At 40.8% G+C, this 243,793-nt stretch overlaps 3 protein-coding genes and 1 long non-coding RNA gene across 6 annotated transcripts; 2 read left to right on the top strand and 2 right to left on the bottom strand.

The window, feature by feature from the left end:
* Window positions 1-1,117: 1,117 nt before the first annotated feature.
* APBA1 (amyloid beta precursor protein binding family A member 1) lies at window positions 1,118-149,725 on the bottom strand. Its single transcript, XM_043547160.1, has 16 exons — window positions 149,654-149,725; window positions 146,788-146,934; window positions 139,338-139,847; window positions 89,779-89,867; window positions 52,838-54,045; window positions 35,576-35,677; window positions 31,050-31,089; window positions 28,855-29,000; window positions 19,048-19,080; window positions 17,882-17,968; window positions 17,206-17,391; window positions 13,244-13,423; window positions 11,046-11,258; window positions 6,003-6,122; window positions 5,148-5,288; window positions 1,118-4,709 (listed from the first exon to the last, which is right to left on the bottom strand). The coding sequence occupies exons 5-16, from the start codon at window positions 53,990-53,992 to the stop codon at window positions 4,638-4,640; spliced, it is 2,475 nt and encodes an 824-aa protein (XP_043403095.1). The 5' UTR covers window positions 53,993-54,045; window positions 89,779-89,867; window positions 139,338-139,847; window positions 146,788-146,934; window positions 149,654-149,725; the 3' UTR covers window positions 1,118-4,637.
* LOC122465916 lies at window positions 94,813-95,278 on the top strand. Its single transcript, XR_006291059.1, has 2 exons — window positions 94,813-94,862; window positions 95,135-95,278. It is a non-coding gene; the product is annotated as an uncharacterized LOC122465916 (long non-coding RNA).
* Window positions 149,726-169,057: 19,332 nt separating the features above from the next.
* Window positions 169,058-225,599, bottom strand: PTAR1 (protein prenyltransferase alpha subunit repeat containing 1). Of its 2 annotated transcripts, none has more exons than XM_037901851.2 (7): window positions 225,468-225,599; window positions 219,274-219,443; window positions 205,420-205,486; window positions 198,848-198,952; window positions 195,286-195,499; window positions 181,830-182,146; window positions 169,058-179,418 (listed from the first exon to the last, which is right to left on the bottom strand). In XM_037901851.2, the coding sequence occupies exons 1-7, from the start codon at window positions 225,551-225,553 to the stop codon at window positions 179,073-179,075; spliced, it is 1,305 nt and encodes a 434-aa protein (XP_037757779.1). In that variant the 5' UTR covers window positions 225,554-225,599; the 3' UTR covers window positions 169,058-179,072. The 2 variants fall into 2 exon arrangements, with proteins under 2 accessions (XP_037757779.1, XP_027683661.1); XM_027827860.3 differs by lacking the exon at window positions 225,468-225,599 and adding an exon at window positions 224,914-225,081.
* LOC102945800 lies at window positions 225,587-240,157 on the top strand. 2 transcript variants are annotated; one of them, XM_037901850.2, is made up of 13 exons: window positions 225,587-225,702; window positions 227,356-227,432; window positions 228,842-229,074; window positions 229,183-229,311; window positions 230,935-231,021; window positions 231,442-231,733; window positions 232,896-233,178; window positions 233,337-233,573; window positions 235,985-236,061; window positions 236,773-236,877; window positions 236,972-237,183; window positions 237,535-237,699; window positions 238,618-240,157. In XM_037901850.2, exons 3-13 carry the CDS (start codon window positions 228,848-228,850, stop codon window positions 238,739-238,741), a joined length of 1,938 nt encoding a protein of 645 aa, XP_037757778.1. In that variant the 5' UTR covers window positions 225,587-225,702; window positions 227,356-227,432; window positions 228,842-228,847; the 3' UTR covers window positions 238,742-240,157. The 2 variants fall into 2 exon arrangements, with proteins under 2 accessions (XP_037757778.1, XP_027683746.1); XM_027827945.3 differs by lacking the exon at window positions 225,587-225,702 and adding an exon at window positions 225,841-225,978.
* Window positions 240,158-243,793: the final 3,636 nt, after the last annotated feature.

The following is a 243,793-nucleotide window of genomic DNA, read 5'->3' as shown; positions in this document are numbered from 1 at the left end:
ACTTAAAAGGAAATGTTCCTTCGCTTCCAGTACCAAATATGTATAGTCACAAACCAAAAAAATCTTTATTATGATGGATTTAAGTTTGTAAATATCAATGTTTTTAAAAAAGGGATTCATGCATCTGATGAAGTGAGCTGTAGCTCACGAAAGCTTATGCTCAAATAAATTTGTTAGTCTCTAAGGTGCCACAAGTACTCCTTTTCTTTTTGCGGATACAGACTAACATGGCTGCTACTCTGAAACCTGTCATTAGAAAGTTGTAATTTGACTAAATATAGCCTGGAAGTATGCCATGTCCTAGCTCTGCTCTTTTGTCACACCCATCCTCCTCTTACTGGTGGGAGATTACTCTTGCTCCAATTATCACACAAAAGAAAAGTAAATGTTCCCCCCTTGCATATGTGAACTAAAATACTACTGGTTTTTGTTATACGATATAACCAGCAGGCTCCCTTCCGTCCTATATCAGGTACAGTGGTATCTCAGGCTCATCTAGATTGTTGCAAGGTATTGGAATGTCTGTCACCTGTGTTGGATGTACATAGTAAAAACTGACTGCTAGCTTGGGTGAGGCCTCTGGCCACAGCAGAGAAGGTGAATAAGATAAAGAGTGGGATCTCCAGTCCACAGAGTAGTGGACGGGGGAAGAAATCTTCTGTGGCCCATATGAGGAGGGTAACGTGAGGTGTTGTGGCCTATATCCAATACAGGTAAAGGCAAGGTTAGACTTTCACATTAACATTAGTGAATCAATGTCTGAAGTTGCAAAGTCAATTTTTCTTCTACAGTCTCTCTGGTGTATAATACTTCTGCAGATTCAAGTTCTCATTAGAATTTGTTACACACAAAAAGTTCTTTAAAGACTTAGGGCTTGTCTACATTTAAAATGCTACAGCGGCACAGATGTGCCACTGTAGCTCTTCAGTGTAGACACTACCTGTGCTGACTGGATTCTCCTGTCATCAGCATGGGTAATCCACCTTCCATCGAACTAGTGTTGTCTACACAGGGATTTAGGTCACCTTAACTACACTGCTCAGGGGTGGGGATCAAGCACGCCCCCCAAAAATATTCATTCAATATTGGTGATCACATCAGCAAACTCTCAGACCTGCCCAATTTGTTTTTGTTTTTTATTGTTGCAAATCTTACCGACATTAGCGCTCCATTAAATAAAGGAATGTAGCACAGTAAATACATCACAACAAAACAGCTGGCTAAAAAAAAAAAAAATCAATCAAACCACTGGAGCTGCGTTACAGACAGAGGGTCAGAGACCTGTGACAAAAAAAGTCAGAGGAATTACATTCAATAGATGTGCAGTATCAACATTCCAGGCTCACATATATTTATATATATATTTATATTTATATATAGAGATCAAGTTTAGTGTTTACAAAGAACAATATTGTTACAAATACAATACTATACTTTTCCCAACGCTTTACAATAATTTCTATTCACCCTCTTTACAGAACAATAGTAAAACTTCATATTCTAAGTACTGTGCTAAATATATACAAGAAATCTCACCCACACCGCCATCTTCATAAACAGATTTAATTTAGAAAATTAAAAAAAAATCTGCATTCAAGAAATACAAACCAAGCCTTAAATTATAAACAGATTCAAACGAGTAAGTGTGAAACCTACCAATAAAAAAATAAAAGGACATTTCATCCTTAATGTAAACACTGAAAAGTTAGTAATATTGTACTAAACAGTGAAGGGACAGCTTTGCAGGACCTTCATGGAAGAGAAGGAATGTAAAATGGTGGGTTATTCCTTTCAACCCATGGACAGTTTCACTCATCTAAAATACTAACATAAACAGCTGGTCTAACATCTTTTAAACATCAATGGAAAAAACAACAGACTACAGAGGTGTCAACTCTCCCTTTTGAGTTCACTGTATTTCTGAAACACGCTTTCCCTTTCCACACTAAGCTCGTGGGACTGTTTACATTAGGAGCACATACTCTGTCTGTCTGTCCCTGTTCAGAAATCACAATGCATCTGTTGTAATAGAACAATTCACATTCTCAGTGAGGCCCCAATCCGGCACTCACACGTGCAGTCCCAATGAAGTCAATGGGTCACTCAGGTGCCTAAAGTTAAGCACACATGCGTTTTCAGGATAGGGCCCTTAGTTTCTAAGGATCTGTCACTGTTACAGCCCTATAGTCATTTGCATACTGAGGGCTTGGTCCATCTTCCGCTGAAGTCGATGGAAAGATTCCTCAATGGGAGTTGACTAGAGCCACAAAAGCAGAAAATTAATATGCGAGTTAAAGCTGGGAACCAGCAGTATGGTAAGTATGTCTGCAAGAGTAGCTTTCCACACAGGTAATTTATGGAAAGGCTGCACTGTATATAATCTTCTAAATGAGACGTGGTATATATCATATTTACATATATTACTATACATATGGGAAGTTATGAAAAAAAATTGTTCCTATGACCTTTATAAACCAGATGCCTGACAATAAAAACTCTACTCACAGTAATTCACAATCTATTTGCATCTGTCTGATGGCAGAGTAAATACTAATCTGGATTAACACCACCATGCCCTTGTAAAGTTTGTTATTCCACAGATTGGGATTTGATTACCTAACAACAAGAACTGCTGTACGTCAAATAATTGTACAGTACTCATATTCATTTACTACAACAGCTTACTCACCATTCCACTATCTCCCTCAAATAGTTCCAGTATTTGCTGCCAGTTGAAATAAAAAGTTTAGCTTCTTTCTCTCCACTCAGTCCATTGTTTTTGAAGGGAAAATTGGGCCCCTGATCACAGATGGAACTAAGTGATCAGACAAAGGCAGAGTTTTCACAGCTCACTTATTAACGGAAATGCACACACATGTATATCTAATCTATGAAATCTCTGGAGACAATTCCAAACGTGGTCTCCAGTCTGCAACCACAGTGCTTATATTGCACAGTCCATCCCTCATTAAATGAGAGACTGATGTTAATGGCCATCACCCCCCCCCCCCCCCGCTCTCCCCCCCCCACCCCCCAAAAGAATGAGATTTTTGTTTTGTCCTGCTCCAGTATTTTCATCACATTAAATCTTTGTGTCGTAATAAGATGCAGCAAAAGCTGCTACTTTTGATAAATTTAAAGGCATCCGACTGGTCTAAATTCACAGTTATATATGAGTTTAAATGTGAGTACACAGGACTAATGGAACACAACTACTGTACATGAATAGAGAGGTCTCTCCTTCTGGAGAGAGGAGAGTCACTACTACTATTACTATCTTCTTCCCCTCCTCCCCCGCTCCACTCTCCAAAATTTATAGACACGCAAATCCTTGATATCATGCACCCCACCACAACGTTTCTGAACCCTCTTCTTCATTGTATAAGTACATAAAAACCCTTTAATGTCCTACAAATGGAGAACCATCGATTAACTTTTATATATATACACTTTACAAATAAATTAATTTCTCCTCACTCCCATCCGACCTCCCCCACTGTTATCCAGATCATGAGCAAAAGAAAAAAAAAGTAATTAAAAGTAAACAGTCTTTGGACCAAAGATATGTTAATACTGGCTCAGAGTAATAAAACTACTTACAACTGTATGTAGACCTATTTTTGTTCAAATTTCATAAATATCAAGCACATAGTTTTAAATATATATATATATACACACACACCCACCCACCCCACACTCACCAATGAGAAATTGTGTATTTAAGAGTTTTAAAAATTTAGATTTTCAGGAAAAGCCCCCAAAATATAATTCCTGCTGTATATTTACAGGCCACTTAACATTCTCCTACCTCTGAGTAGGGAGAGGGATATAAAAGATATCCTACATCTAAAAATGAAGAAAGATTTTTTGGGTGGGGAAAAAAAGACTCTCATACCTGGGAGACCAAATGGTGAAAGTACCTCCTCTAGTATGCGCTAGTGAGGACAATGACACACTTACGCATTTCAGCAACATACAAACCACCTTTGAGGTTACATGATCCTGAAGAATAAACATTAAAGACAATTAAAAGGTGTGCACTTGAATTATGAGTTTTACCAGAACATCACTTACTCATTAACTCATTCTTCGTAGGCTTTTAACATCTCCTTTAGGGCAAAACTATCCCCTTGGTTCTCTGCTCTCCCTGTGTATGTTGAACTGTTTCTTGGTAATGTTACGCTCAGTGCGCACAGAGAGAACAGTATAATGGAGTCAAAAATCTTCTATGTGGAGTCCAAGAGGAAAACTTTACCCTGTGGTTTGATCTGTTTGTAAAGCAAGCTTTCTAATTTAGCAATACTTAATGTATTTGTGTTGTCGAGTTATGGCCATAGAAATACGACTGATGACGGAGCTTGAAGAAGTGCAATCAGTCCTTTGTTAAACTAGCTGTGAATAACTAATTTTTCTATTCTGTGAGGAATTACATAAAGCTTAACTTGTAAAAAGATGCAACAAAAAAAGTCTAATGGAAATTTTTTTCCCTGTACACAGCAAAATGTTGGAGAGAGAGAGAGAAGAGAGAGAGAGAGAGAGAGAGATGTCTCTGCAGACACAAAAATGCAGTACTAGAAACACAACCACTGACGAGGAGAAACATCCTCCATGCATGTTGTGAAGGTGAGGTATCGGCCTTAGATGTAAACTGGCTGCTCCTGAGCAGTCAACAATCTGTACATGGCCGCTGGCATGGTCTTCATATGAATCTGGGTGGAAACAAAACAAATCAGTCAATGCTCCTCATACACATGATGCAACGCTTTGGAAATAAAAGGGTTTGTGTGCTTTCATGCTTAGAGGGTATGTATGTGTAAGGGAGAAAGTGGCCCAAGACGAGGAGAAGGAAGTAGCTGCAGTGACATAGTACAGGGGAAAGATGTAACCAGTGAGTTTTCATGCCTCTGCTAAGGTTTATTGCAGCGCAATGCTGAGAGGTGTTGAGTTCTTGCAAACCTTGCTTAGGTTAACAGAAACTGTGGGCACTCAGCACCTCTCACGCAGGCTTTCTATTAAAAACTATGAAATCACTTTAACAATAAAGCCTGGTTTATCCTTTTCTCATTTCCAGTATTTATATTTGGACGGTGGTAGGCAGCGAGAGGCAATGGTGCTGAAATGTGTAATATCATCCATCCAGCTCCTACCTCACCAACAGCATTTGAGAGAATGTGAACGATCTTTTCATGGGGTGTTGCTACAACGCTCTGTCCATTGATTTCAATGATCCGATGGCCCACTCGTACTCCTCCTCGCTCTGCTATACCTCCTCTCATAAGGCTACAGATCTTGAAAGGAAGGGAGAAAGTTATCAATGCTAAGAATGTTAAATTGTAAAACAACAGAGGTTTGTTCACAAATGACAAACTCAACATTTAAATAAACCAGTCTCCAAAGTGTAAAAGAGTTCTTTTTTAAAATACAGTGAAACACAAATCAGGGTAAAATGGACTAGAGTAACTGTTACAAAGTCAGTACTCGGCTTATAAAACATAATGAACACCACCTCCTCTAGGTGCATAAAAAACAAACAAAATAATTTGGCCATTGAAAATTACTAGTATTAACCCTTTGGACACTGGCATTTTGAAAATTTAGGAGATTGCATAGGTCCATAGTCTCTAAAGGATTTAGAATATATGCCTTTGACTTTCTCTGATTCTAAAGAAGACTCTTTCTTATAAGACCTTTAATGGCTCAGTTAGATATAAGACTAATGTAGCCTGTGAACAACTTGCCCCTTTTGGTTCTTTAGCTTAAAATATCTCTCCTATTCCTACGGTTGACTTTATACTCTAATATGACAAAGTATCTTTTCCTGCTTTTGACTTGGAAAGGAGGATCAGCCATAGGGGAGGTAATAAATTTTCTGATAAGTCAATTTTTATGTCTTACAGTCAGAATGTGTGCATAGCCGTTGATGAGCCGACAGGTTTGCAAAAAAATTTCACAGCTATAAAAAGCATCACAGTAGAAACCCAAGGATTGTGAAAGCTACTTACGATCCCATTCTGTACACTGAAACCCAGCTGATATCGGAGGTCAGGTCTTCTGATCAAGACAGTAGTTACTGGAGGACATCTCACTATATTCAGTTTAATCCGGGCCTGGTTTTTCAAACCCTTTAAAAAAACATATATACACAATGACAACTATGGGTGCAGGTGGGCTGAGACAGCTGAAAACTGGCACTGAAATAAAACAATAGTTTGAATGCTAACTTGGAAATAATACTGAACAAGCAGTTTGCTATGTATTCATCATTACAAAGTAGGATTCCTAATAAGTACCAGATACAAGCAATATGACAACCTGTTAACTGAATGATGCAATGTCAACCTCTAGTTGTCAACATTTTGACGTGGTCATTTTAAACTGCCAAGAAATTAGATTCCTGTGGGCAATTTCTTTATTTTGGAACACAGAACGTTGTTCTACAGAAAGCTGGGGGGGGGGGGGGGGGGAGGCGAAGAAGTAGGTCTGTGCAATTAAGCTGAAAACTGTCACATATTTTGTTGTAAAAATAAAGTCTTAAATATGCACTTAAAATGGCTGCAAACAGGTACCTTTCCTGGATATGCACATTCAATTCTGTAATGCAAAAGGCAGAACTTACTTAAGTCCTGCCCACTGAATGCTTGTATAAGCAACGCTCAGAGACTCCCTATCACATTCAACCTGTAATCTTGGTTAACCACAACAAAGCACTATCAAAACAGAAGATGACTGCATATGTCTGACCCTTACATGGTTTGAAGTTCTCACCACTCTTTCCTATAGACCAACCCACCTAATCTTCTCGGTCTTTCTCCCAGAGTTAAAGTATCTTTTTTTTCCTGTAAAGTGTCCAGAACGGAACATACATTTCTCTACACTAGAATACTGTGTAAACGTCCAGGCAACACACAGACAACCTCCAACAATCACAATTCCCCCCCCAAAAAGAAAAGCTGTGTTAATGCCTGAGAAACCTGTGGCTACTTTTAACATTCCAGTATCTGTCTGATTTACTCAAAGAGTAAAATCCTGGTCCCATTAAAGTCAATGGAAACTTTGCAATTGAATTCAATGGGACTAGGGTGTTACTCATAGTCTGAAAAGATTTCCTGATCTGTACAGGGAGTTATTCTAAAGTTCCCAAGCTTTCAAATGTTTTTTTCTTGCTGATTTTGTAGGACCTCTCTCTACAAGACCCAGTACTTCTGTGTCTGTGCCATTCTGCTGGGGCAAATAGCTTTGGAACAACCCCAGAGTGCATGGCAGTCCATTACCAAGCAAGTAGAGAAGCCAAAAATGAGGAGGAAATCTGCATTCACCTATCTGTAGGGGGAAAAGGTTGAAGTGGCGTGGAATAGCAAGGGAAGGGAGGGAGGACAAATCTGAACTGAATCAACCAGCTTCCCTTCAGCAACCAGGTTAGTTTGGAAGTCAGTCCATGCCTTTGTTCTAATAGAGAAGATGCCCGAAGCCAACCTGCTAAGTCTAAGACGTTTTTGTTAATTGATCCTTATTGATCTACAGACATAACCCACTGTTCTTTTTAAGGGGAAGTAACCAAAGTATCCCTGTTGGGCTAATTGTGTTCATACTTACTGTTTCTACTAGTATGCAGATGCAATCAAGTGCAATTTAAAACGGCATCTTAAACTTCTCTCTCCTTTAATGGAGGAAAGAAACTGGCTATATTAAATTTGATTCTAAGTAAGGAAGGGGGTGCTTACTTGGGAGCTTATGTTAAGTACAGATCCATTCAACCCTCTCACCCATCGCCCCAAGAGGGTCTATTTGCCTGACAACTATGTCTAACTGCCTATTTATATTTATGGCAGTTGTATGCACCCACTCAGGGGTGGGAGGACAAACCGTGAGGAAAGAGTGCCAAAGCATTTCATTTCTTTGGTCTCTGCATAGCACTGCACTCAGCATGGCTTGTTAATCAAGGCAACACAGGCTGGCTATAAAGTGAGCACGCTGCTTTGGGAACCAAAGCAAATGAGATTATGAAGTGAGAAGAGGCAGTTCCACAGCCAGCTGGCTCTGAGCAAAACACAAGGCCCACTGTATTTTTTGCTCTACTTCATTCCATTTACTTCCATGTATTTTATTTACTGTCTGCGATGCATACACTAATCACAATCAGTGATCATCGATATACCGTAGGGCAATCAGCCTTTATGGACTACATACACAGAAACAAGCAAATAGTAAGTATCCAGTTTGCATTCATTTGTGGCAAGTATGTCTGTTTGCAACTCCAAGTGTGCACTGCACATGTATTTTTGCATGCTCCTTTTTAAAAGAAAGAAACACGGGCTCCTAGTGAGCAATTTCTAAATTTTACAGAAATAATGCAACCCTTAAACATAGTCAGTTCATAATATTTTATATGTTGGGAATCCATGCCAATAGGAATAGAAAAAGTGCTATACTAGATTAGTCCAGGGGTCCATGCACACCAAGATGCTTGAGAAAAAGGTGAAAGCAACATAAGACATGGAATAGCCATTCCAAACAGGAAGTTTCTTCCTAATCCCGTCAGTTAGCACTTAGTTTATGGTTGATTAGTATGAAGGTTTGGATCCTCATTTAAAAAAAAAAAATCCTCTATAATTGTGAGTATTCTCATAAACATCCAATTGTTTGTACAGTAGCCTGGTTCATAGCATGCTAAGGAATTTTTGCAATGGTAAGATCTTTGCACATTCTCTGAATATCTATTTTGGCCGATAACATACATACTGCTGGCCATTAATCTTGTCCTTCCAAGGAGAAGATGACCCATACGTTTGCAATGGTTTAGAGCAATCTAGCTGGATCTGTTCATACATTAGTTCTGAATCACATGCAATATCTATAATATACATTTTTTTTGCATGTGATTCAGAACTGATGTATGAACAGCTCCAGATAAGTTTGCTGAAAAGAACTGCAATCTATGGGTCATCGTCTCATTGGAAGGACAAGTTTAATGGCCAGCAGTCCCCATGACAACAGCCAAACGTGGCAACAAAAACGGGACCGAAGCATGTGTGTCAGAATGAGATCTCCATAGCAACGAGATAGTGGCGGTGCTCTTGTTGGAGAAGCAAGCAGGGAGATTCTCAAGACACCATCGCAGCCGTCCATTTGGAAGGACTCTGGAAGAGGAGGAGTGCGCTGCAGCAGACATTCTATATACCAGGCCTGCAAATAATTACACTTTTGGAAATAACTGGTGTGGGATGGGGAACAAGCAGAACAAAAGTGAGAACAGTAAGAGGTCTGGTAACAAAATAGCTGGTTCAGGTTGGTGTAATTGGAATTCCTTAACAATTGCACCTCTCTATGCCAGCTACAGACCCTTGCCCTCGAGGTAGGAATTTAGCCCCAGGAAACACAAGGCTATTTTTGCTGTCACCCCCTTTCCTTTTAGGTGGGAGGAGACTTAGTTTTCAGCTGTGATCTCCTTAGTTGCCTCAACATCAGCAGAGGCTAAATCAAGCCCTGGCTTCCATCTTGGTGAGATCCTCCTAATTTTGGGCTTCCAGGGGGAAGGATGCAGCCAGTTTCTGTTGCTCCAATCTTCCTCTATCTGCAGGTTAGATCTTCAATCTGAAAGCGTCATGAATATGCCAGCATAATCCTGGGCTGAATTTGTCCTAATCATTAAGAAACAGTCTGAGCTTGGAATATGTAATTACATTTAAAGAGGGCCTGGGTAAAGGGAATAAAGCAGCTATAACATCAAGTTTCTAGGTATCCAAGGTAAAAAGCAACAGAAAATTGATTTATTAGACATACGTTTTTTTAAGGAAACCAGGCTGCTTTTACCACGGTTGACTGTATTGCACTCAGACAAGGAGTAATGGTCAGAACACATTAAATGTTCACGTGCTAGGCTGAGTATTTTCAGATACACATATTTTAAATCTTTGTAGCAATTTTTTAGTTCAAGTGCTAAGAAACCAACCACAGCCTACACACAATTTGGAAGGGGCACATAGACATTTATTTTGTGAACTACTAGACAAAATAATTTTATTTCAAAACAATCTAAAGAAAATCTCCTGGCAAGAACTCAGCAAAAAGGAGTATAAAAATCCAACTTTACTCTGCATTTTGCTGGGTTGTTTTACGAAGAATTTATAGATGTCAGATGTATCATTTCAGTATGTGACCTACAAACCATGTGGTGCAGCAAGTTATAGGGTAGCTATTTGTTTCAATTTAGTTGTGCCTATGACATTCTCAATGGATGCAGCATTTTCTTTCCATGAAACAGAAATGATTAAATACCCGTTCTCTTATAAATTGCAGCTACTCCAGAAGTTCTTCTTTTCCACTTGACATGCCTGCTTTTTGCAGTCACATACTCATGTAAATTAGAGGAAACTTGTCCCAATTAAATGTCCCATAGCGTTACTAGGTTGAAATAAAAATGTACACTTCAAAATATTCACAAGTTAACACCATAATCATGTAGAAGACAAACATGTTTTATAGTTTAAAAATATAAATTATCCAATTACTTCATTTGTTTTATCAGTCTTAGCACTCTGGGTCAAATTCCAAGATCCTTTTCTTCAGTCCTTACTGAAGCTAGGCTCCAGTTGACTTCAATGGAAGTTTTGCTCAAGACTGAGATATGGCTTCAAGCTCTGGCCCTTTTTCTCTGAATAGTTTTGCACTTTGTGAATGATGAAACACAAAGTAAGGCCAGGGTGGCAACGATGGTCTTGTGGTTAAGGCCCAGGACTGTGGGGAAGCCAAGCTTCTATTCTCAGCTCACCATAGACATCTTGTGTGAACTTACGCAAGTCAAAGCTCTGCATTTTCATTTCACCCTCTGTAAAATGGGGATGATATTAATATTTCCCATCTCACAGGGGCCTACAAGGCTTTATTAATTAGACTTTGCAAAGTGCTTTGAGATCATTGGATACAAATTGCTATACAAATGCAAATTATGAGTGTTTTTAGAGAACGTCTTTAATATACATCTTTATTGTCTTCTACTATTCCCATACAGTTTTTAAATGTGTAACATTTAAGAACATTCCCTGTACCTTTATAATACTCTGGCATGTTGAGAGTGGTAAGCCAACTAAGCTGGTACCATTAATTGACATGATCTGATCCCCTATGTTCAGCTTTCCCGACTTCTCTGCTGGTCCTCCATGCATCATGTTGGCTATAATAACTGTGGGCAAGATGGATCCCCAGCCAGATTCCACAATCACAACACCTAGAATTTCTCCCTTTTGCTTTTCAATGTAAACCTGAATTAGGAGATAGAAATATCGTTTCAAACTGATATTATTCTCAGCTACAGAATACAGCCCGTGTGGACACATACATAAATATCAGGGGTGGGCAAACTACAGCCCAGGGGCCGCATCCGGCCCTTCAGACATTGTAATCCAGCCCTTGAGCTCCCATCAGGGAGAGGGGCTTGTCCCACTCCAGCTAGGGAACAGGGTCGGGGGCTTGCCCCGCTCTGCGTGTGCCATGGCTCCACGCGGCTCCCGGAAGCAGCAGCATGTCCCTCCTCTGGCTCCTATGCGTAGGAGCAGCCAGGGGGCTCCGCACACTGCCCCCACCCCAAGCACTGCCCCCACAGCTCCCTTTGGCAGGGAACTACGGCCAATGGGAGTTGCAGGGGCGGTACCTATGGACAGGGCAGTGCGCAGAGCCGCCTGGCTGCGCCTCCACATAGAAGCCAGAGTGGGAACATGCTGCTGCTTCCGGGACCTGTTTGAGATAAGTGCCACCCGGAGCCTGCAACCCGACCCCCTCCCACACTCCAACCCTGTGCCCCAGCCTTGATCTCCCTCCTGCCCTCTGAACCCTTCGGTCCCAGCCCGGAACACCCTCATGCACCCCCAATCCCTCATCTCCAGCCCCATCCCAGAGCCCGCACCCCCAGCCAGAACCCTCTGCCCCCCCCCCCCCACACACCCCAACCCTCTGCCCCGCCCAGAGCCCCCTCCCACATCCTGAACTCCTCATTTCTGGTTCCACCCCAGAGCCCGCACCTCCAGCCAGAGCCCTCATCCCCCTTCCGTACCCCAACCCCCAATTTTGTGAGCATTCATGGCCCACCATACAATTTCCATACCCAGATGTGGCCCTCGGGTCAAAAAGTTGGCCTACCCCTGATACGCATAGACACCAATACAGAAACACACACAACCTCTCTGTCTCTTTCTCACTCCAAGGCAAAAACAATGAAACAGATGTGTTAACAAATTTCTAATTTATTTCTAGCATGAAATAAGTCAACATATTAATGATCAGCTAGTGACTCACCCCTCCATCAGAACCTGCAGTGACTCAACCCTCTGGCATGCTGCAGCAGCCTATTCCCCGCCAGGGCCCAGATCAGATAGCCCCAAGGCACAGGTATTTCAGCTTCACAGCAAGTTAGTCAAGCCTGCCCTTGATCCTATCCTGTGCTGGTTCCTGCCCCCTGCTTTGTCCGTGTCCTGTCCTGAGGCTGCTCCAGCTCGCTCCTGACTCTGCTCTAGCCCTGCCCCCGACTCCTGACCCCCAGGTCCCTGGACTGACTCCACCCAGCTTCCATCTTTGGCCTGCTTCCTGACTCTGAGTACGATCCTGATTTGGCTTGTCTATGGACTCTGACCCATGGACTGTCTTCAGTTTCAGTGCTGTCCTCAGCTCTTTCCCGACCCTACGACCAGCTTCGACCACCACTCCAGCCACCAGGTCTGACCACGTAGACCCGAGGGCCTCACAGGAGGTGGTGGTAATGGGGTGGTGCAGGCAGGACTACAACAGTAAGAATGTGCTGGAGACTGGATTACATACCCTATACACTGCAATGGTGCACTGGTTCATCTTTATTAATAAAACAAGCAAAAAAATACACTGCTTTAAAACAAACCTGGAGACAAATGTGTTCACCAACCCTAATGTCTCCATAAAAGGTATGTTATTTGTTAAATCAATAGCTTGTTTTAAGTTCCTTTTACTGATGTGCAGTGTCCCACGTATTTGAAAATTGTTTGGTAAAACAGCACTGAACAGATGGCAAATCACTGTAACACTGATGAACTGACGGGTTCCCTGTTCACTCTTCAAACAGAATTGCCACTGAGTGTCTTACCGGGGAGAAGAGTGCTCTAGGCTGACCTGAAGAAAGTCATTTATGGGAAACGCTAATGGCTTTCTAATTGCTCCCAGTATTAGCTTGCATTTGGACAGACCAGCCTAATGCTACTATAATCAGAAGACTGGTACATACGTCTTTGCAGTTTTCAGACTTGGAAAAGTGAATGAGGTCATCATTGTACATGTCTTGGGTGTTGAGCAGGTCACTGTACTCCTTCTGGCTCAGGTCTTCTGGATTTATTCCATTTGCCCTCAGGAATTCCTGGTAGGCCACACTAAATGCTTGACCTATGGATTGTGCAATCAGCTGTGCCTGCAGCAGTTCCCCCCAAAAAGGAAAGGAAAAACATCAAATACATAGCATTGCTGATGGTCTTGTTCGCTGACGCTTGAAGTTATGATCATGCTGTAAATAGTTCCCCCATATTAATAAGCCACTTCAATCAATTCCAGTTTTTTTTCCTTTAATATCATTTATAACACTAAAGACCAGGTTCCAACTTGTCCTGTATTAGTTTATTGTGATTTCTGTGTGAATAAAAAGAACCTCTATCCCAAGCTCTAGGCACTGGACAAAAATTACACACACACACAAAAGCAACAACAAAAAATCCCCAACAATCTTATCCTCGACTGATACGATTATTTAACTCAGCAAAGCAAGCTGTTACAACTGAAAAGGAAGAGTAGTGGGCCTTCCTTTCACTGATGAGAACTGCTGAAGTAAACACAAAGAAATCCTTCCTTCATTGTTTGACAATTAGGCTGGAGAACAAGAACACTATATTACATTAGCTGTCTTGGATGCCTATTGGGTAACACAGGTAATAACCGGGCTCTCTGCCCTTTAGCCACAAGCAGTATCATCATTCTCTTACAAGCCAGCATTACATGAACACACCTATAGGAAAAATATGACTCTTCAAAAGAAAAAAAGAGGAACAAATATTCTTTTAAGTCACCCTGCTTATATTTATATCTGCTACCTATTGTCCATCTGATAAAGACTGACTATGTTACACTACTCTCAAACCGGTGCAGATCTCATTGATGACAACAGATGATGACTGGCACTTAAGAGGATGTGGTCACAATTACACACGCGTGCGCACGCACACACACACATATGTTGGGCCACATTTTCATAAGAGTTCAACTCTCATTTAAGCACCAAAATAAATGGATAGATTTTGGGCACTGAGCTCTTTTGAAAATCTGGCCCCAACTGTAGATGCTGAGTAGTTAGGAATCTAACACTGAGATCTTTTGAAAATTTGTTCCATTATCAATAGTTTAGTCTCCATTGCTTAAAATATCTTATTAGAAACTCAAAAATAAACTCTTTCCCTATCGATTGTCCTTTTCCATTTAAGTATTTAATTCCCCATCTTCCTGTGTTTAATGGAGCTGAAATTAAAACACCACTTTAATTGTTTGGGCACAGAGTTCGTAGACCATAGTACTATAATTTGGAAGAAATTATGTTAGTTAATTGCTCCTGCAGAAGCAGCAGAAAGAGGCACATAGTTTCTTGTGATTATTGCTTGAACATGTCAGTCTCTCTAGGATTTGCACATTATATTCCTCAACAGATTAGGGCAATTTAAAGCAGGGACAAGTTTTGGCCAGCATCCCAGTGTTTGATGATGTAATGATTGCCAGTTAGCTGTTGGGTAGAGTAAGATCATTCTAAAACTAAACACTTATGGAGCTACCTAACTGTCCTTCCGGAGAAGAGAAAATGAGATTATAATACACACAAACAGACACAAGATTAAGATAATATACCCTGTGGAGCGTCAGGGCTCTTTACTTCTAATAGATAAAGTTACGATTTTTTGCTAGCTCTGTATTTTTTCCAATTTATTTTGAATTCTTAATCAGAACTTTTGCAGAATGGTTGAAATAATGTCATGTAACCCAAAACCGTTGATCATGTCTCCTCAAATGTCTCAAAATACTGTCAGACCACCTGACTGACTTCTGATATGTTTTTCATCTCCTGACATTTAGGACTTTCCAAGCCAACATTTACTCATGGGGGGATGATCATGATCTGCATAAATGTGACCTAATTAAACCTCATTAGGTGACACTTGTGACTTCAGAAGGGGAGTGCCCCATTCTGATTTGCCAACAAACTCCTAAAAAGTAGCTCTAAGGGGTAGCAGCCAGCCGGGTCATCACCACCTTCATAAGCTGAAGGAAAAGAAAAATTGCTTCTGTCCTCTTGCCATGTGATGCCACCATGCCTGATAAAGAGACCTATGCTTCCTCTGCCCTCAGTTGGTCAATGCGGGTTACAAGTCTAGAAATGCTCAACATCTATGTTTTTGACATCTATAAGCAAGCAGCCTATAACCAGCCAGCAAGTCCAATTGACAACCAGATGAGCCGAGAAAGCCACTGACTGAACTTTTTTCAACCATATACCAGTTTCCTGGAGTTGAAGGAAATCACAAGAGCCACAACAGCCATCCTGTATAAGTATCACCTTTGTTTGTTTTCTTTTTCCAATTTTCATTAGTAGAGGAATGCCTCTACCTCAGCATTCTTGCACTTGTCTTTCTTTTTAACTCTAGCAGGTGACTGGTAGCAGGTCTGTGCATGTGGACAGAACCCACAGAATTTATCTGAGAGTGGTGCCTATGGAATAGTTTCTCAAAGACCTAAAAACAGACCTTGGTTTAAATAACTTCACTGTCTAAAAGATCTCACACACATACATTTTATGGGTTGGGAGGTGTGTTATTTTCACCTAAATGTAACCAGCTGTGTTATTCTGAATTGTTTTGGAAAGTCTCCTATAAACCTATGTTCAGGGGGCAGGGAAAATAAATAGATCATCACCTAACCACTCATCATTTGGGCAGGCTACGTTAACTAGCAGAAGAGCTGTAGTCTAAACATTAATTTCAATGTAGGAGTGATCTGACCCTCCCTGTAGCAGTCATCTGACTGAAATAAGTTTATCAGTTACCACTGAAATTGAAAATACCTTATTATTCTGCAGGCTGACAGCTAAACAAGATATGCTGACTTCCTATATTCTTAGATGAAGTTCACAAAATCGTTATCTTATTCAGTATTAACGTGATAACAAGATTAATTTATTATTTGATATTAATAAATTTTATTTTAAATTTGATTTGCCCATGTGTTTAATTTTATTTTACATTTTTTCTTTAGTTATTTAGCTTAGTTAAAAAAAATGACATAAAATTGGAGAATTGTGTGGACTGATGTATCTTCCCCAGCTGTTAGGGCCTAGAACAGTGAGGACGCAATGGTAGATAACAGAGACAACTTAGTATGCCACCTAGTGGTGGACCACAGAACCTGCCTTCTACAGTCCTCACAGTGTCATGAACCAAGTTTAATTGGCTAACTTAAAATGGGTTTACAGATGCTTTGCATCTTTCAAAGCAGCGTAAAGCACAATGTTGACTCTGGTCCTGAATCTACAAATTCAACTGAGATTTTCAAAAATTGAAGAAGTATGGACAAGGTATATACCCTGCCACGACAGGTGTCTGCTTGGAGATATCTACATGCAGGCCACTTCAGAAGTATACATATATTACATCACTGACTGGGTTTCCTAAAATGCTTTCAGCGTATCCCTTCCAACTGCAGCATCCTCAAGGACAAGAAAGACCTAGCTGCATAATCCTTATGACATGCATTTATGATCCTAGCAGCAATGTTCATGGGTACAAGTCCCCCTGGAAACAAGTTACTGTGACGGATGCTGACTCTCAGGGGCAGATCCTCAGCTGGTGAAACTAGCTGTGACAGCAGCCAATATTTGAGGCTCTGCCCCTCAATGTCTGTTAAAGGTATTACATTAAGAACAAAACTAAAACACATAAAATGAAAATCTGTGTTTCTAAATGCAGTTTCTTATTTAATAATGACAACCAACCAAAAAGGACCCAATATGCAAAAGGCAGAAAAGTTCTTCTTTTTAGACGAATTCTTTTTATGTAACTAAAAATCAAACAGGACCATCAACCACAGACTTCAATCCTATCCTGACAAATGGGTATCATATTCTCAAGCATAACAAAGTAATGAAATAAAACAGCTCCTTACATCCTCAGATTCAAAGACATGGCAAATCATTTTGTATTGCCTCTTCCCATCCTGAGAGGGGTGAGATGCCTCCACATTGTCCTGGGAATTAGATCGAGGCATTCGCCGCCGAGCCATCAGCACAACGATATTTCCTATATCAGCAATGTAGGAAATGGTCCTCAGAGGATGATCCATCATGGTTTCCTGAGGAAGAGAAATCCTGAGATCAGTGCTCGCTTTGAGCAAATGCTTAGCATGGTTTTGGCATCATGTAAATAGTTACTAACAATGTAAGAACAACTGGCAGTAAATATACAAACACAGGCTAACTTTATGTATTCTGTATGAAAAGATGTGAAAGAAAAGGGAACCAGCAATGTCAGTTCCACCAAATTAACTGAAATTCCCATTATATTTATTGGGTAAAAGAACTCCAAATACAAAGACCCAGATCAGAGGGTTTGAACATGCACTACACAGAGGATTAAGGACTTGGAATTAGCTACCTCAGCCAAACTCTCTAAGCATTATAGTGAAAAATATCTGAGAGACACTGAGAACAGACATATTAATGGCACTAGACTATCTGAAATGCTGTACTGTGATACCTTTCAATAACAGTTCAATAGAGAGTGAACCACTACTACAATATTGACAAGGTCCAACCCTGACAAGGGCACATCTTTGCCTATACCTGTGTGTCTGCATTCAACACTTTTATTCTCTGCGTAGAGATAAAGAGGTCCACCTCAGTCATGGGCTGAGATTCACCTTCTGGGGCCTGCAAATAAAATGGATTAGAGTCAGCAAATGCATCAGAGAACAGCCTTAATAATGATGTTAGATCACAAACAGGGGCGCATCAAGACACAGTCACCAGAACAGCAATGCAAAACAGAGTATTAAATTGCAGAAGCTAAAGATAAACACAAAGATATGGAAACTATATATAGGGATGAAAGTGTGTTAGATTCAGTATTATTTATAAAACTGTTAATTCCATTCAAACTCCCTACCCTCTTTCTGATCAAATGAAGTTATAACCCACTGCAGCATGAACTGTATAATCATTCCATGGAAATCAAAATGATTTTCATTTTAACATGAATGCCACATTAAAAAAGGCTTTTTGCATGAGCAATGTACAGGACTAAGGGCAATTCTTGCCTGCAGGATTTCTACAGGATTCTAATTATTACAGTGACTGCTCAGGCTAGTGAGAAAAAATGTACACATCAGATGCAGATTAAGCAATTATAATGCAGTTCTGGTAAGAGGGTCTTTACGGTCAGACAACAGAATATTAAAGCACTAACCCACTCCAGAAGATGTACATTTGTAAACATATAGAGCAAATGCTTGCACTTTAAAATGCATCAGATTTGTTCCACGACACCTAAGAACTCCATGAACAAAATTGACTCATATTTTAGTAATCTCAGTATATAAAGTGAGTGTACATATGTAAACTTTTTTTTTTTTTGCATCCAGCAATTTGACACATCTGTAAGTTAACCAAAAATAGTGTTTAATATGCCATTTTATAGAATTAAAACCTTTACCATGTCATTCCTGTTTATTTGGTAGGTATTTCTGGGTTCGGTCTGTTTACATTTGATAAATCCAATATTTACCCTCGTTCTAACATGAAATGGCTAATGATAAGCAACAAAAAATGGCCAACCAGGCAACTGATCTTAGGGAAATGTCAACTTGTGTGGTGACTCTGAAATAAACCTGAACAAAAACTTGCTGGATGCAGAAAATAAAAACACAAAATCAAAAGTAAGAAAGGCAAAAAATAGAATAAAAATAAAAATAAACAGGCATAACATCAAGCTGATGGAGGTTGTACTGCACCTTCTTCCTGCTTTTGGCTAATTTCTGGGCCATCTGCTTAGCATGGAATAAACAGAGATAGGAGAATGGTTAGAGAAGAATTTGCAGAGACTCAAGTCAAGCAGGGATCTACACACTAATGTCCAGGATTTGTCTAGTAACTGGTCTAGGTTAGTCTCTGCTTGGATTTCTCTCTTTCGTTCTGGTTAAAAAAAGAGTTTCATGTTTAACACAATAGGTTTTAAAAAGTAAACCTGCACCAGAAAAGAGAGAGAAAGAATACGGATTAGTTTTATTTAATTTTAAAAAAAAGACAGCTAAGTTTAAAAACATAGGGCAAGATTCTGCTCTCATTTACATTCGTACAAATCACTCGTCGCTCTTTTCAAATCATTGGAGTTACACAAGTGCAGAACTGGTGTAAGTGAGAGAAGAATCAGAGCCTTAATATTCAAACTCTCTCAGATCTTAAGGTCTTAGATTCAGGTTACTTAACAATTTTGCATGTACGCACAGACTTATAAAGGGAAAAAATGTCAAAAATGTTAAATGATCCTAAAAAAACCAAAATGACAAAAACATTTAATTAAACAACCCATCTGCCCCAATGCATACACACCCATGTGCTTACTAAGATTAGACTCAGGCATTTGGGGACCACAATTCCCCATGCCAATTGCACAAGGACATTTTCCATGCCTCTCGCATATACCCAAACATCTTCCCTGGGTAGGGGTGCGTACTCTCCAGATGATCCACCTGTAAATGGGCTGCTGTCGTGGAGCTTTTTACTGTATTACTATGTAAGTGTTCAATATCAAAAGAGATTCTATCGGCTACCAATGAGAGACAGCGATAATCATAATTCTTGTCACTCCATTATCAAGCGCTTATAAATCTTCTGCAAATAACTCCAGATGTAGTTTTAAAAAAAAAAATCCACAGACTCTGGTGACTTATCTTGTGGACTTGCTTACTGGACAAGTATGATACTCACCTTGCTGGTAGACTTCCATTTTAGTTCCAGTAGTAACATGTAATTAACTTAATGTGTGTGCTGTGTGGTCTATTATGCCAGGCTTTATCTATAAATACATTACTAATAGCTATTAGGCCCACAGAACAGGAACCTGGAATCACAGATGCACTGAACATTTGTCACCGGTGCTCACACATTAACTCTGCAGGTTGTGCTTTAAACCAATCTGAAAGTAGCAGCTGATACTGAAATGTTGCTCTTTAGTTACAAACAAAATCAAACGTTTCAGCATCACTTGCAGTAACCCTTTACCGATTATAAAACATATTCAAGTCTGGTAAATGTAAACTACTGCTAGTGGCAATGTGAACAGGATCATGCTGAAATCTTTACACTAAAGTACTGTCACTGGCGTTCAGAGAAAATAAAACTACTCTGAAATAGTAACGGCTGCATAAATAAAAAAAACCTTAAAATAATGCCTCAAGTTGGCATACTTTTCTAACTGTGTTCAAAAACATAGCTTCTCTGCAGTCAAAATTTTTCAATACTGCAGGGCCCTAGGTCTCACAAAAGGAGTATGCCTGTCACAAAGGTAAATGAAAAAAAAAACTGCTTGAGTCAGAACTAGGTAATGCAGATATGGTACGTGAAAGGTGAGCCAAAGAACCTCTTCTGCAGTTTGTGATTCTGTTCTTGACTTAATGGGAGCAGCATCAGGACCGCTGTCTTATTTGACCTTCTTGGAATACTATTTTCAAACATTTAACAAAACCCTAATGTAATGGCTTAGAATACACATTCATGTTTAAGAAATGATTAACACTCCAGAGAAGGTGAACATGAAAGGGGCTGGAATCTGTAGCTGTTAAATAAAGGGAAAAAGTCCATGAAAACGTAACACCAATATGCCTTTTATGCAAGAAACAGTATCAGACAAGCTCAGTCATACTATACAAATAATTCTAGCTACATTAGTCAAGCGGTTCTTTTCACACCATTATGAGTAAAATATAAGACAACCTTAGTTTAAACTTAATATTCTTTAGTAAATACACTGAAGACAGACAAGTCCTAAGTATTTCATTTGATTGAGATGTATTTGGTCTATCTATGATTTGTTTACAATTTAAAAAAAAATTCATTACCATTATTTTTTAAAAGAAAGACATTTTGCTGCTATATTGACTACCAATATCTGTACACATTTTAATAAACACTGTATCTATTGCAGATTGTTAATTATTTGTGCCAGAGACTGCATCTTCTTATGTCTTGTAAGCACACTGATGGCACTTAAATAATAATAATGGGTAGGCTCTTAAACAATCCTCAGATATGGATTGTGTCAATGCCTTTCAGTAATGGGGTCAACTGGTATTCAAAAAAGTGCAGGCCTCCTACACAGATCAAATCTGCTGGTGAAATCTAAATTAATCACTGTTTTTTCTCCAGGCTGTGAGATTCATCCTCTTATGCCAGATGTTAACAACAATTAAAATCTGCTTAGGTTGGGAGGATGGCTAGCTCCGGAGATTAGTAGAGACTAACAGAGCCTTTCAACTCTTAGGTCGCACAGTCAGTTCTATCTCATTCTGGTAATGAATGAAAGTCTTGGTTAACAAAGGCCAAATCCTGAATACACCACCTGCTGTAGTTTTAGTTCTGTGAATAGCTCTCATTGACTACTAGTAAGGTTTTACATAACTGGACCTTTAGATTCAGAGGTCAACAAAATTATTACTTGATGGTCTCACCCAGTTCAGTGGACAGCTGTCTGCATCACAAAAACCACCATCTTGCTGAAACTACCTTTGTGGCAGTCTCAGCAAAGAATTAATAATAATTCTTAGCATTTATATAATGCATCTTAGTCTCAAAGTGATGTGCAAACTAATGAACAGAGTGAAATTCATCCTTGTGCAGAGGGCCCACACAAGGTCTGGTTTAAGAGTAGCAGCCGTGTTAGTCTGTATCCACAAAAAAAAAAAACCCAGGAGGACTTGTGGCACCTTAGAGACTAACGAATTTATTAGAGCATAAACTTTCGTGGACTACAGCCCACTTCATCGGATGCATTGAATGGAACATATAGTAAGGATATATATATATATATATATATATACACACACACACACACACACACACACAGAGAAGGTGGAATTTGCCATACAAACTGTAAGAGGCTAATTAATTAAGATGAGCTATTATTAGCAGGAAAAGAAAAACCACTTTTGTAGTGATAATCAAGATGGCTCATTTAGACAGTTGACAAGAAGGTGTGAGGATACTTAACGTGTGGAAATAGATTCAATATGTGTAATGACCCAGCCACTCCCAGTCTCTATTCAGACCCAAGTTAATGGTATCTAGTTTGCATATTAATTCAGGCTCAGCAGTTTCTCGTTGGAGTCTGTTTCTGAAGCTTTTCTGTTGCAGAATTGCCATCCTTAAGTCTTTTACTGAGTGGCCAGAGAGGTTGAAGTGTTCTCCTACCAGATTTTGAATGTTATGATTCCTGATGTCAGATTTTTGTCCATTTATTTTTTTACAAAGGTCTGGGTATCACTTAAGTTCCATCCAAGCTCTATTTTGAGGGCTTAAGTTGTGCATAGGCCTGGTACATGAAGATGAATTTTCCCTACAGGGACTGAACTGACCTATCATTACTAGAAGTGGTTCTCCCAGGTCAGGATAACAAGGGGAGGTCTTCACTGTACCAGCTCACATTCCATCTACTTACTCAAGCATCTATGCTGTGCTCACCACTTGTATCAGAGCCCCTCATGTTGCCTTTGTACTATGAATAAATAGACTTTGTTCTCCAGAGTTGTCTCCCCATTACCTTTCATTAATACTAAATATACTTTTAAAATAATTTTTGTTCTAAAAATCTCCCCTAGTCAACCAGATGTTCAAATGGATGACGTCAGTGTAATTCCTGTTCTTTATATCTAGACAGAGGTTTTCTGTATTATTAAAGATACTCTATGAATCCATATTTCATTCTGTGTAATCATAAGATGATGGACCATTGCTTGACAAGAGTAAATGGAAAAGTGCCTTTAAGTGTAAAATAGGAACAACCTCACCAGGTCACCAATGTTAAGATGAATATCTTTAAAGCAATGCAATGGTATAACCTGACTGAACTTAGCAGGGAAAAAGCCTGGGGGGAAATTATTTCTGTATATAACAAGAAAGGTACATGAGCAAAGCAGAAGTGTGTCTGAGATCTGCAAAATCTATCTAAGGACAAGCTGAGAAAATGTGTGGTCAAAAGCCATCTCTCTCTACTACAGGAAAACTTTATCAATGGTCATTAAACAAAAAAGAACATTTTCAGACCTGGGATCCTGAACCAAGGCACTGACTTCAATGGGAGCTCCATGAGCTCAGCACCTTTGAAAAATTAGGCCGTTTATTTATGTTCCTAGCTTCAGGCACTTGAGTTTTTAAAAAAATAGCCTATCAATTCACAGTTTTTGTTACACTTTTTAACAGGAAAAGACATCAGGAGATTCTGGATGTAGGTTAACTACAGGATGTTCAAAATGCATTTGCCTTTCTACTTTAATCAAATCTTTAAAAAGCTGTTTTGTCTGTCTGGTATCGGTGTGTGCACATAACACTTTACTGCACTAAACCTTATTCATGGTGCATTATGTCAGTGCCATAAAAGGAACGAGGAGCAGGACACACACTAACAATAGTTTCTAAATGACGCTTCAAAATTTTGGGCCAAATCCTTCCATGACCACAAAAGAAATGGGCAGCAGAGATTCAGGTGGGTCATCTGTCACAGAGAATCTACAAACGAGACAGGATTTCATGGCAAGAGCCAGGGAAGATAAAATATTTCTAAGGAATCTCAGACCCTCAGACTTAGGGCTTTATATAGATTAACATCACCACTTTAAATTTCACCTAGAAATAAAAAGGGAGCCAGAGTAGCCATATGGGCGCTGGTGTAATATGTTCCCTGCAGGTCAGTCCTCTGTACAAGTAGCCAAAAGTTTCTGGAATTCACTTCAAAGCTTGTCAAAGTTCCCATGGTCCCATGTTAAAGTCTTAAGTGAGTCTTAAATGGAATGAGAGCCTTTATGTGGGCCTCTACACTGGAGCAAATGTCACCAAAGTGAGTAACTGTGTGCCTATTTACTTGTTGGCATACAAATACCGGGCCTGGTGTTCACCATGGGCAAGCCAAATAGGTACCTCAGTACCAAGTGGGTTGTATCGGGTATTGGGCAGAATTTAGCCATAGTTAATATTGTATTTTAATTATGAATAAGAACACCAGGAAACAAATATATCTACAGAACTATTTATTTAAAAATGACAACCACTAATAAATGTAATATTTTTACATTTCATAAATTAGCTATAATACAGAACTTAAGAACTAGGGAATAAAAAAACATCCTGTGGAGAAGGAACTATGTTAACTTTGAAACTGTACAATGAGATGCTGGTATAGAATAAGTAATGTTAAGCATGGGACAAAGGCCAAAAATAAGATAAGCCACTGGCTGAACAGAGACACATAGGCATGAACTCCTGAACAGAAGCTCCATCCAGACTTCTTGTTTGGAACTCTGGAGGGTTTTGAATTTGAAGGGTGGCCGTCTGGCTCCTGGGAAAAGGGGAGCAGGATCAGAGAGGAGACTGGGGAGCTAGATTGTGGATTTTGAAGAGATATGCAAGGTCCTCAAAATACAGTTAAGAAAAGCAGCCAAGATTGTCCAGTATTTGCGGGCAAGTGTCCTGAGAGGAAGGTTAGAGGAGAAAAAGGACCATACCAGCAACCCAGACACATCACTGTTGAACAAGGAGTGTCACTTCCATTCACAAATTGCAGTAAAAATATAATGTTTCCCAGGGTGGGAAGGAATAAGAATGATGCTCTGAATGAAAGTTTCTGCAATGACAAAGTATTCTGAAAAATCAGATCCTAAGGCATCTTAAATTGGACATCCACAATTAGTGAATACTTATGACCTTAATTACTCTGTGCTTCACGTCCCCATCTGTAAAATGGGAATAATACCTCCCCTTCATCTCGCAGAGGTGTTTTGAATTAAATAATGTTTGTGAAGCACTAAGATACTGTATGGATCAGTGCCATGGAAAAATCTATGAGGAAATTAATTCTGTCTTCAGAGAAAGATTTGAACAGTATACAGTAAATAAGGCCTAGGGCCATATACTGAACAACAAGGAAAAAACAAAATATTGAATAGCTGCTCATTAAGTGCATACCATTCAAACTGAGCACTGGATGAGGCAGGGGTCCTGTGGAAAAAGTAATATGTGATCATATAAATAAAGACTGAATCATAATGCATACACGAAAGGGTGGCAAATAAAGGTTGCACAGATAATCTTATTTCTGGCAATTCCTAACTTTTGAGTGCTTACTTTTGCAACCTTAATAATGTTCTTTTAACATAGTTTGTGTGTGTAATGTCCTAGGTTTATAAAAAAGCAAAACTGAAAAGAAAAAAAAAAAAGAGAGGGAAATTCCATCATGCAAGATTGAACCTTTTGATCCACCACACAGACCTCTGCCACTTTTGCACATGGAGTAACAGATAACAGCAGCAATTTGTCATCCTATATGTAGACTAGTGCTAGAGGGGGATTACAGACACACTTTTTCAGCGGGTTTCACAGAGATTTGCTCACAGCAGAGGAACAGCAAGACTCAGGAAACGACAGTTATCTTTTTCTCATAACTGGTGTTCTTCGAGATGTGTTGCTCATATCCATTCCATTCTAGGTGTGTAAGCTTGCCACATGCACCGGTGCCAGAAGTTTTCCCCTCAGTGGTATCTATAGCGGACTGGCTCTGGCGCCCTCTGAAGTGGCATGCATATGCCACAGTATAAGGGGCACTGCTGCCTCCCCCCCACCCTCAGGTTCTTCTTGCTGGGAACTCCGACAGTGGGGAAGGAGGGCGGGTTATGGAATGGACATGAGCAACACATCTCAAAGAACACCAGTTATGAGAAAAAGATAACTGTCTTTTCTTCTTTGAGTGCTTGCTCACGTCCATTCCATTCTAGGGGACTCCCAATCAGTACCACCAGAGGTGGGTAGGAGTTCACAGACATGTAGACTGCAACACAGCCCTGCTGAACCCAGCATCGTCTCTAGCCTACTGGGTGATGGCATAATGAATGGTAAACATGTGCACTGAAGACCACGTTGCTGCCCTGCAGATGTCCTGGATAGAGACATGGGCTAGGAAGGCTGCCGAGGATGCTTGCGCTCTGGTAGAGCGGGCTTTCACAATCGACAGCGGTTGGGCCTGAGCCAGCTCATAGCAGGTACATATGCAAGAGGTGATCCAGTTTAAGATCCTCTGAGAGGATACAGGAAGGCCTTTCATTCTTTCCACTACTGCTACGAAGAGCTGAGTCGATCTGTGGAAAGGTTTGGTGTGCTCCAGTTAGAAAGCCAGCACACGTCGAACATCCAACGCAGGTAGCCGCCTCTCCTGGCAAGAGACTGCGGATTAAGACAGAACACTGGGAGGATATCGTCCTGGTTGATGTGGAAGGAGGACATCACCTTGGGCAGAAAGACTGGATAGGGCCACAGTTGAACCTTGTTTTTGTAAAAACAGTATATGGTGACTCCAATGTGAGGGCCCATAGTTTGGAGACCTTCGCCGAGGTAATGACCACCAGAAAAGCCACCTTCCACAGAGAGGGACCATGAGGCCAAAGGTTCAAAGGGGTGAGCCTTGAGAGGACCAGGTTACAATCCCATTGGGCAACCAGGTCTCTGTTCGGCGGGAAGAGCCTTTCCAGGCCCTTCAGGAACCTGACCATCATGTCATGTGAAAACACCGACCGACCTTGAACATGTCGGTGGAATGCTGCCATGTGAAGCTTGATGGAGGAGAAAGTGAGGCTCTGATTCTTCAACTGGAGCAGGTAATCCAGGATGGATTGGAGAGATGACTAGTTTGGACAGATACCCCACTCCACCGCCCAACAGGAGAACCACTTCCATTTAACCTGGTATGTCGCTCTAGTTGAGGGCTTCCTACTTTCCAAGAGAATCTGCGGCACCTGACTGGAGCAGGCTTGCTTCTCTGGGTTAGCCATGCAGCAGCCAAGCCATGAGGTGAAGCAGGGTGAGGTTTGGGTGCAGGAGCCAACTGTTGTCCTGAGACAGGGGATCCAGGTATTTGGGCAGTAGCCCCGGGGTGGCTATGGCTAGGTCCATAAGCATCCCATGCCAGTGTTGGCGAGGCCACGCCAGGGCCACCACGATGACACGAGCCTTGTCCCTCTTGATCTTTTGACAGGACTTGGCTGATAAGAAGGATTGGTGGAAAAGCATACCGCAGATCCCCTGCCCATGCCAGGCTTGGGCATGCTCCATTGCTCAGTGGAGTCTCATCAACAATAGGAACTGTGAGAAGGTGAAGCATGCTCAATTAGGACAAAATCTTCTGAAATTGTAGCTGTTAAAATCAAAGCCTCTACTGAGCATGTGTGAACTGTGATTTTTCAAAGGCTTATAACTTGGCCCTATTTGGGAGGACTTTCATAGAGATGGCAAAAGGCTCATACTGAACAGAAAGGCCACTGTTCTGCCAAATTTCAAGTCCCTAATCTAAAGCGTGAGCAGGGACACTAGAGCTTCTCAAAGAGAAGTCACCAGAATTTTTTAACATGACCACAACAACATATTTTTCCCTAGCTTCATTCTCAGAAATGATCAAAACAGTTTTGGCTGAAGTTTTCCAGAAAAAAATTCAGCTTGAGGCAGAATTTCAGCCCAAGTGAGTAAATCTTGGCAAAATTAGAAGCAACTAAAAACAGAGTCTTATTGTGGGAAGTGTTGGGCAACCTTAATGACAAGTGGCACTACCAGCCCCATTTACAATGTTATCAAACACAGCCTGTATTGGGTGTTCATTATTTTGGATACCAGCGACCTGTGAACGTTTTGATACTGAACTGATGAAAATATATTTTCTGATCAGATATTTGGTAACTGAATTATTGTAATTATTGTAATGAAATACCATTATGCAGCAGTGGAAAAAGTCTCTCTCAAAACTACAGCATCCCTTTAGAAAAGTATTTAAGAAACAAAGCACGGCACAATACACATACACACCCACACACGTGAGACTTAAGATCATACCCAGTGCTGACAATGCAGACTAGTACTAGAAGGGTCCTGCACTTTCAGAACTACCTTCCTTAGAATGAGACAATCAACTGTCCATCTCAGGTGGCCAAGTGGAAATTAAAGAATTTATGGCATCTTCAGTTTCAAATTAGAGAATAAGCCTGGTGACCTGGCCAATATTTATTCTTTCACCATAGGTTCTGAAAGTCCAAGGTTTAATGTCCGAGGTTGCATGAACTATTTCTTACAGCATTCTGGCTGCTGTGATTGCCTACATGTGAAGTGGTCTGAAAACGGGTGTGACTGTTAAAGTAGCATAACTTTCACCAAATGCCAAATTAGAGCATGGGCAAAAGAAGCATACACAGTATAAAATTTCCAGCTAAACCTATTTTCTCACATCTTACATCTACGATATAACTTACACCACCATTTAGATCACCATAAGCTTTGATGACTAGACTATGAAAGGCGTATTGAACCAAATTATCCAGTGAATCCTCCTTCCCACTCAAGTCCCAAGACCAGACTAAACAGATCAGATGAATCTCTTTCAGAAGAAAGGATAAACTGGCACCTAACCTTTGAAACAATATGTAACAATAAGGGAGGAATACCTGGGTAAGCATGCAACACCTGTATCTGCAGTTTGAAAACACCAAATCACATGAACAGCAAGATACATTCCTCACCTTGATTCTGCTAACAGCTTCCTGAGCCTGCATCATTCGCACATTCTTGGAGGGAGTTTTGTCAGAAAGGAGTTGAGTGGAGCCAAGGTAATTGGCAGCAAAAATAATTCCATCAATTAAGTCTTCAGGATCACAGGGTCCAGGAACTATAACACAGAAAACCAATTGCTGAGCAAAATTATGTTTCACCATGGAGAGAAATAGCACTTGCACTACTTAGCCTGCATCTGATGGCTATAAATGCTGCTCTGAGCGACTTAGAGGTAGCGTGATGGCAGGACAACCAACACGTTCAATCAAGGCAAACAAAAACACTGAGCAAAGTACTTTCAACATCTCTACAGTAGAAATCACAATTGCTCATCCAACCTGCCTCCCACAATAGTTTGCTCCATGAGACAAGGTTAACTAGAGCAAAATAAACAATGTATTTTCATTCCTACAAAAAATACAAAGCGTTTTCATTTCTCTCTCTCTCTCTCTACATCCAACATCCTTATGTTTTTGACTAAGATAATCATATCTTATCATATCTTTAGCTAGAGTCTAAAATAAAAAGAACAATAGGAACATAAACTCAGTATCAACCAACAGCATCTCTATTATTCAAGCACGGACCATAATTGGAATGATGAGCAGTGGAATCTCCTCAGAGCATTTTATAGGTATGATTTTTTCCCCCCAGAGTGGAGTTAAAATCGGTCACATCACATTGAAAAGTATATAGTTTTATGCCAGACCTACTCACAAAAGCCATACGGGGGGATTGATCTCTTCAGGAGGGATAATTTTGATTTAGATAAAGAAACTCTCCGTGCTTTAGGCTCTGAATCTAGATGTGCCAAGTCAGGGATTTATGCTTGGGCTAATATATACTATTGACTTGGTCCTGCAAGTTGCCATGAAACCTCAACTCCCATTGGTGTCAGTGCAAGCTTATGATGCTGATCAGGAGGCACTCAGTCCCTTGCAGGACGAGTCCCTATAATATCTACATGATCTACGGTTTTTCAGACTGATCACTTTAAAATTGAAGCAATATTCTCCCCTTGGACATTTCATCTACTAGGAAGTGGATTTTTCTCTTTAATCTCTTTGATCTCGAAGGTAGCTTCATGTAACACACTGCTTATCGGTATGCAAGAAAGAAAAATCTGGTTTCAAATTTAATTAAAATATACATAGCATTTACTTTTGCGAGAATTCATTTTTGTATAATTATCAACATTTTATTGTCATAAAATTTAAAGTAGTGACATTTTATTTTTCTTATGAATATGAAAAAACCCACTCTGAGGACTTACAGTATCTACCTCAAAGACTGAATCAGCTTTCTGAAATTCTGTAAAATGTATTTCTATAGTACAGCCTTCCAAATACAACATATTGGAAAACAATCCAAGGAATCCCAAGACAGAAATCTGAGGTTGGCTTCAACTCTCATCTTTATATAAATCAAAAGGCCAACTGCAAGAGTTTTAAGGACAAAGTAGCAAAATTAACTTAGAATTTCCCTGCTTGTTCCATGCTATCATTACCTTTATATTATTTATGTTTAATGGCATGCAGCTGAATATTTATGTGTACACACAGAACATACAAGTATGAATGTGCTTATGTTAATTCTAGTGATGGGTGAACCTCTTATATATAATTTTAAAAAAATTATTTATCTACTGGGACAGGTACAACATGGGCAATGGACATTCCCCACCACCACCACTGCCAATAAAGCTCAACCCTGGAGAGACCATTGATGTTTTTACTTTATTTTAAAGCCAAAAGGGACCATTATGATCATCTAGTCTGACCTCCATCCTTCGTCATCAGAGGGTAGTTCAGCCTCCATGCACATCCAGTGTGTTGTGAATTCCAAGAAAGGTGCTATGGATTACTGAAAATTCCAGTGGTGCCTTATGTGATGTTGTCACCCATCCCTTAGGAACTGGGCTGGGACCACTAATGAAACATTACAAAATAAAAGATAATTACGCTTTTCTAACTTCCAAAAAAATAGTTCTGGGGTTTGGTTCAAGTTCTGGATTGGTTCATATTTGATCTAAACAAGTTCACCCAGCCCTAGTTAACATTTACCTTCACAGCCCATAGACTTCTTGCATTTTTACTTGTACAAAAGAATTCTATTATAATATGGACAGCGTTACACATTCAAAATTATATTTTTCACTGCTTACCTTCAACATAGGTTGGGAATGAAGCCAAACTTTTTCTGGACTGTAATTAAGACAAACAGGATTTCAAACAGCACAAAGCATGCTCAAATATGCATTAAAAATCGTTCCATGCAAAAACAACAAAAACCAATAAAACCCCAAAACATAGTGACAGTTAATTAGCAAAGGACAACTGACAGCTTATTAGGAAAAATTTTAAATATCAGCATTTATTAAGGAGTTATTACCCTGAAGTGTAGTCTATATCATTATCATTTTCATATATTAAGCAGTTCTACCCAGAGTCTGGTACTCGACAGCACATTTCTGAGTGCCAAGAGGTGCTCTGATCTATATACGAACAACAGGAATAGTGCCTAATAAATCACCTTTTTAAGTACTTGGAATTCCAAATTAAAAATAATAATCTGGGAATATTTAAAAGGACTTGCAATATTATCAAAAAGAACAGGAGTACTTGTGGCACCTTAGAGGCTAACAAATTTATTAGAGCATAAGCTTTCGTGAGCTACAGCTCACTTCATTGGATGCACAGAATGGAACATATATATATATATATATATATACATACATACATACACACACACACACACACACAGATAAGTTGGAAGTTACCATACAAACTGTGAGAGGCTAATTAGTTAAGATGAGCTATTATCAGCAGGAGGAAAAAAAACATTTTTGTAGTGAAAATCAAGATGGCCCATTTAGACAGCTGACAAGAAGATGTGAGGATACTTAGCTTAAGGAAATAGATTCAATATGTGTAATGACCCAGCCACTCCCAGTCTCTATTCAAACCCAAGTTAATGGTATCTAGTTTGCATATTAATTCAACCTCAGCAGTTTCTTGTTGGAGTCTGGTTTTGAAGCTTTTCTGTTGCAAAATTGCCACCCTTACATCTTCTACTGAGTGGCCACAGAGGTTGTAGTGTTCTCCTACCAGTTTTTGAATGTTATGATTCCTGATGTCAGATTTGTGTCCATTTATTCTTTTGCATAGAGATTGTCCGGTTTGGCCAATGTACATGGCAGAGGGGCATTTCGATTTATAACTTCTAGAAAAAAGCCGAATGAAAGGCTTTATACACCTACCAGCTCTAACTGCAGTAATACTCATCATTTAGTTACACTTAGAAATAAGCCTAGCTGAGGATATTTGTTAAAGGCAATTTCTATGTCAGAAGTAGGTAGGGTATATAGTGCACTGCAACATGTGCTGCTATTACATATAAAGAAAAGGAGGACTTGTGGCACCTTAGAGACTAACAAATTTATCTGAGCATAAGCTTTCGTGGGCTACAGCTACAGCTATTACCAGCAGGAGAGCTGGTTCCCCCCTTCCCCCTCCCCCGCTGGTAATAGCTCACCTTAGGTGATCACTCTCGTTACAGTGTGTATGGTAACCCCCATTGTTTCATGTTCTCTGTGTATATAAATCTCCCCACTGTATTTTCCACTGAATGCATCCGATGAAGCGAGCAGTAGCTCACGAAAGCTTATGCTCAAATAAATTTGTTAGTCTCTAAGGTGCCACAAGTACTCCTTTTCTTTTTGCGAATACCGATTAACACGGCTGTTACTCTGAAACCTGCTATTACATATGTTTGTGACAAGAATTCTAGAGAAACCAAGGATTACAAGATGTTGATATGCCTAACCCTAATTCCACAATGAAGTAGATCAGCATTCACTCCACTGATTTCTCAATATAATTATACCAGTGGAAAATCAGTGAGAGCTCAGGATCAAGCCCAATATCTCATATGAGGTGCAAGTACTTTTGAATGTTCACTTACAGTACATAGGAAATTTATTATCCCTTTTTATGCTGAGCAATTTACTCGGTATTATATGTATATAAAAATGTAAACCAAGCTCTCAGTCAGGCAATTGCACCTAAGTGGCAAGAAGGTGGACTAAATGACCCAGTAAATCTTTTCCATTTCTTACTACATAGATTCTCTGAGTAGTAGTATTTTACAATTTATTACACTGGGCTTGTTATAAAAACAGCTGTTGTGGCAGAAAAAAGGTTAATCAGGGCATGATATAAGGATATCAGGGCAACACTGAAATACTTGCTTTCTTCCTCTGAGAGAGGAAGAAACAGAGGCCAGAGAGAGGGAGAAACAGAGCCAACAGAGGACAAAGTTGTCACTGAATAATGGCCTCCTGCTGCTAAACACATTTAAGGAAAATTAAGTGTTGGGAAACATTTATTGTCAAAGCAGGAGAGGCTGCCCTGAGATCATCCTGTCTATTACAATGACTATTTTTTATTAAACCCATGATAGATGTTGATTTTGATAATTTTATCTGATTGCTGTCAGTGCAGTACACAACAGCTTGACTGGCTGCATTCTGACAGGTACAGAGACAGACCGATTGTATGGTTCAGAAAACAACAAGCTTATCCATGCAAGTGCAGTTTTAAAGTATACATTTTTCTAATTAACAGACTCAAGGGCTCGACTGACTGTCTGAAGTTTTATTTAGTTAGTTTTAACTTTAATCAATTCATGTTGGTAAGCCATCGGGGAATCCGATTGCCCCGCAGAGTTTCCTTGTGGGATAAAGTTGAGTAAACAAACATCAAATTAAATGTCTAACACATTTATTAACTGCAACAACGTTAAAATTAAAAAATAAAATAAAAAAATCTTTAATTCTAGTAGTTTTATTTGGAAATCTTTTGGTACTAGAAATAACAGGCGGCATCACCTGATGTCACTTCAACACAGAAATATGTATCTTTAAATCCTGGTGTAGAAAATATAATTTCATAAAAGAACTAGGTAATGTTTGTTGGATTAATCTTTTTGTCTGTTCAACAAAACATTAGATTTCTTTAAAATTAAGGTTTTGTTCAGACATACAACTATTTCCCATAAGCAAAGAGGTTTACTCTTACTATTGCTATTTGTAAGGGATGTACAGAAGAATGCAACGCTGATTTAAAAAAAAAAAAAACCCTAAGAAATTACTTCTGCAACATATCCTACTATAAAAACTGGTTTATTACCCTGATACTGTATACAATCCAATGCTCAAGACTAAAATGGGTAGCATTTTATTTCACTAACACCTGGACTATGACTAATGATGGCTAATAACTGTTAGTAGTCAAAAATGGATTATCTGACATTACTAAATCTGTACTTTAATGAAAGCCAAAGACTATAATGAGCAAAGAGTATCACAGATCAAAGCACAAAACTAACACTCTCAAAGACTTTGGTATAGCTTTAAACCTTCTGAAAGCCATCACCTCCCAAAATGTAAATAAAGATTTAAAAAATATAATTCATAAATCATAGGCCTATCCTTTTTCTTTGTCAAATTTGAAACAAAGAAAAGATGGATATGACTATTATTACTTGGAATTTCAATTCTCAGCCAGTTTCTATATCTGTAGAAAACTGACCAGTGCATAGACACTACAATACAAATTGATAGTTAGATGGTACCTGCTTTCTACAATTGAAGTTTTTCTTTGTTTGCACTGTATTTATTAAAGTTAGAAATTAAAAAACAAAGATAACTGCAATTCTTCTGTTCGTATAGTTCCCCAGGCACAATATGCAAAGACTAAATACACATGATAAATTTTCCACATTCTCAGTTGTCCCATTGGACTATTCACTGTTTGTAAAGTTAACCATGTACAGGTTAGTCTTCGCATGATAGAGGCACTTTTGAGGGTCCAATGTCAGGAACTCCTGGATTCTATTCCCAGTCCTGCCACTGAATCACTGCCTGCACTTGGGCAAATCACTTCACACTTCAGCGATTCTACTTCCCTGCTGATGAAACAGGGAGCAACACTAATAGGAACAGTGCTGTATTAATATTTATTTATTTTGGCAGGCCTATCATCCTGACTAAGACCATGCCTACATTATATGCTTATAGAGGCACCGATGTACCAGTTCAGCTGTAAGATCATTCGTGTAGCGGCGATATGCCGACAGGAGAGCTCTCCTGTCAACATAACAAAACCAGTTCAACAAGCAGCATTAGCTATGTCGGCGGGAGAGTGTCTCCCTTTGACATAGTGCTGTGCACATGAGCGCTTATGCCAGCAAAATTTATGTCGCTCAGGGGGTGTGTCTTTTTCACACCCCATGAGCGACAAAAGTTCTGCTGACATAAGCGCTAGTGTAGACATGGCGTAAGAAATGTAACCTCCTTTGTAGCAGGACACTCTGTAAAGAGAGGGAAAAGAAAATATTGCCTCCTCTTGCCCCAGTACAGAGGGGACATTGGCTGCTCTTAAATAAATCAACTCTCCAAAGCCTGTTACACAAACATCACTGCAGAAAAGAAAAGAAAAAAAAAGCCATCAGAAACAGCGGTGTTAAATTAGGGTTTCAATCAGAGACACATAACATGAGGGAGAACAAAACAATAACTTATGCCAGTTTTGTTTTTTTCATATACAAGGAGAGGGAAGAAGAAGAAGATAAAAAGACATGAGCAGTGAGTGGAACAGGACTGTGTCTCTTAAAAAGACCGCACTCTACCTCTTTATTAGTGGACGGTTCTGCTGTACCACAGACATCTTGGTGATGTTGCCTACTTGACGATTCAGCACCACGGGGTGAAGAGGAATCAGGAGATGGAGACTAGATATGGTAAGAAAAGAGAATTAAATAAAAAAACTGAGTGACCATTGTAGAAATCTCACTCTGTTTTATTTGGAAGCGGGAATAAGGGATTAAAGATGAAAAACATAACAGCAGCCAAACACTGTTTACATTGTTACAGCCTCTGTTTCGTATGGTAATGAACATGCAGAACTCTCAGTATGCCACTGTTTTTTACCTCAATAGTTATATGTTTATGGGGAAAATTAAATATTTTATTTGTCCATAAACTACAAAAATTGAAAATTGAACTAAAATTAAATCCAGGGTAAATAACATTCACCAAAAAAGCATGACATGAAAACATAATTTTGGAAGCTGAAGGAGAAGGGAAATTATGATGTTTAGCATGAATGTTTGTGACTTGCATTTGATTTTTCTTGTCAGCCATTCAATTAAGTTGCAATTACAGCATATCTCCCCACATAAGTAGTGTATGCAAACAAATTATCCAATTCGCTTATTGAAGGCTGCAAACAATTCAGCCTAATATTTTGAAAAGAAAAAAAAAAAACAAGAAAAAAATGCATGAAGTCAAGATGGAAATTGTTACGAGAGAGGAGTGAAGAAACCCTGAGGGCCTGATCAGAAAGTGGGGGTGCAACTTTAGTAAGATTATTCATCTTGAACTTATAAGTAGCAAATTTAAAGAGTCAGATACTGAGTCCTAATCTGCTCCTTTAAGAAGCAGGTGTATGTACAATTGCTCAGGAGCGATTTGCCAGAAGGGTTGGCCTCAACTGAACAGAAGCAGGCTTCCATGGTTGCTACTAACCATTTTTCAATTGCCTTAAGAAACTAAATAAAATAATAATAAATAATAATAGGGCTGTCAATTAATCACAGTTCTCATGCAATTAACTAAAAAAAATTCATCACGATTAAAAAAATTCATCGTGATTAATCGCAGTTTTAATCACCTTGTTAAACAATAGAATACCAATTGAAATTTATTAACTACTTTTGGATGTTTTTCTACATTTTTAAATATATTGATTTAAATTACAACACAGAATACAAGTGTATAGTGCTCACTTTATATGATTTTTATTACAAATATTTGCACTGTAAAAATGATAAACAAAAGAAATAGTATTTTTCAATTCCCCTAATACAAGTACTGTAGTGCAATCTCTTTATCGTGAAAGTGCAACTTACAAATGTAGATATTTTTTGTTACATAACTGAACTCAAAAACAAAACAATGTAAAACTTTAGAGCCTAAAAATCCACTCAGTCCTACTTCTTATTCAGCCAATTGCTAAGACAAACAAGTTTATTTATATTTATGGGATATAATGCTGCAGGCTTCTTATTTCCAATGTCACCTGAAATTGAGAACAGGCATTCGCATGGCACTTTTGTAGCCGGCATTGAAAGGTATTTATGTGTCAGATATGCTAAACATTCGTATGTCCCTTCATGCTTTAGCTACCATTCCAGAGGATATGCTTCCATGCTGATGATGCTCATTAAAAATATAATGCATTACTTAAATTTTGACTGAACTCCTTGGGGGTGAACAGTATATCTCCTGCTCTGTTTTATCCGCATTCTGCCATGTATTTCATATTATAGCAATCTCGGATGATGACCCAGCACATGTTCATTTTAAGAACGCTTGCACTGCAGATCTGACAAAACGCAAAGAAGATACCAATGTGAGATTTCTAAAGATAGCTCCAGCACTCAACCCAAGGTTTAAGAATCTGAAGTGCCTTCCATAATCTGAGAGGGACAAGGTGTGGCGCATGCTTTCAGAACTCTTAAAAGAGAAACACTCAGATGTGGAAACTACAGAACCCGAACTATCAAAAAAGAAAATCAACCTTCTGATGGTGGCATCTGACTCAGATGATGAAAGCGAATGTGCATCGGTACGCACTGCTTTGGATCATTATTGAGCAGAACCCACCACCAGCATGGACGCATGTCCTCTGGAATGGTGGTTGAAGATGGTTGAAGACATAAATCTTTTGCGAATCTGGCACGTAAATATCTTGCAACACTAGCTACACCAGTGCCATGCGAACATCTGTTCTCACTTTCGGTGACATTGTAAACAAGAAGAGGGCAGCATTATCTCCTGAAAATGTAAACAAACTAGTTTGTCTGGGTGACTTGCTGAACAAGAAGTAGGACTGAGTGGATAGTAGGCTCTAAAAGTTTTCAGGGTGAATAAAAAAATCAATGATTTAAAAAAAAATTTTTTTTTTTTAATTTAAATCTGATTTTTTTTGATAAAATGCTTTTTGAGGAAAAAAACCTATCTAAAGATAAAGATACATTATAGCTCAAAGATATCTCATCATGGAATAGGGATTATAAATTCTAATCTATAGTGTGAGACAATATATTCATGTAACGTTTAAGAAAAGTTTTGTAAATGAGTTCCAATAGTTCATGGATTACGGACTCAATCTTATGGGGTTCCAGGGGCTTCTGTATAGATTATTTAGGTTAATCTTTCTATCTACCCAATGGGACTCAGTGCTCAGTCTGGAAGATACCATCAGAGATTCTTAGTTTTGCAGTTCTCAAACAGTGGATTTGTGTCTCCAGAGATAACATGCTTGTTAACAGCAAAAATGTTTTTAAATAAATAATATATAGAGGTGAGAAATAACAGACCTCAACCCTATTGTCTCTTTGCAAATTAGTGTACACACAGTCAATTCCTTACCTGTCTCTAAAGGTGCAAAGTTTCAAAAAGTTCAACGAACAGAAGATTGATGGGGACGGAATAGATCTGGACAAGGAGAAGAAGTCTGGAGATAAATGTGAGAAGGGAGGGACAGGCAGTAGAAACAAAAGTGAAACTGTTTGAGCAGCATATTCCAGAAGTCTTGAGGTCTTTCTGAGTGTAGCCTTCATTGATTTGAGATCTACCATACCATTCTCTCACTAAAAGGGAAAACCTATAATGGCAGCGGACTGTAAAAGAGACCCAGTTTGGGAATAAGAACCATTCAAGAAATGTATGTTTTTGCTGATGATGTTTTAAAGAAAGTCAAACCAGTGAACTGGTGGAAGTCACGTAAGCACTTGGATTCAGAGGCTGCTGAAGTGATAATCTCACTTTTAACAGCAGTAGCTTCTTCTGTTGGTGTAGAAAGAATATTTTCTTCCTTTGGACGAATTCATTCCAAATTGAGAAATCGTTTGAGTCCTGAAAAAGCAGGAAAGCTGGTTTTTCTTTTCCAGATTATTAACAAACAAGAAAATGAAGGTGAAGACAACTGAGTTAGCTGCAGAAGCCAATATTTTAAGTTTCTCATGTTGACCTGGCTGACATAGTCGATTTAATTTTTTTTTAAATATTTCATTTAACTATTTTAGTTAAAACAATTTTAACAAAAACCAACCTGATTTTAAAAAACCTGAATGTTTAACTAAATTCAAAAATTCATATGCTTGTTTTGTTATGTTTGCTGTTGAAGAAAAAAAATCCAGAATACATAATGTTGTTGTTTCAGTTAAATAAAACAATTTAAATGTCTGCCTGGTGATGTTTTCCTCCTAATACAGCAAGGTAAGAAAATCCTCCAAATATTAATGATTAACCTGTTGAATTGGAGATATTGGGAGGTGAACTGACTTCATAAATATCTGCTTCTATTACCTTTGGTAAATGAAATAACCAAACAATCATTCATTTTCTGATATAGCTGTAAAATTAATCTGAAAAGTTTTCAAAATAAATCACTTAAAAATGTATAATGTGTACCTTCTAAAAATGAAACCTACATCTATCTCTGAGTTGTGAAGAATATGTATTAAGGTTAAAACAACTAACAAGAATGCACTTTTATGTAGAAATCCACGATTAAATTGAGTCTTCCTGACTAGTGATTTAAATCAATTTGATTTAAATCAAATCCACCCTTAAAGTTTTACATTGTTTTATTTTTAATGCAGTTTTTTTTGTACATAATTCTACATTTGTAAATTCAACTTTCATGATAGAGATTGCACTACAGTATTTGTATAAGGTGAATTGAAAAATACTATTTCTTTTGTTTTTTTATAGCACACACATTTGTAATAAAAAATAAATATAAAGTGAACACTGTCCACTTTGTATTCTGTGTTGTAATTGAAATTAATATATTTGAAAATGTAGAAAAATCCCCAAATATTTAAATAAACGGTATTCTATTATTGTTTAATCACAATTAATCACGATTAATTTTAATTGCTTGACAGCCATAACAAATAAATAATAACAACAATACTGTCATTTATTTATTATTTTTATTGTAGTAGCACTTTGGAGCCCCAGCCACAGACCAGGACCACATAGTGCTAGGCGCTGTACAAACACCGGAAGAAAGAGGCCCTGTCCCAAATGTTACCTCCGTATTTGTAGTATTGTCTAGATCACAAGTTTTCTAATTTTCTTTTCTTTTCACATTGTGGATCCATCCTTAATGGAGAAACGGTCTCATGGACCACCTTCCCTCCCAATCATTAATCATGGGGACTTCTTCTTGCTCTCAGTTATGGTCATGTAACCGGCATATGCCAGCCACCAACAGCAACTGCTTACATGGGAAAGTAATATTAGGTAACCAGTTGTTGTATTTTAACTCTTTTCAATGTGATGCTGGTGAAGAGAATAGCAAAGAGAACCAACATGATGTGATCAACCATCTCTGTGGACCATGGTTTGGGAACCATTATCCTACCTAAAAGGGAGTAACAGGGAGCACTGCTAATACTGAAGAAGCCATATCTAGTTCTCTAAGGCAAAACTGGAAAGGATTTTAGGACAACTACTATACTGGAAATACAAAGGGTGGAATCAATGGGGTTGATTAAAATGGAATTGTATAAGTTGTAAGTGAGCACAGAATTTGACCCATAGAGCCCTAATTTCAAAAGCACCTTTAGATGTACTTACAAAATAAGTTTTCACAGGTACAATAGCGTGGCTATATAGGTAAGATTCTCCTCACACAGTTATGCAAGTCGGGTTCTGAGCAAACATTGGAATCTTACACAGTCCCCTCTAAAACACAGACACACACACACACACACACACACACACACACACATATATATATATTTGGGTCCTTACATAACTTTATCAGCCCATTCAAGTTTGCCACCTTGAGCAGGCAACACCAGATATTTAACACATTTGATCACTAGTTTCCTAACTTTTAAAAACAAAACAAAACAAAACAAAACAAAACAGACCTTCCCCACTGCTTGCTTCTTCTTTGGGCCAACCAATGTCTTTACACTGTGACAGGGCTAGGCTCTGTTTAGGGGCAGCCATATCTCTAACCAACCTGGCTCTTTTCACTGGAATCCTCATTTCGGAGACACTGTCGGACTCTGCAGAGGAACTTGAATGGATTCCCTCTGCCTCCAAATGAGATGAAACTTGGTTTCCAGAACTATGTTATGAAAAGGGAGTTCTTACACAAGCAGTAGGTTCTTACAACATTTCTTGTTTTCATATTAGCCTTAAGGACAACTCAAAGGCACACATGCAGATCCTGGGCTACAAGGTCTAACCTCTTATCTCTCTCTCTCTCACACACACACACTCCTAATAACATTAGTACAAGTCATACACACACCCAGTAAGGAGGACAGAATTAGAGGTCCTACCAAATATTGTGGTATAAAAAATAAGCTTCTGCTATTTTCCCCTCACAGGTGAGCAATAAAGCACCAGAAACCACTAACTAAAAACACCCCTTTGTTAAGATCTTCACTAGGTAGGGACAGGATGGTATTTACCAGGTATTTACCAAAGGCAGTATTTACCAGGCAGTATTCTATGATTTTTTCACCATTCCGTGAAAATCTAGTTAGTCCCAGTTTAAAGGCATTTTCTATTTTAAGAACTGTTTCATTAATGCATACCGCATTACACTTAGTTTTAGTTACATATTCAAATTGTAGTTACATAAGGCAATAGATTCATAGATTTTATTTGAACAACCCTAAATTGAAGTAAAACTGCAGTGGGTGTAATACTTATATATGTAATTATAATACTGAACACTGGAATGTTTGTGTAAATTTTGGTTGGATATTTTCTCATAGAACCTACAAGTCAGGATTAATTTCAATTTTTAATATTATACAAACAAAAGTCAAACATCTGATTGTATGAAAATGACAATAATTCGTTGTTGTAGACTTGAAGCATTAAACAATCAGAAGCAGGCAGAGTTGCAGACAATTAGTCCAGGTCCATTTGCCTATGCAGCATTCTACAACAGAAAACCAACTTAGATGTAGCGGATAGACCAAGCGTGTTCCTCAGTTCTGAATGGATATAACCAAAGTTTGAAAAGATTCATTCTATGCTAACTTGCTGGACATGGATGCAATTAATTTCCCCAGTTTTCTGGTTTTAACTAGGTTTAAGCCGGTATTTACCAGCGCCCTGTGCTAAATTAGTTTGTCCCAGGAAACTGCCAACCCTGCTGCTAGGTAAGCCAGAAGTCCTTGACTTCACATCCACTAAATCTTGCTCCAGAAAGTTGACTGTACAGTAGAAACTTTTATTATGAGTAAAAGTATGGACTAGGAAGCGGGAGACAGGTAAAGAGTCTTTCTAAAAATGGATACCAAGAGCGGTGGAAGATACTTGAGCCTTCAGGCTGAAGTATTCTCGGCTCTGCAGCTCTGCTACCATGGTTTGAGGGGGGAAAATCTTCCCCTACCCAAGAAAGCTCCTCAGCGTTCAGACAAGTTACATGGGGAGAGAGTTACATAGATAGGTAAGAGTCGTACACTAAGTCAGGAAATGCAAAAGTTACAGTTCCACTAGTTAACTCAGCTGTGTTGTTTTTCCATTCCTGTTTTTCTAACTAAACTTTACTGTTTCTGTTTTTATTTGTGTTAAAACATAACCGGTGTGCAATGCTGCCAAGCTAACAATGGTGCTAGTGGTAGTTTTGTGTGAGCAAATAATGTAGGATTGAGTCTTAAAACAAAAAAAACAAACAAAACAAAGACACTTAGAGCAGATTAAGCATTGAATGTTGTCCCCAAAATAGTTCTTTAAAATGCTGTCAAGGCAGGCTCAATTAGAAATAAATAAATAAGCCTAGTTGTTAGTGTATCATCCACATGTAGGAGTTCCGACATTTTAAAATTTTTTGCTTTGTTGCTCCAGTAGTTATCAGCATTACAAATCCGTGTGGGTGAACGCATACTAAACTACGCACATCTAAAAAGTATTGGAATTATTCATCTATTAAAGACCATATAAATGCCTTCTATTTGGAATGTTTGCATTCTTACTGTAAGATTTTTTCTATGATGATGACTGCAGTCTGACTGAAAACACTAAAGAAATTTATTAAAAGAGCAGACTGCATGCAATATACAGCTTGCTATACTGTATGCAACGTTAGGTACCCCCAAACAGCGCCTGTATAGAGGTGAAGGGAAGTTCAGTCTAGGAGAGACTCATACATATTTGGCTTATTTAGCATCACAAAGCAAAAGGTACAATGCGCATTACGGTGTGCAACTTACAATATATAGGTAGCTCACATGCTAGGACAAAAAAAAGAGATTCAATAAGAAATAGCAGGAAGGGGCAGTTTGCTCAGCTTCTTCCAAGTGATATCTTTTATAACATATGATTTAAAAAGAATGTGTGGTAGCACTGTTCTTATAATCTTGAAACTAGTTAAGAAGCCTGAACCAAACTCTGGCAAGACAAACTATACACGTGTCCACTGATCTATTGTACCAACGTTAATGTTCATTAGAATTGTGAATGGCTGTATAAAAGGGAGTAACATGAAAAAAAGGGAGCAGCATCCCCACTTCTCTTCCTTCCTTTTCCACCTACCTGTCTTTTCCGATATTCAGCCTGGTACATCCAGAAATTCTCCATTAAGTTTTTGGTGTTGTCCAGGTGTAACTAAAGCATCCTCCACTTAAAACCTGAGAATAAGCTAGTGCTTCACTGTTATTTTGTGCTTGGGTTTAATAATGAAACTGGTAATAGGAGATGCGACAGCATTGCATTGTGTCACACCTATCCAGCTTAACCTGCTATGTAACTGAATATCCTGTGAAGACCTACATCAGGAATACTGGAGCTTCTTTTGTCACAGCGAACTGTTCTTGTTTTAGAAAAGTGGTGTTGTTTACCCATTCTTAGCAGCAGTATACCTAGAGATTTCATAAACAGCTTATTAGCACTGTCACACACAGGTTTGGGGGGGATGGAGAATCCACAAATATTTGATCAAAGCAAAATTCAGTAGTGCCATTTGAATCAAGGGTCAACTTTTCTATGTCTAAGTCTCCAAGGGGGTTAGATGAAACCTGCTAGGTCTCAGCTTGCATTTTCTTTGCACTTATATTTTTTGGAGTGGGCCTTCGACTCTCTAAAAAAAACCTCACTCACTTCTGCCATATTGCCTATGGGCAGTAAATTAATAATTTCTCTCTCTCTCCCCAACACCCTGAACAGAACCCTAAAGATATGTACCTGCCTCGTAAGAGTAACCATATGATCTTATTATTGGAACCCTGGCTCTTCCTCAACTTCTCCCTCATCTATCTGTTACAATGTACGGAAATTAGATTGGAAGAGCTTTGGGGCAGAAACTTTTCCTCTTATTTGTTCTGTAAAGCACCTAGGACAGTTGAGTGTTATACAAAAAATAAATAGGGTACCAATAGCAACGTTAACTCAGTTTTGTTGTGCATCCTGTAACATTTTACAGAATATATTTAATGTCAAATCACAGGGTGCTGTCATAACTTAAATAAGAATAATGTTGATTTTACAGTGAGAAAAGTATAGTTTTTCACTTCTCTTCTCACTAATGTAAAACAGCTGAAGAGCTTTTGCTTGAACTTTCCCAAAACAAGAAGAATCCCTTTTGGGCAGACAGTAATCATGAAAATTTCAGCCCAAAATGTGAACACTTTGGAAAGTTACAAGTATGTGGAATATGGGGATTATTATGGAAACTGGTAGTCAGCGACATCAGACACTACAACAGCTCCCCTTCTTCCCCCAGTACAGGCAGAACAGTTCAGTCTAATACTCTGATCTGGCAAATGTGAGTCTCTTTACTGAGACTGCCAACAAAGGGTCAGTTAATCTCCACTGTGATTTGTGTCCTGCCCATTAAAAACTACATTAAAACCATTCATTTCACACAGACCAGGATACAGGTGTTAGATGGTGAAAACTTCTGGACTGGACTGGATTGGAGATTGAAACCTATCGGTGAAAAGTTCCTTATTCCATAACTCATCCTCAGTATGCATTTTAGATGGTTTTGTTTTACTACGTTAAGGTAATGATATTGTTAAAAGGCAGCTAAGACAACAACACTAACAAACATGTACACATGTATTAAGATGTATACTTTAATTATATGTTTTAGAGTTTCTCCAGGAAATAATTTATCCTCCAATAAATCCGACCCAAGATATTACAAGAAAGGTCCCTTGTCTCCAGCTCCAAGTTTATATCTCTTCAGAAATTTTCAGAGATAATTACACACACTTGGCAGGTACTGACTGTTTACATTCATTAAATCCTCAAACCACGTTAATACATTATTACTGAATTTTAAACAGTCATACATCAGGAAATGCAAAGTTTGGGCCTATTCAGCAATGGTAGCTCTGGCTCCTTGTGGAGAAGTACTCTTGTATTACAATGCATGTTGTAGATTTTTATACCCACATATATATTGTTTTTGGGGCAGGCAACATGTACCTGTGTATACTGTGTACATTTATAGTATTGCAGTTTAAATATCAGTAACGATAATAAAATAGTACAGTATGTACAATATGGCTCAGTTATGGCAGGTATAGGAATCAGCATTCTGTGTTTCCTGACTTTGGTCCTTTTGAATTTTTATTCATACTTTTGCCTTAAGAGTATTTTGTATTTAACTTTCTTGTTCTAAAAACAATAATAGAAAAGGAAAGAAAAAAAGGCATCTGTGCCTGTATCTGAATATTCAGATAATGCTTGCATTTTCAAAGACATGCACTGCTGGATGCACTCTCAATGGCTCCTCCCGCATGTGCTAAGGAGCAGGCACATAGGCTTAGACATTAAAATAAAGATATAGGGCAAACCAAATTTTCAGAAATCTGTCCTTGCTGAAAACTGCCTATAACAACCTACCAAATACGTGCAACTGGCCTGCACAGAACACTCCTAAAACTAGTTGTGCAAACACATTTTCAGGTATAATTTTGACCTGAATTCTGAAAGTTTGCCCCAGTAAGTTTGGTGGGAATAATCACAATGAAATAAATGCAGCTGTACCTGTTGCTGCAGATGCTCCCTATGCAGAACTTCCTCCACTGACTTCAAAAGGACAGGGGTGGATTATCCAATGGGCCCAGGGGCCCTGGCCAATTGGGGGCTCTGGAAAAATGGGCATTGCAGCAGAAATCCACTGTGGGGTGGCGGAAGGCTGGAGTCTTGGTAGAAGCTTCAGGGCGGGCAGGGGAAGCCCCAGTGTCCTGACCCCAGTACTCAGCAGAAGCCCCAGCACCCGGACCCCCCCGCAGCAGTCTTGGGACTGGATGAGATCTCACTCCCTGCTATGGCCTCAGGGCTGGAGGAGCTCTCACTCCCTGCTGCAGCCCCAGGGTCATGGCAGGGGGATAGAACGTCTCCAGTCTTGGGGTCCCAGTGGGGGCGGGGGAGAAACATGGGCTAAACGGGGGCAAGGCCAAGGGGGAAGGGGCAGAATGGGGTGGGACAGTAGGTGGAAGGGGTGGGGCGGGGCTACAATTCTGTCACCAGCTCCTCCCTCCTCCCACTTGCTCTGTCCCAGGGTCCCAGGAGCCCTTAATCCACCTCTGAAAAGGAGTTCTTGTGCAGAGTACAACACCACCACTGCATGCACAGGTTCCACTCGTTCAAATCTGAAGGGTTTTCTTTGCAAGCACAAAGGCTAGAAACGTCCCTTTAAAAATTAAACCTCAGATTCTACAGAATCCATGTTTGTTCAGCAAACCAATGAATACATTAAGAGGGTCAGATCTAGCCAGCGGACTGGGTGCTTCACACCAAAAGCTGGCATTGCAGAATTCCTGGAAACTGGCTCAGTTCTGGCTATTTATCTCTCTCATTATGTGAGATTTTCCTCCACTCTTAATGTCTGTAACCTGAGTTTAACTTGTCTTTGAATCTCAACGGCCGCACATCATGTGTCAATCTGAAGCAATAACTTCAGTTCTTCTCCATGTCTTCGGGAGACTTTCTTCATAACGGTAAGCATCACAGGCAGTGCTCTGGTTTACAATGAAGAAAAATCACTCCCAGTTGCCTTTATCTTTCCAGAAATTATTTAAAAACTGAATAAACACACAAAAATGATTCACAGGCTTCTGAATCAAATATTCACCATAATTTAACTATCCTGAGCCGTTTTAGGGAGTGTGTGTGTCTTCCAACACTATAATTGATAAACATCTCCCTTCTCCTACATGGTTGATGAATCAGCATAAAGCCTTCTGCCCTTGCAATTAAAATGTTCATGGTTACTGGGCCTGCTGTATAATTTTAAGACTTCATAATATCTAGAGGCCACCCACTGAAGACTTGACTTCTCAAATCAGTTCCAAAAAGCAGCTTTAAAGCCTTTGCTTAGAAAAGAAAGCACTAACAATAGCACATGAATATAGTCAGTCACTTTTCCTTCTTTCTTTCAAAGTTCAGCCAGTACCTGAAACCTGCTTAAATTATTTAAAACAGACTTCTCTATTTCCTCATTAATAATAGAATACTCCTGCTGTGGAAAACCTGAAACATGTTTTCATCTCTGCGAAGCTGCTCCAGTGTTGGCGTTACCAGAACTAACAAAAACCAGTGACACAGAAATTTAAGGTTTAAACAAAACGTCTATGACCCAGAACCAGAAAGACATGAAACACTGCAGCTCAGCTCCCCTGTATGTGAAAGGCTGGTCTTCAAAGGCTGGACTGGTTTTGTGAAGCAGAATCTATCCATCTGTGTAATTTACCATTATAACAAAACCAATATTCTTTTCAGAGTAGTCCTCACTGTCTGAACATGGCATACAAAGGAAAAAGTCTCATGAATGCAGACTTTGGACACCAGTGATGGAGATGTCTGAGAAACTGAAGATTTGGAATCACAACAGCCAAAAATGCTTCACTGTCAACAATACTTGAGTTACTGGTCTACGATACACTATGGATGTGTGACTGAGTTGGAAGAGAGCAATCCCCTCTTCCTAGAGCTGAACATGAGGGCCTCAGTCAGACACTAATCATCGTTTCTTACCTCCAGTGACAAGAGGCAGAGAGGGCAGCATGCTCCTCTTCTCTGGCCAAGAGGAGACAGAGGTGCTCTTCTGGAAGGAAACAACCTGCCAACCTGTATGTGTCAGAGTGACAGATTTGTCCTCTGGCCTTCTGCAGCAGGATCCAGTAAACTCACTCCCCTCCAACTGAGGATCCTGTTACTACTTTGGATTTTAAGATGTGGTATGGGGTCTTCCACACAAATTACACACCGGAGTGTTCTGCTGAATTTTAAAATCCCTCGTATGCAAGATCACAGCCTACTACTCTTCAAATGGTCCACATTTGCCCTCCGATATCCATGCACTGAGGGGACCCTCGAGACACAGTTGTCCCCCATCATTGTGCAGAGGAGCAGGGTCAGTTGTCTCTGTGACACCTCCCTTACCATAGCCAGATAGGGGAGTCCCTGACAGCTTGGCTCCATCGGAGACACACTGCCAGGGAACTTTGGGATAGAATGGGTCTGTAGGGGTCCACAGCAGCACACAGGCCTCTGCACAGATGGCCCTGGCATCCTACCAATCTACATGCATCTCTGGGGATCTACAAGGACTGTGGCAGTACCCATCGCTCACTCTCACCCCTCTGATATATACATGATAGTGTCTTCATGAGGGAATGCATGTGGAGATTTTCTCCTTTAGAGTCCCCTGCCCCGGGTTTTACTGCAGAAGGGGATGATCTGCACCTACGAGACGAGGCATTCTGAGCAAGAAACCTAACTCTGCTGCTCCATGGTTTTCTCCATGAAGTGTCTCAGTTACTTGGTGTCACAGCTGCAGTGACTGTGCAGGTTCAAGAAGAAAAAAAAAAGGGGGGTTAAACAGGAGGCACCTATAGAGCTCTGTCTAGCAATCACATATGGCTGTACTTTCTAAAGAAAATTTAAGGATTTCTGCTAATAGAAGCGAGAAAGATACTGAAATTGCCAAACACGCAAGCACTGATACCAGGGAAATCCTACTGCATGTCTTTTGAGGTCCAAAGACAAAGGTGTGTGAAAAGCCAAAAGATGTGCTGTTCTAACTACCTGACTTGCACCTGAAAATCCAAGTCTTGGGGCTGCACCAGACATTGGACATCCAGAAGTGCAGATCGATTCGCGTGCACGTGCATGTGTGAAAATTTAGCTCGTTGTACTTAAATTTAATGGAGCCAAATTCTGGGCCCACTTGTTGCGGAAGCACACTGCAGTTAATGGGATTGCACAGGGCGTGTATCAGCACACAGTTTGGTTCACTCCTTCTTAAGTGGAAATGTGGGTATTTTATTCATTTTTTTATTCACTGCTTATAGGTATAAATGTTAAGTTTGAAACAAAAAAATCTTTTCCCTCCTCTCTACATCACATGAGCATAACAGCTAGTTATTGTAGAGTTGCTCATAAGAGCTGGACTGCTGGCATTTTTATTCTGTTTTTCATATATAACATTAAGCATTTGTTTTGGGAAAAATACATATGAATGAATGGAACTTGCTACCAGATTTAACCCTGAGTATCCTGAAAACAAGCACACATATCCATAATTGGCCTTCCTTCCTCTATCCCTTTATTAGCTGCTTATCCTTTCCATTACTTCATATAGTCTCCATCCCTCTTCCCAACTGCTGGCTAGTTCCCCACTCTAAGCACCCCAATGTGAGCCAGCATCTTATCTCTGCTGCTGAACCCTTCTACTTTATCCCCTACAAAGCATCCAATCTTAACACTATCATCCAAATGCTCAGCACTACAGGGTGACATTTACTTTCCCTTGCCACTAAAAAAAAAAAAAAAGCAAAACCTGCTATATTTAATACGGTCACCTGCAGATCATTCTGCTGTCTCCATGGCTTTATCACCTCTCAGAGAACTGCTTGCTAAGTGACACAAGTCTATTACTCTAATCCTAAGGTTTGGTCACTATTTGGTTAACAGTACAAAAGGATTGCAAACATTTTACAAGAAAGTAATTTTGGAAATGAAAGCTGATTTCTACAGGAGCTGTGAGGGAAAACAGATCATTTGTAGGACACACGTGAAAAGAATGTAATATAATAAGGGCCTGATTTGCTGGAGTGCTGACCATGGTCAGAGTTCTAAGATTTTCAGTACTTCTGAAAATCAGTCTAAGTAAAATAAAACCTCCATTAATCAAATCCCCTCTTAGTTGAAAACCACAGTTACAGATGAAATTGAGTTACATTTTTGAAATGCATCAGTTATATTGAAAAACCCCTAATTTTTCCAAAATCTTGTTTGTCTAGAAAAAAAATTCTATGGTCTGATAAACAGGGTTCTACAGTATTTTTATTATAAGAATTGATCCACTTAGTGAAGGCAATACCATTTTGTTCAGCAAGCTGCTAAGCAGTTCAATCCACCCTCTGTTAAAGAAGATGGATTTACTCAGACTTCTGTGTGTGCCAAGTGATACCTGAGTGAAGCATCACAAACATTGCAAGTAGCAGCAACTATTGTTACTGAAAACAAAATCCAACCCCCATTCTCATCTCTTCAAGTGGGACGTACATCTTTCAGTTTGCCACAGATCTTCTACATTGCTAGTTTGAGTCACTCTTTCTGCTTCTCAGAATTTAGGCTGCCTGAAAGCCTATCAACATCTAGTTGTCATATGAGCTTCGGCTACTATCAGCATCATTTATTATTTGTATTACAGCAGCACCAAAAGACACCAATGAGGAACAGGGCCCCATTGTGCTAGGTGCTGTACAAACACAAAGCAAAAGATGGCCCCTACCCCAAAAAGCTCAGTTTAACGTACTGTAATATCAGTTGCAAATAAGGACATAGAGAAACACCTGCTTTCATCACTATACAAGCGCACCACATTAGGATCCACAAGTGCAACATACATGGTCCAGTTCTGCAAAGTGCTGAGGATCCTCATGAGAAAAGCAGTCAAATGGAGCATAGCAAGCTCAGCACCTATTACGAAGAACCCAGCCCCTTTCAGGATCCCTTCAACCTAATGTGCTTGAGGCCATCATCCGTATTTTAGGATAGTGAACCTGAAGCCATTAGGAAAACAAGGAGTATTTTGTGTGACTGCTGTCATGGCAGAAAGAGAACACAAAGAATCTATTGCTCAAAAGCTGTAATGAGATGATGCATGGACTAATGTGGCATATATTTAGATGATGAGAGAAAAATAATCATGATTTTTTTGATGATTTAAAAACTCACATCATAAAAAATAAACTAGTGTTTTACAACACATGCCAGAATGAGTCACCTTAGCTCTTATGTATCTGGATATCACAATTCTAGTGTCATATGCCGATTGATGGACAATGACACACTCTATCAAGTATTACAGGCTTGATTTTAGATGTGCTGAACAGCCACAGCTCCCAATGCCCTGTTCCTTTTAAGAAAGAGATACACAGATATAACTTTAAGAGTTTCCATGACTGTATGTGGAATCCATACATATAAAGCTAGAAAACACTTGTAAGACCAGGATGTTAAAATGGAATTATATTTATTTTAGGCAGTAGTTGCCAAATCCTGCTTCTACCTTTCCTTAAGCAATTAGTCCCACTGCAGGCAATGAGACCGCAAGCAGGAATAAGATTACCAGTATCTGACTCTATACTGGGATAATATAAATTAATTATTGCAATTAATCTTCTTTGTTACGTTGGCATTACGTGATGTGACATGATCCAGCTCGCAATTCACTTACAAGTTAAAAGTTTCCGGATTTCTGACGGTCTTCCAAGAAGGAACAACAACATGAAGGCTACTTATCTTGGCCAGATCACATCCATTTTTCATATTCCAAACTCCATGCTGATATTACAGCAAGGCTGAGGTGTTCAGGGTTTAACGGATGGAAGCATGTAAGGCCATTAATATTTAATTTTTATTTAAACTGGAAGCTAGAAGATTAAACTATACATGGTTTTACCACCAAAAGCAGCAGACACCAAGAAAGGATTCCATAGGAATTAAAGAGAATTGACACACACACAGTTTTAGGCCACATTCATCCCTGGGATAAAACTTGGCTGACATTAACTGTATTACTTCAGGGATGACTTTAGCCTACTGATTTTATCTACTGGCCCCCTCCATTTCAGGCATACATTTTAATAAGATTAAAAGTTGCTTCCAAAACTATTAAAATAAGAGGAAAATACAGAGAAGCCATAAATTTAACACGGACAACTAACTGTACATGGCAACGAGTATAAGCTGAGCAGTTCTGGGCTGATTCTGATGCAAGTTGGGTATGTTGTCTAAAGATAAAGTAGTTCAAACCCTGTAATAGACTGTACACTTTAAGAAATAACCTTTAACATATAGTTCAAACATGAGGGTGATTCGATTTTACAATTAAACTAACAGTGTTGTAAATTTGCACTTTCTTGTAGTTGGCAAGCCCATAACTGATGGGAGCCTGCAGAACCTGATAGCCCGAGATAAACTGAATGGTTGCCATTCTAACCAATCAGTTAGTCAACGAATGTTGGAAAAATGTAATATCACTTGTTTCTGCAAGAGAGCAATCAAACCTTTTGTGGCAAATTCATCTCTGGTGTAACTCTACTGATGTCTGTGGCGTTTCACGAAGGATTAACATGGCCCATCGATAAGACATAGGTCCACTACTTATGCATCCTTTAAAATACAGAATTAAAATAGGTAAAGCTTTAAATACTTAACAGGAACAGAATGAGCCATACAAGCATAGTGTACCTTACCGTGTGTGAGAGAGTGCATGTGTGCGTGCGTGTACACAAGAGAGAGAGAGACAGACATATGTATGTTATGTATTCCTCATTCCTTCACTTGTAGCAAGTAAGCTAATAGCTTCATATACTTACATCTCCATCTAGTGGCCTCTGATCATCACAATCCCTGGTTGGGCTGATGTCCTGTCTCATCACCCAGATGGGTTCTTTTGGTTCATCTGGGGTGTAAGGAGAACGAATGGTCCTTGTCTTCACTTCCTCAATAGCCTCTTTAATATCTTTAATAGCCAGAGATATCGCATCCCTTTTTTCCTTGCTGTATCTCTGCACTGACTCTCCTGAGTTGACTGTGGGCTTGGAGCCAGCTGGGAGCTGACCATTGCTCTCGAGAGTCCCACTACCGGGAGTATGGGCACATTCCAAGTTCTGTTCTGCTTCTGGCATATCTTCAGCGGCCTTGTCCAGGCTCTGAGAACTCATGCTCTGTTTGACCTCAGCCACAATTTGATCAATATCTTCCTCTTGTTCATAACTATCCATCCTTGGATAGGGAGCAAATTCCGCCTCCTTCTCAGGGCTGTCAGACTCTCCATCGGACCGTTCATCGTAGTGGTGAAGGCGGGCACCCAGAGCTTCCTTGCGATAGTTGTCAGCTTCCTCCCTCTCCTGCTCATAGAGCCGTAGACCCTCCCTGACATCCAGGTCAGGTGTATCTCCTATCTCCTCATACACGTGCTCCTGCAGTCCATAGTCAGCGTAGGGCTCAGCGTACTGTTCGTCCTCCCCTCGGTGGAAGAGCCCGTGAGTGTAGACATACCCCGAGTAGGCAGCATTCATGGCTTCCTCGTGTTCAATGGAGTGAAAGTGTAAGTGGTTAGGTAGAGTTCGGGTCTGAAGGGCCTCAGCATGCTCTGCCTCGGCATTTTCTGTGTACTCTTCAGATTCAGGTCTATACTGCACTGCATAGGCGCTCTCATCCTCATTTTCCTGAACTCTATCTGTGTCATAGCCATCCTCTGCTGTGGCTATGACATCCCCTTCAGCAGTATCAGTGTGATTGTGGAAGCCACTCTCAGTACTGGCTGACCGAGCCAGCATCCCCTCCTCCTCCTGCCCAGACTGTCCTTCTTGGCTGCCATTGGCATGTCTCGGGTAATAAGCAGCATACTGCTGCTGCTCCTCCTCCACCTCAGAGTGCTCCAGGTCAGCCTCCACTGACTCGTTCACCTCTCCGTTCGCTGGCTCGTCATTCACCTTCCCCTCAGGTGGTCCCTCCAAATGGTTCATGGCCAGGTCTGGAATGTAGGCCACTTATTCTATTGACATTTTGTCTACCGAGGCTGGAAAGAAAGAAGAAAAGAGAGTTGATTATACAGTACCACGGTGATTACAAAGTCATGTGATTTGATATATAATGTTGTGGCAACAAAAGGCATCTCTTCTTCTCCAGCAGACACATACACGGCCTTCTTGGTTCCAGAGTCAGTGGATGGTAATGCAGACGGTCTACACCAGCATCATACACCTGAACTGTGGTTCATGACCCCAGGGGAACTGTAGAATTTACATTTTTATAGATGTATTCTATGGGAAAGAATTTCATCTCAGATACACCACTGTAAAATTTATTAATTCTAGTTATTGCAATGTAATTACATTGGTGCAAGTCTGCAGTATCTGAAACCAAAATCTGACCCTTCAAATGCAAAAATGGGAAGTTTTCTGTTTTTATTACATATAGCACCGAAGCACAGCTCTATCTTCTGTGTTCTGTTAGACGAACAAATTCTATCGTTGTTCAAAGAGTGAGAGCATGCGCTCACAGCGTACGTAGCACACTGGCAGTCAGCATGTTTGCCAGCTCTCCCAATGTTTTGTCTCAATTTTATGTGGGTTTTTTAGGGATTTTTTTAAGACTGCGCTTGATCTGCTGCTGTCCTGTAGCTTTCTTGTCAACTTTTGCTCATATTCCATATGGCTGCCATCTCCCACTGCTTTCAACAGGAGAGAAACAAGGCTGTCTTCAGTGAAGATTGCTGGCCCCTGTTCTCAATACATGGTGTGAGTGACAGCGAGGGGACAGGGAAGTACTGTAAGCGTGTAGGATGTGGTGATCTGGACAGTGATGGGATAGCAGGAAGGTTAGGGCAATGTGAAAGGCAGAAGAGAAAGAGAGATGAACAGGGAAATGTGGGGAGGAGAAGGACAGTGAGAACAGCAAGAAGGCAGAGGAACATGAGGAGGCACAGAGGGAGGAAGTCTAACAAGAAACAAAATATTATGGGGAGCAAAGACAGAAAATATGAGGGGGCAGAAGTATGAAAAGAAAGGGAGGAAAAATGTGAGGGACATTTGAATCTGAGGGGCAGATGGATGAAAGAGGAGACTGAAGTAGAATGTGTACAAGGGAAGAGGGCAGGAGGGTGAGAGAGAGCATCAGGGGACAGAGAAGCATGAGAATGATAGGGGAAGAGGATGAGGAGAAAAAGAATGACCATTCCTCCAACTCAGAGTTTAGAAAAGTTGCTTGTGATGGTGAGAGCCAAGGCTCAGCAGCCTTGAGGGTCACTTTCGGTTCATGTCTTATGTTCCTAAAAGCTCATGCTCCAGAGCTTCAGCCAACCGCCTGCAGGGGTCAAGAATAGATTTCCGCCCTCCCGCACCCTCAGTGTATTCTGGGGTTTTTTTGGTCACCTTCCTCTGAAGCATCCAAGATGGCCTTGGCTGGAGATGGGACATTGGATGGGGTGGGCCAGTGTTCTGAGGTGGGACCAAGCATTCTCTCTCTCAGGTGCTGGCTGGCTGGTTCTTGTTCACATGCTCATGGTCTAACCGATCATCATATGTGAGGTTGGGAAGCAATTTTCCCCAGGTCTGATTGACAGTGACCTTGGGTTTGGATTTTTGTGTGTGCCTTTTTCTGCAGCATGGTATGTGGGTCACTTGCCGATGTTAATCTAACTTAATTAATTCCTTCTCATTACAGGGGCCTTAGGCACTGGTGCACCTCAGTCCCTCCTATTCTCTCCCTATGGTACAGAACAGTGTTGTCTCCTGTAGGCTGTAATACTTGGTCTAATTTTGGTTATTGGGTTTAGTGTACAGGTGTTTGGTGGTGGTGGCCTGTGATATACAGGAGATCTGATCTGGAGGTCCCTTCTGGCCTTAAACTCTATGACACTATGAGAGGGGTAAGTGGGGTCCCTGTCCTGGTTAGGAGTTAAGGAGCTTAAAACTCAGAAGGCAGACCAAAAGACAAAGCAATATTTTTCAGTATGATTCATGATCTTTAAGCATTTTGTAACTGGCAATATTTCACCAGATGCTGGCCCCTGCCGCGACCAGTCTGGCAGCATAAGCCAGCTTTGTGGCTCGTTTAGTTAGCTCTCAAGGATTCATGGCCCTATGCCAGCCCATCCACCATTTCTCTGGCCTGGTGGCATTTTGGGCAGCTCTTGTGGCCACAGGGGAAACTGGAACAGTTAACTTGTGCTAGCGTATAAAAGAGCCCCCAAACCAGTCCCAGAAATGGAAAGGCATAAAGGGAGCATATCACCTTTGACCACCATTCTCTCTCCCTTGGGTGCTGTACCAAGCAGAGCCCAGTGAGTCAAACCAAATGGGGACTGTGGCAATGTAAACAACACAAGGATTCTGCTACACTGCAGTATTCTAGTCTCAGTGTATTTTCTAAAATAAGGAGTGGTCTTAATTAAATCTATAACCATGACACTTGCCATATGAAGCCATACATCACATTTTCATTTCATGGATTATTTTTGTGCCAAACACACACAATCACATAATTACTACAGAGGCCCACAAATAAATAATAAATAACTATTCAGAGCCCAGAAAAGGGGAGGGGGAGGGGATGAGAGGAAGATGCTCACAAGAATGCAGCCTAAGGGGGAAAGATGCCCATTAGCCAGAACATTTGTAATTTGAAGGTACTATAAATGTGTGTCAGATATCAATAAAAATATTTTACACACATATAATGTAGAATTTGTGCCAAATGTACTGAAGCCGGTGCATGTGTCTCAAAGTGGGAACCTAAAAGATAAGGCACCCAAAAAATTAGCCATTTGAAAAAGAATCTTGGCCCTGATCTTCGGACAGACTTTCTACCACCAGAGTTTATGCCAGTGTAAGGCCTGAGCGAATCTAGCATGTTGTCTTCAGCCTCCAATGTGTGTTGCTTCTACTTTAAAGAATAAGTTTAATGTTAAATTATAATATAATTGCAAACTAATTGTTAAATAGCAATTTGTAAAGAAATCACGTGAAACGTGGTTGAGCAGGTGAAGATACCACATACAAAAATAACACCATTTCGTCCAAAAGGATTTTAAACACAGCAGAAAAAGAAAAATACACCACGCAAGACACTTTTTCATTAGAAATATTAGAAAATGCAGGAGTGTTAGTCAAAAGTATGTGAACAAGAATCCTCCAGTGGCAAAGGAATGTATTTTCCATGTATGATTTCTATGAATCTAGGACAGAAAAATCTGTAAAACACAGAGAATTAGATCCACATTAGTCAAGGAAACGTGAAATTGATAATGGACATCTTTCCGTCTTAACCATGGATACAAAATAACTCTAATGAAACTGCTTCACGCTTTTGAAAATATCACCTGAAGTTTTAACCTAACTCTGCTCTTTTTGAGTCAATGGAACAACTGTCACTTATTTCAATGGGAACAGAGGAAGGCCAACACTAAGTGGTTTTGAAAACACCCCCTTAATATGTAGATTTCAAAGTGCTTTAACAAATGTGAGTATGTCATACAGAAAAAGTTAGTGAATTAGGACCCTTTTTTCATCTACTCCTGTTTCAAGTGGAGTAGATCAAAGCTCACTAGGAAACTTTTAGTGTGCAACAGAAGGATCCAGATGGACAGTTAGTGCATGGCAGACTAACGCAAGGTAGACTTACTCCCAGTTTGCTGCATGCTGTTTGTCTACACAGGCCCTCAGACAATATCTAATAACTGACTTCCATTTTAAATGCACACAGTCCAAATCAATTTCAATATTCTGGGGTACACTAGACAGAATCACTGACAGTTGCACCTATAAGAAACAGCAATTATTTAAAAAATACAAAATATCACTTGAAATGTTGTTATAGGCCATTCTGAGGCCTCAAAATTTTGCTTTTGTGAAATGGAGATTTCTGAAGTGAAGCTTGTGAAACTGTGTTTTGATATAAAAATCGATCTTCAGAATAAAATTTCATATGTTGAAATTTTGAAAGCTTTCATTTCACGCAAACATATGACTGTTTTTGACTGAAAGTGAATTTTCACTCAAAAACGGTCCCATTTTCACTGAAAAACTCACGGCATTTATTGATTTTGTTTGCTTTGCAAAATTATCTCAGTTTTCCCCAAGTAAAAAGAAATATGGAAACCACAAACGTAAAGCTTTTTAAAATTTAATCGTGAATATTTCACAGGGTCTTACTGACAAAAACAGCAGCTTGGGAGTAACATTTTCAAAAATAAGTAAGTTACTTCGGAGCTCAAGCCCCACTGGCTTTCGGTGCGACTTAGACTTCTAAGTCACTTAGGCCCTTTTGAAAATGTTACCCTAGGTCCTTAGCTCAGAACTTAATTCAAGCCAACACAGAAAGTCACTTTTGGTGGCTAGAGGGCACAGTGAATAATCAGATTTCTGGTGCCAGCAACAAGTTTCTCCCCATGCTGATACAAGCCGTTCTGATTGTTCTCATCAGGTTCCCACAAGAAAAAAACTTCACCTCCAAACACCCACTTTAAGTGAAATGCCACAGTTTTACAGGACAGGAGAGAAGAGAAGCAACAGAGGTCCCACGGCCCTGGAAATAAAGACATGTTATACTCCTGAAAAATGCAACAGTCTCACATTAATTACCCAGAGGAGCAGCTGTGCTCTAATAATCAGGCGCATATGGGAAAGTGCTTCCTAAGCACTCCTAGCTCTGCACTCAAACCCTGATGGATGGATTTGTCTCCGTAACAGAGAAATCAGAGTTTGACTGCTGGTGCAACTGGTTTCTCACTGAAGGTTAAGCTATGTTCTCAACTGTAAAACGAAAAAATTAACGAATAAATCTCTACACATTTTTAAAGCATTTGGATGTTTCAAAGAGAGATTGTGATAAAACTCCAGTTTAGCGCTCTGCTATTTTATATAAAAGAATTAAAAAAAAAAAAAAAAAAAACAACAGCATTGATACACTCAAAACTAAAGGGTGTGCTGTCATCTCAATTCAAGGTAACGTCAATCAACATGCTAATGACAGCAACAAATGCACCGAGGAAAGAACAGAACCCCAAATGGCCACGTAAAAATATTTCAATGCCTGCATTTTTAATCCTTTCTTCCATCACACACACAAACAAGTGGCATAGAAGCATTTTGCTCTATAGTAAACATGGCTTTCCTTCACTTCAGGATTACTTTCATGAGAGCTCTCAGTTTGATATTTAAAACAGCCCTTTTTCGCTCGTTTGAAGCTACACTGAATCTGCCCATACATCCTCCCTCTCATGAGGATAGTTATTGATTAAATGGAATCAAGAATTTATACACCCGCTCCCATGTGCTCCCCCCACTGTGAATGATGAAAAACTACCTGGGTTCAGTGCATTGAGGTTTTGCATATTAATAAGCTTGTTTCCATCACAGATATTCACATGCTTGTATTATTAAATGTTTTCATTTGTAGCACAGAAAACGTAATCGTTCAATGGACCTATTTCTCAATGTGTCTCACAGGAGAAGTGGTTTAGTGCACTAGCCTGGCTGAGTTTGCAGGTAAATAGGACTTTGGTATTTCTAAGATTAGCTCCTTTTAGTGCATATTTATCCAGAACCACAAATCACGCTATCCCAGGAAGGACCCTGGACTGGAAGAGCACGGATGTTAGAACTCAGGAGCAAGGTAAATTCGCCCAGATGCCCAGGGAATTTTGCAAAGCAGCTGCCTGCTTTCTGCTAGGCTCCAGCAGTATCATCAGTCCTTCACTTTCATAAGCAACAAAATTCATCATCTTCCACAAAAGACAGATATTTTGAAAAAAGGATCAGTTTCTTTAACAAGACAGTTTTACATTGTATTATGCCCTTTAGTGCAATGGAAGTTTTACTTATATAATTTGCTTAAAAAAAACAACCAAAAAAAACCTGTTTATTTTTTAACCAGGAATGTAGCTATTTAAAAGTATGTCAGTGTGTTTCATCACCTCTGGAGAACACAAAATATTTCTTTAACAGGCCTATTCCTTCAATGAATTTTTTTCGACTTTCCTTTCCTTTTTCAAAAGGGGGTTCACTTGTATTTATCACCAAAATGAAGGTAATTCACTGGCTGAGAATTTTATAGTATCTGCAATGACTCCTTTGATGGAATTCTAATGAGTTTTTCCTCTACTGTTGGGTAACCTCTCTCTCATCTCAAATGACTACCTATTTGGGAAACCTGATTGCTTTCTCCTTCTGTGTGACAGGTCAATAAGACGATAAAAGGGATCACTTCCCAAAGATACCTGAAATAAGCCTGCGGAAATTTGACCCCATTCACCATGTGTCAAAAACATAGCAACCTAGAAATGCATCCACCATAATAATTATTCCATTTTAAAAACTTAGTCTGAGAACATTGAGGCTGCACAGTTATGCACCTAAAGGTCAGAAAATGATAAAGTAAAGTAAAGGTTGCACATGCAAAATTTAAGTGGCTGTGCACATAAAGTTTTCCACAAGAGCTGGGGAGCGCCTGGAACTTGTTAAATCCAGAACTTATATTTCTCTACATTGTGGAAAACCTAAGGCAGGGCAAAAAGTTTTCTGTGCTAACCAGTCTTCTGCCTCAATGGCTCCCACCCAAATCCCTTAGCTTCCCTCAGTTCCTGGGGTTCAATCTCCTCTTTTCTGTTTTTTTCCCATCAGCTTCTCTTCTGGATCGGAGTAGAAGAAGAGCTTAAACCATTCCCTCCCCACTGATGAGTAGGAAAACTTTATTGGGTCACTATCATCAATTGCTGCAGAATGTAAGTTTCAATTGGAAAAATAAAAAAAAAGTTTCTGTGGACTCTGACACAATGACAAATAAATGGGGAACAGGAAAAGGAGAAACAGGTGCAGGAAAGGAGGAAACACACACTGAAAACAAGGCAGGTAGAGATGTACCAAGATCAGTTATAGGAAAAAGAAAAGAATTAAAAATGGAGTGGAGAAAGAAAGGGAAGAAAAGGTGAAAAAAAAGGAAAAGAGATGTCGTAAGTTAGATTTTAAATATGTATTAAAGAGAAGGTTAATTGACTGTTATAATTAAATGCACTAACACAAAAGTAATACAGAACTGGTTTATGCCTTAAAAATTGCAGAGGGCTTGCTGGCACATGTACATTTAACCATGACTATCAGGTTTAGACCATAGGCTAGTAGGTAAATTATTCAAGTCCTGTGCAGGAACCCTCTTTTCCAAAGGTTGAAACAGTGAAATCCTGGCCCTTTTAAAGTTTTGCCACTGACATCAATAGGGTCAGGATTTCACACAGAGGCTAAGTGACTCCTTGACTCAGATCATACGCACCACAGACTTCCTTAGCTGTGAACTTTACAAGCATAGGAAGACCCCACTCAAAATGTACTATGCACACATTGAGAGTGGTTTTCACTAGTCATAACTGAAATCAAAACCAGTTTTCATCAGAGCACTTAAAGGTGGTACTTCTCAGTGAATGCGGTTTTCCTGCCAAATTTCAGTTTTTATCCTCAGTGATTTGGGGCTGCAAAGCTCTTGATAAGATGGAAAAAGTGCATTTTCTTATACACTCAGCTCACTCAAAAACAGGTGACCCATTTTTTCTCAGAACTTTCTGAGAAGAGTCATCTTTGGGCAAGCACTGAAAATGTCATTAAGTTATAATGAAAAGAGGCAGGAACCAATTACGCAACCTTAACTACAGAGGTTATTCCCACTATTATCTGTGTATGCATGCATGCGTGTGTATAAAATATGTACTTGCTGTCAATGTTATTCCTTCATGAATCCTAAAACAAATAAAAAACCACCTCTAATTTTTTTTAAAACAGAGAGCACTTTAAATGCACATTACCCTGTGCATTAATTTTCCTGACACATTTACCAATTATAAGACAGCTCTGCCCTCCTCCTACTAGACTCTGCAGTCATAATGTTAATCCTGACTGACCTCAGTCATTGCACACTTTCCATGGAAACCGAAGGGTGTTCCAACACCTAGTGAGAGTGGTATAATGGTCCTTATCTGAGACAGCATTACTGCCAAAATCGGACTCTGATGACTAGTACATGATCAGTGTTTTGGCAAAGCTCTCATTAACTTCAATGGGACCATGTTTTCACTTCATGCCTTAACTTCACAGGGAGGCAGGGACACACACACGCCTCTGAATACACAAAAAGGAGACAGAATTTGGCAGTGGAATATTCAAAAGATATATGGACGAATGATCCTTCAAATAGCAAGCTATTTGAATGAATCCATACAGGCCTAAATTGGTACATGCAAGAGAGAAAAGCATAGCAAAACCTGGCCGTTCCCACAGGAAGGTAAGCTGGTATCTGGGCCTAGTTAATGATTGGTATTTTCCACATAGATAATATGGTATACACTGTATTCATAGCTACTGAGATCAATATGCAATAACAAGAAAGTGAATTGTACCGGCTGCACTGAATTGGGAGTGAATTGAACTATTTGTAACATACATGTAAACGTTTCAAAACACAAACTGCACTTAAAATTCCATTTCCCCACTCATTCTAAGTCTATTTTGACTGTAACCAGGGTATAAAATTCCATGGTGGGAAAGGTTACTTCCAGTGATAAGATTTAGCAGCAGAGTCCCTAGAGAACGTGTCACATGCTAACCCTTAATTAAAGGGAATTTAAATTGAATTCCAGGCTTCAAATTTAAAAATGACTGCTTAGACCTACTCCTAAAGTCTTGTTTTGTTTGTTATAATGCTCGTTCAAATGAAAACAGCATGAGTCACCCATCCCTGCTCTGTAGTGCAGAATTGTCAGGATTACATCTGCGGTGGATAATGCAGTTCCTGGGTTTCATCATGTTTGTACCAACTAGCATTTTTCACAATCGGTTTAAGTTTTACACATTTGCTGGTACTTCAGTCTGCATGCTGATCTGTTTGACAATCCAGACTCGCCCTTGTTGTTACAGTTCAAACGTATGCTCATAAATGCATCTACTGCATCTGATAATCTGCTTAAATTATTTAGAGAAAGTTTAGAAAATACTGGTTTGTTTGAGCAATTTCTCTGTACCTTTGTAAAGTGCAAGCAAAACACCATGAGGTAGAAAGGGAAGATATATTAAAATCACAGCCATTTTCAAATGTAACAGCTTATTAGAAAGATAGACTCTTCAATGCCTACACAGTTCAACCCTAGCCCCTTTTAATATGAATTTAGAGCAAGTGAAAGGAACCAGATTGGCAACGCCGACTTCACAAGGCAGTATATCAACTTTTAGACATTTAATCATTTTGCAAACCTGCTGTAAGCCTGTGATCAAAAAGAGGCAGCTAAATAAAATGTCCAAAACAGCTGATGCTGGTACAAGTTTGCCAGATCTGAGTAGCTGATTAAACTGTATGCTATGCCAGTGCTTTTTCAGCAGTAAGGTTGCTAGTGAGAGTCAACATCAGAGACAGAAGCTACATTTTCTATTTTTGCTGTTCTTTTTTTCTCCTTTTTTGTGTGTGTCTGTCTTATTTTGTCTTTTTAGGAAACGGGACTGGACTTCAATGACAGCTCCAGAACATCTCAAATTACTGTCAATTTGGGGGGGGGAGGGAAATAAGTTGTTACCAACTTCAGTACCATCTAAGACATTGTCAAAGAAGGGATTTTTTTCCTTCTAAAATCTCTCCTGCTAAATGGAAAAGGAACAAGGGATGTTGTTAAAATGAAAGCCTTAATCTGAGCAATAACTATGTTAATGTTATAAAGAAAATAGTATAAAGTTGAATACAATTGGGGTGATCAGTAATAGTTGTGTTCTGTACTTTAAAACAGAGGAAATAAAGGACAATAAGAGGGGAGTGAGGGGATTTCAAGGTTGGAGGAGACTGGAGAAAATAGAAAGGAGAAGGGGAAGAGCCTTTAAGAGTTTTCTGTAAACGCTCTCCTCCCCCTAACTCAAATGATCAGATGGCAATCCATCCCTAACAGAGAGCCTCAAGGTCCCATTTGTGGAGAATATACCTTGTTTGGACTGCAAGAGAAGCAGTCCAAGTGCTTATGGGGAGCGTACAGGGGTTTGGGGTTCAGCAGAGCACAGTCCTTTGGGGATTGTTTTACATATTATGCTGGTAGTTCATTTGTGGATTTAGAGTAAGGGTAATGCAGAAGAGAGGAAGGAAATTTGGAGGCAAAGGAAGATTAATACAAAAATTACATATGAAAGTTTACAAACAGAAACCAAGCCATATTTTGGTTCACCTTAAACGAGAAAAAGAGAGTGGTCATAATATTTGCTAAACATGTACCTTTTGACAATAAACATAAATTTAAGGCTAAGGAGAGACAATTTGTATTACTGAAGGGCACAATTGCTGAGTTATTAACAACAGTTGGCTCAGTGCATGCTCCCAACCAAACATAAAACACTTTTTGAAGGACTTCTTTACAGCACTGCAACGCTTTGGGAAAGGGAAAATTATACTTAGAGGAGACCAGTTGCATACCAACTCCTTACTGGGACAGATAAAAAAAGACATGGGAGATAGGGAAGCAGGTGCAGCATTGACTTCTCTGTGCCAACAATTCAACCTCTCAGATTGAAGGAGAGAACTACACCCTGAGGAAAGAGATCACATATTTTATTCACACCCTCATCAGTTATATACTAGAATAGATTTAAAGCTGATCTCTAAATCCTTAATGAAGCAGACAGGATCTGCAGAAATTGGCACTATTACAATGTCAGATCACGCACCAGTGGAAGTAATATTCGATAGCTGGGTTGGGTCCCAAAGATTACTTTACTGGAAAATGAAAACATGGTTTCTAACCTTCCGTAACTGTTGTTCTTTGAGATGTGTTGCTCATGTCCATTCCATATTAGGTGTGTATGCTCACCGAAAGTTTTTGCCTCGGTACTATCTGTAGAGGACTGGTTCTGGCACCCTCTGGAGTGGCACACCACCCTCCACCCAGTTCCTTCTTGCCAGAACTCCGACAGAGAGGAAGGAGGGCTGGTCATGAAATGGACCTGAGCAACAATCTCAAAGAACAACAGTTACGGAAGATAAGTAACCATTTTTCTTCTTCGAGTGCTTGCTCATGTCCATTCTATGTTAGGTGACTCCCAAGCTGTATCTCCGGAGGCAGGTAAGAGTTCATGGATGTGTTGATTACAACACAGCTCTGCCAAAGCCAGCATCATCCCTGGCCTGATCAGTGATGGCGCAGTGGATCATGAAGGTGTGCACCGACAACCACATTGCAGCCCTGCAGATATCCTAGATAGGGACTTATGCCAGGAAGGCTGCTGACGACGCCTGAGCTCTAGTTGAATGGGCCGTCACTACTGGTTGAGGTACAACCTGCGCCAACTGGTAGCAAGTACAGATGCTGGTAGTAATCCAAGATGAAAGCATCTGAGACCCTGTCTGACATCCAAGGTGTGCAAACTTCTCTCCTCGTTGGACGCATGAGGCTTTGGGCAGAACACCAGAAAGAAAATGTCCTTGTTAACATGGAAAGGCAACACCACCTTTGGCAGGAAGACAGGGTGGAGACACAACTGAACCTTGTCCTTGTAGAACACCGTGTACGGGGGCGCCGACGTGAGGACTTTAATCTCAAAGACTCGCCTTGCTGAAATGATAGATCAGAAAAGCAACCTTCCACAACAGATGTGAAAGAGAACAGGAGGCCAGAGGCTCAAAGGGAGGGCCAGTGAGCCTAGAGAGGACTAGGTTAAGGTCCCATTGGGGCACCAGATCCCAGATCGGTGGGAGAAAGCCTTTCAAGGCCCTTAAGAAACCTGATAGTCATTTCATGTGCGATTACCGATCTGCCCTGGACGCGGGGATGAAAGGCAGAGATGGCTGCCAGGTGCACCTTGATCGAGGAGAAGACTAGGTCCTGACGTTTCAAGTGAAGCAGGCAGTCCAGAATAGACTGCAGAGAAGACTGAGATGGGGAGATCCTCCACTCCAAAGCCCAGCAGGAGAAGCGCTTCCACTTTGCCAGGTAAGTCACTCTAGTGGAGGGTTTTCTACTCTCCAACAGAATGCGCTGAACTTGACCAGAGCAGGCCTGCTAGTCTGGGTTCAGCCATGCAGCATCCACGCTGTGAGGTGGAGAGAGGTGAGGTTCCCGTGATCAAGAGAGAGTAGATCTGAGCATCTGGGAGGTATCTGCGGGGGTGCTGCTGCCAACTCCATGAGCATGCTGAATCAATGCTGGCAAGACCATGCTGGGGCAATCATGACGACATTGGCTTTGTCCCTTTTGATTTTTAGGAGGGTCGGCAGGAAGGTATATATCAGGTCGCCTGCCCAAGACCAGAGAAAAGCATCGGAGAGCGATCCGCTGTCAAGCCTTTGGAGGGAGCAGAACCAGTGGCACTTCTTGTTCCGTCTGGTGGCAAAGAGGTCAACTTGGGGCATTCCCCACCTCTGGAAGATCATTCTGGGGACCTCTAAGTGGAGGGACCACTTGTGGGGAGAACAGAATGACCTGCTGAGGCGATCCGCCAGCGTGTTTCGGACACCAGGGAGATGTAGAGCCTCGATATGTATGGCGTGCAGGATACAGAATTCCCACAGCCGGAGGGCTTCCAGACAGAGGGCTGAGGACCATGTTCCTCCTTTCCTGTTGACATAGACTATAGAAGCCATATTGTGTGTCCCACCTGATGGGATAGTTGCAGGAGGAACACTTCGCAAGCCAAATGGATGACCCTGAGCTCCCTTACATTGATATGCGGCAGGGTGGATTTCATTTAAATCAAATTGATTTAAATCACTAGTCAGGAAGACTCAATTTAATCGCGGATTTCTACATAAAAGTGCATTCTTGTTGATTGTTATAACCTTAATACATATTCTTCACAACTCAGAGATAGATGTATGTTTCATTTTTAGAAGGTACACACTATACATTTTTAAACAGTGATTTGTTTTGAAAACTTTTCAGATTTGTTTTACAGCTATATCAGAAAATGAATGTTTGGTTATTTCATTTACCAAAGGTAATTGAAGCAGATATTTATTAAATCAGTTCACCTCCCAATATCTCCAGTTCAACAGGTTAATCATTCATATTTGGAGGATTCTCTTGCCATGCTGTATTAGGAAGAGAACATCATCAAACAGACATTTAAATTGGTTTTATTTAACTAAAACAACAACATTATGTATTCTGGATTTTTTTCTTCAACAGGAAACATATAATATTTTAACAAAACAAGCTTATGAATTTCTGAATTTAGTTAAATATACAAGTTTTTTAAAATCAAGTTTGTTTTTGCTAAAATTGTTTTAACTAAAATAGTTAAATGAAATTTAAAAACAAAAAACAAAACAAAAAAATTAAATCGACTATGTCAGCCAGGTCAACACAAGAAACTTAAAATATTGGCTTCTGCAACTAACGCCGTCGTCTTCACCTTCATTTTCCTGTTTGTCAATAATCTGGAAAAGAAAAAACCAGCTTTCCTGCTTTTTCAAGTCCCAAACGATTTCTCAATTTGGAATGAATTAGACCAAAGGAAGAAAATATTCTTTCTACACCAACAGAAGAAGCTACTGCTGTTAAAAGTGAGATTATCACTTCAACAGTCTCTGAATCCAAGTGCTTAAGTGACTTCCACCAGTTCACTGGTGTGACTTTCTTTAAAACATCATCAGCAAACATTTCTTGAATGGTTCACTTTTAGCTCTGAACTTTATTATAGTTGGCAATATGGAGGAATGATTGCTGGATGTCCATGTCATAGCCAACTCCTCTTCGTCAGCAATTAAGGTTTGACCCTGGTACCGAGTATTGAGAATATTTGCAAGAAAATGAGCTGGAGATAGTGCCTGTCCCATTTGTTTTCTTAATGCTTGTAATTTAACTCTGTCATTGCATATTTCTCTTTTTAAGATCTCACTCAGTTCCTTCCAAATTTCAACAGCATCAGCAATAAAACCGCTATTTCCCTGCATTTTGTTCAAGGCTACAGAAATAGGCTTCAGGGTACTCAGCATATGTTCAGCATTTCTCTTAAGCCCAATGTTGAGAACTCTGGCTGTGACAGAGCCATCTATTTTTTCATGATTTTGTTAACAAACTGTCATCAGATTGGGCCAGTTCTTGATACAATGCTCAAAACAGTCCACTACTAAGTTCCATCGCATGTCTTGTGGGAGAATTAGCTTGGTTCCTCCCACTTTTTTCAGAGCAGCGGCTGCAAAGTGGTTGCTATGGATGTATTTTGCAATTTCAACAACATTAGCCTTTATTTCTGGAACACTGAAGTTTTTGGCTAGGAGGTGCATCAAATGAGCACTGCGACCGTATGTTGTTAGCTTGGGACTCTCTTCTAAATAATTTCTTCTCATCTTGGATACATTTGGAGCATTGTCTGTGACCAAGCTGCGTACTAGACATTTGAATTTTTTTTCACAGTTCGCTATAGCTTTTACTGCTACTTCTTGGAACTGTTCTGCTCTGTGTGCATTTCCTGATGTATCAGTTTTTCTGTAAGGAAGACATTCCCTTCTTCTGTTGTCACACAAGCACATACAACAGGATCATTGTGGACATTGCTCCACCCATCAAGACTCAGGTTAACAATTTCACCCTTTAGACCTTTTGCACACTGCTCAATTTCTCTTTCATACACTTTATCCAGCAATTTGCCTGCAGCATCTGCTTTGTTGGGTGGACTGTATCCTGGTCTTAATGACTGACCCATGTAAATGAAGTGTGGGTTCTCAATCATACGGGAAAAGAGAGTTTGTGGCATTAACAAACCAGTCAGTTTTTCGTCAGTTTTTCTTATCACAAACTTATCTATGGTTGTTTCTGGATGATGGAGAGTTTTTTTTTTCTTTTTGCTACAGGTGATAGATATACTGTGGTTATGTGAGATACATGATGTGACTGAAACATGATCCTTGACAGATAACTCTGAAACTATAGAAATTGATGGCGATCTTGAAGGTAGATAAATCTTCAGAATCCTGTATGTTGAGGATGGATTCTCCTAAACAAAATAAGTCAATGCAGTTATTTAATTATTACCATACTGCTCATTTAGTATTACTCATTGCATTTGCTGACACTCAGCAGTACTTAGAGGTGAAATTGTAAAAGGAAGATCTACCTATTTCAGCTACTTATTTTTTATCAGAACTGCATCTAAAATGATAGTACCATAGAGTAACAACTATATATTTTGCTCAAACATGAGAATTCATGAATAGCCCAGAAGAAAGACAGGCAGGCCTTAAGAAAGAAGTATGAAATAAAAAAAGTTTACCAACCTGAAGATCCTGCATGTTCAGACATGTTTCTTTCATTATCTTCAACGCAACTTCATCCTGAGAAGGAACACAGAGCTTGGCAGATTGGCAATGGTATACCTAGAGCTCTGGGATCCCAAAGATCGGTGCCATGAGTCTGGTGATCTGCTTCTCAGCACCAGGTGACCGGTCTCGAGGTCCCGGGGATCGGCATCCTGGTCCCGGTGGACTTCGTTATCCTGAAGAGTGATGCTCCCACTCCGGCGACTGGTGCAATGATTCCAGAGACTGGCGGTATGCTACGGCTCTGCGCTGACCATGGGAAGAGCGATGCCACACCTCGGGGGACTGGTGCCAAGAGTCTGGTGAAAGGTGCCAGGAACTCAGATCAGTATGGGCAGATCGGAAGTGCATCCCCAGGGATCGCTGCTTCGACATCAACCCCAGTGCATGAACCCCACTGCCGGCTTCCCTCTAGAGACGACTATGTCTTGATGGGGTGTCAGTGGCACTGGCAAAAACATGATGTCTTTTGCAGTCTGGAAGGCCTCCGGCATGGATGGCACCTCCAGGTGCCAGGGACCTTTGCCACTACCCGAAGTGGTTGGTGGGTCCCAACGAGGGCTGGATAACTTAGCCAGCAATGGAGGTGCCTGGTTGGGCTCCGGAGATGTACTGTCTTGCACAGGCCTATGCTGCTCTCCAGACGGGGGATGCCCTCTCCCGGTGTACTTCCTTTGCTTTTTAGCAGGTACAGGGGACTGGGATCAGCTTCGGGAGGCCGGTGCCAGAAGTGCATTTCGAACCATTGCCACTGTGCTCAGAGCAGAGTCCCATCTCGGCGGCTCGGAGACTAGTGCGAGGGCCAAGGAGAACTCTTGGTCTTATAACCAGCTCCTTTTTAGTTCTTGGCTTCAAGCTCTTGCAGATGTGACACTTATTGCTAATGTGGGTTTCCCCCAGACACTTCAACCAACTTTGATGAACGACAGGAAGAACTACTGGGTAGGAGCACTTGCCGAAGCAAGAAGATGGTCCCACACCGTCACTGGCGGTAAGAAGGAACTGAAGGGGGAAAGGGGGTCGCCCCTTATACCAGCGCATATGCGCACCACTCCAGAGGGTGCCAGAGCTGGTCCCCTACAGATACCACTGAGGGAAAAACTTCCAGCACTGGTGCACGTGGTGAACACACACACCTAACATGGAATGGACATGAACAAGCACTCGTAGAACCACCGCTTCCTTCTCCAAGACAAAGACCAGGTGGGTTGCAGCAGTTAAGAAAGCATTGTTCAATACTTACAGTTCAATGATACAGACAAACTTCTCTAGAAGGCAGGGAAAGCAGTATTTGTGGGTAAGCTGATGAGCAGAGCCTTTCAATTGAAAAAAGAAAGCTCAAGAATAAATAGAACTAGAACAGGAGATAATACAGGTTCAGAAAAAATATGGACAATTAACTAATATTAGAGAGGAAGTTGAACATGTTGATAACAAACGCCACCGAAAAAGCCCTTACAGGTAACAAAGCAGAAGTTTTAGGAAAAAGGAACTGAAAGTGATAGGCTATTAGTTTGAAAGCTTAAAGAGATTCAAGAGCTATGTACTATTCCACCAATTAAAAATAATCAGCAAAAGATACATGCCCTAATGAAGTATGTGCTACTTTTGCTACTTATTACAAAAATCTCTCTCTACCTCAGATTCTGCAAGCTCTGAAGTTATTCAAAAATATGTGGAAGGAGCAGACTGGCCAAAGATAAGCAAAACTGATAAAGAAACTTTAGATAAAGAAATAACAGAAGAAGAAATCCTAAAGGCAATAGGAGGTATGAAAAATGGTAAAACTCTAGCATCCGATGGCTTTTCAACTGAATTTTACAAGCTATTTAAGGAGCTATTTAACTGAGTCCCTTGAGAGGTTCCATCAACGCTATCTAGTAGGGGAGGAACTTCCATAACCTATGAAAGAAGCTACTACTATTGTTCCCCCCTAAAGATGGAAAAAACCTTACATTATGCAGTTCCTACAGGCCCATATCTGTGTTGACAGTATTTTAGCAAAAACACTAGCTAGCCGATTACAGTCTACGCTCTCAGCTTATATAAATTCAGATCAAACCGGATTAATTAAGGATAGACAAATGTCAGACAATATTTGGAGAGTAATTGGAATCATTCAGATAAAAAAAAAAGCTCAATTTCTCTTGTTATCAATAGGCGCAGAGAAAACCTTTGATAGAATAGAGCATAGCTTTCAGTTTCTAGTCCTGTCCCATATGGACTTTGGCCCCCTGTTCCTTAAATGGATAACCGTGCTTCACACCAGCCCAAAAGCAGCTGTACAAATTAGTGGGGTTAAATCTCCCCTTTCTGAATTACGCAGGCTGGGATGTCCATTGTCTCCTTTACTTTTTGCACTAGTCATGGAGCCTTTTGCATAGAGGAAGAATGGATTCATCAAAAGAATAAAACTTTCAGGAACACATCAGAAAATAGCATTATATGCAGATGACATACTATTATTTTCATCTAAATCAGATATTTCCCTAAAATTAATTTGTAAAGAAATCCAAGACTTTGGGAAAGCATCTGGATTTGCACTAAATTATGCCAAATGTGAAATGCTAGCTTTGCCAGACTCTGAAAAGTCACTCCTCCAGAAAACACCTGGATACAAATGAGTGACAAATTCCATAAAGATACCTGGGAATTCAAATCTCAAACGGCCTAGAAGAGTTCTATGATTTAAGTGTCAAATCACTAATTCAGCAAATGAAAAAAAGATGTGGCGTGCTAGGGAAGGTAAGCAATATTTGGTTGGGAAGAATAGCCACAGTCAAAACAAATATTCTTGCCAATCATGTCTTTCTTGTTTCAAAATCTTTGTGTGATTATCCCAGATAAAATCCTGGACATGTTGTTAGAAATTATAACGAATAAACAAAGACCAAGAGAGTGAGAGCAGATACTTTGTACAGATCCATTAAACAGCATCGACTACCTGTTCAAAATATTCTATGGTAATATCAAGCCAGCCAGCTCAAAGCAGTAGTGGATATAACCCAACCAAACACTGGGTCTTTATTGAACAAGAAAATTGCCACAGTGTAAACACTGCTAGACGACCATGGACGATTTAAAAAAAAAAAAAAAATCACGCCCTCCAGAAATATACGCACATCCTTTAGCAAAGACTACTCTATGCATTTGGGATAGAACTAGAGATACGGTCAGTTCTTTTCCCTCACCAACAATACCCATTGCAAATAATCCAGATCTTAACCCAAATCACAAACCAGAGAGCTTCAAAGATTGGGAGAGCTATGGAATACATATGGTTGGTCAGCTATTCAGTAAAGAAGCTTTTCTGGAGATCAAAACTAACTTTAACTGGCCCACTCTCTCTTAATACCAGTACTTTCAAGTCAGACACTATGTTTCTCAACTTTCTAGCAAACTTGCTTTACACAGCAAGCTAACCTTAACAGAAGCAATGGCATCTGGCCAATTAGAAAACAAAACAATTATAATGAATTTACATCAATCTTTGCAGATAGCTTTCCTAACAAAACAGCGTCCAAAATAGCGGGAAAGCGGTGGATGTGATATATCTTGACTTTAGCAAAGCTTTAGATACGGTCTCCCACAGTATTCTTGCCAGCAAGTTAAAAAAGTATGGATTGGATGAATGGACTATAAGGTTGATAGAAAGCGGGCTAGATTGTCGGGCTCAACGGGTAGTGAACAATGCTTTGATGTCCAGGGCTCAACGGGTTGTGAACAATGACACTCGATCAAGCGGAGTGTCCCAGGGGTCGGTCCTGTGGCCAGTTTTGTTCAACATCTTTATCAATGAGCTGGATGATGGGATTAATTGCACCCTCAGCAAGTTCGCAGATGACACTAAACTGGGGGGAGAGGTAGATAAGCTGGAGGGTAGGGATAGGGTCCAGAGTGATCTAGACAAATTGGAGGATTGGGCCAAAAGAAATCTGATGAGGTTCAACAAGGACAAGTGCAGAGTCTTGCACTTAGGAAGGAAGAATCCCATGCACCGCTACAGACTGGGGACCGACTGGTTAAGCAGCAGTTCTGCAGAAAAGGACCTGGGATTACAGTGGACAAGAAGCTGGATATGAGTCAGCAGTGTGCCCTTGCTGCCAAGAAGGCCAACGGCATATTGGGCTGCATTAGTAGCAGCACGGCCAACAGATCGAGGGAAGTGATTATTCCCCTCTATTCGGCACTGGTGAGGCCACACCTGGAGTACTGCGTCCAGTTTTGGTCCCCCCACTACAGAAGGGATATGGACAAATTGGAGAGAGTCCAACGGAGGGCAACGAAAATTATTAGGGGGCTGGGGCACATGATTTATGAGGAGAGGCTGAGGGAACTGGGGTTATTTAGTCTGCAGAAGAGAAGAATTAGGGGGGATTTGATAGCAGCCTTCAGCTACCTGAAGCAGGGTTCCAAAGAGGATGGAGCTAGGCTGTTCTCAGTGGTGGCAGATGACAGAACAAGAAGAAATGGTCTCAAGTTGCAGTGGGGGAAGTCTAGGTTGGATATTAGGAAACACAGTTTCACTAGGAGGGTGGTGAAGCACTGGAACTGGTTACCTAGGGAGGTGGTGGAATCTCCATCCTTAGAGGTTTTTAAGGCCCGGCTTGACAAAGCATTGGCTGGGATGATTTAGTTGGTGTTGGTCCTGCTTTGAACAGGGGGTTAGACTAGATGACCTGAGGTCTCTTCCAACCCTAATAGTCTTTGATTCTATGATATATGACACGCCGGGAAAAGGACGTGGATAAACAAATTACCCCAGTGAAATGGGGTTTGATCTGGAAAAAAAAGAGGATCAGACAACCTCACAATAAAAGAAAATTTCTTTAACACACTGTTTCAATAGTACCTCACATCAGTCAGGGTAAATGTCGGAGAATTTGTGTTGAAAGAGAAGATTTTATGCATACATGGCGGACGTGTCCAGTCATTAGAGAGTACTAAGATGCAATCCATAACGAAATATCACAAACTGTTGGATATTTATTATCAAATGATTCTTTTGTAATCCTCCTGGGGCTTCCTAGTAGAAATGGTTACAGGAAAGGAAGAATTAATCTCTCATCTGCTAGCAGCTGCTCAATTATTGGTAACCTGTCATTGGAAAAATGCAGACTTTTTAAATGGTGACCACTGTATGCAAAGGATAGTGCCTCCATATATTAATAATAATGAAATACAACCACCACATACATTCATATTGGTTAAAATTGTAATTCCTTCACCCCCATGCCTCTCCACATAGATAATATGCTGGAGAACACTGAGCTCTAAGCTATTCTAAAAGAAACTCTCCACTTTCATTTAGGTGACATTAATGGTGGTGAAAGGTGTTTGAGTGAAAGCCCTGGACAGCGAAGTCCTATTTCTACAGGAAAAGTGCAGGCCACAGCTATGTAGTTTTCTTCATGCTGACCCAAACGTGTACATCAACCGTGATCTGGAGTGATAATAAGAACTGTCTCCTATCTCCAGTCTAAGTCTCTGATTTTTCTTCCAAATCTACCCATAAGACTTCGGTTAGCATCAAAAGTGGAGGCAGACTTATTTGGTCATCTGTCCACTTGGACAGAGACTCTGCCAACTGCATCCATGTCTACCATTGAACAGTCATCATCAAGCAATGATTTTTGGTCACAACTGAACTGGACTACAATTCATCTAGTGACGAATCTATGAGAAACTCTATGTTCTATTATCAAACCCCTGAGCCACTCAGTTCTCCCAATTCTGTACCTTTAACAAATTACACGGAGAAGGGAAACCCTAAATCAGTAAATAGCGTTAGGGAAAAAATACACACACACACACACACACACTCTTTCCACAAAAACTGTCTCATTTTTTGACCAGTTCTATTTGCCAACAGCCAGAGGGAAAGTATGTCTCCCAGGAGTACTCTCTCAGCAAGGGAAATAAAACAATCCTTCAAGCTGAAAAGTAACATCTGAATAGACAACTTGGGTAAAGCACTATAAAAAAGGAATTTCTCCATAAACAACACAGGCCAGCTGGTTTCTTTAAAAACACCTTCCTCCACTGGTGACTAACCAAGTGCATGAGGCACCAGAACACAGTTAGTTTTAAGGACATTCTCTCAAAAACATGCAAACCTTGACAAAATCCACACCACAATCTGTACTAGATACAGAATGTGATAATCTGGTGTCATAAGTGACAAAGACAGATAGCCTTTTGGATGCTGCTAAGACCAAGTCCATAAGCAAAGAAAGCTCTGCCAAAATATGTAAGAAAGAACTTCAGCAGCTGAGTAGTAGAGTGGAAAATTACAATATTAGACTGATCAGAGTCCCTGGGTTGAATGGAATAAGTGGCTCAATGCCATTCTTTGAAAGCTGAGTACCTTACATTTTGCAATTGGGTACAGAGTAGACAATCAAATATACCTACATGTGAATGAGGGAGAGCAAACATGCAATGCAGGGTTAAAAGAACCTTAAGGAGGAGTTCAGGAATTCATTTTTATTTTGTCAGAGACAAAATTTGTGACAATGAAATAATTTTAGCAGTTGTTAGGCAAGTGATACCTTCTGTACAAAATGCGACTGAGTCTTAGCTTTCCCAAAACTTAAATTCAGGAACACAGGCAAAAAGGAGTGAAACTGACCCTGTTAGGAAAGCCTTAGAAGACAGGAACATTGAAACACCAATACATTTCCTTGATATACTCTGGGTCAGACATTCTGTAAAAGAACACCTCTTTTAGGATATTGGTTGAGCATGCGAACTTCATACTAAGTTTAATAAGAGGGCATATCACAAGGATTCAGACGATTATAAAGGCAATTAAGATCTGATTCTCCTCTCACACCAGTTTAACACTGATTTAATGCCACTAATTAGAGTGGAGTTATTCTTGAATTATTCTGATGAAGCCAATTAAGAAAAGACAAATATAGAACTTCTTTATCTTTTGTGTTTTAGTAAATAGTTAAAATGTCCTATTGCCCGGAAATTCTAATACTCAGATCTACAGAAAAAGACTTTACAACACAATATAACCTTCATCTATGTACTGATACGTATGTGACTGCACTTATCCAAGCCATAAAACAAGCCCAAACTCTTAAAGACACTCAACATAAAGAATATTAAAAAAAACAAAATAAAGCCCATTTCAAGGACTTGCTTAAAGCCCAGAAAAACAAGCACCACAAAATAAAAGTCCAGCCACTCTTATTTTAATTATGTTTACACTTAAGCACATACTCATAAACACTGTTTTTGCTAATGACTCTTTCTAGAAAGGCCTCAAAGGGCTATGTATGTAGGAGTGTGGAAAATAAAATTATAAGGGAAAGAAACTGATTAGGGACAAACAAATCAGTTCCTTCCCTTTCTCCCTCACCCTTCAAACAACAAAAGTAACATTTCCTTGTTGTCACAGTTAGAGCTCCTTTTCAAGGATCTGACATATGCTTGGATTTATGTTGCCGAGACCCAGGTTTTAACACTATACGATTTCTCTCTCACTTCAGTGCCAATAAGACTCAAAGGTCTGAGCGTGTCTCATCCACTGAAACAACATAGGCAAATGAGAGCATTTATGTTTAGATATTTTTAACCCTTAAAGAGAAAAGATTAGAACTCTGAACTGGAGCCCCAGTCTCTTTATGTAGCTCAATATGTTCATGAACAAAATCTCTCCATTAAAAGCCCAACTAACAACAAAATTAGATTTATAAAAATCGTGTTTTAATAACTACTTTACAGTAGCTTCAAACTCCAAGCTTTCTAGAATTCAGCATTGTTGGGAAGATCTGATTCTGCCTACATAAACTCTCACTCTTAGTGCCCGCCCCCCCGGAAGGAACAAAGAATGGGGAACAAAACACTATATGCAAAAAAGGGGGAAGGGAGAAGATCAGACTAAAAGGAAGTTACAACTTCTAGCTCCTCTTTATAGTCTCCCCCGCTACTCTTATTGCTGTATTTTATAGTCGAATTTTAGCTGTTATTTCTTTATTTCAGATACACCAATCCAGGTCTAAGGGGATCTGCAGATCAATCTTCTATAACCTCTTCCATCTCAAGGACAAGCTGCTGACTCAGTCTGCATTAGAAACCCCAGATGTGCTGACTGGTTCATGTGACTAACCAAACACTTAAAATGGACCTGATCTCCCCTACTAAACGACAGTTGCACCCCATTCTCAGCTTTGGGGAAAACACACCCACTATAAGCCATGTACAATCTTCCCAAAATGCCATATGAAGTGGTCAGGAAAGAAATTAGCAGCTGAATACGCACTTCATCCATTTCTGCCACAATCTGGCAGCGTAGCTGTCATTTGCAGCGTCAGACGCGATGCACCAGTCACCAGTGCACCTAGGATTTTCAACTGCAGGTCAGCAGCGGCAATCATGTTTCACCTTCATGTACCACATTTTTGCTTGACCCAGGCACCAAACAATAGGATTTTCCCTCAGTGGTTTACTAACAATTAATTTCAGCATCCTGAGTGTAATTCCACAGGTGAAAGGCACATAAACAGGTTCATTTTCAGAACTGATTAGGAGAGGAGACAGAGTTCTTCAAACAAGGACGGAAGTCAATAGATGGGCACATCATCTTTCTCTCGCAATAAGGAGGATCTTGATCCAGATCTCTTTTTCAATACAAAAACCAGTCGATTTTCTGTTGGTGGAATTTGTTGCTCAGACACAGCTAAACACCAAATCTGTTCTCTCTCTGTAATTAAAACCTTAATGAAGACTGGCATTTTCCACATTTGCAGCTTATAACAGAACCGAACGGTATTACTGAACGTGCTGTGCACAGTCAGGGCACCAGATTCATCACATAGATACCACAGTTTCTTCAAAAGCAGATAGATCAGAGGGAGGGGCTGACAGGTTAATTTGCTCGCGCCCCCCTGGCCCCGCCCCAACTCCATCCCTTCCACGCCCTCATTCCAACCCCTTCGCCAAAGTCCCCACCCCAGCTCCGCCCCCTCCCTGCCCCATTGGACCTCTTCCCCAAATCCCCACCCTGGTCCCACCTCCTCCCCTGAGCCCGCCTTCCCCCTCTTCCCCCTCCCTCCCAGCCACGCGAAACAGCTGTTTCACAGCGCAAGCACTGGGAGCTAGGGGGAAAAAGTGGGCACTCCCTCGAATGATCAACATTCACTCTCTTTCTTGAATGATCAACTCCTCTTTGGGGAAAAATAATAATGGCAAAATCCTGGACGTTTTTAAATATTTAAAAATTCCTCCCAGACAGCGATTTAAGAACCAAAAAGCCAGACATGTCCGGGAAAATACAGACGTATGGTAACCCTAATGTTAGAGAAGCCTCTGGCTGCTCTAACTTGTGCTAGGAGCCAATCGAACCCCAGAATCAGATGACAGAAATTCACCTATTCCCCACCTCCCACATATCATCTGAGGATCTTGTCCAGCGTGTCAGGATTTCACTGGATGTGCACATACATACATAGAAGTATCACGAAATTTTAGCTTAAGCAAATAGGAGATTGTTGAATATGATTAGACTTGGAAGAATTTGATTTTTAGTTGGTCAATGTTGGTAAATGGGCACACACAAACTGATGAAAAATATTTCCATTGATGATAAAAGAAATTCACAGATAGGCATAGTAAGAAAAATGCTGCTTGAGATCTTATTAGAATTTGATTTAAGGATATTTTCTTTGTATAATTTGACATGTGATGCTGACAATTTGTGTTTTAATGGTTATAAAGCTTTCACTTTTTGAATCTCAATGTCTATTGTCATTAAATAATTATTGCCTGCCATTTTCAGCCTCACAGCGGGAGCCTGAGTCAGTTGACCAAGGCTCTGAGACTCGTTGCTGCAGGGTTTGTTTGTTTTTTATCCTGAGACAAAAAAGGTTTATAAGGTCATCTCCCTGAAAATGCAGGATTCTTTCCTGCAAGACATGTTCCTAGGTTTTATCCAGGCTAGTTTTAATAATTTTGCACAACTCTGAAAATGTAGATTTCAACTTTTTAAAAGTTTAAGAACAAACAATATTATCCATCAAAATTATTTAAAAAAAACAAAACTATGAAATAATAGTCTGCCAAACCTAAATATGATCAAGGTACACACAGAAGGAGCTACCGCTCCAAATTATGAAATTCTGAAAGAAACATAGGCGTGGCAGTGGACAGAAAATTAGACACAAATTTGCAGAAGTAATATTTTCCCTTCTCTCTATGTCACAATCTTTAATTTCTGTTAGCAGGACAATGTGCATTATAAAAACACCTTTATAACAATTTTTAATTTTTACTAAACCTTGAGGTGGATAGTTACAAGGCAAAATATATTTCAAGTGTGAACTTAAATGTTGAATAATATAACCTTGAAATGCTTTACTATTTAACATTAATACCTACATATTTAAATAATTTAAAGAAGATAATTGTTTACCTTTTTCCTGCTTTTTTGGTTGCAGAAAGGTTCAGAATCAACAGCTACTTTCACAGATCCTCAGCAATTATTAATGAGTAGGGCCCTATGAAAAACATGTCACAGACCGTGAAATCTGGTCTTTTGTGTGCTTTTACCCAATACTACAGGGGTTTCACGGGGGAGATCAGCATTTCTCAAATTGGGAGTCCTGACCCAAAAGGGAGTTACAGAGGGGTCAGTTGTAAGGGGAGGGGTTCAATGGTTATTTTGGGGGGGGGTTGCAGTATTGCCACCCTTACTTCTGTGCTGCCTTCAGAGCTGGGTGGCCGGAGAGCGGTAGCTGCTGGCCAAGGGCCCAGCTCTGCAGGCAGCAGCACAGAAGTAAAAGTGGCAACACCATACCATGCCATCCTTACTTCTGCACTGCTGCTTGCGGCGGCTCTGCCTGAAGGCAGCGCTGTCCCCAGCAGCAGCACAGAAGTAAGGGTAGCTGTACCACAACGATATCCCCCCAACAATAACCTTGCGACCCACAACTCCTTTTAGGATCAGGACCCCTATAATTACAACACCATGAGATTTCAGATTTAAATAGCTGAAATCATGAAATTTATTATTTTAAAAATCCTACGACCGTGAAATTGACCAAAATGGACCATGAATTTGGTGGGCCCTATTAATAAGCAAACATTTTAAAAGAAACCCATGACCCTTTTTTTCCCTCCAGGAACTGAAAATCTTAATTACTTTGCTTTATTATGTTTCATAAAGAGAAAAAGAAGAAGCCTCTTAACAAGGTTCCATTGAGTCTGGATGAAACGGATATTATGGAACTAGAGAATGGTAAATTTAAGCCATTTCACTTCTCTTTTTGTTCTTTTTCCAAGAAAGGATCGTCCTTTCTACCATGCCTCCTTTCTTTCAGTCTCTAAGCTTAAACACTGTTGAAACTTTAAATTTGTATCCTCTAGTGGCATTTAAACTCACATGAAAAGCTATGCCTGGCCTCTTCTCTGTATTATATGCAAATCTACCATTCACCCTCTCTTTTAAACATTTAACCTTTGTCCAAGTGTGACTTTATAAAAATTCTTTCATGTGATTCCACCTCTCAGTCTTCTTCCAGTGTATTAAAGCACCTACTCTTTTATTTTTAAGGCAAATTAATGGGGATGTGATGTATGCCCTATGGAAAACTGCTCTTCAATTTATACAGGGATACCATTAAGAGGTTTCTACAGAAATTAAATAGGTTTCTATAGAAGCTGCTCCAAAAAGCTATGAATGCAGTAAGGAATTATGTATATTCTATGGCTCTTTAACCAACCTGGAGAATTGACTAGAGATTATATCCCTGCTCTCGAATACTATGGTTTGGTTTAAAATTTCTGTAGAAAGGTTACCATTCCTTATTAAATTCTGCAAGTCTTTTCTGTAAGTGTCACGCTTATGAGCGTAAAAGGGCAACTGTTAGAACTAAACAGTGAGCTAAATTTTCGAAGGGCAACCAGGACACAATTTGTACACGTACAAGAGTTGCTTGTGCAATTTTTGAGCTCAAAATAAAACAAACAGAGTTTATATTTTGAAAATGTAGCCCAATGTGGCCGGCAGATGTTTGAGAGACTTCCCCACTACCCTACACTGCTCTGTTAATGCACAACAGTCATGACCTGGGAACACTCCTGCTATTTCAGCCACATACACTAAGCAGAGACTTTTCGATTTTGATAATTTATGAGCAATCCAGCAGTATGGAAAAGCTAGGTTTACAAGGAAGATTGGATAATGTGCACCCAATATTAGCAACTGACTATTTCCTTCTGCAGTCCAGAACCAATGAAAGAGGATGTCCATAATTGACATTTACAGAAATAAGATAGGAAGAAAAAAATAAATAATATTTGAGGCAGACATGTTTTTGTGTCTGTTGAAATTGTTAATTGAATCCTTCCAACTCCAATTATATTTCTTTCATTGCCTTCAGTATTTTCCAACCAGAAGCCTGCAATATTCCATTAACCACATTCAAAAGGGGCCACAGCATTAACAGGTTCTTTTTATTAGAACTGTGCCAGCATAATACTTTATTTATGGTTGAGAAGGCACTTTCATTATTTACTTTATGAACAAAATTACCTTTCGAGCTGAAAGCTCTTATTAACTGAAAGGTAAGCTTTAGTGTGCATGTATGCACACAGAGATTTTAAGGCCAGAAGGGACCATTACAGTCATCTAGTCTGACCTTCCACATAATACACGACAAAGAATTTTACCCAATAATTCCTGCATTGAGCCCATGTTGAACGAGAGCATATTTTTTAGAAAAAAATCCAGCTTTGAGTGCAAGACTCCACATGATAGAGAATTTATCACACCCCTGGGTCAGATATGGACAAATTACCTTCACTGTTGAAAACAGCCTCACCCAAAAAGTTCTTGAGCTCAATGGGCGTTGGATCCGGCCCACAGTTAGGCTTCTGCTGAGAAAGCTGAACGTGGGAAACCTAAGTGCTTCTCAGTCTTTAGGAAAATTTTAAGACACATTTGTGTGTTTAGAATATTCAAAACCAGCTTCCTTTTTAGAAGGCGTAAATTGTTTGGCTTTGGTACTGAATACTGCTGCAGACCTTTCTACAGGACTAGGCATGCAGAAGTTTGAAGAATCAGGCCCCTAGTTCTCCATGGTAATAATTGCCTTTGAACTATTGGAGGAAATGTTTTAGAAATAACTGTGTGTTAGAAAATTCTTTCACAGTACATGCATATGACCCTACATTGTTTGTAATTTGCTCTTTTTAAAGGGTCTGATCCTTAAAACTTTTAGCAGCAAGCATGGACTGTAAGTCCTTCAAGACAGGTATTGTCTCTTTGTGGAGTGTTTGTAGAGCCCCTGACACAAAGAATCCGTGGCCTAGAACTAGGCTACGGCAAAACAAATAATAAACACACCACCACCATCACCACAACACAGTGCTTCCTCACAATGGGACAATTAATGGACAGTAAGCACTACACTCACAGGCAGGGATTTCCCTACACCCCTCCTGAATTTCCCCAATACCCCCCCCAGTGGTCAACCATTACGTGCAGTTGCCAATTTAGTCATTGGTTGGAAATTTGAATTGAAATTGAAACATTAAAATGCTTAATAAATTAATAAAACATTTAATAGCATATGCAGTATATGATAAAATACTTGTACCTGAGAAAACATAATGGGTTTGAAAAGTATGAACAAAGTCTAGTTTCCTCATAAAGCTGTTGTTTATGACAATGTCGGCACATTTGTTTTGGCTATATTGGCCAACCTAATAATTTCAAATTATGATTTGTAAGCAAGGCCTGAGTGAGCTCTCCCTTGACAGCTAGTGATGAGCCAGGGGGCGGATGGAAAGGCTTCAGGACCAGACTGTATTTACATGAACACACCTACTCTACCTAGGTATCCAGCGGACAGAACTGTGTTGGCCAAGTGTTGGGTTACAAATCACTTTAGTATTGAATATGGGGGTCATGAAATGTTATCTTTCTTGCATGAGTAAAGGGCAGCAGAACTGTGCTTAGCCTGCTGGAATGAGGAGGTCTCCCCCAGTGGTTAATTTGTGCTAGGGATTGCCAGGGCTGAGCCCCAGCACCTCTAGGCTTGGCAGTTCATAGCCCTGGAGCCTCTGGGCTTCCCACATCAGTTATGCAAGTAACAGACTTGCTTGAGCCCTGGCATCTCTTTCACTACAAATTATGCACTGGTCACCCTCAACTGAACTGCACTCCCTAAGCAGGAGGTTCAGATGCCAGATCCTAGTGGAGAAAGAGAGAGAGGTGTTTTGCTTGGTGGTGTGAGCTCTGCCTAAGAGGCACAGGCACTATTTGACCTGCCACTCTCCCCTGTTAAAAGATAGAGCTGATAGGCTCCATAGAGAGTCTTTTAGTTTAAGTGACCACTGGAACTGAAATCACTGATCATCTGGTCTAAGTGCTTAGACCTACTGCGGGACAATTTTTCTGTGGAAGAGACAGCCCAGCCTGCACTAGCAGTGAGGGACCCCCACTGAGAGCTGAAATCACTGAAAGCTCAGTGGAACTTCGAGAGACCGACTCGTAGAGGTCACCGTGGCAAATGGCTGCAGAAGGTGACATTGTGGGGCCACTGGGGATGGAGCAGTGGAGTGAACGGTGGCACAATGAACAACAACAGCCAGAGCGAATGGCCAGAGCAAGCGGCGGGGGTGCTGGAAGAACGAGCAAGGTGCCTTCTCCTCCCCAGCACTCAGGGTGGGAGGTGAACTCATGTGAAAGCTGTGGCATTGCACTCCATATGCCTTATGAAAATATGCTTATGAATGTGAATATGATGTAACTGGAATATGCTTTATGCAAAAAATCTCTTATAAGGTATCATTACAAAGCTTATACTCTACTGAGTGTGTTTGCATATATTATTTCTATGTCTGGAGTCAGGAGAATAAGATATAAACTTGTATTACTGATGTAAACATATTCAGTGGAAGCCATTAAGGGTGCTTCAGAATCAATGAACTGTAAAGGGCTCTATTTACTTGCAAACCTTCCTGTGTACATGTAGGCCAGGGTCTCAAAGGACATGTGCTGCAGAGGTAACCTGCTGAGCTGTTTTTGGTTAAAGTCTGCAGCTTTGCAAGCATGGTCCAGACCCTGAGTTGGTGTTGCAGCAGGCTAGCGTGTCTGGCTCAACAAGGCAGGGTTCTGGAGTCCCAAGCTGGCAGGGAAAATGGGCTCAGCAGTAATTTCAGCACATCAGGTGACAGTCCCAAGGCAGTCTCTGTGACCGAACTGGTCACAAAAGCATCTCTGTACTCTGGGTCTCCACTGACTGAGGACAACAACTATGAGTGGGGTGCAGTGGAGGGAGAAGAGAATAACAGATTAAAGGAATATTTGTTTGTTGGACTATATTCTGACTTCACTCCAGAATGCTAGATTTGTGACTGAGAAACATATATAAATATATGTTTCCTAATAGACCAACATTTTAAAAATGCATTATTTGCCAAGGTCGTTATCTCACATCATCGCTATCTCGAGAGGTCGTTAATTTGGGGAGTTTCTGTACTAAACTTTATTATAATTTAATTTTTACATAAGAACCACCAATGGTCCATCTACCACAGTATCCCGTCTTCTGACAGTGGCCAATGCCAGGTGCTTCAGAGGGAACAAGCAATCATCGAGTGATCCATACTTTGTCATCCACTCCCAGCTCCTAGTGAACAGAGGCTACGGACACTCAGAGCATAGTGTTGCATCCCTGCTCATCTTGGCTAATAGCCAGTGATGGACCAAACCTCCATGAACTTATCTAGTTCTTTTTTTAACCCTGCTATAATTTTGGCCTTCACAACATCCCTGGCAAAAAGTTCCACGGCTTGACTATGTGTTATGCGAAGAAATACTTCCTTTCGTTTTAAACCTGCTGCCTATTAATTTAATTGGGTGACCCCTAGTTCTTGTGTTAAGTGAAGGGGTAAATAAAATTTCCTTATTCACTTTCTCCACACCAGTCAAGATTTTATAGGCCTCTATCATATCCTCTCCAAGTCATCTCTTTTCCAAGCTGAAAAGTCCCACTCTTTTTAATCTCTCCACTTGTACTCCACTATGTTCCATATCCCTAATCATATGTGTTGCCCTTCTCTGTACCTTTTCCAATTTCAATATATATTTTTTTGAGATGGGGTGACCAGAACTGCATGCAGTATTCAAGATGTGGGCATATCATGGATTTATATAGTAAATGTGGAGGAGCTTGGTTTGCCAAACTGATCAGCCAAGCCAATACTGACAACCTACATGAAAAGACTGCAAGACACCATGCCTCTGGACTGCATCGACATAAAGAAAACCTTATAAACCAGTCACTGTCAAAGCCAATTTTAGAAGTACTTAATGAGGCTGTGAAGAATGCTAGAGAGACAACACAGTTTATGTGAACCAACATGGCTGTTGCATCATACCTTCTATTTAAGCAAGAGATACCACACACTGCAAACTGTAGGCCAATATTAAGTGCATTCTCACTTGTTAATCCTGAAGTTGGACACTGGTTCTGAACAAGACTGGCAAATGCTCATTATCTTTCTGCAAAAAAATCAGCTGACTGGCTAGAAGCATGTGGTTCAACAGTGAAAGACTCAGTAGTTGAAAAAGTTAAGAACTGCATTCAAAAAATGTGAATACCTGGCTAAATAGGCATCAGATATTAAGTCATTGCTTACGTTATCTTGTAGGCTAGTAGACGCATTCTAGATGTTCAGGTTATAGATGACACACCAGCTGCATCTGTGACATCTTGGAAGAGCTAAATAAACTGAACCCCAAACAGATGGCTGCTTGTGCATTTGATGGAGCTGCAAACTTCTCTCAGAGAAGAGTATAACTCTAATCTCTTCTATACACACTGCAGAGGCCATCTACTCCAACTAGCACTAATATGAGCTGCAGAATCTTCAAAAGACATTAAAAAGCCATAAATGTAATGGCTGTTATACTCTTTTTTTTCAGAAAGAGTCCAAAAGGACTGAATGTCTTGGAAAAAAATAGAAGATATTTTTAGTTCAAATTAATCCAACCTGGGAAAACCTGCTGGCTTTTCTCATGAGCGATCCTTGGCTGTTGTCTTAAAATTACTGCAACCATCATTACTGGCTTTGGAAAGTATCTACGGAGATAGGCCAGCTCTAACTAGTGCAGCTGGCAGACTACTTTTGCTACTGAGTTCAGAGAAGACTATTGCCATTCCCTCTCTTGTAAGTCTACTGTTGAAACCACTTGGGTCATTAAACAATGCCATCCAGGAATCTGCTACAACAGTAGTAGATCTTTGTCCAGCAACAGAAGCTACTCTTGGATCAATCAATCAGAGAGATATCCATTGAAAACATACTGGAAGAAGCAAAGACTTCACTATAGAAGTTGACTAATAAAGGTATTTATACTGAATCCTTAAGTGAAGAGGACAAGAAAGTGTTAAGCCAGCTGAAAAAGTACACTGACTTGATTCTTACAAAAATACAACAGAGATTTCTGGCTTCTACTCAACCTCTACGTAGCTTTTACAGATACCTGTCTTATAAAACACCTACAGTTGAGAGGAGTGAGGTAATACCAGCAATGAGGCTGCTATGTGATCAGGACAGAACAGAGAATTATGAACCCAGAGTGGAATATCACATGACAAACGTACGAAGATTTAACTTCAACTTCTTCTTCTTCATCACCACTAGTGGCTCGACCCAATCTTTGTGCTGTTTCCTGGGATGAAAGAAGTAGGAATTCATCTCTTGCCACTCCCAGTCACAACAGCTACAGTTGAGCATTCTTTTTCCTTATTGAATAGAATTTTGAGGTCTGAACGAAGTCGCCTTCTGCCTGATTGGGAGCATATCATGAAGGACTGGAAGTAACGGACACACAAGAAGCCACCAAATATGAATGCACTGCATTCAAGAAGTTCAATAACAGAGTTGTTCAAAATTACAACAAGAAAACAAGAAGGATGTAGATGAAGTGCTTCACAGTAGGCTTGAGTAGCCAACTTTAATTTCTGTGAGGATTTTAAAACACGAGTTATATATTTAATAAAATGGTCGTGAAACATTTTTCAGTTTTTACTATGATGCCATACACCCTACCTTTGCCTGCATGGTCTCAACCCTCGTCGGCCCTCACCCCCATCTGTGTATACTCGAATACTCCCCCCCAATTTCATTTCTTGGGGAAAACACTACAAGAAAGTGTTCTTAGGAGTAGGAGATTGAACGTAGATTGTCCTTTTTCATTTGTCAAACACTGCCAATTCTGCATTTGCAAAGGGGCTAAAACTGAAATAGATCTGTTTTTTTCTTTCCCTTGTTTGCACACAAGTATCCAGCACATGTTAAAAATGTTAAAAATACCCGCACAGCTCTATAGATGCAATTTGTTAGTTAACTGGCACTCGCTCTGCTGGCTGCTCTATGTAGTAGACCACAACACACTGTAAGCTTTCCCTATATAGATAATGGCTGTATTTTAAATTCTTCATTGACAGAAGAAGGGGGTTCTTTTTAAAATAGATGTTTACAGTGCAGAAGCACTGGAAAGACAAATTAAATACATCTGGCCCGAAGCTATCTAAGAGTCTCCCTTTAATTTCAGTAACAAGTTGGATTCTCAAACTATTTTTCCTTTATTCCTTTCTGATGTTTCCTCCTTATTTACCATGACAACACCTGAACAGCAAAACCAATGTCAGTATTTTCACACTTAAGAAGCACAACAGTGCTGCTCAGTCTATACCTTTCCTTTCTAGGCACTCCATGCACATGACATTGGGTCTTTAGCCTGTACTGACCCTGGGGCCTGCAAAACAGCCTGCTTTTACTTTTCAAAGAACATTACAGGAAATAGATGACCAATACTGAAATGTGGGTATTATGAACATCACAGTAACTCATCAACCTTTAGGTATGCAATGTGCAGATGTTATGCTGCCTCTTAAGCAATGTAAATAGCTACAGCAATTCATCATGCCAGGATCCCACAGGCTCCACTGATTCCTTATTTGTTGCAGGATACAATGCAAGGTTCTGGTTGTCAGAGCTGACACTAGGCATGAGCAGAATAAGCAATTGCTTAGGGCCCCCTATTAATATGTTTTGGAGGGAATATTCCTGTGTAGGGCCCCCAGTGGGCTAGCACCGGGAGTGCTGGTTGTAATCTCTAAAAGCCTTTTTGGGCCATGACAGGGCCATTTTAAAAATGCCTCTCCATCCCTCTAAGATAGTTGTGATCAACAGGAATGCTAACACTGACAGTCCAGTCTTAAGCTCTTGTGAGCAAGGGGAAGAGCATCCTTGAACTTGAATTCCTTACTGGGAAAACCAAATTAAACCTGATTGATTTCACAGCACTGTGGAAAACCCATCACTTCCAAAAAACCTCTGGCCAATAATGAACATGGAAGAACTAATTAAAATCATAACTAACACCCACAAAACACAACACGAGTACTTGCAGCTGAACCTAGGAATTGGTGAAGACTACTAAGCTGCATTGCAGTCAAATCTAATATTTTAGTCATTGATTTTTACATTTGGCAACTGGACAGGATGACTAATCAGGAGCATTCTCAGAGATGCCTAAAATAGACAGATATGCCACGCCACCAGGATACCATGAGGTTCAGTCACCAACTGCTAGTGAACACACTCATGACACATTCTACTCCCACTGAAATCAACATAAAAACTGCCGACGTCAGTGGAAGCAACATCCTGCCCACAATTCACAATCTCTCTCAACTCTTACAGAACCCCAGCTTTTAACTAGCTTAGATAATAATGCAAGCACTTCAAATATATTTACTAATTAATTCATACTTGCATCCTCCAACGATATAGGTTATCCTCATTTTACAGATGGGGAAAAAGGAGGTACAAAGAGGCACCAAATGATTTGCTCAGTGCCATATGGTGGGAACCAGTGGCACAGCTGGTATACAACTAGGGAGTTCCTGACTCGGCCCAATCCTGCCATCGGTGCACTTCATCACATTGAAGTAAAAGAAGAGAACAATCATTAACTCTTACAATCCCATCAGAACAATATTGCATGCATTAAGGCATTATTTTTTTCACCCAAATTCTATACAGAATCTTTTCTTTGACTTATGTTTTTAATTCTTTAAATCCTTAGTCAGGATTACTGATGTAGTTTTGGGAAAGCAAGGAGGGGAAATTTCCTTACAGATATACAGTAGCCTACTTCTTGTCTCATAAAATCCCAGACAACAAAGATGTGAAGGAAATTAATTGAGAAGTCTTCCCTCGGTAATCACAGAGGAGGGGCAGGATGTTCATTCCCTGCTAAGGAAAACTCAACCTCCTACTTCTCCACAGTTTTCAGATCTTGAGGCAGAAAGAAAAAAAATTGGAAGAAATTCCCATCACTCCAATTATGTCATTTTCTTTCCTTTTCATGGTACCAAATGCCAGAGGATAGAAAGAGAAGGGCAGGCATTTGAAGAAATGCACCAATATCCAACATAGTCATGCTCACCTTTGAACTAACTGCATAAGCTTCTTCCGGCACTTCAGACCCACACACAGCATTCGGTGGGGAGAAAGGCTCTTGTCACTTCTGCAGCACTGTGCCAAAATCAAATTATTTCCATTATGTCATCATCAGACAAAACTATTTCATTCGTGAAACTTCAGCTCTTTCTTTAAGTATTTTTCCTTTTATTCATCTATCAGTATTTTCTGTCTTTTCTCTTTGTTACTAAGGCAACAGCTGCATGAAAACAGAATCTGTGTGTTGTAAAAATTCACAACTCAATAATCTACGTGGGATGTCACAAAGAGGCTGTATATTCAGATGTAGATCATACAGGAGCAGATGAGTGCTTAAAGCAAAAATCTCTCAATATTGTCTCAAGCAACTTTATGAAAAATGTGCATACTGTATCAAAAATATCGAAGAATATAGGCAGAAATGAATGGTCTCTAAGTCACATAGGCCAAATTCATGGGTCAGTAAAGCACAAAATTTCCTAGAATACATCAGCAGGGGCTTAAACACAGGACCAGTTACTTTATAGCACTGTGTGATTTTGGGGGGGAGGGTAGGGGCAGGGCACTCTATGTGGGACTTTGAATCATTATTTACCAACTAGTGCAAACATCTTCCTTAAGCGAAGTAAAAACTCAGTTGTTGCCAGCCAGGGTTATAATATTGTTTGACCAGCCAGGATGAACAAGACCAGTGTTCTTGTCTTAAGGGCCAAATCCTGAAGTTCTTTATTAGTTTTTACTTAGCCTCTGACCTTGAGTAGGGACTGAGTAAAAAGTGAGCAGGATCTCAGAATTTGGACCCTATCTGGGATTAAGCATTTTTGAAAAGCTCTCATAACATTGTATGACTCCATGCACACTAGCTGTTCAAATTGTGTGATAAAGTGTATGGCAATGTATGTGATAAGCATGACAGCTAAACATACCTGAAAGCCCAATGTAGACAGGACCTTAAAACTTATTAAGGATGGAACATGAAGAGGACAGCAAAACTCTGATGCACTGCTTTAAATTCAATTTAGTGGAAACTGCGGATGGTTCCCTGTCTTGGTTATTCCCAAACAGGCAGAAGTAAAGACCGCTGCAACTACTGGTGGTTCTCAGGCTGATGAATAACAATCAATGTGAAGAAAGAAAATCTCTAGATAATCAATTTATTTCTGGTGAAGCTGTGTTTCCTGAATGGTAATTCCAATAATCAAAGGAGAAGATACTCCATGTCAATCTAAAACCATTTATTTGATCTTTAAAAATTGTTATTTTCCTTTGTTGAGAACTTTTATTTATACGGACACATTGCATGCTACCTCATACCAGGTTTCAACACAGACTGTCAACATGATGGCTGAATCCATGGTAACTATGAACACAAAACCATGTTCCAACCAGGACCATATTTGAAAATGGCTTCAAACACAGTTCAAAGCCTCAGTGTGAATCTGGGCAACAAGTCTAAGCTAATTTAGAGGCAAACAAAAAATCCATTGTTGGATATAAAGTGGTTAGTGTAATACCACAATAAAATACAAACACATCATCTGCTCTTGGCAGATGTTGGGAAGACACTAATCAATCCATATGACATTAGAAATCTATTTTAAGGAATGAAATGAGAGAAGAGTCCCAACAGCACAACCTGTCTTTATAGATCAGAAAGAGAGTGTGCAGACCAACCTGAGGGCCAGATCTTACCATCCCACAGACCAGCCATCTCAAGAGAGATACAGATCTCAAAATTTTCCTGTAAATGCTCTCATTATGGGGGAGGAATTTTGGAGGGTGAAGAAATAGCATGGGGTGGAGATGCCAAATTCAAGAGATCCCTAGAATCCACAGGAAAAGGAACTATATATTGCCCTGCTCTTCTGATCTCTTGGCTATTCCTGGAAAGGCCTTGCCACACTTATGCCTTCATGGAGTAGAAAGTTCCCAGCAAGAGTTAATGCTGCTCACAGCCCCAGCTGTATGAAGTTATTGCGGAAGTGGCAGGTTTGAAACCATTTTCCCCACTGTTCCTTCCAGGGCTTTTCCATCCTGTGTCAGTCTTCTTTGCTCCCTTGTACGTCTCACATCAGAGAGGAGGATATGGCACCAGGTTTTTGCAGTTTCTCTTGCATACTGCCAGAGTAGACAAAGGAGGTGTAGTGATTATTAAACCAAGACTGTCTGGAAGCATGCAGCAATACTTTGCATCAGAGGTATCATCTGAGGTGCAAAGTCATAGAGGAGAAGGCAAATTAGCACACAGACTGAGAATTCTCTCCAGAGAAAAGAGTGTAAAGGTACATGAAAATACTACAGGCTTGAAAGAGGTTACATACAGGAACTTGCACAGATCAGTATAGGGATCACAGTTTTTTATCAAGTATATGGGAGGCACAGCAGAACAAGCAAAAGAAACATTGCAGAAAGAAGGATATGTGAATAGCCGGGTTAACAAATTAAATACAACTTTAATGCAGATAAAACATAGGATAAACTCAGGAGCAAAAACCAAAAGGAGGGCATCTGCATTGCATGAAAAGTTGCTACTATGGATTTGAGTCATTATAGAAATCCCTTTGTTTCATGAATATACAGCTGTGAGGAGGCAGGCTTACAGGACACAGAGCTGCTTCTTTGTTCTAGAATATTTAACTCTTTGTTGTTTGGGAATCAGACTTCAGGGAAAAGTTATTGGCACATAGCAGGAGGAATGTCAGGCCCACAATGCAGGTAATGAAATATGGTGAGAAGCTAAAAGCCTTATTTACAATATTTCATAAATAAGACGTTTGTAAAACTGACAGTGACAGAAGAAGCAAGGAGGAGGGTCTGGCATTGTGTATAAACACATTTTGTAAAGAGAGGTTCATACAGAAAGCTATGCAAAGTAAGATATTATGGTTTACAGTAAACAAAAACAGCCAACCTATAATCTCTATTCAAGATATACCAATGCAGACAAAATCACCTATCAAGATCAAAATCAAAAAAAAAAAAAATCCACATTTACTGCACATGCTCAAACCAAAGAAAATATGAAAGTGGAAAAAAGAATTAGTTCAGACCCCAAAATAAACTGTAACATTTAAATGAACACAAAAGACAACTAACATCAAAAAGGCTCAGAGCACTGAAGATCTGATGGTGTCTTTGGCTCTAAGCCATCACCAGCATGCTTTAATCCCTACTTCATAAAATCCATATACAACAGAACCTCAGAGCTATGAACCCCTTGGGAATACAGGTTGCTCATAACTCTGAAATGTTCGTAACTCTACACAAAACATTATTATTGTTCTTTCAAAAGTTTACAACTGAACATTGACTTAATACAGCTTTGAAATTTTACTATGCAGAAAAAAAATGCTGCTTTTAGCCATCTTAATTTAAATGAAACAAGCACAGAAAGTTTCCTTACCTTGTCAAATCTTTTTTTTTTTTTTGTAGTTTACGTTTAACACAATACTGTACTTGTATTGGCTTTTTTATTTTATTTATTTGTGTATTTTTGTCTCTGCTGCTCCCTGATTGCATATTTCCAATTCCAAATGAGGTGTTGTTGACTGGTCAGTTTGTAACTCTGGTGTTCATAACTCTGAGGTTCTACTGTAGGTCCTACAGGGGCAAATTTCCTCAATGACATTCTATATCATCACATCCCAGTTTTCCACATCTCAGGCTGGTTCTTGAATTTTAGCAAATTCAGATGTAGCTTCACTGAACAAAGGAAGACTGGTGGTTTAAAATCCTTCCCTTCCTTCAACCCTATAATTTCTTAATATTACCATCCCAAATACAATTAAACCCTTTGCTGTTTGTTCTGCTGAGATGGACCCATACTCATTTAAAATTAAAAACATTGATTTCCCTTTTCTTGCCAGTCAGTGATACTCCTGACTTTTGGCCAGGTATAAGTGGTGTAAATTTCGCATTTAATGGGCAGGATTTTTTGTGTGTGTCAGATTTTAGGGGCAGTAAATGAAGAAGCTACAGCAACAGCTTACACAGAAAAATATGTAAGTCTTTCATACATTTTTTGTTGTCTCTAATGCAACACAGCAACCGGGGACAGCCAACCTCCTGTGAGCAGCCTACTCCCTGCAGACCAGGGTGGATAAAAATCAATGATTTAAAAAAAAAAAAAAAAATCTAAAAAAAAAAAATCTGATTTTTTTTTATAAAATGCTTTTTGAGGAAAAAACCTATCTAAAGATAGTTTTAATTAAGATACATTATAGCTCAAAAAGAGATCTCATTATGGAATACGGATTATAAATTCTAATTTTATAGTATGAGACAATATAGCCATGTAATATTTAAGAAACACTTTGTAAATGAGTTCCAACAGTTCATGGATTAGGGACCCAATTTTATGGGGTTCCAGGGGCTTCTGTATAGATTATTTAGGTTAATCTTTCTATCTACGCAATGGGACTCAGTGCTCAGTCTGGAAGATACCATCAGAGATGCTTAGTTTTGCAGTTCTCAAACAGCAGATTTGGGTCTCCAGAGAGAACATGTTTGTTAACAGCAAAAATGTTTTTAAATAAATAAATAAATGTATAAAGGTGAGAAATAACAGACCTCAACCTTATTGTCCCTCTGCAAATTACTGTACACAGAGTCAATCCCTTACCTCTCTCTAAAAGTGGAAAGTTTCAAAGAGTTCAATAAATAGAAGATTGTTGGGGGCAGAACAGATCCGGGCAAGAAGAAGTCTGGAGATAAATGGGTGAAGGGAGGGACAGGCAGTAGAAACAAAAGTGAAAAACTGTTTGAGCAGCATAAGTCTTGAGGTCTTTCTGAGTGTAGCCTTCATTGATTTGAGATCTACCATACCATTCTCTCACTAAAAGGGAAAACCTGTAATGGCAGCAGGCCCTAAAAGAGACCCAGTTTGGGAATATTTTAATGAAGTTCCTCTACCTGCGGGTAAAACAGGCATGCGTGCAAAATGCAAACAATGCAACAAAGAAATGCAAGGCCTGGTTGCCCGAATGAAACATCATGAGAAATGTTTCTTCTCAGGAGGAAGCTGCGTTGAAGATAATGAAAGGAACATGTCTGAACATGCAGGATCTTCAGGTTGGTAAACTATTTTATTTCATACTTCTTTCTTAAGGACTGCCTGTCTTTCTTCTGGGCTATTCATGAATTCTCATGTTTGAGCAAAATATATAGTTGTTACTATCATTTTAGATGCAGTTGTGATAAAAAATAAATAGATGAAATAGGCAGATCTTCCTTTTACAATTTCACCTCTAAGTACTGCTGAGTGTCAGCAAATGCAATGAGTAATACTAAATGAGCAGTATGGTAATAATAATTAAATAACTGCATTGACTTATTTTGTTTAGGAGAATCCATCCTCAACATACAGGATTCTGAAGATTATCCACCTTGAAGATCACCATCAATTTCTATAGTTTCAGAGTTATCTGCCAAGGATCATGTTTCAGTCACACCATGTATCTCACATAACCACAGTATATCACCTGTAGCAAAAAGAAAAAAAACCCTCCATCATCCAGAAACAACCATAGATAAGTTTGTGATAAGAAAAACTGACGAAAAACTGACTGGTTTGTTAATGCCACAAACTCTCTTTTCCGTATGATTGAGAACCCACACTTCATTTACATGGGTCAGTCATTAAGACCAGGATACAGTCCACCCAACAGAACAGATATTGCAGACAAATTGCTGGATTAAGTGTATGAAAGAAAAATTGAGCAGTGTGCAAAAGGTCTAGAGGGTGAAATTGTTAACCTGAGTCTTGATGGGTGGAGCAATGTCCACAATGATCCTGTTGTATGTGCTTGTGTGACAACAGAAGAAGGGAATGTCTTCCTTACAGAAAAACTGATACATCAGGAAATGCACACAGAGCAGAACAGTTCCAAGAAGTAGCAGTAAAAGCTATAGCAAACTGTGAAAAAAAATTCAAATGTCTAATATGCAGCTTGGTCACAGACAATGCTCCAAATGTATCCAAGATGAGAAGAAATTATTTAGAAGAGAGTCCCAAGCTAACAACATACGGTTGCAGTGCTCATTTGATGCACCTCCTAGCCAAAAACTTCAGTGTTCCAGAAATAAAGGCTAATGTTGTTGAAATTGCAAAATATGTCTGTAACAACCACTTTGCAGCAGCTGCTCTGAAAAAAGTGGGAGGAACCAAGCTAACTCTCCCACAAGACATGCGATGGAACTCAGTAGTGGACTGTTTTGAGCATTGTATCAAGAACTGGCCTAATCTGATGAAATGTATAGTGTGTACCTTCTAAAAATAAAACCTACACCTATTTCTGAGTTGTGAAGAATATATATTAAGGTTATAACAGCCAACAAGAATGCACTTTTATGTAGAAATCCATGATTAAATCGAGTCTTCCTGCCTAGTGATTTAAATCAATTTGATTTAAATCAAATTCACCCTGATTAGAATGTAGAATTGTTGTTAGAGCCAAATTTGACCTAGCTACTTTACCATGTCTCTTTAATAAAACTTAACCATCCAATCTTTTGCTAGATAAATCTTGCCTTTTATTTAAGTGATAAAACCTGATAAGAATAATACAATTTCTGTCAATTACTAAGCAGCTTATATACCAGAGTCCAGTCCAGTTTATGTAATAAGACCAATATTTTTGTGAATTAGTTGTTACATTATCAGTCACTAAGCCAGTCAGAAAGCTACTTTTCATTAACGCTACAGTGAACAGCTGTCACTCTGCTGCACCAGAAACCCTGTTAAAGCTTCATATAAACATGAGCCATCTGATGCACTGAAATAAAATCACTAATAAAATCTTGAAAAATAGACAATGCCCACACTGAAAATTAACACCTCAGCTTCTTGTGCATTTTCAAACAGCTTACACCTTGGTCTCATTGTTAAATGAAGGCCATTATTCTGGGGCAATTTTATATTTCAGTGACATCATTGCTAGAGTCCTGCGCAGATAAAAAATTTGCAGTCCACAAAAGTGGTCTGTGGATCTCCACATCCACAGATGCAGACATTTGCGGGTATAAAGCAAATATGCACAGATTTGCAGGGCTCTAATTATTGCTTCAGTAAGGTGCAGCTGCCAAAACGTAAGTTCTGAGACACCTTATTCAGAATTATACCCTTACAACAGTTGTGGCCCATGTACGATTTCATCAATGAGCTCTGCGTGGAGGATCCCTGCACTAGTGCAGAGCCCCACTAACTTCAGTGGGGTTCCATGTGGGCACAGCAGCCTGTCAGGGCAGAGCTCATTGCAGGACCAGGGCTCAGGTCTCCACAGCATAAGTTTGCAGAGGAATGAAGAAACTCAAGCCAGTGTCCAGTAAATCTGAAGAGCATCGATTGAAATTCAATTATCTTTGTGTTATCGGTCACAACATGGGATAGGTAACATTTTCAGAAGCACCTAAGTCATCTAGGACCTTAAAGCTATGTCTACACTGCAATAGGGGGACTACGGAGGTGTGAATTGCAGGGTGCACCAAAGTGCTGCACTGTAACTGCTCCATGTGTACACGACTGGCCTGCACTACAACACAGAAGAGTTACGGCGCAGCACTTTGATGCGCAATGCAATTCACACTCCCTTAGTCCATACTGTGGGGCCATGAGGACAAGCCCTAAGCCCTACTTTCAAAGGCAATAAGCAGATATAGAATTACTTGGCTACTGGGACTGCTGCAAGTATTAATTAGGGAATTTTGGAATCAACTTTGAAGACGAAACACAAAATTTGTATAAGGTATTCTTAATGACGTAGTATTTTCCCCATGAAATATGACTGGGGAAGAGGAAGGGAAGCAGTTAATCTGAAACAAAACCAATATAACCAGAAGGAAGAGTCACACCATTATTTCCTAAGACTATTTCATTTTTGTAGCAGGGACAAAGTGACTTAAAAGAAGACAGTCTGCTTGAATTTTCAGTTTCGGAATAACAAGATGCCATCTCCCTAACACCAATCCTCTTCTGAAGGCAGTCAGGAATTTGTTGGAAATTTATTCTTGGCATATAAGAAAAGCTTGACTACAATAACAGCAATAATTAAACACCATTCAAGCACCTTAATTATGTGTGATGTAAATTTTTTCACTGCTAGTTAGACACATCATGGTTGATGGAGACACTTTGATGTCTATATATAGTCCATGAATTTAACTATGAAACATTCTGTCAAATTCTGTGTCTTTTGTTGTTTTGGCGGGTTTCTTTATTTTTGTTTTAAAAAAACATGGACATCTACTTGAAATCTTGTATGTTTATAAAGTCATGAGAGATGTCAAATGGAAAACAATAATCAGGAGAAAGTTATATGTTGTGATGCAGAGCTGAACACCTCCTAAGTGTCATTATTTTTGAGACCTTGGAGCAAGTTGTAGTGGTATCACTGTTCCTTCTTTAAAAACAACGAGGAGTTCTTGTGGCACCTTAAAGACTAACAAATTTATTTGGGCATAAGCTTTCGCGGGCTATAACCCACTTCATCAGATGCATGGAGTGGAACACACAGTAAGCAGGTATAAATATACAGCACATTAAAAGATGGGAGTTGCCTTACCAAGTGGTGGGTCAGTGCTAACGAGGCCAATTCAATTAGGGTGGATGTGGCCCATTCCCAACAGTTGACAAGAAGGGGTGAATATCAACAGAGGGAAAATTACTTTTTGCAGTGATCCAGCCACTCCCAGTTTTTATTCAGGCATAATTTGATGGTTTCAAGTTTGCAAATTAATTCCAGTTTTGCAGTTTCTCATTGAAGTCTGTTGCTGAAGCTTTTTGGTGAAGAATGGCGACTTTTAAGTCTGTTATTTAATATCCAGGGAGACTGAAGTGCTCCCCTACTGGTTTTTGAATGTTACAATTCTTGATGTCTGATTTGTGTTCATTTATTCTTTTGCATAGAGACTGTCCAATTTGGCCAATGTACATGGCAGAGGGGCATTGCTGGCACATGATGGCATATCTCACATTGGTAGATGTGCAGGTGTCGTTTATGTGGCCACACTCATTGGGTAAACAACAAGGCTTCTATGTTCATAGGGCTCCTGGCTATTTCACTGGACCAAATGCAACCCTGATGTAACTCCACAGAAAGGAAAATACAGCAAGTCTCAGGATGGGCACGTTGGTATAAACGCAATTTTTTATATATTATGGGAAAGATTTTCAAAGGTTGAAAGGGCAATTAGGCATTTAATTCCCACTGAAAGCCAATGGGAACTGGGCATCTAAATCATATTTATGCCTTTGAAAATTTACTCCATATTAGGTCCAAATTTTTGGTTTGGCAAGTGTCCTACCCATATCACTTGACATTACCAACACCCTCTTAGAATGGCTGAACCAGGCATCTCTTAGGCTCCAATAATGCACTGAGATCCCTCACTGGCAGTCCCCACAACTTATTCAAAGCCCTACTAAATTTCATGCCAGCTCTGTCTGAGCGGAGAAACCTGTTTGTACAGAACTCATTGCAGGATCAGGGCATCTGAGTTCCATTAAAAATATCAGTTGTTAGATAAAATGTAGGTGGGACTTTGCCAGTAAACTATCTATAAATTGTATTATTTTTGGAAGCTAAGAGAAGCGATCACTTCTTTTATATAAACAAACAGATTTTGCTTGTGAAATGTTACTGATATGAAAATATTTTTATTCTTGGATTAAAAGATTTAAACAGTGTTTTTAGTTGGGAGGGAAAAAAAGCACCATTCAATTTCACTGTACTAAAAATAATTAAGATGAATCTCATTCTCAAAAAATATACTACACAGAACCAATGTACCCTATGCTGACATCTCGAGTAAGGGATCAGGGTTTCTTTTTAATAAACACTATAGTTTTAGTGCAGTGGTCCCCAAACTGTGGGGCATGCCCCTTAGGGGTGTGGAGGAACGTTCGGGCGGGTGTGGTGGGACCTGGGCCAGCCCCCACCGGGGTGGGGAGGAAGCACCACCCAGCCCTGCTCTGCCCCCAGCTCTGCCCCCTGACCACAGCTCCTGGGGGGAGGAAGGGTAGACAAATTCCATTATGGGTAAGGGGGGTGGGTGTGTGTGTGTGACATAAAATGTTTGGGGACTACTGTTTTAGTGGCTAGTACTTCTGAATCTCCAGTGAATACAAGATATTTCCATAAAAAATAGCAATAGAAGGCTGCTCTGTTCTGAAGGCATACAGGCCAACATAGGGCCTGACCCAAAACCCATTAAGACACTGACTTTTGCCCTGCAGCTACTAGGCATTGAAAAACTCCCAGCATGTGGAGTAGCCAAAGGTTTGGGTCCCAAATGTGATGCTATGCAAGGTGACTTGATGTTTTAAAATGTTTTAAATGCCACACACTACGCATTTTTTCCTTTAGAAAATTACTTTGGAAAATGCTAACACAATCCAGACGAGACTCCTTTTTATTAAATTGGTGTCAATAACGGTGATCTATTAAGACTAACAGTCTATTTAATTTGAATAGGGTAACAAACAAGGAGAAAAGATGATGAGATTGAGATTCCAGTCATAGGATTTGCTTTAAACATCTTGAATAGGGGAAAAATAGTTTTCAAGACATGGGACTTCCCAACCCGAAAAATCTCACTAACATTTTAGTTGCCAAGCACCAGAGGCCCATTTTACAACTTGAAGGTTATCAGTCCCAGTGTCACCTACTTTAAGAAAAATCTAATTTTTTAATCCTTTTCTTTGGATCCTGAAAAATCTATCACTCTCTTTCCAAATAAGGTCTACAGATAAAAATCTATTTCCCAGATACTTGACATAATCCCAGGACACTGGGTTTCTGCATAGCTGCATATGTCTGCCCCCATTCTTTGTCAACAGGCAAAGTAGAAACTTGTACTAAATTTCTCTCTCTGACGTTATATTTCCTACCGTGCAAAGTGATTAATACCAGGTGTAGGTACCCGCTGAAGGTAATGTGACAACTCAAGGAGCAAGCCAATAGTCAAAGCCAATAGCCAAAGAAGTAATTTGCCTGGTAAGTCTAACATCAAATTAGTTGAAACAATAGTAAAGAATAAAATTGTCAGACACAGAGAAGAACATACCTCGTTGTGCAAAAGTCAGCATGGTTTCTGTAAAGGGAGATCATGTCTTACTAATCTATTAGAGTTCTTTGTGGGGGGTCAACAAACATGGAGACAAGGGGGATCTACTGGATGTAGTGTACTTCGATTTCCAGAAAGCCTTTGACAAGGTCGCTCACCAAAGGCTCTTACGTAAATTAAGTTGTCATGGGATAAGAGGGAAGATCCTTTTATGGATTCAGAACTGGTTAAATAACAGGGAACAAAGGGTAGGAATAAATACTAAATTTTCAGAATGGAGAGGGGTAACCAGTGGTGTTCCCCAAGGCTCAGTCCTACGATCAATCCTATTCAACTTATTCATAAATGATCTGGAGAAAGGTGAGGTGGAAAAGTTTGCAGATGATACTAAACTGCTCAGGATAGTTAAGACCAAAGCAGACGGTGAAGAACTTCAAAAAGATCTCACAAAACTAAGTGACTGGGCAACAAAATGGCAAATGAAATTTAATGTGGATAAATGTAAAGTATTGCACATTGGAAAAAATAACCCCAACTATACATACAATATGACAGGGGCTAATTTAGCTACAACTAATCAGGAGAAAGATCTTGGAGTTATCGTGGATAGTTCTCTGAAGACATCCACACAGTGTGCAGCGGCAGTCAAAAATGCAAACGGGATGTTAGGAATCATTAAAAAAGGGATAGAGAATAAGACGGAGAATATCTTATTGCCCTTATATAAATCCATGGTAAGCCCACGTCTTGAATACTGCGTACAGATGTGATCCTCTCATCTCAAAAAAGATATACTGGCATTAGAAAAGGTTCAGAAAAGGGCAACCAAAATGATTAGGGGTTTGGAATGGGTCCCATATGAGGAGAGATTAAAAAGGCTAGGACTTTTCAGCTTGGAAAAGAGGAGACTAAGGGGGGATATGATAGAGGTATATAAAATCATGAGTGGTATGGAGAAAGTGAATAAGGAAAAGTTATTTACTTGTTCCCACAATATAAGAACTAGGGACCACCAAATGAAATTAATGGGTAGCAAGTTTAAAACAAAAAAAAGGAAGCTCTTCTTCACTCAGCGCATAGTCAACCTGTGGAACTCCTTGCCTGAGGAGGCTGTGAAGGCTAGGACTATAACAGGGTTTAAAAGAGAACTGGATAAATTCATGGAGGTTAAGTCCATTAATGGCTATTAGCCAGGATGGGTAAGGAATGGTGTCCTTAGCCTCTGTTTGTCAGAGGGTGGAGATGGATGGCAGGAGAGAGATCACTTAATCATTACCTGTTAGGTTCACTCCCTCTGGGGCACCTGGCATTGGCCACCAATGGTAGACAGGATACTGGACTGGATGGATTTAGGTTAGATATTAGGAAAAAACTTTCTAATTATAACGATAGTTAAGTATTGGGAAAAGTTTCCAAGGGAGGTTGTGGAACTGCTGTCATTGGAGGTTTTTAAGAACAGACTGGAAAAACATCTGTCAGGGAGGGTCTAAGTTAACTTGGTTCTGCCTCAGTGCAGGAGGCAGGACTAGATGACCTCTCCAGCCCTACAATTTTTAGGATTCTATGATTCTACTGATGTTGAATTTCCAATGGTCATTCACTTTATCTGCATAACTGTGTGTTAGGCTTCTATTCTTTGTGAAAACTGAAAGTATCTTATTTGAAACACTTCCATAATTTTAACTCCATGATCCTCCTGTAAGTTAAAACAACCCTGACACCCAGTTGGAGGCAAGATTTCTCAATACCCAACTTGGGAAACACTGAAGTTCAGCATCTAGAATTGCTGAGAGATACTAAGCATATTGGTTATGAATTAACTCAAAGACAGTCCAACACTACAGAGATGGGCTCAGTTTAAGAACCTGAGTAGAATAGAGCATGTAATTTGTGTCTGAAAACCAGCGCTCAAAACAACGCAATTCACTCTCACTTTCTGCACGCACAATTTCCATTTGGGTTCTCTCACTGAAGCTATTATGAAACAGCTAAATGAAATGAATTTTTTTTTAAACTTCTATTTGTGACGTGAATTGAAATATACTGTGATTCTTTACTACTCAGGGATCTGACAGTATTTTGCACTGAACCCAACCTTTTGTAAAATTCTTCATTTCCTCTGTGAATCACCCTGGACATTTTCTGTAATACAAAATCATCAAGGAGCAGAAGGTGAGCGCAGAACAGAGCTTTGCAGCGGCACCTGAGTCAGTGAGTGACAGTGAAAACAGCCTGCAAAGGTTTTTATTTTAAGGCTACATTTTGGGGTTTTGACATTTTAATTTGTAGGAATCTATGCTTTAGTCTTAAACTAAATCACACAACCTGAAGGATTCACAAACTGTGAAAAAAGCCAAAATCACAACCCACTGACAGGTTTCAGAGTAACAGCCGTGTTAGTCTGTATTTCCAAAAAGAAAAGGAGTACCTGTGGCACCTTAGAGACTAACCGATTTATTTGAGCCTAAGCTTTCATGAGCTACAGCTCACTTCATTGGATGAAGTGAGCTGTAGCTCATGAAAGCTTAGGCTCAAATAAATCGGTTAGTCTGTAAGGTGCCACAGGCACTCCTTTTCTTTTTGCAAACCCACTGACAGCAAGCCTGTCCTCTCCCAATCATGCGCCATGTTTCACACCTACACACCAGACTACTTACTTAATAGCCATATTGTATCTGTGTCAGGTGAAAACACTATGTGGAGAAGTGAAACTGACTTAGGCTCCCGCAGGGAAGCTCACATAGTTTCATAATGTCCTGGAATTTCATATTTAGATGAAAAACGTATGAAGTCGCATCTCCCTAGAGCCTAGGAATATGAGGACGTTTGTATGTGTTATGTTTTCTAGCCAATATAAAAGATGCCTAGCATTCATGAATTAGGCTACAGATAGCAGTCATTTGTACTGTGTATTAGGGTCTAAAATTTACCTATGGAGGGCTTAAAATTTCCACTATTAATCATAACAGACTTTTTTCCAGGATCCTCAAGTACTTTTGACATGTATGCATGTGTCCTAACTTGCATCTTGGGTATTTCTAAGGCACTTAACATAGTATCTGGGGGCTTGTACATACGTTTAAGTCGCTCAGCAGTGTAAATAAGCCACCCCCGTGAGTGTTGCAAGTTACACCACGCTAAGCGCCAGTATGGACAGCGCTATGTCAGCAGGAGAGCTTCTCCTGCCAACATACCTACCACCTCTTGCATAGGTGGTTTTACTATGCCAGCAGGAGAGCTCTCTCCCATTGGCATAGAGCATCTTCACCAGACATGCTGCAGCCACGCCGCACTATGCTTCTAGTGTAGACTAGCCCTAAGTTCTCTGTTGCAGATCAGCAGGAGACAGGCACAAGTCTTGGGCAGAGGAAGCTGCTATTCTCTCAAATCCCGATGTTATTTCAGTCTTTTGTGCTAGGCATGTGCAAACAGGGTGACCAGATGTCCCAATTTTATAGGGACAGGCCCGAAATTTGGGGCTTTGTCTGATATAGACACTTATTACCCCCCACCCCTTGTCCCAATTTTTCACACTTGCTGTCTGGTCACCCTATGTGCAGATCACATACCCCAATCAAGTCCATATGGAGGAAAAAACATCGATCAGGAAGACAAAGCGACCAAGAGTTATGCAGTTAGTGATAAATAAGATAGCAACATAGATAGCAGTCCTGTGAACATGCTGTAAAATATTTTGGATTATTATTCATACATTTTAACAAATGGGCTGAATTCAACCTTGCTGTAACTTCACTCAAGTCAATGGAGTTACAACAGGGATTAATTTAATCCAGTGACTATAAACATATGACTCGATAAATCCATAATTAGGTTTGCAATACTGATTATGTGGCCGTTGTTACTCTAAGGGTAAAATATGTTTCTGTTTGGTATGTTTTGTAGTATTCTTTCCTCAAATGTATTGCTCAACTATAAATCAACTATGTAGATCACATACTAAATTGTTCTTGGGAATCCCCTGGAAATCTAGTGGAGAATGTAAAGTAACTCCTGTAAGAAAGTATTACCATTCATTTAAATCTGAATAAACCGTGATCTGAGGTCAGCAAGATTTCTAGAGACAGCTTTGGGCATAAAATGTCCTGACTCACAGTGTGCAATTTGGAGGCAATAATGAGACTGAAAATTAGTTTCCTAACTGGGTCCTAGGTCTCTTGAGTTCCTACAGCGTTTCTCAAACACAGCCTCTCCTAGATTTAGCACCTTCTGCTCTTTTTACCTTGCAGAGCATTCCCACCACACTTCATTCTAGGGACAGTCAACTCCCTTCCCTAATGGAGTTCACCCAAACTTCTCACTAGGCATAAGCACTGAAGAAGAAATTTAAAACAGAATAAAAACTGGTCAACTTTTTTCAGCCAAAAAAATAAAAAACCAGGTAAAGAAGCAGAAACAGTGGTTGCTACAATACCCAGGACAAACATACTTACCTATCTTCTATTACACAAGCAGTGAAAAGTCTAGAAGTGTAAATAAACTAATCAATCTTTAAAATAAATCCAACCCTCAACCAGAAGGAGAATGATAGAATTAATTTTGGACACTAATTATCCTTGAAAGATCACAGAAGAAGAATAAAAATGAATAAAGTTATATTAGCAAAGCTTTCACACTATTTTAAAAAAAAAAAAAACACGCTCTTGAATTACATGATCTCTTCACCTTTATCCTGTGTTTCAAAGTCAACCCTTCAATTCACCATCAACATTATCTTAAACTAGTTAACATCTCTCTAGCTTTATAACAACAACCTTTAAAAACATTAAGTCCTATCAATATAGGGCATAAGTAATTTCACACAAATTAGATTTGGCCAAATTTGAGAAATCCTATCCTTTAAAACCTCACAAATGCAAATATTTTTGTTTATTATCATAAAGAGAGGATTTGTTACTTTAGTACATAGGAACATTGTTAGGGGGCTTATTCCTTCACCCACTTACTTCCCTGGTCCTTCTCGCATGAACAGAGCAACAATACCCGAAGTCCAAAGGTGCAAACAATTTGATGTTTATTGGGGTGAACTTCAAGCAAGCATGATTCTAGTTTCCTTCTTTAGTGTCCCCCTTCCCAGCTCTGACACCACAGAGCCTTACACCTGTGTCCCTGTTCCCATTCCTGCCCTTAGCCAAACATGATTCCAATTTCCTTACCCCTATTCCCTGTTCCCATTTCCCCCACACCCACTCACTTCCTGATTGACTGCAGACTATATAGTAAAACTTGAGTTCTGCTCACTATACCTTAACCAATCATTTTCCTGAAATTTAACTAACCAATCCTAACATATTGTAACATGATTATGTAACCAATTATATCCCACCACCTTAATTAGTTTACACCCAGCAAAATTAATTATACAGCAGACAGGAACAATCACAGAACCAGACAGAGATTATACAGACAAACAATAGCAAAGTGGGAACTATAATGACAAAACAATACAGAAGTGAGGATTTCACATCCCAGTATTGATAAGTGAGTTCTTGCCAGACAGGATGCTATCAAACTAAGTTTCCTTTTACATTTTCTAGGCACTTCCCTTTCTCTGGAGGTGATAGGCATTATCAGCACAGGATTCACAAAAAGAAAAGGAGTACTTGTGGCACCTTAGAGACTAACCAATTTATTTGAGCATGAGCTTTCGTGAGCTACAGCTCACTCACGAAAGCTCATGCTCAAATAAATTGGTTAGTCTCTAAGGTGCCACAAGTATTCCTTTTCTTTTTGCGAATACAGACTAACACGGCTGTTACTCTGAAACAGGACAGGATTGTATTCCTAACTGCCCAATAGCACCTTCTTTCAATGTGACCAGTTTGGAATGTGAGGCTGTGACCGGTTGCTTCCCAGCTTATGGCTGCCTCTGCTGCTTAGCCAGAGGCCTTAGCCTAAGACCAAGGCCTGAGCCTGTCACAGTGAGAGAAGGCCTTTACACCGGCAGACAGTGATTTTGATTCTTTCTTTTATACCCCTAACTAGCCAAGTGATAAGAATACACCTAAATTCTTAAGAGTACAGGCCTTTACAGACAGGCCTGAATATCTATATCCTAACAAAAATTATACAGAAAACAAACACTAATTTATAACTGCTAGCAATACCATCATTAAGCAACCATCCATCAGGACTTATCTGTCAAGGTGAGGCAAAAACATGCATCTTGCATGTGTGTTCTGGTGGTTAATTCAGACTCTGACAGATTATCTGAGGGAGCATGTTACACAGGTGGGGATCCTCCACTAAGTATACCATGGGTGAAATCCTGGCCTCATTCAAGTAAGAGGCAAGACTCCCATTAACATCAGTGAGGCCCGGATTTCATTCCTTGGCTCTAGCTCTCAAGAACGGACCCCTAGGAATGGTCACCAAATATAGATTTGTTGATCATAGTTTACAGAGAGTTGTCTCTCTACAGTAACCAGGTCCCAGACCACACAGGTCTATACATTTGACAAAAAACAACCTGAACTACACCTGGAAGTAGATGGGAAGATAGTGCAGTGCACGGAACACACGTGTAACATGTTGATACCAACCTGCTCAATCGGTGAGATGTTACTTGTGAGCTACTTGTGTAGCAACCTTGTGTGCTAGCTGAAACTTCAGAGCAGTTTAAAGGTATCCCCAAGATTAATGAATTAACATAGTCCAACATGAAGGTCATAAAGTTGTGGATGATTGCAGTAAGGAATGCTTTAGCAAAGGAAAGCCTCAACCTCTTTGTTAAGTACGGATGAAAACAAAATCTAAATAGAGCATATCAAAACATTTCAGATTTTCAAATTTAATGAAAGACACTTTTTTAAACAACATTTTCTTGAAAAATTCTTTTTTGACCAGCTCTAGGTACAAGCCACTGCTGCTGCCTAGTACTCCAACAACAGCTGCAAGTCCAAAAGCCGCCTGAGAATGCAAATTTATTTGATAAGGGGTGGCACATCAATACTATCAATGCTTTCTTCTCCCTGCCAAAGTTGTTCTCATCGGTTCATTTGCTGCCTGGATGGTTGAAAAAGGAGACAGAGCTGAGCAATATCAGCAAGCTAATGGTGAAGTAGCCCCTAAACGCATCATAATCCTCACTGTACAGGAGGGATGTGGGACTGAAAACTTAATCAAGAGTAACCCTCAGGATGAATGAGCAGTACCCAACACCACCTTTCCAGAAAAGACGACGCCAATCCACCCTTTCCAAATCCGAACAGGGAATTCAGCAAGACCCCTTGGTAAATGGTATTAAAGGCTTCCCATATCATGCTGATAGGCCCAATACAATCATCATATTCCTCTAAGCTTTGACTGCTGCCAGAAGATCAATTGTATTAATGTAGTCTCCATATCGTACTATGCCTCAAACAAGACTAATAGGGGTCTAGGAATGGTACCTGACAAATGACAAGTGGTAACTGACAAGGTCTTTAACAACAAATGAGGGTTTATTGAGATGACCTATTCACCACTTGGGTAAGAACAATGGGACACAGCAGCCATTTTGAATAAAGAGGGTGGTAAAGAAGGGCGGAAACCTACAGGTAAACCCAAGTCTTTCTGAGATCACAAGCAGTTTCTTCGTTCTAGATTCATGATGATGTTGCAAAAGTTGGCAAGTTATAGTGTGGATTCACCAAGCTGCTCACCATAGACTTCAGAATGCCTACCCCATTTCGTTGACTGCTGCAATAGAATTAATACTGAATAATTAAGGATTTGTAATCACAATTGCTCATTAACCACTTTTATGAGAACAAGGGCCTGCTCCTGCTCACATATAAGTCAAGGGAAAAATTCCTATTGACTTAACTGGGTACAGGGGATCTTGCCCAATATGTGTGAGCTAGCAGATAGCAATACTGCTTGCAGTGGTAATGCTGTCCTATCCTTTTTATCCTGAGGATACACTACAGTCTATAAATGCAAAAACAAAAACAAATCACACCTCTTAAAGAACATTAAGGATGTGATGCAAACCAAACTCATGAAAAAACAAAAATTAAGTCTTAAACTCTGCCCTTAATCTGCCCTGTTGTAACTAGATATCACAGCACTTGGTATAGATCAGACACTGAACTGAAAATTCTGCACTGCCTGTGCAAAACAGGTCAAGACAAAGATGGCACAGAAAGCTAAAAGATCAAAGTTTCCAGTATAAGTTTCCAGTATAAATATATTTCTATGTTTAAATTACTTCCTCCAAGAAAAATCTTAGGACAGAATTATGGTAAATTTCACTTTAGAGTTTACATATAACAGAACAGAGAGGCCAGGCGCAGGGAGCAGGAAATGCTGTCATGTATTGTATGAAAGGGGCATTCATGCTGAAATAATATTCACTAGTCTGTTATTCTAGGGTGAAAACAATGTTGGCAATAAGATGAATATTGTGAATAAACTGATGTACAGTATTTACTGGACTACCAACCTTGATAGTGAGTTCTGGACTGCCTACTCCATAAAGTAAATAAAATGCAATATAAGCTTATGAGGGGAAGGGGGAAAGACACATGAAGAGCAAAGATGGAACATGAAGAAGCCCAATCATAGCTGCTCTGGAATGAAACTTGCAGAGACGTCCCTCTTGCCCAGAGTGGTACCCAGGTGGAAATGTAGAAGATAAGGGTAAGGTTTATGGAGCTGGATGATGGATACCATGCATCCCATCTGGCACTGTGGCCAGCCCAGCAATTCCCTTCAACTCCATCCAGTCTCCCTCAACATGAACACCACATGTGCAGAAAAGGCTCTGCTAGGTTCTGTGGAGGGAGAGTGCCATGAAGGTAGCAGAGCCTCCCTTAGACACAGAAGAGGAAAGATTTGCCTGTGAAGAACTCCTCTGCACAAGGATCAGGTGAGAACAATCTGACCCGGCAGCAGATAGCCCAGTGATTTACCAAGTTCCATCATCGGGCTTGGTGTGGTACAACCTGAGGAAGACACAGTCACTGCCAAAGAAGCTCACAATGTAAGTGCCAAAGTCAGTAAAGCTGGCACACACTGTGGTGCAGGTCAGAAAGGTACAGTAGCACAATCTCCATTATGCTGAGATGATTGCTGGAGACTGATGCAGCTCAGCAAGCCAGTGGCACAAGCCATGAAGGGGGCACAGTCAGAGACTGTACAGACTTAGGAATTTCACTGGGTCATTCACAGTGAGTGATGGGAGCAGACAAAGTGCTCTCCCTCCAGTGGGAGTCAGAGGAGAGGGCAGTGATGGCTCACATCCTTGGAGTAAAGGTGCAATTAACCACGCTCTGAGCCAGATCTTCTGAATCTGAATTCCATCTTAAAGATTTTGATCATTTCTGAATCTGGCCTGGTATAATATTAAAGGGGAGTTATCGAAAATCTGCTGCTTTATACTCCTGCATGCTCATTTTCTGCATGACTGTTTCATTAGAGAAATACAAGAAAAACAAAAAGGGGTTGGATACTTGAAGTCAATGGAGCTCATCCAATTTTAAACCAATGTAACCGAGATCAGAATTTCACCCATTGCTTTGACACAGCTATGATGGATCTGGGACAGCGGAGGATAAACAATATGGGTGCTGAGAGCAGAGGCACCTCAGTCAACTATACAGCACGTTAGGTTATTTGCACACCTTAACCTTACTGATTAAAAGGTTAATTAAAGAGATTTTGTAAAAATGCCAAGCTTGCACTGTTTAAGATGTCTCATCGTTTGCAGAATGCAGCATACATCTTACTTTAGAAGCCATTTCTTTCATAAACTACTTCACGGTGTGGCTTTAAATTGAGGATGGCCTCTACTACAGTTCATTATTTCCCAGCTGAAGCTTATAGAGGAACAGCAATGGTACCAAACAAGGGCAAACTGTGTTAAAAACTGTCGGCTAAATGTGGGGCAATTTCATGAAAGCAAGTTTCTAAATAAATAAATGCAATATGGATAGACTTAAAAAGGGACAATTAGTTGATAGCAATTCCTTCCCCATTGACTTGTCATGGCCACCAGTCAGAGTACAAGGTGGGCCAAGGAACAGGACTAAAGATGCACTCCCTGTAATAAACATACAGAATTTGGCTATCTGACAGCCTTATACAATTGCAGGTTTTTACAGTGTTATATTTTACTGGGTAATGTCGTGTCCGGGAAAGATATAGGGTACATTTTCAGAGACACCTCTACTTGCCCTCCACGTGTGCATTCAAATTTGAACACAGAGTTTGGGAGACTGGTGACTGAAAATTTACCCTGCACTATAAGGAAATGGAAGTTACACTAGTCCAAGTTTTAGGGCTTGCCAAATTAAATCCCAAACCTATACCAAAAAAGTGCTGCTAGTTCAAGCAACCAGCAACAACTGTAAAGGTCCAGGTGGGGAGGGATAGCTCAGTGGTTTGAGTATTGGCCTGCTAAACCCAGGGTTGTGAGTTCAATTCTTGAGGGGGCCATTTAGGGATCTGGGGCAAAAACTGGGGATTGGTCCTGCTTTGAGCAGGGGGTTGAACTAGATGACCTCCTGCGGTCCCTTCCAACCCTGATATTCTATGATTCTATGATCAGCAGGGCTAGAAACAAATCCTGAAAAAGAGAGAAAAAGGTGGGTCTTCTAGTTTTATAACTGTATATAACATTTGCTGCCAGTCATGAAGATCTTAGCTTACAACCTGCTAATTTAAAAATTTTTGATCTGGGTGGATTGATTTAAATCAAGGCAATTTAAATCATGATTTAAATGACCAAGTGGAAAGCCTCCATATAAAACACTGATTTTAATAAATTTTTCCATTTATACTTCAAAGTACATTCTATATAGTATAGTATAACTATTAAAACATGTTGATTTACAACTAAATAGAGCCTTTATACTAGATTTGGTTCATCTTTTTGCTACGTATGAGGGTACACTATAACTACATACATTTATTTAAGCAATTATATAGCTTAATATTTTCAGATTCTTATTAATTGTACATTTTAGTATGTTAGAAAATGGTGAATTATATACTGCTAATTTACTAAATAATTAACTTTTATTCATGATCTGTTTCAAGCTGCATTAGGGTGGTAACTGGAATTTAATTAAATACACAAAACAGCATATAAAATTTATTTTTATTAAACAAAACAATCTTAAATGTTTTGGATACATAAAAAACTATTCTCACCAAAACATGTTCCACATTTACAACTACATGACAAGTTTAGGCCTTAACATATTTTGTACTGAATTCAGATTTCATTTTAAACTGATTTATTTTTAAAAAGAAAAATGTGTAATTTAAATAACAATCAAAAACACTGCATTTTTAATTTTTTTTAAATCATCAATTTTTATCCACCCTGATTTTGATTAAATTCTTGTCTCTATCTCCCATTTCCATCATGATTTTAGCAACCAATGTAACCAACTACTAGAGTTAGAAACTAATGTGTTAGTTTAGGCCACTGAAAGGCCAACAATCCAGCAATTCACATTCAGGAGATGTTACATAACTTCACTGGGTCCGATGCAAAGAAAATGCCGAACTTGAAGAAAAAAAATGAAGCCCAATATTTTTTCAATATAAAACTTTAACGGGCTCAAATTTTAAATGTAATGTGAGTGTAACAGTTACACTTCTACCTTAGCTCTTGACCCCAGTTAAACAGTCTCATGCTGTATCTGAGATTATAAGCAGTTCCATTTCCACATTTGAGAGCTGTTACACACACATACAATGAGATTATGGGGAGCAAATATCACAGTACATAAAAGTAAGAGATGAAAAAGTTACCCAGTCCATTCCTCTGCCAAATGTACAATTATCCCCCTACAATATGTTTTATAGGACTTAATTCTGTCTAGTTAAATGTGCCAAATGACCATGCTTCCAGAACTTCATTATGTCACAGTCTAACAGATCTCACTTATAAGAACTGCACACTAATACCACTGCCCCTGCCCAACAGACAGCATTTTCTCTTTCGTAATTACATCCACTTTCTCCTAGGCACCTCTATGCAGGACAAATGTAGCCACTCTAAATAGGAAAAAAGAAAAGGAGTACTTGTGGCACCTTAGAGACTAACCAATTTATTTGAGCATAAGCTTTCGTGAGCTACAGCTCACTTCATCGGATGCATTCAGTGGAAAATACAGTGCGGAGATTTATATACACAGAGAACATGAAACAATGGGTGTTACCATACACACTGTAACGAGAGTGATCAGGTAAGGTGAGCTATTACCAGCAGGAGAGCGGGGAGGGGGGACCTTTTGTAGTGATAATCAAGGTGGGCCATTTGCAGCAGTTGACAAGAATGTCTGAGGAACAGTGGGGGTGGGGAATAAACATGGGGAAATAGTTTTACTTTGTGTAATGACCCATCCACTCCCAGTCTCTATTCAAGCCTAAGTTAATTGTACCCAGTTTGCAAATTAATTCCAATTCAGCAGTCTCTTGTTGAAATCTGTTTTTGAAGTTTTTTTGTTGAAGTATTGCCACTTTCAGGTCTGTAATCAAGTGACCAAAGAGACTGAAGTGTTCTCCAACTGGTTTTTGAATGTTATAATTCTTGACATCTGATTTGTGTCCATTTATCCTTTTACATAGAGACTGTCCAGTTTGACCAATGTACATGGCAGAGGGGCACTGCTGGCACATGATGGCATATATCACATTGGTAGATGTGCAGGTGAACGAGCCTCTGATAGTGTGGCTGATGTGATTAGGCCGTATGATGATGTCCCCTGAATAGATATAGTGGACACAGTTGGCAACGGGCTTTGTTGCAAGGATAGGTTCCTGGGTTAGTGGTTCTGTTGTGTGGTGTGTGGTTGCTGGTGAGTATTTGCTTCAGGTTGGGGGGCTGTCTGTAAGCAAGGACTGGCCTGTCTCCCAAGATCTGTGAGAGTAATGGGTCGTCCTTCAGGATAGGTTGTAGATCCTTGATGATAGGTTGGAGAGGTTTTAGTTGGGGCCTGAAGGTGATGGCTAGTGGCGTTCTGTTATTTTCTTTGTTGGGCCTGCAGTTGTCACAGAGTCCCTGGGCGATGCTCTGGAACTGCTCCCTACGAAGCCAGTCAGGACTCTGGGGAAGTCTCCTTTCTGTGAGCAGACTGTCTTCAGGACACACAGCTCACACAACTTCCACCTTCCTGGGACTGACCTCGGAGCATTCAGCATCCTCTGCCCCTCCATGCACTTCCCACAGCAAGTCCGCCCAGGCGGGGTCCTGGGGAAGCCAGAGGGTCCTGCACCCCAACTTCGCAGTCAGACGTGTCTCTCAACCAGCCAGTAAAACAGAAGGTTTATTAGACAACAGAAACATGGTCTAAACCAGAGCTTGTAGGTGCAGAGAACAGGACCCCTCAGCTGGGTCAATTTTGGGGGGCAGTGAGCCAGACAACCCCGTCTGCACTTCACTCCTCGTCCCCAGCCAGCCCCAAACTGACCCCCCTCTCCAGCCCCTCCTCCTCTGGGCTTTGTCCCTTTCCCGGGCCAGGAGGTCACCGGATTCCTTTGTTCTCCAACCCTTTAGCTCTCACCTTGCAGGGGGGAAGGGCCAGGCCATCAGTTGCCAGGAAACAGGGTGTCGGCCATTCTCTGTGTCCAGACCCCTGCACATACCTGCCCTTTAGGGCTCTGCAACGATCATACACCCTTATCCCACCACCTAGATACTTAAGAACTGCGTAGGGGAAACTGAGGCACCCCCACAATATTCAGAGGAAACACTATGAACAGTCCCGCTTCATCACATCTCTCCCCCCTTCGAGACTGAACTGAGCGAGGTCACTTTAGCCAGTGACCTGGGGAAGTTCGACCCCACCAACGTTTTCATGGATGCCCCAGCATCTCTCCCATTCTTTAGCATCGGCTTGCATCAGCCCCGCACCCAGCCCTGTGTCTGAGGTGTCGGTGAACACTATAAAGGCCTTGACAAAGTTGGGGTTTACCAGATTTACCGGGCCCTGGATTAGACCCTCCTTCAATGCACAGAGAGCCCTCTGGCACTGCTCGGTCCAGACCAGCTCGTCTGGCTTCCCCTTCTTACATAGCTCAGTGATGGGGGCAGCTAGGGAGCTCAAGTGGGGTACAAACCTCCAGTAGTACCCAGCCATCCCAATAAAGGCCTTGACCTATTTCTTGGTCTGGGGAACAGGCCACTCTCTGATTATCTCCATCTTACACTTTTCAGCTTTTACCATCAGTCCTGCCTCCTAGAGGCAGCCCAGCACCCTCTTCACCTGGGATACGTACTGTTCACTTACAGAACTAGCATGGAGACATTCCTTTCTCAATAACCTTGTCTCCCCAACAAGCTGGCCAAACACAGCCACTTGGTTATAGGACTGTTTAACTTTCTTAACAGCTTTCACTCCATCCAAGACCTTCTCAAAGCTATCCACACTGGATCTTTCAACAGGAAAGTCAGTGGCTTCATTCACAACCGAAAATTTCTGGCTATTAGGAACTGAAACTTTCTTGATTAAATCACTTTCACACCCTTCAGTTGCAGTAAACTGCTTGCAAAGACTACCATGAGGATTTCTTTCCCTAGGGGCTTTTCTGTGCAACAATTCACCCTTCACAAAAATTCTGCCCTTGCCCTCTCTCCTAGGGCTTGCTCTAGAGGAACACTTTACTGAGCAACAACAGACTCTTTCTGGGTCTCACTTACATCCAGAATTACCTCTGGCTCATCAGGCAGAATCCTACACAATCCCCTTTCAGGCAAACTTACAGACTTCCTAGATATAAGGTTAGAAGCATTCTCCTTCCCTCTGCCACACACAAGTCAGGAATCTTTTCCCTCTTGCTACAGGTTTCCACAGCCTCAGTAGGTAACACAATCAAATCACCTTTATGCTCTCCTTGTGCCCTGGCTAAGATCTCACCCTGATTAGACAGAGTTGCTACAGCCTTTCCCAACAACACACTAGCAACAGGCAAAATACAAGCACCAGAATTGTCTGGGCTCTGGGATTTTGCACAGACACTAACTGGATGCGACCTAGTTACAGGGCCATTCTCCCTAGCAGACACAAACTTAGGACCATTCCCTTCCTGGGCTTTAGTTGAATCCAGAACCAACTCTGAGACAACTGCACTACCCTCAACCATCACAGGCTGAAAGGCCCCTTCTGTCTGCTCCACAGACAAAGAGCCGGACACACTTTCTCCTTTACCAGACACACAGCTTGGGATCTCATTCCCCTTGTCCCAGCACACAGGGCTGTTCACAGACAACTGCTTGGAGATCAGGGTAGCTCCCTCCATAGGCAAGTCAATACCCCTGACAGACACAGGCACATACTGGAGGAATAGTTTACTGGGCTCTCTAGGAACCATCTTCCCAGAGAGAAGAGCTGTGCAAACAAGGCAAGTCTTGCACTGTGCTCTGAACATTCAAGCTCAGCTGATATCATGGCACTGGGAGGTCTACAGCCAAAGACACCCTCCTTAGAATGCTTTGTCACTTGCCCTTGAAAGTTTCACCCCCAGATAACTGCCTTTTTAGGATATTTCCTTGTAAAACTCCTGGTATCTAGAATGTCACAGAAGAATGCATTCTGGGATCTCTTCAGCCAAAGAGAAAGTGTCAATGAATTTCACAGGAAAGGATTTTTTTTTTTTTTTTTTTTAAAAAAGATCAATTAAAAGCTTATTTCTGTGCTGAATGCTTTCCCACCCTACATACACAAGAGCTGGTTGAGTGAGAATATTCAGCACATAAATCTGGGTTTAGCACAATTTTCATGTTAGCTTTATAGTTAACCTTTAACCAGGGGAAAAAAAACCACGTTCCTTCAATCTTTAATAATTAAAAATAGCCTCGTGGAATTCTGCCAGACTCTCCCAAACTCTCACCATTGGAGGAGAACAAATGCGAGAAGTTCTTTGTGCTTTGATGCACATGTGTTTTTTAAAATATAAAGGTATTTAAATATACCTTCTCAAAGCAGCAACAGTATACTATGTACCTTCTCAACTAGCATAACAGTATAATGAACACCCAAACCGAGAATATTATAAGGTTGGATTTTTATCTCCAAGTTCTGGCAGCACATACAAAGCTTCTTTCTCATGATGCCTAGGGTTAGCATAAAACAGTTTTCTTGCTGTATGGCTGGGCACAATATATGGCTATAGATCTAAACAGGCTATGGTACGTTCTCTACATTACATAAATGAAGGTGGCAGGTGGGAAAACCCTATATATTTTAGGCACTTCAGAGGCTTTACAAAGATGTTAAAAGATAAGCAAATAAAATAAAATAAAAAAACTTAGATAAGTTAGATTTAAATCAAGTGTCTGCAAATCTTAAGTAGGAATGGCTAAATCCAAATTATAATGCTTTTCCCCACCTAAGTCCTTATAGATATGATCCAGCTCTAAGTCATATTTTCTACATCCTCCAGAAGATGGTTTGACCTTTGCAGACTGTAATATTAAGCGAGAACAACTTTTAATTGTTTCTAATGGAAATGTTTCAATGTGTTGTTTTTAACATTTATGGCCATCTTCCAAGATGGCCACTGTTTTCTCTGTTTTCTCATATATAACCTAGTCTCACTCTTGTCAAAAATCAACAGAAAAACTCCACTGACTTCAATGAGAGCAGGATAAGAGCCTAACTATACCACACACACTTACAGACATAACAGTAAATGAGAGAGAAAGACCAGTAATAGGGTCATTTTCTCATCTTTGAAAAAGAAAAGAGACAGTTTATAAACAATCCTACTTATGCAGCATATATTTCTCTTCCCTCATTATTTATTACTAAAGGCATTGGTACTAATTTGCATATTTGCTTCTTAGTTCATCTCTTCCCGCATCTTATACCTCTGCACCTGCGGTCAGAATCCTCTATTTTTGACCCTACAATCCAGAACAAATTGTGATGCCAGAGCTATGGATCATTTTCTGTTCCCAGTTACATTACTGTAAATCCACCGTGCAGGTCCATTGAATCATTTTGGATTTAAACTGAGAGCAGAATATGGTCCTATGGCTTCAAGTAGAAATGAACTAAGAAACAGATTCTGTTTAAAACCAATGTACTTAAGTAATGAACTACAGGAAAAGAGAAGCCTAGAAAGTGACATAGTGGAATTGTTTCCAAGTAGACTACTGTTTCTAAATAGAATATTTTTCAGAGAGATCTTCAATGTCAGTGAAATTTCAATTTAATGCACAAATAAGGTATCTGATAAGCACAGAACAAAGAACATGTATTAAATACTATGGGATATATTATTCTAATGGCTTTGATTGTCAATTGACATAGCTGCAATGAATTCAACATAGCTTTCAGTCACTGACATAATTTCAGGCTGGGGTGCAGGCTCCGGGGTGAGGCTGGGGATGAGGGGTTTGGGGTGCAGGAGGGTGCTCCAGGCTGGGACAGAGGCGTTTGGAGGGCGGGAGGGTGGCTCAGGAGTGTAGGCTCCAGGCAGCGCTTACCTCAAGAGGCTCCTGGAAGTGCAGCACGTCCCCCCTCTCTGGCTCCTACACGGAGGTGCAGCCAGGCAGCTCTGCTGCGCTCTGCCCTGTCCACAGGCGCCGCCCCTACAGCTCCCACTGGCCATGGTTCCCAGCATGCGGAGCAGAGCCCCCTGGCTGCCCCATGTGTAGGAACAGGAGAGGGGACATGTCGCTGTTTCTGGGAGCTGCGCAGGGTGGCCCCTGACCCTGCTCCCCAGTTGAAGCACCGGAGCGGGGCAAGCCCCAGACTCCACTCCCAAGCTGGAGCTCAAGGGCGGGATTAAAATGGCTGGCGAGCCGGATGCGGCCCACAGGCCATAGTCTGGCAACAATGCATTAGTGCAGGGGTGGGCAAAGTTTATAAACTTGGGGTCATCAGGAAAGAAATGTTACTTAGGGCAGAGTTAGCTAAATTTAGAACAAACAACACAGATAATGCCCTTCACTTTCACTAATTTCCACCTCAATGCTTCTGGATGTCATTGCTTAAAAGCATAGTCTCCGCTGCTATTCAGAACCCTCTATGATGTTGTGCACTGCTGGTCTGTTCATTACTCTGAAAATACTAATGCACTGAACTCTGTGGGGCATTTCTACCAGAGCTTCTAAAGTAAGCAATTAGTGAAAATGTACACAGAAAATACATAATAATTACAATCCAAAAAAAACTAAATGTTTACATGTGGGACATTACCTTTAATTTCAATTATTTTAAAGCAAAATCAACTAACTGTTTTCCCTAGATGTTAAATCACAATGCATCTTCAACTCATTGCTTATGGGTTTTGATGCACAAAGAGAAAAATTAGCCAGAGATTCCTTGAAAATTATTTTCATTACCTACATCCAAGGGCTATGTAGTATTCTCACGGTGATACTACATCCTCAGACTTTCCGCTTGTAATTTTGAATAGGGATGTAAATAGTGTTTTTAAAAAGTAACCGTTTAAACTATTAAAATTGTTAACAGTTAAACGTTTAACCAATACAAGTTCACAACACAGGCACAGGAACTACGGGTGCAGGGGGTGCTGCAGCACCCGCACATTTTATGTGGGGCTCCGCTGCCGGCCCGGCACCTGGAATCCCAGCTGGAAGTAGGGCGGTCTTCACAGTAGTCGTAGTAGCCTCAGCCCCCTTACCGTTTACTGAATACATTACCAGTAAGACTGATGCTTATCGGTTAACCAGTTAACATTTCACATCCCTAATTTTGAATACACTGAACCTCATTTTTAGACTAACAGACACCATGAATCTGAAATTTAATAAGTTCTAACAAGTGAGTTTCAAATACTGTACCTGGCTGAGTACTCATGCCAATTTTTGTGGCTTTACAGTCATTTTCCTGTTTTTAAATATGTTTTTCTCTCCACTGTTACTGTGTAAAAGACCCACACAAACAGGTAAAACTGACTATATACAAAGTGCTGTCAAATGCACTAAATAAAACTGAAAAAAAGACCCATGCATATCTTTGAATGATATTAATCTTGGTTGTTATGAACAAACAAAATCAATCATGCATTTTCAGACAGACAGGGTTTTGGAGTTGATAATGTACCCAGTGGTGTTTTTCAATCACAAAATACTCATAGAAAAAAATGGCTAATCCTACAGTGCATGATACATGAAGGGTTAATATGCATAACCCCTTTAAGATTTCCAGAAGTTGTATACTGAACAAAACTGTAGGCCACACCTTGATTTTCCAGACTTAACTTCCTCAATTATGGACCACAATCTAAGGAAGATATGGCATGTGTGAAATATGATTGAAAGACTTAATATTGTCAATAAATAAAAATATCATATGAAACAAGTTACCGCATTCTCAGTGAACAGACTCCCACATCACAAAAACCACCACCACAACAGGTGGCAAACTTGCTGGCAATCTCAGTGGAGGGGCCCAGGACAGCGTGGGCCAGGGAGACTGAACTATCCTCTCCAACCTAGACGTGATCCCTCCAACGCTACCAATAATGTGGAAAAATTTACCCTACTACTTCTGTCTCCAGTTATTTGGTTTGGCAACCTAAATAATTTCCTACAATGTTTTAAAAGGCAAAAGTGGAGATTTTAAACAACTATTCCTGTGTTATTTGCATACTCCAGATTAATTCTGCTTTGTTCTGAAGTATGCAACGTTTCACTCTCTGTTGCCTTGGAACATGCAACACCCTCTTCGGTGCATAAGAAGCAAAAACCTTATCAGAATTTTTGTTAGATTACTACATGCTTGAAGAAGAGGTAAGAAAAATCAAGTTGCTCCATTTTTTAAAATGTTTATGGAATTAGCCAATGTAGTAAAATGCTCTAGAACAGTGGTTCTCAAAGCCGGTCCGCTGCTTGTTCAGAGAAAGCCCCTGACGGGCCGGAACAGTTTGTTTACCTGCCGCATCCACAGGTTCGGCCGATCGCGGCTTCCACTGGCCGCGGTTCGCTGCTCCAGGCCAATGGGGGCTGAGGGAACGGCGACCAGCACGTCCCTTAGCCCGCGCCACTTACTGCAGCCCCCATTGGCCTGGAGCAGCAAACTGCGGCCAGTGGGAGCCGCGATTGGCCAAACCTGCAGACGTGGCAGGTAAACAAACCGGTCCGGCCCACCAGGGGCTTTCCCTGAACAAGCGGCGGACTGCCTTTGAGAACCACTGCTCTAGAACTATTTCCTAATTTTTTACTAGACCTGGTGCCAAGCCAGCAGCTTAGGTGTAGTTCATTACTTTACCACGCAATAGACTTGAGCTTGATGCTTACTAACTGTCTTTTAAGCCTGGACTAATAGGGCTGCAATTGCTCCAAAGGTAACGTACTCTGCTCCAGGAGCTTAGATACTATGGTGATAGGTAGCTACAAAACAACCAAAATAGACAGATGGCTGTGGGAAACTGCCACAAGTCACTCAGCGGAGAATCAATCAAGATGATTAGCAAGAGGCAGTGATAGACTCCAAAGAAATCTCCATAAGGCTTGGTTACCTAGAAGGCTTGGTTGCCAGAATACCAGAGTTTAAAGGGGTGGGAATAAGAGGAGGTGAGGTGCAGCAGGAAGTGGCAAGGGAGAAACTCAGGGCTCCAACAGAATGACTAAGAACTGTCCGCAGGGATGTGAAAAGACAATTTGAGTTACCTCTCAACACGATGAAATTATTAGAACTACTCAATGTATTAAAAAATTAATGCACAAAACACAAAGACAACAGTGACAAACTGAACATATTTAGTAAAATGTACTGTCCCCACCACCTGGAGAATGCCCATAGGATCAGAGAGGCTAGGGCCAGCAAAGCTCTCAGCTCATCTAATCTGACCCCTTGAGCCCTACAAATCATTTCCCAACATAAACCCTAGTACTGTTTCACCTAATCTAGTTTCATTATAACAATTTCTCCAAGTGTCTAGTATGATACTCTCCCCATTTTCAGCTTTAGGCCATCATTCCTTGTCTTACCACATTCAGAAAACGTGACTAATCCCCTTCCACCCTGGATATTATTTCCTTGAAGGCATTTGTACAGTATTATCATGTCTCCCTTTAATCTCCTTTCATCCAGTCTATGTAAATTAAGCTCTCTTAGTTATTCATTGTATGTCCTCTCCTTATCATTTAAATTGCCTTTCTATACATTCTAAATTTTCCCATACTTAAAAAAAATGGGGAGGGGGAGGAGACAAGAGGTGCACACAGGACTACATATATGAGGCCAACAGGTGTTTATAAAAATGTTAGCGACACACACACACACCCCCCGAAGAATGCCACTGATTTTTTTACATCATCATTGCATTGCAAGATCCAAAATCCCCAATTAGATATCTTTCTGACCTATCTGTACTATTGCACTCTCCCTTAGACAGAATGGAAAGTCCTAGTATTTTAAATAAAATGTAGTAAAGTTTTAAAATATATACATAAATCAAGACAACAACAAAAATAAAACAAATCACATCTGCACTTGGATTCTAGAAGCAAGCAACCAACATTGTTTCAAGAGCAACACTAAAATGGAAGATAATTTACGAGATAACAAAAGGCACGTAATTCATGGAAAAACCCAACAATTGCAACTCCGTATTGATATCTGGTGACAAAGGTCTTATAAAAAACACAGTGAAATCATCCCTGATTACAGACAGCAGAGATGGAAAAGACCTATTAGGTCATTCAGTTGAACACTATTCTTTATAGTATTTTCTCCAGTGGTCTGTACAGTCTAGTATTAAATTCTCTAGCAAATGTTGCTTCAACCAATTCCCTAGGGAGATTATATCACAGTCTAATACATCTCAGTCAGGATGCTTCTTCCCCACCCAAATATTTTTTCTTTTCTGAATTTCATCCCACCATTCCTAATTATTTCTCCCCTACACATGTCCACAGTTAAGTCTTCCAATCCTTTTAGCAGTAGACTGGGACTTGGGGGGAAAGGGGATGTGTCTAATCAGCCTAAACCAGGAGTTCTCAAACTGGGGGTCATGATCCCTCAGGAGGTCATGAGATTATTACGTGGGGGTCACAAGCTGTCAGCCTCCACCCCAAACTCCACTTCGCCTCCAGCATTTATAATAGTGTTAAATATTTTAAAAGTCGCACTCAGAGGCTTGCTGTGTGAAAGGGGTCACCAATACGAAAGTTTGAGAACCACTGGCCTAAACATTCATTCTTCTCATACATGATTTAAAACCACCCTATCCTCTAAACAGACTTTAGAAGAATATTCCCAGACAAAAAAAATGTTATAAAGATACAAACCAAAGATTATGGATACAAAAGAATACATCCCTTTTAAAAAATTAAGTATTAATAGAATGTTAAAGTTTAATGCAAGACAATTAGAAAGTTTGTCGTTAAAGTTCCAACACCAATTTTAGCTCAGCCCCCTCTACCCTTGGCCACCTTTCATCTACAAGCCAAACACGCTCAACAGTCGATATGTAAAAAGCCCCTAAATTTACCATAAGTCTGATCTATTGCATATCTGAATTAAAAGAGTTGAACAAAACTGCTTCTTTGTTGATGTTCTAACCTAACACCACCTTTCCAGGGGCAGGAGGAGCTCCAGCATTACTGGAAGAGCAGTAAGGCCTCATGAGCTAGGTATCTTGTTTATGTAGGGGTTTTGGGAGAAAGTGGAGCTCAACCTGTCTGGAAACATGGGAACTAACCCATTCTGTAAGGGTCAAGAGGACAGAGTTGTGGTTTCCAGCCCATACTGGGAGCATGCACAGTGCAGTGTTTTATTTTTCTCAGCATTTATGCAACACTTACTGCTAAAGTATCACTTTACAAAGATTTAACATAAGCAAAGTAAAAGTCCTTCACATGGTCTGATTTGCTGCTTCTTTGCCCAGAGACACTTAGAGGGCTATTCCCCCCTCCTCCATGCCCTCTCTCTTCCACCTTTCTTTCCAGTTGTTTACACTGATTATTTTGGGAGCACTAAGCTTAACCAGCAAGTTTTACAATATGCAAAGGCAAGACTCTCTTTGGCCAAACTACTGTCCAACAGGATGGGGCTCAGCATGACAGTCTCTCAGCAGAACTGGAGGAAGGTCCGGCATCTGGGATGTAAACAATCAGTGAATGGCAGTTCATCTGCCAGTATATATGGTCTAAATCATGACAGTCGGAGTCTTTGGATTGAAATGGAAAGGTAGATAGAGAGAACAGGTGGAAACATGTCAAATGCCTACAGGCAGATTGTTGCCAGGGATCTAGGAGGTGATTGATATTAGAATCCTAATTACTAATGTTCTGACTTTCCAATATTCAGTTTCTGTTTTAAGCTATATCATTTCGCGACATTATTTTTTGTGAATTTCACTTACGTAAGTAGGAATAATATTCCAAATTCTGCTCATGACCACTATTATTCTCTTCTAAAACAGTACAGAATATCCAAGAGGAAAAAGGAGGTTTAGTAGACATTGATACATCACCAGAATACTGGTAGCAATCAATAAAATCGTGCCCACTGCAGTACCAAGCACATACACAACCACAGTAATAACAATGAAGGAACTTCCTTCATTTACCTAATAGTGCAACATGCCACATAGTTAGCATGATTAGACGACAACATTAGAAATGACGTTTATGTTTGTCACAATGGGATTCTCTTTTTCTACAAAGTCACTGAAAAAACGTCCTAACACAGAAAAAGTTCACACCATCTGATTCATCCAACACTCAAATGTGTACACGTGCTGTCCAGCTGGATATATTCCTCATTATTCCAAGGAACAGACTCTCTTTTATTTTGGATAGCAAAGCTTTACAGAGTGACAACCGCACACTGCCAACTCTTTGGCATGAAAAGGGACAAAAACATTCATTTAGACACATTAAGCCAGTGGCTCCCAAATTGTAGCCCATGAAGCAGGGCTTTTGTCACCATGGTGAAGTGTCTGCCAGTCTTTAAGCACTAATGCTTCTGTTCGCTGTAACCCAGTCCAGGACTCTTATAGGATTTCCAGGAATTTTTTTTAAACCAATTAAATGTAAAAAACAAAACAAATACAAGCAATCACCTCCACACACTTCTCTGAGATCTCTACAGCTTCTTGTGTCTTCCTTTGCCTAACTATTTCTCACATCCCCACTTCCTAACAAACACACTCCACAGGGAAAGTTTCCTACTTAAAAGTGGACATTTCAGGTCATATAGACAAACTAGGAAGAAGTTCAAGAGGCTGGAATGAGGGTAAATGAGGAGAAAGAAACATCCTCTCCATGATAAAAAAAGGAAAAAGGAAAAAACAATGATAACGCTTTGCAATCTGGGGGTAAAATTCTGGCCCCATTGAAGTCAATGGCCTAAACTCCAATTCTGAGGCTCTCAATACATTATGCAAGCATTTAAGCCTCCGAGAACCCTGCAAAGTAGGTAAGCAGTACCCCCATTTTACAGATGAGGAAAATAAGGCACAGAGAACTTAGCTGAGTTGCTTAGGTCCCAAAAGACATCTGTGCAAAGCCAGGAACAGAACCCCGATGTCCTACCTACCACTCTGGTGATTTAGTCACTACTCCATCCTTACCCTACCAGCAACTTTTTCACACTTTGTTTTGTTCCTGCTCTAATTCATATATAAACTCTAGCCCTAGCACTATACACTACAAATTAATTTTAAGTACTGTTTCTAACTTTCCTGGCTCCATTTAATTCTCTAATTTATCTATCTCCTCTTATATCTGCTGTCCTAATATCTCTGGAGTACCTGCAATGATGTTATGGTTCCAAATATAAGAAATGTAGAATAAAATGTGAATCTGTACTGCCTTTCTATCCCTAGTAGGTCACGGGCATTCTGCACATTTAAATGTTGTGATCATGTACAGCAATGGCTAGAAGGACCATTTGAAACATTTCTAACCTATTTCTGAGAAGCAAACTTGACAGCCAGTCCAAAGGAGAATACCGTGAGGAATGAAAAGTCAGATTTTTCATGCCATATCACTGGGTAAGGAGGAATAAAACTAGAGAAATAGAAGCTATGAGTAACAGATTTGTAGCTCTACTTTTGTTTTCTAAATAAAAGCTAAAAATTAGGGGACCAAGACTTCAGACCTTACCAAGCCTTTAAGAAGGGCCCTGAGGAGAGTGAAATTCAGAGGGAGGCTTGAAATCACTGCTGGTGGATTCATGAAAACTTTAATCCACCAGAGGGAGGACAAGTTGGAAGGAGGTCAGTAAAAGCTGAGGATCATGCTGTCCCACGGCTACACTAGCAGCTGTGAGGCATCTCTCTGTCATAATAGGGAAGATTCCTTTGTGGACCGTTTTAGTGAATGGCAAGTTTACTGAGGCTGTGCACCAAGATGAGGATATAGCCCTAACAAATATCTGGTATATAATGTCTATTTATTACATTATAGCGCTGTGGCTTACAAGCAGAGATAAAATTATGTCAGGCAGAACCTGAAAAAAAAAAAATCAGCTTATCAATGGCAAGCAGGAACTTTCCCTTCCAGGCATCTGAGTGTGGGAGGAGGGGGAAGAAGAGGAGACATTATTAATTATTATTATTATCTTAATCTTGCAAATATGAACCAATTCAGTGCTGTTTTCCTGAGTTTGCAAACAGAACCCTTAACTACTTCTACAGCTGCACCTATTTTCTCCAGCAGCAGCAGTTTGAAATTGGCAAGTTTCTGGTCAGTTCCACTCCAGCTATTCAAAACAGAGTGGGCACTAGTGAAACAGGTAAGAATCACATGAATTCACTTCCCTGTTGTTTGGTACAGATATCAGCATCAGCAAGAACAGGCACTGGAACTATCAATCTAGAGGAGAACCCAAAACACCAGAGGCTTCAGAAAGGTCAGAGTTCCATGTTCCTCCCATTATCTGTCTCTTACCACAACACAGATCCTATTTAGCAGACAGAGGAAATAGGAAGAGCTCAAATTTATCTGACACCTGCTAGCCAGGGGTTATCATGAAAGGGGGAGATCTTCATTAGAAAACAATCCAGAACGCTGCAACGGAGACTGGGTTTCAGCTTGGTGTGTTGCCCCTGCATCTCACGGATAGCCCATCCACTTTATTTGTATACCAGACTAACTAGGGGCTTACTCCTTGGCAAATCAGGGTGTGGGAGAGCTTTTTGCATTCTGATGTTATACCTGCTCAAGATGGTCACAGATTCCATTAATTTCATTTTTAAGAAGTTGTAGCCATGATGTTTGGGATTTTCCCCAGGAGACTCAGTGGGTGAATTCGACGGCAAACAGTTGTAAAGTTCAAGCCTAGGATGTATACTCCATGGGGCAGGGACCGTGTCTTCCCGCATGCTCCAGCACTGGCAATGTGTCTGGCGCTGTATGATAAACAGACTTGGCAGATTTGATTTTTTTTATATTTGACAGATTGATAAAAATGCTTAAGAATAAACTATTACATTTTCACAATTGCAGGAAATTACACGGGGTCAAACAATTATTTAATGACAGCAGATATTGAGATTTAAAAAGTTAAATCATTATAACCATTAAGGAAGAAATTGTCATGTCAAAATATACAAAGTAAATAACGTTACATCTAACTCGTAAGTTCTCAGACAGCATTTTTCTTACTTTTACTACTTGTACTTTTCTATTATCATGGATTAAAAATAAATAAATAAATCGAATCCTTCCAAGCCTAATGATAAATAGCAGCAAGTGTGGGAGGTAGTAGTTTACCAGAACACCACTATGGCAACCAAAAGGAACAGATGGAGGGGGTTGATTACACAAGGGGACATGACGTTTCTCCTAGCCCCATTTCCACGTAATTTTTATATTTTAACTTGGAGAGCAGGGTTGGATTAATAGAGGCAGGTCCCAGAGTGGCAATACCTATGCTCAAAACTAAGCACGGTTATCAGAGCACAGACACTCTTCTGGTTATTTGTACTAAAAATTGGGGGAAAGGTTTCAATGTCTGAAAGATAATGACCTTTGACCTAATATTTAAAATTACTGCATTGCCAAAACACTTGGTCTTTTTACCGGGATGAACACAGAAATTTTGTATAATGGGACTTAGACAAAATAAGGTTTAATTTTCAATAGCCTACTCCTTTTTTCAGTCTCACTCTTTTCTTTCCTTCAGTAAATACCCTGAACACAAATGATCTTCAATAGCACTGACCAAGTGAGGGACCCACATCAGTGTTTTATTCCATCTGAATGTAAACATTCTAGTTGCAATGCTATCGGTAAGTACTGCAGAAACACATACAAAGCCTTGAAAGGTCACTGATGTTTTACCCATTAGTAAAGTCAAATTCTCTGGGTTCTACCTGCTTACTTTCTTGAAAAGAAAGTAAATAAAGAGATACACCACAAAAAATATGTTTTTTTGATAGGATTCCCCTCCACAGAATCTGCAAAATACTGTAGCTGGACTGATAAACCCCGAAGCCTAATTTTCTTCCCACCAAACTACATTGGTGCTTTGCCTCTTCTTCACTTGGTGACACTAATGGAAAGCCCCTGGGAAACCAACATAACTAATGGCAGGTTTCAGAGTAGCAGCCGTGTTAGTCTGTATTCGCAAAAAGAAAAAGAGTACATGTGGCACCTTAGAGACTAACAAATTTATTTGAGCATAAGCTTTCATGAGCTACAGCTCACTTCATCAGATGCAGTCAGTGGAAAAGGTATTATGCTCAAATAAATTTGTTAGTCTCTAAGGTGCCACAAGTACTCCTTTTCTTTTTGCAGCATAACTAAGTTGCTAATGCAATTGTCTAGAGAAGTCTCTTCTTTGTACTATTTATCTTTTCTCCATAAGCAGTATATTCCCTCTTTCCATAAACTCAGTAAAATTCACTTGTTTCTTTCACGCTGTTCAAACTAAGGGTAAATGACTTTACAGCAAGTCACTTAAATTGTAATATTTTTGTACTGATGTACTAAGGGGATGCGAATTTAGCATTACTACTTTAGGTAAACTAGGCAACATTTGTACCCCAGATATTTGAATGCTACTGGGAACCACAAGCATGGGAAATTTTAAAAAAGTCTCTTGTCTGATGGGTGCCTAGGGGCACCTCTTCTGACCTGGTTGTATCTACAGTCTTCTGAATTTTCCAATGGCTTCCAAACAGGAAATGGACAATTTTCTCTGTTCAAGGGAATGATGGAGCATGTAAAGTATTCAATTCACTAGTTTATAGTGTAAAGATTTACACAACTCACTGAGAAAACCACTTTGGTCCTGGAGATTTGCCATCTGGAAGGTTTCTTATAGCATTTTAAATTTCATCTGTTGATATCTCTACTTCAAACTGTACTTTTGTCCTTCTATAGTCAGCAAGATTTTTAAGTTATCCTAAGAACTGTGTATTTGTGTTACAGTAGGAATTCATCTGTATATAATACAACTTTAAAAAATGCATTTGACACACATAACGATATCCTGGACAAACCTTATTGAGTGAAGTATTTTAGGAGCTCATTGTACAAAAATACCAATGTTTTTGAGGGATTGTATGTATTTCCATGGAGGAGTGGGACCACAGCCCTCCAGGAACTAAGAACAGCGAGGGGTGATTAGGCCCATTCACTCAAGTTGTTACACCTCCGGAGAGCTACCGCCACTTCCAGCAAGACTTCCATATACTGTTTTAAACCAAATTCACTAAGGAACAGACAAAGAATGGATTTTTGGTTAAACAGCCTGAGTTAAAACTGACTCAGGGCCTTCCTTCTGATCCAGCAAAAAGACAAAACCTCTGGGGGAAAAGGGGGCCCCAATTCTTAGGGAGGAGTTGGAAGTTTTTGGCCCATTGAGGCTTCATAGGACTTGCATGCTGGTTCCGAGCTGAAGCGGTGATGAACTTGTGATCACAGAATAAAATCCTTTGTGTGGTTTGAAGGACTAATCACCAACCAGAACTCCTACTGGAGTTTGGGTGATCTCTGGTAAGCTTATTAACATGGACGTAGGCTCTTTTATTGTTTTAATAAGTTTTCCTCTGTAATGCTTTCACCTTAAGAATAAATGTGTTTGCTTAGAAAGAGTTGTGTGGTGACTTACCGCTGGCACTGTCTTTTGAGGGGAGAAGCAAAAAGGCCAGTTTAGGACAGTCTGTCTTTTGCCGGGGAATAACACAGTAAAAGCAGGGAATTGTTCAGTCTGGAAATACCCCAGGCAGAAGGTAGAGAGACGTGTGTCTCCACCCAAAAGAGGTGACAGCTGAAGAGCCTGGAGCCTAGGCTGGGTGTCCTTGCTGGAATATAGAGGGTGAATACAGATGCAGTTGTCCTGAGTTGTGAAAGCATCTATTGTAGCTTTTTTTTAAAGTCAGTTCTTATCTTATATTCCTTTACTACTACAAATACAATGGCCAGGACATTTTTTTCCCCTCCAAAAAAATTTAAAAAAAAAACCTGGGGTGTATGACAGCAGATTGTTCCCTAAAGGCAATAATGTTGTCATTATGCAACTGAATTTCTTCAGTTTGAGCTTTATTTTATTGGGAAGTACCACTGATCATTTTTTTGCTGCAGAGATTTCAATTTCCTTTTGAAAGATGCCTGCTCTGCTAGAAGGGCTATTTCGGATAGTTTTCATTCCTCTAATGCACACTTTCTACTACAACTGCGTGGCAACTTCCCCACTGTCACTTAATTCAAAATATTGCTTAATATTATCCAAAATGTGTGGATACTTTATCTAATTTGGGCTTTAACACAGCACTAAAATCTCCTTTAAGACAGAATTCATTGTGTATTAGATAAGATTTATTAGTGAATAAATCTGACAGAAAATCAAGATATGCAGGAAGGGCATAGAGATAATGTCCCTTCTCACCTACAATGAGGTAACCATTCCAATGAGAACGAGTTGGTGAAGGGAAGTAGCCATAATAATACATCAGGTGGCATAGTATGCAGCAAATACATGTCCCAGTCCCACTCAGTCTTTAGGAGGAAATGTAAAGATAAGAATTTCTTAGATTCCCATCCCACAGTTAAACTGCTGAGTAACCGGTATTTTGCCACCTGAATGATTAAATGAAAAAAAGTCTAAATTTAATGTTTTTCACACATTAAAACTGTATACACTACCCTGCTGAGGGTAAAGTAAGAAGACTGCTTATTATAAGGTCATGGTTAAGGACAGAACAGGAGTCCAGGCATTAAAACTATAATTGAACCAACATTATTAAATATACAGTAATACTCTCTTAGTAGTTCCCAGCCGATTGTCAATAATAAAATGAAGCAAGCTAAAAGACAGCTCTCTTCCTCTCTTCTTTTCCCATATTCTTAGTATATTTCTTGGAAAGGAAGTTTTTCAAGACCTATGAAATGTGCTCACTTTGTTTAACATTAAATAAAATTAACCATGAAAAAAAAATCTGAATTATGTCACTGGAACCTTTTAAAGGTTAGGCATTATCAGCAAGGCAAGCCATGTCCTTGAGTGAGAGCAGAAATCTGAGTTTAGCCCTACTTAGCAGTTTTAGTCAGGTAGAAAGATCAATAGTAGGGAACATCAGGACCATAATGAAAGTACAGGATATTAAAAATGTTCACTGAGTTCTATCTACGTGAAAAGGATATAAGTGGTATTTTGTATAGATCACCTTATTCAGTACATAGGCTATATGGACAGCGTAGGCTCCTCTCAGGTCAGGACCATAAAAAGTTAGGTACTCATACAAATATTACCAGAGAAGTTCCCTATTAATTAAAATGTAATCACTGAAGCTAAGCATATACCATATAACTAATAAGAAGGATTAACTGCTTAAATCCTTCATTTAACAAATAGCATTGTAATTTTAATTTCATACCAGCATTAATTTAATACAAGAAGTTGCCCAAAGACTTTTTTTAACTGAATTTTTCTGCTCTTAAGTTCTTGCAAAATTCAAAACTTCTTCAGGGTTTTTAAACATGAAAGTTGATGTTTCTTTGAATCATCATGAGGGTTACTGAGACTAAGGTAATAAATCTAATACCCCGAGTACCTTTTTCTGTGTTCTGAATGAAGTCATCCCATTAGTTTAAGAAGGGATTTGCCAGAAGCTGGGATTTGGCAACAAGGGATGGATCACTTGATGATTACCTGTTCTGTTCATTCCCTCTGAAGCACCTGGCATTGGCACTGTCAGAAGACAGGATACTGGGCTAGATGGACCTTTGGTCTGACCCAGTATGGCTGTTCTTATGTGATAAAAATCCTGGGGAAATGTTAGCTTTTTCCTTTTGAGTAAGTAAGCTTTTTGTTTCTTTCCCCCTGGCAGTCTGTAAAATAGATGGCTTAACTTTAAAGTTTTGTAGGCTGATAATTATAGGTCAGAGGTGAGGGCCACCTCTCACAGCCACATTTAGCACTTTCTGGGCTATATTTTTAAAGCTTTTACTTGTTGTTTTGGAATCCATTCAGAAAAAGCAGATCACTGGTTTGGGGTTTTCCGTTCCTTCAATGAGGCTCAGAAGTCCTGTATACTGAGGGCTTGGCTACACTTGTGAGTTACAGAGTAATAAAGGAGCCCCAGGCGCACTAGCTCTCTACCCGTCCACACTGGCAAGGCACATAGAGCGCTCTGACTCCATGGCTACAGTGCTGCTGGTATTCCACCTCGGTGAGTGGAATAACATTTGCTGCGCCCCCACTGGAGCGCCGCGGCATCAGTGTGAACGAGGTGTTGCATTAGTGCGCTCCGATCAGCCTCCAGAAACGTCCCATAACCCCTTAAGTCAAGTGGCCACTCTTCTCATTGTTTTGAACTCGCTGTAGGAATGTAGATATGCCGTTTGAAAGCTCCATTTCTGACAACTGGCTGCTTATCTGCCCCGAGACAAAGCAACCATTAGTGTGGAATGCTGTGTGTGAGAGAGGGGGGCGTGGGGGGGGAGGTGGGGTCTGCTGCTGTCTGAACTTACAAGACAGCATGCTGAATGCTCTCAGCCCCCCAAAAACCCACTCTCTCTCCCCCCACATACACACAACACACTCCCTGTCACACTCCACCCCACCCACCCCCCATTTGACAACCACGTTGCAGTCACTTGCATGCTAGGATAGCTGCCCATAATGCACTGCTCCCAATGCTGCTGCAAGTGCCGCAAATGTGGCCACGGCAGTGCGCTTGAAACTGTCAGTGTGGACAGACTGCAGCGCTTTCCCTACTGCGCTCTACGAAGGCTGGTTTAACTCAAAGCGCTCTACATCTGCAAGTGTAGCCATGCCCTGAGCATGTCTTCTATTTTCATTATATTCACCTTTATCTTCAAAGGGTTTATCCAGACTAGGATAAAAGGTGCATTTTAAAAATGTATTAGCAAAAAAGTGTTAACAGCCTAGTGTAGACAGTGTGAGTTGTGTTTCCTCCTGCTAGGGCTCACCTTGACCAGATAACACATGTTAAAATAAAACTTGGCTTTCCTACCCTAGGGTTTTAAAACGTGTTAAAAATGTAAAATGCTCCTTTTATTCATATCTACACAAAAGCTAAGTAGTTGAATTTGGGTTTTCCATGTATTGTAGGCAGGCATCTATTGTTTTTTGAGCTCTTTTATATATTGCTGTTAATTGATTTTAAAATCCTTCTGTTATTCCAGTTAGTTGGTCTAAGGAGGACTGATTATTATTCATATAGCTGTTGCACCTCAGGTCCTATCTGAGATCAGGGCCACTTTGCATCAGGCATTATACAAACACACAGTATGAAAGAGTACCTGCCCCCAACAACCTTACAAATGAAACAGCAGACCTGGTTTAAAAAAAAAAAAAAAGTATATTTCATCAAAATAAATTGAAAAAACATTTTTTTTTTTGTTCATTCTAAAATTTCAGTGATATTTTTCTTCCTTTTCTCTTTTTTGACTAGCTGTACCTATGAGCAAACATTCCTAACAGGTAAACAAGGAACCAAGGACAACATGGGGAGGGTCAGGGACATGACAGCTACCTACAAGTACTTGAAAGCAGGGTTGGTGTATAGAGTTCCTGGCTATGGAGCTAATGTGATTATATCCTAGTAATGTCATCACATCAGCCTGGAGCCCATGAAGAGCAGACTGCCCTAAAGCAGGACACATCTATTGCAGGACCAGGAGATATCCAGATGGGGCAGCCCTTCCCACAGCAGCTCTGCTCACCTTAGAGAGATGGGGGTGGCTCTGGCTCTTCAGACAGCAGTGGGTGCAAGGCTAACCACCATCACTAATCTTCCGGTGGCTCAACCTTCAGGTAGCCACTACTATTTGGGCAGAGTAATGATGTGAAAGTAGGAGAAGGATCACTTAGGACTCCAAGACTGGATCTGATTCACAGTCCATCTGTTGCACTATCCTGTCTCTGACACTGCCTAGCAGCCAATGATTCAGCTGAAGGTGCAAGAAATCCCATTAGGCAGATGTGAAATAATGTGCTCCCCACCTGAAAACTCTTCCTAAACCAGTCTTTAAGCATTAAGGATTAAGCTCTGAAGCAGGAGATTTAGTATCTCTGCCAAAATGTATGTAACCACTAGCTCTGGATACTCTTGTCATCCATATTGATGTTCAATCCTCTTTTTGAATCCTTCTAAGTTTTGCATCTCAATGACGTCCTGCAACGAGTGCAACAGTTCAAATATGCATTGTGGGTAAAATTATTTCTTTTTATCAGTTATAAATTTACCACCTTTTAATCTCACTGAATGTCTCCATGTGCTTTTGTTATGAGACAGAAAGAACATTCTATCATTTATTTTATATATTTTTATCTTGTCCCTTCTGATCAGTTTCCTTTCTGAATTAAGTTAGATCTGTTGGAAGAGTTAGCCACAGTCAAACAGAAGTGGGGAAAGCCCTTTGACTCAAGACATTCAAAACCAGACTAGATAAAGCACTGGAAAATGTACTGTAGGGAACAATCTTATATTGGTAGCAAGATACACTATGTGATCTACAATGTCTTTTTCCATCCCTCATTTCTATGACTCTATAATGATATTTGTCCTTGTTTCAACTTCAGTAAAATATAGGAAGGTTGTTTTAGAATTAGGAGAAATGCCATCACCATCATGCAAGTCTCCATATGAATTACTCATGGAAAATGCAAAAGGAAAATCCTTAATTTCCATTTTAGAAGCAGCACACAAGGACACTTCCCCAGGCCCTTCCAGTAAAAATAACAAACATGCAGCCTTGTATGAGCATAATTTCTCACAGTGAAAATAGACAAATACTGTTACACTGCTCTTAGCTGCTGGTTCATCAAATCGATCAATACTATGAAGCAAGATTAATCAATCTTTTGTTTTTGAACACTCCTAACCCCAATACCATCTGCATCACACACAATCTATTTTATTCCACTTTGGAAGTGAATGAACAGACAGTAGCCTACAAACCTCATATTAATTAAAAGACTGGCAACTTTTGTACAATAAAACCACTACCACAAAAATATGCTCCTATAACATTAACAGTCTAACTTAAATCCAAAGTAGCTAGGAGTCAGAGTTAAATCTCTCTTAACTAACTACCATAATACTGACCCTACATACTTCAGTACATAGGATATATATGATCATCCATTGTTTGGATACACATAGTAGGGCCTGGTTCCCATCTCACTTACTCTTGATTTACTCTGGGTTAACTCTATTAAAATCAATGGAGTTAGTCCACTATAAAATATGCATAAGAGAAGGAGAATCTGACCTGCGATACCTGGGTGTAAAGATGTGAGTTGAAAGCTTCAGATTTCATTTTGATTTTCCTTGGTTTTGTCATTTTGAAGACACACTATGAACTTGAAATCTATAATCATTTTAAAAAATTCAGAATTAGTTTCAGGTTCTAAACCTGTCCTCAAACTTACACAGTACCACAGTGAACTTAGTAGGGTGCACTGCCTCCTGCTAACTTTTGTAGTTTTACAATCATAGTTTCCTGATTATATCTGTCCTGTTGCTGTGTTAAAGACCCACTCAGACACAAGGGAAAACTAAAACAGTGAAACTGAGTTTACATAAAACGCTGTCAAATACACAAAAAAGATGAGAAATAGTTTTCTCCTCTCATCCCTTTCAGTTCTAGTACTATTAGGTATTACTTTTAACAACAATAGGTAAAAAATTTTCGAACAGAAGTGTAATTTTTCAAGCTGACCAAAAACTTTTTCAAGTTTGTTGTGGGTTTTATGGTAAATATTATTTTATGCTACAGACATGTATTAGAGCCGACATCAGAAAAATCAAAAGTCTACTCCTTTTCCCATTGAAGTCAAAGAGCCCTGAATTAACTAACACCACATAGAGCTAAATCAGACTCTGGGTTTCTCATAGTTTTCAATCAGGTCCCCACATATTTTAGCCAAGGAGACCAAGGAATAAACAAACATTCTCTTGCTGAGAGTGTTATGGAATCTTTAATATCCACATAGAGCACACAAGACCACCATTTTTAAGGTTTCATCCTAAAGATGCATTCACTGTGAACTACATGTAATTCAATTTATCTATCTCAGAAGAATGAAGCACTGAACTGAACACGCCGGTCTTTTTCACCTTTGGTTCCAGGGATTCTAGCAATTTCAAACACAACCTGACCACATTACACCATTGCATCAAGTGTCATAGAACATAATGGCTCCTTCAGAGCTATTAATCTATAGCGAAAATACATCCTGAGACCATTTTAAAAACAAATACATTAAACAGATCTCCCCCACATCCTCCTGAAACATGAATTACAAAACCCATTATAGCTAGATATCTGGGGGGGAAGTCACTAAGTACAGAATACAGTGGAATTGGTTTTAAGTTAAGTAATTATGAAACAGAAAGAAGGAAGCCTAAAAAAGGATTTCTGCTTCTCCTTCTCCTCCCCTCTCAAAACAGCTCTCATTCCTAGCTAACCAGCACCTTGCAATAAAATCTACTTCTCCCGGCATTCTTTCACTGTATAACCAAAGCGTCAATTTATGGATATTTCTTCTTTAACAGCCTTCTAAAAGGCTGGCCTTTGCATCTGCTAGAAAATGGAATAATAGTCAGAATGGCATTACTTCTATTTTAAGCGAAGACAGCACATTATTGCAAAATAAATGTACTGCTGCAAGCTACAATCAAAAAAAAGGGACAATAACTCAGGCCAGTGAATTACAGGATTTACCACTAGCCTTGCCTACCCATTACTTACCAAATCAATTCAGACTCACAGCTTCCTTACTTCATGCTTTTTTTTCCAGTAAACACAATGCTGCTCTTCTTTCTTTCAACCAAGTTCTCAGTATACTTTATACTTGCTAATTAGAAATGAATTTTAAAAACTCAAAATGAATGAAAAATGCTTTATTTATTGCATTTGTATGATTTCCCATATTCCTTCATTTCAGTTACTAGAAATGTAACTTCTCAGCATACATACACATACACACACACTAGTTGGTTGGTAAACAATGCTTTAAAAAAAATAGACAGGTTGCTCTTAAGTGGCAAAGAAGAGCTTCAGAAAGGGGAAAAATAATGACTATTTTTTAGATTATAGTTTTAGACAATAATTCCACAGAACTAGCATAAGAACACAGACCCAACATTTAAAAGATGGCATCTATATAAAATGTATCCCTAAATCTTTGATAATTACACAAAGTGACATTTGAAACAAATTCCAAATCAGAATAAAAGAAGCGTAGAAGAGGAAAAATAAAAGTTATGCTATGGATTGACTGGGCAGAGAAAGCCTGATCTGAAGCACTGGAAATTAATGAAATACAAAATGATAATAAGCAGATTTCTGACACCCAGAGTTTCTAAACTGACTGTCAGATTTAAGTGAAAAGTACAAATGACCCTCACTTTTGGATATCTATAAAAAGATTTACCCTTTATTTCTCAAACACTGATGATGACAATCTGTTGTGTATTTGTTTCTGGAGGTACGACAGCCACAGGCTGCAAAGATAGGGGGACACAGTTCAGATTTTGACAGCAATGCAGTGGAATTTAAAGTATTGTGACTGGAATATTTTCAAAAGCATGTTAATTGAGACTGTATGAAACATGTTAACAAAGAGGTATTAAAATACTTATAGTAGTATGTGTTCTCATCACCTGGTATAAAGTAATGTGCAACGAGGGTAGAATTTAATGACATGTCTCATTTGTCCCACACCCCCTTGTTAGCTCATCCTTAATATATGCAGAGCCAGGCAAACATCAATGCCTTCAGTCCATTTTCTGCACCATTGCTTTAGTTCATGGGCCGTTATGACAATCTTAAAGATCTGTAGTTCACGTTATAGCAAGCTGAAATCCCCCATTCTAATAAAACCACAAGAAGTAGAAAGGCAGGTCATTTTTCTGGAAGCTCAGGCCTAAGTCCCCAGTATCCTACCCAAATGCAGATTTCCACATGACGACACCAAAACAAGCCTCAGTGAACTGCTACTGGCAAAACCAAGCTTCCCAGAAAGAAGGTGAAAGATACAGATATAGATCTGCGATGACTGAGAGTGTGATTTAACCAAGCCACAGCCTGACTGCACCAGGATCTATGAAGATACTGCTTAGGACAAGAACAGATCAAGAGGGTTCTGCTCCCTAAAAGTGGTATTCAACAATACCAGTTTGTCATCCCCATCCCATTTCGGACACAGAAAGCTAGAGAGGCATATGTCAGACCCTGGGATGCACCAGGGATGGTCTCAATCTCCTATTCCTGGAAACTCCTTACAAAGCAGGAGCAGTGAGGAGGAGACCAGCAGCACCTTCTGCAGGAGGAGATGTCATCTTCACCCACTGTTCTGCCAGGACCATGTGCTGCCCGTTCAGTTGCTACCGGCTCCTCTGCCCCCGCCCCCATCTTTTCCCACACTCTCAATCAAAGGAAAGTAATCTAGTAGCTCCAGTAACAACACACACCAACATAAAAGGGTTCATAGAGCAATACATTCCCCTCACACACACAAAAAAACCCACTTATAATTATTACTGTTATTGACACTGTTTGCAGCAAGACCTGGCCCCCAGGGCATTAATATATCTGTGTAGCTTTCATTGCAGTTTAGGGAGACATGCAAACCTCACTTGCTCTCTCTGACACTTTCTCTCTCTCACACACACACACACACTCCTAAAACCTGCTGTCTCCCCTCCCCCCACCCCACTCCCCCTGGTGCATGGTGCAGACAGCAAGTGCCTGCCACACCACTTGTGCATTTCTGATGCTGGCGGCTGCCACCACCTCATTTTTTCAGTCGCAGCATCCTCAGCTGCCAGCAGATCCCGGGGGGAGGGGAAGAATCATGCCATAGCCCCCTGTCTATCTCACCCAGGTTAGCTCACATCCCCTGCTCCCCACACACACGCTGAGCCCTGTGCAGCCCGCCAGGCCCTCCTGCAGCCAGGCTTCTAAGCGAGCCCTCATCCGCAGGCGGCCTCAGCACCTGCCCTCAGCACCAAATGCAAATTCCTTTGGGGCCAGCCGGATTTCTGCCCCTTCCTTTATTTCCCCTCACTTCAGCCCAGCCCCAGCATCCCCCTCCCACCGCTGGCTGGGAGCAGCCCCTTTACCTTGGCTGGAGTCTGCGCAGGCCCCTTCAGCAGGCAGCGCGGTGCAGCGGAGCCCGGGGAGCCGGGCGGGGAGCCGGGCAGGCAGCCGGGGGACGAGCGTTCACTTCAGCGGCTCCTACCTCCAGCTCCACCATCTTCCTCCTCCTCGCTCCTCCTGCCGCTGCTCCCTCCAGCTCTGCAGGCACCGGCACGCAGCGCCGGGGCCAGCCCCATCCTGCTGCTGCTCCGCCCCTGCCCCGCCTCCCCCCGGCGTGATGACTGCCCGGCGGACAGGCGGAGGCTCGGGCTCGCCCAGCCAGACAGGGAGCGGGAGGGAGGCAGGCTGGGGTGCGAGCGGCTACTCCTCCGTCAGCGGCAGATGCGCGGGAGCAGTCCCTCCTGCATCAGCGGCAGGGGTGGGCATGCAGCTGCTTGCACCTCGAGAGGAGAAGCAGTAGCTGCATCCGTGTTGCAACCAGGCCCCTTCTCTCATCCACAGCACAAGCATGCACCAGCCCCTCTCAACAGGAGCTGCCGATGGAGATAGGAGTAAGATAGGCAGCGAGCCACGCTCATATCAACAGCAACCCCCTACACCAAATTTCCACCTCTTCCCCACCAAAACCCTCTCCACAATAACCCAGGTTGCGTTACAGACTAATGTCAATTGAATGGGGGAAATTTACAACTATGGGGCGGATTTGCTTCAAATTTTTTTTCCAAAACTCCATCAATAATTACGCAACTAGATTTGAGCCTACACTTGCTTGAGTTTGGTGCACAAATCAAGTAAATGTGTCTTCAATTACTTGTAAGAAGCGCCACTAGTTATTTGCATTCACATGTACCAATTTGCACGTATGCTCACATTTAATTGTGTTTATAAATGTGGCCTGATATTGTGGAAGTGGTGGGAAGAGTGGTATATGCGCATTCATTTTTTCATGTCCAGGTAGGTCTCTGAGACTTTCATTATAAAAAGAAGTCTTCCGTTTTTTAAAGGAGGGAGATTTTTAAAGATGCTTGAAACATAGTACAAAATAATAATAATAAATAATTCCCCATCTGCCACATAAGCTATGATAATTAAGTTGTGTTTGTAAAGTGCTTTGAGATACTTGGAAGAAAAGTAAATTAACTACTCAGTACCTATCTAGGAATATAATAGTTTACTGTGCTAATGTTAATTCAGAATTTAATCATCGGCAGGAATAGAACTTCATTTATCCTGCTCCGACGCATCGACCATTAATGGAGACTCTCTGTTAATTGGTAGTATTGCAATGCCTATGACACACAGTTGAGCCATTCTGATTCCATCCAGTAAATGGCCATTATACCTGTCCACCCTAGTCTGTTCACTACAGTATCCTACAAATGTAAAGTGTATAGTAAAATGTGCATAGTGCAAATGTGTATGTTGTACAGTAAGGCAAAAAGTCCAATTTTGCAGAGAACACTTCTAAAACCTCCTGAATACAGTGCTGTGGTGCTTTCTGGTTAGACTATCGCTGTCCCAGCTTTTCTCCCGTTCTGCTATAGAGAGCCCTTTTTCTTCCATTTCATTTTTCACTCTTGCTTGCTGTCTTTACTCATCGACTTAATGTGCCTGTTCTTTCTTTCTCTTCCTCCCTCCTGCAGACGTCTACCAGCTCTATGTACTCATAGAGAGAGAAAGAATAACTCCTTATGGCACTGGGGCACAGGTTGGAGCAGAAGAAAGATATGCCATTTGGTGGTATACTTCATCGTCTTCTGCTCTTACAACCTAACACTATTCAGCAGTGGCAGGGTGTGCACGTAAGACCCCAAAGCTTAAACTGTTATATCAAATAAAACCATTCAATTCTCACAAAAAAACAAACAAAATGTATTCTTAGATCCCAGCATGAAAAGCAGCATTTCAGTGTTGACTGAATAGCAACCAAAAAAAAAAAAAAGACTCCATATTCTAAATGCCTCCCTCTCCTCTCACAATTAGGACATGAATGGGCCTGTAAGGCTCAGGTTTTCTGTGAGACTGAGGAGATGCTGGTACACTCACTTGACAGTACTAGCACTGCAGTAAACTGCACTGGCATTGTGCTGTAGGCCCCTAGGTATGACCAAGGCAAGGAGAAAGTAGTGGTAGTGGCAACCAAGTTAGTACTGTACCTACCCAGTTCAAGCCATGCAGCTGTACAGCAGAACCGGAGACAGCATTGCAGATTTGCTTGTGTAGCCAGAATGCCACTGCTGCTATTGTTACTCCACCTCTCTCCCTTGTTTGGTGCACAGGAGAGACATGGGGTGTCAAATAGTACTTCCCATTCTACTACATGAAATTAAACTAAATATTGGACTTTAAACTATCATGATGAGCACTAACAGTAGAAATCTGCAATGGATTCTCACCCCACATCAGCAGTATTGAGGTTGGGGTGGTATTAATTATTATTATTATTTCCATAACAATTGTACCTAGAGAATCAGAAGTATGGGGCCTATTGTGCTAGGTGCTATACACACATAATAAAAAGACAGTTGACACCCCAAAGAGTTTACCAACTATGCAAGAGATTGAGTCTATACAAAATCTATGTAGTTCCTGCAGAATTGTGTTTGTTTTCTATTCTAGTTGGCCCTATTCTTAGATTTTAATACCAGCTATCACTGGCAGACATATGGAGAAAAATGTTAATATTTTCAGCTGAGAAATAATATGCTTTAAATAAGCAGATTTTTTCCTGCATTACTAATATCAACTTCTTATTTCACATTTAATAATCTTTTATATCTCCAATTTGATTGTCACTGTTTATGCCCTTTACTTACTTTTTGAATTTCTCTCAATTAGGACAGTGAAAATCCATTAAGTCAGCTACAATTTTGTTTATAGTCAGTTTCATTTTAGTTTAAGGTGCTCAGGTTCTTCATGCAGCAATGTTTGGGTTTTGTTTACTTATGTAAAAATATTTCCACTAGGGTTTTTTTAAATGTAAAAGCATTTTTTAAGTTTTATAGAGCCTTGCTTCTACAAAATTTAATTTTCTGGACAAATGTAAATTGATATTGTCCCTTTAAACTGAACAGAATGGTATGTAAAAATTGTAAATATAACCAAAGCCAATAGAAATCTGCAAACTTTGCAGAACATTAGATTAACACCTTTGAGCACTCCCACTTCCTAATTTGTTTTACAGGGAAGTTGGTGAGAAATGCAAATAAAGACACTTGACAAATCTGAAATATTCAGACACTCCTGATCTGTAAATAATGCTAAGCTACTGTGCCCTTCATTTAAACACTTGTATGTTATTTTACTGGTTAAAGCTGCAGCCCTATGCACTTCAATTTAAAAACTGTGTGTACATTGTACGGTCAGTTAACGTTAAGACTCAGATCCCCAGCTATGGCCTAGGTATGCACTGCTCAGCAGAGGCAAAGGAGCCTTTGCATTCCACAAATCCTAGGCCAGCTGTGTACCAAACTGGTCATTTGATGTCACTGTCAGCAGCCTGAAGCGATTGTATATTATGCTGGCTGCTAGTGGCCCCAAGGAACCAGTATGGCAGTTAGGAATTGTCAAGGTGTAAGGAAGCCTGGCCACATCTCTTTTCCCCAGCCATGCCTAATACTAATCCTCTGGTGGCACAGAGCAAACATAACAGCTCCCGGAGCACCCCCATGCCTGCCACAGGGAAGGAGTGCGGTAGAAAAGCTGCTACCACTGCCCTACTAGAGGATCCCTTTAAATTGTGGTGATCCTTTAGGAGCCTGTTATGCCAGCCCATGTTGCATAATTGCATTGCAATGGCTGGGACTGAGGAAAAAAGTAAATTGAAAGCGTTTCTTTTCTCTTTGCGGAAAAATTTATACCCTGTAAAATGTGTTAATTGGATTCAATCTGGCTATGTTCCACATCTGCTAATACACCCATTAACCTAGATAAAACCTTAGAAATGGCAGTTCAGGCATTTTTTGCTGCTTAAATCCACTGAGCTGGCAAATAGGCAACCTGTAGGTAGTTTGGGGGGATTGAAAGTTACACTGCTATTTTTGGGCTTGGACCAATCAACAAACAAACAAAGAGTGGCAAGCCCCGATAGACTGAGGGGACCAGGGTAGGCCAGACACAGTTTTAAGGTCAGATAAGCTCAAGGGACAGAAATGAATGCTTTCTACAATCTGAATGATATGGAATTCCAGCTTTCAAATGTCATAAAGTATTAATCTCCAACTCAAGTGGTCTGTGAAATGCCTGCTGCTAGAATTGTGTAGGAAAGACTGTTGCAAAAGTGCTTAGTGGCATACTAGTAAAAATGCTCTCAGAACTAGAAACATTTTCCAAGCTCTGCTATTGGACCAATGAGCTGAGAGCCGTTTTATTAATGAGCCCTCCAGGCCTCAAACCAAAACTACACCTAACTGTTTTAGCGTTGTGTTTCAGCCTTTGGCTGCTGCTCAGAAGTAGGGCTGTCAATTAATCTCAGTTAACTCAAAAAAATTAATTACGATAAAAAAATAAATATCAATTAATTGCCCTGTTAAACAATAGAATTTCAATCCAATTGAAATTTATTAAATATTTTTGGATTTTTTCCTACATTTTCAAATATATCGATTTCAATTACAACACAGAAAACAAAGTGTACAGTGCTCACTTTATATTATTTTTATTACAAATATTTGCACTGTAAAAATGATAAACAAAAGAAATAGTATTTTTCAATTCCCCTAATACAAGTACTGTAGTGCAATCTCTTTATCGTGAAAGTGCAACTTACAAATGTAGATATTTTTTGTTACATAACTGAACTCAAAAACAAAACAATGTAAAACTTTAGAGCCTAAAAATCCACTCAGTCCTACTTCTTATTCAGCCAATTGCTAAGACAAACAAGTTTATTTATATTTATGGGATATAATGCTGCAGGCTTCTTATTTCCAATGTCACCTGAAAATGAGAACAGGCATTCGCATGGCACTGTTGTAGCTGGCGTTGCAAGATATTTACGTGCCAGACTAAAGATTCATATGCCTCTTCATGCTTTGGCCATTGTTCCAGAGGACATGCCTCCATGCTGGTGATGCTCATTAAAAAAAATAATGCATTAATTAAATTTGTGACTGAACTCCTGGGGGGAGAATTGTAGGTCTCTTGCTGTTTTACCTGCACTCGGCCATAGATTTCATGTTATAGCAGTCTTGGATGATGACCCAGCACATGTTGTTCATTTTAAGAACACTTTCACTGTAAATCTGACAAACGCAAAGAAGATACCAATGTGAAATTTCTAAAAATAGCTACAGCACTCGACCCAAGATTTAAGAAGTTGAATTGCCTTCCAAAATCTGAGAGGGACAAGGTTTGGCATATGCTTTCAAAAGTCTTAAAAGAGAAACACTGATGCAGAAACTACAGAACCCAAACCACCATAAAAGAAAATCAACCTTCTGCTGATGACATCTGACTCAGATGAAGAAAATGAACATGCGTTGATCCGCACTGCTTTAGATTGTTATCGAGCAAAACCTGTCATCAGCATGGACACATCCTCTGGAATGGTGGTTGAAGCATGAAGGGACATATGAATCTTTAGCCCATCTAGCATGTAAATATCTTGCAACACTGGCTACAACAGTCCAGTGCAAACACCTGTTCTCACTTTCAGGTGATATTGTAAACAAGAAGCAGGCATTATCTTTTGCAAATATAAACAATCTTGTTTGTCTGAGCGATTGACTGAACAAGAAGTAGGACTGATTGGACTTGTAGGCTCTAAAGTTTTACATTGTTTTATTTTTGAATGCAGGGTTTTTTTGTACATAATTCTACATTTGTAAGTTCAACTTTTATGATAAAGAGATTGCACTACAGTACTTGTATTAGGTGAATTGAAAAAAAACTTTCTTTTGTTTTTTACAGAGCAAATATTTGTAATAAAAAATATAAAGTGAGCACTGTACACTTTGTATTCTGTGTTGTAATAATTATATTTGAAAAATGTAGAAACATCCAAAAATATTTAAATAAATGGTATTCTATCATTGTTTAACGGCACGATTAATCCTACGATTACTTTTTTAAAATTGCGCAAATACTTTTTTTAATTGCTTGACAGCCCTAATCAGAAGGTTCTTGAGTTCTGACAGAATTCTGCTCAATAACGTCATTTCCAGTATTAGGGATGTGTTAGGACATCGTGCCAGATGTATCCAGACACGCTGGAGAAGTATAGAAGATGGATGTATCGCGTATGGTATTTAGCATTGAATTGGTGTTGTCAGTTAAGTTGGCATTAGAAGACCACAAAAGATTTGAATTTATTTTTTATTTTTGACAGACTTCTTCCCTGTCCCTCTTCTTGACCTCTCCTGCCATCACCCTCAGAAGGTCCCATGTTAGGATGACCCTTCCTTCTTCAATCAAGCAGCCTGAACCCAAATCCATTTCAAGCCTGTTAGTGTTGCTTCTTGCATTGGCCAGAGAGCAACACAAAATGCTCTTTTTCCCAAGGAGTTGAATGTGCTGCCCCTGCAGGACTTCCACAAAACCCCAATTCTGATCCCAAGTCACCAAGCAGATCCCCAGATCTTGGCTTCCACCAGGCAGGATTCCATTAAAAAGAATGGGAAAGCTCACATCTGTCTTATTGTTGTTGTTGCAGTCTGTCTGCCCAAAGCCTGCACAAGCCAGTATGTCCATTTACAGTGTTAGCAACTTGAAGGGGAAGAACTTTCCTAATTTTCCTTTGAAGCATTCATGGTGCCTGGAGGGCTAGAAATATTTTCTTTTAAATACATTTTTATTTTGAACAACGTTAGCATAATCCATAGCAATATTGACATATTTTGGCAATGAAGAAGCACTCTGGAGTGTATTAAATGAAAATTGCAGCATAATATAACATAAAATACATCCTAATCACTACATCTAATTACAAAGAAGAGTAAATCACTAAAAATAGTAAATGTCTTAAGTATAATAAAAGAATGAATAATCAGATAGGAATCTGCCACCTTCACAATTTCATGACGTATTTTAGGACTCGGGTAATTCAGCTTTGAATTTCAATGCATGGCAAAGAAGGCAGCTTTCAAAGTTGTAGTGAGGTATATTAAAGGGACACAGTCATCTTAAAATTCACACCTAATCTAGTATGCATTTGGCAACCCTTTGTGTATATATGGGTTCATTTTTTTTCTCTTAAATAGTGAATATGTCTCTTTCCCCAGTTGTTTGTGTCTTTCACACAGCAACAGGGGATAGAAAACCATTTGTAAAAAATAAAATTTAATTGTAAAACCACAAAAATTGGGAGCAGGGAAATCAATGGCAGGAGCAGTAATTTAAAAAAAAAAATTCTGCTACATGACTATATTTCAAATTGACAGTTTTCCTTTAAATGGAATTGCTGAATTAACCAAAGTATTGTCTACGTTTGTTTCTAAAACAAACAAACAAAAACAAAAAAACAATAGCGCTTACCTTATATAAGCATCCCTTGTATCGTGCTTCAAATTCCCTCCTGAATTCCCAAAGACCTCATAAATTCCCAAAGACCTCTAGCTGCGGTAGAGGCAACAAGAGTTATTTCTCCTCGATGATAACACCCAGAAGGACTGTTCTGGTATTCTGAACAAAGCAGTAAGCCCAAAATATCTCCTTTCAGGATCACATTCAAGTACTTATCCCTTTGTTAAATTTGCCACCTACACTATTTTGTAAATAACATTAGCTAGATCCAGACCATTTTGGCGGCTTTTATTGGGAGCAGTGTTGTCTGAACAGGAGGGTGAACTTACTGGGCTAAATTAATTCAGAGATGGTGCCTAAGATGAGAATGTCCTCTTATGCTTACTATGCCCTGCTTAAACTTACTGACACCTGCTCTAGGACCACATACAGTTGTCTAAGTTAGTGTAACTTACATACCAAGGAGCTAGAAGGAAAGGTAAAATGGGGTAAGTTAAAGTTGGGTGGGTGGTACTTTAACTTACCTTTTCTTCTAACTTCTCAGTGTTTAAGTTACTCTGACAGATCCCCTTACACATGGAAAGAGTGATTGTAAGTAGATCTAACATCAAGGGGTCTAAGTGACTGTGAGTGGGTTTAAACTCCACCTCTGTATCTGGTTGGCTGCCTTCATTGTTGGAGTTTTACTAGGGAGTGCTATAGGCTATGACCTGCAAAATGCCTTGCCCCTGATGACTGCAAGCCTCTCTGTAGGAAAGCAAAATGTCGGCCCCCTTCTGACAAGCAATCATTAGGTCCTTGTTGTTTGACAATAAATGACCTAACCAATTACTACTTCTCCTTGAAACTTTTCTTTCAGCATAATGTCAATGTTTGGTGGTTGGAAGACAAACAGTTTAATTTGAATTTCTCTGATTTCCTAGTTTGCCAGTAGTCTGGTTTTAGGTCTTGGGATGGCATGGAAATTGCACTAACTTCTGTTGTAATAATTGGGCCTACAGATTTACTCTAATTGTGAGCTCAACTGTAAAAAGTATGTGAAAGTTCATAAGATGTTCATAACATAAGGCATGAAAGGGTGACAGAACAACTGAATTAGTCCAAACAAAAAGACCTGCTGATACAACTCAATGACTGCGTGAAGAACATGCTTGGTAAACAAGAAAGGTGTGGACCCACAATTGGTGTTTCGGAAACTAGGCCTAATTGGAAGACAAAATAATAAGAGAATGGGCTATTCGACACATCACTCCCTTTTGGGATCCTTAAAAAAGAGAGTTTGGGGGAAAAATTGACCACTGGAGTGAGCGTCACCATCAGAAAAAGAAGCTACATTTTCTGTCTTTGCAGTTCTTTTCTCTCCCCCTTTTGTGTGTGTTGTCTTATTTTGTCTTCTTAGGAAATGGGAGTGGACTTTAACAAAACAGTCCAGCCCATCTCAACTAACTTCTCTTTCTCCCCCTCCCCACCCCCAAAAGGACATTTACTACCATTTTTAATACCATCTAAAAGACTGTCAAACTTGGGGGGTGGGGACCTTCTAAAAATTCTCTCCAGCTAAAGGGAAAGGGAGTAAGGTATATTATTAAATGGAAACCTTACTTTACACTTCAGTGCTTTAACCATTTTTTTCGTTCTTTCCTGTTTCTCTCATAACTAGTGTGACAAAGTTCCTCCTCTGCCTTGGTGGGTTCTGCGCTTTCTGGCAAATTTCCTCGCCTCAGAGGTTCATGGCAGTCCTCAGTTTGGCTCCTTTTGTTAATGGCACAAATCTGCCGTTCACTCAGCTAACCTCATCACTGGCCAGCATGGGGAAATGGAGGAGCACAATCCCCGCAGTCTCTGCTGGCCCACCAAATCAGTCGGGGGACAGGCCAGAGACCTTCCCCTCTGGTGGGATCCACAGTCCAGGTCAACTCCTCATATCAAATAGGGAGTTAGGGGGAATGGAGGGGAACCTGGGCCCACGCTCTACTCCGGGTTCCAGCCCAGATTGCATCTGGGCTGGATTGCATCAGTCTACAGTATCTCCTGTAACAGCTGCATGCAGCTACAATTCCCTGGGCTAATTCCCCATGGCCTCCTCTCAACACCTTCTTTATCCTCACCACAGGACCTTCTTCCTGATGTCTGATAACGCTTGTACTTCTCAGTCCTCCAGCAGTACGCCTTCTCACTCTCAGCATCTTGCACGCCTATTGCTCCCAGCTCCTCGAACACATCTCACTAACTGAAGTGAGGTCCTTTTTAAAACCAGGTCTCCTGATTAGCCTTCCTGTCCTAATTGAGTCTAGTAGCTTCTTAATTGGCTTCAGGTGTCCTAATTATCCTGCCTTAATTGGTTCCAGCAACTTCCTGATTGTTCTGGAACAATCCATTATCTTAATCAGTGAAAAGGGACCTGCTTAGTCTGGGGCTAATATATCTACCTTCTATCACTCTCCTGTAGCCACCTGGCCTGACCCTGTCACAACAGATAAAAGGATTTTCAATGGTGTTTGCCAGGGTAGTAACAAGTTGAAGTCTCTGTATACCAAACCCTGAACCTTGTTTCAGAGTAGCAGCCCTGTTAGTCTGTATCCGTTAGTCTGTACTGTGCCACAAGTACTCCTTTTCTTTTTGTGAACCTTGTTTAACACTGTTAAATGTTGGACAGTGACTGGTTTATATTAACACTGTTAACTTCCTGGGCCCATGTATTCCATCTAAATTAAATACAACACTTCCTTGGTGGTAGATCTCCCCACCATCACGCCAAGGTCAGGTGTCCAGGCTCATTTTATTAGCTCTATCAGAGGCTGTTTCACTGTTGATTGTGAGGTGTTGCTGCTGACTTGCCTCTGACATCTGCATGGCTGATGGGGTAATTCTCCAATACCTTGGTTTCTTTCTTTCTGAGAGTTGTCAGTGGATAGAGCCGGGCCATGACCCATCTCTCCCCAAGGACCCTCTCGGGTGGGGATCCTGTAGCCTCCAAGTCTACAAGGCCTGCTATACAGGGGAGAGTACAGAGAAGGAAGCAAAGAAGTGACAGTTTGAACCAAGCTGCCTCCAAGAAAACAGCCAGGCAACTGAAGCAGACTGCAAATCCTAAAATTGATAGACCCAATTGGAAGTGAGGGCTTAGGACATGCCCTGGCTGAGAACAAACTAAGGATGACCAGTCAGGAGAAGCAGAGACCCCTTGAAAGACCACACCAGGAGATGATGACAGACCCATTCTGTATAGATCTCTTTTTAATTTGTGGGTGCACAGAACATCTCTATATGTAAGTTGATACATAGACACACACACACACATACTGTTTTTAAAAAATTCTCAACAAAACAACTACATTTTCCTCTCTCTAAGCAGTTAAATAAGACAACAGGGACAGACATGTTTACAGATATTTAAAAGATTTATTAGTGTGCTGCAGGCAATATAGACAAGAAAAACAAGGTATGAGCAAAACAGTTGTTTTCTTTTTAAAAAATGTTGAGGATAATCAAGGGCCATAACCTGCTGTTAAATGTTTGTTGTATGTACAGCACAAGATTTTAGCTAGAGGTACATGTTGGTATTTGTGGTAGCTTCTGTGATGTGTTATTATAAGGGTGCTGGGATGTGGGCCTATAGGAATAATATTGAAGTATGTATAAGGGGGGCGGGGGGAAGATGAGGAAAAATATTTTGATTTTCCATATATAGGTTTTCATGAAAATAAAAAGTGTCCTTCAGGCCTATATTGAAAGCATCTGAGTACCCATGGATTATACTCTGCACACATATTTAATGCGAAGTAGTGAAATGCCACTGACTGAATAAGCACGGAATATTTGACATTAACTGTTCTAATATATAACTAATGCCATGAAAAGGCTAATTGAAAAATAATGTCATAAATCATTTGACACTTTAACCTTTAAGTGTTAGAGACTTTCTTCAGCCAAGGCTGTCATGCAAATAAAAATGTGCAAAGATTCATCTTGTGGGCAGCATTAAATAAAAGCAACTTGCATTAGGTGCATATTTTTGCAGTTAAATGCCATTGACCGAATGTCTATGCGTCTATAAGCAACAAATAGTTTCACTCAAATAAAACAGTAAACCTAGATACTATAGTTCACATACACTAGGTCACAAAAATGTAGTGTGAGCAGCTGCTGCAAGGAATTTAGCATACTAGTTAACCTAATAATTGGGGGAAGATTATGTCAACTGTTCAGCCTGTTGCCAATTCAGCAACCACCTCTCATTTACATCTCTGAAAATGGCCATTGACAGAATTAAATCTTTGGTCTTCGATACATTTACATCTTTTTACATCTTTATATATATTACATTAAGACTACCCAGTCAAGCACCCAGACGTTAGGAAATGCCAGAATTAAAGTCACCAGTGCAACCTTTATTCAGCCTCCTTGTGCATACACATTTATGAGACAGTCTTTAGTTACATGCTCACAGGACCCCATAACATTTAATTTAGTAATATATTTTATTTTGATGTATTTAACTTTCATAAAATTTACAAAAAGGATACGGAGTCATATTTTTTTCCAATAAGCAACATGGGCCAGAAATATTTAGAATCTGGATGGATATCAGCCAGTCCCCTTAGGAGCTCCCCCTCAACTAACCTTTGGTTCTCACATGAGAATAAAAAAAGAAAAATACTGACAAACTACTTACTCAGTTAGCACAAACCACCCTGTGCACTCAATGAGGCGGGGCCCTGTGGAAAAACTAGTATGGGATCAAGCAATTAAAGATTATATCAATTGCATATGCACAAGAGGGGTAGATGGAAATTAAGGTAGCACACACAACCTTAATTCTGGCATTTCTCAATTTGAGTGCTTGGCTTTGCAACCTTAAATAGCTTTTTGGAAGTTTACACACACTTGGATTCATACATATGTGTATATCATATACATACACATGGTCCGGATCTCAGAGCTATGGATGAAAAGCACTAGAAGTGCTAAATATTATTAAAAACCACATATAGTAGATCTTTGCTATTCACACTTAACTAACCCATAAACTATAATTCATTCACACTAACCCAGCAATCTTGACCTATAAAGCTGCAAAGATTCAATAGTACTGTAGAGTGCTATAGGTTTCTTTACCATGACTTCATTACTTTTATAAAGTATTATATAGCGCATCTATTTGTATACTAGAAAATATCACAGTTTAAATTACAATTTAAGATACCATGATAAAAAATGGTAATGTGTTTTTTCACTCACTAATTCACAAAATTCAGTGAATCACACTGGTTTCAGTCAGTGAGTTAGCGAGGCTCTGCTATAACTTCCTACAAATCACTCTCAGTTTTGCTAGGTGGTATTTTTCTCAGTGAATATGTGCTGAACTGCATTAAAGGCCTGATCCATCTCCTATTATAGTAAATGGAAAGATTGCCTCCAAATTCAGTGAGAGTTGGCTCAAATCCTGAATGTCTTTCATGTAAGTTGACTTGTAGGATTGTAAGGTAACCACAAAATTCTAATGTTTCTCTCTTTCTTTGAAGCCAGCATAATTTGTTCTGTGCCTCAGTGATCCAGCAAAAACAAAATAATAATATTGTTCAATATGGTTTTTTACATAATGGGAAACACACACTGTTAATTCCTCCTACTGCAACTATTTTGCAATTAGCTTTTGGTAAAAGCAGTGGGGTCTGATAACTCTTTGTGGGTTTTTTAGTGCCAAGTGATAGTACTGAACACAAAGAAAGATTCTCAAAAAAGCCCAGCTCCTATTTAGGAACCTCACTGAAGTGGCTAGATTTTCAGAAGTACTGGGCATCCAGCAGCTTGCAGTGTTCTCCAAGGGACACGAGTCTGGTGACCTGGGCTTGAGCTACATCCACACTGCAAAATATCTGGGTTTGGCTCCACATCACATGGGACTTGGATTTGGACCAATGCCCCTGGCTGGGAAAATGGGCCTGGGGGCTTTCTGGGCTGAGTCAGACAGATTTGTATGTGGACAGTAGGAAGGCTGGGAATTCCACTGAGCATGACAATCTGTTGAGCAATGATGGTGCAAATTTTGGTCAAAAACCAAAACCTTTCAGCCTAAATTCACAAGATGTGGAAAAAAATCATAGTTCAAGAGATGATGCATGTCCAGCCAAAGGTGTAAGCTGTAATAAGTGCACAAAATATGGAGATTCTGAAGCTAAGTAATCAGGGAATTTAATATTATAAACAATCAAGAGCCACTGTTTCTGGGATCTATCACATGTGATGACACAGATCCTTCCTGGAGAGTGAAACTGAATATTCAGGAAAGACGACTGACTTTAAAATTGATTCAGGAGCAGATGTCACAGTCATCTCAGAAGGAACTTACAATAACCTTCACTCCCTCCCACAGCTGAAGTTACCTGAATGGCTGTGACTAGCCCTGGAAGTACTCTGAAATGCGTCGGCCAGTTCACCACAGAAACAACGTATAAAGACAAAATCTATGCATTCAGAGAGTATGTGATCAAAGGCTTGCAGACCAACAACCTTCTGAGTTGTAGTGGATGGACCTGGTGAGAAGGGTGGAAGAATTAAATGGAATATTTGGTGATATTGAACTTTAGAAAGGAGACAATGCTGAATCATATAGTGTACATACACCTTGCGGGATTCCCATCCTGTTATTTCATAAAGTGGAAACTGAGTTAAAGAGCGTGAAGCAGATTGGCATAATCAAGAAAATCTCTGAGCCAACAGCAAGGTGTGCCCAAATGGTACGAGTTGTAAACAAAAACGGAAAAATGCAAATCTGTGTGGATATTAAGAGGTAATGAAGTGGTTGTGAGAGAAAAATATATCCTCCCAACACTGGATGACTTCCTCCCCAAAGTGAAAAAGGAGCTATGTTATTCTCCAAGCTGGATGCCTCAAGCAAATTCTGGCAAATTCCTTTAATCAAAGAAAGTGCTAAACTGACTACATGATCACACCCTTTAGGAGATATTGCTTTTGAAGAATACCTTTTGGGATTACCAGTGTATCTGAAATTTTTCAAAGAAAGATGGCAGAACTGTTAACGAACTGTGACAAAGTTCCTGCTCTACTTTGGTGGGTCTTGCACTTATTGGTGGATTTGCTCGCCTTGGAGCTTCACGGTAGCCCTCAACTTGGCCATTTTTCTGAACCCACAGTCCAGATCGACTCCTCCTGTGTCTGACCAGGAGTTGGGAGGATTTGGGGGGAACCCGGGCCCGCCCTCTACTCTGGGTTCCAGCCCAGGGCTCTGTGGAATGCAGCTGTCTAGAGTGCCTCCTGGAACAGCTGTGCGACAGCTACAACTCCCTGGGCTACTTCCCCATGGCCTCCTCCCAACACCTTCTTTATCCTCACCATAGGACCTTTCTCCTGGTGTCTGATAATGCTTGTACACATCAGTCCTCCAACAGTCCGCGTTCTCGCTCTCAGCTCCTAGTGCCTCTTGCTCCCAGCTCCTCACACGCACACCACAAACTGAAGTGAGCTCCTTTTTAAAACCCAGGTGCCCTGATTAGCCTGCCTTAATTGATTCTAGCAGCTTCTTGATTGGCTTCAGGTGTTCTAATCAGCCTGTCTTAATTGTCTCCAGAAGGTTCCTGATTGTTCTGGAACCTTCCCTGTTACCTTATCCAGGGAAAAGGGACCTACTTAGCCTGGGGCTAATATATCTGCCTTCTATTACTCTCCTGTAGCCATCTAGCCCGACCCTGTCACAAAACACCAATGGAGCTGTAGTTTTCACACACAATATTTTGATACATGGGTCTTTGATGTACGAGCACAAAAAAACAAAAACAAAAAACCACCTCAATGAAGCCTTAAGCCTAATCAGTAAGTCAGGACTGAAGCTAAACAAGAAAAAGTGCATTTTCTGCTTAACAAATTGAGTTTTTGAGACACACAAAGATGGAATCAGTCCTAGCCTTGAGAAAGTAAAATGAGAAAGTAAAATTTGAGAATTGAATGTACGAACTAATGTACCAGAACTGAGATGCATGCTGGAGATGGTAAATTATCTTGGTCACTAGCTATAAGACCTTTCCACAGTGACAAAATCACTGATTGAACAATTCAAAACTAATAGATCATGACTATGGGGGCCAAATTAAGAAATTCCCTTCAAAAAGGTAAAAGAAATAGTCTCAGCAGCTCCAGTTCTCAAGTACTGTGATATGAACAAACCCACAATGATCAGTACGGATGAAAGCAATTATGTCCTAGGTCATGTATTGTTGCAACAACATGGCTCTGAGTGGAAGCCAGTTGCATTTTGCTCTCGCACATTCACAGAAGCAGAAAAATAATATGCACTGATTGAAAAGTTATGGGCATGTGAGAACTTTTCAGATATCAGTGAAAACAAAACCAGTCCACACAGATAAGACCATAAATAGCTTATAACCCTCATCAGTGGAAAAAACCTGGATCAAGCACCCCTGAGGTGCCAATGTCTCTTGATTAAGTTAATGTGATTAAACCCAATTGCTAAATATATTCCTGGGAAAAATCTGGTAGTAGCAGACACTCTGGCATGGAGACCAGCATTGCACCCAGCTACCGGTGAGCTCAAAGATGATGTAAAAGTGTATGTGGATGCATACAGACCAGTATCAGAAAAGAAACTACACCTGCTACAAAAACTACACCTGCTACACCTGTTACTGTTAATCACACCTTCTTGTCAACTGTTGGAAATGGGCCATCCTGATTATCACTACAAAAGTTTTTTTTTTTCTCCTGCTGATAATAGCTCACCTTAACTGATCACTCTCATTATAGTGGGTATGGCAACACCCATTTTTTCATGGTGTATGTGTGTGTATCTATCTATATCTCCTCCTACTGTAATTTCCACTGCATGCATCCAATGAAGTGGGTTTTAGCCCATGAAAGCTTATGCTCAAATAAATTTGTTGATCTCTAAGGTGCCACAAGTACTCCTCGTTCTTTTTACCGTCATGACTGACACTCCCTCCATCTCCCTATGAGAATGGAGTTACTTCATCCTAATCATGAGAAATGTCCTGATCAGGCCAGGCCAGAGTGAGGATGCCAGATGACATCACCACATCCACCAGCTCCAGCTAAATCCCAAACACCATTTGGGATGCGAGTCTCTCTCTCACTCACTCACTCACACACACACACCCACCCACCCCACATTCTTTTCCTTCCTCACCTTACTCCTTCTTATCCTATGCCTCTTCTTTTGCCCTCTGTATAATAAGAGACTGGCTTAGATGGCCAGACTTTATATTTTTCAAAATTGCTGTGAGTCTGTAAGCCAGAAAGAGGCAGCTAAAAGCAATGTCCTAAACAGCCCAAGGCTGGTATGAATTTGCCAGGTCTTGGAGTGGCTGATAAGACCCTCTAGTTTTCCAGCAGTGAGGTTTCAAGTGTGTCAATAGCAGAGGCAGAAACTATATTTTTTATCTTTGCTGTTCTTTTCTTTCCCTCTTGTGTGTATTGTCTTGTTTTGCCTGCTAGGAAATGGGAGCAGCCTTTAACACCAATAAATCCAGCCAGTGATGAGCTGGAGCCGGTTCACACGAACCGGTTGTTAAATTTTGAAGCCGGTTTAGAACCGGTTGTTAAAGAGGTGGGCAAAATCCAGATGTGGCCCACGGGACCATCCTGTCTGGCCCACCTGAGCTGTCGGCTGGGGAGGCTCCCCTGAGAATCCGGTTTTTAATTTTTACTCACCCGGTGGTGTTCCGGGTCTTTGGCGGCACTTCCGCGGCGGGTCCTTCAGTGCCGCCGAAGACCCTGAGCGAGTGAGAGAAGTGCCGCCGAAGACCCAGAGCGACTGAAGGAACCAGTTCTTCAGCTTTTGGCAGCTCATCACTGGCTCCAGCCCCTCTTAACTACTTTCTTCTCTTTTCCCCACCAGGATGGTATTGAAGGTTGTAATTACTATGTAAGAGCCTGCCAGCCAAAGAGGCTCTTCCTTCTAAAGAATCCCTCCAGCTCAAGGAGAAGGGAATGAGGATATTGTTAAAATGAAGGTCTTACTTAATGCTTTACATTTCAAATGCTTTAACTATTTTTCCTTCTTTTCTGTATCTTTAATAAAAGATTAAAAAAGGTTTTTAATGGTGTTTGTGCCATGGAACTAAGCAGGCTGAGGTGTCTGTGTACCAAACCCTGAACCTTGTTGAATATTGGACAGCTCCAGGCTCATTAACACCGTTGGGCCCCTTTATTCCATCTAAATACAAATAAGTCTCCAGCCTGAGGTCCACTGCCACCTTTAACTCCTACTCCAGCCCCACACCCTGAGTTCCCTCCACACTATCGTGTTTTGCAGACTGAACAATTCAGGGGTTGGCTGACCCATGTCACGGGCGATAAACAATAGTACATGGAATGGTCAGATATACTCTCTGCGTTCCTTCACTCCAGTCTAATCATGGCCCACACATGCAAAACACACTAGAGTCTGATTATTGTGTTGTATGTTTGGGTGGCTGCCTTCCTGGTTTTTACATTGTCATTTCGTATTTAAATATGTTTAAAATGAAGTGCTGAATTTACACACAAGGCTTTATTAGCAAGTTTTGTTATACGTAATAAAATGAAATTTCATCACAATAAACCATAAACTGTGGATTGAAGTACCTGGCCAGTTTTTATAAAGTGCATTAAAAAAATCTCCATACATTTCAGCATAGTCCAATACACTGTGGATACAAACACAGTAAAAATGTTCACAAAATTCAGAATATATAGTACAAATTCTTTTTAAAATGTCTGCAGAGCTTCCCTGTTCCCAGAAACTTCACACTTACAACTACCATTTCATTCCCCCTCATGCATGGGACTATACAAACCCCATTATGAGGCTACACAAAGCTCTCCTGATTTCTGTTGCAAGTGTGGATCCAGCCCCAGTAATGACAGATACATTTTCTGGTTGTATGTACTGGTTCAGCAATTCAGCAGTGTCTAGAGTCCACTCCTGGCAAAAAGGTTCTCCTTTGTCCTTGCAGAAACTGTGGCTTGCTGTGTTCTGCACAATAATATGGTTGGCATTGACAACACATGCATCCAAATGGCTCAGAAAGCCGTGCTAAAGGGATGTCAAGTTGCCAAATGCACAGTCCATCACCCTCTTACAGCTGAATGTGTAACTGACCCTTCTTTTGGCAGGCCCTCTGAAATTAGGGTATGGTTTCATAAACCATGGCAAAAAGAGGAACGTGGGTCCCTAGAACAACAATGGGGACAGTGACTCCATTTGTAACAATGTAATTCAGTGGAAATAATGTCCCAGTCTCCAGAAAACTCTGGCATCATGCAGTTTTCTAGTGCATCCCACCTTAATGTCCACCTCTGTGGTTGACTGGGGCCTGTGTGACAATGGAGTAGTACCCTTTGCAGTTTATGTACTCATATGCTCCTTGCAACATTAAGCACGAGTCCCATCAGTAGCCTCAGTGTAGTTTGGAAACCCCATTCTCTCAAAGCAGCAATTAAATCAGGAACATTTGTAAAGCCCTTTGGATAAACTACAGTCCTGATCATCTCAGAAACCTCTGCCACAAGAACCCTCACAGTTGGCTTGCCAACTCCAAACTGGTTAACTATGCACCTGGAGCAGTATGGGATGGCCAGCATCCAGAAAGGTATAGCAACCCACTTCTGGACTGCCCTTGTCTCCCACATGTGTGTATCCTTGCACTGGAGTGTTGGGACAAGCTGATCACAAACCTCCAGGAAGGTCAGCTTCTTCAAGCAAAAGTTCTGGAGCCACTGCTGGTCATCGTAAGTCCATATGATGACTTGATCCCACCAGTCTGTTTGTGGCCCTGCAACAGCACCATCAGTCTACATATGGAGAATGAGCAGTTAGGGCAATAGGCATGAGTAGCATCAGCTGGGTTTCAGCTGGCATGTCCCTATCACCCTCAAGTGGTGCCTTCAGTAGGTCAAATATCACTGCCAAAATGTCCACCAGCATCTCATAAGTGCTCTGACTGATTCCAAAAATAGGAGTGAAAGTGTGAGCTGGGGAAGTTCTTCCACCAGGTTTGGATTCATGTTGATAACTCTGGCTGCTGGTAATGTGTGAACCCAAGAATGGCTTGGCTGCATGTGGTGGCGGGCTCAGACCACTAAAATCCTGCAGGATGGACAAATTCTCCTACACTCCACGATGAACCAAGCCCTGGAGTGGCTACAGCTAGGAGCCCTGGTAGTATGTTGGGATATGCCCCTAGCAGCAGGTCTGACTCGACTCGGCACAGTGCAGTATTGCATCAGCATGGTTGTGAGGACAGGGTGAGGCCTGGATTTTCAGTGCAGTGTGAACACTCAAGGGCAGACTTGGAAACACCAAGTCTGCAGGTATGGGTGCCATAGATCTGGGTTTACTAGGCAGTGTAGACATAGCCAGATTCTTGTGTTTATCTACAGATCAAGTACAGACTGGGCAGTGACAATGCAGTCCTTCCCACACTCCTCTAACAATTTGTTTTTTCTACCAGTAGGCAATTTGCTTGTTCTGTTTGTAAGAAAGACCTCATATTCTAGGCAACACATTAGACCTAAGTTACCGGATTGATCCATGATGCATAATGTGGGGAGAACCTGAGTTCTGTGTCTCCAAGACCTGTCTCTAGCCCTTCCCAATGTATTGGCACTCTAAGCCCAGGAAAGCTTGAAACCCAGGAGAATGCTACTACTGTGCATCTTAGTGGGTGTGCAGTGGGAAGTGTGTGGCTGGTCAACAGACCTTCTGCCACTGTAGGACATGGCACATTCCTACACGGTGCTGGAGGCTACATCTACACTATGAGCTAGGGGTGCGATTCCTCTGCTCACGTACACAGTCATGCTAGCTCAGTGAGAGCTATTGTCAGTATAAATAGCAACGTAGCCATGGCAGCGCGGATAGTGGCAGTGGAGGCATGGCTGAGCTGTGCCGAGTACAAACCTGCCTGAGGTCATAACCAGGAGTCAAACCAAGCAGAGGAACAGGGCTGGAGCAGGGCAGTAACAAGACTGGAAACAAGGCAGGCCCAGGAACAATCGCAGCTGTGAATGTAAGCATTGAGCAGCCACTAGCCAAGTAGTACTGCTGGGTTTAAGATGAGTCCTGGCAATGCTGCTCAGCCAATCAGGCCCATTAGGGGCTTCAGCTGTGGTTAGCTAGCTGATCCCAGGGCTAGCTGTAGGGCTCATTCCTGACAGATGGTGCAGGAGTGAGGCCCCCCCCCCCCCCCCCCCATGTCCACCGGTGTGCTGCCCTTCTGGAAATTGTATAAACTAAAGTTTTAAAAAGGTGTTTAGCATAGAAAAAAATACAAGTAGTTTTCATTGTTATTTAGTTTGATATTAATTTCACATTATTTCACACTGCCGCCACACTTATTTTCAGCGTGCTAGAGATTTGTGAGCTGAAAATGCTCAGCTGCATTTTGGAAGCTGGAGAGAGGAAAAAACGATTACTTACCTCTCGTAACTGTTGTTCTTCGAGATGTGTTGCCCATGTCTGTTCTTCGAGATGTGTTGCCCATGTCCGTTCCAATAGGTATGTGCACACGCTGCGTGCACGATCGGTGGAAAGCTTTTATCTTAGCAGTACCTGTCGGGTCGGCTGTTGAGACCCCTGGAGTGGCGCCTTCATAGCGGTGTATATATGACCCTGCCGACCTGCCACCTGCTCAGTTCCTTCTTGCTGGAATACTCTGACAGTGGGGAGGCAGACAGGATTTGGAATGGACATGAGCAACACATCTCAAAGAGCAACAGTTATGAGAGGTAAGTAACCATTTTTTCTTCTTCGACTGATTGCTCACGTGCATTCCAATAGGTGACTTCCAAGCAGTTGCCCAGGGGGAGAGGTCAGAGTTCACCTGATGGCTGAATGTAGGACTGCCCTACCGAAGGCAGCATCATCCCTCACCTGCTGGGTAATGGCGTAGTGTGAAGTGAAGGTGTGGACGGAAGACCACATTGCGGCCTTGCAGTTATCCTGGATAGGGACCTGCGCCAGGAATGCCGTGGACGCTGCCTGCACTCTGGTAGAGTGTACCGTAATGGAGGGGCTGGAACTTTAGCCATGTCATAGCAAGTCCTGATACAGGATGTGTTCCATGACAAAATGTGCTGTGATGAGATCGGAAGCCCCCTCATTCTTTCTGCGATGGCAATAAAGAGCTGTGGTGATTTACGAAACGGCTTAGTGCATTCAATGTAAAATGCCAAGGCACATCTAACGTCCAGGGAATGGAACATGCGCTCCCTGTTAGTGGCATAGGGTTTAGGAAAGAACACAGGTAAAAATATATCTTGGTTCACATGAAACTGGGATACAACCTTAGGAAGAAACGCAGGGTGAGGGCGTAGCTGTAGAATACCGTATAAGGAGGTTCGGAGGTCAGTGCTCTGAGCTCGGAGCCCTTCTAGCGGAGGTTATAGCCACCAGAAAGGCCACCTTCCAGGAGAGGTAGGACAGAGGACTCAAAAGGGGGCTCCATGAGAGAGGACAGGACTAGGTTGAGGTCCCACTGGGGAACGGGCTGACGTATAGGGGGATAAAGTCTGTCCAAGCCCTTAAGAAACCTGCCTACCATAGGGTTACCAAACACTGACCCACCCGCCATTCCCGGGTGAAAGGCCAAAATGGTGGCGAGGTGTACCCTCAGGGATATCATCCCTAACCATTGATGCTTGAGATATAACAGATAGTACAAAATAAGGGGAATTGGGGCTGATTGTGGCTCAACTCCTCTTTGTCGAGACCAAATGGAGAAACGCTTCCACTTAGCCAGGTAAGTGGCTCAAGTGGAGGGTTTCCTACTTCCTAACAGGACCTCCCTCACTGAGTCTGAGCACTGCAGCTCAAGAGGGCTCAGCCATGCAGCGTCCATGCCATAAGGTGGAGGGACTCCAGGTTGGGGTGTTGCAGATGGCCGTAGTCCTGTATGATTAGGGTCAGACAGACAGGGAGTGCTACTGGTCTGACCACTGAAATGTTCAATAGCATGGTGAACCAGTGCTGGTGAGGCCACGCCGGCGCTATGAGGATCAAAGAAGCCCTGTCCTGATGAGTCTTGAGGAGCACCCTGTGTATGAGGGGGAATGGCGGGAATGCGTATAGCAGGTGACCTGTCCATGACAGATGAAAGGCGTCCGGGCTGTGGTTCAGGAAGGAGCAAAACCTCTGGCCCTTCCTGTTGTCCCATGTCACGAACCGGTCCATGTGGGGAGAGCCCCACCTCTGGAAAATCGAGCGAGTGATATCCGGTCTGAGGGACCATTTTTGACAGTGGAACGAGCGACCGAGTCGATAGGCTAGCTCGTTTTGCACCCCCGGAAGGTGCAACGCCCGTAGGTGTATAGAGTGGGCGATGCAGAAGTCCCACAGTACGAGGGCTTCCTGACATATGGGAGAAGAGCGAGCACCACCCTGGTTTGTTTATATAGAACATCGCTGCAGTATTGTCTGTAAGCACTGATATGCACGTGCCCTGGAGGTGGGTCTGGAACGCTTGGGATGCTTGGCAAACCACCCTCAGCTGCCCTACGTTGATGTGCAGCGATAGCTCTGTATGGGACCAGAGGCCCTGGGTTCTGATGTTGCCCAGATGTGCTCCCCAACCGAGCTCCGAGGTGTCCGAGACCAGGGAGAGTGTAGGCTGGGGTTTGGCAAAGGGTACTCCCACACACACCAGCTGTGGTTGTAGGCACCAGTGGAGAGAGTTGAGAACTCGAGGCAGGAGGGTCACTACTGAGTCCAGTGGGTCCCTGTCCTGTCTGTGCACTTGTGCTAACCATGCCTGGAGGGGTCAAAGGTGCAGCCTGGCATGCTGTACTACGTATGTACAGGCTGCCATGTGGCCCAATAGTCTCATGCAATTTCTGGCCATAGTTGTGGGAAAGCGGTGCAGGGTCTTGATAATGTCTGTGAGTGCTTCGAAGTGCAGTTCTGGAAGAAACGCCCTCATCTGTGTGGAGTCCAAGAGAGCTCCTATGAACTCTATTCTTTGCGTGGGAGTCAGTGTGGACTTGGGCTCGTTCAACGTAAGTCCCAGCCTGCGAAACATCGCCCTGGTCAGGGACACGTGATCTGCCACCCATTTCTGGGAATCTGTCTTGATGAGCCAGTTGTCCAGATACGGGAATACCTGCACCTGGCGCTTGCGGAGGAAGGCCGCCACAACCGCCATACACTTGGTGAACACTCCGGGGGTCGTTGAGAGGCCAAAAGGGAGCACCCTGAACTGATAGTGCTGACCACTGGCTACGAATCTGAGGAAGCGCCTGTGGGCTGGGATAATGGAAATACGCATCCTTCAAGTCGAGGGCCGCGTACCTGGATCCAGGGAGGGAATGATGGCAGCCAGAAAGATCATGCAAAACTTCACCTTCTTTATGAATGTGTTGAGGTCTCGTAGGTCCAGGATAGGCTGAAGCCCGCCCTTGGCCTTGGGGAAAAGGAAATAGTGGGAGTAGAACCCTTTGCCCCTGAATTCCTGAGAAACCTCCTCTATTGCCCCTAGAGCTAGGAGCAACTGCACCTCCTGCAAAAGGAGCGGCTCGTGAGAGGGGTCCCTGAAGAGGGATGGGGAAGGGAGGGGGGAGGGAAGGATATCCCGCCCCTACTGTGCTGAGGACCCAGCGGTCTGACATGATCAGAGACCAAGCATGGTAGAAGCGGGAGAGTCAGTTCACAAAGGGGGCGGGGGAAGGATCCAAGATGGCCACTGGTACATTGTCCTCGGGCGCATCTTCAAAAGTGTGGCTTTGGTTGAACCCTGGCTTTGGCCCGAGGAGAACTCCGGAGGGCGCCTCCTATTATTCCTGCCCTTTCTCCTTGGTGGATCTCGTCTAAGGGGCCCCGGGTAGAAACGGGACGGGGACTGAGGCCTAAAGGGCTTTCTCTGAGGCGCTGGGGTGTGTAGCCCCAGAGACTTCAGAGTTGCCTGCGAGTCCTTCAGGCTATGCAGGTGCGTGTCCGTATTTTGGGCAAACGGGCCCTCACTGTCAAAGGGGAGGTTCTGTATTGTGTTTTGGACCTCAGGTGAAATCCCCGAAACCTGAAGCCACGCACTGTGCCTCATAGCGATGGCGGTGGCCATGGTTCTAGCCGCAGAGTCTGCCGCGTCCAGGACTGCCTGGAGGGCAGTTCTAGAGACTACTCTACCCTTGTCAAGGAGCGTGGCAAACTCTTTGCGAGAGTCGACCACGATTAACTCCTGGAACTTAGCCAACAAGCTCCAAGAATTAAAAGCGTAGCGACTCAGCACTGCCTGCTGGTTCGCTACTCGAAGCTGGAGCCCCCCAGTCGAATAAACTTTACAGCCGAAGAGATCCAGCTTCTTGGGGTCCCGTGACTTAGGAGTGGGTCCTGGCTGTCCCCGGCGCTCTTTGTGGTTTGCTGCATCAACCACCAGAGGCCCCGGCTGGGGGTGGGTAAAAAGGTGCTCATAGCCCTTCTGTGACACAAAATAGCATCTCTCGACCCCTTTAGCGGTATAGAGCCCGGGGTTTGCCAGAGCACCCTAGTGTTGTTCTGAATTATCCTTAGGAGGAGCAGGGCCACTCTAGAAGGACCTTCGGGAGTGAGGATGTCCACCATCGGATCCAAGTCCTCCATAACCTCCTCTGCCTGGAGGTTAAGATTTACGGCCACCCTCCTAAGCAGGTCCTGGTGGGTCTTGGTGTCCATTGGTAGTAGGGTGGTGGAGGTGCCTGCCACCACCTCCTCCAGCAAAGAGGAGGAAGAGGCTCCTGGGACAGGGTCTTCCTGCCCTTCCAGTTCTCTGGAGGTTGGGTCGGGTACCTCGGAACTCCCTGCAACCAGAGATGGCTCCAGTGTCACCGACATTGCTGCAGAAGGGGCTGCGCTTGCCTGTGGTTGCTCAGCAGCCCTGTCCCGTATGAGGTCCTCAGGGGACCTAGGGGTGTAGCATGCCAGTGACATCGCTGATGGTGGGGCACAGGGTGCCGATGCTACCGATACTGGCCTGGATCCCTGACCCTGAGCTTGGTGGTAGGCCTAAGGGGTCCAGAAGGGCCATTGGACTGGGCCCTGCCACTGGGGTGGCCAGGTGATGGCCGGTGCCGGTTGCTTCGCTGGCCTACGGTGCCAGGAGCGGTGGTGGCTATGCCAGAAGACAAAAGACCCGGCCTCTGACTGTGATGAGTACTCTGTACCTGACCGCGGGGCGCGGAGCCAGACGGTGCCGGGGAGCGGTATCGCGGGGACTGCAATCGGCGCCGCACCATCGTGGGGTTCCCACGATGATGAATTAACGGTTGTGCTGCCGCCATCGGTGCCGCAATGGATGTTGGAGCCGCCTGCGGTGTCAGGCTCGACGCCACAGTCAGTGCCGTCACCGGTCCCATGGCAGTGCCTGCGTTTGCGAAGCCGGTCCCTGCTGTGGTGTTCTCTGTTCCTATTACCATTCCTAAGGGAAGGGCCGGGGGGGCATGTGCAGAATTCAGGTTGCACAGCTGAATATTGGGTAAAGTAGCACTTTAAGTTTGTATTTCCTGTATTTCACAAGGTGGTGTCTCTTTCACTGATGCAAATACATTCTCTCCCTCAGGAAGGGGTTGTTTAAGATTTGAGAGAAAATAACTGAAGGCAATCTGCTTTCCCTGCCATCTGTGAAGCCAACTGAGAAAGACGCAAGACCTGCACAAGACAGAAAAGGAAATATTCTGTTTGGTTTGCTCTCCCTTCCCTTTTAGCCCACAGGAAATTACTCACCTCTGCCACCCACCTGCCTCCTTCAGATTTCTCAGCTGGAGCGACACTGCAGTTTCAGTGGCAAGGGAGTGCCACTACAGATGGGGGAGTTTGGAAAGCATATTTTAATTTCTGTATTCATTCAGGTCAAGCACTACTAAGCTGACTAGGCCGTGTTTATGGTGATTGCAGGAACTGAGCTGGAACCAAGAAATCTGTTCCTCTTGAAGTCTTTTGAAAGCTGTCGGATTTTCAGTCACACTGAACGAGGGCTGAGGCTTTACAGAATAAGATATTGTGGGATTCTATAAGCCTTCCCCACTTCTGGGTAACATTTTCTTTCTTGGAAACAGCCAACTTGTTTCACCACAAACAAAAAGTTTTTTGGGAAAAAAGTTCACCTGTGGGTGAACATTTTCCACAAAGCGATCACTTTATATCTGACCTATCAGTCCTCATCCTCAAGGGAAATCTGCCTGGGAGCTTAAATTCATAACTTTGCTGGACACTAAAAATCATGGTCTTAATAAAGGCACTGGATTTGTGGCTTATTACAACACTGTTACCCACTAACTCTCCTTCTTTTCCCCCTATGGCCACCCTGACTAGTCCCTTAGAATCTGTGCTAACTATTTATGCTAAACTATCGGTTAGACCTTGCATTTAGCTGAGACACACCCCGTACCTTTCCCAGACCTGAGGAAGAGCAGTGTGTAGCTCAAAAGCCTGTCTGTCTCACCAACAGAAGTTGGTCCAGTAAAAGATATTACTTTGTCTGTCTGGGGGGAAAAAAAGTCATGTTGCATTGTTTTAAATGAAACAGCAACCCAACTGCTTCGGAAGGGGTAGGCAGGTAGGTGCAACCACTCCACAACTTGTAAAATAAGAGCTAGTTCGTCACCAGTTTATCCCTAAAACAAAGGATCTGTGGGGTCTATTCATTTTTTTATTTTTTTTTAAGTCAGTGATAAGCATTGTTGGCCAAGCCCCTCGCCCTCCTCTCCCCAGCGCACCCTCTTTCAGATGATCTTCATAACAACTGAAGAGCCAGAGTTTTCTCTATAGTCTGCTCCCAGAACTGTGGGCTTGTCTATGCCTAGTCTGCAAACAAAAAAGCACCACTTTAACTGAAGGTGTGATTTTAAATCACTACAATTTAATGTTTGGGGACTTGTTAGTTTAAACCAGGTTTAAACTGAGATTTAGTTTGCTCCTGTAATTTATAAACCAGATTTAAATTAATAGAAAAGGGTCTATAAGGTTTTAAACCTGGTTTAACTTAAAACTAGGATGACAACTGGGTTTCTGCAAGCCCTACATTGGGGAAGTTTGAACCAATGTAACTCCAGGTACATCCACACAGCAGTTGGGGGTGGGAATGACAGCTCATGTAGATATACCATGTTACCTGTAATCTAGGTAAAAATAGCACTCAGGACACTGTGGCAAGTGCTCCAGCACAGGCTGTGCAAGCACACCTGAGCCCTCTGGCTACAGCTAGCTTGTGCAGCCTGCGCTGAAGCAGGTTGTGAGGGTGGTTTAGATGGGCTTGTCGACCAAAACAAAAGACTCTCATAACTCATTTCACACAGGACAAAACAGCTTTCTGCTGCGGATTACTTTTGATCACGGGTAACCTGCACTGGCTTTGAACTAGAGACCGAAAGCTGGAGGATCTACAATCCCTCAAATCATCCAGATTTGCTTTTTTCTGCTTTTTGCATGTTTTACTGCTATAGATTATTACATACACAAACGAAGGAATATGGGTTTGGCCTGGTACCATCGTGGTATGGACTTACATCAATACAGTCCAAGGGAACAGCCCTCAAACTGTTGGTCTTAGAACAGGAATAGTTTTGGATTTTCAGATGCACTTCTAATTAAATTGAAAATAAAAAGCCCTCTGCTGATAAAGTCAATTACAATCAAATTTGAAAATGCTAAAGTTTGGTGGGTGAACAGAGTTTAACCTTTAATGTTTGTTGGCAAGGAAAATGGCCTGGCAGGAACTTAGACACCATAAACAGGACCCCATTTTTCTACGTGCTTATTAGCTATACCGAGGTAGCAATGAAGGTGTCATCACGTTTATTAGCACCAGTCAATGAGGGGAGAGTGAATGAACAGAGCAATCACAAAGCATGGATGTGGGATGTAACCAACAGCCACATCCATTGCATTTAAATCCAATTTATTTGCATTTGTCTATTACTTTTTGATAGTAACATGGTATGTATTTGACAGTCTTAATACCAAACAAAGGATGATTATTCAAGGGATTGGTACTGGAGGAGAGAAGCATCAGTATTTGAGAATTACTGGCCTCAGGTTATGTGAATTGTAATTTTCTAATTCAAAATGTGATCGCTTATCTTTATGAAAAATCTGTTATATATGTTGTTATACTGGGATTGCCTAATAAAAATCATAGCTTAAAAGAAAAAAGTCCAGGAGATTGTCCAACAAAGTATCCTGCTAATATTAATAGCACATAGGAATTGTGGTAACGTCAGTATAATTGTTACCATACTGGAATGAAAGTATCATTTAAACAGCAATTGAACTGCCCTGATTTGCCAAGGCCTGGAAACTATACTATTGCATCTTTAAATCTAATCTATGAATGGCAATTTAACATAAAGGACAGTATACTTGTGACCCATTTGGGAGACAAAAGACATTTTTTTTAAAATCCAAAATTATAATTAAAATTTGATGAGCATTGTAAACATATACCTATAAAAACAGATTTAAGTGATCCAAGTTTTAATCCATGTGTATTTCTAGAATTACTATGTTAAAAGAGTGATATGCATACCTGAAAATATTTTCATGAAATTCAGATAGTGGGGTCATCTGAAGCCTATTTATCATGTATTTTCATCAAGTTTATGCAGCAGAATGTGTTACAGAAAAAGACAATCAAATGGGATCAGGGTACCATTCTTTTATATTATTCCCTATCTTTAATCTGAGTGAGGCAAAGCACATTCTTAAAAAGAATTAACTGGTTTCATGTTTTGGATCTGGGAACTGATTTGCATTAGATTATAAGCAAATAGAGTTATGGACCCAGTGCTAATTCTTTTGAATGTGGCATAATCTAGCATAGTTGACAGTTTAGATTTAAGAAAGGCCAAAGGCTTCAATAGGAGGCATGTTGCAGATCAAGAAAGAAACACTAGCAGGTCAGAAAGAGGGTATGCGAACAGGTGCTTGTTTTAATTATATACAGTTTCATATATGGCAACTAAAAATACTAACTTGAAAGTAAACAACTAAAGTCTCTTTGTTCTTCACCAATCTGTCAGATATTTGGACATGAGGATAGTTTATAGGCTATGTCTGGGCTGGATATGTAACACTGCATTTGAAAATTGCTTGTGTGTAAACAGACTATTTATATAAACTAAACAAGTCTGTTTGACACCATTTACAGATATATGGCAAAATATGGTTCCTACATCACAGAATTTACAGTCTCAATCTAGATTACTACTGAATAGGGAAGACTGTTTATCTCTGAACACAATGAATTTGGACTGCAGTGTGAAATATGTAGTCAAACAACACAGATTTTTAAGAGATGAAAAGTTTATTTAAAAACCCGCCAACATTTAGCAAAAAACAATTTTACACTATTTTCAATTTTCTACAGAAATACAATAATTTATAGCTGCGCTTAGTATATTCTCTCGCTAGTACATATAAAAACAAGTCTACAGATAAATACGTGGAAAATTCATTCTGCCAGCCACTGCCACTAAAATTGTACCTGTAATTTTGGAAGACATCTGCATAGGATGGGTTAGAATTCCATGGGTGGTATTTAATATATTTTTGTACTACTGGGATAATGTTTAAAAAAAATAATATATAATTAGCATGCAATACAAAATAACTGAGAAAAAACAAGATATAATTTAATGTTCAGAACTGGAAAACAATGTTAGGATACTGTCTTATGTTTCTAACCAGACATCATTTTACATGGTGTAGAATTTCAACTTCTCTTCACAACAAAGCTCAATGTATAAGGGATCTGAACTTATAAGGAATTAAAATTTATACCCAATGGGATCCTCTTACATGCAGAACACATGAAGAAAGTGTGTTGGGGCTAACCACAGTGGAAGAAATTATCCATTACTAGATTCTTACAGTATGATTCAAGTTCTCAAATAAACTTGAAGTAGCTACATTTAAAAAAGAAAATCACCACTGTTACCTAATTGAGTGATTATGAGATGACAAGTACGAAGACATCTGTGCAGTTTATTATTGCACCATAAAATTAAATATTTACTGTGCACTTTAAGAACAGTAAAACTAAAGCCAATCAACATTTGCTAAAATCCCCAGCAGCCAAGATAAAATCAAAGGTATCTAATGCCCAGGACCTTCTATACATCCAACTTCCCACAGCATGCATTTAACATTGAACTCGGATGTCAAGTTTTATGCAGTCCATCAATAATACTGTCTTAAAACTAGGTTTAAGACTCGTACTGCATCTTACTCTAAGATTCACACACATGCATATACCACATTTCAGTTTCTTAACACTGATGTCCACAGTGAACTCTACCATATGTCTAGCAGCAGAATGTGACATCAGAGTATCCCTAAAGAAGAAGTTTGGCAAGATGTCAGATACAACTAGCAACTACTGTCCTAAAGATACTTATTACTGTTTTTAGCTCAGATTTTAAAATTACTCCTCTTTCCCTCTCGGCAATCCCAGGGCAATTGTCAAAAACCCTTTCTCTGCTATTAAAAACTAACAAAATTTAGTTGCTTCTACAGCTGTTGTATACGGGAAGCTTCCAGTACCCCAATCCCTCTCCAGTTGTCTTTTAAGAACAATAAGAACTAGCAACCTTAATTTTTTTCCTTAAGGATGATACAAACTGATAAATACCACACCAGGAACAATACTGTTTTCCATGAGAGCCTGGTTTACGATCATGCATAAAACAATTCACTTAAGACAGCTGAGACATTTATAATGCATAACATTAAACATTTTACTGTCACTATCAGATAATGGTTTATCATCTTTTAGCTCCAGTATGGGCCCAACCCTGCATCATTAAAGTCAATGGGAGTTTTGCCATTGGCTTTAAACAGGTACAGGAACAGGCCCTATCTGCAGTAGCAGATTAAGGGCCTGATCCTGCCATCCGTATTCACATGAGTGAAGTTTTGCAGGATCAGGCCTAATATAGCTTTTATCCAGTTATTACGAACCCTTAAAAAGGCCTCAAGTTTAATAATGAACCCAAAAGTTACGTGTACCAACACTGCACTTACACATTTACAATTTCTTTCAGATCCTCCCAGTCTCCCTTTTCAGCAGCCAAGGGTGGGAAGTCTCCAAAAAGATTTTCAGAAGGTGCTCAACATTTTCGTAAAACCAGGCCCTTTTAAAGGAAATTCTCAAGCTCAGTACCTAAAAACGGAGGCATCCAAAATCATCGGCACTTTTGAAAATCTTGTCCAATGTGTTTTTTTTTTTTTAAAAGCACCCATTAGAAAATAGCAAAAACTAAGAAGTACAGCACCCAAAGAAACTGTTTCATGGATGTATTCAATCACTCACAGTAACTACTTAGTTGCCTTTCCTCCACAAGAGGAAGCAGAGTGGATTATGCAAGAGATCTTGAAGCACCTCATTCACAACATGCCTCTCTTGGAATGCTCTCCAGGCGTGCTCTTTGGGATTCCAGGTCAATAGATGGGGGAGGCTTGCCAAAAGTCCACCAGATTCACCCATCCAAACCTCAGAGCCCAGTCTGCAGTAATTTATGCTCTTTGCCCCCACTTTCACAGTTTGGAACAGTCTCCCAGGGCATCCAAGGTTGGCAGTGCCCTTGGAAACAGCTCCTGTAGAAGCTGTGCTGTTCAGGAACTTGTGGAAGGGAGATGGGTTGGACAGCGGTGGCAAAAGAAGGGATCTCTGAGAATGCCCTTCACCTTCAGCAATCCCTGAAGTTGGCAGAGATCTTGGAAGACTTACCGGCATGGTGGAACCCCCAGTTTCTTCTACAGGGCAGCAAACAGCCCCTATGGAAGAACTGCCATTCACAAAGCCTCAAGTACCTTATCCAAGAATAACCCAAATGTAGGAGAGTTGGGCCCTTCATTACAAGAAGGGATTTATGCTGGGCACAACAGTCTTCTCTTCCTACTTATTGTAGTGCACATATCATGGATTATTTATTCACAACTGGCTTCTTACTTCTGACTGTGTTCAAGGAATCTCTCTCTTTACTGATCTACATCTCTTATTCTCTTAAAGGAATTTATCTTGTAATAAAAAGGTAAGCGCTGGAGGAAAAATTACTTCTTTACATTTATTATTCTGTGGAACACTAACAATTTATGTGCATTGTTTTATTCCCACCATCATACTATTTAAACTGTTTTGTCACCATGTATTCCTAGTGCCATCAACCTTATTTTTAATCTAATTTATCTGCACCAAACAATCAATGTGCAGAGTATTTAAGACAATGATAGCTGTATATCCAACAAATATGAAAGTTTCTGATAAAATGCAACCTTTTGGCTAAAAGTTGCTTACATAAAAGAACAGTATTTTTTCTAATGATATGACAGGAAAAAAAATTCACTTTTATGGCTATATCTCTCTCCTAATTAGGTTAAAATTTTGTGAGATCAAAGTGATCGCTTTGCTTTATAAAATTATACAGCAGTTCACACGGGTACTACAATACTGATCTACATATCTGCAGTACCACGGATCCCATTGCTACCTAAAACCACTCTCTCATTTTTCTACATTCCCAAGCACACTGTTACAAAATGGGAACACTGCATTAAATGCAGCCACTTCACAAAGTAAAAACCTGGACAAATGGGAATGGTCGCAGTACGTATTTTTTGCCTTGTAAGAAACACTTTTTCTTCTGACATTTTATGTCACTTATGACACTTGCAATACTAGACATGAGAATCTATACTATATATTTATCTATTCATAGTGCGTCTGTATAGGAAACCAATCCATAGTATCTAGGCACTAACATTCACATCTCATGTGAACTGTTAACAGTCTTCCAAGAAAACCTACCTTGCCTCACCTTAATCCTATTCCATTCAGAAAATTCAATGTGCACAACATACAGATATGTTAGTGTTTGTTTTTTTTAAACCATCTATTTACTAGGATTATGAGCAGGTTCCATACAGTACAGATAAAAATGCTTGAACAAACAGTTTTCTGTAAAGAGTTCTGCTCTTTAGTCAAGCTGTAAGGTACATAAACATACAATGTCTAACTGATAAATAAAAATCTTTTGCCTCACAAAACAGGTTTGATTCTAGTGTTCAGAGTCAAAGCAGAGTTTAGAAAAGTCAAAATATATATGTCAACAGATACAAAATAGACACATTTACCCTGGTTTTCTAAAGCCTGGCCCTGTGAGGTGCTGAGTGCCTTCAACTCCCATTCACATTAATGGGACATGAGTGCACTTGGGAGCTACACAAGAGGTACCCAGCAACTTTCAGGATCAGGCCCCTAGTTTCCTGATAAATCACTACAGCAAGTTAAGATACAGAGTAAAGTTTGCGTACATAAAGTGAATATTGGGGGCAAAGGTGAAAGGCAGGCCTAAAGCAGGTACCTAGCTACAGTTTTAGCTAGTGACTATATACAATACTATTCTAGACTAAAAATGTTAAGAGCTAGTTCTACGTTTATCACTTATGCTTTTTATTAACCATTGACTATAAACTGTCAAAATGTGCCCTAATTCACAAAAATAATCTATGCCCTGAGAAATAACGTTACACACTAAGTAAAAGCCAAAAGGAAGTATCAGGTTTATAATCACTGACCGTAGTAACATTTTGAAAGCATAAACTGACTACAAAGAATTTTCTTGGAAGCACTAGTTTCTTCCATTTGACTGCAATACAGTGCTCTGTCAGAGGAAATAGTTGATGAGAGTCTATGCAAATTATATAGTTTTCCAACTTTCAAAACTATTTGAGTTATTCTATTTTCTCTAGATTTGTTTAGTTAAAAAAACAAACAACCAAAACCCCCCCCCCCAAAACTCTTAAGGGAAACTAAATGTCCTAACAGATAAAGCTTTTGCTTTTCACCTCTGAAATGAGCATCTGGGTTTAGCCTGAGCTTGTGAATGAGCCTGATGAACACCACTTAAGGGCACTATCAGAGCATTTTGGGAGGTAGTCAAAATCATCCTTATGTTAAATGAGGCCACCTCCCCATAGCTTCCTTACATTCTTTGTTAGTTGGGGGAAAAGGGACAAGCAGTTCAGAATGAACCATTCTCTGAGCACAATGGGAAAGAGAAGGAAAACCACTGTAGAGAATACAATGGCCTTGTTTTGTTACTAAACTGCATTTTAAGAGCATTTGAAAATGATGGGGGTTTTCTTCTGATAAGACTAAGTTGTAAGGAAAGAACCTCAAATAAAGGGGAAAACAGCAAACATGCTAGTCACATCTGCCTTTCACTCCATTGATCTCAAGGTCTCTGTAGAAGAGGGGTTCTAAAACTGGGGGTCGTGACCCCACAGGGGGTTACAAAGTGGTTACATGGGGATCCTGAGCTGTCAGCTCCATGAGGCTGAGAATCCTGAGCCTTCAATAAATTAAATTACCCCCCACCCCCGTTCTTAATTTATAAGGGGGGGGTCACACCCCGAGGCTTGCTGTGTAAAAAGGGTCACCGATACAAAAAGTTTGAAAACCGCTGCTGTAGAAGATGTGAGTCTGACAGTTTATTTTTTAAATTATAGTATAAAGGACCAAAGAGCTCAGGATCACTTCTGTAATGTGGAAGCAGCACTACAGGCTTATAAGGGAAAAAAAGGCCTTGTCCAGAAGTTTGATCATGAAATCCCTGCAGCCCAAATGTTAAATTATCCGACAATTGCTGTATTTTGTTCATTTTTAAAATACACATTCGTAAGAGATTTGATTGCTGGATTTGACTGTCTAGACAAGGCCCCTTCAAGACCCTTTGATTCTGGTTGTCAAGATTATACAGTACTGTTTAAAGATTCATTAAATGACTTACTTTAAGGTAAAGAGTGAAAAAGTACTCCTATGCATAAATTTCTAACACAAGACACTGAAATGCTTTAGCTAGTTTCAGTTGAAAAAACAGAATCCAAACTTTCTTACTGTTAATTCTTCACTATGCTCTTTTATTTTATAAACCAGTGCTATATAAGGTAGCTATACAACTAGTCATAAATTACTCATTGGACTGAAAATTCAATTGTCCCCTATTAAAACAATGAAAATATTTCTAAGACTATAAGCATTCAGCCAAGCACTGTAGTCATCCATCACTACAGTCATCAGTATGTTTTGCCCTACTGATTACACCAGAAAAAACAATTGCTGATGCAATACTGGGTAATGCACATTACAGCAGAGAACACTACACATCATTTAAAAATGTGATTGTTCATTTTGACTTGATTGAAAATACAATTAACCACTTTTAGAGTTCCAAATGACATTCATTTCTCAAAGCCTTCAATTCATCTTCAGTGCAAAGATGTTGCTATAAGACTGAGTCAGTGCACGAAAAAGATTTGTACCAATGTAAATGCCATACAATACAATAAAGGACAGAATTAACAGTTACTGAAACTTAAAAAGGACACTGACAGTTTACTGCTGGATAAAGCCAGATTTATATCTGTATTACTCATTCTTATGATTCTTTTAAAGGGTAAGTGTTTGGTGCTGCATGGCTGCAGTCAGGTGTTTCACCAAGCAAAACCCTCATTAAATTATTGAGTTAGAATGTTCTGACCTATGACACAGTAAATGCCGAATACAGTGTTACTTAATACTGAAGAGCTGTGCTCAGTAACTTTTATGTATGTTAATTACCAATGGCCTAAAGTCTAATAATTTTTACTGCTATTTATTGTATTCCTCCTTCCCCCAATTAGGACTTTAAAGAAACCAGTCAAATTAAATTAAGTGGTCACGTTTGTGAAAGTTCATGGTTACAAGACATCACAAAATTCTAAATTTGAAAATATACTCCCAAGGAATTACTTTATCCACTTCAGATAAAAGGCTAAGGGGCACTGACATCTTAAACAAATATTTTTAAGGTGAATATATTTCCTTTTTCTATGTTTCTACCACCACCCTAGGTTTTCAAGATGAAAAGAAGTTTTAAAAATGTATTTTCTTTTCACTGTGATACTGTTGGTTTAGTTTTTAGATTTCTCTAAACTTGGAAAAAATGCAACTCATTGAAGTCAATTTCACTTTTGCCTATAGTTTCCCCACCCCACCAACCCAATGTTGGGTCCTCAATACTGCAAGGTTTGTGTAATGCAAACCTGCAGGAAATGGTTATTTTGTTTACTAATGTAACTGTTTTCTTTGGAATTTTAAAGCAATCATGGAAATATTTTCATCAGACTTACACTTTCTGAAAAAAAGTTAAAAAAAAAAAAATCTACAATTTCAGTTGACAGTATCCCTTTAAAACTTTAAAAAAAACCCACAACAAAAAAACAACAACACTTTACTCCAAGACCTATTGGAGCACCTTTAAGGTATGAAAATGCATATAGTTCTATAAGGACCAAATTCTGTCTTCATACACATATGCATAATTCCCAGTGACACCAAAAAGGAGTTGCACACAAGTATCAAAGGACAGAGTTTGACCTTAAGCGTTTATGATGATGGAAGGGCTGTCAAATTCAAGATCAGAATATTTCCACTATATAGCTCTAGGGAGCTAACTGAGACTTCAGTCCAACATAAATTTATAATGGATTTCAACTTATGTTCTATCACCCACCCTTGATAGTCTCTCCCCCGCCCCCTCAAATCTTACACTATGGTACAAGCAGAAGACTGCATTCTCCCCGTAAGATAATAAATTTCTACTTCACAAGGCACAAATTCTCCTTACTTTTCACCCTCCTCCAATACCTTTCTATTAAACAGGTAATCTGTGAAAAGATAAAACTGAAAGAGACAAAATTAAGGACTTTAAATGTAATTTTAGGATTGACAATATAATCTGTAATAAACTACAGTGGTAGGCAGTGTCACACTTTCTGGGAACCCAGCAGTCACCAAGTGTCTCTATGAACTTACTGTAGCCACAGAGTAGCTATGAACAGAAGCTCCAAGTCATAGGAGGCAGCAATCTCTGCAGAGTTAAAAATACAGGAGGAGTTTAAATTTAGAGACCTTGTTTAAACAATGCTTGCTGTTTCCTGAATGACCCTATTGGTTGACCTTTTCTCAGAAGATCATTAAATTCAATCACATCGCTAAAGCCAAACATACCATACAAGGGGTCTATTTCCCCTTTGACATGCAAGAGTAACTCCAACAATGGGAGCCTCAAAAGGGATGTGGGACCACAGGAATCCTGTATATTCCCAGTGCTTTTCTACTGCTCATAGTATTCTTTGAGCAGCAAGAGCAGCAGCATGTTGGGGAAGCACTTGATGCAAGGCAAGACAAACAAACACAGGGATTGTGGCAAAGGATCTCTCCTGAAGCTCTGGATCCTCTTAACTAGTCTGCTCTGTTTGAAACAGGGGTAAAAAGTTGCCTTAGTGCAAAGGTTCACTTTATACTGGCATATGCTTCTACGCGAGGGCTTTGCACTGGCAAGATTACACTGATGTAGCTACACTGGTACAGAAGTCCCTCATGTAGAGTAAAGTTCTGAGAAAATGCCAGTACAAGTATTTATACATACCTGCATTGGTAGCCAAAAGGAAAGTCAGGATCAAAACTACCCTGAAACTGTTTAAATTGTCCTTCCAGCACACATACACTTGAGGGGTTGAATGGGAAAAGGTCCTCTGACAGAAAAGAAAAATGAAATTGATGCCCTGCTTCGTGGGAGGAAGCAATGCACAAGCATGGAGGGGAAGAGACCCTGCATATTTTAAACAGCACTAAAACTGTCAGCATAACTCCTTTTTATCCCATCATCTAAGATACTCATATGTTCTTAGTTTTTCTATAGCTTTTTAAAGTGTGATTTAGTGGGCTTTGTGGGACTCTGTAGTGTACATAATACATTCAGAAATTTAAATAGTGTTTCTAACTCTGGCTTATTGAGGTAAAAAATAAAAAGTATGACATAAGTGAAAGAACTTTGCTAATAAATCCTGCACACTTAGCTTTAACCATACTTCTTCACTGTGTGTGAGAAACATGGTTCATTTTCCTGTCTCCACCAGTGAGTATCTGATTTGACAAGGTCAATTTAGTAGGCTTTGATATCAACCATGTACAATAGAGGTGTGAGGCAAATAAAAGACCACAGACAATAGCAAAAAGCACAATTCCAGTACTGTAGTAATATTCGCCCTTACAAATAATGAAAAGGGGAACTGAAGGCAGAAACACTGCAGCCTGATCTTTGACAGATAGACAGCAATTCAGAAGTAATAATTCTTATTGAAAAACCTGACTCCACCGGCTTTGGTTAAGAGTCATTACCAGCATTCACTGTGGTAGAGAAGAATAATTTGGAAGGTGGTTCATGTTACAATGAAAAATCCACCTATTTGTTTTCCAGACATTCCATTTGGATCAAAATTTTAAACTTTAAAAAACAAAAGCCCCATTGTTCATAGTTAGGGCCCTAACAAATTCATGGTTCATTTTGGTCACTTTCAGTCATAGGATTTTAAAAATCATAAATTTTCATGACTTCAACTGTTTAAATCTGAAATTTCACGGGGTGTTGTAATTGTAGGGGTCTGACCCAAAAAGGAGTTGCAGGGAGGGGACCGCAAAGTTATTCTAGGTGGGTCTGCAGTACTGCTACCCTTCTGCGCTGCTGCTGGCAGCGGTGCTGCCTTCAGAGCTGAGCAGCTGGAGCGCGGTGGCTGCTGACTAGGAGCCCAGCTCCGAAGGCAGCAGTGCAGAAGAAAGGATGGCATGGTATGGTATTGCCACCCTTCTGCACTGCTGTTGGCAGGCTGCTGCCTTCAGAGCTGGGCGCCTGGCCAAGACCCACCACTCTCCAGCCGCCCAGCTCTGAAGGCAGCACAGAAGTAAGGGTGGCAATACCGTGATCATCCTAAAATAACCTTGGGACTCCCCTGCAACTCCCTTTTGAGTCAGGACCCCTGATTTGAGAAACGCTGGTGTCCCCCGTGAAATCTGTATAGTATAGGGTAAAAGCACACAAGAGACCAGATTTCATGGCGTGTGACGCATTTTTCATGGGCGTGAATTTGGTAGGACCCTATTCGTAGTCCATGTTAAAATAAAAAAAAAGTTTAAGTACGACAATGGTATGATATGAAGTTGCCACAAGTAAAAATATAAATTGTTAATTTTTTAAAAAAGGATTAAAGAAAAAAAGCAAACTACATTTGTTTAATAAAAAGCTATGCCAGATTTTTTTTAATAAATAAAATGAAATATTACTTTGTATATGAATTTTAGCACTGACCACAAAGAAAGGTGAGAAGCACATGGGTAGCCAACACTTGCAACCATGACATGCACGTGTTTGATAAGAGAATATTGCACTAAAAGAGGAACCCTGAAGGTTGTAAACTTCCTTCATGGACCTAGAAAAGTAACTAGCCATTTCCTGTATGCAGTAGCAAACCTGGCCTGCTCTACATCTCTGCAAGTTGCTAAAATGTTATCAATGAACCTGTATTCCATTTCCAAGCCAAGAGAGTCCTGTATAGGGGCACGCTTCAGGCGTTTGATTTCTTGAGTATAGCCTTGTTTGCTTGAATCATTTAAACCATCAACATCCATGGCATGAGTCACATGACTGACTGCTGTACTGGGGTGTGAATTATTCAAAGTTCCATCACTGCTGTCCACAGATGTCAACCGTACATTTGGAAGAGGAATTTTGTTGTTTAAATGGTGCTGAAGATAGAACACATGCCGTCTTCAAAGGAAGATCAGGGGAGGGAAAAAAAAAAAAAGTTACACACTAAAAAAATAAAATAAAATCAAGCTGCTGCCACAACTAAAGATATTAAAGTAATTGAAATTACATTTCAATGTGCCCTCTGAACAAACCCCACCCCAAAAATCAGCTTATTTTGCAAAGGTGGGAAAAAAGGGATGACTTCCTGCTAGGCAATGGAATATGAAGCCTTTCACTTCTCTATGATTGATCTAAATAGTAACCAAAAATTATTACCGTTCAACAGCTGGTACTTGACATACCTCTCAGCTGAGTGGGTAGCTTCACGTCACTTCCTTGTGATGCAAACATCAGAGCACTACAACCACCATCACAATTGACATTTTGAGCAACAAGCTCAGCAGACTTCAAGCACTGAGAATTCAGACTGAGTTCCTTAAGTCCAGGTGGAAATACATGCTTCCTTTCATTGCCCATGCAGTGTTCTGTTGCTGCCCATGTTGTACCCGTCCCCAAGTTAAAACAGAAGACTGCTGTCTCCAGGAGACTTCTGTCAATCTAGTATCTTCACTAGCATCGCTTACCAAGCCCCACAGCAGGTGTGCACTTGTAACCAATTAATCAGTGCATGTGTTCCACTTTGTGCCAGATCCACAGAGGACATGGGTCTCTTACAACTTTCAGCTAGAGATCCCGATTCTTCAGCTCAAGCAATAAAAAGTCATGCTTTCAGGTCAGAGGTTCCCAGCTCAAAACGCTAATGTCAGGATGGAGGTTGTCACAAACATAAGCAGGGATTTCTTTCGGAGAAATGTCTACACATACACAGTAACTTTTTTCAACAATTTTCCATATTTTCGTGCAATATGAATGTGATCTCTTCCATTAAATTGATGGAGGAAACTAAATATTTAGGTTTTTTTAAAAACAACGATTTTAGTGTTCATGACAGGTGCCAGATCAGTAGCTGCAGTGCAAGCTACCCTAATTGTCCTACCAATTGCCTCAACAGTGTCTTGTTTCATTTTGTGACTACTGAGTTTTTAAAGTGAGCAGTGCACTACTGATAAGGGGGGGAGGAGGGGACGCCAAAAAATAAATCAGTCAACAACAATTTTTGCTAAACTTTTGAAGCTTTCAGAAAGGTTTTGGTTCTCCTGGGTTTCAAAATAGCAATATTTGAAAAGTGAAAAATTGGTCTATTACCACATTTGTCTGCATTTTCAAAAAATAAGATTTTCTAAAATAAAATACTTTAAAGTCCAGCTCTTCAATTTGGAAAAATCCCACTATGACTATGCTGACCTGTCAGCAATAGGTGAAAAGAAAAAAAAAAAACCAAAACCCAAAATGAAAGATTTCTTGAAATTTTCTATTCATCCAAGTCAAAACTGTCACAAAAATTTCCATTAAAAAATGCATACACTTAGTTAAAAAAAAAAAATTCATACCAGCTGTATTCACTTAGTGTTGGAGCAACCTGAATGTTGACAGTGTGAAATCCTGGCCCAACGGAGGTCAATGGAAAAATTCTCATGGATTTCAGTGGGGCCAGGATTTCACCCAATGTTTATGGGAACTGACATGTCACTAAATGTCAGGAAAACCATAAAGTGCTGTAATTTGGATTTCTTGAGTAGGTGAAAGCGTTCAAATAAGTTTTTGCTACTTTTTGCTCCTACCAGCCAGCACATTTAAGAAAGAGAGTGAACTGAATTCCACTCCCTCTTTTGTATCATCGAGAGAATGGTTTACTACATTCTAATTACAGTGCCAATCAGTTACATCTGTACTAACACACTGAAGGCAATGGAGTTGCACAACTGTTACCAAAAGGCAGAATATAGTGATGCTGTGTAAGATGACCCCTTTTGGATATTCAGATCCCAGATTTAGTTTGCAGGGTTGTAAGTTTAAATAAAGACTTTTTCTAACCTAAAACATTTGATATAAATAATGGAAAGCAAACATGGAATGCTAAGATACCACTTTTACAGTCCCAGATCAGAGTAGAACCAAACTTGAACTTAAGAACGAAGAAAAGGGGCAATTATTCAACTAAAGTTAGTTTTCAGAGCCAACTTACTCAGTGTGCCTTTGACTACACTGTTTTTTTATCTAGCCACACACATTTGGAGACTCTGCAGTTAATTCATCTTTTGTCCTTTAAATGTAAGGAGTGAGGAAATGCTGTCCTATGGAAGGATGTGTATAACTTATTTCAACAAGATACTGAAGTCCAGTCAAGTTTTCTATTTAATAGCTCTGATGGGTGTGGAAATCAAAAATCAAAGGCTTAGCATAGGGCAGGAAACTAGTCTTTACTAACCAAGATGTGTCTTTAATCAGAATTACAATTTGCCCTTTGACTTCCGTTTCAAAGCAATAAAATCATTCCAAGGGATGTTTTATCTGATAAGCCCTCTTACCTGTAACACCACAGCGTTTCATGCCCAGGGAAGGTATCAATAAGATCAGTGCAGAGCTCCAGCTCTTCCTCTAGAAGATGGGGGAGATCTACTCTCAGTTCTTCTGTACAGACAGCTTCAGACGCTTCATTTTTTTCATCCTTTGGAAGACTGGGGGTTGGCTCATTTACCAGCTGATTCTGCACCAGTATAGAATTGTCGGTCACAGTTCTGCCAATCAAGGACTTTATTAAGAACTTGCGGTAGTGGAATCCACTATGGTCTGAAACATGCATGGACACCCAATGTTTAGTGGAAGAAAGTTCATCAAGAAGAATCTGAAAATAAGTAGTAGTAAAATTAACCAATCCATAGAAATAAGAAATTTACCAACATTGTTTCTTGTATCAAATCCCTCCCTCCCCCGCCCCCCCCGCCATAATCCTTCCTTTAAGTTTGCCCCCAACTCTATCATCATCATCATCATCATCATCACCACCACCACCACCACAGTTCCTCCTATGGAGAAAATGGTAAGTTTAAAAGAACAATGATAAAATGAAAGCATCCATTTAAATAAACACTTTCCCAAAATAATTACCTCATTATACACAACTTTCCAATTTAGAATACTAATTCATAGGCAAAAGAAAATGTTTAAATGACACTGTTACATACAAAATAACTCTATTTGTGGACCAGACTTCTGAATCTTGGAGGCTCTTTCGCCAGCCCATAGCAGTAGCAGATGCAGGCCATAATACAGGCCAAAATCCTCTGAGCAGACACTGGGCAACCTTTCATTCTGTCTGCCATTGCAATGAACAACTGTGTTGACTTACGGAACAGCCTTGTTCTATCTATGTGGAAGACCAACAACCTCCTGACGTCCAGGGTGTGTAGCCCGTGCTCCCCATCTGACGCACAAGACTTTGGAAAGAAAACAGGCAAGTGTGTGTCCTGGCCAGTATGAAACTGGGAAATGACCTGGGGCAGAAACGCTGGGTGCGGTCACAGCTGGACCTTATCCTTGTAGGAGACAATATAGGACGGCTCTGAAATAAGAACCCTGATCTCGAACATCCTGCGGGCCAACATTATCGCAACCAGGAACAAGACCTTCCAGGACAGAAGCAGGAGAGAGAGCAGAAAGCCAGAGCTTCTATAAAACGAGATTCAGGTCCTGGGGTGGGGGAGGAAATCCCGGATGTGTGGGTAGAGACACTCCAGACCTTTCAAAAACTGTGACATGTCATGAGCGAAGATGGACTGACCTTGGAACAGAGGTTGGAAAGCCAAGATAGCAGCCAGGTGGACCTTGATCAATGACAGGGACAAACCTTGGAGTTTGAGGTGCAGCAGATAATCTAGGCTCTCCTGCTTGGCCCGAATACGCCATTCTGAGGCCCAGCTCGTGAATCTTTTCCATTTGGCCAGGTAAGTTGCTCTGGTGGAGGGTTTCCTGCTACCTTGCTGGATACGGGCCGAGGATGCCTGTTTGTCTGTGCTTTGCCACGCAGTAGCCAAGCCATCCAGTGCAGCGCCGCCAGGTTCAGATGCAAAAGGCTGTTGTGGTTCAGTGACAGCAGATCTGGCCAAGGGGCAGTTGTAGGCAGGCGGCTACGTACAGGCTCCGCAACGTGCCGAACCAGTACTGGCAAGGCCATGCGGGGACTATTAGGATAACTTCCACCCTGTCTTGCCTGATCTTCACATGGATTCTGGATCAGCGGCACTGGTGGGAAGGCATACATCAGCGCCCCCGACCATGGAATGAGAAAGGTGTCTGACAGGGAGCCCCTGTCCATTTCCAGGATCGAACCGAACATGTGGCATTTTCTGTTCTGCCTGGATGTGAATAGGTCCACCTGAGGAGTCACCCACCTCTGGAAGATTATGATGACCACCTCCAGATGGAGTGACCACTTGTGGCGAGAGGAGAAAGTGCTGCTGAGGTGCTCCACCAGGACATTCCTGGTTCCACGCAGGTGTGCTGCTATCAGATGAACGGCTTGCCGCACACAAAAAATCCCAAAGGCAGAGATCTTCTTGACAAAGGGGTGAAGACCTGGCACCGCCCTGCTTGGTGATGTAATATCATGGCTTCATTGTCCATCAGGACCTGCACCACCTTGCCCTTCAGGTGGGGCAAGAATGCCTGGCAAGCTAGGGAAACTGCTCTGAGCTCCCTGACGTTGATGTGGAGGGCCAGATCCTCCTGCAACCAGCAGCCCTGGGTGTTCAGCTCCCCCAGGTGGGCTCCCCAGTCCAGATCCCAAGCATCAGAGACCAGGGTTAGCAACGGGGACGCGAAGGGGACTCCCTCCAACACTGACCTGGGGTCCAACCACCAATCCAGGGACAATCTGATGTGGTCTGGTACCCTAACTACCCAGTCTAGGTCATGCCTGTTAGGAATGAAGACCGATGGCAGCCATGCTTACAGGCGCCAGAGATGGAGCTGAACATGGGTGACCATAAATGTACATGCGGCCATGTGGCCCAACAGCCGCAGGCAGGTGTGAGTCAAGGTGAGTGGGTGGCTCTCTACAAGGGAGATCAGGTCCAACATGACCTGAAAATGCGCTTCCGGAAGGAAGGCTCTGGCTCGTGTGGAGTTGAGAACCGCCCCAATGACCTCTATTCACTGGACAGGCGTTAAGGTGGATTTTTTTTTTCTTGTTTATTAACAGGCCCAGGTCACGACAAGTGGAATGCACCAGATCGAGGCTCCTCTGCACTTGCTCCCAAGACCTACCCTTGAGAGCCAGTTGTCGAGATACGGGAAGCCCTGGACTCCTTGGTGTCTCAGGTAAGCAGCCACTGGTGCCATACATTTTGTGAACACCCTGGGGGCCGATGAAAGGCCAAAGGGCAGCGCTGTAAATTGAAAATGGCGCCCACCCACTACGAAACGGAGGAAGCGTCTGTGACCTAGGAATATGGAAATAAGTATCTTTCAAATATAGGGCGGTGTACCAGTCTCCTGGATCCAGGGAGGGGATGATGGAGGCCAGGGAGACCATGCGAAACTTCAACTTTTTGAGACTTGTTGAGGTGATGCAGGTCCAGGATGGGTCTGTGGCCTGCCTTTGCCTTCGGAATTAGGAAGTAGCTGGAATAGAAACCTTCTCCTTTCATGTCCCGAAGGACCTTCTCCACCGCCCCCAGGCACAGGAGGTTTTAGACCTCTTGAACGAGGAGTTGCTCGTGAGAGGGTTCCCTGAAGAGAAGGGTGACCAGATATCCCGATTTTATAGGGACAGTCCTGATTTTTGAGTCTTTTTCTTATATAGGCTCCTATTGCCCCCACCCCTCCCGATTTTTCACACTTGCTGTCTGGTCACTCTACTGAAGAGGGACGGGAAAGAGTAGGAGGGAGGGGTAGCTGAAAATTGCAGGATATAGCCCCGAGATACTATGTCCAGCGCCCAACAGTCTGAGGTGATCCACAACCAGGCCGAATGGTAGAGACAAAGCGGGTCTCACTGCTGGAGACCAGTGCCTGGAGTAACAGGGTGGATCCGGGGAATTGACTGGGATGTCACTCTTGAGTACATCTTCAAAATGAGTGCTTCTGGCCCCCGGGATTGCTTTGCCGGGCCAGGCTGCATGGGTGAGCAGGAGAAAGAAGGGTGGTGACAACTAAAACTCATGTCTCTATCCCTTCTCCTAGCAGATCCCTGATGGGGCTGCCAAGGCCTTGGCAGCTAGGCCGACCAGAACTGCTTCTGTGCAAACTGCAGCATATGCATGCCCAGTGAGCGAAGGGTGGCCCGAGTGTCCTTCAACCCATGCAGCCTCGCATCTGTTTGTTCGGAGAAGAGACCATTCCCAATGAATGGGAGGTTCTGGATCGAAGTCTGTGTCTCTTGGGAAATGCCAGCGGTCTGAAGCCAGGAGCTGCACCGCATAACCACTGCCGATGCGACCATCCAAGCCGCCAAGTCCACCGCGTGCCATGCCATTTGGAGGGAGCAGCTAGCTGCCGCGTTGCCTTCCTCCACTAGGGTGCTGAATTCATGAGCCAAACCCTGTGGGAGGGACTCCTTAAACTTATGGAGGGAGTCCAATAAATTAAAATTGTACCTGCCCAAAAGGGCCTGACGGTTCGCCACCTGGAATTGCAGGCTGGCAGTGGAATAAATCCCCCCCGCCAAGGTCCAGTCTTTTGGCCTCTTTATTTTTGAGAGTTGAGCTGGTGTGCCCCTGCTTGTCTTTTTTGTTGGCCGCACAGACAACCAGTGAGCCCAGAGCTGGGTGGGTATAAAAGGTTCTTGAACCCTTTGGCTGGGACAGTACTTCTTTTCAGCCCCTTTGGAGGTGAGGGATTGAAGACTGGGTTTGCCAGAAGACCTTGGCAATTTTGAGGACCCCGTCATGCACTGGTACTGCAACACGTGCCGGGCTGTAGGCTGAGAGGACACTGAACGAGGTGTCTGCCTGCTTGGCCATCTCCTCCACCTATGGGCCCAAGTTCTCTGCCACCTATCGAAGCAGGGCCTGGTGTTCTTTAAAGTCGCCAGGCGGGCTGGCCCTCTAAGGTCCCGTGACCGTCTCGTCTGGGGATGAAGATGGTGACTGTACCAAGGGGGAAGACCCCGGGGCATCTTCTCCCGTGGGAGAGGGAGGTTTAGAGGTGAGTGCAGTCTCCTCCACCTCCAAGTGCGACTCAAACACCAAGCCCGGTGCCGTCGATGCTACCAACTTTTGCTCTGAGGCAGCGGCAGGTGAGTGGTGCGAAGGGGGCACCATCACGACTGGCATGCCCCATGTGCTTCAGTAAGGCCACGCAGCCTAAGGAGTCCAATTGCACTGGTGGAGCCTGGGCAAGCGGCTGAACTGTCCTTCATGCTGGAGGAATCCCCTTCCAGTGACCACAGTGGTGCCATCGATGCCTACATCTGCCTGCTGGCAGTCGCCGCTGGAGACTGGTGCCTGGAGTGAGAGGATTGGTCCTGGTATCAAGGCGACTGGTGCTGGGAGGGACTGGAGTCGCGACAGGGAGTGCTCCCCAGGGCAAGCAACCAAAATCTGCGCTGAGAGGATGACTGGTGGGAGGGCAAATGGAGCCAGCAATATGGAGATTGGCACCTCCCCTTCGGCAATCCACGTTGAGTCTGTGGGTTCTGTGATTGCGGTGCTGGTGATTGAGGGAAAGCTCCAGAGGATCTGGGCTGCAACTCCGGAGATCTGTGGCAAGGAGGAAAGCGCTGCCTTACCTCGGGGGAATCGGTGGCACTCTACTACCCCAAGGGGTCTTAGTGGCTGGCTTGCCCTCATGGGGAGCCTTTTCCATTTCCTGCGGCATGCATGGTGCCGGGAACATGGGTGGAGGTCTCTGTTCTCTCGGCGCTGGGCGAGTTTGAGAAGGTGTCGATGCCACCAGATGTTTGGGTCCCCTACCACTCCCGGGAGTCGGTGGTGGATCCTTTAAGGGGCTAAGGGCCCCAACCAGGGAGGCATGCCCACATGGCTCTGGAGTGGCTGGGCGGCCCTGAACTGAGTCCTTTGCCCGATGGCCCTTCTTGGTCAGTGCTGGGGAGCCATGCTTCTTGGTTTTCTTTTTTGGCACCAGCAACAGGGAGCAGTCCTGGGTGGAGCCTGGTGCCGGTTGTGTGCTGCGCACTGAGGCCGAATTACTAGGCGAGTCTTGGCGAGATAGCCTGGAAGCTGGACAAAGGGCTGCCTTCATGAGGAGAGCCCGCAAACGAATATCCTACTCTTTCTGCATCCTGGGTCAAAATTTTTTACAAATATGACACTTGTCCTTCACATGTGATTCCCCCAAGCACTTGAGGCACCTGCTTTGGAGGGTCACTTATAGGCATAGGCCTGTTACAATCCATGCAGGGCTTAAACACTGGAGACTGGGGTATGCCCTGCCTGAAGTGAAGTCCCTGCTGGAACTCTAACTTCTAACTACACTTAACAACTACTTAACACTAACTACTATAAACAAACTATTTACAAGGTCCGAAGGCTCGAAGTCAGAAGAGATGAAACTGCTAGCCCTTGCTCCAAATAACCACCACAGGCAGTAAGAAGAAACTGAGAGGGCGTAGGGACGACACATGAGCGCGCACATGGGTACACGCACACCTAGAATGGAATCAACTTGAGCAAGTAGTCGAAGAAGAACTAAGATTTGCTTATTTACCATCTACTACAAAAGCGTTTCTAGCTTTTCCACGCTTTACAAAGGAAGGAGTCTGAGACCTTCCTCAAGGATGTGAAAGAAGTACCTGTGGAAGGGGTCTAGCACAAGATTGAAATCCCATGGGGGCCTAAAGAGGACAGGGTGACAGCTTTAAAAAAAAGTGCTAGTGAAAAGTTGGGAGGGGAAAAAAAAAAATCTAGTCTAACAGAGGAGTTGCTTCTACCTACTGGGAGAGTGGCAAACTACTAAACAAAGTCTTCCAAACTCCTTCACAGGAGGAACAACTCCAAATACTTCACATTCATCCTGTGTTCATCTGCTAGAACTTGAAATATGATATGTACTCACTGTCTGGGATAGCATGAAAAAACTAAGAACAACTAGGTTTTACTTAGCCTCTCAAAAACCTTACAGGGCTTGAATGAGGTGTCCATGATTATAAAGGATATAGTGAAAAGTCCTTCCTTTTTATCATGCTACCATATAAAAGAGGGACATTGAGTTATTCAGTGAAATGAATGGCCAGTAAATTTAGAACCAACAGAAATACTATTTAATTCAGGATACAATCAGTCTGTAGTAACACATTACCAGAGAACATCTGAGATACTGCGGCTGGATTGGGATCAGAGGAAGTCCACTGATATTCAATGGGAGGGAGAACATCAGGTGCAGGATTTGAGTAATGAAAATTTAGACTCCTGAGCAGAGGCTGGCCTCTCTTCACCCCTTACTCAGGGGAGTAACATTCTGAAACAGATGGGAGATATGCTCACCTGCAGATCTTAAAAATAGAATTTGCAATGGAAAGCGTCCTGCCATTTCAACAATGGAGTTACTTCCAAGGTCTTTCATAATATGTTAAAAAGACTTGAGGGCCAAAATATGGGAAGTGCACCGTTCCATAAAAAGGAAAAGACATTGTTTGAATGTTTACAGATCGATGGCTATTGATGATTTACAGTGAGAGCTACTTTTAAAAAAGCAAACCACACTGTATAGGAAGATGTTGGTGGAATGTATCTGATTTACTAAGCTACTCATTGATGGATACCAACACTTTTAAAAAGGAATTTAATAACCCTTTTTTCCTGGAAAGAATTTCAACCAGTAAAATAATGTTCTAAATACTAGACTATAGATTGTGATAGAAACCAAATAATTAGGGCTGTCAATTAATTGCAGTTAACACAAGTGATTAATGCAAAACAAATGTGACTAGCTTAAAAAAAATAGGTGTGATCAGTTTTAATTAAATTTAAATAAAATACCAATTTATATTATAAATATTTTTGGATGTTTTTCTACATTTTCAAATATATTGATTTCAATTACAACACAGAATACAAAGTGTACAGTGCTCACTTTATATTTGATTACAAATAATTGCAATATAAAAAAGATTAGAAATAGTATTTTTCAATTCACCTCATACAAGTACTATAGTGCAATCTCAATCATGAAAGTGCAACTTACAAATGTATAATTATTATTTACATAACTGCACTCAAAAATAAAACAATATAAAACTTTAAAGGCTACAAGTCCACTCAGTCCTACTTCTGGTTCAGCCAATCGATATGACAAACAAGTTTGTTTACATTTGCTTGCTTATTTACAAAGTCACCTGAAAGCAAAAACAGACATTCACATGGCACTGTTGTAGCCGGCACTGCAAGGTATTTATTTACATGCAAGGTGGATAAAAATCAATAGGATTTTTTTGATAAAATGCCTTTTGAGGTAAAAACCTATTATAGCTCAAAAATATCTCATCATGGAATAGAGATTATAAATTCTAATTCTATAGTATGAGATAATATATTCATGTAATTTTTAAGAAAAGTTTTGTAAATGAGTTTCAATAGTTCATGGATTAGGAACCCAATTTTATGGGGTTCCAGGGGCTTCTGTATAGATTATTTAGGTTAATCTTTCTATCTACCCAATGGGACTCAGTGCTCAGTCTGGAAGATACCATCAAAGATGCTTAGTTTTGCAGTTCTCAAACTGTGGATTTGTGTCTCCAGAGGTAACATGTTTCTTAACAGCAAAAATGTGGTTGGTTGGTAGGTAGGTAGGTAGGATGGGGGTGGGGGGAAGAGAGAAAGAAAGGTGAGAAATAGTTAAATAAAACAATGTAAATGTCTGTCTGGTGATGTTCTCCTTCTAATACAGCATGGCAAAAAAATCCTCCTAATAGTAATGATTAACTTGTTGAATTGGAGATAGTTCACCTCCCAGTGACATAGTGTACCTTCTAAATATGAAACCTATATGTATTAAGGTTATAAAAACCAACAAGAATGCGCTTTTATGTAGAAATCCATGATTAAATCGAGTCTTCCTGACTAGTGATTTAAATCAAATCCAACCTGTTATATGCCAGATATGTTAAATATTCATATGCCCCTTTATGCTTCAACTTGTCGGCTCTAAAATTTTACATTCTTTTGGTTTTTGAGTGAAGTAAAAAAAAAAAATTCTACATTTGTAGAATGCACTTTCATGATAAAGAGATTACTTGTATGAGGTGAAACAAAAATAATTTTTCAATTTTTTACAGTGCAGATATTTGTAATAAAAAATAATATAAGGTGACCACTGTACACTTCGTATTCTGTAATTGAAATCAATATATTTAAAAATGTAGAAAAACATCCTAAAATATTTATAAGAGAAAACCAATGTAAATTTATTATTGTTTAACAGTGCAATTAAAACTGAGATTAATTGCAACATTTTTTTTAATCATTTGACAGCCCTACAAATAATGTGTTCAATAGCCCAACTATATAATTTAAAGCGGCTAACCAGTGAATTTCCAGACAGGCTTTTTAACTGAATTGTAAGAAATACCTAGAACACTGAAGTTGTACTTACGATATATATAAATTTTTGCCGATACTAATACTGATGTGTTCTCTGTTCAGTCAGAGATGCAATTTTTTGGAAACACTTCTAAATAACTAGAACTGATTTCTGGAGAGATTGGTAAATCTGGCTTCTTCTACTTCAACATCACATAAAAATGCATCTAGAACTACATGATAAGCTTCTTTAAAGGATTTAATCTCTATATTTTCTCCATCTGGAAACTTTAATTTAACTGAAGTCAGTGGGAGCCTTTTCATTTACATCAAAGGGCTTTGGATGTGTCTGTTAGGCATAATGAGAGTTCCCTGCACTAGTCCAGGGGTCAACAGCATGCGAGCTAATTTTCAGTGGCATTCACACTGCCTCGGTCCTGGCCACCGGTCTGGGTGGGCTCTGCATTTTTAATTTAATTTTAAATGAAGCTTCTTAAACATTTTAAAAACCTTATTTACTTTACATACAACAACAGTTTAGTTATATATTAAAGGCTTATAGAAAGAGACCTTCTAAAAACATTTAAATGTATTACTGGCACGCAAAACCTTAGAGGGAATAAATGAAGACTCCGCATAACACTTCTGAAAGGTTGCCGACCCCTGCACTAGTCTCTGCCCAAACCAACTCTTCCCCACCTACAGAATCACTACTGTGAACAAAGTCTCTCCCTCTTCTTCCAGCTCTGATTATTAAACATGGCTCCTCAGAAGAAAAATCTGTGCACACACTGTGCACTATGATTCTGTACTACAGACATATTAGAAAACCAGACAGGATAAAAACGCTTCTGTTGTGCTTTCCACCAGAGAGGATCTCAATGTACTTTGCCTAGCTCATTTGGAAAAGAGTTTACATCTCATTTTACAGATCAACAAATTGAAGCACAGAGAGATTAAAATGACTTGCCCACAGTCACACAGGAAAATCTGTGGCAGACTCAGGAATAGAAGCCTGAACTCCTGACTCCCAGTCCTATGCTTTAACCACAAGACCATCCATCCTTCCTCTCTCTGGCAGATGTTATCTGTAGTTTTAGAGATTTTTGCTAAAAGCAATGGCAGCCTCAAGAGCTGTTTAAGAAAACCCAACCTTTTAAGTAATTTGTGCCTGTGCTGCGCACACTGCATTTGACTAAGTTTTATGAGATGATCAGACTTTTTACTTAAAATGAAAGATTAAAAAAAAAAAAAAAGTTCCCCAAGCCTCTTGAGACCTACCTAGAAAACCCACTGTCTGTAGAACATAGTAAGGATCTTCCACTGTTGTGGAGTCTATCTAAGAAGTAATTGGAGGCAACAGAACTCAAGCATTGATGAAGGCTAAACAATCTTTTGTTACCATCCAATTCTCTGAGAGCCCAAGATTATGTCTAGACTGATCACCAAAGACAATTGTGTTTAAAGGTATAATGTTCAATGCATCCTCTACCATCCACCACAAGAGATGAGTTATTCTCCAGCTAACCAAAGTGAGAAGGTATCTGCAGCTCCTTGACTGACTAGCTTTGATGGGGGAAGCTTCTCTTTTTTGTCTTCCGTGGTAAGACAAGTACAAGGAGCTTCCATCCTGCTCCAAACAGAGAATAGACACAACAGATATGGAGTGAGTTTATCCCCATCTTAGCATTTGCCTTTGTTACTATAAACACCACTGCCACCACATAAATCTCAGCTTCCTCCCGTATTTGGTTATTCTGAGAACCTTTCCTTATGCCCCAGAGAGATGCCCCCAACCTCTTTTATATCCTAGGTTGAAGTTAGTAAGACTCACTTGACCAGATGTCAGATAGAGCCAGCAAAAAGAATTCTGCATTTCAGGATTCTAATACCAGACAAAGTTAGTCATTAAGAGAAAGACCTGCATGCAGCGTACTCCACCCCATTACAATGGCCTTTTTGCTTACTAGGTCAATCCATCACAAAGCCAGCCCCCATAACCGAAATCACATATATTCTGTAGGATTGAGCCATTTAAGTTACCATCTCTTACTGTGAGCCATGTGTACAAATGATTTAATTCTGCAAACAGATAATATATTTAAAGCCTGTAGTAGGGTTACTGGGTAAACTCTAAGCTTTTTTTTTTTTTAATTTAAAAAATAAAATAAAGTGAGATTTTTAGAATCAAAGACAGACAATATTTACCTTTTAGTGAATGAGACTGAAGCTCTGGTTATAATTTTGTAACATCAACTACATTTACGGCCAAACTCTACCCTGAGATTTTTTATACCCTTCGAAGAATAAAGCATATTAGAATGAGCTTCAAAACGTTCTAGATTTAGAAAAAATATAATTAAAAAACCCAACAGCTTTCTAGGACAGTTTACAATATTGTAAATGTTAATAATATTTTTGGGCTAAATTTTTCAAGGAGCCTCAACTTGGATGCAAAACTGCAGGTGCTAGTAGTTGTGAGGGTAACAAACAAACCAAACCAAATATGAAGAGTTCTAGCTACCTAATTTTTGGTCACAATCAGGCAGGTTTACATTTAAATATTATAATTGGCATTCACAGTGAATTAAATACATTCAACTGATCAAAGGTACAAAATTAGAAAAAAACCTACAAAATTATGGTCCTTTATTGCGGGGGGGGGGGGGGGGGGAGAGATGTCAGGTCTCCTTTTTTCCCCACTTGTCTTTTCTTTTCATTAATTCTTTTCAGGGTGTTCATGCACAAATACATCAAATTGAAAATGTCCTTTTTACAATTCTATGTATTTACATTCCCTAGATTATAGGTATGTCCTGAGACTTCCAACCTCCCTCAAGTTTAACAGCCCTCCTAGTTCCCACAAACACCTCTAATGCAGCATGGCAATAATGCCTCTGAAGTGCTGCATCAGCAATTGTCACAAAGGATTCTGGGATCAGCATAAAGATCTTTCCTAAGGATTAAAAGGAGACCAGTAGGGAAACTGGGATGATTGCAAAGATGGATGGAAGGCAAAGGAAAGAGGGAGTTTCAGAACATAAATTTAAAACAAAAAATAAAAATGAGCTGGTGTGTGACCTGCATTTCCTTCATGGCCATAATTATTTGTGAATTGCCATTGCTCAGTGCAATTCACAAAGCTGTACACGAATGGAAACACCAGACAAATTCTAAATCCAAGGAGAGCTACTTGTGTCAAGCTGCAGCCTCCCTCTTTACCTATTTTGATAGTCTACAGCTATGAGAACAGCAGCTGCAAAAGCATTTGAGATGGTGCCGTCCTTCAAACAACTGCTGCCACTTAATTGCACTGAAATTTAAAAAAACAGACACACACACACACAAAATACAGCCATCAAGGGCTTGTCTAAGAGTCCTCAATTCCTGATGAATAAACCCCCCAAATTCCGTAGTTCTGAATTTTGCACACCCACCTTTTATTTCAGAGTTAGATGGGAGAGCTGCTGAACGGTCTGACTACCTCACACTTTTCAGGTTATTATGGAATACGTACAGTTCTTTAAAAATGTTCTCAGGTGAAAAAGTATAAGCAAAATGACCTCCCAGGCTGCCAGTGATAGGCCCAGAACAGATTTTGTGGTTCTACACAGTCAGCACTCTCCTCTCAAATAAAAATAAAAATAGAACCCACACAGATGAGGTGATGGTAGTGAAAGAATGCAGAGTCAGGAACAGCTACCATGGAAGGTCAGAGCATCAGCATAATAAAGGCATTGAACTCACCTTACAGCTGAGAAATCACAGTGTAAAAGTAATTAGAAAATTGTACTTTTTATTTTAGATCATGTCACATGGCAACAACTTCACCTTCCTGTAGGCCTTCAGTGCATTCCATTTTTGGATGAACCATATGAACATGCCTGAGGTGCAACTAGAAGATTTTCACAAGACATCACCACTGAAGTTGATAAGGCATATTTAAGGCCAGTTAGTCTGTTCTGCCCGTTTGATGTATTGCTGATTTATTAAACTCAGCATAAACTGGGATGAAGGGTGTCCTTGAATTTCATGAAAATGCTTATAAGCACCACTTTTCTGTTTCTAAATTGCCTGGTCTCTTTATCCTATACTAGTCCTCTATGCACACATTCTGACATCACAAAATGACATGAAAGAACACTGGTAGTGAAACAAAAAGGGGAATATTAAGAGTATTGGAATGACATCTGTTGCATAGTATCTTTTGTTCTAATGGGCTCTTACAGATTACACCAGCACAGAATTTATGCTCAGGCCTCTGCTTCATCTCCCAGACTCTCATTTACCCTCTATCAATTAAGCACCAACAGATGGGTGCAAGTTATATTGATCAGAACATGACAAAGCAACAGAACAGTCCTTGTCCCTGGAATCCTTATTCTTCTAAAGCATTAATTGTGTACATCAGTTTAACACCACCTCTTTCACAGCACATTGCTTTATGATGATCCAGATTTAAAATGTATAAATTCTGCTTAGGCGTTTATACATTCCAGTATTGTACCTTGACATCCAGCTTTCCCAAACGCTGTAAAATCCAGATACGGTGGGACCAGGCATTGTAGTTGCTTGGGTATCTCCCAGCAGCTTCACAGCAGACATCCATTTCCTCCTGCACTAATCGTTGAATTCTTTCCACAGGCACTGTTCCCAAGTTCCCTTTAGTTACAAGAGTTGGCAAGGAGTTTTCCTGAATTAGTTGTTGCAGCACCCATCGTCTGGTTAAATGGTGTAGAGGGTTAACAATGCAAAAGCAGTTTTAAAGAGAAAAAAACATTTTGTTCCTTATTTCACTTTATAAATTGACCAAAATATGTGGAGTTTTCCATCATCTTAATTCAGGGTAAACTGGAGGTTGGGGGAAGAAACAGACTAAACATAAAACCTGTGAGCTATTCAGATACAGAAAGTCTTCAGTTAATGGACACATTTAAGAGCGTCTAACTTCAGCTCTCTTTTTTATTTATGGTTACTGGTCATATCTAATATTGAGAATTTGGGGAAGTCAATAAAAAAAAAGTTAACAAAAAAACCGAATATACAAAATTCGCCAAAAAAATCATGGAATATTTAAATAAGATTTTGAAGAATTCCCTTTTCACAAGACATCCACAGTGTTAAAGTGAGGTTTTATGCTGAAAAGGGATTATGTACAAATACCTTCTTACTCAACAGATCTGCACCCTGTGTGGATTCAGTTATATCTGCTGACTTTAGTCACAAAAGAAAAAAAGACTTCACTGCTTTTTACTCGTTAGCCCCGCAGAGTCAGTACAGCTAAGAGCAATTGAATGGGATTCTATTTCTTCTTGTGTATCATTAACAGAACTGTTTACTAATTTCCAATCAGTTACACTTGTGCAAACTCACTGAAAGCAATGGACATACACAGGCATCAATTTCTCCTGCAGAACCCTTTCTTACTGGTGATGATATAGAAGGAATAAATAAAAGAAACCCAGCTTAACTCGGAGGTCCCAGGCAGAGATTGCTGGGCTAGCAGTTAGAAAAAAAAACACCTTTTTATTAGGGAATTAGTCACATTTAATCTTGCATTGTTGAGACAAACAGATTCCCACATTGCATTTTATTTGTAATAGGCACTTTAGAGTAGAATTGCATTTTAAGAAAGTCACTGCCTCAAAACTACAATAGATGTACTGATTGCTTATACAACCTTTGTGTCAAAGTAAAGCTGCTAACAAGTATATTTGTCCTATCAAATTAATTTCAAATATCTTTTATTAAAAAAGGTATTGCAGACATAGGATGGTCAATGACAGCATGTAAACAGACAGACAGTGCTGCAAGAGGGGATTCTATGGAAAGCTGAGTGGAACTCTCGATCAGGACCTACAAGCTTTAACAGCTGAGACCGAAAAAGTTACTCCCTTTTATCCACTTTGGTAGCATTTGAAATGACAGTGAGCCAACACAATGTCATTCCATCTGCTTGAAGAAAGGTGAACTTTTTCCTTAATAAAGCTTTAAAAATTAAAGTTAACCAGTCAAAAATAGCTTATTCATAAGATTACAAAATTGTATAAAACTCACTAAGTGACAGCATCAACTTGAAATCTAACTGGTTTAACAAAAGTGGTTTCAGGTACTCCACCTGCTCCACAGTCTTTCTGCCAACTTTTGTTATTTTACATTCTCCTGCCCTGTCCCCCCCGCTTCTTTTTTAAGAATGTCTCTCTCCCCCGATTAGTGTGTGCAAAACCCACGTCAACAACAGAGGAAACTTGCTGACCAAATACTGTATAGGAGAAACATTAAAAACTAACTATATATAAATACCATTCAGTAACCTTGGCTGTTACTTAGAAAACAATAGTAGATAAAATTTTGAGAGGGAAATGTGATTTTTAAATTGACTGCATCTCTAATCTGAGATCAAGAACACTGGATCACGCCTGTTATTTGTAAGTTTGCTTCTGATATGACATTCATTGTAGCTAAAGGAGGGCAGCAGGTCAAACCACAATCTTTGATTACTTCATTTAGAAGAGCGGATCCATGTCACAAATGCAGCAAAACCTATGATACCCAAACATGTTTTTTTTTGCTGCTCACATACCTCAAACTGCCAAAATACAAAAGTGGGACATAGTTAGTGACAAAGACCCAAAATGAGAGACAAAATCTGTTTATGCAGGAAAATTAAATGGCCAAAGAGTCATTCCTTTAACATAAATAAAGCATAAAATAATTAACTTCTGATTCTTTATTTCCAGGGATGTGTGCGTGCATGTGTGTCTGTCTAATCTTGGCAGAATTCAATTTTTTTCTATTTTTACTTTTAAGATTTTCTTTTGATTTTCATTTTTACAGCTGTGGTGGGTAGGGTTGGGGATAGGGCAGTATTAACACTGGGGTTGCAGGGGACTCTCTGTGTGGCTGAGGACACCAGGGTACAACATGTGGGGGAGGCTGCAGTTGTCCTGGCCCAGTGGAGCAGAGACCCCTGGTCAGGACTGTAAGGAGGAGGAGGAGCTCCCACCTCAAAGGGAAGTCCACCCCGCTGCTGAACAGTTTCTGCCTGGGAATGGCTTTGACACTCCTAGATAGTGGGTGAGTGGAGGAGGCTGTGACAACAGAGCTGCAGAGGGCTCCCTGCATGGTTACAGGACCAGTGACACTGGATCCCTGAAGGCACAAGGTCTGAGGAAGGCTGGGCTCCCGGTGGGGTGTAGTAGAGACCCCTAGTCAGTGCCATGAGGAGGAACTGTCCCTGGCTGCAGGGGACACCACATCACTGCTGAATGGCTTGTGGTCAGGGACAGAGCAGTGGGGTGACCTCCTCCACAGCCAGGGAAAAGGACAACAACTTCTCGCAGATCTGGCTAGGGTCTCTGCTCCACTGGGCCAGAACTACATCCTTCCCCTATCATATGCCTGCAGGCATCAGGCGTCACCAGCCCCAAACACCACCAGGAGTGTGGGAGCCATCCTGAGGCATTTGGGATTTGATGCATTTGACTGAGCACTGGGTTGCCTTTTTATTTTAGAAAAATACCTTTTGTTATTGCTCAGTAAGGGAGACATTGTCATTGCATAATCCCATGGCTGGTGAAAATATAGTCATAAGGAAAAATATCAGAGTACAGTAATGGGATATAACCTAGCTACAATTACAAAATTTATTTTTTAATGTATCCTGGTTCTCTGGCAGGTCTTCAATATAAACAGGTTAATGGCAAATAAAAAAAAGTAAAATATGGAAAACCTAGCATTAATTTGATGGCAATTTTCAAGCAGTCACACTGGGAATACAAAACGAAGAAAAAATTACACACCACTCTAGTTATATTAAAAGACATGTAACATGCAGAAACACATATTTGACTTGAACACTAAGTCCTACACATAGTTGATCAGATTCTTAAAAAAAAAAAAAAAAAAGCAATGAATTTTACAGTAGATTGTTTGGAAATCTGCTGTTTCCAGATGCTTGCCTCCATCCACTACCTTCCCTACCCCAAACTCAGATAGAAGTATGAAAATATATTGGGGGGGAAGGCGGGGAGGGAAGGGAAGGAAAGGGAAGAGAAAAAAAGAGAAACCTGTGAATCCATGTTTCTGGGCTCTTCGGAAACTTAGTTAATGCTAGTTTTCCAAGATGTAAATCCTTAACTGGACTTAAAGTGCCAGATAATATTAGTTCTTTCCTGCGAAAGAAAAAAACATTCCATTTGTACACCTAATTTAAGGGTGCATGTCATTTTCTTTGAAACATAATACAGCCAACTATGATATCCAGAATATAAAACTTAAAAATTACAAAAACTTCAACAATTGATAAAGCCATTTTACTGTAACAAGATAGAGTGTTTTCAAAGTAAAAATCTGTGTTCTACGTTCTGAATTGGACAAACGGTCTATATTTCTGTCCATGGTAATTCATCCTGAAATGATGACCCAACTTTACAAAGTGGATCTGTTCCTGAGTTGCACAATATTTTGCAGTAGAAAACTTAACATGTGCTATCATTGGCATACAAAACAATTTTTTGACTGATTAAAGTTAATTTTAAACACCCTAGAGCTATCTTCCAAAGCCTTCCCATAAGATATACACATTTCAAAAAGACAGTTATGCACAAGCAAGCTTCACTGATGTCAACAGAAGTTACATATATGTAATTGATAATTAAAAGCTACAAAGACAAGCACTCGTGAAAATTACTATTGTGATTCAAGACAGTAGCATCACTATTATTTTACATTTTAAAAGCATCTTAATGAAATAATTCTCTACACAAATATAAATAGATTGAAACAGGGTTTAAGGTTGGTATTAGGAATCACTAACTTAGAGGCCAAAAAAAAAAAAAAAAATTATACATCTCAATTAAAAGTTACTGTAGGGTTGTTTTTGTTGGTTTTTAAAATCAATTTGGAAAGCCAGACAATTCTAGGTTTAGTTACTCGTTAACATAATATGTAGTAAAAGTCTTCCCAAACCTTAATTCTCATCCTGTCTGTCACAACCCCTCCCCTGCACACTTGTGAAACAGACACATTATGGTGAAATCTTTGAGAAGCCTGAAGCTATATGGATTTCATATCAGTTCAGACACCTGCATAGCAATGAGATGCTGCCGGCACAAAGCTCGATTCTGAGCACTGGGAGACCTGAGCACTGGGAGCACTGAGAACCCTTAAGCATATGCTTAGATAAGAATGAGTAGTCCAACGAAAGTAAAGAAAAAAATGCCTAACATATTTCCACAGAGGTCTGATTTAATTCCCCCATGCATGACTAAAGAATGAAAGGAGGTTGAAAATTTTCATTCTAAAAGATGTCAATGTGACAGCACTAGTGAATGAAGTCAGTTATTTCTAGAACAACCAGATCTTTTAAATGAGAAACTAGGACAGCTACTTCAGAACAGGACGGAAAAAAGGGGAAAGTATGGCATAGGATGGCTTAACTGATGGGACAGAAAAGAGAGCACCCCTTTCTTTTTTCTCCTTCTTCCCATTACCCTCCCCGTTTCAGGATTAAAAGCATACCATGTTACAATAAGATGTGGCTGCAAGAAAAACAGTATCCCCTCACTATCCCCTTTACTGTTATCTCCCAGGTCCAAACCTGCAACTGTATTTTTACACTATGGCCCCAATCCAGCAAAGCCTTAAGCATATGATTAACATTAAGTAAATGAGCATGGTCTCGCATTCTAGAATGGAATTACTCATGTCAATGTCCTTAAAGTTGAGCCTGCCTTTAAATGTTTGCTGGATCAGGAGCTATATCTGCGGGCCCAGTTCCATCCACCCACCCACACAACCAACCTCCCCTGGTCTAAGACCAACTATATTTATTGCTCTTATGGTCCCTCACCTATGTTTCATATTCTTATATTTTCTATCCTTTTGCCTAGCTATCTCAAAGACGACATGACCATTGTGTAGAAGCTAAATGAGTTCTTTCCAGCAGTCTTCACTGCAGTTGATGTGAGGGAGATTCCCACACCTGAGCCATTCTTTTTAGGTGACAAATCTGAGGAACTGTCCCAGACTGAGGTGTAAGTAGAGTAAGTTTTGCAACACGTTGATAAATTATACCGTAAGTCACTAGAACCAGATGATAGTCACCCAAGAGTTCTGAAGGTACTCAAACATGAAACTGCAGAATTATTAACTGTGGTTTGTAACCTATCGCTTACCAGGTGACTGGAGGGATAGCTAATGTAATGCAGATTTTTAAAGAAGGCTCCAGAGGCAATCTTGGCAATTACAGGTTGGTAAGCCTAACTTCAGTACCAGGCAAACTGGTTGAAACTACAACAAAGAACAAAATTATCATGTACAGCTATGTATCTGATACGCTGGGGAAGAGTCAACATAGCTTTTGTAAAGGAAAACCATGCCTCGCCAATCTATTTTAATTCTTTGCGGGTGTCAACAAGCATGTGGGCGAACGTGATTTAGTTGATATAGCGTACTTGGACTTTCAGAAAACCTTTGACAAGGTCCCAGACCAAAGGCTCTTAAGCAAAGTAAGCAGTCCTGGGATAAAGAGGGAAGGTCTTCTCATGGCTAGATAACTGGTTAAAAGATAGGGCACAAAGAGTAGGAATGGTCAATTTTCATGAGAGAGAGGTAATTAGCAGGGTAGTCCAAGAATCCGTACTGGGATCTGTGTGTTGAACATTTTCATACATGATTTGGAAAAAAGGTTTAAGGGTGAGGTGGCAAAGTTTGCAGATGATACAAAATTACTCAAGATAGGTAAGTCCAAAGCTGACTGCAAAGAGATCTCACAAAACTGGGTGACTTGACAACAAAATAGTACATAAAATTAAATGCTGATAAGTGCAAAATAATGCACATTGGAAAACAATCTCAATTATACATCCAAAATGCCAAGATCTAAATTAGATGTTACCACTCAAGAAAGATCTTGGAGTCTCTGTGGATAGTTCTCTGAAAACATCTACTCACTGTGCAGTGGCAGACAATAAAGCTAACAATGTTAGGAACCATTAGTAAAGGGATAGATAAGACAGTAAATATCAAAATGCTACTATATAAATCCATGGTATGCCCACACTTTGAATACTGTGTGAAGTTGTGGTCACCCCATCTCAAAAGAGATATATTATAATTGGAAAAGGTGCAGAGAAAGGCAATGAAAATTATTGGTGTATAGAACAACTTCCATATGAGGAGAAATTAAAAAAAGACAAGAAAGAGAAAAAGACGACTAAGTGGGGATATGACAGAGGTCTATAAAATCATGAATGGCATGGAGAAAATGAATAGGAAGTGTTATTTACCCATCACATAACACAATAGGCAGCAGGTTTAAAACTAACACAATGTACGGTCAATCTGTTCAGCTCATTGGCAGGGGATGTTGTGAAGGTCAAAAGTATAAATGGGTTAAAAAAAGAATGGAGATAAGTTCATGGAGGATAGGTCCCTCAATGACTATAAACCAAGACGGTCAGATGCAATCCCATGCTTCGTGTGTCCCTAATCCTCTGACTGCCAGAAGCTGGGACTGGACGACACAGGATGGATTACTTGATAACTGCCTTGTTCTGCTCATTCCTTCTGAAGCACCTGGCAATGGCCATTGGTCAGAAGGCAGAATATTGGCCTAGATGGACCATTAGTCTGACCCAGTATGCACATTATGTTCTTGTATACTTCCATTAAAAAAAACAAAATGGATTCAACTTTCAGCAGCAATACAGCTACAGAGAACATTACTTATAGCAACACCTGAGAAGTTTACATATGGGTTCAATGGTGGTTTTTCTGTTTAAAAGCTCCATGAACTTTATCATTTCAAGAATACTCGAAGATACATTTTTCTCATGATAGCCAACCCTTTACTATGACTGCCACATTTCCCTTTTCTTTAATCAATGACACTTCAAAAATCAGTTCATAGCACCAACCTGGATAATTATATTATAGGCTGGGAAAAAAAATACTTGCTTTATCTGGATCTGACAGCTATTCACCACAAATACAGTCTTAATGGGCTGATTTCTTTATTTTTCCAACTGCAAGAAACCTATTGAACTGAGCAAATCTCCATGTCTAAACATTTAAAACCAACTAAATTTAAAGCGGCAATTTCTTGTTTAAAACCCCCCAAACTATTATTTAAAACTGTCCCTGGCCCTTGTGTGCGGGTGGAAAGAATATGGAAAGAGCCCTTCCCCGCTTCTGTGCCCTGGTGCAAGGGGGATCAATTGCTGTCTCTGTGCTTAGGGGAGTGCAATGAACTGCTTCTATTGGGCATCGCCAGGAAGAGGGAGGGAAGTCCCTGCTCCTCCTCTGTGTGCACTGGGGAAGTAGGGCTATGCTATCCTAAGTGATGGTCAAGCCTGCACAGTTCCCATGTGGACTGAAAAAATCAGAGGACATGCTTGGGATAGTGCATATCCGCATCCCTTCTCCCATTTAGAGGTATGTCTAAATATCATAGTATGACTCAGAGTCTGATATTCAGCTTGGACGACCAGCCGTGCCATTAGAAAATGGAATATTGGAGTCTCAAAATAATCAAGGTGTGACACCCTGATGGAGGTAAAATTAAAACAATGACAGCTATGGAAAAGGTCAATCTCACGTTTGCAACAAACGAATTAGGGGGAAGTGTGAAGGCAGTACCAATTACAGAAAAGCTGAGGGAAACCCAGCTTAGATGGTTTGGGCATGTGAAAAGATCAGAAGCATGTAGAGGAAACAGGACACTAAACTTAGAAGTGGACGGTAATAGAAGGGTTGGAAGACCCAGAACTATATGGATGGATATTATACAAAAAGATTTGATTAGCTGCAGAGTATCTGAGGAACTGGCTCAAGACAGACTGGAATGGAGAAGGACTCAAAAAAGCTGACCCCCATATAGAGGAGATTAAGGCTAGAAGAAGCAGCAGCAATGAAGGTCAATCAAGCACCTTCTCTCACAATACTGGAACAAGGAGACATCTAATTAAAAGGCAGAAAACTGCCTTTAATAACTGATAGAAGAAATAGTAACCCTTTCTTTCTCTTTTACACAACATATAATTAACCTGTGGAACTCTTTACCTCAAAATGTTATTGACAGCCAGAGCTTAGGAGAAATTTAAAAGATTAGCAGAACTCAAAAAGGGGTTAACCACTGACATGGAAAACAACTTCCAGTTTCATAAACGGTGGTATAACTTTAAAAAGGGATGTAGTATTCAGGGCAACCATTACTCACTTGACATTAGGAAAAAACTTCCCTTATGAGCAGGTTATTTTATAATTGTCTATTATGTGTATTTCACACATTCCTGTGAAGTATCCAGTATTAGCAACTGTTGGAGATTGCACAGTTGACTAAATAGACCATTACTCTAATCCACTTGGTGAAGTCCTGTGTTGTACAGGGAGTGGAATCAAAGTCCTGAATTCTAATCCTGGCTCTGCCAACAACTTGCTATGTCAGGTTGAGCAAATGGCTTCGCTTTCCTGTCTGAGCTTCCCTAAACTATAAAATGAGCACAATGGCAATTTCAAACCTATATGTAAAACAATATAAAAATGCTAAGTACTATTATTATGTTCCTAGGTGACAAGGAGCCCTCAGTTTCCTCTCTTCCCAGGTGGTTGGAAAGAAGAGAGTGTGTACGTGTGTTCATTCTAGTAGCCCCTTTCCTCATGGCTGCAGTGGGTAGGGATCTCAGGGTAGGTCTGCACTCTAAACTTACATCAGCACAACTACGTCACTCAAGGGTGTGAAAAATCCACACCCCTGAGCAATGCAGTTATACTGATCTAACCCCCAGGGTAGACAGCACTAGGTTGATGACAGGGTTTCTGCTGCCGACACAGCTACCGCCTCTCATGGAGCTGAATTAGCTTTCTTGTCAGTGTAGTCACATCTTCACTGAAGCACTATGGCATTGGTGCAGCTCTGCCGCTGCAGCATTTTAATTGTACACCTGTCCTAAGAGCATCAGACTGTTCAGTGGTCCCTAGACTGCCCCAGGAGTCAGGCAAGAGTGGAAATACTCTTTAGAGCAAAGCTTCATTTGCATTACCTGTTGTCAGCAAGAGGGAACCAAATGCTGATCAAATGTGAAGTCTGGATGAGTGTGACATCCCTAGCTCTTGAGCAATATAAAATCTAAGTATGTAACATACTATCTTAATGGATTACACTGAAGGAAGCTACCTATCAATAAATTTTTTGCCAACTACCTTATATAGTCAGTTTAATACCAATGTGAACAAAAGAATCATAGTTCACATAATTATTCATTGGGGTAACTTCATACAACACATTGACTCGAAATATGCTAGCAAGCGGAGATGCGGTTTTATATTAAATTTGATCTAAGATAAAAATGTTCACCGATACATGAACAGGATCAGTAACCTTTGGTAAAATATATTCTTTATCTTCAGATTAAGGGTTACGCCACTTTATTTGTGCCGAAAATATATATTACTCTACTGTGAAATGCAACAGACTAGCTACAAAGGAAATCAGGAAGGAAAAGTTTTTAAAAGTTCTTTCAGCACATCTTATCAAAACAGCAGTGTTAAATCCCACTTAAAACAAAGCTTACGGCGGACTCAGATTTAAGGCGGCTGACCAAGCTCTTTGTGATATCATTTGCTGAGTGCGACATACCTTACATTCCATGCAGTGGTGAAGTCTGGGTTTAGTAGTAGCAGCGTACATGTGATATCTATCAATTCTAAAAGATTTAAAAAAAAAAAAATCCATGAATGATTAACAGTGGTAAAATAAAACATCAAAACTTCTCCCCTCTTTATGCCCCGATACTTTTTCAAAGCCTCTTCTCTCTGACTCGTTCTTATTGCAACACACCTCTGGGAAATATTGCTGAGTTCCAGTCCAGAGAAAGAGGTAGCTCAAATTGGAAGGATGACACACAGTTGGTTTAGTTTCTTCTCCTTCCATGTGGAGTACTTAAAATAAGTCCCACCTCTTGGGTTCACTGACCTCTACAAACTCCACTATAATGACTTGGAATCATGGTTCTCCTCCCCCTGGACAACTCTGATTCAAAAAGACAATATTCTTACGTGAATTAAAAGCTACTGGATAGCTCTGAAACAGAGAGCTTGTATGGGATCTTTGAGCATTCTAGTCCATTTAGTTATTAAAATTGAAATACACTGTGTGACAAACACATGCAAAGTTCTTAAAATTGTTGAAAAATTGTTGATTGAGATCTTAACACTCAAAACTACAATAATCTCCTGGAACAGCAAAACTACAGTGGCTTAAGAACTCTGCACTGCAGATAGCAATTCGCTATAGCTATTCTATGCTACATACTTTTACCTGTAACTAAATAACCACTACAAAAATTGCACCTATGAAAGGGGAAAATCCCCTACAACTATGGATTAGGAACAGAGAACATCACAAATTTAGTAAGTTGCACAACTATGTAACAGAAAATACTTTTAAAAGACTCTGAATAGGCTGCCTCTCCAAAGATTGAGATACTATGACTAATCACTAAATAAGAAATAGACACATCCATAAACATTTGTTTTTCTACTCCCCTTTAGACACTGCAGACTCTAAATTTCTACATATATTTAATGATGTAATAAAACTGGAAGGAGCTATGTGGGTGGCTGACAAACAGAAGAGTTATTCTATTCTAGCCTTTCCTTTCCTTTCCCTCCTGTATTTTGCTGCACTAATCAATTAGTTTGATGCCTACCTAGGTAAAAAACGCTTAGTGTTATATGCTACCTCTCATAAAACACAGCGATAATTCTCAGTGTCTCAGGTTTGGTTCTTTAACTCTTTCTTCCAAAAGTCACAAAATCAGGTCAATTAAATCTTCCCCGGCATTACAATTCTTAAATATAAATGAGCTGGGTAAGAAGCAGCAGCAGCACACAGATACTCTCCAAAATACAAGCAAAATTATCAGTGCTTTTGCTCGCAAGACTGTTAGTCTGGATTCTTAACTGTTCATAATATATTCAAAAGGTTGTAACACCAAAGTAATTTGCCAACAAAACAAGTTTTTTCAGTTCAGCTGCATTCTCATGAAGGAGAAGCACTGGATTACAATTTGTTTTAAGAAAAAAGAGGTAGGGATGGGGAGAAAAAGCAAGGGGTATATACAGGGAGCTAAATCCATGGATGGTTCAGTTAAGACGACTGGACATACAGAAAACTAGTAATTAACTGACTATATGTAACTACAATGGGGAACATTAATCTCCAAAGGTGGTCCACAAGCAATTCTCTGTGCAAGCCTAGCCAGATGCACCCATCATTTGGGATTTCTGCCAGAGAAAGGTGAATTTAATCACATGAAATTCCATAGCCTTGGCCATCAAGGCTCCTGTCTAGGAGCCTGATGCAGGGAACCAGTGCATCCGTTGGCACCTTATCAATATGCTCAAGTGCAGCCAGCACCACCCACAGTTACATAAAACTTGGAAAAAAATGAATTGCATATTAGAGATGAGCCAAAGCCCTGTATCTGGATTTTAGGGGTCTGGGCAGACTGGGACCTGAAACCAGCTCATGTAGGCCCCGATCCAGCAAAGTACTTAAGCACATGCTTAATTTTAAGCATGTGAATAGTCCTATTAAAGTACATGGGATTATGCATGTGCTTAAAGTTAAACATGTGATTAAGTACTCTGCTGATTACAGGCCTTATGGTTTTGGTTTTGCTAACCCAAAACTTGACCAACAAGGCTTTAGCAAAAGCACTGCTGGTTTTATCCATTACTAGATCACCACAAGCATCAAGGGATGAAACAAAACCAACTCGGGGGTGCGCAGTAAGATGTGGCTGCTTCAGACACACCTTTTTCACAATAGCTTCTGAAAAATGAGAAGCAAATAAGACAATGGAATATTTAAAACAGTGGTTCCCAAACTGGGGTTCATGAACCCCTGGGGGTTCACGAAATGTTACAGGGTGTTCTCGGGAAAAAATTCCCTAATGGTGGAAAGAGCTGTCCCTAGGGACCCCGGGCAGCACAGGGCCAGCAGCCCAGAGTTCCTGGACTTCCAAGAGCTAAGCAGATCAAAGCAAGCATATCTATCACACTGAGGAGATTTAAACTTCAAGACTCCCTATAAGAAATGGAAAGGGAGGTGGATATTTTTTGCTGTTTTTAAAATTAAATAGGCAGCTAGTATTGTTTTTAAAATTATTATACAGAACAAGTTTAAGCTTTGTTGTAACGTTCATTGTTTGCCTGGACTGCTCAAGACCTGAACGCTTGTGTAGGACGAACTCTTTGAGTTGGCTTCTTAAATACCTTCATGCTGTTTCACATCTGATACTCCTTGATGAAACATAGGAGCCTTGTCTTATTACAGGCTTATTCAAAGCTTATACCAACTATGAAAGTGAGATCTTGGAAGAGTGTTGCCATTTTCATAAATGTAATAAAAATACTGTAATGATAAATAATAATTAATAATAAATAGTGTGTAATAAGCAGTCATAAAAACAAACTTTATATTTCCAAGATCACTGCTTTTATTAGTTATACTCATGTAAAGGAGAAAATCCCTGGAAATATTCGTTTTTAGAAGCGAGTTTGCAAGGCTTGACATCTTAGTGAAAGGGGTTCACAGGTTGTTAAAGTTTGGGAATCACTGATTTGAAATATTTATTTATAGTTACAGACATGATAAAAGGCAAAAACTCAAAAGCTCTGATTACACCACCATTACTTAAAAATCACGTTATACAAACATGTCAGCCTTATCCTCTTTCAAAACAGATCAAGAGAATAGAGGAGATAATGACTCTTCTAAAGTAAATTCACCACAAATGCAAGATTCATCTAAGCAACCTACTAGATGGCAAAATGGTAAGGAAGAAAATACAGAGATGGACATACATCACTGCTAAACGTGAACCAGCATAACTCCCCCACTTGGGCAGTTGGGATTTTCATATCATTCCTCTGATGGCTTCTCCAATCTGTGATTATTAAAACAGAAAAATCTCTTGAATGTTCAGTATTATAAACTGCAACCTCCTTTCCTCTCAAGACGAGAAAGAGCCCTGAGCATCTTATTTTGTACATTAATAAATAAATGTTTAACCTAAGGTATTACCAATTCCTGCAATGTGACTCATCACTGGTATGGTATGTTTTCCTCCCTTCGTCCATCCTTTAAGTAATATTGTAGGTGTGGCAGGCAGCACTGCCTATCATTAAGGTTGCCTCACATACCCATTATAAGACCCGGTTTTCAGCTGCTTGTAACTTGGCCAAACTTTAACCATTTGGGCTGAATTTTCCATGCTGGATAGCTGTGTCAGGCTGAAAGTTTTGGAAAGTTTCACCCAGAACAGTTCAGCTGTTTCTGAGAACAAGGCTAAGAAAAAATACATTTTGCCAATATAAAAAAAATTGAAATTGGAACACTCTCTTTGAAATACTCTAGTGCCCCCATACTCCGGAGCAGAGATTAGAAATTTGCAAGGAGCGCCCTTGTGTGTCGGGAATGTGCCTTTTTCCTGTCCTTGTGAAAATCCACCCAAATTTGGCCCAGTTGTAAACCTCTGAAAAAGACTGCAATTTGAACTTACTCGATAGGTGGGGCCAGGCACAGGAACCGAGAATAGAGAGCATGTCTCTCCTGTGCTCTCAGTGCCCCCCAGCTGGCACTCAGGAGGAGAAAACCATCTGCTTCAAACGCATATGGAACAAAAAACAGACCAAGGGAAGGGAAAGGACTAGTTTAAGACAAGGAGTCTGGTAAGACTGGCACTGGAGGAGGAGAGAGAAACTGGCTTGGAAGCCAGGAGGAGGAGAATGACTGGGAGTAAGTGGGGGATATTGTGGGGGGAGAGCACATGAGGAGACTGCATGAGGAGCTGAAGGGAGACTCGGACTGACTGGTCAAGAAAACTATGTTTGGGTGTGGGGACAGGGAGGAAAACTGGAAGTCAGTGGGGAGATTGGGACTTAGCAAGCCTCAAGGAGGAAAGTAGGATTGGCTGGGCCAGGATACTGGTACTAGGATGCACAGACAACCTTAATTCTGGCTTTTTCCTAGCTTTTGAGTGCTTGACTTTAAAAATCATTATTAAGGTTGCAATGTTGTTTTTGTGTGTAATTATTACGTAGCAGCACTATACAAGGGTCAACTGTGATAAACAAAATTTTAGCTAAGCTAAATTGGACATTAATTAAGCTAAAAATAGTTTAAAAAACAAATTTGTTTATACTTGATGTGGATGCACTTGCCAAACTAATGTTAATTAATCCTATTAAGAATTACAACCATGTATCAGACAAATTTCCAGGTTAGTGCATCTTATTATGTCAAGGATCAGGAACACCACCAACTTGAAATCTAGTCAGTTTAAATGGAATAATAACTGAAGAGTAAGAGTAGTTTCAGACATGACACTTCTGTCCCTCTGTCATTTTTTGTGGTTTTACAATCACATTTTACTATGTTAAATTTCACCCCCTAATGCCATGTGAAAAACCCACAAAAACAAGGGAAGCCAATTGACTATACAGGGAATAGGGTGAAACTATACAAAAATTGTTGTCAAATGCATGAAGAGGACAAACAGAAAAAGCACTTAGAGTCATCTTAGTCATTACTTGCAAAAATAGCAGATTTTTTTCTGTGAGAAGTGAGGGTTTTGAACCTCTGGTTCCCTTTATGAATTTTATGGGCATTTTTTGCCATTCTTTCCATGGAAAGCCATGTGTCAGCCGTAGGACAAAATAGGATTGGTTTCCTGCTGCACCTTTACTTATCCTGTGACAGTACTGCAAAAGTAAGACATGCCTTAGGGTCATATGATTTGTTTACTTTTTAATTCACTCTTAGCAGGTCTTTGCTGCTGGGTGAGGTTTATGCAGAATGCAGCAGCATACCTGCTCATTGCACAGGGCTGCTTTCAGAGATGAGAGTCTCTTCAGCTGCAAGAAGTGAATGCGGCCCTAGATTCTTTGTGTTTGTTTTTATTTGGCTGTACCAGAAAATAAAATAAAAAAAGATGACGCGCATGCTTTTCAGCCCACAATTGTAAAAATGAAACCACAAAGCTATAGAAACATGACATTTTAATTTCAAAAGGTACATCTGTTCAGTGGTGAAAAAAGGATTACAACACTTTTAGAATTATGGTACACTAAGAGTAGGGCTCTGATTTTGCAAAGACATAAGTGTTTAATTTTGAAACCAACAGGACTTACCCATGTCTACAAGGCTATGTACATGCATAAGTCAATACAGAATCAGGGCCACAGTTACCAAGACCGTTACTGTCCAGTTCTCTAAATAGCTACCTTAAGCTATTCTTCTGCTTTCTTTTGAGCAACGAGCATTCACAGTGAAGACAATAACCAGTTCCCAACCAGAACCATACTATTGGATGCCCTGTAATGCCTAAACAAGCATCTTGATATCACACTCTACATATTAATGCTCTCAATTGTAAATAAAAATATCAGAGACACTCCTTTTATTCCTTGTTGGAATAAAGAAGACCATGGAGTATACAATGCTAAACAGTATGTGGTAACTGAGCATTTTATATCAAATAGATTGAAGATATTCACAATAACCTCTAGTAATCAGCTGAACAATTTGTGATGACACTACACACAGTATATATTCAGTATACATGCATAAAATCTAAACATTATAGGAGTGATCACAAAGTGTGTAGTAAACCTAGGATATTTTAAAACCTTCAGTTTTCCAAAGAAGTTGGAGAAAGCTGTAGTTTAGTAAGATTATATGGCAAGGTGGCTTAGTCACGGCCCTATTTTTCTGGATTCCAAAAAACTCTGAATTTCCTTCTCTCTATCCAAGTACGTAACAAGGACCAGCTGTAGATTAAGCACTTGTCTCAATAAATAATCAATAACTCATTACAATGTACTTGCTTCTTATGAGATCCTGCTAGCAAATGATGATTATGTATCATTTACTTGCAAGAGTTGATATTTGAAGCAGAGCCATTTATTTTCACTCCTGTATTTAAGATTGTTTATGGAACTTCCAGTTATACCAATTGGAAAAGACTGGAATATCAATTCAATTGCCAAACTTTTTCCCACCCAAGAGGCTAATGACTTTAGCACCAATGAGAACCAAATCTATACTTGGTATTATAACCAGAACAGACCTGCCCACCATGCAAAGTTCTATTAAAAGCGAAAAGGCGTTTTGCCTGAGTAAGAAGTGCTGTGTGGGGCTTTAGCATTTGAGGATATCACAGTTTAGATTCTAAGTCAAGCAATGTCTACGTTTGGAAGATTATGTATAACAATCTACATGAAAACAAATTCCTTTCTGTAACTCAGTCACAGGATTATTAAATTTTTCGGCATTCATCCTCTCCATCATTTCAGCTTATGAATTCTGCCAAACTTCTCTGTCTTGACAAAGGCAGTGTTCAGTTACGGGTAAAGCATGTCATCCAACACTTAAAGCAGAGTTTGGCATATAAAGCAGGTCATTAATATAGCAGAGTCTTGAGAACATACAGATCATCACTTTAAAAGTTGGACAAACCTGAACAATTTTGCAGACCATCTCGCACCAGGCACTTTTTGTTTGCTTTCTGTTAAAAACAATGGAAAAGGGAGTCTCTCTTCAAGAGAAAAAGACAAAAACCTGGATTTCACACTGCTGAAATATTTGTAAGATGACAGTTTTATGGTCTGTATTTTGGGATGAAAGGACTTCAGACAGGCTCTGTCAGAGACAGAATTAAAAGACTTCAGCTTCCGCCCTGAACATTGCTAACAAGAGTAATTGAATGAGCAAATCCTGTTTGCAGATCTGAGCCTTACTACAACAAAGCACCTGATTCTATGAGAATAGGACAAATTTAGCTAGTAGGGAGCTGGAGACTAAATAAGAACCAATGGTTGCCTTCTTGCTTACGTTCAAAAATGAAACAAGCTTTGCATTATATGTTTAATTTGGACTACAGATGTAGAAAGCCTTTTTCTGTCTGCTGTGGCTTTTCTGGGGCAGGACTTTTCTATAACCATCTAGGTCCAATCAGGAAATTCTGCATGTGAAGGAACTGCCAGACAATCCACACACACCTCACCGGTGCCAGTATGATAAACTAATGTTCTGACTAGTCCATCTAAGTCAGCTATCACTTCAAATTCACATTGGTTTCTGATACCATATCAGACTTAACTATTTATGTTTTGCATTTAAAATTCTTTCTACTGAGGTTTAGAAGAGTTCTCAAACTGAGAATTTGAGATCAGATATGGTCATAGGTTTCTATCAGATCTGAATGCGTCAGTAGCAACCAGATGGGATCCTAATGCACCCATGGAAATGATCCAGATCTTTTTATCGTCAAACAGTATTACACTGATGTCACAGTTACAAGGCAAGCTACATTTTAGGCCTTTCAGAGTCCCTTTTGAGTGACTTTTCAAAAGAATGGAACGCTGAAGTCCAACCACTCTGGGACTAGATGTCTGGGTGGGAGCCCCGTTTCCTAACCAGGTTAACACCATTGGGGCTTTCACGTTTGGAACCTGTAAGCCCTTTTCCTCCATGATCAGCAAGCTGACTATGATAACCCCCAAACAGCTTCTTCAAAAACAAACCATTTATTATTCATTCACCCAAATATAAATAGCATGCAGAGCAAAGGGTTAGAACAAAAATCCCTATACACATATAATCCCTTATCTAAACCTTAATCTTTCCTTTCAAACTTTGGAAAGTTCCATTCAGCCCAGTAACCTCCATCTCTGGGTTGGGAAAAAACAGTCTGCTTGCTGAAGTTTGCGTGTCTGTGTGTCTCCTTGCATCCCTGTCATGATTAGCCTACTGCACCAGTGGGGAAGGATCCCCATATCCCTAATTCTGATCAGCTAAAGCCATGATAGTCTCAAACTCAGGAACAAAAGCAGATATTTCTTCATGAAAGCCCATTTTTCAGAAACAAATATAGATCCTTTTACCTGATCCCAACAGCACAGCATGAGAACTGTATTAAATGCCATCGGCTGCTTGGAAGAGAGTTCATTCTGGACAATAACCTGCCAACTGAATTGGGTATCAGTAGTGGGGCTGCGATTATCCAGCAGCAATGAACTCATTGTGCATCAGGAGAGAAAGTGGTCCATGACTGGTGGAAACTGTCAGTGTCTTTCTTAGAAATAGCACATTGACAGTCTTTTTATAGGAGATTATATGGCCTTTAATGAAGAAACCATCACTTTGTTTGGACAATATCAAATCTTCTATTTCTGATTATAGAGTATATAGAAAGTTGTGGCAAGACAACTCCCGGTACTGACATGCCAGGTATGTTACCATGTACCATGCCAAGGGCGGACATGCCAAGTATGTTAGCAACAAGAAGGTGGTCAGGGAAAGTGCGGGACCCTTACTGAATGGGGGAAGCAACATAATGACAGATGATGTGGAAAAGTTGAAGTACTCAATGCTTTTTTTGCCTTGGTCTTCACAGACAAGGTCAGCTCCCAGACTGCTGCACTGGACAACACAGTATGGAGAGGAGGTGAGCAGCCCTCAGCCGTGAAAGAACAGGTTAAGGACTATTTAGAAAACCTGGACATACACAAGTCCATGGGTCCAGATCTAATGCATCCTAGGGTGCTGAGGGAGTTAGCTGATGTGATTGCAGAGGCATTGGCCATCATTGAAAATTCGTGGCGATCGGGGGAGGTCCCAGACGATTGGAAAAAGGCAAATATAGTGCCCATATTTAAAAAAGGGAAGAAAAAGAACCCAGGGAACTATAGACAAGTCAGCCTCACTTCATTCCCCAGCAAAATCATGGAGCAGGTCCTCAAGGAATCCATTCTGAAGAGGAGAGGAAAGTGATCAGGAACAGTCAACATGGATTCACCAAGGGCAAGTCATGCCTGACCAACCTGATATCTCATTGTAGAAGGCAAACTGGCTCTGTGGAGATGGGGAAAGCAGTGGGTGTGATATATATTGACTTTAGCAAAGCTTTGGATACATTCTCACACAGTATTCTTGCCAGCAAATTAAAGAAGTATGGATTGGATGAATGGACTAAAAGGTGGATAGAAAGCCTGGCTAGGTTGTTGGGCTCAACTGGTAGTGATCAATGGCTCGATGTCTAGTTGGCAGTCTAGTTGGCAGCCGGTATCAAGTGGAGTTGGTCCTGGGGCCGGTTTTGTTCAACATCTTCATTAATGATGGGATTGATTGCACCTTCAGCAAGTTCGCAGAGGACACTAAGCTGGGGGGAGAGGTAGATAAGTTGGAGGGTAACGATAGGGTCCAGAGTGACCTAGACAAATTGGAGGATTGGGCCAAAAGAAACCTGATGAGGTTCAACAAGGACAAGTGCAGAGTCCTGCACTTAGGAAGGAAGAATCCCAAGCACCGCTACAGACTGGGGACCGACTGGTTAAGCAGCAGTTCTGCAGAAAAGGACCTGGGGATTACAGTGGACGGGAAGCTGGATATGGGTCACCAGTGTGCCCTTGTTGCCAAGAAGGCCAAAGGCATATTGGGCTGTATTAGTAGGAGCATTGCCAGCAGATCGAGGGAAGCCATTATTCCCCTCTATTCGGCACTGGTGAGGCCAAACCTGGAGTATTGCATCCAGTTTTGGTCCCCCCACTACAGAAGGGATGTGGACAAATTGGAGAGAGTCCAACAGAGGGCAACGAAAATTATTAGGGGGCTGAGGCACATGACTTACGAGAAGAGGATGAGGGAACTGGGTTTATTTAGTCTGCAGAAGAGAAGAGTGAGGGGATAGAGTGATAGACGCATTCAACTACCTGACGGGGGGTTCCAAAGAGGATGGGGCCACACTGTTCTCAGTGGTGGCAGATGACAGAACAAGAATAAATGGTCTCAAGTTGCAGTGGGGGAAGTCTAGGTTGGATATTAGGAAACACTATTTCACTAGGAGGGTGGTGAAGCATTGGAATGGGTTACCAAGGGAGGCTGTTGAATCTCCATCCTTAGAGGTTTTTATGGTCCAGCCTGACAAAGCCCTAGCTGGGATGATTTAGTTGTGGTTGGTCCTGCTTAGAGGAGGGGATTGGACTAGATGACCTCCTGAGGTCTCTTCCAACCCTAATATTCTGTGACTCTTGTTACCCTGTGGATATCATGAAGACTGCACGACAGACATTGGTAGACTGTTACCTACCAGTACAAGATTCCTCTGCACAGTAACCTGGCCTGAAACCTAACAGAGATGGCACCTGCTATTCTGATAGATAACTTCCCCCATCCAGAGACAAGGAAAGTACGCTCATACTCATTCTGCTAGATATATTTTTGGCATATAATGCCATTGTTCACAAAATATTCCAGTTCCACCTGCAAGAGACTATGGGTGAACTGAAATAGGTCAGGTTCCCTCCCCCCAAAAATAAACCTGAAGAGTCATTAGGGGTAAAGCTACGATTTAATCACAAGTATTTTTCTGTAAAAGTCATGGACAGGTTACGGGCAAGAAACAAAAAAAATCACAGCCCGTGACCTGTCCATGACTTATACTAGGGTGGGCATACTACGGCCTGCATCCAGTCCATCAGGGCTTTGGATTCGACCCGCAGGATTGCCACCCCTTGGCGGTGCAGCCCCGAACCACTCCTGGAAGCGAGTGGCACCACGTCCCTGCGGCTCCTGGGGGAGGGAGGGCAGAGGGCTCCGAGTGCTGCCCTGAGCTGCCCCCCCCCCAACTCCCATTGGCCATGGTTCCCTGTTCCCGGCCAATGGGAGCTGGCGGGGGGTGGCGGCCGGTGCCTACCGGCACCTGCCGGCGAGGGCAACATGCAGAGCCCTCTGTGCCCCCTCCTCCAGGGGCTGCAGTGACATGGTGCCAGCCGCTTCCAGGAGTGGCACGGGGTCAGGGCAGGCAGGCAGGGAGCCTGCCCTGGCTCCAGTGCGTGCCGCTGCCACCCCAGAGCCGCTCCAGGTAAGCAGCACCAGGCCAGAACCCGCAAGCCAAACCCCTCCCACATCCCAACCACCTGCCCTGAGCACCCTGCCACACCCCAACCCCCTGCCCTGAGCCCCCTGCCACACCCCTCCTGCACCCTGAACCCCAACCCCCTTCCCTGAGCCCCCTCCCGCACTCTGCAACCCCTCCTCTGCCCCAACCCCTTGCCCTGAGCCCCTTCCTGCACACCGCACCCCCTCCCACACCCTGCACTCCCTCCTGCACCCCAACCCCCTGCCTCAGCCCTACATTCAGGCCCTGCATGCCATTTTCCCACCCAGATGTGGCCCTCGGGCCAAAAAGTTTGCCCACCCCTGGCACTTATACCATAAATACCCCAATAGAATCATAGTGGGAGGGAACTGTAAGGGGGAGCCCTGGGGGTCCCACTGCTGGGAGGAAGGCCCAGGCGACCAGCGGCTACTCTGACCGCCGCCGGGGGAGGGAGCCCTGGGAAACCAACAGCTGCTCCATCTGCTACTCCTCCAGCCACCCCAGGACTGTTGCCAGGAGCCGCTGAGCTGCGGCTGCTCCAGCCGCCCTCAGGACCGCTGCTCAGGTGGTCCCCAGGTCTAGCTGTATAGGCTGCTGCTAGGGCAGTCCCTGGAGCCAGCTGCCCTGGGCCACCAGAGCAGGGGATGGTGCGGTGGGACCAGGATCATTCCAGCAGCGGCCAGTGAGGCTGTCCCCAGGGTTGCCTGAGCAGCTAGCTCCAGGGTTAGCTGCTTGGGCAGTCCTCCTGTCAGCCACAGTGGCCACTGCAGAAGTCAGGGAATCCATGATTTCCATGACCTTTGCGACAAACACGGAGCCTAATAATGGGCATCATCCTCCATCTCTAGACTGCTCACAGGCAGAGTTCCAGAAGGCTCAATCATCTTCCTCCATATTATCCAGAATATATATGAAGCTCTTGTGAGAGCTAACAATTCAAAAGGGACTAACATGCCAACATTAGGTTGAAGACAACCAATTCTACACCTCACGTCAAACATAAATTATGGAGCACTTATGGTGGACCTCAACCACCTAAATCAAGATGCGTCTACACTAGTGAAAAATTGGGACTAGTTAATATAGATCTCTTTTCCTAATCTAGGCAAACCCTACTTGGGGATACATCTAAAATCCACCTGGAAACTCAAACTGGAGCAGAGTACAGCAGCTCACTTAGTAAGTGTCATATGTCATTAGGAGACCCTATTGAATTGTATGATTTGCATCAGCTGCCTACTGATTTCCCAGTGTCGTTTAAAGGTAATGGTTTTAATCTAAAAAAGCCCTAAATATCTCAGAACCTATCTAAGGTGAAAGGCTGCCTTTGTGCCCATGTAATCTTGTCACAGCTACAATCACCAGGACTGAGAGGGTGCTGACAGCAAGGCACAGTCTGTGAGGGGCCACGGACTTTGGCGTCCAACATACTCTTTGGTTTAAAACAGTTCAAATCCATTGACCATGAGGGTATGTTGCAACGCACTTCTATTTTCCCCAGCTTTGGGGCAGAAAAGGGTGCATCTTATAAGTCTATCTTCATATCATAGGTGATATGATGATAGACTTATAAGATGTTTGAGGGCTACAGTTTGAGTGCCACTGTAGCAAAAGCATTTTCACCACAGTTCTCCTTTCCTTTCTTGTTCACATTTTTAAAGTACATTAGCATGATCCTGTGACTTGAAGGCGGTCCCCCCCCGACCTGTCCACCATGCAATAGATTTGTGATGTAACATCTAAGCTGCTGTACCAATCTACTGAACAGAGTTTTCAGTCCATTTACAAGAGGTATACGGTATTTCAGTTTTTCCGCAGAGACACAAATCTATTTTTCAATGGAATAACAATGAGAAATTTCATATTGCTTAGACAGATCTTACCCTTCATCCATAGCTTACAAACACAACTTTGTTTTACAGAGAAACTGAGTGATTTTATCCATAAAAGTCATTTGTCAAATGTCATAGCTATCCCTCCTCTCTAAATCATGCTGACCACCTAGTGACACTTCCACAAACGAAGCAGAACTTCACAGCCCTTTTCCTAAAAAGGATGTTAAAACTATTCAATATCTTTAGACACTTGCAAAAGTGAGTTAGTAAAGCAAACAGGAGCTCTAGAATATAGATTTGTTTATATAAATGATTTCCCCCTCGGGTCCTATAAACCTTGAAAATCCCTCACTCCTCTTCCACCAAGAGCTATATATCATCAGTCTTCTGACCAAGGAGAGTTAGATAAAATTCCCTCCCAACACAGTAACATTTCTCCTGAATTAGGCAAAGGAATAGCTTCTCTCTCTACACCATTTACAGCCTGGGGACAAAAAAATGAGTTGGAATCTCAACTTAGGTAGAAGAAACAACTTACAAGATGGCCATGCTAGCTTGTGCAATAGGTTCCCTTTCTCCCTCCCCATTTCACTAGGTTATTCCAAAACACTACCAAGTATACATTTAAAGTGGACTGCGTTGTATCAGAGATGATCAAAAACTACATAGTGGGAAACATACAGGAATTCAGTCAACCAAGTAACTTACCATCTTTGTTCAGCCATTGCTTTCTTTGTCTATAGAGGAGGAGTTTGTTGTGGACATATGGCAAAAGAAGCTTGACACACCAACTCTCAACGCCAAGCTTGTTTTCTATCAGCACTATAGGGCTCCGGTTATACCTGGCTTCAGGACAAGGTATTAACCCAATTTCATCTCTTAAAAATAAACACAAGTAAAATATAATTAGACTACTTATTTTCTTTTACCAACTATTACTCTAAAGTTAACAGTCTGCCCACTTTTCCCATTCTACTTAGCCCATATTTCCCCCCCCTCACCCCCCATTTTTTGATTTTTATGTCTTCTACCTCTGCCCACCTTCTTGGTTCTTGAACACACAACCTGGAAACTTCCCAGACATCCCACTTAAATATGCCTTCCTAACTAAATGCCTCGTGCAGTAAAATTAACTTCACAAATAAGCTTCTTAAAATCTCTCTGACTCTATGAAGAGGGTAATACGGTAAATTTTTACCAGCTACATTAAGTAAGAGGCAGTGGTTGCCAATGTGAGGACCTCAGACATCTACAACAGAGTCCATAGCTATCCCCTTATCTTTTAGAAGAAAGTGCTAGGCAGCTCAGATCTTTGAAGTGATCTAGCTAGGGAATTTGATTCAAGATAGAGCTTTGCATCCTAGAGTGTGTAATCTCCACAGGCTGCATCTCTGTTCCAGTGTTTGAAAATCAGATGTGGCCCTTGAGCAAACTTTTGCCAACCTTGCATCGAGGTATATATACTCTTGGTTTCAACTGGAGACCGAGATATATACGGTATTTATTCATTGGGACAAGATATACTTCATCAACCTTCAGGTTTCAGAGTAACAGCCGTGTTAGTCTGTATTCGCAAAAAGAAAAGGAGTACTTGTGGCACCTTAGAGACTAACCAATTTATTTGAGCATGAGCTTTCGTGAGCTACAGCTCACTTCATCGGATGAAGTAAGCTGTAGCTCACGAAAGCTCATGCTCAAATAAATTGGTTAGTCTCTAAGGTGCCACAAGTACTCCTTTTCTTTCATCAACCTTGCAAGCCTGTCATGCAAGTTTACCAGCCCATGCTCAAAAAACCCTATACAACCCTCCATGCCCACCCTTTACCATGATGGGGGGGAGGGGGAAAAGACACTCCTATTTATTCACTCAACCTCACAGCCACTCCACAAAACAAAAAAAATTCATCCCAGGGAAACAGAATTGCAAGACTGCTTTATATACTGTTTTTAACAACAAACAGGCAGGGCTTGTTCAGGGACGAATAAGCCAGTATGAGACATACCAAGTTTAGAATGCTGACAAGCAAATAAATGCATAAAATATATAGATGGCAGTATAAAGAAATTGATTTTAAATTGAACTGTAGTTTAATTTGTTTGTCCAATAACTATACAAGCTACCACAAGTTAGAAGAATTAGAAAGGTCTTTTGGAAAGCAAGTAGACTAGACTGCTATCAATTTAAGCAGCTGAGTGTTACTGTAGATTATAGCAAGTTTTAAATATTGGAAGGGACATCCAGAGTTTGTGGATGTCTACACTACAGCCCTAAATCGATCTATATTAGGTCGACTTAGCCACTGCAGTAATTATTATGTCCCTACTATCCTCCTTCTGTCAGTGGTGTGCATCCTCAGCAAGAGCGCTTCTACCAACTGAACAGGGGCAGTGAGAGCACAGCTTCCTGTTGGGAGCCCAACTGCCCACCCAGGCTCTCGGCTCCCCGCTCCCAGCTGGGAGCAGAGGCCAGCCACCCAGGCTTCTTGGCTCTCTGAGCAACTAGCCTCCAGGCAGGGCTCTAGCTGTCTGGCTTGGAGCCATGAAATTAACAAGACAGCCAACAACCATGTTAGCAACACAGTGTGTACACAGAACACAGATACTGCGTGGCTCTAACTACATAACTAACTACTACATACTGCGTGGCTCTAACTACATAACTAACTACTAACGGACATAAGCCCTATGCCTCTTGTGGAGGTGGAGTTATTAGGCTGATGTAGTATGGCACTTACATCGATGGGAGAAAGGCTGTAGTGTGTACACTGACAAAAGCTGCCTTATGTCGACCTAATTGTCTATTGTAGACCAGGCCTTTGTGATGGACACTTTTAGTATTCATGTTTTTGAAATCAAAATAAATCTGATGCAAATCAGACTACACTGCACACAACTGAGCTGCTGGATACACAATACCCAAAAAGCAGATTCCCTGCTCCCTGCCCAAACTGCCCCTGAACTAGAAAGTGGTAAAACTAGCGTCTCTTTCCATTAATCCACGGTATTTGTTTAATTTTGGAAATAGAAGACTTTTTCTTTTGTTTTAGTGTTTAAAAGAATACGTAAATGTCTGAGTAATTCCCATCTATCTCAACATGATGAGTTGAATGCTCCTCACAAATACAAGGAGAGTTGGACATTACTCAAATCCAGTGTTTATCATCAGCTATTAAATCATATGCAAAGAAGTTTTTAATCATACATCCTCCATCTCTAAAAACAATTCCTTGAAGTGAAGAATTCTATATACAGCTGCAATGAGAATTTAGGGGGGAAAAAAGTAATTACTTCACAATAATTATTTATTTGCATTGCAGTAGCCTGTAGAGATCCCAACAGAGATTGGTACCCCATTGTGATTGGCATCTATATAACAAGATTCCAGCAATGGCAATCTATGTGTCACTCTGATGCTTAAAAATGTCTGTTGAGCTAAGCCTAGTGTACACTTGAAATGATACAGTGGCGCTGCTGCAGTGCTTATGCATAGACACTTACTACAACAATGGGAGAGACTGTCCTGTCGATATAGTTAATCTACCTCCCTGAGAGGTGGTAGCTAGGTTCACGGAATTCTTCCCTAATTTAGCGCTGTCTACACCAGGGATTAGGCTGATTTAACCACGTTGCTCGGGGGAGGGGGGGGATTGGATTTTTCATACCCGAAAGACATAGCTAGGTCAACTTAATTTTTTGTAGATTGGGGCTCAGCGTGAAGCGACAGAAACAACTATAAGCAAGGTTGGGAGCTCTTTTTGTTAGAATATCACTAGGTTCCACCATCTCTGGGTTCACAGCCTATTACTGTCCAATTTTTAAGTTAAGTTCCCTACCCCCCCACCCCCAGGAGCCAGGCCCGCTGCTGGCCGCTTCCGGGGTGCAGTGCACTGTCAGAACAGGTTGGGTCTAGCCTACCTTAGCCAGGCAGCACTGCCGATGGGACTTTCAACGGCCCGGTCGGCGGTGCTGACCAGAGCCGCCGTGACCCAGTGCCTTACATTCTGCGACCCAGCAGTTTGAAAACCACTGCCCTACATCACCAAGATTGCTGGACAGTGCACCTCTTTGTAAAAACTAAGACCCTAATCTTGCAAACACTTAAGTGTATGCATAATTCTGCTGATGTGAGCAACCACATTTGGCCTCAGTGGAACTACTTGCAAGTAATGTTATACACAAGGTTAAGTGTTCGTATGTCTGAGGCCAAAGATATTTTGCCATACCATTTTACAACTTATGCAGATGTTCAAAAATAGAACATAATATGCTGAGACAGTCAGCCTCATTTTCTTTAATGAAATATGACTCAGCAAGACAAGTCAAGTCCAGATGAGTCTTAGGTTGCATTTTTAATTACAAGAGAAATTAAAAGTAAGGTTTTTTTTTAAAAAAAAAAAGGGGCAAAAAGATACAAACTCTTCATCCTAATTAAAAACCCAATATGAGAGACAACAACTCAGTTTTACATTCAGCTTAGAACTTTACTTTTTATTGTCTCTTAGTGACTTTAGTGCCCAAGAAGCCTACCTGAATTCTCAAGGGGGTGGGTGTCGACCTACCCAGATTGAAGGGCCCATCCACTCAACCGTGTAAGGCTCAAAGGTTCAAAAGAAGAGTACTGGATGGGGTCACAAAGCAGAGAACCCTGGACAGTGCCACTGCTCTGTCAAGGAGTTGGTGGACACGGTCCAGAGGAACTCTGCCCAAATGTGTGAAAAGGGTAGGAAAAGAAAGAAGACCTCACAATCACCACTCATCCTGTTGAGCATCACCCATCCATCACCCGGTCCAGGGAGTTACCTGGGCCAGTGCCAAGGTTGAACTGAGGTCCTATGACTTAGTGGGGCCACAGACAGAGTATGCAGAGATGCAAAATAAAATGCAGCCAGAATCTCAGCAGAAGGCTCTGGAGGAGTCAGAAGATGGGCTGCAACCTGGCAGATTGGAGGTAGGCACGTTCCAGGGTCTCCTTCTCACGGCAGAAGGGGTACGCGTTGGCAGGGCTTTGGAGCAGAGCCCGGAGCTGGAGCGCGGAGCAGCTCCGGAGTAGTGGAGCTGCAGGTTTTTGCCTGGAGCTGGAGCGGAACCGGAGCACAGCTCCAAAGCCCTGCGCATTGGGGGCACCTGTGAACCATGTCAGCCATGTGCCCATGTTCAGCTTAAGGAGCCCAGCTTGACAATCTTGGACACAGAAGTCCCTTGTTTATCTATAGAACAGATATAACAGCAGCAGCAGCTTTCCCACACTGTCCCACCAATAAGTATCTACCCTGACCTGCAGGTAGCACACTTAAGCATGCTATGTCAGGTCAGTATCAAAGCACGCAAACTTTTACTTCTAACCTACTTTTCTCCATGAAGGAAGTTGGAAACAGCAGCACATTCTTAACAAATAAGTGTTCGAGTCTGGTACCCCTGAAATCAAAGGGAGTTTTGACAGCGTAGAATGTGAAAAGAAGCAAAAGCCCTTCTTTGGGTCGCACACAAACACTGACTGTTTATAGTGCATTAATGTCTCACAACCCTAAAGGGAGAGTTTATGGCTAAATCTAGTTTTAAAAAGGCTTATTTCTGACAGCATCCATATGCTACAGTTTAAAGCCTGGCTACCTGCCAAGGCTGCTAGTCACCTTCATGTAATCCTAAGGATTTCTGTCACCTAGAGGAGAGTTATTGTAGCTGTGCTGGTTCCAGGACATTGGAGAGACAAGGAGCGTGAGGTAGTATCTTTTACTGGACCAACTTCTGTCGGCGAAAGAGACAGGCTTTTGAGCTACACAGAGCTTCAGCCCCAATCCTACTATAAATGCTACATGAGTGGACCCCTGAGCCAGGTAGAGTCCATTACAGGATCGGGGCCTCAAGGAGGCACTGTCATTTCAAAATTTAGATTTCTTTAACATTATCTAAAATTAAAAGGAATGTTTCCATGCATTTCCAAAAAAAAAAAATCCAGTGGAAGCCTTCCTCCCCCCCTCCCCCCCAATACACAAATAAATTCTCCCATATTGTGTTTACAAACAATGTGCAGCACTGGGGTGAAACAGTCCAACAGACCTCCTCAATCCAACAGATTAAAAAACAACAGTGGAAAGATCTATGATTTTTATATTGTGCCTATCATCATGGTATGTCAGAGCCACACACAATCCCAGAACAAAGAGACAATTCTCTACTATCCAAGATGAGAAGGGAGGGGGAAAAAAACCATCAAAAGAAAATCAAAAAGCATAAAATAGTGAGGCAGAAATTAAATATTTATAATTTGTCCTGTTTCAATAATCAGATTTGTTTTTAATAACTGAGGTTAGAATAATAACCGGTCAGTGTCCCTTTAACCTTACCGACCTCAGGTATGTCGAAATTGATGCCATAAGCCAAGTATACATGACTGCGAAAGAAGTTAACCTAATTAAGGCCGGCGCCTCGGGGAGTCAACAGATCCAGAGGCCGGCCACAGCTGACTTCATCCGTGCGACCTTGGGCGAGACCGGTGAGAAGGGGACTACTGGAATCGTGTCCTTACCCCTCTGGAGCCCACTTTCCCCAGCTGCCAGGCTCGGATCACCTCCCTGGCGGGGGCAGGGAGAGGCGTCAGCAGGGGTGTCTGTGAAGCGCTCAGGGACCCTCGCAGAGAAGACAGCCAGGGGTGCTCGTCCCACGCCGGGGCGAGGGGCTGGCGGGAGGGGCGGGTCACCCGCACTTTGCTGAGGGCGCTGTCCCCGGCCGGGGCAGCAGCGGCCCCAGAGCGGAGGGTGCTGCCCCTACCCCGCACGGGACAAGCGGAGACCAAGTCGGCGCCGGGGTCTCCGCTTGGCCCCTGTGGGGCTGCCCCGGGGAAGCTGGAGCCCGGCAGCCGCCCCTCTCCCCCGCAGCCCGGCGAGTCCCCGCGCCGCACTCACATGTGGGGGTTCCGCTTGAAGGCGTTGTTGAGGTCCTTCACCACCCGCTGCACCAGCACCGCCACCTCCTCCGGAGACTCTGCCATCTTCGGCCCCCGCCGCCGAGCGAGGCTGGGCGAAAGCGCTTCCGGGTCGGCGGCCTAGCGAGGAGGAACGAGCCGCTCCCTGGCAACGGCGGCCACCCAGGCCGGGCGGCGGCAGCAGCGGGACAGGCCGGCTCGCCGCGCTCAGCCAGGTTACCCCCTCCCCGCGCTCTTCCGCCCCGCGCGTCGTCGCCTCCCGGCTCCAACGGCCGTAATCGGAGCCACGAGGCTTGAAAAGAGCCGCGGAACCGCCTGGGCTCTTCCGCCAACCGCCCTGATCCTGCGGCCCCCCCCGGGTGTGCCGAGCGTGTCTGGGGTGGAGCTCGCCCTTGCACCAGCCTGACACCGCAATCGCACAGACAAGGGCATGTGGCGGCTTGACGCGGGGATCCGGAGGAGACGGTTACCTGAGAGGATGAGGCCTTATGGTAGCTTGTTCCGACAATTAAAAACCAAATCCTATGTCTCCTCCGAAGGAGGGGTGCGGCGCACCCTGCAGCCCCTGCCCTGTAAACATCTATGTGCTTATGTTTGCAAACATGAGTAGTCCCATCTAAATCGGTGGGATAGCTCGCGTGGGTACGGTTAATGTGCACAAGCATAAGCGTTTGCAGCAGGCCCCCTAACTCTTGTAACGCCTGCTTCATGCGTGCTGGTTTTTGTTCCACACGCAGGCTTGTGACTTTGGGTCTTCTTCCCCAAGCTGTTTAAAGGAGGCTTGAGGAGAATCTTAGATACATAATCGGCAAACATCTTCGTCACTAAACTGAGACCCTTCTGAAAATGCCCCTAAAATTAGTTCAAAATATGACTTGGCTGGTCTATTTTGCTGACTTTAAATGCCTCGATTATGCTTCTAGTTGAGAATTCTTTTAAATAGCTACTCAGCGGTTCTCAAACTGGCCTAGGACTCAAAAGTGGGTCACCACCCTGTTTTAATGGGGTCGCCAGGGTTGGCATTAGACTTGCTGGGGCCAAAGCCCAGTCCCACTGCCCCGGGGCCAAAGAAGCCCAGGGGCTTCAGCCCTGGGTGGCAATGCTGAGGGTACAGTCTCCCCCACCTGGGGCTGAAGATCAGGCTTTGGCTTTCCCCTGTCCCCCTGCCTGGGGCAGTGGGGTTCAGGCAGGCTCAGGCTTTAGTTCCCTCTCCCCCACCCCTTTGGGTCGTGTAGTAATTTTTGTTGTCAGAAGGAGGTTGCAATGCAATGAAGTTTGAGAACCTCTGAGCTAGATAAATCTGTCACTTTAAAATCTTTCTTAGGATATCAAATAATATTTGTAATCTTTCTTTTTTTTAAAAAGTTTGACAATGAAGTTTATTTTCCTATTTTATTCTTAACTTGGAAAATATGAAATATTTTATTGAGAGGTAATAGAAACAAAGGAGTGCCTTTTGTTTACTTCTCTGTGGGTTGTAGTGATATAAATTGGATTGCAGATCACCTGATTTTTGTGTCAACAGCTTATATTGGCATCACAATGACATTTACTCAAGGAAGGAATTCATAGGTTTCTGTAGTAAAAGATATTGAAAATACTAGCAGGTTTATGAAAAAAGAGAAAACCTGTTAATTTTTATAGGATAGAATCTTAATACTGTATATATGCTATGGAAGATATCACCAGAAGGCAACGTTACTGTTGGACCTGTTCTGTGCATGACAGACTCAGAATTTGAACTCTCTTCTTGCTGGCCCTGTCCATTAAATATTAAAGGGGCAGGATTTTCTATGGTGTTTTGTCTCTGTTCTTTTTTAAATTTTTGTACTTCAAAAATATTTTATGATTTTTTTTTTCTGTTCAAGGCATGGTGTAAGCAACACTAAGCATTACTTTACCCGTGGTCACTTTGCATGCAGTTCCCATACAATCCATCTTCTCTGTAAGTACCATGTTGAAAAATGTTATAAATTGCATGCATGAAAGTAATGTTGAATACCTAAAACATTATAATAAAACATATCCTAAACCTAAACCCTACATTTTAAAAAAGTCTCAAAAATATAAATCATTATCCAAAACACAGACCAGAAAAACCAATTTGGTATACATAGGTAAAAAATATGATCACAAAACAGCCAAATAGTGTGAGTTCTGGCGTTCTTAATAAGTAGTCACAGACAAACTTTCTTTACTCCAAGATTTTCATTGGCAAAAACAATTTCCATAGGCAAACAAAAACCACGCAATAAACAAGCAAACTTACACTACCACAGGCATACCAGATGTCATGTTTCAGCCTACTTTTTATTGCCTCTCCAAAAATCTTAGGCTTAAGTGTTGTCATTTTCTGAATTTGAGAATATGTCATTAATATTAATATAAAAGGCATATAAACTTGCTCTTTAATATAGTTCATTTTCACCTCCTGGTCATTTATCCTCTTGTTGCCTTGAGCTGTGTTACATTCCAGGTCATCCTTCCGCTACAGGATACAAGTAACTGGTATTTAGAGTTAATCAGATCCTGAGAGAGAACATTTGGGCCCTGGCATGAATCAGTTTCACACCTGATATACAATTCTGACTGCATTGTCCACTTGGAGTTGAGATCACTTGTGACTAAATTTAATTCCCTTCCTTTTCTGCTGGTGTTCAATGGTCAGTCCAGTTGCTCACTCAAGTCAGTAACCCATACAGGTTAGGCATACACACAGACACTATGGACTGCCCTATTTTGGAACTCCAAAAATATTCTTAAATGCCAGGACCTGATCCTGCAAACACACGCTTAAAGTTAAGCATGTGTTAATAATCCCATTGCCTTCAAGTTAAAGTTAAACAAGTGCATAAGTATTTACAGGACTAAGGCATTAGGTGTAATGTGCACATAAGAACTTTTACCACAGTTTAATATGCTTTACATTTAAAGCTTTGGTTACTGTTGTTTTAAAATAATTAACTGTTTTTTCCCTTCCCTTCAGTTTTTTTTTTTGTCATACAAACGAGCAACAGCTATGTTAATGTGCACTTGCTCATTTATATGTAAAACTAGCAATTTATACATTTGTTATTCTAATATCCAATCTAATCCCTAAAACATAAGGACTAAACTGTGCCCCCCGATATACATGTATATCTCCCATGGACTTCAGAGAGAGTTATACTCACTTATCTGAGGGCTAGAACTTGGCTATAAATGAAGATTTTAACCTTAACTCTACACCACAAATCTATTGTATTTTGTTGTCATTTTCCAAAAATTATAACTTACTACTCTTATGTATCCTGTAATGACTAAAATTGAATGTTATGATAGAGAGGACTAAAGTTTAATTTAATCATTTGAAAGCTTGCAATGTCGTCGTCATCATCCTCTTCATCCTCACCATCACCACCACCGAGGCGACCTGGTAGACCCACCATATATTCCCCGTCAGAAAAAAAAAGGAGGAGAAAGAGTCTAGAGAGAAAAAGGGCTCAATCAAGGATATGTATAAGAGAACAAATAGGAAGATGGATGTCACTTAGGGAAACGCTTAATGTCTTCTCACATGCTGAAGTTGCCAAGTTTTTGCTAGACTTGTAAGTAATTCAGATGTCCTATATATTAAATATCGTCATCTAAAGAGAAATGTGAATTTTATTCTGATTGGTTTCTTTTTGATACTTTCATCTTATTTTGTAATATAGATATGACAATTATGAAAACCGAGATGTGTGCAAGGAATCGGAAGTGAAAATACAGGCAGTGGATGGAAACTCAACATTAAATGCAGAAGAGGATGTGCCAGAGACCTCTTTAACAGCAGGCACCGAAAGGTGACTTAAAATCCTTTTTAAATTTTTTTCTCTCCGTTTTTTCCATGAAATTGTGTAAAAATAAAAAAGAATTGTCAGTGAAATAACTCCCATTCATGTGATCATTCCTCTAGGCCAGGGGGTCCCAAACTTAGTTTGGAGCTGGTTCAGGGTTAGCCCCTGGCGGGCCGTGAGATGCTTTGTTTACCTCAGCGTCCACAGGTATGGCCACTTGCAGCTCCCAGTGGCCACAGTTTGCCATTTCCGGCCAATGGGAGCTGCAGGAAGCTGTGGCCTGGCCTGTGCTGCTTCCCGCAGCTCCCATTGGCTGGGAATGGCAAACTGCGGCCACTGGGAGCTGCGAATGGCCGTACCTGTGAACGCTCAGGTAAACAAAGCGTCTCGCAGCCCGTTAGGGGCTTACCCTGAACCAGCCCCGAACCAAGTTTGGGAACCCCTGCTCTAGGCCATGGTGGCACCCACCTCGTGGGGCTGCTTTCTTGTGGCCAAAGCTAGGTTGATGTATATGTGAGTGGTCAGAATTAGGATCTTAGTCCTGCAAGACACTGAGCAACCTAAACTGTAGGATGAGTCCTCTCAGTTTCCTTGTAAGCTGAGGGTGCTTACAGGTCGGAGTCCCTAATTTGTACTAATGCAGCCTATGGATAAAGATTCATACAGCACTGTGAAGATGCAAATAATTACATAAGTACTGAGCATTAGGGTCCTTTTTCTTCTCTCCCACATCTCTAATCTCTCCATAACTCTCCCTTCTCCATCACTTCCCTAGCAAAATGCCACAGAAGGCCATCAGGCCTCCCTGGAATTCCATCCTTGATCTTAGATAATTAGTCCATTCTGCTGTGTCTTCCAAGAAAATGGAGGTTGCTCTATCCTTTGCAGTAGGCCTCAACTCAGTAGGACATTTTGTGTGAGAAGAAGAGAAGGACTTTGCCTTCTATGACTCATGTAATTCTGGATAATGTGATATTATTAGTCCTGCCTCAGCACAGGGGGATGGGCAAGATGACCTCTTTTGGTCCCTTCCAGACCTACATTTCTATGATATTAGGAATTTTACATAATATTTTACAAATTTGAGTTAACTGTATGGAATTGCATAAATATTCTATATGCTAATTTTAATTTTCAAATAAGACAATGAAATTTAAAGGAGAGGTTGTAAGTACACTGGGCAATAGCACATTTACATTCAGTGCAAAAGAGATCAGAATAAATTATCATTTTCTCACTTTTCAGTGATTGACCCACCTATCCCTCGAAGTATTTACGAATGGGACTTCTTTCGTGCATTAATTTACTACATACAGTTCTCTTGTCCAAAACTTTAAAATCATGTGTGAATTCACTATGCAAAGTGTCTATACTAAAAGTTCAGTGTTATACAATTTGTATTGCAGAAATCCAGGGTTTTCCATCTGAAGGCAAGGTGGGTTTTTTGGATGGTTTGCTTTATTATTTTATATAATGAGATGATGATGTAAGTAGCTGAGAAACTTGCATCTTGATTATATGATATATCCATGGTTTGCTACAGGGTGAAGAATCTCAGGAATGTAGAATTTTATTTCCAAGGATACGCTACATTAAATGTTGCTTCTTTTGGCTAAATTTATTTAACAGGTTGCCATGTGAAGGTTTAGAGGATGAATCAACAGACAGTTCAGGGGAGGAGTGTACTATTGATAATGAATATGACCTTTCTAAAAGGTAAGTAGTATTTTAAGATACTATATTGTTGAGTTATATTTGGTATAACAGTGTATTAAAACTGGAAGTACGAAATAAAATTTATATATGCTATTTGCCATCAATCTAAGTTGTTTGCTTCATTGTAAATGTCACACACCTTGTTAGTGACTTAGACTGGTCTGACTCATAATAATTTTTGCTTTCTAATTCTCATGCACTGAAGCTCTACAGGGTAGTGTTTTAATGTGTTCCCATTTAAATTTAAAAAAACTAATTCATTTTAGGCTTTCTAAAATCTTTTTTTTTTTCCTTCTACATTTACCTTTTTAAAAAAACAGCAACACCTGAACCCAGTTTTTTTCAGGGTCTAAATTACTCAGTGTGTCTTAATTCATGTGTTATATTTATAATGCATTCTAATTGTCTGTATTTGTTTAGTTTTTCTTCAGTTAAACACTTGAAAAATGTGTCTATAGCAGAGGATATATTGGGTATTACAGATGAATGTGATGATGGGTCACAAGGTGACTTTATAGAAACCTTTGAGGAGACAACTCATGATATGACTTTGGATGACACCCAGGATATTTCTCATGAAAAAATTCACATTGTTTATGAACGATCCCTTCTTCAACTAGCCAAAAAAATTATTGTACCAAAATGTATGTTTTGTGCTGGTGAAGTTGATATTTCTGTACAGCCTGTTTCCTCCTGTGTGCATTTGATATGGGTGAGTAATATCTATCTATCTATCTATCTCTCTCTCTCTCTCTCTCTAACTCTCTAACTCTCTAACTACTTCACAATATGTTAATAGTAGTTTAATTTTCTATGGTCCCGATCCTGCATTCAGATCCCCATGCGGGGGAGGGATAGCTCAGTGGTTTGAGCATTGGCCTGCTAAACCCAGGATTGTGAGTTCAATCCTTGAGGGGGCCATTTGTGGATCTGGGGCAAAATTTGGGGATTGGTCCTGCTTTGAGCAGGGGGTTGGACTAGATGACCTTCTGAGGTCCCTTCCAACCCTTATAGTTTATGTCTATGTGCAGAGCCCTGTGGAGTTTCACTGACTTAAATGAAACCCCATGGATCCTGCACAGTATCCTTTTGAAAATAATTACTTCCACAAAGGTCAGCCCACATGGGTCTAATTGCAGGAGTGAGACCTTAGTGCTTATTTTTAATATCCTCGGGCCTGTTTCTGCATATCCTAATTTGGTCAATAGTTCTCACTTGCTAAAGTAATCACGTTGAGCCCAATGGGGTTACTCAGATGAGTAAGGACTACTTACGTAAGTAAAGGTGTACAGGCTAAGTCCCTATGTTTTCCGATGTGAGCTTTTCTATATCTTTTATTTTATCATATATCATATCCTATCATTGAGTGGACATACTTAAATAGGGTCCAAAATGTATATATTGTAAAGTCAAGCTTTCAAAAAACTGAAGACCAATAAAAATATTTCCAGAATAAAAAAAAAATGAAATAAGCAAATATTATCCCTGCAGTCTCTTTGAAACCCTGGTGTTGTAACACTAAGAACTGGAAAGTGAAGGTGACTGTTTACAAGAAGCTAAACAAATTCATTGATTTTTTTTTTTTATTGTTCCAGTTGAGAGACATGTAAACAGTAAATAAAAAGCATAAATAGTAATGAGTTCATTGGATTTCTAAAATTCTTTAATTTTTAAGGAGTTGATAGTAATATATGTAAGATTCTTTGTTATCAGTGTTTTGTTTTGTTTTTTAATTAAAAGTGCCCCTTAAAACTATCCATATAATTCTAGATCTAATTTTTAGTCTTGTGGCTTGTTGTAATGCAAACAATAAGGACACGGCCTCACTTATTTCTTTTTGTTTTATTCTTTTGCTTAACTTTCAACACGTCTAGAAATGTAGTGCAGGACATATAGCATTTGAATGGTCTTCTCAACCCTTGGTAAAAGGACAGACACATGCAGGAGACCTTGCTTTATCTGCTGCAATCATACTGTCAGGAAACAATTTTGGAAAAATTTCACAAATGGCAAACTTTATGAAGTTGACATTCGTAAGTGCAAGTACATTCTTCAGAATGCAGCGTCACTTTATTGTTCCAACTATAGAATCCTTCTGGTGTCGAATGAAGCAACACATTTTAGAGGAACTACGTGGGAAGGAAGTAGTCATTATGGGTAAATAAAGCCTTTCAAAACGTACTTGTTTTTTGGATACCTCATCCAAATTTGTTCCTTGATTTTTTTAAAATATTCTTAATACATTTATTAAAATAAGTAACCTTGGTTTTATTTCTCTCAGAATAAAACTTTTCTATTTAATTCTTAATGTGCAGGAGATGGACACATGGATGGCCCTGGCCACTCTGCACAGTATTGTGTATACTCATTCATGGATTTAGAAACTAAACAAATTTTAGCTATTGAAATAGTGGATAAACGCAAAACGCAACTGAACTCCCCATTTATGGAGAAGGAAGCCTTTCGAAGAGGATTACAAAAGTTGTTGGATGAACAGCTAATGGTTAAAGAAGTGGTTACTGATTCACACTCTCAAATCTCTGCTTTGATAAGTAATTATCATTCTTAACTTTTTATAAAGGCTCTACAAAACTCTGTAAGTTCAAGGCATACTGTTAGATAGTTTAGGCCCAACATTTGACTTTCCTGAAAAATCATCTCTTTGAAAATAGCTGCTGGATTTTCAATTTGTATTTTTAAAAAGAAATCCATTATACCAATCTCTGAAGAATTAAAACTGTGGTTCCATTTTTTTGTGTGACTAACGCAAAAAGAATGTTTACTAATGTTGCTGTTACAAAACAGTGTAAAACTTTAGAGCCTACAAGTCCACTCAGTCCTACTTCTTGTTCAGCCAATCACTAAGGCAAACAAGTTTGTTTACATTTACGGGAGCTAATGCTGCCCTCTTCTTATTTACAGTGTCACCTGAAAATGAGAACAGGTGTTCGCATGGCACTGTTGTAGCAGGCATTGCTAGATATTATGTGCCAAGTATGCTAAACATTCGTATGCCTCTTCATGCTTTGGATACTATTCCAGAGGACATGCTTCCATGCCGATGTTGCTTGTTTTAAAAAAAAAAATACATTAACTAAATTTGTGACTGAACTCCCCGAGGGAGAATTGTATGTCTCCTGCTCTGTTTTACCTACATTCTGCCATATATTTTGTGTTATGGCAGTCTTGGATGATGACCCTGCACATGTTGTTGTTCGATTTAAGAACACTTTCACTTCAGATTTGACAAGATGGAAAGAAGGTACCAATGTGAGATTTCTAAAGATAGCTACAGCACTTGACCCAGGGTATAAGAATCTGAATTGCCTTCCAAAATCTGAGAGGGACGAGGTGTGGAGCATGTTTTCAGAAGTCTTAAAAGAGCAACACTCAGATGTGGAAACTACAGAACCCAAACCACCAAAAAAGAAAATCAACCTTTTGTTGGTGGTATCTGACTCGGATGATGAAAATGAATGTGCATCATTCCGCGCTGCTTTGTATTGTTATTGGGCAGAACCCTTCATCAGCATGGAAGCATGTATTCTGGAATGGTGGGTGAAGCATGAAGGGACATATGAATCTTTACCGCATCCGGTACGTAAATATCTTGCAACACTGGCTACAACAGTGCCATGCAAACTCCTGGTCTCACTTTCAAGTGACATTGTAAACAAGAAGCGGGCAACATTATCTCCCACATGTAAACAAACTTCTTTGGATGATTGGCTGAACAAGAAGTAGGACTGATTGGAGCTCTAGGCTCTAAAGTTTTACATTGTTTTATTTTTGAGTGCAGTTATTTTTTTGTATACAATTCTACATTTATAAGTTCAACTTTCATGATAAGAGATTGCACTACAGTACTTGTATGAGGTTAATCGAAAAATACTGTTTTTTTCTTTTTTACAGTGCAAATATTTGTAATAAAAATAAAGTGAGCACTGTACACTTTTTATTCTGTGTTGTAACTGAAATCAATATAGTTGAAAATGTAGAAAACATCCAAAAATATTTAAATAAATGGTATTCTGTTATTGTTTAACAGAGTGATTAATCGTGATTAATTTTTTATAATCACTTGACAGCCCTAGTCAAAATCCATCCAAAGGTTCTGGTGATGTAAATCTTGGAAAAATATCTTAAAATAGTTTGTTAAAGTTGTCAGAACCCCCAAGTGGAATAATAGGTCTAGCTTTTTTCTATAGATATGCCTACACTGCAAAAAAAAAAAAAAAAAAAAAAAAGTATGTTTGTTAGCTAACTCAGGTTAAAATAGCAGTGAAGGCACAGCAGCTTGGCTTTTAAATTTGGATTAGAAACTTAAATTCAAACTCAGGCTCCCCTAGAAACTTGAACTTAAGCTATTAAAAAGCCATGTCTTCACTGCTGTTAGAACCCAAATTAATATTGCACTTTTTTTTTTTTCCAGAGTAGACATATCTTACATTTTTGGGGTACAGTATCTAATGCGGATGGAAATCTGTGATACCTCTAAAAATCACTAGAAGTGCTGACTCATGATAGAGTACTGATGCTTGTAAGTTGCAGGAGCTGTTATGTATAATTATGTAAATAATTTACAACAACTGTTCTTTTTACAATTAAGTTTTCATATTGCTGTCCAAAAAGGATTGAAAACTAAATTGTATTTGCTTTTATTTTAAATGACATTATAAAATGTACTTTTAAAAAATTATATACTTTTCTGCTATCAGACATTTGTATTCAACAGGCTTCCGTTCTTAACATTGTGTATTATCCAGGTGTGTTAAACTGCTGTAGTGATCACTGAGCTTTAAATCAGTTGTCTTTTATATGCTCTGCCAATGTGCATTTGGGGAAAATTCTGATAAATGAATTTGGAAAAAATAAAAGGTTTAATTTCACATAGGAGCTATGAATAAACTGAACAGCAATGAAAGATAAATCTAATTATTATGTATTTTTTTTTTATCCACAGCAAAGAAATTCCCTTGTGTAATCCATTCATATGACATATGGGGTGGTGCCAAAAATCTTGGACATAAATTAATTGAGGTAACATTTCTCTGAGTACAGAATAACTATGTATTTTGTAGTTACTTGTAATGGTATAATACAATTTATCATAGTACATTCAAAACACAGTATTTGACTTAATATCTCAGGGGGTTGATAATAAGATATAGAGTCTTTAACAGGTTCAAATCCAGCCCAGGTCAGTTGTGGCAGAATGCTATCACTAATGGATATGTGATCAGTTCTGTGAAATATGTATGATGATCTCAGTTAATTTCTATGGGACAGATCCTCAGCTGATGTAACTTGTCATAGCTCTATTGACTTTTAGTACCACTGAAGTCACTGGAGCTATGGCAATTTACATCAACTTAGGATCTGCCTCTCAGTATCCATAGCAGAAAAACCACCATAACTGATCCTAAGTGGCCTCCATTATCGCAGTCTCAGTATACCGGCAAAGAATGAATGGTCTGGAGATGAACTAATCTCTCATCATTAGAGGTGTTTTTTTCCACATCAGTCAGGCAATGTGGGAAAGCTTATATTTCCATTATCCGTGCTGTACTATTATTATTATAGTTTATATTATGGCATTGGCCATAATTTGGTAGGTGCTGTTCAGAATACAGGAAGACACTCTCTCTGCCTACAGAAGTGTTTACTATATGTCATTTCAGTAGATAAGTAGAGGACACACACAGGCATGCCACTTTGTTTTTAATAGTTATGCATGTCTTTATTTTTCAGGCTAGCAGACAGAAAGATTGTCGCCGTCTTTTACAATGGTGTTCAGATATTGTCAATTATTTCTGGTTTTGCTGCAAGGAAGCAAATTCATATGAAAAATTTATTGTAAGTTGTAATTTAGAGTTAAATTGTAATATTCCAATACAATATTTTACTGCAGTAAATTACATTTTATTATAATGGTTTCTTAACATTGTAGGGAATGTGGTGTGGCTTAGTTCATCATGTGGTCAATGAACATCAGTGGGCTAGTGGAAACGGCATCATTGAGGGACGGTGCAAACATGGTCCTCAAATGGATGAAAGAGAAAAGGAATGGCTAGAAAAGGGAAGCAAACCTCACACTGAAATGTGCAGAATAATTTTGGATAAAAAGTTTCTGAGAAACATCCCATACTTTCTACAGTTTAGGTATAACGAATTTGAATTGTGGATGTTAGGCTGTCTTTGTTTCCTCCAAATTATTCTCTTCCTTTCCTACTAAAAATGAATATAGACTGTTTGCCGAAAAAGGTAGTTTTGCATATATACTAAATCATTCAAACTCTCATTTAGTAATACTAAACCACGTAACACAGTTGAAGCTAAGTGAATTTTAAATGTAACAATTGTAACTTGAGGAAAAGTTACTTGCTAATAAAAGAAAAAGTCTTTCTACACTTCATTAATATTTATGTGCAAGTTATATAGTGTCTTCCTGATAATTTTAGTAATGTGTTAAAGATATTCTGAAAAACAAATCATATATTTATTTTTATTAAGATCCACATTTGATCTGGAACAGTTTCAGCAGCATGTGCATATGTATGCTCCCAAAAGTTTTGAATACACCTATCCAGTGTACAGAGCAAGATGTTTTTTGGCTGCTATTGATTACAATATGCATTTGAACCGGCAAACCATGCACAATCAACAGAATCAGTTAATGTAAGTCTGTCACTGCACTAATCTATTGTTTCTTTTTTTAGTTAATAGTTGCAGTTAATTGTCATTTGCTCTAAGAAATGAGCTTGTACTGTTACCTACAGCAATACACACACTATTGACCAGATTTCTTGCTGAATTCAGGGGAGTTATGCCAGCAGAGAATTTGCTTTTTCGTATGTTAATACAAAGTTCAGGATTCTACATAATTTGCATGAGCGAGAGAGAGGGAACACACAGCTAGAGACTATTCAGCACTTGGACAAGTGTGCTCAAAAAGTACATGGTTCAGCCACAGTTTCAGCCTGTAGTAGCTAGTATGAACCTATGATGCTCACTAAGAAGCTACAGAGAAGTAATAAATGCAACCAGTTGCTTTTCCACCTCCCTCAGATGGTGTCTTTGTCGGTCAATTTTATGCTGTGTTTGGATCCCCTGCCCACCTCATTCACTCCTTTACTCAATAATTGCTCAGCTGCAGCACAGAGAACCTTTATAAGTTTGACTTTGGAGAATGACCTAAAATTAGTCTCCGAAAAGTCACTACACATAGGCCTCACTGAGTTGTGTGAGCATGAATACAAAGAGTGGGGGAATGGGGTATATGTGAATAATCTGCCTTGTATCATTTGATGTCAATCTTTTCCTCAGTGTAAATTGGTGAAGCTCCATTGACTTCATTTGTAAACAAAAGGATAGAGACTAATTACATTTTTGCAGGCTTTTAGGGGCTGATCTTGTAGCCCTTTTATTACACAAATTTCCCCACAGAAGTTAGTGTGTGGGTAGAGTTTGCAGGACTGAGGCCTTTAATTTATACATACTTATGGATGAAAACATGTATTTCTATAATTATGTTATTATATTCAGCATTTTTTCTCCTAATAAAACATTTCTCCCCCTTTTTTATTTTTCTAATAGATACCGTAGAATTTACCATAGGAAATCTGGGAGATGGACCTTGGTACCCAAGAAAGAAAATAAGCATTATGTATATATTGATGACATAATGGAGGAGATATTTCAACGCCGTTTGGGGATATAGCAAGAGGTCCTGAAGGCGAAACTTCTGAAACCAAATGTATTTCAAGACCGATTGCAAAATGAATTATACTAATTAGCCTCCTTTCACAATTTAAAAAAAACCCAAACTTCTCCAGGCTTATATTTATTGGAATTACCTATGGTAATGCTTGGTTGTTTAGGAGGATATAGTTATTTAACCTTTTATTCTCGGGGAGTGGGAAGTAAACTATTTGTATCGGTATTAATATCCATTTCTCATGGGGCTGGTTTAATAGTCAAGTTATAATAACTTGCTAACCTTTTAATTGTGTGCCTGTGTATATACACACACACACACACACTATAACTTTTTAATTTTGGGAACAATGTTTCTCAAAGATGAAAACTACTTTTTGATAAAAGTGATACGCACATTGTTTATGTATGATAAATTGTTTTCAGTATGAGTGATATAATGTCATAGATTACAAACTTTTGTATTTATTTCAAATAATCAGTGTCATTAAATAAAAAGGATACTGTTAGGTCTGTTGGGCCCAAAATTTCATTTACCTTAACACTGTAATAATTTTATAACGATTGTATGAATGTAGTGGTTTTCATTTTTGCATTGTTTTGCTAATATGTCATTAATCCTTACAAGTCCTTTGTGGGTTTAGGTGTTATTCTACTATTGGGAAGCTGAGAAAGGAGTTAAGTGACTTGTCCAAGGTCACAGAGGGACTTGGTGTCAGAACTGAAGCAGTCTGTCAAGAATTCTTGGCTACCAGTCTGGAATTTATACCTTTTCTCTAATGTGGCAGTTTCTCAAGATTTAAATTCTGTGTTTTAAGTAGTTCATTTTGTATGTCTCTCTAAAAATATGTGATCTGCCTCTGTACATAGATGACATTAATTTTATCATAGTGTAATTTATTTAAGTTTTTAAAATTACTTATACAGGGCACGAGGTAGAGATGCTCAGGCAGCATATTTCTTATTTTGATTTTTCTATGAGCTAGTGCCGCATTAATATGAGGGTGGGCCCTTTCATAAATTTTAGTACACGTACACACATTTACTTAACATATTTTGTGTATATGAAACATGTTCTTTCCATATGGGTTTTGAGGCTATAATTGCGTGGTCAGCCTAGAAAGGATGTATTTGTTGGGCTTAACTGGGGCCCATGGGAGCTTTGGAACGTCATGCTTTGGTAGGGCTGTTGCAATTTGAGAGATCTGTACAAATAAGTATCCTCAAGACTTCAGAGTAATCAAAAAACCTCCTTGGGGAACTGAAAGTCTTTCTCTCCCTTTAACTAATATCTAATCTTTATAATCTACCTGAGTCCTCTTGGTACCATGCTATTTAACACAAAAATAATTTTTTTAAATTAAGTCCATGGAAATTTTATATTTACAGTGGGAATAGTTAATTGATAGAATCATAAAAATAAAAAAGCCCCACTCCTGCAGTTCACTTTGCAAGGGTACTCTGATAGGTCCATTGGTTTCAAAACTGTGAATATGATGGTAAAGATTGACATCCTTGCTCTGTATTTTCAGAGGCACAAGTACCAATGTGCGGTTTCAACAACTGCTCCTATTCTTTATCCTATTTTTTAAAGTTTAATTTTGGTTATATTTGCTGTCCAACAAAAATTTAGTAACAAAGGTGACACAGTTGCTCCAGACACTTTTGCTGTACTATATTATTGCTGTGTATGGTAACTCCTCACTTAACGTTGTTATGTTCCTGAAAAATGTGACTTTACGCTAAACGATATTAAGCTAATCCAATTTCCCCATAAGAATTAATGTAAAGAGGGGGGGTTAGGTTCCAGGGAAATTTTTTTTTTGCCAGACAAAAGACTATATTTTACACACATACACAGTATAAGTTTTAAACAATTTAATACCGTACACAGCAATGATGACTGTGAAGCTTGGTTGAGGTGGTGAACTCGGAGGGTGGGATATTTCCCAGGGAATGCCTTACTGCTAAATGATGAACTAGCAATTGGCTGAACCCTCACGGGTTAACTCGTTAATGTAGCCTCACACTGTACACGACAGCAGCAATGGACGTAGAGGAGACAGCATGGCAGACAGAGACACACACCGTGTGTGTGTGTGTGTGAGAGAGAGATGCACATTTCCCCTTTAAGTACACTGACCCACTCTTAAGTAAGCTGCCTTGTTAATCAGCAAGCTGAGACCACAGGGAGTATTGCACAACTTTAAATGAGCATGTTCCCTAATTGATCAGCAGTGTAACAACAAAACAACGTTAGCTGGGATGACTTTAAGTGGAGTTACAGTACTGTTATTTTCTGTTTTAGTTACATATAATACATATTATACTAAGTGCTGAGTATTAGGGCTTGTCTACCCTACAAAGTTAAGGTGACATAAGGCAGCTTATGTTGAACGAACTATGGAGGTGTACACATTGCAATGTTCCTCCTGCCAATTTAACTATCCTGCTACAGCAACATAATAAAATCACCTCGACATGAGGCGCAGTGCTTAGGGCAATGCAGTGTCAGTGTGGACACCGTGTTGCTTATGTCGCCCAAAGCGGCCTCCAGGAGGTGTCCCACAGTGCCCGTTGTGAGTCCTTTGGTCACCAGTTTGAACTCTGCCCTTCTGCCAAGTATACAGGCATGCGCCCCTCTCCCTTTAAAGTCCTGGGAATTTTTGAAATTGCTCTTCCTGTTTGCTCAGCGTGGACAGCTCAGATAGCAGCTGCCCAGCTGAGCATGCCGTTGCCCAGCCGCAAACACACTCCTGCTTGGAGCACACCGGAGGTGGTGGATCTGCTGGGTCTTCGGGGAGAGGAGGCTGTGCCGTCACAGCTTTGCTCTATCTGTGAGAACTTTGATACCTATGGTCAGATTGCTTGTGGCACGGAGAAGGGGTATGATAGGGTCACATAGCAGTGCCATGCAAAGATCAAGGAGCAGAGGCACATGTAGCAGAAGGCAAGGGAGGCCTATGGTTGTGCTGGAACATCACCAAAGACATGCCACTTGTACCAGGATCTCCATGCCATCTTCAGCACTGACCTCACTTCCACTGCCAAGAGCCCTGTTGATACTTCAGGGGGGCTGGAGATAGTTGCTATTGGAGCGAACCCCAAGGATGACATAGTGGACAAGGAAGTGGAGTTGGAGGAGGATGGGAGACAGGCGACAGTAACATCCGGTGGCGTGGTGAGCCAGGACCTCTTTTAAACTCTGGGGAGGTCTAGCCAGTCCCAATACTCCAGCTCTTGCATGCCTGATGCAGGAGAGGGAAGCTCTGGTAAGTACTCATTGTTAAGGCTGCAAGTTTGTCACAGATTCCGTGACCTCTGTGACTGGCTCAGGGGCAGCTCAGGCAGCCTCTGCACCAGGTGCACCGCTGCTGCTGGGGCAGTCTTGGGCCACCATGCACCCCCCAGCAGAAGAGTTTGGTTGTGAGAGGGGGTTGGGGTAGGAGAGGGGGTGAGGCAGACTGGGCAGTGCTTACCTGGGGGCCTCCCTGGAAGCAGTGATGTCCCCCTTGCTCAGCTGCTAGGAGGAGGTGTGGCCAGGCAGCTCTGCATGGTGCCTCCACCCAGGGCACTGCCCCTGCAGCTCCCATTGGTTGGGAAGTGGCCAATGGGAGCTGCGGGGGCAGTGCCTGCAGGCAGAAGCAGCATGCAGAGCTGCCTGGCCATGCCTCCACCTAGCAGCTGAGTGAGGGGGATATCACTGCTTCTGGGGAGCCCTCCAGATAAGTGCTACCCAGAGCCCACCTCACCCCATCCCATGCCCCAATGCCCTGCCCCCTCCCACACTGAAACATTGCTGTTGGGAGGGGGGAAGGCATGGAGCCAGGTATGGGGCCTGCTGGCCCTGTCACACACACCCCAACACTAGCTGGGGGACCCAGGCCATGCACTGCCGCCCGCACCCACCCTGCACCAGTGGGGCTCCTGGGCTGCTGCCCACCCACCCCCAGCACCTATGGGGCCCCCTGGCAGCCTCGCCCCAAGTTTTAGTCACCACTATTTTTAGTAAAAGTCATGGACAGGTCACGGGCTGTGAATTTTTGTTTACTGCTGGTGACCTGTCCCTGACTTTTAATAAAAATACCTGTGACTAAAACGTAGCCTTACTCATTGTGCTTTGATGCTGCAGAAAGGCATGAGGTAATGCTTTGCTTTTTCAATCAGGGTAGAAGAGGGACTAAAATAACCAACACAATTTGAATCGGCTTCTTATTCTCCTGTTCAGCTTGGCAGAGGAGGCCCTGCATAAAAGTTTGTTTATGAACACTGGAATGTCCCAGGACTCCTCCATAGAGCTCTCTAGGAAACTTTCCTAGAGGTATTCTGCAATCCTCTCCTAAAGGCTTCTTTGGAGGGCTGCCTTGTTTCTTCCCCCTGTGGTAGGAAACTTTGCTGTGCCAATCGGCAATTACTTTTGCAGGCACCATAGCAGCACATAGGTGAGCCGCATATGGACCCGATCTGCAGCCTCATGCATTCAGGAGCTTCACCTTGCATCCTCCATTACCCTCAGGAGCAAGATATCAGCTGCTATCACTCCTGCCTGTGGAAAATGCTGCCAGTATTCAGAATGATATTCGTAGGCACTTGTAGTGATATCCCTCTGAACCACCACCCCTCCCCCCACACACACCCTTTGTCCCATCTTGCCCCCTGCCCCCAGCCAAACTCCTGGGGCTCCTGCTGTGCAGTGTGCCTGCCAAGGGATAGTGAGCAAGTTGTATTTCGAACTTGTTTGGATCAAGGGTGTGAGTGCACTCACAATAATGCCTCTGCCTATTGTTTTGTTAGCATCTGCAGATGTGCCCTTGAGGGTTTCCTCCTGCACACCAACTGAATGGCTCCATCTGATAAGGAGATGAAATAAGAGGAGTAAGGAAGATATATTCCAGGAGTTGCTACAATGCTTGGGTGCTTCAGAATGTGAGCAGAGATAATGGAGAGCAACTAGCAATGAAAAATTGTGAATGGACAGTCAGACTAGGAAACAGGCAGAAGCAGAAGATAAAGCTGCTCAGGGAGCAAACAGACATGTTGAGGTCCCTGACTGAAC

This window comes from Chelonia mydas, chromosome 5 (genome assembly GCF_015237465.2).
Source record: "Chelonia mydas isolate rCheMyd1 chromosome 5, rCheMyd1.pri.v2, whole genome shotgun sequence".
In the NCBI taxonomy this organism is placed as follows: domain Eukaryota; kingdom Metazoa; phylum Chordata; order Testudines; family Cheloniidae; genus Chelonia; species Chelonia mydas.
Note: the sequence above shows the minus strand (reverse complement) of the source record. Positions and strands in the feature narration are given on the sequence as shown.

What these genes read in the sequence shown, in the direction of transcription:
- APBA1 (XM_043547160.1), bottom strand. Translation starts at nt 53,992, where the DNA reads ATGAACCATTTGGAGGGACCACCTGAGGGGAAGGTGAATGACGAGCCA. An exon ending in TAGCCAAAAGCAGGAAGAAG is followed by an intron (nt 17,969 to 19,047) that starts GTGCAGTACAAC and finishes TTTTATTTGCAG; the next exon opens with GCCCCAGAAGGTGAATCTCA. An exon ending in TGTTGAATGCAGACACACAG is followed by an intron (nt 17,392 to 17,881) that starts GTATAGGCAAAG and finishes TCTCTTCCTCAG; the next exon opens with GAAACCATGATGGATCATCC.
- PTAR1 (XM_037901851.2), bottom strand. Translation starts at nt 225,553, where the DNA reads ATGGCAGAGTCTCCGGAGGAGGTGGCGGTGCTGGTGCAGCGGGTGGTG. An exon ending in GCAATGGCTGAACAAAGATG is followed by an intron (nt 205,487 to 219,273) that starts GTAAGTTACTTG and finishes TAAATCTTTTAG; the next exon opens with AATTGATAGATATCACATGT. An exon ending in GAAACGCTGTGGTGTTACAG is followed by an intron (nt 179,419 to 181,829) that starts GTAAGAGGGCTT and finishes CTTCCTTTGAAG; the next exon opens with ACGGCATGTGTTCTATCTTC.
- LOC102945800 (XM_037901850.2), top strand. Translation starts at nt 228,848, where the DNA reads ATGTCGTCGTCATCATCCTCTTCATCCTCACCATCACCACCACCGAGG. An exon ending in TCAAATCTCTGCTTTGATAA is followed by an intron (nt 233,574 to 235,984) that starts GTAATTATCATT and finishes TTTTATCCACAG; the next exon opens with CAAAGAAATTCCCTTGTGTA. An exon ending in TTGGACATAAATTAATTGAG is followed by an intron (nt 236,062 to 236,772) that starts GTAACATTTCTC and finishes TTTATTTTTCAG; the next exon opens with GCTAGCAGACAGAAAGATTG.